The 285,657-nt window shown below is 41.2% G+C and overlaps 21 protein-coding genes across 36 annotated transcripts in view; 13 read left to right on the forward strand and 8 right to left on the reverse strand.

Annotated features, from left to right (window-relative positions):
• Positions 1-2,393, forward strand: part of cxcl12b (chemokine (C-X-C motif) ligand 12b (stromal cell-derived factor 1)) — a 10,512-nt gene extending 8,119 nt beyond the window's left edge. Inside the window, exon 4 of the mRNA XM_026360766.1 lies at positions 1,064-2,393. Within this exon, the coding sequence (XP_026216551.1) occupies positions 1,064-1,106 (43 nt within the window). The 3' untranslated portion in view covers positions 1,107-2,393. The remainder of the gene's footprint in view (positions 1-1,063) is intronic.
• A 32,621-nt stretch (positions 2,394-35,014) lies between these two features.
• On the forward strand, positions 35,015-36,554 carry LOC113162229. Its single transcript, XM_026360262.1, has 4 exons — positions 35,015-35,212; positions 35,420-35,722; positions 35,837-35,919; positions 35,999-36,554. Exons 1-4 carry the CDS (start codon positions 35,089-35,091, stop codon positions 36,107-36,109), a joined length of 621 nt encoding a protein of 206 aa, XP_026216047.1. The 5' UTR covers positions 35,015-35,088; the 3' UTR covers positions 36,110-36,554.
• A 130-nt stretch (positions 36,555-36,684) lies between these two features.
• On the reverse strand, positions 36,685-38,600 carry tmem186 (transmembrane protein 186). The gene is made up of 2 exons (XM_026360261.1): positions 38,464-38,600; positions 36,685-38,045 (listed from the first exon to the last, which is right to left on the reverse strand). The coding sequence occupies exons 1-2, from the start codon at positions 38,464-38,466 to the stop codon at positions 37,383-37,385; spliced, it is 666 nt and encodes a 221-aa protein (XP_026216046.1). The 5' UTR covers positions 38,467-38,600; the 3' UTR covers positions 36,685-37,382.
• Positions 38,601-40,899: 2,299 nt separating this feature from the next.
• On the forward strand, positions 40,900-49,190 carry gde1 (glycerophosphodiester phosphodiesterase 1). Its single transcript, XM_026360259.1, has 6 exons — positions 40,900-41,169; positions 41,615-41,790; positions 44,490-44,595; positions 45,919-46,011; positions 46,509-46,720; positions 47,051-49,190. The coding sequence occupies exons 1-6, from the start codon at positions 40,900-40,902 to the stop codon at positions 47,196-47,198; spliced, it is 1,005 nt and encodes a 334-aa protein (XP_026216044.1). The 3' UTR covers positions 47,199-49,190.
• Positions 49,191-49,904: 714 nt separating this feature from the next.
• Positions 49,905-54,065, forward strand: mcrip2 (MAPK regulated corepressor interacting protein 2). Its single transcript, XM_026359712.1, has 5 exons — positions 49,905-50,412; positions 50,495-50,564; positions 51,134-51,267; positions 52,394-52,501; positions 53,425-54,065. Exons 1-5 carry the CDS (start codon positions 50,358-50,360, stop codon positions 53,493-53,495), a joined length of 438 nt encoding a protein of 145 aa, XP_026215497.1. The 5' UTR covers positions 49,905-50,357; the 3' UTR covers positions 53,496-54,065.
• Positions 54,015-66,016, reverse strand: slx4 (SLX4 structure-specific endonuclease subunit homolog (S. cerevisiae)). 2 transcript variants are annotated; one of them, XM_026359711.1, is made up of 14 exons: positions 65,990-66,016; positions 65,162-65,649; positions 64,055-64,262; positions 63,170-63,394; positions 62,390-62,634; positions 61,762-62,057; positions 60,780-61,038; positions 60,429-60,577; positions 60,122-60,268; positions 59,084-59,253; positions 56,579-58,848; positions 55,928-56,027; positions 55,387-55,710; positions 54,015-54,706 (listed from the first exon to the last, which is right to left on the reverse strand). In XM_026359711.1, the coding sequence occupies exons 2-14, from the start codon at positions 65,592-65,594 to the stop codon at positions 54,319-54,321; spliced, it is 5,214 nt and encodes a 1,737-aa protein (XP_026215496.1). In that variant the 5' UTR covers positions 65,595-65,649; positions 65,990-66,016; the 3' UTR covers positions 54,015-54,318. The 2 variants fall into 2 exon arrangements, with proteins under 2 accessions (XP_026215496.1, XP_026215495.1); XM_026359710.1 differs by having other exon boundaries at positions 65,780-66,013.
• A 1,385-nt stretch (positions 66,017-67,401) lies between these two features.
• Positions 67,402-104,885, reverse strand: crebbpa (CREB binding protein a). 2 transcript variants are annotated; one of them, XM_026358805.1, is made up of 31 exons: positions 103,965-104,885; positions 94,668-95,386; positions 90,734-90,913; positions 88,906-89,149; positions 87,014-87,127; positions 85,493-85,768; positions 85,023-85,122; positions 84,756-84,893; positions 84,538-84,655; positions 84,286-84,457; positions 83,189-83,251; positions 82,444-82,565; positions 81,375-81,587; positions 80,735-81,034; positions 80,222-80,401; positions 79,592-79,763; positions 79,165-79,283; positions 78,797-79,036; positions 78,543-78,631; positions 76,281-76,361; positions 75,879-75,935; positions 75,263-75,340; positions 75,102-75,169; positions 74,518-74,668; positions 73,019-73,165; positions 72,792-72,905; positions 72,472-72,637; positions 72,195-72,362; positions 71,740-71,901; positions 71,357-71,638; positions 67,402-71,055 (listed from the first exon to the last, which is right to left on the reverse strand). In XM_026358805.1, exons 1-31 carry the CDS (start codon positions 104,050-104,052, stop codon positions 68,752-68,754), a joined length of 7,425 nt encoding a protein of 2,474 aa, XP_026214590.1. In that variant the 5' UTR covers positions 104,053-104,885; the 3' UTR covers positions 67,402-68,751. The 2 variants fall into 2 exon arrangements, with proteins under 2 accessions (XP_026214590.1, XP_026214589.1); XM_026358804.1 differs by having other exon boundaries at positions 88,906-89,152.
• A 797-nt stretch (positions 104,886-105,682) lies between these two features.
• On the reverse strand, positions 105,683-139,989 carry adcy9 (adenylate cyclase 9). The gene is given in 13 exon segments (XM_026358862.1): positions 105,683-110,519; positions 110,672-110,948; positions 111,526-111,555; positions 111,914-112,056; positions 114,397-114,556; positions 115,464-115,681; positions 116,605-116,707; positions 117,062-117,336; positions 117,506-117,613; positions 118,026-118,243; positions 135,787-137,404; positions 137,406-138,550; positions 138,824-139,989. Coding segments are annotated over 12 exon segments (4,434 nt in total). The 5' UTR covers positions 137,673-138,550; positions 138,824-139,989; the 3' UTR covers positions 105,683-109,502.
• Positions 139,990-143,142: 3,153 nt separating this feature from the next.
• LOC113162667 (sarcalumenin-like) lies at positions 143,143-154,995 on the reverse strand. 5 transcript variants are annotated; one of them, XM_026360934.1, is made up of 10 exons: positions 154,911-154,995; positions 149,630-150,255; positions 149,498-149,557; positions 149,101-149,353; positions 148,124-148,222; positions 147,287-147,382; positions 146,346-146,462; positions 145,699-145,932; positions 145,187-145,536; positions 143,143-145,076 (listed from the first exon to the last, which is right to left on the reverse strand). In XM_026360934.1, exons 1-10 carry the CDS (start codon positions 154,993-154,995, stop codon positions 144,576-144,578), a joined length of 2,421 nt encoding a protein of 806 aa, XP_026216719.1. In that variant the 3' UTR covers positions 143,143-144,575. The 5 variants fall into 5 exon arrangements, with proteins under 5 accessions (XP_026216719.1, XP_026216717.1, XP_026216718.1 ...); XM_026360932.1 differs by having other exon boundaries at positions 149,101-149,557; XM_026360933.1 differs by having other exon boundaries at positions 149,498-150,255.
• Positions 154,996-158,131: 3,136 nt separating this feature from the next.
• Positions 158,132-164,811, reverse strand: LOC113162314 (transcription factor AP-4-like). The gene is made up of 7 exons (XM_026360378.1): positions 164,459-164,811; positions 161,071-161,236; positions 160,715-160,813; positions 159,504-159,674; positions 159,246-159,392; positions 158,933-159,100; positions 158,132-158,802 (listed from the first exon to the last, which is right to left on the reverse strand). The coding sequence occupies exons 1-7, from the start codon at positions 164,545-164,547 to the stop codon at positions 158,647-158,649; spliced, it is 996 nt and encodes a 331-aa protein (XP_026216163.1). The 5' UTR covers positions 164,548-164,811; the 3' UTR covers positions 158,132-158,646.
• Positions 164,812-165,785: 974 nt separating this feature from the next.
• On the reverse strand, positions 165,786-171,531 carry mvb12a (multivesicular body subunit 12A). Its single transcript, XM_026360703.1, has 10 exons — positions 171,412-171,531; positions 170,157-170,246; positions 168,655-168,738; positions 168,440-168,539; positions 168,174-168,303; positions 167,611-167,745; positions 167,313-167,419; positions 167,171-167,229; positions 166,949-167,014; positions 165,786-166,811 (listed from the first exon to the last, which is right to left on the reverse strand). The coding sequence occupies exons 1-10, from the start codon at positions 171,529-171,531 to the stop codon at positions 166,734-166,736; spliced, it is 969 nt and encodes a 322-aa protein (XP_026216488.1). The 3' UTR covers positions 165,786-166,733.
• Positions 171,532-173,105: 1,574 nt separating this feature from the next.
• LOC113162352 (pre-B-cell leukemia transcription factor 1-like) lies at positions 173,106-179,856 on the forward strand. 3 transcript variants are annotated; one of them, XM_026360435.1, is made up of 9 exons: positions 173,106-173,619; positions 174,638-174,711; positions 175,257-175,355; positions 177,539-177,783; positions 178,031-178,221; positions 178,347-178,482; positions 178,572-178,728; positions 179,183-179,248; positions 179,481-179,856. In XM_026360435.1, the coding sequence occupies exons 3-8, from the start codon at positions 175,328-175,330 to the stop codon at positions 179,224-179,226; spliced, it is 801 nt and encodes a 266-aa protein (XP_026216220.1). In that variant the 5' UTR covers positions 173,106-173,619; positions 174,638-174,711; positions 175,257-175,327; the 3' UTR covers positions 179,227-179,248; positions 179,481-179,856. The 3 variants fall into 3 exon arrangements, with proteins under 3 accessions (XP_026216220.1, XP_026216218.1, XP_026216219.1); XM_026360433.1 differs by having other exon boundaries at positions 173,106-173,690; positions 175,152-175,355; positions 179,481-179,855; XM_026360434.1 differs by having other exon boundaries at positions 175,152-175,355; positions 179,481-179,855.
• Positions 179,857-181,422: 1,566 nt separating this feature from the next.
• On the forward strand, positions 181,423-185,997 carry LOC113162351 (basement membrane-specific heparan sulfate proteoglycan core protein-like). Its single transcript, XM_026360432.1, has 8 exons — positions 181,423-181,575; positions 182,254-182,400; positions 182,483-182,617; positions 183,185-183,357; positions 183,437-183,623; positions 183,717-183,896; positions 184,136-184,402; positions 184,482-185,997. The coding sequence occupies exons 1-8, from the start codon at positions 181,527-181,529 to the stop codon at positions 184,484-184,486; spliced, it is 1,143 nt and encodes a 380-aa protein (XP_026216217.1). The 5' UTR covers positions 181,423-181,526; the 3' UTR covers positions 184,487-185,997.
• Positions 185,998-191,822: 5,825 nt separating this feature from the next.
• On the forward strand, positions 191,823-205,173 carry LOC113162064 (CD97 antigen). The gene is given in 19 exon segments (XM_026360041.1): positions 191,823-192,440; positions 195,928-196,002; positions 196,345-196,491; positions 196,594-196,725; positions 197,124-197,273; positions 197,927-197,949; positions 197,951-198,071; positions 198,489-198,532; positions 198,830-198,940; positions 199,028-199,178; positions 199,306-199,425; positions 199,505-199,704; positions 199,795-199,956; positions 200,888-201,082; positions 201,520-201,737; positions 201,971-202,129; positions 202,830-202,998; positions 203,176-203,277; positions 203,437-205,173. Coding segments are annotated over 19 exon segments (2,352 nt in total). The 5' UTR covers positions 191,823-192,409; the 3' UTR covers positions 203,479-205,173.
• Positions 205,174-205,669: 496 nt separating this feature from the next.
• LOC113161248 (long-chain fatty acid transport protein 1-like) lies at positions 205,670-210,632 on the forward strand. Its single transcript, XM_026358729.1, has 14 exons — positions 205,670-205,834; positions 205,909-206,086; positions 206,218-206,356; positions 206,476-206,731; positions 206,827-206,994; positions 207,586-207,655; positions 208,052-208,143; positions 208,237-208,346; positions 208,462-208,671; positions 208,791-208,914; positions 209,050-209,187; positions 209,767-209,931; positions 210,046-210,192; positions 210,284-210,632. Exons 2-14 carry the CDS (start codon positions 205,917-205,919, stop codon positions 210,439-210,441), a joined length of 1,947 nt encoding a protein of 648 aa, XP_026214514.1. The 5' UTR covers positions 205,670-205,834; positions 205,909-205,916; the 3' UTR covers positions 210,442-210,632.
• A 12,443-nt stretch (positions 210,633-223,075) lies between these two features.
• LOC113161408 (adhesion G protein-coupled receptor E1-like) lies at positions 223,076-229,083 on the forward strand. 4 transcript variants are annotated; one of them, XR_003298744.2, is made up of 7 exons: positions 223,076-223,121; positions 224,496-224,645; positions 224,740-224,872; positions 225,458-225,607; positions 226,911-227,054; positions 227,254-227,297; positions 228,436-229,053. XR_003298744.2 is itself a non-coding variant. In XM_026358979.1 (4 exons), exons 1-4 carry the CDS (start codon positions 223,460-223,462, stop codon positions 228,580-228,582), a joined length of 480 nt encoding a protein of 159 aa, XP_026214764.1. In that variant the 5' UTR covers positions 223,451-223,459; the 3' UTR covers positions 228,583-229,083. The 4 variants fall into 4 exon arrangements, 1 of the variants encoding a protein (XP_026214764.1); XR_003298743.2 differs by lacking the exons at positions 223,076-223,121; positions 224,496-224,645 and adding an exon at positions 223,451-223,604 and having other exon boundaries at positions 228,436-229,056; XM_026358979.1 differs by lacking the exons at positions 223,076-223,121; positions 224,496-224,645; positions 224,740-224,872; positions 225,458-225,607 and adding an exon at positions 223,451-223,604 and having other exon boundaries at positions 228,436-229,083.
• Positions 229,084-235,560: 6,477 nt separating this feature from the next.
• Positions 235,561-246,596, forward strand: colgalt1b (collagen beta(1-O)galactosyltransferase 1b). The gene is made up of 12 exons (XM_026360743.1): positions 235,561-235,857; positions 238,397-238,507; positions 238,609-238,726; positions 239,619-239,753; positions 240,966-241,170; positions 241,282-241,401; positions 241,843-241,919; positions 242,024-242,130; positions 242,633-242,765; positions 243,112-243,239; positions 244,900-245,106; positions 245,202-246,596. The coding sequence occupies exons 1-12, from the start codon at positions 235,640-235,642 to the stop codon at positions 245,470-245,472; spliced, it is 1,830 nt and encodes a 609-aa protein (XP_026216528.1). The 5' UTR covers positions 235,561-235,639; the 3' UTR covers positions 245,473-246,596.
• Positions 246,597-247,616: 1,020 nt separating this feature from the next.
• LOC113162247 (nucleoredoxin-like protein 1) lies at positions 247,617-251,119 on the forward strand. 2 transcript variants are annotated; one of them, XM_026360288.1, is made up of 4 exons: positions 247,617-247,766; positions 249,195-249,465; positions 249,581-249,670; positions 249,824-251,119. In XM_026360288.1, the coding sequence occupies exons 2-4, from the start codon at positions 249,230-249,232 to the stop codon at positions 250,197-250,199; spliced, it is 702 nt and encodes a 233-aa protein (XP_026216073.1). In that variant the 5' UTR covers positions 247,617-247,766; positions 249,195-249,229; the 3' UTR covers positions 250,200-251,119. The 2 variants fall into 2 exon arrangements, with proteins under 2 accessions (XP_026216073.1, XP_026216072.1); XM_026360287.1 differs by having other exon boundaries at positions 247,617-247,761.
• An 835-nt stretch (positions 251,120-251,954) lies between these two features.
• LOC113162398 (nucleoredoxin-like protein 1) lies at positions 251,955-252,965 on the forward strand. The gene is made up of 3 exons (XM_026360492.1): positions 251,955-252,190; positions 252,393-252,482; positions 252,602-252,965. Exons 1-3 carry the CDS (start codon positions 251,955-251,957, stop codon positions 252,963-252,965), a joined length of 690 nt encoding a protein of 229 aa, XP_026216277.1.
• Positions 252,966-254,535: 1,570 nt separating this feature from the next.
• Positions 254,536-279,124, forward strand: LOC113162078 (adhesion G protein-coupled receptor L1-like). Of its 4 annotated transcripts, none has more exons than XM_026360067.1 (26): positions 254,536-255,342; positions 262,679-262,798; positions 263,967-264,180; positions 264,692-264,801; positions 265,672-265,686; positions 266,916-267,123; positions 267,728-267,992; positions 268,079-268,418; positions 268,500-268,793; positions 269,507-269,610; positions 269,728-269,913; positions 270,023-270,061; positions 270,143-270,323; positions 270,431-270,553; positions 270,735-270,949; positions 271,095-271,268; positions 271,802-272,014; positions 272,405-272,625; positions 272,711-272,777; positions 272,897-272,985; positions 273,982-274,150; positions 274,241-274,390; positions 274,479-274,575; positions 274,667-274,777; positions 275,256-275,276; positions 275,617-279,124. In XM_026360067.1, the coding sequence occupies exons 2-26, from the start codon at positions 262,729-262,731 to the stop codon at positions 277,578-277,580; spliced, it is 5,640 nt and encodes a 1,879-aa protein (XP_026215852.1). In that variant the 5' UTR covers positions 254,536-255,342; positions 262,679-262,728; the 3' UTR covers positions 277,581-279,124. The 4 variants fall into 4 exon arrangements, with proteins under 4 accessions (XP_026215852.1, XP_026215851.1, XP_026215854.1 ...); XM_026360066.1 differs by lacking the exon at positions 254,536-255,342 and adding an exon at positions 259,188-259,322; XM_026360069.1 differs by lacking the exons at positions 254,536-255,342; positions 275,256-275,276 and adding an exon at positions 259,188-259,322.
• Positions 279,125-280,142: 1,018 nt separating this feature from the next.
• Positions 280,143-285,481, reverse strand: LOC113161331 (phospholipid phosphatase 3-like). Its single transcript, XM_026358850.1, has 6 exons — positions 285,056-285,481; positions 283,074-283,231; positions 282,658-282,944; positions 282,519-282,576; positions 281,156-281,332; positions 280,143-281,053 (listed from the first exon to the last, which is right to left on the reverse strand). Exons 1-6 carry the CDS (start codon positions 285,246-285,248, stop codon positions 280,955-280,957), a joined length of 972 nt encoding a protein of 323 aa, XP_026214635.1. The 5' UTR covers positions 285,249-285,481; the 3' UTR covers positions 280,143-280,954.
• Positions 285,482-285,657: the final 176 nt, after the last annotated feature.

Raw genomic sequence — 285,657 nt, forward strand, 5'->3', positions numbered from 1 at the left:
ATAAAACGTGCTCCGAGTATATCTGGTGATGATTGCTGCCAGGCTGTGTGTCTGCTTCTTAAAACACCATAAACACTTTAAGTGCACAATGTGAAAACAAACAATAAAGTAATTTGATTTATGAGATATTGTTTATTGTGCTAGGAAAAGACCTGCTGGGTTTCTGAGTTGTTGTTTTTTTTAAATGTAGTCTTATCACTGGAGTCATCGCAGTTCACTGACACTGGCATGTGGCACAGAAACAGTCTGCCAGACACACACAACACAAACCCTTCATAGCCAGACTCCCTTATGTGTCTCAGTGAATACAACACAAAATATGGATTTTCCAGGCTTGAGATCATTCAAATATGCACATTGTTACACGAACGTAGTATTTACGTGTTGGTTTACATAAAAGAATATTCCAACTATGTATTTTTTATGCAGTAAATCAATTGTTTGCAATCTAGCTTTTTCTACTTTATCAGCCTTTTTTAAATTACAACTACGCTTATCATACATCACATTTAAAATCTATGATGTTCACTTATTAAAAACGTTTGCCAACATGTGAGGCCCCTAACATGACTGCTCTGTTAAATGCAGTATAACAGTCATGTTCACCAGTCCCCAGCTGCACATTCATATCGTCAGTTCCCAATTATTTTTTTTTTAAAGGAATCATCACGGCTGCCTGGACAATATTTCAAGCAGCATTCAGAGGGAAAATTTCTCTCAGTGAACCACTGTAAACTTAACAAGGGGCCTCAATTAGTCATAGCTTTTAGTAAAAGGGTCACAAGCCAAGTCCGTTATAAGCATATGTTTTTTAACTGTACTTTTTTTTTTTTTTCCTGAAAGGTAATTATAAAGCGGAGTTCTGGGATGAATGTAGTGGAGTAGAACTTTATAGTAGCTTGAAATCTAAATTCTCAAGCTAAGTGCACCTATTTCATTTAAACAAAAAAACTGTAGATGTACTTCTACATTCCACCTCTAAAAGTTGACCAGACTAGCCTCATCAACATCATTCATTTATAATTATTTCTCAACAAACTCATCTATGTGACTCTCTCTCCAGGGTGAAGAAATCCAGACGACGCACTAACAACAAGAAAGACTAAACACAAACGGGTGGCACGTACGTCATCGGGCCTGTTATCCCTGGGTCGAACCTGTATACCTCCCTGTCACTGCTATGGATGTATGTAAACACGCTGTATGTACCTGTCCATGTCTCTGGACCACCTGCAGAACCAGCACTTCACTTTCAGGCCTGCGCTGTCCCCAGCACCACCTCAGGTTTCCCCCCTGGACACTCATATAGTCACCTCCAGCCTTCCACGTTAACGCCAAGTGCAGTTACGCTTTGAAGTGACGACGCCTGTTGTCAGATATATGTGTGCACGTGTGAACACTGGGTGATTGATAACCACGAGGCAGAAGGAGAGTGTGTGTGTGTGTGTGTGTGTGTGTGTGCTCAGTATTTGAATGTGCTACAGATAAACTTACTCGCCCGCTGTTTTTAAATATAGTATTTTGTTACTTCACACAACTATAAAGGAACAAATTGAGCTTCCTGTCACACATGCAAGCTTTTGCTGGTACCTTCACTTCCTGTAGGGTCTTAAAAGCCCAGTTATGGTTTGAATTCACCCAAGTGATAATTATGACATTCTGCATTCAGCATTATACTCACTCCACTTTAACATTTTTTAAAGAATTAATTCTACTTTTTATAGCTGAGCTTTTATTCACTAAAACAGTTCCTTGGATGGGGCTTATAAAAAGGCTTATTCCAAGAACTGTGGGTCCTGGGACACAGGAGGTGCCCAGTGGGTTTAGTGGTGACCAATCAGGGCAGACATCGCGACCACAAGCCTCGCACTGTCATTTGAGGGAATACTCACGCAAACTGCATAGGAACGTGCACTGATCTTATGGTGCTATATATTTTCTGTAATGGGTCGGAGCCATTAAGTGTTTCACTGTTTATTTTACGTGAGATTTAAGTTGCAATCTTGTGACCTGTTTTCACCAGTCACAACATAGTTAAAGCGTTGTTGTTGGAGTCAGAAGAGAAAAATAAAGTGGAAAGCCGACGACTGTACTGTACTGCTAAAGGTGGCTAGGAAATAGAAAGACACACTTATCAAATTAGCTTTTTTATTGATTATAACATAAAAAGAGACCAAATATTTATACAGACAAACATTTTTTTACTTCTTCTCTGTAAGACTCAGTAAATGTCAAAGTAAAGCAAAGTAAAAGCAGTATTTTCATACCAACATTCAAACAGCTGAATGATAAATGTTACAAAGTGAATGTTCACAGTGGCAAAATAACATTTTTGATTAATTCATTCTGTTGTGTATGTATGTGTGTATATATAAATATATATATATATATATATATATATATATATATATATATATATATACACATACTGTATATATACACATACATACATATGAGCCACTTTATTATCAGATTTGTCTTTTATGTGTTATTGTTTTATTTTTATATTGTGTATAATCTTACTAAACGATTTTTAATGCAATGTACAGTAAGAAGCTACTAAATGAAGGCAATACCATAAAGTGTGAGAAACAGTATTAAATTTTACTTTACTTAAACTAAAAAATCACATTTATGTAACAATTTGTTAGGTATGTTGTCCACAATATGTTAAAGTATGTTAATATCTATTAACATTACTTTTTACAGTGTGGAAAAAACTAAAATATTCTTAAAAGATAAATACTGTCGTTCTGGTTTGTTGTTTTCTCCACATTTTCCTTCTCAGCCAATCTGAGATGTAACATGGGAGAATGTAATAAAACCTGTTGAGTTCAAAGTAGAGTGCTCGAAAACAACAGTCATTGTGTTGGATGGGTCAGGAAACTGTTCTGCTCAGCCCACCAGTTGAACACTTGAGTGTTTTACTCAGTTTTACTCAGGCTGATGTATGATGTGTCAATTGAGCCACTGAGCCAAAACCGAACAAAACATTTGAGTTGGAAATCCAAGCGACTAACATGTGCTTCCAATCAGGACACCCGTAGCACCCCACAGGTTTTCATTTCAGTTTCACTCAACTGCTGCCATGCTGCAAAATTACAGCCCATTTTTATTTCAGTTTTTTCCACTAATAGAAGTCTTGGGAGTTGTGGTCACTCTTACGGTGTTTGTTTTGTTTTACATGGTCGGTTTGCTAACTGTCTGCTTACATGTGATAATCTTATCAATCCAATAGGTGTAATTCATTTCCCATGAAAGTAACAGAATTTAATGGACATTAATTTTGTATTATTATACCACAGTAATTTGTTTAAACACTGTTAAATACGATAAAATGCTCCAGTTTCCAAATGAACTGTGCAATGATAAATGTATAATTTTATTCATTGTGTAAATTCAAAACAAACCTCCATCTATTCCCAAATTAGTTCATTAACTACAGAGTTATATTTAGATGACAGTGTTGTTACTACTGTAAATTAAATGTGATATTTAACTCAATAACAGGATATTATACCACAGTAAAAATGTAATGAAATAATAGGAAAATGTTTGCCATAGCATTTGTTCCTTTAATGATTTATGTGAATAAGACTGATTTGATATAAGAAGTCTTTTTTTTTTTGACTGTACCATGGCCTCATTTAACCACTGCAGTGCTAATAACACCACTCTACTAATGTTTAGTTTGATTAAATAGTGTCAGCTAATTGCACACAAACCAATTATTGCTGTGCGTATTTGTCACCAGAGAAACGCGTATTTAGGAGTGTATATCAATTTTACATGTCAAAACACATTCAGCTATTAGTGTGTTACTAAACCAGTCAAAGTGGGTGCATGTGTTCTGCTTTGGACCCCGAGACAATGTGAAATAACTTTTTTTATTTCTTTTGAGGCAGCTTCTCACACATATTCTTTATATACATGAGATGTACTAGAGTATTACTGTACCCTACAGTATCTATTGTCACTGTTTGTAAACCAAGAGGCAGTATTTTAGCTACTCAAGTCCTTTTTCAATAAAGTCATATGAAATGCAGTAAGCTGTCAATGTCTTTATGTCATAAACCATATTTGTTGTGTACTGGTCTTTAGATTGTTAGAGGATGATTTACTGTTGTGGCAGCTGCTACTTGGGAGTGTTGGCAAGAACAATGAGACTCACACACTGAGTTGAGAGCCTGTCTCCTAAATGCTTTTTGAAAGAAAAGCCACCTGAATCACTTTTATTCATCAAAATCATGAGTAGACATTTTTAATAAACCTGTCAGACAAGTCTTTTTAAATTGATCATATGTGGCCAGTGATAGCATATTTAGTAACATATTTTGTTCTTCAGTGTCAAACTACAGTATTAAAATAAATAAGCATTACACATAGTAATTAGTGTATAAATGTAATTTCTTGACGGTCAAACAAAGAGCTAAAACATGATGTAAGACAGAGAGTTGAGTCTTAGTAGGTTCAGCTCTAAGACAACAGTAAAATCCTAAATCTCACTTGATCTAGTTTTGAAATGGAAAATATGCTGCAGACATGTCTGACGAGGTTGAACGACTTATCTCTTTCCAGAACTGTCATGAGGATTTACCCACTGTTTTGATTGTAATAAAATGTGTCTGTACCACACCTCAAACAGGTGGGAGAAGTTGTACTACAGACCCTGCAACCACTCTTTCCACAGACAGAAATCAAACACCGGAGACTGAACTTCCTGCTGCAGTTTCACCAAAATAAAGCCGTTCAAACTGAAAAGCCTTCTTGCCATTGGCTTGAAATAACCACCTAGAGGGTTAATGGATAATTCAACAGCACTAGTTGACATTTTATACCTGAAAAACCATTCAGCAAATCTTTTTTCTCCATGCGTCTTTATGTGGGTAAAGAGGAAACGCAGACGTAATGCCCATTAACTGTCTGACATTTTAACACCTGAGATTTCAGAACGCTTCACTTGTGTTGGCTCTTTACTCGCCCACAGCACCAGGAAGCTCATGTAACTTTATAAAACTGTCAGCTCTAATAAAGTGTAGCCATGTAGAGCGGATTTATTTCATGGTACAGCTCTCTCTTCTGACCTCTGTGTAGATACATATGAGGAACATGAGACATGCTTTGGATATGGACCAAGGGGTTTAGAGGGTCAGAGTTGCATGTTTGGGCCTTTTGAGCACATTCAGAAATGATTATAGGATTTCTGTACCGTGCTTATTCAGCTGAGACTTGGCCATGATGGAGGTGGCTGACATATGTACAGAATGTTTATTAATGTGTATTTTACTGACACGTTGCGGATCCAGTTCAGATGAGGAATCTGGCGAGTTTTTACAAGAAGAAATGTAACCAAACACAACAAGGCCTCTTAGTAGAACACAATGAAACATCCCAGGCCAGTTGTGACTAATAAACATGTCCAGTGAGTTAATTAGAGTCTGAAACACGCATGCAATGTGCGGCAAAGAACAATAAAAGCACAGACTGATAAAGAGACATATCAACACAAATACAGCAAGAACATTGGACCACACATACTGTACAAGGCGTCAGCAATGCCTATATGATAGGGTAAACAACATATGGCATAGTTATTGTACTGACTGCACAATACAGAATATAACTGTAATTTATTCAACTGAGTAGGCTGATTCTGTCTCTAATATAAAACGTTGTAAAATGTTTAATACCAGTACACCAAAAAGAAATATGTAATTCTTCCACTTTTTTATCAAACCACAACTGATTTTCTCTATTGATCTAAAGTTATTTGGTAGATATACAATGATTTAAAGTTTTTGCAGTTTAAACCTTCATCACTTGTTTACTTCAAATGGAGCAACAGTGCGCTACAGGTCTTAAGGGCATACACCCTTGATCCTGTTGATAATACTGCAGCTTCACTCCTAACAATACTCGATAGTTGCCCCTCTGAAAAAGAAAGTAGTGAATCAGAGAAAGCTACCTCCATGGTACAGTTCACAAACCTGTAGCTTAAAGCAGACATCACTTAAGCTCGAAAGGAGGTGACGTTCAACTAATTTAGATGATTCTTATCCTATCCTGGAAAGACAGTTTAATAATATATAAAAAAGCCCTCTGTAAAGCTAGAACCTCATATTATTTCTCAAAAATAGAGGCAAAAAGGAACCACCCCAGGCTGCTTTTCAGCACTGTAGCCAGGCTGACAAAGAGTCATAGCTCTGTTGAGGCTAGTATCCCCTTAACTCTCAGTAGTAATAACTTCATGGATTTCTTTACTAATAAAATCGTAACTATACGAGAAAAAATTATCAGATCCTCTCTGCAACTGGCATGGATGGATTTGCATGTACAACAGCTCTAATGTAGATTTATTTGTAATTTTTAATTATACTTAGACTGTGAGAGTACATTATAGTAAAGAAACAGCACTGGTAACTGTCACTAACAAGCTTCTCTTAGTATCAGACAGTGGACTGTGGAACATTTTATAACACAGACTGGAACATGTCATTTGGGTTAAAGGAACAGCACTTGGCTGGTTTATATCTTATTTATCAGATAGATTCCAGTTAGTGCATGTTAATGATAAGTCTTCCATGTACACAAAAGTTAGTTACGGAGTTCCACAGGGTTCTGTGCTTGGGTCGAATTTCTCATAATCAAACTTTAAGCATGCTTAAAAGACATAAAGGCCTGGATGTCCTCTGAGGAATATTGTTAAATTAGGAGCATCTTGTTTCAAAGTGATGCTGAAAAACTAGTCCATGCATTTGTTTCCAGACTGAAACATTGTAATTTCCTATTAGGACATCTCAATAACTGCAGGAGACTGGGGTTCAAATCCCAGCCGTGGCCTATCACCAGTAGGGGTCCTTAGGCAAGATCTCCTCACGCCTACCCTTGTACCCTACTTGTAAGTCGCTTTGGATAAAAGCGTCTCCTAAATTTAAACTGCTAAAAAAGAATAGAGTTTAAAACACTTCTCCTCAGATATAACGCACACTTAATAATCAAAGTCCATCATATGCTGACTCAGGTGACTCTACACCATCTCTCAGCTCTGCTGCTATAGATTAGTTTGCTGGGGGACGTCTCTTGGTATATAAATAAAATTTAACTGAAATGAATTGAACTACAGTAAGACAACACACATGAAACAATTACGTAAAAAATATGTTAAAGGGAAAATCAAAACTACATCAGTGCAAAATGAAACCCTTAAATAAGCACATTAGTACATATACAGTAAATATAACAATAACTAATCACTCCAACTTAAAATTTCCTGATTGGTCAATAAATATTCTAATTTTCCATCTTGACGTCCATCTGTTTTGTTTTGTTTTTGTTAAATTGATATTGATAGGCCATTCCACATTGCAGTGCACTTATAGAGAAATCCATAGCTTCTAATACATTTTTTATTGATTGAATATTTGATTTTCTGATTTGGCGACAGTGGTGTATTCTACTATTTCACTTTGACAAAACATCATATGAAACAAAACACCTAAAATGTAAAGTTTTCTTTTGATCGCTTTTAATCTCGACTCAAACAGTAACCAGATGAAAACAACGCCGCTTCACTCAGCGCACAGCAGCCTTCAGATCAAATCACCTGAGACAAAGAGCACAACCAGGTTGGACAACAAATTGCCTGGTTGATTTGGTCCTGGAGGTTGTATGTAATGCAGTGTGATTTGAGGCTCTTGACTGTACATCTTTGAACAACTTAATACGCAGCCAGTGGAATGGAAGTTAATAGGAAACATACTGGCTGTCTGTGTGGGTCTGTGTGTGTGTGTGTGTGTGTGTGTGTGTGTGTGTGTGTGTGCGTGTGTGTGTGAGAGAGAGAGAGAGAGAGAGGAGTAAGAAATATGCTGTATGAACAGAAAATAAGTGCAGGGAGATGCTAACATGATGTTTCCTGCTCAGGATATAAGAACTTAAAACCTATGGATGTTGACCTATCACATGCGTACAAAACAGACTCAACAACAACAACAAAAACATTGGGTTGTAATTTTCCTAATCATCAAATGTCATGGGAAGGTTCTCAAATAGATAAGATAAAATAAAATAAGAATGAATATACATGCAACAATCGGGGCTGATCGGACATTTTATGCCCATCTAAAACAGCTTTTTAACAATATTTTATTATTCTAATTTTACATACAGTTCATTATTAGGACCTTTCAAAAGCCTTTAGCTTTTTCCATGGAAACGACCACAGCAGAAAAGCTTGATTAAGGTACTCAACTGATGAGCTGATTTTCAAGAAACATCACAAATGACCAAGCCAAAATTATTAGTCCCCTGATAATTATTAATCACAGTGTAACTTTTCTGAGTCACCCTGACAACAAACTCTTATGATAGTTCCTAACTAAGTTGGCACATGTCTATTGAAGGATCTCTGTCTATTCTTCAATGACAAATTGTTTCAGCTCATACAAATTGTGTGGTTTTTGAGCATGCACATTAAGCTCGAGCTCCCACCACAGATTCTCAATAGGATTGAGATCTGGGCTCTGAGAGAGTCACTCCAGAACCTTGATTTTGGTGTCCTTCAAAATCTTTGAACCAACTTGGATGTATGCTTTGGGCCATTGTCTTGCTGGAAGACCTAGCAGTGACCTAAAACTAGACTGGCAGCAGATTTCTTTACATTATCCATGAAAACGTCAACATAATCTTCTTTCTTCATGATCTCATACATCTGAACAAAGTTCCCTTTGCAACATAGCAACAAAACAGCCCCATAGCTTTATGCTCCCATCACCCTGTTTAACTGTGGGAAAGGTTGAAGGCCTCTCCATGATGAAGAGTCCTCACAACTGTCTCCTTTGCAACATTAAGTTCAGTTCAACAACAATTATCTTGGCAGAGATCTGGGGATTTTTCATTGACATCTCCGAGAATATTCCTCTCAAAAGTCTTTGATATCTTGCACTTTTGATAACAGCCAGGTTTGCAGCCAGAATCTGTCTCCTTGTGCTTTGCAATGGTGCAACATACAGCTGTAGACACTGCGAGATGGTCGGATATGTCAGTATATCTTTCCACTAAAGATGAGCATCCAATATCCAGTGCCAGACTGACTTTCTCAATTTTTGGCAGGATGCAATTACTTCTTACCAGGAATTGAAGAGTAGTCCCACTCTAAGCGTTAGTTTTTGGATTGCTGTGTCCTTTTGTTTCTTTCTTCTTCAAATTTCACCACATAATTTAAATACTTCTTGTTTTTTTCTTTTCTTTTGGAAGCAATTAAAATACAAATGGTTTTGGTTGGGGTCATTTAAATTAGAAGGTTGAGCATTTTGTTGGATTTCATAAAATTAGACCTAATTTAGACCTTTACTGTAAGTACTTCAGCTCCCCAGTGAATCAAATAAATGTAGAAAAGTGTAGTTATTCAGAAAAGTGCTACCCTGCAGTAAATGGACGACCACCTCTACTTCCTGAGCCACGGCTGCCACCGCTACGGTTGACCACTCTGTGATCCCTGTAGCAACATGTGTTTGATGAGTCCCTCATCTCTCTGACTGTGTGATGACCCCTTTACCGGCATGCAAACTCCAGTCACCCCCTACAGATGACTAACTCCAGGCCTAAACACACAGACTATCAACAATCAGCATCAACAAACACAGGCTTTTAAAAGACAGACAAGGTTTGAGCTTTTGACGATGATCACTCTTTTCAAGTGAAAGAGTCGGTGGCAGTGCCATTATAGGGAGGAGGGATTTAAGAATGAAAGAGTTCACAGTTGTTGCCATCACAGAAACCACATATCCCACAAGACACTTCTTCTCTATCAAATCAGCAGGCATTATCGTAAACAGCTCCAGAGGGTTTTGGAATGTGCTCCGATCCATCATGGCCGATCCGCTCAGTGTTTCCCTATTTTTCTGCAGAGGAAGGGTCATGGGTATTATTATTGGAAACAGGTTGATCACTGTTTCCATGCAAACACATCCCTGATGTTTGAACAACCGACAAGGCAGAGAAAACAAAAAAAGAGATGAATATCATCATTTATCAGCAATGACCCCCAATTGTTCCATGCAGGAGAAAAGGATGTAATACATCTTTGTTTATTAGCATTTTCTGAAGAAAAGAGAGAATAAAAAAAGATGTCATCATTCAAGGCTCATTTTGGAGACTGTCACATACAAAAGCCTCACAGTGATCCCCATGTAATGAGCCATTCCACTGTGATGCAGGACTGTTTCTTTGTTGCCTGGTTATCAGACTCCTCTGCTGGCATTCAGCAGACAAGCAACATTAACTTAGTGTAGAGTTGACTTCCCAGCTATTTCCTTTTGTGAGGCAGGCCCTGCCCTGCAGGCAGTTACTCTGGGTGGTAAACTGTTTCACAATTAAACCAATATTTAAGGTGCAACAAGCATGATTTTACAGGTCCACTCGAGAAAATTACCATAGCATGCGCGTGTTTTATAGATTTGCTGATGAACATATAAGAACTAGTCACACTGTGTTACAGACATGTAAAACTCGCTTTCTTGCCCATTCTGAAAGCAGAAATCTCGACCGCCTTCCCAGCCAGCAGTTTCACATTTTCTTCACAAACAACAATGAGGCACTTGTTATTTTTTATGTAACAGATAAGTAACAAGTACGACACACAAAACACTTTCAGTAGTGGAGTGTGAGAATACACAGGATGTGTATTAACCTTAGACACTATTTCTACTATTTCATGCTACTTTATATTACTGCGATATTACAGTTCAGAAGGAAATCTTTCCTTTGTTTACTTTACTTTTCCCCTATTGCATTTATTTTACAGCTGTTACATTGAATGTTATTTATTAAGGCTCAAAGGGGCAGTACCTACTTGTGAATGACTTATCAAAAAGTGTAAACAGTATGATCTGAACTGTTTTAATTTGTTTTAAGGGATTAAAGTCTGTGTAAGTGACTAAAGATTGAATGTTATATTTAACCATTTTAGACAGAAGTCTTTTTTACGGTCTAATCGCCACACAAAAAGTCCAGGCCTTTGAAGCAATGTTTCTCTGACATCTGTTGAATCCCGGAGAGCAGAGTTCAGGCAAATCTGTCACCATTTCTCTAAAGCACATCATAAAATGTTACTTAGATGTGAACAAAACTGTAATTCACAGGCGCTGCTTTCTCTCCGTTTTGTCACTGTTTACCATTATTTCTACTGTATTATCTCGTTCACCATCTGCTGTGTCGTTTGTTGAGCTTTTTGACGCTTTCTGATGGAAGGAAGTGGTGGAGAGGTGCTTTAGGAAGCTCTCCATCACAGAGCTGCTGTGGATACTTAATAGGATTTTATTTTGAAAAAAGAAAATGTTTCTGTTATTACTGTTCAACATATCAAAGTACTCAATCTTGGTTTTAGCAAGATGAAGGAATAAATGCTTTTTTTCATTCAGTAGTGTTTCAAAAAATGAGGTCATCAACTTCAACAATACTTTACACGATATTCAAAATAAATCTTTGTAAGTAAAACTGCTGTGAAACCGCTTTCATCTAGCAGGTGGATCCTTTTCCTTTTTGAATAAAGTTAGATGCAAGATTAAATTCATTCAGCCAACTGCCCTCCAAACAATCCTCATGTAATTATTTCAAACATTTTTTCAAAGGAAACAGTTTTAGCGGTTTGGTTTCATATCTGATCTGTCTAAAAGCCAAAGTAAATGAATGGTAGTGTTACCAAACGTGTCAGTTCTCGTAAAACCAACAGTGTGAGCAAGGTAACGACAAGCTCCGTCCCTCCTGCAAAGTTTCCAAAGCTTTTGCCCAGAGTAGAGCACAAACAAGCTCCCAAAAAGTTTCTTTCCAGTGTGGTTATTGGAGTAAGACTTCAGATTATATTGGAATGGACTTTGCTGGCTGACCCTCAGGAGGTTAAGGTTTTCTCATACCCAGTATGGAGACCGGATCGTGAACTTGCACTACTAGGGAAAAGGGCAAAGACAAATCTTCATATGTGTTTCATAAGTTTCTGTCTCATATGGCCTAATTTTGCAGGTGTGATGTTAAATACAGTCCATGGACCCATGGGCAGGACACAAACGCCAAATGAAGTGACCAAATGTAAACACGTACTGTATAACTGAACTCCCTTTGGAGATATGTAAATGTAACTGAATTCTTTTTTTTTTTTTTCATCACGTCAAATCAAAGCTTGATACATGTAATTTCACATAGTTCACAGTGTCATAAGCTTTGTTTTACATCAAGACTTCCTGATTCTGGATGTGGCAGACACTGTACAGAAATTCTCATGGCTCAAACAGCAGAAGCGGTCACTTCCACTGTGTCTGCCAAGATTTCTGATCGCTTATGTGAACTTGAACCGTAATTATGCAAATGTTAATGCAGAACTGTTGAATGGATTCCTTCAGTATTGCTGCTCTGCTCTGACCATAGCAGGGCAGCAGCATCAGTTTTAGAGATGAAGGCTTGTTAATTATAAGGTCAACAGTTCAATTCCCCAGACTGACTGAGAAATGTGGGTGGGAAACACACAGACGCTTCTCCATTCCCTCATCAACACACTCTCACCGCCCACTTATTACAACACAGCTGGTCAGTAGCCAGAATGTGTGCTGTGCAGGGCAGCTTCCAGGTGTGCATGGGCTGACATGGATGACATAAGGTGACAACAAGAACATTTTCCTAGATGAGTAAGTTTAAGAAGGCCTTATGGGTTTTGTCAAGTTGAAAAAAAAAACATTCTTTATAATAAATCATATCCGTATATCAACCTCCAGTATACCTTTGTTGACTAAGTTTGTTTCTGGGTAAAACTCTTTGTTAATTTAGCTTCTATTTCAGCATCTGTCCAACTTAGTTTACTGGCTTAGCTTACAATGGTCCAGAACAAACAGTATTTTAATGAACAGGTGCTGTCAAAGGCTAATGTGACACAGATACGTTGAACAGAGAAGACCAGGCATTTCTGCCTGCCTGGCAGGTTTTGGACCATTCTTACTTATTGTTCTAATAATACCTGAAGGACCTGAGAGAGCAGAGCAGATTAATGCACAAGGATGTAGGGCTGTGCCCAAATATTTGTATAAATATTAGTTGGGTTGTTATTCAGTTTTCAACTATAATATTCAGAAATTAGTTTTTCTCTTGCTTTTATTTTTTTACTACGCTTGGTCTCAGATTGGGCACCTGACAACCGTCTCACACCTCTAGTTCACCGTGGCAATGTGACCATTCGAAATACATATGTAGTGATAAGACATGAACACGCTGCACTGCAATACAATGACCCTATCATACCCCCCCAACCCTACCGTGGACCAAGGCTTCTGACATTTGCTGAGTATTAAAACCGAAGCTCCAGAGCCCAGAAAGTAATATATGGGACAGCCCAAGGGACTGCATTGATAGACAATTGGACAAAAGGCTGTTCAGCCACAACCATAACGGGATAAAACTCGATCAAAGTATTTACTGGCAACATTGTTGTCTTTTGGTTTTACAGAAACAATGCAGGCAGCTCCTTACATGGCATCTAAAAAAGTATTGCTATAAATAAGAGTGGACCTTTTCCCTCTGCATCAGTCATGAGTTTCCTCATATGACTGATGGCATGACAGCTTTATATTATAGGCACTAAATGAAATACATCGACCACTGTTTGACAGACATGATTCACAACATGGAAATCCCTCTTCTCATGAGAAGTACTGGTTGACCACAAGAACCCAATGAAAAATGCACACACTCATGTACAGCATATGTGCACACACATTCAAACACACACACACACACACACACACAGAGGCCTCATCTTACAGTTTAATTTTAGAATTTATCAATTTGCAGTCAGAAGGCAAATAACTCAAAGTGCTCACCATGGGTGGGAAAGTACAATAAAATGCTGCAGTGAACACGAACTGAGCCATGACTCCCTCCAGTGGAGAGTCAGGTCACATGATATGACAGGCAGAGAAGGATGTCACAAAGGTCAGAGGTTGTGGAACTACCTTGGGTGGCATAGTTTGGCTTTCCCCTGTAAAATCCTCCCTCAGGGAGCCATGAGGAGACTTACAATAGATGTGTACACAGACAAACACATGCTGATGTCTCAGTGCCCCACAGCAACTTCAAATCTACACACTATTTCCCTGCTACCATCAGGGAAAGAGCTGGTGAGAGAATGAGCTGATGATAGATTTAGTGATGGGAGACTTTCACCACATGTCTTTGCCAATGTGAAAGGAGTTTTAAAAACTCCTTCTACAAATACACTCCTTCTTCTGATTTATGCTGTAGGAAAACTATGCTGATGAATTCGTCATAAGCACTGGTAAGGATGAGGTAGTTGGAGGTTCAGTGACAGTGAAGCCTCATTGCACACTTTGTGTTTCTGTTAATCAACAAATTAACCAATTTGTGACACATCGTTCTCTTTACTGTTTTCAGATTAGCATCATCAGATCCCCTGAGAATCATAGTCTGTAACACTGACCTAGATAACCGTCTTAAATGATCTAGACTGAGCTCTGAAGCTGCAATAACTAATAATCCACACTTTTTCCCAAGAAATAAAGTGAAAAATGGTACAAGGTCTGTTGTGTCTCCGCCGTTCTACGGCCTTCTGTTGTTATTTTGGTGAGACTCCATGTGTTGTTGGTGTTGCTACACCCCGCACATCAGCCTCATCCACGTTTGAGTAAAACTCAGAAACAATAGGCCCAAGAGTAAGTTCTCATCTAAAATGCACTGAGATGCACTAAAATGTGTAGTGTGTACCATTTCATCCAACCCAACAGCACTCAGCATCCCCTTTATTCCACACATCATATTCAGTATGGCCATTAGAGGACTTTGAAAACACACAGTTTTTGGACACATGCTTGGAAAAACAGTCTTTGTATAGATTTTTGTGAAGGACATCATACTCTGTCAGAATAAATCGTGTTTTTATTTTATCACTCGCTGAGATGCAACGTCTCTATAATGCTACCACCTAACTAGCTAAGACTAATTGTAATGCATGGGCTGCTGCACTGAAACTGTCATTTGATCCAAACCAAAGTGTCAAAACATTTTCTCTAAAAACACCCATTTCCTGAGCCGGTTAATTCAGCTTCCAATAAGAGGACATGTGCATAGAATGGCCTTTTTCATACCATTTTTGCTTATAGACAATTGACCAAAAATTTGTCAACATCAAAGCATTGTGTATGTTTCAGTTCTTTTATAAAGTACAATAACAGAAGCTTATTAAAAAATGTACCCACAGCCCTGTGTGATTCTAAGATGCACAGAAGGTAAAAAAAAAAAGTTGTAAATGTTTCTAATCAGAAATTAATGGGGCAGTAAACATGTTTAATATTAACAATAACTGACCAGGGTTGCTCTAACATGCATCTTTGCACATGGACCATAAACTGTGTATGCAATTGAATAGGATGTTTTTTAATGATTTGCATGTACTCAATGTTTTGCATTTTTAAAGTGCTTTTAACAATGAATGTTTACAACAAAGTACTTTTCAGAGAACACAGGACATAAACAGAACAACTATCGGACGATCTCTCAGATATTGAATAGACATGAGGGAGGGAGTCTGCAGGCGGGGTCAGGTTGGTCTAAAGGGGATTTTAGAAGGCCACAGGAGGCCACTAAACCAAAATAAAGAGTCCTGGTGCTTCCCCCAACCCTTCAGTCTTCGTCCCCAGTCTTCTCTAGATGGCCTGATAGTGGCTTGTAAACAGCTGGTAGATCCATAACTCCAAGCACAGGCCGTCACTGGGGCTAGACAGAAACAGCATTATACGTAGCCTGCTGCCGCCGCCACACATAGAGCACTTTGATAAACTCAAGGCAGGACCAGATTGGGTTGGGAACAATGATTGCAGATGTAAATCTGAATGACAAATGAGAATTCAGGGTAAAAGCAGCAGTAGTGACCACAGTGGTGCATTTTTTGCTGGAGAAATATGAGACAGTTGCTGCATCAGAATCATGTTTAGCTGTGTAAAGTGAGCAAAGACAGAGATCTGGACGTTTGTGAGTCCAATAAGTGATCTGTCCTTTTTCTAAAATGAGTCTTTCTGTAGAGTATTGTCCTCAGATGATCATATAATAAATCTTTCACCTCCATGGATATATTCTAGCTATATTATAGTGCACATACCTTTCTGAAGATTCAGTTATTTTGTGCTGCCACGGCTGTCATATGTGTCAGTTATCAGGTTGCCAATGAAACCTGGGAAGCATCACTTGCAAATCCAGAGGTAGTTGATATTGTCCAAAGTCAGAGCTGGTGCACTGAGAGAAAGGGGCTTCACAGGAGACTGAACAAATTCATTCAGTTCAATTCAGTTTATTTATATAGAACCAAATCACAACAAAAATCATCTCAACTACACTGAATTATGTAGAAAACCAAACAATCTGACCTCTCTTTAACCGAAGAAACCTCCAGCCTCCAACAGCCTTCAACATCAACAAGTTATATTTAACTGGTCATTAAATTAGTTTTAGTTACTCAACTTGGTCAATTTAATGCTGTTGCATGAAGTGTTGTACAAAAAAATAGTTTCCCTAAAATAAGTGCTGTCGCATTATCTAAGATGCAGAAAACATTTTCTTGTGTTCGTTTAGTGATTTATTTACATGTAGACATATATAGGTTAAACTCAGGTTGAGGGTGAACACAGAGAAATCAAACGACTCCAGTTCCTCAAATGAACATGGCAACAGGTTTCTAAAACAACACCTCACTCCGAACTGTGAAGTTCAAATGTCCAAGTCGAAATATATATTTTTGTACAATGTTCTAGCAATGAGGCTATTTATGTCAAAATACTGACCACACAAACTCCTTTTCAACAGGATGATGTTTGTGTCGTAGCGTGTGGTCACACTGAAAAGCCCCTTAAAGCTATAAAACATTGAGTCGTACCTTCCCAGGCCAATTACACAGTGATTCATGTCCTCTGGTGCCCTATTTCCAAAATGAAAAGTCTTCCAGCAGTGAGTGGGCAGAGTTGACAGGGGTGGGTGTGTGTATACATGTATACATGCATGTGTGTGTGTGTGTGTGTTAAGCATATCACTGTCAGCATGACAAGGCATTTGACCATATGCCTGGGTGTCTGCCCAGGTCACGCTCTCCCCATTGACAGCTCTATCAACAAAGCATGACCATTCATGCCACATTTTATCTGTTGACTGAAGACGGAGAAACTTCCTCTGAGGAGAAAACTCAGAGTGTTAAAAAGCCATTAGTCTTGATTAGCTATCTTTGTAATTATTCATTTTAAAATGAACAGAACCAAATGTGGCCATCTGTTCTGTCATCTGTTTACAAGGCCTGTAAAACAGAGACAACTCCGCACAGACTCTTTATATTCAGTAGTTTCTGGAGTGTGGATGCAGGTGCTATGGGAAAAACGACTCGGGCGCAGGAAAAGACAGATGCTGAGCTGACAGGTTAGCAACGCTGCAGTATAGACAGAAAAGGGAAACTTGTGTAGAAAATCTAATTGGTGAGAAAAAGCACAGAACATGGGCGAGTTGGAGGTGGACACATCTTTGTTAGCACATGTAATTGTATAGCTAGATGAAACCTAGAGGTGTGAGAAATAAAAATATACAAGAGGAACAACAGAGGGAAAATAGAGATGGTAGGTCATGACCATAATGGACATAATTAAGAACCAGCTGTGGGGTTTGGTTTCACCACTGATGCCATTATGGGAAACAAGTTGATAAAAAAAATAACTTTAAAGTTACCATGTGTGGGACAGTTTTTGCCAACAAGTTAAAGAAGCACTTTAGAGAATATACAAATCAAAGACATAGACTGACAAACAGAGTAAGCAGGGATTTAATCAAATGGGGTATAAAGGCACGGTAAAGCAAAAAGAAGCAAAACGAGTTGGTACTGTTTTTACCCACAGGAGTCGTATCATGTCTCTGTGCCAAAGTAAGTATGCACTCCTGACATGGACCTTTGAGGGAAATAGTTCAGGAAGCCAATTCAAACCTATTAACATGTTAAAAGGACAAGATAAATTATTTTATTATCACTCCATACTACAAGGTAAACATTTAAATATAGTCCTTTGGTCTCTTGTTGTTATTTCATGTTTATGCAGTATTAAATCTAAGTAGGAGTTATGGGATAATTGCTGAAAAAACATGATGTGATAAGTGTTCTCATAAACACGCCTAATAGTGAGCTCAGGGCTGCCTCAAGCCAGACAGCCCCCGCCAGCTCCCCCAATAATTCCAATAATTATTTATTTGCGTGATTGTATTTTTTAGGCTTTGCCAAACTTGGTCAAACTGGTTTGAATCAAGACTTCTCCTTGTTTTAATCATGTTTCGAATTCCCTCAGCTTCACCAGCGTACCTCTGTGTGGTGGAGGGATGTAAGGATAGACTGCAATTTTCCATTCTTGGGCATCACCATTGGCCCCTGGAAACCCAACTAAGACCAGTCAAGACAGAATGTGTACATCCCGTTACCCATAAATACCCAGTCTTCCCAATTCAATGAGTCTGAGAAAGAAAAGACTTTAGAGATAACTCTGACCATCTGAACTCTGGACTCACATAGAAATTACCACATTTTTGAAATATTTCAGATTTTACAACATGATCAATATGATCAGAAATACAGTGTGGCTATTGTAAGATACTAAATTGTACAAATTCCTATCATCAACAAACAATAGCACTAGTACTAGGAGTTTCAGTGATCATGATGATAAGAAGTCCTGACAAAGAACTGCTTAGTTTTTAGGCAAGTCTCCAGAAGATGATTTCCCCAAGATTTCACAGATGGACTCCATCTGGAGACAAAACATAGCATCAAATCATAATATCAACAGGGATGAAAAGATCCAGCCTCAGTCAGGCATGTTTGCATGAGGAGCTAAAATTTGGTGCAGTATATCAATGCAGGAAGGCTAAAGAAGAGATGAGATGAGATGAGATGAGATGAGATGAGATGAGATGAGATGAGATGAGATGAGATGAGATGAGATGAGATGAGATGAGATGAGATGAGATGAGATGAGAAAACATCAGGAATTAATGTACAGTACAACTAGAGCTTTTTCCTCATTTTGTTATGTTACAGCCGAATTTCAAAATAGATTAAATTCAATATTTTCCTTAAAAAAATGTTTTTAAATGTTTTCCATTTTATAAAAAATAAAAAATGTAAAAATTACAGTACATAAGTATTCACAGCATTTGCCATGACACTCAACATTGAGTTCCGGTGAATCCTGTTTCCACTGATCAGTCTACTTGTGGAAAATTCAGTTCACTGGACATGATTTAAAAATAATTTGGAGGAATTTAATTTAAATAAACATTACAAAATGTAGAAAAAGTTAAGCACTGCAAATACTTTCTGGATGCACTGTATAAGCATAATTTAACAGTTGTAATTCTTCATGGTGAAGCTAGTTATGCTTTTATTTTTAATTTGACATAACAAGTAGGAAGTCCAGTTGCCATGACTCAACTTCCAGATAGGAGAACAAATGGTAAATGAGAAAGTGTCAATTGACTAACAACATAATGAAATCTGAAATGTATTAATATATGGTGAACTTTAGCATGCACAGTCTGGGCATGTACTGTAGTATAGTTTACACAGGCTCAACCTCAAATATCACAAGCGCCACCTTAAATTTCTTTCCATGATCTGAAAACAGTCAGTTTTACAACATAACAGCATGCTTTGTTACCCTGTGTCCCCCCAGACTGCTGCACCCTGTTGTTAGTGCTAAACTTTATTCAAAGATTAAAATCACAGCAGATACATAATCTGATCCCTGTCAGCCTGTTCTTTATAATGAAGAAGAGATTCCAAGGCTAAAGCGGGTCAAGCTGTTACAAATGAAATTACAGCAAAATTCAGTTTTAAGGACAAGTGGGGTCATTCTGCAGACAGTATGTAACCTGTGCACTGCAGAGAAGTATAATTGACTTCAAGTATAATAAGTGTCCATGTCAGTGATTCATCGTGTCTTCCTGTCAGATGCGTTTGTGATTTGTGACTTATGTAACTTATGCAAGTTCACCTGAGGCTCCTGAGTGTAGGCCTCAGGAGTACCTTTAGTTCACAATCACCATCAAGAGAGACAGCAAGGCCACGCAACAACTAGACAACACGTCCTGACATCTCAACCATAGAGATCCTTTGTATCTAATCTTGCACATGACCCATAGGATGTTTCCTGAAAGAACTGCCTCTACAGGAGCAGGAGATATGCCACAGATACACAGTCACACAGTCTTCATCTTGTTTTATTCTTTTTTTATTAACCACTGCATCCAGTATTGCTTTAAAAAGTAGGTTTGAGTAGACCCTAAACCATGTATTACTCATTAATAAAATTACAGAATCTTACAATGACAGCATTCACATGTAATTTGAAGTTATTGGTCCATTATTCACCTTTCTTCTAATTTTACCAGCAGATCAGCTTTTTCACCCTGGATTGATATTATAACACTGGGAATAAAGATTATCAGACTGTGTGTATATTTGATGAGGAATCACACTTACAGTGATGTCCACTGAAGACGAGAGGCCCCGCTCAGATTGGTGGTCGAGTATGCTTTAAGATCAGCAGGAGATAGCTAATGTCATAGTAAAAACAAACCTCCTTATCATGACTGGAATCTATCACTAACACTTTACCTCTGTTTAGACAATCTCGCACCCCATGAACATTGAAATAACAGGCTCTTACATGAGGCTCACAGAGTGTTTCCTTTACTCATCAGGCCCAGATGACATAAGTCGTTAGTTAAGAACTTGATTTCAGCTGGAAAATGTTGATTTCACAGTAGAAATCTGCCTGAGCTACCTGCGGTTGATGACAATGCAATGCAGATGCTTTTTAAACCCATGTCTAATAGTCATTTATTAAAAATAGAAATATGCGCATGCCCTACGGTGTTCATTTTGATTTTATGAATCACATTTAGGATCAATTCCCCAAAGCTACCTGACTTTCAAGCCTCAACTGTTTATTTAGACTAGTTGAATACACACTTAAAAAACATGCTATTAGGTGAAGTGAAACAAGCCTAATGGGAAGGTGAAGGTGTAAAAGAAAATATGAAGCATGCGTAGGTAGAAGAAAAAAAAAAGGGGGAGCCCCTCAGATGTCAATCTTTACAACATATAAAGTCAGCAGGGACTTGTGAAGGTCTACGTGGCTCCGTGTCAAGGCATCTGCTGCCAGCTGAGCAAACAACACCACAGGAGGAAAGCAGAGGGTCATGGGACAGAAAATGGAGGAGATGTGGAGAGAGATACAGGATATTTATATTCCGTGTTTGCATTAGGAGAGATAAAGATGGATGGAAGACTGGGTGGGTGTAATTCGTGCAATGCACAGATCATGTGAAGTACATGAAAGTAGATACATGTACATTACAGCCATGTGTAAGTGTAAGTGTATCTCACTCGAAAACGTCTGGCACTAAATTGAGAAACCGGTTTTTACAAACTGGTTTTTGTACAAAGGGGACATTGTTAAGTTAAAATAAGAAAGGATTTTTCCCAGACTCATAAAGTTGTAAGCACACAATTGGTAATATTGTTGTGGGCGGTAAAATCTCTACACACGTTTGTCCATATAGTGTTGTGTAAGTACTGTATAGTTAAGACTGAAATTACCAAAGCGATTTACAGTCTGACATCGTTTTTATTACCTCTGCATCATACAGCACCAGCTGGATATAACACAGAATCACACAGGACATTAAAACACAGCACAAGCACCAATGTTTGGTATCACACAGGATTCATAGAATCCTATATACCCTTTCTCATCAACTATTAGATCAAAACACCAAACTCCTGTGACACTTTCTGCACTGTGGCCACCCAGAAACTAGAAAACCATTGTTGTATTAGGCAGCTGTGAGTCTGAACATGAAGCAGGGTGACGTTACAATGAACAAATGTGGTCCGTGTACTTTACTTGGATAAACAAATGTGTCCAAAAAGATTTATACATACATAGTACTGTAAGAAAGTTTCAACATTGCTGCTGTCATATTGATACGGTACAGACACAAATTTAGCAATAATGATAGGCTCTTTACACTTAATTATCAGAGTTATCATGAAAACAATAACTCATGACCCATCACACTACTACACTCAATTGATTTGGGGAGGATTGGGAAAGCATCAGATGCATATGCCAGAACAAATATAATCAAAGTTTGACATGTAAATTGCCCCAATTCACACTCTCTATAAGGTGACTGTATAAACATGTCATTCTGAATCCTATAGAGCTGCCAAGACACCAATGCTGGATTTTACCCACACACTCTTCATCCAATATATCTAGAAATGACTGAATGAAGATGACAAGATATTTCACAAGTAGCAGCAGCTACAGTATCTACAGTAAACAGAGTAGGGTACATTTGACTGAGTACATTACACTGGGTGGAAAATAGCAAAAGTGTGTTGTGCAAAGTTGTGACAAAGTAAATTTACCCAAATCAAAGGAGTGCATTTGTGTTGAGCACTTCAGTAGGCTACTCTCAGTCGCTTTTAGTCTCAGTGTGCCAGACAGGGAGTCTGTTTACCTGCACAGTGTTTACAAGAAAACTTGGAATCCCCCTGCTGCACAACAAAAGGTGTACGTGTGCATGCGCAAGTGAGCTGTAGTTGTGTCTTTGTACCTATACATGCACTCTCAGACAGTGCTCTGTTCTGCATCTCTAATTTGCTTACTGTAGCTGTGACCAGCTCTGTTCGGAGCCTCACCTCCCGCTCTCTCCGAGCTCCCCTCCCTCGCCCCGGGTAGCAAGGTCGAAGGAGAGCATGATCGAGTGAGGGAGCAGCCCTGACCTCCGGTGCTGAATGCGGAAACAATGGCGACGCGACTCAGGGTGACAGCGGGAGACAGGAACAGGCACAAACACAGGAACCGTCCATTCTGCCACTGAGACAGACCCACAGAGGCCTGAGAATCTGGAGGAGGAACTGTCTCTCTCTCTCCCTTTTCCAATATGCCCTAATATGTATAAAAGTGATAGGCTCACTGATTGTATGCTGTTATTAGCCAGTGGTCCCAAAGGGAGACACTGTGAGCGCCACAGAGTCGTACAGAATGAGAAAGGGATATTTATGAATACAATGACGGTTTCTTTCAGCCGATATACCTTGCACAAGCATTCAGAAGCTTCATTGCAAAATATAATCAACACAATTTTGCAATTAAGAGTCATAGACAGGTCCGAGCTCACTAAATGGTATTATTCCTATGCTTTCAATTACATTTCTTACCCATTTATCACCCTTACCTCCTTAGCTTTAGCGTGTTGCATTAGTGCAATTATTAAATAATTAGCTCAAAACAAAAAGTACAGCTGAAACTGATGTAAGGAGACCACCCCATAGGTTGGACCCCCTACCATTGTTGGTTTCAATCATAATCTTAACCTTTCTTTTTTTTTTTTTTTTTGTGAGGCTCACCCTTCTAACCAATCAGGGAATTTCAATAAGTACGTCTTGATTAGTCTGTTCTTATTTATTGTAATTTCATAATAATACTTTCCTGGAGCACTGGACAGAACATGTAGCAGAGCATAGAAGAGTAAGGAGAGGGAAGGCTGGGTGGAGCAGAGTGGACTGATTACATGTCTGATGCATGATCTTAAGCTGTGTATTGTATCTTTAACTTTTATTATGGTAACCGTGATGATGAAGGCCCTCTAATCTATACAAGTCACTTATTTTAATTAAAACCATTCCTTAAACCTTACAACACTTCGCCTAAGCCTAGACAAACCCTTACCATAACATTGCAAGATTATTTATTTTTAACAGCAGACCTCCTACAGTTTCAGGTGTGTTATAGCAGGAAAAGCTCCTCTAGGTCAGATATGCAAAGGTAGAATGAGCTTTTTGGTTGTTTAGGTTGGATGACTTGATAAATAGTCATATTTGTCAAATATGTAAATTGCTTGTGCTTAGTTATGAAGATATTTAATCACAAACCAAATTTTGATCTGCTATTGGCACTGGATGACAAATTTGCAGATTATAATTTATTCTTAGGGAAACAGGAAGATGCCAATCCATCCAATACTTTTATTCTGTACCAAAGACAGAGATGGCAACAGCAATAAAAATGTATTTATTTTAAATACTCAACTCCTTACTGCAACTTCAGATGTTTCCTTATTTCTAGTCTTTTCTGGTTAAGAAAGTGCTGCCTGTAGCTGCATATTTAGCATCACACATCTTGTCTAGTTTAAGTTCTGGCAGAAAAGTAAAAGAGTATTTCCCAAAATGATGAAATATTCCTTTAAGGTCTTTATGAAAAGTTTTATAACAACAGGCTGGTCTGCCAGAGGGACAAATAACAAATAACAAGGGGCAGAAAGTGTGCCCTACACACATACCGTTTAAATGCTTGTGTGTGTGTGTGTGTGTGTGTGTGTGTGTGTGTGTGTGTGTGTGTGTGTGTGTGTGTGTGTGTGTGTGTGTGTATGTGTGCATATCAGTGTAGATGGAAATACCAGGCCACAGCCTGTCAGTTCATAGCAGAAATAATGAATGATAGGCTCCAGCTGATAGTTAAAGCAGGGTGTAGTCTATGCTATACAAATGGGGCTTGAGTTTGGACTGAAATACAAAGATTGTATCTGGGTTCTTGAGAATATACCAGACTGTAGAAATCAACTCCCTGGATAAAGCAAAAGCTTCGACCCTGAAGAGTGAACAAAAGCAACACATTAAATCCATTCTTAAATTTACACACAGTGATTTTATTGTCCAGATTAAAACATGTCAAAGATACACTATGTCCAAAGCTGTAACCACATTTACTAACCAATTACACACTTAATCTAAATGAAAGTGAACTATTGATGGGAACATAATGAATGTCATTAATGAGCTGAACATTTTGATACAGGCCTTTAAAGATACACCGTAGACTAAACACCTATAAATGAGCTATTACCAGTCTCAGCTCAATTCATCTCACGTGCAGCTTTATGAAGAGGTTTTAAAGATGTACATTAATCAGTGCTGTGTGGTCTCTGTGTTAGCTTGACTTTTTCTTCCATAAGGTTACAGTTAGTTAGGGGAGATAATGCCGAAAAATGGAAATGTACAGAGTTCATTTGTCAGCAGCTTTAAGCATCTCACAGTAATATAAACGTGTATGTGGTTGAGCTGCTGTCCTAAAGAAATAAAGAAGTATTGATTTACACTTTGCATTTGTTTTTTCCATGTGGTCGTTTCAGCAATCAGCTGCACTGTCTTATTAACAGTTGGTTCTGGAAAGGTTGACATGCCGTTGAGGAATTACTTTCTGACATTTGCTGAGGATGTCAGATGACTAGCAGTAAGCGCTGGGTGAAAAAAATGCCTGAGTTGAAATTTGACCTGAATTCAAGGTTAAATCGAAGTCAGCTAAACCAAATGAGGACTTCATGATTGCAGTCAATTCCCTTGCTGAATAAAAAGTAATGGAAAATCCAACTCTGCAATAAGAAGCAGCAGACTTTTAACCACTGAGTCTGTCAGTAGATTTGTTCTCGAATGCTGTCAAAATGTTGTCTAATATGCAATTTTGTCCAGTCTCAACATAGACTAACATTAGATCTGCAGTGTTGGATCATTTTCTGTCGGTGTGAGTGACTTCGTTCACATTACACGTATATTCATGTCATCTATTGTTATTATTGTTTTAAAAAGCAGTAATAGATGAGCGCAGCATTAAATTACATTTACCCTGGCGTTAAGCTGATGTGTAGACACTTTCTCTGTGACATATATTACTTACAAAACATGTAACCACTGAAAGTGAATTGTGCACAGGGAATAGTAGAGCAAGGTTGTGCAAAAGAGGTTTTCATGCAAAGGAACAATAGAAACCAAACTGATTGCTTCATTTTGCCTGTGTGAGTACTCCACAACGGTCTGAACTATTACTGCCGTCCTTAATGCAGAATGTACAAAGTTGATCAGTAAGTGATAACTGTCGTATGTTTCAGGCCTGTTTCTAAAAAAATCTGATATTGCCTATATTCTCTGTATTTTTACTGTACTTTGTTTCCTATTGCACAAATAGAATTACTCACTGTGTTCTCGGTCAATACATACACATACACAGTATGAGTATAATAAATTATACACAGTGGAGATGTTGATCACACTACGATTAAGCTATAAACCTGCCAACTGTTGATATACACCACAACACTGGCTTCCTCTTGTGCTCATTGTGCTGTATTCGTGGTACGTACTTGCAGCCTCAAGGGGCAGCGTTACAATTAATGAGCAGATTGCACTACTCAGCACTCGAAGGGCACCTACCACCCCACCTCACCCCACCCTCACACCTTCCTGCTACCTCCCTCTCCCATCTATTAATGTGGCATTGTTCAGTATTGATGAGATTGACCTTGAGGAAATCCTCCATAGCTCCAAAGTGGAGACTGTCAGTCTGACAAGTGTAGCCAGGGTAAACATGATTAATCAGCCAATCAGTCGCCCCCCATCCTATTCTGACACCTGTTTAAAAAGACAGGCCTGGCTGTTCTCATGTAACAACACTGAGGAACATAAAACTGATTGAGAATAGCACTAGAAACACTGGAGAGATAATGCTGGGAGCAAAAAAAAGTCTTCCTCCCTCCATCCTGTATTAGTCTCTGAAGGCCCAGGCTGAGCTGTGCTTCTCTTTTCAGCAGGAACCTCCCACTGGGTGAGGCATTGCTGTAAAAGAACTCAAATATGCAGCATGGCCCACAAGGCCTTTCTCTATAGGTCGGGTGTGAGAACCGTTCCTGTGTGCTGGCTTCAGCGTGTTGTAGGGAGGGTAATTGGATGACAAAGAATCAATCCAGCATGTCAAATGGGTGCAAATGTTTTGCATATTAACCCATGAACTGTACTGGGATCCCTGTAAGGGTGTTAATGCAATGTGTTTGATATAAGTCCCTTCATTGTATGGGTTTAGGTTGCTTTATTGGCCTTATAAGGACAAATAGAGCATATATCCACTTTAGTGTCATTTGGGAATACTACATCCAAACAGGGCGCTGCCCTTTGCTATGTACACATTTTCCTTAAAAGAATTATTTAAATGTCCTCCTCAGTGCTGTCTAAATGCCCAGATACAAAAATAGAGAATTTTTCTGTTGTGGATTCCCTGGTGAAAGAATGCTGTGCTGTTATAAAAGCCGGGAAAAAAAAGAAAAGAAGGTTTGGGTCTGATTCAAAGAAGTGCATATTTGGGCTCCGTGAATCTAACTAGGAGACATTTAACCCCAGAACACAATGGATGTTGTGATGCGGATTATCCATTGTCTATTGTAAGAGTCCCCCAGCCTCACCCTGTGTTATCGAACAACACATCCCTGTTACTGTTACTGGAAAAAACATAGGGTGAACCAGTGAATCCCTAACTCGTTTTGTTTTCAAACACATCCCGCTGGTGCGGGCTTTGCCTGTCGTTGGCCTACATTGGCAGCTGATGGGATTCGACACTTCATGAAAACTGGTGAAACAGAAGATGGTGTGACACGTGTCTAATAACATGACTAGTGTGTCTGCACTACTGCTTCTCTTTCCATACCACTAAAAGGAAGTAAAACATTTCTGACTTTTCATTAGTTCTGTAGTCGGTTATGGTTCCTCGAGGAGAGAGGGCAAACATAGGTAGCAACAAAGTAGATTTATAAAGGATATTAAATGTATTTAGCAGATTAAAAAATACTGTACTATATGTTTTTTAAAAGCTGTAAAGATGCAGATGCACTACATCATCTAACCAAGGCCTTTGCTTTGGTTTTACATTATTTTATAGATCACTAGATGGCACAGAAACAAACTGGTCTAGTCGTGCAGTTTCAACTGCAGAATTTGTGTGGTGGAAAGTAAAACATACAGAACTCAAAACATCCTATGAAAAAGCTGAATTTGGAAGCTGTGTATTTTGTGTTAGCTTGGATCAGTTGGATTTCCTCTTTTATGGATTCCAACCAAATATAAGTTTTGAATTATGAAATAGAGTCTAATATATATATATATGGTTTGTAATCAGACAACTCCATGTGTTTTACATTTTCTTGCAGACATAGTGGATTACAGATAGAAAGGGGATCAGTCAAACTCGGGGGTTGAAAAGGCAAATTGTAAATGTTGCAGAGCTCAGCAGAGCAAGATCTTCCTCGTGACAATAACATCCTGAGTTACAAAAGTCACTGATAGCGGAAACATGTTTCAAAGAAGAATAACCTCCAAAAAATCTTCTCATTAAAAATTCTGTTTATCTTTAATAAAATATGTGAAAAATACACAAAACTCCATGTGAGGCTCACAGGTTGGTGAAAAACCACCTTTTCAAATACAAACTGTCACATCTCATTGCTACATGATCATGAGTCAACCTGCAGAGCTTTGTCTGTAGTTCAGTGACGTCTAATTGAAAAATACAGTCAAAGTATGACTATTCGTTTCCCTTGTCTCATTACCTCGTCTCATAGGCTCTCTCCATCCTGCCCTCTCATGCACCTGCACATTGTAATGAGGTGATCACAGTACTCAAATACCAGACTGTGATCACATCGCATGCCGGCCCCATGTGCACACTTTCCTCTCTTTGTTAGCCCACGGCATTGCACACACGGAGGCCTGGGCTGTTTCCTGCAGGCAAATGCAGCGAGGTATGTTTCTAATTATAAATCTGATGCTGGGTTAAGCCTACTCTGCAGGCCACCGCAGCCACTAGGATTTATGGTACCAGGGTCCAAGGTCCCACGTCTGAAAACCCACCAGACACACAAAGCTGTTCACTTTGGTGGCTATAAATCTGACATGTATGGCTAGTGGCTGCTAGTCTGTGGCAAACTGATAGTGTTGTATCCTACAGGAGGTGCAAGAACTAATTTGTTCCTTGCACATGTTACTTTAGAAAAATAATGGCATACATAGTCCTGCATAGTGTGAGAGAGTCCAGCTTAATAATGTGTGGGCTCAAGCATATCCGCTGTTAATAAACACATTCTATATTTGTCACTGTACTTATTGTCATCCCTCCACAAAACCACAAAATTTGGCAAATACACATAAAAGATAGATGATGGAATGAAAGTATAAAGCTAGCCGGTGACTATTTGCATAAATTGGGGTAGATTTAGTGGGAAATCATCTAACCTGCTTATTTCCAATAACATTTAGCAAACATTTTAGCATTTTCAAGTCTTACCAGCACATTGTATGTGGTTAGTTCAATGTGTAAACAAACAGAAACGTAACATTGTCAAACACTGAAAAATGTTGCTGAACAAAATAAAATCACATATCCCCAGATACAGTGTTCATCTAAAATTTGAACCGAGCCCAAACAAATTCGGCTCTTAATAATTTAGCCTAAGCCCTTTGATGATTAAAAACAAGAGGAAATCCTCCAGAGACAGGAAAGTTTCCCTTTTGTGCAATAAAGATCCAAAATATTGTGCCAAAATGAAATTGGAATGTGGTAAACAACGTAAGGGAACAAACACCACACCATAGACGTGTTGTTACCAGGATCTGGCATTGCAGGACACTTGATCACAGCAGTGTCATGTAAACCCTAGGGACCAATGACCTTAGTTTAGCACTTACAGGGAGTGATACAGACATGATGGCATCCAGGCTGTACTGTGATAAATGCCTCTTTGGGAATACACATGCGGTCAGGCATACTTAAGAGCATAACACGCAGTTCTAAAAAGCTGCATGTGCCTTCCTATATATTGTTAATGACTAATAAGTCAGAGGAAAGCAGCCAAAATATTCATAAACACAGGAAATTGCATTGAATATGAAGGCAAAATCAGTCAGGCAGCAATGGAGTCGAGGTCAATGCAATATTGTTGATCATAGGAAGCTTGTCTCAGTTATTAACAATGACAAAAACAAACAGAGGTGGGTCTGTAGTTGGACGTTTGGAGCAGGACAGCAACAAGTAGAAGTGGGGTTTTCCTACAGTGGAGCAGGGCTCTCCCGGGGCTTTCAAGACATGAAAGAAGCCCACTGAGCTGCCAGAATCCCTTTCAATGCACGGAGATTTGGCTGAGGAAAGAACTCCAAACCAGTACCTCCAGTTCTTTGTTCGTGTTCTCAAGTGTTCTTCTGGGAGCCCATAGGTGAACCGAGGGTTCTTTATCCAGGGTGTGACTGCAAACACACAGTAACACTCCCTATCTGGAGCATGTTTCAGACTGAGGTGTAGAGTAGATCAACAGGACATGCCAATGTAAGCCATAGAAAATGTGACAGTGATTTATAAACCATACAGTTTGCATGCATTTTACTGGTGCAATGAAAAACAAGTTATGGGTATAACTTTAAAAAAAAAATGGATGATTACCATTTACAGGCTTAGTTGCTACAGAGGTTGGGATTGTGGCATATTGTTACAATTGAATATTCATATATCAGAAAAGTAAAACAAGATTGCGATTACTGGACAGAAAAATATTAAAATAGAATTATTAAAATTAGTAAACAGCCCACTGCATCTGTGCTGCTGAACTGGTTTACTGACACTCGCTGGATCCAACTGAATGACAATGAGCACTATTTGACTATTTGGATGGTGCCAGAGGGCACCAAGAAGGTCACAGGCTCCCCAAGAATTCTGACTGGCCTCTGGTGCTGGTCAGGTGCTTGGTTTATAAAAAAAGAACTCCCACAGCATAATGTAGGTTTTTATGTCAACCAGCAACAGTGACTGCAACGCCTCAGTAACTCAGTAACTGCTGTGTTTTCAGGTTTTATCAAGCATTGTGGTGAGTTTTCACTGACTCCTGTGACAACTCTGAAAAAGTCGTAATGCTACACAGTTCAAAACCAGCACAGAGGCACTATTGTCATTTTTAAAGGTCATTTACACATTTGTTATGAAAGAGAATCATTTCAATTAAGCAATTATTATGTTGTAATATAACAATATATAATACAAAAATCTGGATGCTGTTTTAGTTTCTGAGATGTATTTTATGTGGTTAAGGAGGTAGAGCAGGTTGTGTATTACCAGTAGGTTGGTGGTTCGATCCTCAGCTCCTCCAATCCATGTATCAGCGTGTCACTGGATAAAACAGACCTCCAAGTTGCTCCTGTTGGATACAGGTGGAAATAAGTTGCTTTTAATAAAAACCTCTGTCAAATATCTTAATTTATGTTCAAATACTACTGATGTAATAGGAATGGCTATCAGCAGATTAGGCAGTAGTAACGTTAGTTGAAAAAAAATTTGATTGACAATAAAAGCATCCAATGCACTTTATTTGTTACTCTGCCACAAACCAACCCGGCAGTAACCATGATGCAGTGGTTCGAAATAGTAATGGCAAAATGGTGGAGTGATGGCGACGTCTGCTGGCCAAATACTTGATACTGCATCTATTTGGGTTAAGTTAACAATGATGAAAGAGTTTGTGAGAATATAAAGAATAAAACCTTAAAGAATAAATTTGAAATATTAAACACATATTCCTTTCTTGGATAGTTTTATGATAGTTTGGGTTTAATAGTAAAGTGAATTAGACACTGTTTCAGCATTGGTGCAGCCTAATGTTGTGCTCATCAACAAATTGTGGTTTATGGAAATCGCTTGATCAATCGTCTTATGTTAAAAAACATAAACGTGAGCATGTAATTATACATGCACACTTCAACAAACAAGGAAATTTTACACTATAATTTGTTATTATAATTGCAGAGTAATTGGAAAATGATTTGTTTTACCCCAACACAGTGGTTTTGGTGATTAAACCTGGAGGGCCTCCAACAGAAGCAGCACAACCTCATACCCACTTCAGTATCATTAGTGGCTCTCTGACAGTCTGGTTTGTCAGCAAAAAGTAGCAGTAATCAGTCATTATCACTGCACAGTTACAGACTGACTTTGCAAGATTAAACTGACGTTTGAATCACATGCAAACACATTTGATGTTTGATTTGATTATTTGTCAAGTAAAGTGCATTTAAGTATTATCAGGAGAGTCATTTTTCACCCGCTCAACACTCGTCAGCAGGTTCAAAGATGGTGTAAAAGTGGAGGCTGATATTACAGAGAAACCACAGGAACTTGACTGACGAGATAAAGAATGGAAAGTACAGCTAGGTATAAGGGCATATTCGATGTGTTGAACGAACACACACTGAAGAGCTAGGTTGGGACAACAAACTCACTCAATATGAACTATGTACCGACACCACTGATGTTGCTCTGGATCTCTGGTAGGATCATGTTTTTATTTCCAGATGTGTAAATAACTATAAGCTGCAGATATTTCATCTTAATGTCTCCAGTTTGTTTAAGACTTTGAAAGCAGTGAAAATTGGGATTTTGCAAATGTCAATCAGGGATGTGCATATGTTTGTGTCTGTATTATCAACTTTGATCAAAGGTTTGCCACGATAAACAAGTTTGTTTTCAAAGTCAAGAATGAATTAGTCCACTCCGTAGTCCACTCATCACTATTTTTTTTTCTTTCATCCAACCTTATTTATCTTTTGTGTCTAAATTACTAAGAGTCATGTTGATAGATGATATGCTTTTAGTTGACAGCGCAATGCAAATATCACAATATTATAACTATACAGAACATATACAGTTCTGTGTAAGGCCAACAAAAAGTTGGTGGAGGTCCCCTAAATACGATGGGCCTTGCTCCCTGATGGCTTTGGATATCCACACAGTTATGCCAGCTACTATAGCTTGACCTGAGCAAATGCAGTTCATATTAGGCCAAGATAGGTGTCCTCTCTTTGCTTGGGTAAGGATAAGAATGCATGTCTTTAACATTTCACAAAAAAGTGGTAGTTTATAATGGTTAGTGGGCCGTGGCATCATTCAGATGAAGCTACAACCAAAGGCATTGAAGCAAACCACCCCAGCAGGTGTAATGCTGCTTTTATAGACACTTGCACTGTGATGGTGTGCACCACTCTGTTTCAATGCAAAATTATTTATACAGCATCTGTGTTGTGCTAAAATGTTAATGGTCCAAGATCCATTCGAACATCCAGCCGTATTTAGTGTCTGTTCTCTCTAGATCTTTGAACTAATTATAGTTCTGCTTTTTATTCTTTCCCATTTCCTCCTCAGGACTCCAGACTGGAGCCAAAGAGTCTTCACTAGGTAAATGAAGATCACAGAAAACAACAGGAAACAGCAGGTTCACTAATTGAAACTGTATATTTCATGTTGCTTACCCTCTTGTTCAGATCCTAGTAATATCAGGTTGATAGGAGGAGCCACCCACTGCGCAGGTGAACTGCAAATGAACCTCAAAAGCAAGTGGAAACCAGTGGATGACCCACGGTTTGACTGGAACCTGAGAACAGCTGACGTTATATGTAGATGGTTGAACTGTGGATCTGCAGTTTCAGCAAAAATCAAATACACGGCACAATCACGTAAAGTGTGGAAAGTAAATGCTTCCTATGTTCAGTCTGAGTCAGTGCTGAGAAAGTATGCATCAATGATGTCCCAGCCTTCCTCTTCCAGCTTGGAGATCACCTGCACAGGTGAGTTATACATCATTTCACCGTCACCGGAAAAAGGATATATTAAACAACTTCATGTATATTATGACAATACTTATTTTAATTTTTTTATGTTACCAATAATAAGGAATTTACAGATCTTAGTTATATATATAGTTAGTTAGTTATATAGTCATTCAGTAGTCTCTATCCTTGTTTCCATGACTATGAGTGATAAAGCGTCTTTGTGTTGTAACTGATCAACATGGAGCCAGTTTGTACTGTATAAGAAATATGCTTGTTTGTAGGTTTTTAAACCATCAGAGTAAATAAGACCAACAATTAGAAATAGTTATCTGGACAGAAGGTCTGAATCGTTCATTCTGCTCATATAAAAATGAACAGGGTAGTTTGACACATACAGCTGCTAAAATCACAACACAATAAAGCATTAGTACAAATGCTTGTAACAGAGGAGCAGACGTCTCTGTAATATTGGTTTCTCTCTTTCCACCTTGTTCCCACTACAGAGGCTGTCAGGCTGGAGAATGGGACCAGTCTGTGTTCAGGCACAGTGGAGGTCAAAGCTGACCAGTCCTGGTCCTTAGTCTGTAAAAGTGACTTTGACATGCAGGATGCAAAGGTGGTGTGTAGAGAGCTTGACTGCGGGGCTCCTTTAAATTTGCAAGGGGCACTCAATGGAAACGTTGAGGCTCTTAAGGGATCCAAAGAGTACCAGTGCAGAGGCAACGAGTCCACTCTCCTGGACTGTGGAAGTTATGATGCAGCTGGAAGTGCTTGCTCACCTGTACAACTCACCTGCTCAGGTAACCAAGAAGTCTCCTATTAGCATAATCGATCCATTAGCCGTGGTTAGAAATACACACAGAAGTCCCGCATTTAAAATGTTACCTAACCACAAAAATATGAACTAAGAAACACAAATATACACTGAAATATACTGAAATATATTCACAATGATGTATACGGTATTATTGTAATATAATTACTGATGCATTGATGTGTTTATCACTTTCATGTTGCAGCTGCTAACAGTGGAGCCTGTTTGAATTATCTTACAATGTTTTGATGAGGATTTGAATATAAGTATTATATAGACATTGGCTAGCAGTCACTTCCAAATCATTTGCAACCAGGTAATAAAAGTAACAATTTAATGTATGATTATGTTTGTACAAATATTTCTGAACCTCTATTAGTAGGCTCTATTAATTTTTAACAAAAAAATAATACAAGTCTGAATGGGCGGTAAATGTCTATACCAAATGTAAGAAAATACAACTGTTGGCTTAGGTTACAGTTTAAAATTAAAAATGTAATATTTATATTATGTTAGCTTTATTTATTTATTTATTTACATTTTTTGTCTTCGTTCAGAACCTGATATTTTCAGGTTGGTGGAAAGAGGAAGTTATTGCGCTGGTATACTGGAAATGAAACTCCATGGCGACTGGAAACCCGTGAATGGCTTGAATGAGGACCTGGAGACAGCAACTTTAGTGTGCAGACAACTGAAATGTGGCTCTGCTGTTTTACAAAAAGAAATAATGTCTTCTGAGGCAAAAAATGTGTGGGGGATGGCTTCCAAAATTCAATCTGGATCTGCACTGAGGGAGCATGTATCATTGAGAGCCTGGCACTCCTCATCCAGACTGGAGATAGCCTGCCAAGGTCAGTTGTGATGGTATTTTTCATCACAGTAATTGCTAGAGGATCACTGACCATTACAATAAAGTTCTCCACATAATTAATAGTTTAATTGCCTCAGGCTAGACAAGTAACTAGAAAAAGTGAGCAAGTGATGTTATTTTACTGTCTGTACTGACTTATCAGTTAGCATTGCCCCCAGACATCAGGTAACCTGCTCTGTCTTCACAGGTCTGCTGTTACAGCCAGTAATTTCCATCTCCCCCTCCACTGATTGGGTCTTCAAGTCCTCTAAGTTCACCATCAGCTGCTTCATGCAACCAGTGTCAGAGTACCCAGGCTTTTTTGAGCTAATCTTCACCACTTCTAAGACAACACGCAGCTACACCCAGAAAGCTGTCAATCACTCTGTCCACTTCCCGTTTCCTGCCGCAGACCATAGCCATGAAGGGAACTACAGCTGTGTGTATCATGTGTACCTTATGTCTCGTGAATTCTCCACAGTGAGCCAGTCAATCACTCTCAGGATATCAGGTAACGTGTGACAAGTAAAATCTGATAGTGAAATGTGGCTCTAGATATGTTGTAATCAGCTGTTGCCATCAAAGTGTAACGTTATTTATTATGTGATTTTCTGATCTGTTTCAGATTCCCCAACTGTTTTTATCATCAGACTTGTTGGTCTAGTGCTGACTTTAGCATTATTTCTCGCCATTTATTTACACAAAAAGGTACAGTTTATGCACTTAGGCTACACAAACTGTATGATTTCTGCATCCTTAAAAGACATGTGGTACCATGTCTCTCCAGGTCATCAGGAGGCAGGAAATCATCGCACTGGAAGACATTGGTGCATCCAACGCTGAAAGAAGGCCAAATGATGAGGCAGGGTTTGAGGAAAGCAATCTCCGAGGATCTTAAATTCTATCCAGTGGATCTGTTGATGTTTAATTTGAAGTTAAAGTGGGAAATGCACACACTATTTATACACATCACTGAGCACTAGTCGCATGTGTACATGTATTTAAATGAAGTTTTAAAGGTACTTTTTTTACTTTTACTTTAGAGGGAAATGCTTTTTCCTCAGCTACACCATTTGTCCGTTTTAGATGTATTTTTGATATAAAGTAGGTTGATAGTTTCATAAGATTTGCAGCAATGTGCGTCAATCTTTCCCTTTGAAGCTACATGTGATCTAATGTTGAATATCGTATTCTCACTGCACTAACAGATTTTTTCACTTTTTATTTTAGGAAAAGGTATAAACATGTCTTCAAAAGATTGAAGATTTTGCAGATTAAAACTGCCCAAGAGTGTATAAAGTAGCTGAACTTTACTTAACCTCAACCACCTGAAACAGCTACTATCCTGCGCAATACAACACCATTAAAAGAAGCCATTGTTTCCCATAAAGGTTCTTTCATGCATTTAAGTACATGGTTTGCTAATAATACTTTGACACATTTTGCTTTGAATGTATAACCTTTAATTGTATTATGTATTTTTACATTGTATTGTTACTTTTACTCAAGTACATGATCTGAGCAATTCTTCCAGCACTGCTGAAGAGCAAGTCAGCAGTTTTCTTAGTAACAGACCTTTCTATAAGTCCAAGACTGTACTGCTTCAACATCATGTTGAGATAGATCAGATTACTTGCATTTGATCAGAACTGTCAAAGTTGCTGGAAGTTAAGAGAACATAATCGTGTACAGTAAACACAGTAAAATGATATTTGATGTGTTGTGAGGGTCTGACCATAAATCTGATTCATTCTAAATTAAAGTATATATAAAGTATACATTACATTTTTATATATTTTGTGTGATGTATGGACACAATTCCTATTTTGCTTCTGTGTATGCGTTTTATTAAAAGCCATTTCATTCTAATTAAAGAAGGTTTGGTGTTCTTTGGATTTTCAATCATTTTAATATTGACAAGTGCAGACCTGCAGAGGCCTACAATTACGAATCCTTACATTTTAATGACAAACTTGAATACACCACCCATTAGCTAGCCATTCACAACAATACCAGAATAAAACTTACTGCTGTATCTTTATCAGGTCTCTGTGTCCTGTGACAGCACAATGAATGGAAAAAAAGGTGGCTCTCATAAAAAGGCTGGAACATAATGATTAGCTTTTGATTATCACCATCCAAATCCAATGACTTCATGAATCATCTGGTCATTACAAATTTCCAAACACCTTCTCAAAACCCTGTCTGTCCACTACACGTCCAAAATGAGTGGAGAAATACAATGTCTGTGGACTGCTGTAGCGCTTTAACTTCAATATTGTTTCATTTGCAGAGTCTCCTGTATCCCCAGTGGTCATAACATCTGACACAGGCAGGTAGATATCATGTCTCCTGCCCCAAAAGGTAAGGTGGGACACTTTGAGAGTGGTCTGTGATGGGTCCAGGTACATCATCCCCACAACCCGTCTGAAGAAGTGACTAGCAGTGTAAAGCATGACACCAGCAAACAGAGCTATCCCTGTTGAGTAGCTGACAAGAAAGAAGGAGACGTCTCCACGGAGGTAGAGGAAATATACAGGGGGCAAGATGACCATGGTGATTGCAGTTTGGAGTAGTTTGAGCCTGGACACAGCTCGAAGGAACTTAATGTGCGGGAGGGTGTAAATCATAGTGTACTTCTGTGAGGACGAGTCAGAGTACCTGACCAGTCCTGTGATCTTAGGTATAACCAGTCCATGGAATCTCTGTTGAACGGGTGTGTGACCTTGAGGACAAGGCTGAACACAAGAAGATATCTGACCTGTGAGCAGACATGATCCTCTGGTACAAGACAGGAGGGGGGAGGTGAGCCTGTTGGACAGCACTGACCTTATCTGTGGACATCCAAGAAATAAATCTGACACTGAAGTATTGACACAGTATTTAAGTATTAAGATTGTTTCTGATTGACATTTTGTTGATCAATGAACTGATGATTCTGGATCTAAACTGCACAAAGTAATGCAAAATATAACCACATAACTCCTGCTGAAAAGAATCTGAAAGGTTCCTACAAACATTCAATATTAGGCTGATATAGAGGTATTCCTCACATTTCAGCCTGTTTGATGTATTTGAAATAGTAACAACAATTATCACGACTGCATTTACACATTTCTTTCAATTCAGAAAACAAAATTAATCTCAGGGCACTTCAGAGATGACTTTAACATGACATTATGTGGTTTGTTTTATTTTAGAAGTTAATAAAAATCCCACTTACAAAGATGAAGAAAGAAAGATGATACTCACCATAACTGTTGAAAGGCTGAAACGAAGAAGTAAAAGATAAGTCGAAGAAAACACGAGTTATTAATAATAACTAGCTAACGGTTAGTTAGCACACAGCACAGTCTTTGACCCGGATGTAGTTGTCGTCTTCTTCTTCTGTTGTTTATTGGCATACAAACCTGTGTTTTACCGCCACCTGCTGGGTTGAAGCGTACATCGGAATGGTTATTAAAATACAGTCATATTACTAATATAAAAATAAATCAACTTTTTTCATAAAATCTAATCTTTTCCAAAAAATAAAAAATAAAAATACGCTACATCTCTTAAACTCCTTCTAAAAAAATTCTAAATCAAATGTTCTTTTGCCAATTTTAAGAGAATTAAGTTCAGAAAAGTAGAGTTATCCATCTTTCTTCTCTGTATTTGAGACATTGTAAAAATACAGGCCCTGTGGTTTCTCACCTCAGATGATGTTCACACTTACTAGGAGCATGTTTCTTCATTATTGTCACTGTTTTATTCAGACCAGTGGAACATAACATCATCCTACAAATCATATCCTCCTCCTTCCTTATTTATTTTTTATTTATCCTACTTTGCACTGGAAGGTAAAATTGTATTGGAAGTTACTTTCTTTATCCTCTTTTTGCCATTTCCTTTTTGTTTTTGATTTGATAGTGGGCTACTTTTAACCTACGTTTGGCTCTAACTTATGTGATTCTCTATTTGCACCCTTTGCATTTCTAAGTTACCTTAGATTATTTCAATATATATCAAAATAATTGTTATGTTAGGCTAAAAATCCGGTGAAGAAAATGGCTTTATAGATTTTTTTTTTATAATATATAATTGTTCAAATGTATACTTTTCAGCAGTAAAATAAAAAAAACCTCTATCAGTACGTTTTAAGTAAATTTTAAGAGACATTTGCTCTTTCAAAATAGGTAAGGTAATAGGTAAGTAGATTGTGTTGTACATTTTTTACATTTGTGTCGATTGTGTGAGTTGTGAAACTTGTGCTGTTAATTGCATATCTTGTTGTGTATGTGCTACTATAACTTTTGTCCTCCCACCTGTGCACTGTCTGTTGTTCTCTTCCAACTCCCTCAATCCATACAGTATAACCACTAGACACCCTGCCTATCCTTATTGTTCAAGAAGAACACAAGTGTGGCCACAGGATCCCAACTGTACCCATCCAGACAGTAAATTAAAAAGTTTTTAATGTCTTTTTAATAGATTTACTGAATTTAAATGTTTTTACTTGTGCCATTTATTAAATCAGTTCATTAATTGCATTCTGTAAGACACTTTATTTCAAATGACATCATATTATTTAGGGCTGCTCAAACATTACATTTAGCTCATGTTTCTGTTACAGACGAGGGACAAACAATTGGCATTTTTATGAGTTTAATGGTTATTTAAAAACATTACGCTACACAGTAGGAAACAGCAGAGAGTAACGACACCTGTGAGACCTTCAGAGAGACATACATATATACAAGTATACACCAAGATGCCCACTGACCCTCTTCTGTCCATTGGAGTCGATACGTCAACACGGCCGCCATATTGGATCAGGGAATCTTATGTGTGTGTGGAGGACGAGGGTTTCCACTCGTAATATCTCATTTTACAGCCGATTTCTTCAGAACTTGGATTCTGTGTTGTATGTAAATAACATCTGTCCATGTCTTTATATAACACTTGGGAAGCTATTAACAAAAACTTATCATATCGTTAACGTTTCAATACAGATATAACTTGAATCTATTTTACAGTATGTCATGTTAGTATCATGAAACAGTTTAAAGAGACACTAGACTATACTGGTCCAAATTAACACTGCAAATCATAATGACAACGCTGATGGATAAACATAAATTGTACATTTGTTTTTACATAAATATTATTTTGTAACTTAGTAGCATTATTCCTTATCACTTAATTCAACATGTTTTTAACAATAAAATATTATAAGACAACTTCTCCCCTTTTGAAATCATATTTTTCATTGCATGGCTTTGATATTTCTTTCATTAGACAAAAGTCAATAGTTTTCTATTACTTCAACTGGTCAGTGCAGAACACAGTCCCGATCCAATATGGCGGCGCGACAAACGCATTTCAGAAGCCCTGATGCGGCATCTTCGTGTTTATATCTATGTCATTACTGCCGCACGGTGTAACTGAGCACGACACGACTTCCTGTGTCTGCTCGTTTTAAATGTCACACTGTTCCTGGTGCCGAACAGCTGTATTTCTTGTTTTCAGTAAGTAATGTCATAACTTTGTTAGGTTAGGCGTAGTATGAGATTTCCTCCGGTGCAGCCTCCTAGTAAAGTTAGCAAGGCGGCTAACGCTAGCTAAACTAACAGGCGGTGGTGCGTTTGCGTCCAGCTGCTACCTTCAGTTTTTGGACACACTGACATTGGGACAGAGAGGACAGCGATGTTGCAGCTGGAGGATGAAGTCACTCTGTACTCGGTCGTCTTCGTGGTGCTCTTGCTCGGTACCAGGAGCCCGGTGTGGACCACGGTCCTCACCGCCTCCCTCTACCTCTTTCTGGCTATGTTCCGGTTCCCCCAGGTACCGACCAGCCGGGTCCGGCAGGTGCTGCACCCAACCAAGGGCACGGTGGGCTCCGGCAAGGTGTCGGTGGTCGCTCACAGGGGCGGTGGACATGACGCCCCGGAGAACACGATCGCAGCCATCCGTGAGGTGAGAGGAACCTATGGGACTGTCTGATCCACTGCATCGTGTTTTCTAGACAAGAAGAAGATTTAGTATGCAGCAGTTTCATGGTCATCACCTGGTTACTTAAATGCATGTAAACGCACTGATTTCATTGTACTGTATTATACAGAACAAGGTAGTGGACTGTGACCTGTGAGTGGACATCAAAAACTGTCAGACCTGTATCCACTAGTAGCACAGTTTAGGCCAACGTTGTACACTTTTGTAAATCAATGTTAGTACAAAGGTGATCGCAGTTTTTTCTTTTCATGTGAACTCAGTTTTCACATTAAAATCAGCCTGAACCCTAAGATACCATCAACGTTTTGGCCATAGAGCCATTTTACATTTGTGCATTTGTTACATGATCAGTAACGAATCCTCCTAGAACACTTTTACTAGACTCTTTTACTTGTCTCTTTTATTCTAGGCCAGTAAGAATGGGGCGACAGGTGTGGAGTTGGACCTGGAGTTCTCAGCAGACGGCGTCCCAATACTGATGCACGATGAGACTGTAGACCGGACCACTAACGGGTCAGGACTGCTTAGCCAGATGAGACTCTCTGACCTGAGTGAACTGGACGCAGCTGCTAAACATCGACTCCGGTAAGAAGAAAGCACGTTCAGTAGCTATAAGACATATACAATCACACAGGCTTTGGCCAATATCTTTGATTGCAGTGGACGCTTTAGATGACTGAGATGAAGATTCTCAGTCATCCAGGTGAAGCTGCTTGGATCAGTAGTAAATTACACTGCCTGTCCAAAACAAAGTCACCACCATTTAACTAAGCAAATAGGTAAGAGCCTCCCGCTGGATAATTACTGCATGGACGATTATTTTTCAGCTGGCAACAAGTTATTTAACACAAACTGATGAGTGAGCAGCTTCTCATTTCTTAAACGTATTGAAACGATGCCATGGTGGATGCTTGCTGTAATCAAAGCTGAAGGCTGTCCAACAAAATTTTTTTTGGACGTGCAGTGACTTCCAACCTGACAAGAACAAAGTCCAGTTGACTCAAGTTCCAGATTAGATTTAAGATTATGCATTTTTTTCAGGCAAATACAGAACCAGTTTGTATAAACTTTATGTTACAGATTGTTTTGTACAGGACGATCTTCTGTGTCTCTACCACTTTGTTGTAATTGTCAGTGAGATAATCATCTGAAGTAGCAGCGGTTAATCAGTGCTCTGAAACTTTACATCAAAACCTTAACAAAACCATTGTAGTGATGGTGGGAGAAATGCAAGCTGATTGGCAAAAAAACATAAAAGGAAAAAAGAAGTGTTTTTTCAATGGCTCTAAGCTTTGGTGGTGTGGCAGCAGGTAAGACAAGTCGAACATGTTTTTTGGGAAAGCTGGAGGATAAGAGTGTTGGCTTCATACCATTTTAGGGCCTTGTGTCTAATCTTTGGTTACAGTTATTACAAACGCCACAAATGCTGGGCTGTTTTTCCATCTCACGTGTATTTTCTGATGTAGAAATGCCTGTAACAGTAAACATTGACAAGTGAAAAACATTTTGCTATAATAAATTCAGAAAGGAGAGTGAGACAAGTTGCTAATAATACACAGAGATGCTGTTGGTAATAGACATAAGACAAATAATCCAGAGGGACTCTAAAAAAAACAGACTTCAGAGCAAACATAACAAAAAAGAAAGATACAAAATAAAAACGTACATTATTCTCAACATGAACAGAGTAATGTAGACAGTCCTGCGAGAAATATGAAAGCATACACTAATTACAGCAACATTAAATCATGTTGAAAGACCTTCAGTATCACTGTTATGCTCCCCAGCAGTGGTCAACCAACAAAGACAAATGTGAGCACAACACATAGGAAACTAAAGGCTTCTGTTGAAGAGAGTGGGAGTCCACCATCGGAAGAACATTGAATAGCATGGATGTGCATGGTTTCAGTGTTGTGAGTTGCAGATTCACAGCGAGGAAGCAGCTACTGTTAAAAAAAAAAAAGCCATGCAACTGGATGATGGAACTCAGGGATGTAGAGGACCAAGAACTGAACCCAGCAGCACACCAGGGGAGAGGCAGTCAGAGTAAGACACTTAACCCTCCCAAGATATGTTGAAGGTATGTCCAGACAAGTAGGACTTAAGCCAGGCCAGAGTTGTATCAGTGATGCCCAAGTCAGAGAGTGCAGACAGGAGGATCTGGTGGTTCACAGTGTCAAAGGCTGCAGATAGATCAAGGAAGATTAAGACGGAAGACTGAGCTGCAGCTTTTGCAGCCCGCAGGGATTCCACGACGTTCTGTGGAGTGACCACTCTTTAGGCCAGACAGATTGACATCAAGGAGGTTGTTCCTAGAAAGGAAGTCATTCAGTTCATTGAAGACTGCTTGTTCAATAGAAGAAGAGAGACAGGCCTGTAAATCTCCAGAAGAGAGTGGTCAAGAGTCAGTTTCATGAGGAGTCTGTTCAAAAGAGAGAACTGGGAGCTGATGGCTGCCTACTTGAATGCCCTCATCTAGGTCTAAAATCCCTCTGGTCTATTGCGCTCTGCCAGTGAATGATGTCCCGTGGTCCCCGCACATGCCTCACCTGAAAAGATCCCAGACTAAACCATTCCGCTCAGCGGTTTCACAATGGTGGAACAAACAACCCAGGCTTGCTCCCAATTTGATCAAATCTGCTGAAAACTGCTATTGCACAACTTTCTTTGCACTTAAATCTAAAAAAACAAACAAACAAAAAAAACTTACACCTCATGAAACAAACAGTTCGAAGTTTTTCTCGTTGGGTTAGATATTTAGCTTGCCTTGTACCTCATTTGTAAGCTGCTGTGGATAAATGATTAAATGTAAATGTAAATGTAAGCATTGTGTTTGGTGACAACCAAAAACTGCATTCTGAAATAAGACGCTGAAGCGTGGTGATGGCAGCATCATGATTTGGGCCTGCTTGGCTGCCTCTGGACTAGGACAGCTTGCCATCATTAATGGCGCTATGTTGGCCTACATCCGGAGTGGGGAAATTATTTTAACACACCATTTACTGAAGTTCACAAATAGATATTTAAGACATTTTTGTTTTTTAATTAATATTTGTAACTCATTTGTTTTCATTTATGAATTTCTAGAACGTGTAAAAAAGTTTAAGTCATATTTATTTAGGAATAAAGAAAATGGTAAATGACTTACAAATGTCTAAGCTACTGTAAAAGTAAAGTTTCCGAGTCATCTAAACAGTGGAGAACAAATTCATTCAGTCATAATGTTAAAATAGGCCAATGCTCTGCATAATTACACATCACATCAATGTCTCCTCTTCTACCAGGGAGAAGTTTGCTGGGCAGAAGATCCCAACCCTGGAGGAGGCAGTGGAGGAATGCATCAAACTGCAGCTTACCATCTACTTTGATGTCAAAGGTCATCCAGATGAGGTGCAGCCAACAGAACTAACAAACAGAACGACTTGATTATGTTCAATCTGTCTGTTATACTTTGTTGATTTAATTGATCTGTAAGTAGTCAACATTACATAATGATGAGAACATGGTGTTGTGGTGTTGTGGTCCACAGAACAGCCCAGTACAAAATAATCAAAATATACTGTATAAATGTTCCAGTCCGGAAGCAACGGGTCAGTAACTCAGGGGTTACTGTAGTTGTAGTGAGGGTCAAAAGTAATTCCATTACTTTGTACTTCAGTTCTGTGTTAATGTTTAAAGGGGTGGGTGAAAAATTAGATTGAAATAAGAATGGTTCATATCGAATCAATTCACAAATGTAACAAATACACTTTTGGAAGAATACTGACACAAAAAACACAGAATTAAAAAAAAAGGTCTGTGCAACACAGACAACATACGACACACACACACACACACACACACACAGTACATGGGTTTTGAAGTTCATCGTAAGGTACAAACATCTGAGCACATTTTACTGACTTTACAATAGGTTTGCCAGACGTAGGTAAAGATTTTAGTCAAGGAAAAGCAACTTAATCTGTTAAATAATTCTTACTCAAACACCTTCTTCTGCTTTTTTATTTCCTAGAACGACCCTCATCAGAACCAGTCCTATCATTCACCACGTGTTGGGGTTCTATTAGTGAATAACAGTTCCTAACTGTGGCTTTAGTTCTGGGAAAAAGGTTTTATGTGGCCTGTGTGCAACATAAAGATAACAGTACAAGATGAATAAATAGACAATCATTAGCTGCGTGGCTCATCGTTGCCACTGAAATGTACCATAACATGTCCAGAATACTTATTCCAGTTTGTGCTGAATTATGGAACAAACCAAACCCCCTAAACACACAGACACATGTTCAGTGAGGACATTGCCACGGGTAAGGCGTAGTTTGTTTACAGGGTAACATATTGCGTCATTACTACATATTTGTACTCAGACAACTTGTGAAAATGTGAGTTTCTTGTTTCCGACAGTTCAAACTAGTTGAGCCAGTGACAGAGTTCATGCCATTTAATCTTGCATATTAAAAAACAAACAAACTGAATTTCAGTTTGCATCTTTGTACTTTCACACTTCCTAACTCAGCACATTTTTCGATGAGTAAGGAATGCAAACCTGCATTCGTGTTCGTTGTTTCGGCCAGTGACTTTCTTGAGTTCAGGACCCACAGCAGTGTTTTCTAGACACAGCTGCTAGTTAGCATCACGTGGTTGGACACAAAAACACACACTGTACACAGTTGACTGACCTACAATAACAGCGTGTTTCTCCTCTCCTCTCAGGCAGCCGCAGCCCTTAAAGAACTGTATAAGAAACATCCAGTCCTCTACAACAGCAGCATCGTCTGTTCCTTCGAGCCCAAAGTCATCTACAGGGTAGGAGGGATCTTTGGCCTTTGTTGGAAGTCAGTGTTTGTGCACGGTGTACTGCTCTTGAACAAAGTTAGATTTGCTGTGTTGGCTGTGTACGTTAGGTTAACCAGCCAACCTTTCCCTTTTAGAAAACATCATTGCTCCGTGTTTGTATACAAGCTGGGAAAACCAGACTAGTACAGATTACATAACAGAAAACAAATGACAGGTTTTCACTAGTTATTCTGTTTATGGGTCATTTTGAGCTTGAACACTGTACTGAACAGGCTGGTACTGCGAATTGCTACAACGTCTACACAGCCTAACACAGTGGTAACTGATTTTAATAAACAGTTATATATATATATATATATATACTGTATATACTGTATGTGTATATATATATATATATATATATATATATATATATATATATATATATATATATACTGTATATATATGTATATACTGTATATATGTTGTGAAGAATAATTCTTGGCGTATGTTCCCCTGCGGCCCAGATGAGGCAGAGTGATCCAGAAGTGGTCACAGCATTAACCCACAGGCCGTGGAGCCTGAGTCGGTTTGGAGATGGCTCCCCGCGTTTCTCGTCACTATGGAAACACCACTGGATGACACTAATGGACGTAGTGTTGGACTTGGCCCACCATCACGTGCTGTGGAAGCTGTGTGGAATCTCAGCCTTCCTGATCCAGAAGAACTTTGTTTCACTGTGAGTTTCTGCTGAGGTCACACACACACACACACACACACACACACACACACACACACACACACACACACACACACATATTCTCATCCTCACTAGAATTTAGTTTCCAGATACTAAGGACTTTCTTAGCCTTGTGAGACTGTCATTCTTTGGTTCTCACTGTGTTTGCTTAACAAACCGATATCCAGTAAACGGCGCAGAACATGCTTAAACGTTCTGAATGTTTCATAGAAGAAACACAGTATGGACAGCCTGTAACGGTAGAATCTAGTCACTTTAAAATGTCTACATCATGTTCACGGCAGAGAATAATTTCCTGTGTGTCTACAGGGACTATGTGCAGTACTGGGCCCAGAGAGGGGTGGAGGTTGTAGCCTGGACAGTCAACACAAAAGTGGAGAAAGAGTATTACCACGATGTGCTCCAAGTCAACTACATCACTGACAGCCTGGTGGAAGACTGTGAACCTCATTACTGAGAGACACTTGAACCCAGCACAAGATTTGCTCAAACACACAGTTATTATAGAGATACATGCACACATGGAACCAACGTTTTCACTGCTCACCAACCATATGTGGCATCAGGTAAGAGAACACTCGCCACTCTTTCCATGCCATCTCCATGCGCACCGCTGTGATTGTGTTTAATTTTTCTTTGAGGCGATGAGACTGGGTGTCACAGCTAACATCAGATAACATCACACCAAGTAACAGGTTTAATTTTGACTGAATCATTTTAATTTGATCATGACTTCAGTCACACGTGGTGATGTTCCTGACGTGTTTATAGACATTTGAATACAAACATTTTGGTAATACTTATACTTATTATAATACTGTTATAGAAGCTAAACAAATGTACTGTATTCACAAACTCAGGAGTGAAATGATTTTTTTTTCTTTTTATTTTACTATATATAATGCCTATAATGTCATGCACTGTCTGTGCTTACTGATTTAGAAGAAATACAAATAAACATTTTATACCTTTGAAAAAAGCGGGAATGAAACTGAAATGTAGAATAGAATAAGATACATATAAATAGGTTTTAGTGTCACTCATCAGTGTAGCGCCAGAAGCTTCTAATGTGTTAATTTATGATGGCCGCACAGTGTTACAGGTGTATACATACACATATTAGACATAATATGCTACAGTTTAGTACCATATTATTATTTCTAAATAATAATGTGATACTTTTTAGGAAACATTGTTTAATTCTCTGTAGTGGAGCCCACTAGTAAACTGTGTAGAGCAGATGACATTGACTAATATTTCAGTTTTACCTCTGTCAGTGCGTCTCTCATAAGGAGACATCATTCTGCATCTCATTTCATAGATTTTATAGGTATAAGTAACACAGTACTGCATATAGAAACACAGTAGGCCCGAGCAAAGGAACAGTAAGGGACCAGGTAAGAATAAGTGGTTAAGGATGGAATACATAGACATTTTTAAGGCTTTAAAATGATCTCAGACGCCAACTGCTGACAGTGAATATAACTCAATTAGTAACACTAACAGCATCTCTGTTGTCATCAGAGTAGAAGTAAGCTGTGCCCAAGAACCAGCATGTGCAATATCAGGTCTCTAGAACTGGATCATCGAAAAGATACTGTTTGAAGTTCACTATGTAAAAGGGTGTGGCAAACATGGATACCTGTAATCATATATGATTCATGTTTACATTTAATTTATTCTGAGCAGCAGGTGAAATACTTTTTGTCCTGTCATTACCAGTCAAAACATTGAAGGATAGAATCATGAAGATTTGAGTTCATATGATTGAGTACTGTAATGAATGATTGAACTGAATAAAATGCTGGACATTGGAAGTGAATTGGTTGTCGTTAAATGATTTCTCACAGATGGGGACAGCGGACAGCAGTTCCAGCTGATGTCCTGCATCTACACCCTTCAAGAGACTGATATTATTCAATAGATCAACACCAACACCCTAAACGTGCACACAACCTTCATTCATCCACCATAGTTGTTATTGTCGACTGATGGAAAAACATCTTTCCCGTTGAACATCTGTACACATAGTTCTAAACAAATACCATGTTCTGAAAGTGTGAAGGGACAGAGTGAAAGCTGATAACTGTTCCTTCTTCAGCATAAAATGGCCATTTGACCTTAGTCTGGCCTCTCTACTGTTAAAGCTAAGCCTGTGTAGTGTGGACTGTTGATGATTAGCCTCTTGGCCTGGAGACTCAGGTGACTGACCCAGATAGTACAGATGAAGTGGGGGGTGAGTGGGAGGTGTAGTGTTGGATATCACACTGGATAAGCCTGTCTGAGCTGCTTCTTGTCCCGAATGCTGATTGTCAGCTCACGCTGTGCAGGTGAAAATCACCTGTAGTGTCACTGTTATGTATTTAAAGTTAAACAGGAATGCTACAAAAGGTTTCAGCAGTGCCATTAGCCCTCATATAGCATAAAGATAAAGTGGCTGACAATTAAAGAGAGCAGCTCACAAGTTTGTTTTGTCTGGCACTATTATTGTTGTCAGTCCTTGAATTAAATTTAATTGAATTTCTGTCATTTCATAAAAAGTAGGCTGAAAACAATCTGTAGACTCTGCAGAAAAATCTCAGCTTTAATTCACTTTTTTCATCATGTTTGGTTTAATAGGTGAAAGGTGAGGCTGTCGCTCCGCCCACAAAACTACGTGTGAGGGGCGTGCGGTGACGTCACGGGGGGAGGGTGTCTGACCACAGGTAAACAGAAACACCGTGAGCGGAAATGTCAGTACTGTAACTCCAAAATAAAAGCCTCCAAATTAATCTAAACTCTAAACTCCTATTAGACATCACCGGTAAAGAATACATTTACCATTAGAAAACAATGTATAGATGTACATGAAAGTTATGGTTTGCAATTACAAGTGGTTGAATAATAAATTCACCATCTCCATAAAGAGGTACATAATAGTATGTGGTATATAACTATCCAGATAACACTGGTTTTATTTGCACGTTTTTTGCTAAACTAAAATGTGCACCAGCCTATTTTTTATGCACTTTTCTTTCTTTCATCTTTAAGAAAATCGGAAACAATATGGGTTAATACTGAAACGTGGACGTCATTTAAGAAGACTTACTAAATAAGCAGCACAGCCTGATGGAGGGCATTTATTTTGAAAATGGTGTCCGGAAGTCGGGTTCCTCATTCTGCCAGGCTCGACTCAGCGTGGTCTGTTTCCGTGCTGATGAAAATATCCCAGTGTGCCGCGTCCTTGTGTCCGTCACTCAGCGGTGGTGTCGCAGTCAATCTCAGCGGAGCAGAGAGGACGCAGTGACCGGCTCCGAGTGTCCCTGTCCACGCCGAGTTCCACAGCAGCGTCCCCCCCCACGGGGCAGTGAGCGGTCCCCCGGCATGTGGAGCCGCTTTCTCCTTGGTTGACCTACACTCTGGAGGAGCAGCGGCCACAGCGAGGCTGTCGGGAGAGTCAGGCCGAGCCGGGAGCATCTGACCCGGGGAGCAACATAAGATACGGCACGATCTGTCCCCGGTCGTGGCTGCGTCAGGAGCAGCGGGCAGAGAGGACGGGGAGTTGCAGAGTTAGCAGTTATAAAAAGACGTCTTTAAAACACTGCTGCAGGTTCCGCGCGAGGCTGCCGGCGTTCACATGATGTACACAATCACAAGGGGTCCCAGCAAACTTGTTACACAACGAAGGACAGGTGAGTGGACACGGTGCAGGCGCAGCTGATGGCCGAGGAGAAACTGTGCAGGAGCGTCTCATGTGTGCATTTCATTTTCAAGGTCCTACACAGCAGTTCGAGAATAAATCCAGCGACCTGAAGCTCAAGCCGACATCTTGGCTCGCGTCAAAGTAAGTTTCTGCTCATACCACAGTGCATCCATTATCGGACAAAACTTTCCCTGAAGCCCCTCGTCCAAATTAAAAGTGCTAGAATGAAACTACACTTCAAAAAGCATCTACATCAAAGTATGCAGAGTGAGATCCGTGTTTAAAGGATAAAAGGTATTAATTATGCAATACACTACAAGATGTGCAACTGCAAATTATTGTCTTGCTATTATTATTATTATTATTATTATAAATATATTTTCTATTTCCTGCAGCTCTGCAAAGTGACAGAGGAAGTGGGCATTAAGTAATTGTTTGTTTTTTGTCAAAATACTGTATCCAAGGTTAAGACCTTCATGTTTCCAACCTACAAACTTCCCACTTTCTCTAAAAGCCGAGGACGTAACATAAGGCTCGTGAATCACCACCAGCAGTTAATCCACAAAGTAACTTTCCATGCTTGTCAGTCAATATTACAGTTACCTGAAGTTAAACTGACAAGCAGCATTAACGTCCTCCATCACTGTGAGCTTTAACGCCTCCCAATCCCCAGGCTGACATCTGTAATTAACCCTGTCTGCCCTCTGCAGCTCTCCACCCCCGAAGATCGTCTTCAACCGCCCTAACGGGAAACGCTACCACGGTGCAGCCCCGCAGAAAGCCGACAGCCCAGCAGAGGGTTTCACTCCTGCACATGAGGAAAACGTCAGATTTGTGTATGAAGGTGAGGGTCAGGGTGCGAAGGCAGGCCTCCTGTGCAGGTTCTGCGGTGACGAGAGGTCGGAGGCTTTTCTCTCAAGGTTATGAGGCTGGAGGATTGAAACTGGAGCAATGCGGCGTGCAGATGATCTCCTGCTTTTTCTGTCTTTGTCCTTTTCCTTTATGACACATTTGCTACTGGCTGAGCAGCTATATTGTTTGAATTAGAGTGGATGCCTGACCCACAGCTACAGAGAGGTCCACAGAGCGCACACACACACACACACACACACACACACACACACACACATACAGTTAACATTAGTACAGCCACAAAAGCTGTGAGAATGCTTCACAAGTTATTGTTGGCCCCAGTCAAAAAAAAAAACCCATAGCCGCGCACCATTCGCCTTGGCTGGTAATTTACCCAGCATGCCTTAGCATTGGCCACTACATGCCCAGGAGAAAGTGAGTGAGTGAATGAATGAATCAGCATGAATCAGCCATCTGTGTTTCTCTTGGCCTTTGGCCAGTTGTGTGACATCTTTTCGCACCATAAAGTTCATCCAGGGCCAGCGCTTTATCTGTGTCAGCTGTTCAGACCTGAAGAAACAACTTTCAGACAACAGCCTGATCCGTTCGAACACAAAAAACCTGATGGGTCTCGTTTCAGTTGAACATGTTGACTGTTACAAACATGATACAACATGTTCAATTAAAGGTGTTTACCCACCCCGGGACACACACAACTGATCTATTCATATTTGACATCCTTCCATGTGCACTAACCCTAAATAAATAATCTTTGGCTGAATATTTGCGTTCAAGGCGAGCAGCAGACCCTACAGCCAAAACCTTGAGGTTTATCTGGGGGTGAAACTGGAAAACCTTCACCCGCAGCTGATAAGCACACACCACAGACCGGTCCTGCCCTCTAATGAGGGCGTCCTGCTGCTGTAGTCTTTTTTTTTTTTTGCACATTACCTCGAAAGTAGACAGTGCATGTGCTGCTGTGATGAGTTCAGAAATGTCAGAAGGACAAATAAGAAGTGATTCCTATGTTACTCGTCTATTTTTGCAGCCTGAATCCTGTTGACTAAATATAGATGTACGGTTTATTCAGTATATACTGTGTTTTTGTTTGCATGAAGCATGGCAGGAAGTGGAGCAGAAGCTGGGGGACGGAGACACTGGGGAGTCCACCAACAGCCAGGGGCCCGTTCAGTACAGTGATAAGACCCCCAGCGCTGCGATGAAGAGTAAGTCCATGCAGTTCCTGTCTCTGCCTTTAGATCCATTCAACAACGTGAATGTGCCCTCCTGACAGATTCCTGCTCAGTAACTCCCTGAACTTTGAACCTGTAATCTCACCATGATTTAATCATTCATGATTATAGAAAGCTAAATGGCTCCAACATTTACTACCAGCGGCTTTATCTGTAGCCAGAGGGCTACGGGTGTGATTAGATTTTTAACCCTGTGAGAACCTGGCTAAACCAGCCCCGGCTGGTTGCAGCATCTGGTTCCTGCTGTCAGTAAAACATCTTTAATGGGACAGTTGTAATCTCAAACAAGCTTGATTTTTTTAAGCAGTACCTTCTTTTTAGCAGGTAGGGTCACTCAGATAGGGTCTTGTCAACTCTGCTCCCACTTTAATATCTACTATTGGTTGTATTGTCATAACAAGTTGTCATTCTGATTTATAACTAAGCACTTTAGCTGTACTTTGGCTTTTCTGCTAAATAACAATTACCATGCTAACATGCTAATCTAACTTTGTAAACATGGCATGCTGCAGTACAGCCTTACAGATCCACTACCACACCTGTAAACTACTATAATCTATAACAATATATGATGAATTATTGAACAGTTTCACCTTTGGACATTTATGAAACATTTACATTACTTTTCAATTTCGACCATATTTTACTTTGGATTCTTTTCACAAGATGATACAACATCAAATGAAGCAAGAGCAACATTTATAATAAACTGTAAATAACATAGAAATTCACATATGTACAGAGGTGATCATTTCATCTGTCATGGTATCTTTATAAAATGGATTTGACTTTAGTTATACATGAAAATTAATTATTAAAAGAATGAGTCAATCATAGAACAGGAGTTATTCTTTAAATCTTTGTCCCATCTGTGTCTCTTTTTTTTCCTTGTGCAGACTTTGTGCCCATTGACCTGGAGGAGTGGTGGGCTCAGCGCTTCCTTGCCAACATCGCTAACTTGTCGTGACTGAGTGAGGCTTGAGTCAGGACAGGAAGTGCCATGTTGATGCTCCATTAGTGAAGGCATCACAAAAGTGGAGAGGAGCAGAGTCTGCGATGCAAAGAGGTCGTGCGTAATTGGAAATGATGCCCTGTGCTTCATGCTGATGTAGAGAAAGTCGGGGGCACAACAGAAAATTGCCCCCTGATGCAGCAACAGTGACCAGACTGTGATCTCTGACAGGGTGGACTTGATGTGGACCTGTCTCTCTCACTACTAGAATGACATGTTGGATAGAAGTTTTGAGATTTTTCTAGTTAAAGAACCTGCCTCCTTTCTCAAGTGTGCTTAGCTGTATGTCCATCTTGGCTGATCATTGGATAGAAAACAAAAACAAACAAACAAAAAAAGTAAAATGTTGTTTTTCAAAAACATCCCGTGTGGAATCATTTCTTTGAATTTAATCCATCTGACTCCAGACATGTTGTTGATGCAGGTGAAAGACTGTTTTTATACCATCACAGACAGATGGAGACAGAAGCAGTGTAAAATCTTGTGAATATCTTTAATTTTTGAATAAAATTAACTGAGGCACACTAACATTTACCATTTTTTTATTTTCACAGTGCGAGTTCATAATAAATGTAATACTTGAAACGGTATTTACTTCAAAACCTACCCAGGGAAAGCATTTCGGTATGTTCGTTTTGAATAGTGGTGGTGAATCTTTAAAACCTGATAACTTGTCCAGGAAGTCTTTAAACTTCTCATAACTTCTTTTCCCTGTGGCCTCAAAGCTATTTTCAGACAAATGTTCCAAACACTTCAGTAAAACCTGTGACTTCTTGTTTTAAATCATAGTTGCAGCAACATTTTTTTTCCTGCTCGCTCCACTTCCACCTGCTGTCTTTGCTCCTTTGCCTGTCCTCTTGCCCCGCCTGCGGCTCGGTGCAGACTGGCCTGGCTTGGCAGTGGTGAAGGTGACGCACTGAGAGTCCAGATAGTCCACCAGCTTGGCAGCACCCAGGCGGATCCCAGCCGCCTTTAGTCGCTCTTGGAGTTGGGACAGAACCAGAGGTTGGTACTGGAGGATCTGATTGTACAGGCCGGAGTCAGACAGGATGAAGGAGCGCACCGCTCTGAGTCGATCCTGGAGGCGATTTGCTGCCTGAGAGGCAGAGATTCCACCGTCACTGTCTGAGTCACCATCGGAGGAGAGGCACAGCTCTGGATTGGACCTGATGAAGAAGAGATAGATACACTGCAATAGTTTGATATACTGTATCTAAGAAAGCTACACAAAGAGGCCGTTTTAAGGTCACTGTTCTGTCGTCCAGAACATTGATTATCGCCTTCACAGCAATCCCCAAATCATGACGCTCCCTCCACTGTACATCACTGTTGGAACAATGTTTTCATGTTGTTTCACTGTTCTATTTTAATTGGTAAAGTTAAAGTTGTGTTTTCATCCCAAACAACAATTCTACCTTTAGACATTTTTCCAGTAGTTGAGTGTGTGCAAGCGCATTGAAATGTTTTGTTTAGAGAGCATTGGTTTCCTCCGGGGTGTCTGACATGGATAACACGCCCGGTTAACGTTTTACTTATGGCTCATGAACAGAAATCTTAACCAGCCCAAATGAATCCTTCAAGTCTTTAGCTGCTGCTAGATATTTAGTAAAGTGTGGAATAATAAATGTCATAACTCTTAAGATGACACCAGCAAACTTGTAATCAAAATAATTTTGATCGGCATTAAACACCGTTAAATCCTTTTTGGAGTAAGGCTATAACATAACAAAATGTGGAAGAAGTTCAGCACAGTGAAAACCTTTCGGATCTGCTGTATAGCAACAAACCAAATGTGCAGTTATGTAACATCTGAGACACAGCACACACACATATACACACACAGTACCTTTCAGATTCTTCGCTAGCAGCAGTTGAAGAGGTGTTGGAGCCCTGTGAGGCAGACAGTGGCTCTTCCTCCTCATCTCTGTTGTGTTTCAAAGGGGAGGCGACAGCGGGCACCCTGGGTTCTTTAAACTCCACTCTCCGGGTGCAAGACTTCGGCTTCTTGCCGGCAGCTGCAGTACTGGTGACATGGGTCATCGTTTGGGCTTTCCGACCCGCAGGGGGAGCCTCATCCTCTGAGTCTGAGCTGACCAGCTGGTGGGTGTACTGGTGTATCTCCTTAAGCTTGAGGATCATCTGGCGCTTCGGTAAAGGCCGAACACCAAACCTGCACAGAGGAGAAAGTGTGACTGACAGATGAACAAACAGATGGACTGCATGAAAACAGCCTGAGATAGAGGACTGAGACAGACAGACAAACTAAGCCGACAGCGACACCAGGGGCGGTAATCGGATAGACTACTCAGCTAATCACAAAACAAAACGTGTGGCTGTCCTTCTTACCCTGCATTTAACAGGATAGAGATGAGAGTGAACCAACTGACCTGTTGAGTTTGTTCTTGAGCTCCGGTGTGTCCAAGTCAGAGTAGTGGGGCATCGGAGTGATGGGCTCCAAAGAGGGACGTTTTTTATTCAGTGATGATGCTGATAAGACACAAGTAAAGCAACATTTTTAAAGTGGACAGACAGATGTTTGCACTAGAACTTAATAGGTAAAAGATAATTGGAAGAAAAAACTTAAATGTTTAAAATAAATTTGAACCAGTACCAAGTATATTAACCCTTTCTTACACATTTAAATATTTACATTTACACAAAGATGGTGACAAGGCATAATGGTGTTAATGGTGTATTTTTTAAATCTTCTTTAAACAGATCTAGTGTTTTAAATTGGATTTTAGTTGCTCTACATGTTTTCCTTCGGCTGGTCTTACCTACTAATTAACTACATTTCCCAGAATGCCTTTAAAGTTTAACTAGTCAAGAAGCATACAGTAGTACAGATCAACAAATAAACTGTAACTAAATCATATCAACATCAACCATTTCTTATGTTGGGACAAATATTTGTTAAATCAAGAAGGAAAAAAACTATTGATTAAACAAATATTAGAATTTTAGTGGCAGGTTGTAGAAACACAACCTCAGCTTAGTGCACAATCATAAACAATGCAGTTAAAGTTGAGACAACTTACCTGGGGTTTTTAGCTGGGCTTGGGGGTTCACCCTCTGAGAGAGAGGAAGAGCGTCCTCCTCTTCTTCCTCCTCCCAGCTGTCCCATATCTTTGAGTCCAGGAGGCTGTTGTTGACCTGTTGTGTAGTTCTGGGGGCAGGGCCGGGTGGTGATGGGGTTATGGAAGGGGTTGTGTGAGCCTGCACACTGGTGGGTGGGTGGTTGGATGGAGAGGAGTCAACCATGCTGCCACTACTCTTTGATGACTGCATACAGCAGCTAGATCGTGGAGGTTGACAACTGGTAGAGGGTGGTGACCTTACTGTTCCACCTTGACCCAGGCTTCGCTCCTGCTGGCTGGATCCTCTACTGTCCTCCAGCCTCAGACTGAAGCAGCCTGGTTTTTCTTCTATGCACACGTCAAGTCCCCACGAGTCATTAAAAGCTATGGGAGGCTCGTCCATGAAGCTCTGCTGGAAACTGTACTTTGTGCCATCTGTCGCTCCACTTTCTCCTATTGCTTCTTCCTGTTCTCCTTCATTGCCCTGGTCTTTATTTTCTCCAGTCTCATTTCTAATTGTAATTGCTTCAACTTCAACCCTCCTCTTGAGCTCAGTCCCTGTGTTGTTGTGACTGCTGGACTCAACGAGATGTAGACTTTCACTAAAGGACTTACTTTGTCTCTGTGAACTTTGAAGACCTCTGTGAGAGAAGGAGGAGGAGGGTGGATCCAAAGGGTCAGACAGGGGGGAGAGATGAAAACTCTCTAATTCTGTCTTCTCTGTGCTTTCTGACGTTACCCTCTCCCTTACTCCATCTGTCTGTTTATCAGGGTCTTTGTGAAGCAGAGAGGCCGCAAGGTGACTAAAGGGCTGGTGGAGCTCTGCATGCAGGGGAGTACTGCTGTAAGGTTGAGGCTGGCGGTGCAGGGGAGTATCTTGCTTTGAGGACACTTGGAGGGAATGCAAATGATTCAAGTTCGAGAGGTGTGAAACCTTAAATTGCGATGAGGGAACTGCAAATACTTCTCTATCCTTACTCGCATCATAACTACTGGTCCTTTCAGGAGAAAAGGCTAAATCTAAGTTGATGCTGGAGGAAACTATCTTGTCCAGCTTCATCCTGGAGACACTGCCCTCTGTTGACCCAGAAGCTTGGGTAGCAGCTCTGTTTGGACTGTTGGAGCTTTGAAGTTTGTTGGCTGATGATGTAGGGGAAGAGAAAACAGGTAAAGGTGATGAAGCTTCATCTTTAGGGAACAGCCGTGTCCTGCACATACTGCTTTTGGTCTGACTGGAGCTCGTCCTGGTGCTTCTTCCATGCTGGACTGGTGTGGATGGGATCAGCCAGGAAACTTCTGGAGAACAGTCTACTGGATCCCCAGGACTAAGTTCCAAACTAGTGGGCTCCCTGTTATCTAAGGTAGGTTCTTTATGCTTTGAAACCTGCTGGGATTTGATCTGGGTGTAGTCCTGCGGGCTCTGCACAGTGCAGGGAAAATGTGGCGAAGGACTGCGGGAACAAAGAGCTACCTCCATCTCCTCACTTGAGTCAGATAAAACTATGACTTCAGGTTCCTTCTTCTTTGTGTTCTGAGGTGAAGGAGGAGAAAGAGGATCAGGAATACGAGGACCTTGGCTTTCTCGCTTTAGGGGCAGACATTCATCCAGTTCAATATCATCTGTTCTCTTTTCTCCACCACTGCCACAGTCATCCACTTGACCAGGTGAAACACCTGGAACAGGCAGGTTCGATGTACTGGGTGGATGGCTTACGGAAAGGTCATCCACTGCACTACTAGATGAGGACTGAAGCAGTGTTCTGCCGGACAGTTCAGATGAAATTTTACGAAAGGGCCGATGTTGCTGGGATTGAGGTGGATGCTTGTTTGACAGGCTGGAGGTAGATGGTGAAGAGGAGTGATCTCCTTCCTCATCTACCTCCCCCCTCTCCTCCTCTTGCTCACTGTCACTCTCCTCCACTCGGTTTCTCTGTGTTGTAGCAAACTCATAGATCTCATCCAGCTCTTCCTCGTTCACTTTTTCTTCAATTACTTCTCTGTCACTTGTTGCAAGATCATCACACCGGTGATCTTCTCCTAACTCTCTCTCTACATCCTTTCCTCCATCAGTATCCGTCTCCTCTTCTCCTTCATCCTCTTCGTTCCACATGGAGCGGAGTAGCTCTATGAAGGCCTGGTCTGTTTGGTTGTTGACATCTTCCTCCTGGCTGGTGTAGTCTGCCTCATCTTGGTGGATTTCGCAAAGCTGCTGTAGCTCCTTCAAATCAAACCTTAAACAAAAATAAAACGACACCACAGTGTTTTCTTCTGATTTTCATTTATAAAAGAGGAACACTTTAAAAACATTGGATCAACTAAATGTGTTTGACCTGAGAGAGGCAGCAATTCACAAATAACGGAAAATAAAATTAACTAAACCAGAAGTGGGACACAACTTTATATAATGACATGCTAATCAAAATGCATAGTTTGGTTTAAAATACTGAAAATGGACTTTGAACTCACCTGGATGCCAGCTCCAGTACATGAGACTGCAGCGAGGCTGGGATGGAGCAGTGGCCTGTGTAGAGGTACTGCAGCAGAGCAAACACTGCCTGTCCTGGGACATCATTCATTAACACTCTCTGAGCTGCACGCATGCCGTCCTCCTGCACTCCAAAACCACTTTCATACAACTGAGAGAGATGCAGAGAGGAAAAATTAAAGGCAGAAAGGCAAAGAGACCAAATGTTCATGACGCCACTCCTTTTATTAGTACTTATTAGTTTTTGATCAAAGGTGATTGAATGTAGAGCTTATAAAATCCATTTTCAGATGAATTACTAATCTGCTTGAATCTGTTCGGGTCACAGGTTAATGAAATCAATTATCTAGTGACAGAGCTCTGTTGTGACTCCTTCAACAGGATAATGAACTTAAACATACTGTACGTGTAATAATTAAACAGTGGGCTGTCTTGAAGTGGCCTTAATCCTGATCTTCAATCAACTGAATATCTGTGAAAAGAGCTGCAACCTAAAATTGGGAGGAAGCACCCATAAAGCCTAGAAAACTGGAGCTTGTTTAAGAATAGTGGGTCAAACCACAACCTGAAAAGTGTAAGAGTAAATGACATAACGACAAACAACGTAATATTAGGTTAAAAGACGCAAGACTTTGCCATTTCTGTTGTATTTTTATAAAAAATTATGTTACATTAAAAATCAAAAGAAACATCTTTTCTCCTGCATGTGGATAAGAGAACAGTGGATGTTCATGCTATTTCACAGAAAATACCATCACTTTCAACTTTTTGCATCTGCATCTTCTGTTAATCTGGTTAAAGAAATTACATACAAATACATTAGTCTTTCCATTTATCTTACAAATAAAAAGTGGGCAAATTCCAACCCTCACACTACCATTAAAATCCTTTTTTATCTTAATTATTCTCCTTTCAATGAAGCACTATAATCAGAACATTATACTAAATATTTCTCCAGCTGAACAACATATAATGGCAAAATAATTATGCAGTTTGCGAAACACAGGGATCATATTTACCATTTCTGCCAACAGGGGACAGCGAGCATATATCATAAAGGAATGGGCGAAGTAGACGTCTCCACTGTCCACCTGGAGCTGCACATCACTGAGCTGGGGGTTGTTCACCATACTGCTTAGGTCTGTTGTCAGTCTAGACAGTGCCGCCTATAGAGGACAGACCAGAGCAGAAACATGTTGTTTCTTGTCACATGTAAAATTAAAAATAAACACAAACTCAACGACTACTTTTCTATCTGTATACTAAGCTAAAGTGAGTAAACTTCTCTTGTAGAGATGAAACACCTATGATTTCAACTAGTCTTACTGATTGGTGGGCGCATCGCTCTTTTTCTGCTCCTGACCGATCCGTTTTCCTCTTTACTTGGCTGCGTGTGGTTTCCGGTAGAAAGCCGCTCAAACACAGGACCTCCTGCTCCTCTGCTTCCCCCAGGACGAAGCCACTCAGATGGAGGTCTGTGAGAGCAAAAACAATCAGAACCAGAACTTACGAATAGTTAAGTTCTCTGCGCTGTGTGCATCAATTAGTTCCTTCTACAAGTGCGTAGCAGTAAGATGTGTTATGACATTAACACACGTTCTGTTTCTCTGGCTCTCCACCTCAGCACATTAGTTTGGGAAAGAAATGTATATAATCTGCCTACTGCATGTGTGTTACCTTTTTTAGGTTCAGAAGCAGTGTAGTCACACTGTGTGAGGGTCATGCCATCTTCAGCCAGCTCCATCAGGTCTCGCAGGGTTTGGCTGCCCACTAGGACATGCCTTGTTCCCGGCGTGGAGGTAGCTGAGGAACAGGACGCAGTCTGAGAAGAAGAAGGTAGGATAGAGGCTCTGGTTTCTGTGGCAGGAGTTCCTTCATTCACAGGCTGGACAGAGGACTCGGGTTTGTCGATGGTATTGGATGAGGCTGCGTCAATCTAAACGTGGTGGAGACCAGCATCAGTTCAACTCAGCTGTTATTTGAGCTCCTTTCACTGATATCACATTCCACTGATATTTCTTTTAATTAAACAACACAAGGTATCTCAATTGTGAGATTTGCTTGTTTCTTTACAATATCATCAATTCAATCTTCAAAGTCAACACATCGTCAGTGATTGTTTTCATTCCTTTAACACAAAGCTCAGTGATCTGTTTTTCCCCCATGTGCACTAAAGGCTGGACAGAAGCTATAATGTAACTAGAACTGAGTTGACTGGCACAGCTATACATACACAATTTGTATGTGTATCTATCTGTGAATAAATACACAGGAACCTCTTTCTAGAAGTTCTGATAAATTTTTGTAACATTTCTGTAAAGTAACACAACTGATGTAGTAAAGAAATGCCACTCCATATTGTATTTATGAATAATTAGTTTATGCAGAAAAAAATCTTAACAGTATTAAAGGTAGATCAAAGACTATAGCGGTTAATGGTATGTTTTACATGTAGTTTCCTGCAAATAAACCTGGGTGTGCCACAAAAGTATGTTCTAGTAATTCTTTTTAAAAACATCTTAGCTTTCCAGTCTCCAGTCAATGTACCACATATAATAGGTTTCTTTTAACGTTGAAATATTTACTGGTTGTATTTGATAATAAAGTCATTCTGATTTCTATTAAAACAAGATGGATATAAAAGAACAGTGTGTCTCACCTTGGCTGATTCCCAAGGCGTGATGAACTCTCCAAGTTCTGGAGTATAAAAATCAGACAGACATGTGGAGCCTCTGTCCAGCAGTGCACTTTTCTGCCACAAGGGGGCAGCACCAGTCCAGCCAGGCAGACGGCTGGGGCAACGGGTTGGGGTGGGAGGGGAGTGGGGCCAGCTACGTAGGAGGAGAGCAGAAACACGTTCCTGCAGCCTTGACAAGGCCGCCTGAGCATCCTGGACGAGGAGGAGTGGAGGGGGACGGGGGATGGTGCCCTTTTTCTTCTTCCCACGGCCTTTACCTGCACCATGAGGTGGAGAGAAGGTTCAGGTGGTGCTGCATTTGAATAGCCATAGATCACTACATACAGTTTAGGCAGAGCATCAGTTTTCATCTTTCAGCTCTATATGCCATTAGTGAAATTCTGCAGTGGCCATTTCACTGAGCACAAATCCAACCTGGTGAAGGCAAAATAAGTGCTAAAACTGGCAATGTATGAAATCATGATGCTATGTATAAAAACGGCTGCAGTCCCTTGTAGTGCAAGGGCACTGGATGCTGTGTTTACAGAGCTTGTAAACGCAGCATCCAAGGTTCATGATAATACTGTATACTGCAGTGGTGTTACTGTACCCTGGTCTGGCCTCCGCTTGAGCACTGAAGTCATCGAAGTATGACAGACAGCTGTTTCTGCTTGTAGTTGTAACTCTGCCTCTTTGTCTCTCTTATGCTCCTCATCCTGTTCCAGCAGGGAGGAGGACAGAGCCAGGGCAACCAAAGTGTCTTCATCCAGGGGCTCAGTCTTCTTCTTGGGTTTTTTCCTTGCTGGGAGACCAGGCTTGGAGGGGCCTTTTCTTTTGATTCCTCCAGTCGGCACACTGAAGAAAAAAAGAGCACAAAGACTAGAATGAGTTTTGAGTTTGAGGTATGAGTACTCATATACTGATTTTACAGGCATGCTATTCCTTCTATGGAAAAGGATGGGTAAGAACATTCTTTCTTCAACCTTGTTTACACTTGATTTTAAAATGGATTTGCAAATGAATTACAAGTGGACAGTACTCACTACAAGTGTAAACATCCACAAAGACAGACTGTGATCCAATCACTCAAACCACTGAAGTGGGCTTCTGGACACCTTGGTGATGTATGTATATAGACGTGTAAACTATGAGGTATCCTGGCTGTCCACTTGTGACACAATCATCCAAGACACATTTTAGAACAGAGTGTAAACTGTGTTTGTTAATCAGTCAGACTGAAAAAGCCTTGGCTTTATAGGCAAGCTGTCAGAGTAACTATTGTGATGGGATTGAGAACTATTTGAATGGTGAAAGTCAGCATCATCATCAGTTGTCTGACTGACGGCAAGTTCAGAGCTACTTTCTGACAGAAACGCGGAGGTGAGCTCACAGTGTGTTAGCAGTGGAGACATTCTGTGTCTCCTCAGCCTGTCTCTGCAGAGCCTGCAGCAGCACAGCTGGAGAGATGCCCATGTCTGAGGAGCAGCGCTTCAGGTGGGCTGAGCGACTCTTCTGGGACTTGAACTTCTTGCCACAGATGGGACACTCTGGGACACCAGGAGGAGGAGGAGGAGGTGGAGGGGCTGGTGCGCTCTCTTCACTCTCATCTAAACACCTAAAAAGAGAGACCATTCTGTTAGTTTTTATGCACTTTAAACCAGGTTACAGTCAACTTTCTCAAGTAAGCTGATTTCTTAACTGTAAACCTAGTTTCTGTAATTGGTGTAGGGGATTAGAGAAACCTGGTTTCCCCTTGTACATTTTTCCCAGAGAACACTGATTTCTGCACCATGTGTACATGTTTCCAGGTCTCAGTTTTTACAAGAGAATATGTGCATGACAAATGCTGCTGACACTCACCACTCTACTCTAGCAGAGTGAAGCAGCAGGATGAAAAGAGAGATCATTACAAGGAAAGATGCTGCATTGTTTTTAAAATGATCTGACTAACTGAAACCAACACAAAGAGCCCCTTAGAAGTCTAAACAAGGCACTTTTTTCAATGTATTTCTTAAATTCAGACACTTTGTGCTGTGAAAAACTGAGCTGTGACTATCTGTTACTCAGCTCTAACATCATACATGTCAGTTTGGACTTCCAGTTTCTTAAGCACATGTTAACTTGTTCCCTGATTACCTGAGAATCCTGGTTTCCCTGGGAAACGTAGTCACTTATTTATGTATACGCTGTCATTCAGACGTGACATTTCATTTTTCTGCTGCCAAGAATGAGAGAATTAGGCAAGCACCTACAATGCAAGTATAAATGTCCAGACCTGTTGAGATGCTGTGTGCGCCCTGCAGGAGTCATGTGTGACAGGTCTTTGTGGCAGATCTGACAGAAGAAAAGGCCTCCATCGTCCAAATCCACAGTCTGGGCTCCTGCTGCCTCTCTGTCCAGCTCCTGCTGCAGCCGCAGAGCCAGAGCCTCATCGCTGTCCTGGACTTCGCAGTGGAGACCTGAGCTTAAAGACTCTGGAGCCTCTGCACCCAAACCAGATATAATTATTAGTATGAGGTTTGATAATATAGCAATATAATACCTTCAAATGTGTTTTTTCTTAAACTTGCATTAACTGATGTTTTGGCCATGTCAGGGCAGAACAACAATCCCATCTATATAATATTTTTAGAACTTCATTTAGCAAACTTGTTAAAAAACTGTTAATTCTCTATGGCTTATGACCAGTTCTACTGTACACCATGGATTAACACAACTTAGAAAAGACACAGCCTGTCTTCTATTTATCATGTTGAACTTTCATCCATCAGGCCCATTTCACACATCCACCAGGTTGGCCACAACTAACGACCCACTTTACGGGTCAGGAGGGGTTGTCTGAGGTGTGACGATTATACTATCTACTATATCCAACTATCCTCAGACTAAAGAAGCTACTTGAATGAGTAGAAGAGAAACAATTATAACATAAGAAAGTCCAGTTGCCATGACTCAACTTCTAGATAACTTCACCTGGATGTCTGAGAATCTTCAAAAACACATTTTAGAAAATATGTCCAAATGTTCAACAACTCACTATATTATAACATTTACATATACATAACAATTACAATTCACACCTAACAACATTGCATGTTACAAGTACTCTGGTTTCTTGTCCTAAATGAAGTATTAAGGTGAATACATTCTAGCCAGAGCTCAAATAAGAATAAAATCCAAAAACAAACTGAAGGTTGTCAAGAAAAAAAAGCATGGTCACTTTTCAAACATCCATACTTTTAAACAATTAGTGAAAGAGCATGGAAAAAACACAGACTGCTGCTTTCTATATGAACGATGTAGAACACTGGAAAATAATTTTAATAAAATATACTGTATGATACTAATAACAATGATGGAAATCAGCATCATGTCATCTCACCTTGTAATTGTGGAAGAGTTCCACAGTGATTTGCTGGCTGCCTCTTCTCTGTGGGCACCATCCTCTGTGGACTGACTCTCTTGAACTGCTGCATTTTGTGGAGTACTTTATCTTTTGCTGTTAAAACTCTCTCAGGTCTCGGTCCTGCTGCTGTTGAAGGGACAATCGATGGCCCTGCATCTCCTGAACCCTGTCTAGTCCCTTCACTGACCACAAGCTGTCCTGCTCCAGCGCCAAGAGGCTGGGTCCCAGTGACATTTGACCCAAAGTCACCATCTTTTTTATTATTTTTTCTCTTCTTGTCTCCTTCACTTGCCTGACTGGAGGGCTGGTGCTCTGCTTTTCTTAGTTGTCTGGGCTCACCTGGTTTCTTGCGCACACGTTTTAGCAGCTTTGAGCAGAGATCTACAAAATCCTGGTCCGAGTCATCCATGTTTGTTTACCTTTCCTCACATAAAAAGACCATGCCAGCATGTCCACAGCTGTAACTATCCTCATGCAAAAAAGCTAATGTTAGTCTCCGTGACGGAGGAACAGTTTATTTTCATTAAATACGACATGTCAACAACATATAAGACTATAAAAGTGGCGTTTGTTTGTAATAAAAGTAGCACTTACAGAACAGTTAGCGCGTCAGGTAGCTAGCATGCTAACAACCAGGTTAGATGAATTAGCGCTTCACATTTGCTAGCTGCTAGCTTCATTGCTATACGTCGTATTAAAGCGTTCCATATGGTTTAGACTGTACGTATCGTGGTGTATTAATTACATGGATAATAATACAAACAAGAACCAAACGAGGTTTGTTTTCATTTCAAAATTACTCACAGTTAACCGCTTCATATTGAGCTTCCGGTCATGTGACGCCGAAAGCCTGATTGGTTGCTCTCTACAGATCACGTGACTGCTGAGCCGCGACATGAACCTGCAGAATAATTAGTAATCATTTTGAATTTGTTTTTATATCCATACTGTGTCTACACTGTGAATTATTCCTATATGCTCCATACATGTCCTAATGCACAGCTGTACATTTGTCCCCATTGATATTATGGTTACTCTAGAGTCTGATGTAACTGAGCTGAGGGGCCTGGGACCACTTGACTCTAGAGAAGCCAGGCCAGGGGCTGAAGTGGCTACTGACATCATGTTGGGAAGTTGGTCTGTGGCTCCTGCCCCTGTGTAAGTGGAGAGACTTTCACAAGTCCAAAGGCCCATTATCTGCACTTCTCAGCATGCAATGGGTCAAACTATCACACAGCATCTGACTGCTTCACATTGACTGTCCTGCATCTTTAATTCTTTATCACGTGTTTCTAAAAGACTAGTGGAGCAAACCTGTCTAGGAGGACTGTTTGATGTGAAGTTGACTGAGAGCCAACTGTCCTGTTTCACACAGAAGGATTCCTCTTTTCAACTGGACACAATCTGCTCCTCCCTTGTTGATAGCTGCAAATAGATGATGGCACTGCTACAGGGTTTTCAGTATCTTGCCAAGGACATGTGGCCAAGGGGAATCCTGGGGTTCGTGGATGACTGTCTACCACCACCACATGTCTGGAAACAGGAGATCAGATTTGACCAACAAGATAAATTCATCAGTCTGGCAACCCTGACCCTCTTCACAAATAAAATGTCACCTTGAGTCAGTTGTTTTTAACTATATCAACACTGTACCTTCGTTGTTCTTGTTTTTGCTATTGCTGCAAGTCTTTTTTTTCCTTTGTATATTCACTTTTTTTTTACAGGAGTACTTGTTAGCTGATCTTGTGCGTTTGTAGGATGAAGAAAAAAATACAAACTGCTAAAAATTATCCAATGAAATGAACAAAGTTGGAAAACTAACTGTCTGCTAGTTGCGATAAGTATTTGTCAGTTAATAAAATTATTTTTATTTTTTTAAGTTAATTACATTTAACTTAAACCTAGCCCTTCTGGGCCTATATTTTATAGTAAAGGTCAGCTACTAAAACTGACATTTAGTCTGATATATTTGTGTAGCCATTAATGATGTAGGGCTATATCATTCAATAATGGCACCTTCACAGTCGCATATTCTAATTTCATGATCTTCAGATCCATTTTCTCTAGAAATAAATGTTATTTAAGGGCAGTAACGTGAACAAAGGCATTAAACCAGAAGCTGCTGAAAGATCCTTTACGAACTCTGTTAGTAGTTTTCCACCCACCGTTGTTGATGCCTTGATGGCAAAGAGAAAAAAATAAATAAACACAACCACCAGTGTGAGATGCCTCATTATTTAGTCAACAGAGTACAGAAGTTCTTCTGTTGCACACAGTTTATTTAACAATATGGTATATAAGTAAGAAATGAGTCTTTTACCAGTTTATACACGATTCCATTCTCTCTTCCTTATATTTATAGTATTTTGTTTAATAACTTGATTTACAATAGGAGAAAAAGTAAATCCCCCCCAATTCAAGTTTTGGTGAGAGGAATGAAGGTTGATATAACAATTAGTTTTCCTCAAATGTGCCCTTCATCCCTAGATAGCACACGACTTAGTGTAAAATGTAGAGGATGGGGCGTCATCCGAGATGTGGCCTACAAACAACCGGTGATCATTCCACCTCAGCTTAGGGGGCTGGTCTCTTTCTCACACTCTCTTTACACTTTACAACATTTGTATGACCAAAAAAAACAAACAAACAAACAAAACATGACAAATTCTTTTTTGTCAAAGCAACAATTTTCTACACCTGCAAAAGACAGATCTTCCAAATTCCAGGTCAGTGAGATGTAGGTTGCAGTCCTTGTTGTCTGTGTTGCTGAAACCAGTCAGAGCTGTGTTTCTCTTAGTGACCGTGAGGGTTTGTGTCAGTGTCTTCATGTGCGTCTGCATACGTGCCCGTGTATACACAACCTGCCGCAGTCCGTTTCCTATTTTAATACAACTGAGTGCTCTTCATACACACAAAGAGGAAGGGAGCGGTCTATGTCCCTGAACACATCGTCTTGGAGTAATGGTACAACACTAGATTACAACAGCCAGGAATGAACAGCTTGAGAAGAGAACAAAAACCTGGCCCAATTTCCAGACAAATTATTTTACACTTTGAACACAAAAAGGCTTTAAGATATTTTTTTCCAAAGGTACAAAATAAAAAGATATGAATAATATAATGCAATTGTACATTTTCTTAAAAAAAAGAAACGAGAAAGGCATGGAACCATACCAAAAACAAACCAAAATAAACTGAGTATTGAACACATTTGGTCTGAACCAAAAAATATATTCTTTGTGATTTAAATTTCATTTAAGAAGCATCTTTCAAATCCCCTCAACATATTAAGGATGAAGTACCCATTCACTTGGGTTTGGGAAACAATTACATTCCCTAGATTTATTGACATTTTTGTTTTTTATTTTGTTTTCCTCAACCAATTTCCTTTTTTACAACATTTGAAACTTTTTACATGTCAGTACAAAAAAACCGTTCAACCTTAGAAAGAACAAACAAAGCCCTCTAACGGGATAAAGAGTCTGAGGGGAAACTAGGGGATGGGAAAAACAGGAGGATGGGTCCCCTAGGGGCAAGAATGTTTTCTTCAGGTCCCAGCAAAAATGCTACAATCCCTCCACAAACTTCTCCAGAGTGTCCCCTGTAGCGTCGCCCACCAGCCCCAAGTTACTGTTCAACCCCCCTCTGTTGGGCGTGTTAAGCTGCGGTAGCATAGCGCTTTGTTCTGGTGTCCCCAAGTGTCCCTGCTCCATGGACTGCAGCGGACCACCAAGTCCCGGATGGGGCGAGCCAGAGTGTGATGGAGGCGGGTGCTGAGGTGAGGGTTGGGGTTGATTCTGGACCTGCGGCGAGGGACTGGAATGTGGCGGCTGCTGGGGTTGTTGTTGCGAGGGTGTACATGGCGACTGGACTGGCGCAGGAGAACGGACCTGGTTGCTGAGAGTGTTGGCTAATGTGGGCTGACCAGGGAGATGGTTTCCACCCTGGGCCTGGCCAGCCAGCAAGTGGGTCTGTGGGCTCATGGGGCTAGGCTGGGCAGGGGAGCCCATCTGCTGCTTGAGGACAGCTTGTTGCTGCTGGGGATGCTGCTGCTGCTGCTGCTGTTGATGGAGCATTCGCTGATGTAGTAAACTCTGGGTGGAGTCCATGCCCATACCTGGCTGGGTCATCTGAGCCATGGGAGGGAGTTGACCCATAGCTCCCCCAGCTGCTCCTGCCCCAGCCTGCATGGCTATCTGCTGCTGTTGCTGCTGCATGCGAATCTGAGAGTACGTAGCTGAACCCTGTGCCTGAGCAGTGAACTGGACAGGGTGGCCCTGAGCCATCACCCCCTGCTGTTGCTGTTGCTGTTGTTGTTGCTGCTGCTGCTGCTGTTGTCTTAAAAGCTGCCGACGGTAAAGCTCCTGGAGCTGGGGGTTGTTTGTGTTGTGTGTTGGGTTCATCAGCTGCCCTTGAGGACCTAATGCAGCCATGCCCTGTGCAGGAGGCTGCTGGGGCTGCTGAGGGGGCATTCCTGGCCTCTGCACCGCTCCTCCTGGCATGGCCATGGCTGGCATCGCGGGCATGCCAGGCTGTTGTTGTTGACCTGCTGGCTGTTGTTGCTGCTGTTGTGGCTGGTTGGCATGATACTTTGCTGTTCGCTGTTTGATGAAAGCAGCCATGAGCTGAGGGTTTGATTTGAGGATGTTGAGAACTTGCTGCTGCTGCTGGGGCGAGCTGGGAGATTTGAGGGTACGGAGAAGGTCCTGTAGGGCATTGGGAGCTATAGCACCAGGTCTCTGGGGCGTTTGTGGCCGGGCGCCAGGTTGCTGTGGTATCAGCATCCTCTGACCCTGCTGAGGTTGCTGCCCTGCAGGCATCATTGCCCGCTGCATGGTCAAGGCCTGCTGTGGGGTCTGGCCTGGAACAAGGCCTGACTGTTGAGTCTGAGCTGCCTGCATTGGCCCTGCAGCTCCAGGCCACTGGCCAGTGGCCATGCCAGGAGGTATGACCTGTGGTCCCCGAGGCCCTGGCACCATCTGCATGGGTGGCTGCATTGGTCCAGTCATGCGCTGCTGTGGCTGCTGCGGGTTCATAGGCAAGCCATTCATATTGACCCGGTAGTTCTGCTGGTTCTGCTGGGCCTGTGCCATCATCTCGATGTGCCGTGCCATCTTGACTGCAGCAAGTGGTGGCTGCTGTTGTAGTTGCTGAGGTGGCTGGGGTGGCTGGGGGAGAGGGGACTGCTGCTGATGTAGAGGGGAGGCCTGGGGCCCAGGTTTGCCCTGGGACACCTGTGCTTGAGGTTGACCGTTGCGAGGTGCGTTGGGGAACGAAGGTGACATGACACCTGCTGAGTTGGGGGTCTGTGGTTGGTTGGAGAGTGGCTGCTGGGGTGTCTGGGGAGTGTTGGGCTGGGTATGGGAAGTGGGAGTGCTTGGGGCAGCTGAGGCCGGTGGGGATGGTAGTGGCATGGTTCTGCCCTGCATGGTGGCCATTCTTCTCCTCATAAGTTGGGCCTGCTGGAGTCTGTGTTGCAGCTGCTGCTGGCGAAGTTTGTGCTTGATGTTCAGGCAGAATGGGACAGGACATTTGTTCTCCTGACAGTGCTTTGCGTGGTAGCAGCATAAAGCAATAAGCTGCTTGCATACAGGGCACCCACCATTGGTTTTGCGCTTGCAGCCCTTGGTGTGCTGAACCACGCGCTTCATCTTTTGACAGGAAGGCAGAGAGCAGTTGGCATTGCGACACTGACAAGCATGGACCAGGGACTGGATGCAGCGTTGGATACTTAAGCGCCGGCTCTCCTGCGGGCTCTTGGAGGCTTCTCCACTCTGGCTGTTGTTGTCGTCGTCCAGGCCGAGGCCCCACTTCACCATCTGGTGCTCATGACCCTTTGTGTTATAGCAACTGATGCAAAGATCAAAGTCCTGTAAAAAAGATGAGAGAGGTCACAGAAATTAACATTAGTTTAACCACAAAATTATGATATAAAATATAAGATTATATAGATATAGTTTTTAAAATAATCTCTAATTTATCTCATCTAGATTATTTCACAATAATCTATGTCAGTCATAATCTGTACATTTAAAACACCACATTTCCACTTACAATTGTTGTTAGTTAATTAATTAATATTAATCAGTTTTATATACTGATTAATACTTTAACTAATTACTTTTATATACAAAGTTCCAGTGTAAAACCAAAACAATATCAACAACTCACTTCACACACAGTACAGTGCCAGCGTGTCTCCACATGGTGCTTGCACTCATTGCAAGTGTAGACAAAGCGGTCCTGTCCCTGGTTGTGCAGCTCAACCAGCATGCACATGGTGCTCCACTTGCATCTCCTGAGGGAGCTGAATTCCCAGTGCTTGTCCCTGGCCAGAGTCAGGAAGGCATCTCGGCCATCCATTAGGTCACAGGAGAGCAAGGGGTCTGGGTCAACGATGGGCGGCAAAGTATTGACCATGGGTCCAGAGTGGAGGTGAATTACAAAGAACACCTTAAGTGGATAAGAGTAAGAGAGACAGAATTCAAAGTCAGAGAAGCAAAAAACACAGAAAAACACTTTTTAGCATCACTTGGAAATCATAAATGTCTGACCTCTTTGTGCTTCTCCATGGTGGCGTAGAGCTTCTGGGACAAATCATTGGCTACATTCGGCATCCCAGGCTTCTTCTTATTGGCTCGGCTCACACTGCTCTTGTTTTTATTGGTCTTCTTATTGTTCTTCTTCTTGGCAGTTTTGCTGTCGCCTGGCGTCCCCTGGAGGAGATGCACAATGATTTTATTTTTTTTTCTTTAGAAATCCTTGAAAATCATCACATTGCCACTATGTTTATTAGCGTTTAATTAGTGAAACCTCATTACAGGAAAGATTTTGATTTTGATTTGTCTGTGTTTTCAGTTACTAAGAGCAATCATTACAACTCAAAAGTTGGGAGATGGGTTAATGACAATATTACAACAGAAATTGCATATGAAATTATACTCAATCTATGAAAGTTCTGAAGTGCAAAATGGCTGTTCAGGATCAAAACACAATTCACTGCTCTGACCTCAGGAGTTTCAGAGGCCGCTGTGTTCTCTTCCTTCTTCCTCTCCTCCTCCTCCTGCTCTAGCTCCTTGATACTCTCCTCCAGCACGTTGGGCCAGAAGTCACCTTCAAAGTACGGTAGCTCATTGGCACTGGTCAGACGGTCCTCTGTTGCCTGTTTGAAGATATCCTGAGAGAAAGACGAAAAGTATATTACTTGTTCTCACTAGTCCTAGTCATGTATGTTGATGATCGGTCACCACATATTTAGAAGCAGAAAGACAAGTTCTCATCCTCACTTTGTAGTCATGTAAGATCCTCTCAGCAAAGGCTTTGTCCAGCATCTTCCTGTACCACTCCTGTAGCCTCTTAGGCTTTGGGATCTTCTGATCAGGTGGATGGCAGTGAAAGATGTAGTCATCTCCTTCACTCGGGGGACATGCCCAGATGTGGCCCTGTGCGTACCTGAGGACATGCACAGACCAAAAAAATCAGATAGGACAGTGTAAAACTTAGCACATATGTTGTTCAACTATTGGATCCCCTTACAAAGTTCTTTCCTAATGCTGTTCTCCATGTTGTTTAAAGAGGTGAAACAAAATAAAAGGATGAAACTTACCCAAGTTTCTTGACATATTCTAGATAGCCAATGAGGATCTCGTGGTACACTGCTGTTCGCAGAATCCGAGGTCTGAAGAAGTGAATACTGTCAAGGTATGATATGTAGACCCGTCTTCAGAGGAAGAGAGGGAAAACATTAAATTTCACACATTAAACAGTAAAAGTAAAATCTGCATTCTTTTACTTTATTGTAAAAGAATTAATTTAATAAACTGATGCACAGACCTAGTGTTAGGGAATGGGCATTCAGAGCCGTACTCCTGCACGTGCATGCCAAAGAAGCAAACGTCCACACCATCAATCTCCTCAAAGGCAAAAAGTGCTTTGGTTCTGTAGGGAAAGGCCTCAGGCATTTCCCCAGTGTCCACAAACCTGAAGCAAAATGAAGGGAAAAAAAATAAAATTAAAAACTGTCATCTATTGTTAGATTAGGATGGCAGATGGTAGTATTTAGGTTACAGTTGGCTGAAATGTCTTATAATGCGTGATATAATGTTAGGAGGTACACAAAGGTGTTGACTGTGCAAAGTCCAGAATTTATATGATTGTTCCTCACTTTATCAGCACATAAAAGTATTACATATACATATTAAAACTATATTCAAGATAGTATTCCATAGTTCCATGTGTATAATACAGTACATAAAATACGTCTTCACAGGCTTCCAGGAAACAGGGGCCATAAGCTGCCCAAGTTTCTTTGTGAGTCACTTTTCAAAGAACACTCAAGTGTACAACAGGACAATTCAAGTCCTTCAGTTAATAAAAAGCAAACAGCCTTAAAATCAGTCAACCTAAAAATAACAGGTGCTTGGTTGAGGAACGTCTCCCTGCAAGAATGGGACAAGCATCACAGACCTCCCCTACAAGGTACCCAGGTAGCGTGTGTGCTGTGTCTTGTCAAACATGCAGAGATCTCTACATGTAGCGATGCGATCTAGTGTTTAAATCAAGTCTGTCTGAAATTAAAATAAAACTGAAACCAACACAAAGTTACCTGTAGATGTCTAAAAAAGTCACTTTTCACTGTGCATTTCTTAAATTCAGACAGTTTGTGCTGTAAATGTGAGCGCTGTGGCTGTCTGTTGATGTCTCTCTCTCTCACGGTGCAAATGTATAAAAAAAAAAACAACAACAACAACAACAACAACAAAACAAAAAACAAAAGTGGAGAGAGAAAGAAAGGAAAAGCGGTCGGGAAACATCTTTTATGTCTCCATGCAGCTAAAATCTGTGAACCATACTTTCAAAATCAGCCCAGGACAAAGGGGAAATCAGATTACTCTTTATCTGCATGTATACTCGGAATTCTAGTAACTAGCTCTCTTGATTGCATGTAAACACATTCCCTGATTACCAGATAAACCTGGTTTGTCTCAGTAACGTGGTTTCTTAAGTCCATGTAAATGCACTGACTGAGAGTGGATATGAAAGCTTTATATTGCAAAGACAAATATAAGCTCAGAACAAATACAACCTCCGTCAGCCTGTCTATAAAAAAGGGTGGATGAGACACATTGTATTTGGTTGTCTACAACATGATGATCTCTACCTTGTTGTCTAGTTGATAAATAATTATCAAGTAAAGAAAATGATTTAACACGCCAAAGCAGATGATATACATTATATTTACGTATCTGACGATGCACAACTATGTATCACAACTTCTTTTTAAATATCACCTCTCAGATTTCATATCGTCCTGTTGACCGGGATGCTCTCACCTGGCTTTCATGCCTGGTTTAACCTCCACTGTTTTGTCAGAGCTCGCCACCACTCGCACAAACACCTCTCCTGCCTCTGGGTGGTTCTGTCTCTTCAAGTATTTATTCACACGGTCCTCTATGTACGTTCCCAGTCGCGTCGACTGAAGCCCTACAGTGCACAAACACAAAGTAGACATGTTTCAAAATTGCCAATTCTGTTACCTTAACAGAATGAAAGAAATATTCAGTTGCACTAACATTCAAGTAAATTCATCAAGGAAATACCAGTAACTTTGTGAAAATGCCTGTGATTGTATATGTGAGTATAAGAGCGAGATTCTGTTAATGCCATATGCCATAAAGGTCAGATATGTTCTCTGGGGCTGTAAACACCAGGGAAGAATACCAGTGAAACCACAATGCTAACAACACAAGAACAAGGCTGTCACAGCAGAAAAGCAACTGAGAAACAGATGCAGGCCATATGGAGATGGAGGTGGTTCATATTATAGTATATTTTATATATAGTTTAAACACTACACACTATAGGTAAAGCAGATTCAAGCAATTTTCACTTGATGAATACAAAGAAGAGGACTAACTTTTTGCTGAGAACTTGTTTTCCTTCCGTGTTTTTCCACTCTTCTTCAAACAGTTGTCACATATGAATCTAGAGAAAGGTGGACAGCTAAGTTAAACCTGTTGCTTTAATTCATACACAAAATATGTGTCTGTGAAGGAGAAGTTGAGTTTGACATCTTACCCAGATGGCCAAATGACCTCGTAGTGCAAGACACAAATCTGGTGCATCTTTCGCCCACAATCTTTACATTCAACAAACCTGTAGAAAAGCAGACACATGTGAGACTTGAGATACTTAAACAGAGAATATTTATATGAATGCTGATATCTTAAGTGCTCGGGCAGCAAGTAAGAGAAATATCTCCATTCAACTTAATGTTCCTCCTGTCGTTACACACTTGCAAGCAGGCCAATACAAGTGTGCCTTTGTTGGAGGTTTAGGTTAAGCTAACTCACAATGGCAGTGTGAAAGACAATGAATCTAATTATTTAGGAAATGATCTCTGAAAACTCATTGGAAACACACAAATTATGAGTACCACTCAGCAGGTGGTGCTGCTGAGATGCTTCGAGGCTTTACTGAGACAAAAGCAATTGATCAAAGAGCTCCAGAGAGAAAATATGCAGACCATGCCCCAAACAAATGAAAAATAAAACCAGATGCGGCTGACACAAACTATGGATAAAATTATTGTTCAACACAAATTAAAGTAACTTCTGGAATAGAACCACAGGAAAAAAAGTACTTTCTGTCAGTATTAGACACTGAAAAGGTTTTGGGGTTTGTGTCCACTTACGGTTCAGGGTCAAGTACATCATTCTTCTTCCGTTCGAACTGGTCCTTTGATATCATCCTGATGTGTTACAAAAAGGAGTGGAAAAAGAAGAAGGAGTGTAAACAACAACAAAGTATTTTTTATTGCTTTGTTCTGTTACAACTTATAAACAGTTCTACAATAAATGTCTTACAAAGTCAACATATGTGGACTCTCTATTAAAGCATAAATAATAAGAATCTAAACCACTAATGTGCTGTTTTTTTGTCACAGATAATATTAACAGATAATTAAAAGCAAGTAATTAAACCAGATAATGAATATTAGGACACATTTTTAAACACTGACTGCTGTTTTACAGCTGACTTGGTACAGTTTAGTAAGTTCACCTGAACATTTTATTTTAGTGGTGGGTTTACTTACGTCTGCGGCTGTGCAGGATCATCTCCTAATGTCACACTCTCCCCCTGGATCTCATTGAAGCACTTCTCACAGAAATGATATCTGCAAAAAAAAAAAAAAATAAAAAAATTCATCATTATACTTGCAGCTTGTTGTGTTCTTGTGCAAATACACGCATACTGCAATGTCGTGCATTCAGCCTCTTGTTTATGCGTGTCCAATACAAGCGTGAACATAATAAGACTTTTATGTTTCATAACACAAGAGTAGGGAATCCCTGAGCTCCCATTGAGAGTGTAAATGGACTGCACTGCAGGAGTCTCACGCTGTCTGTCAGGCTCTGCTGTATTACTACTGCTGCTGTGCTGCTCTGCTCTCAAAGTGCTCAGTTGGTGTGTAAAAAAAAAAAAAAAAAAAAAGGCTGCAGTAACACAGTTTATACAGCAGGCTGTGCAAGGGAACATACTCTAAACAGAGATCTGCTGGTTTTCAAACAGAGGAAAAGGCAATTACGGGCAATACTGTTTGTGGTCTTCACCAAAGCGTTATATGTTCATCTGTCGCACAGAAGAGGGGGCAGCAACAATGAATCCACTCAGTCCCTCAACGGATGCTGATAGAAAAACAACCATCACATTGCTTTGCTTCGTTCAGTGTCTGATGCTCTCTTAGGTTTAGGGTCTTCAACGTGTTTCCCTATGTGAGCAATGCAGGAACCTGGCTATTACTAAACGTTGCTGCGACCAAGACAATTTCGTAGTTTCTTTCCCTGCCAGACCGGGATGTAGAGACATTAAAGCTGTAGCTGTCAGGGTGACTGTACTGCCTGAATCGCAGTGGTCCCTCTAGAGTTATAGAGGAACCGATCACAGAGCTCCAAGAGGTGGGCAGTACAGTTCAGACGGCTGTATTTACTGCTTATAAAAACACTTATTAAGAAACTGCATATGCAAAAGTTTGACATGTATAAGATGATTTTGTGGAACTCCAGACAGTGCAACATTGTTTTATACCAACCACATAGTTCACAGTCACCCTTAACTGCATAGATGTATGCAATACACAGGCATTCAGCTACACCCACCCACAGACACAAATACAGTGGACCTTTTGGAATATTATGATTTTCTGCAATAATTTAAATGTAATCTGATCTTTATCTAAGTGACGAGCATTAACAAATATGGTGTGCCTAAAATAATAAAACAAATTCAGATCTTTATTAAGAACAACCATAAAATCCTTATTTTTGGACATCTCATATGTGTGGCTCTCATCAAGTTGTTCTATAGCACCTCTATTGGGTTGAGGTCTTGTTTTTAATGAAACCATTCTGTTGTGCGTTTTGGGTCATTGTCCTGTTGCATCACCCAACTTTTACAGAGTTTCAGCTGACATACAGACATTCTTACATTATCCTAAAGAACTTTTGTTACACTTGGGAATTTATCTTCCCCTCGATCACTGCAAGCTGGCCAGGCCCTGACGCAGCAAAGCAGGCCCAAATCACATTACATTATGATTGAGATGATAATTTCATGATGACATGCAGTGACATTTTTAAACCAGATGTAGTGCTGTGTGTTCTTTCCAAATTATTCAATCTTAGTTTCATCAGTCCACAAAACATTTAGCCAATACTGCTGTGGAGTGTCAATGTGCTCTTTGATAAACTTCAGGTGTGCAGCAATGTTCATTTTAGTAAGTTGCAGTTTCCTTCATGGTGTCTTGCCATAGACACCCTGCTTGTTCAATGATTTACGTCATATAGATACATATACACAGATGTTAGCCAGTTCCAATGGCTAACATCAACACCTGTCTTCATTTGTAGATTGTTTGCCAAACTGTAGACATAATTTTATAACCCTTTTCAGCTTCATGTAAATCATCAATTCTTGATGGCAGATCCTCTGAGAGCTTATTTTAGCGAGGCACGGCTCACATAAGCGTATTTTTCTTGTACAAAGCAAATTCAAAAAGTTTGACTGCTTTTTGTCAGTCAAAGTAGCTCTAGCCCACACCTACAAACAAATTTTCTTAAGAAGACTCCAGTTTGATTCTTTTGGACCTGTTCACATACTTTTTCCACTCGCACTATGAGGTTTTTATGGTTGTTCTCAATAAAGACATGAAAGATCAGGATTTCTTTTGTGTTATCATCTCAGGCACATTATATCTGTTAATACTCTTGACTTAGATGAAGATCAGATCACATTTTATGATAAATTAATGCAGAAAACCACCAAATTATTTTTTTTTAGCCACTTTACACACACTTACCTGTTCTGGTAACTGTAGTAGGTGCCTCCAGTAGGTATGGTGCAGAGCTGCTTGCCATAACAACAGAGGGTTTGAGGGGAGAACTCGTACTGTGGACACAAGTGAGCCGACAAAGATGGTCAAAACCTCTCAAGCTAAGAAAAAATAATTGCTGTTAAAACTTAAGCTCTTTTTTCTTTAACTTTAACCTGTTAAGTCTTTCCTTCCTAATTTACCATATGTTTCACTTCCTTGTAGACCTCCTGTCATCTCACCTTTCTCCCGCAGCAGTAGCCCAAGCCCTGCATGACAGGGTCAATTTCTGACTCGAAGACTTCGGCCAACTTGGAGCAGTACTTGTAGACACGAGATGTCTTGCGGTTGTAGAGCCAGGCATTGTTAAACATCAGCCAGACATCGTCAACATATTGCCAGGGCTCTTGGTATTGACCTGTGTCGAGCTTACGCTTTATTGTAGACAGATCTATAGGGTTCTTAACAATGTCAAAGTAGTCCTAGAGAGAGAATAACCGATAAAGAAAAGGTCTGAGTGTAAAAGGCCAATACAGTACTACTGAATCATATGCAAATACACAAGTGGAACATAGAGTAAATGTCCTTGAAGTGCATGTGTGCCACATACCGGGATACCCAGAAGCATGGGGTCTACTGGCTGTCTGAAGGGCAGTGACTCAGGATCCTGTCTGTAGAGAGACTCCAAAGTTGGCATAAGAGCCTGGCGCAACTCCTCAGGCTTAAAGACTGAAAAAAGAACAATATGGAAAACAAAATGCAGTTTTTATTTAAATGGTTCTTGCTCCTTGGAAGCAAATCTTCTATATTATTTTAATGACAGGCACACAGTCTGTTAATAATCTGTGTAGAAAGCCCAGACATTATTTGGACAATGTCAGTGTCAGACTAATAATACTAAAAAGTTTAACCGAAACTTAAAGTGATAATTGTTTCACTCCTGGCACAGTGTGGGTGTACAAACTGCTACTGAATCAACTGTTTCAGTCCAAAATCACTTTACACCAGTTTTATTCATTCCCTGTCTTCTCACTCACTTTTCCTCCGTGACTGAGACGGGGATGAGGAGGTTGTGTTGTTGGCTCCACCCTCCTCCTCTTCTTTGGGTTCTGTTTTAATTTCCGGCTTCTTCTCCTCTACCTCCATAGGCTCTGGCTTTTCCTCTGGCTCCTCCTTCTTCACCAATGTTGAGCCAGAGTCATCCTCAGTCTATAGACACATGGGCAAATGGTTCATTATACTAGAGTCAAACCCACTCCAAGTTGCTGATGGCATTCAGCACCCATACATTCATTAATTTAATGATCAGATTATCCTTTTCAGTTTCATTCAACATGCTTATCCCACTGCTGTAATGTTCACATGTGATACTGTTGTTTTCCCCAATCAACAAACATCCTGATTTATTCAACTGTTTGGTGTTGATGGCAGCCAAGAAGATCGTGGCTACATTTACTATATTTAAAATCAACGACACGAAAACTTGTGTTCTTTTTTTAAATGGCTTTAGAGCAAATATCTCCAAATAAATACAATCAATTGCAATTAACTATGTTGATGGGTCATACAAGATTAAGATATGAAAATTATTAGCTAGTCTCCAAGACAGTATGACAGTACTGATGTTCTTTAGGGAAGTTAAATCTGAATGTGCAGCTCCAACCAACCTCCATCTTGGGCTCAGTTTTGCCGCCAGCAGCTTCAAACTCCTGTTGGTCATGGTGCGACTCTGCTTTGACCTCCTGAGCAGGTAGATCTGCTCCAACATGCTGCGAGTGTAGGTCAGCACTGGTGGCTGAGGCTGGTGTGGGCACCCGGTTATCCAGACTAGCTCCTGGTTGGGAAAGCTGAAACACAGAAGATGAACGAAAGATGGAGGCAAAGAGGAAAAGACAAATATTAAGTAAGTTCAACAATTTCGTTTTATTGTTTTGCATGCAGGTCTGAAGCTATGACACAGATGAACACCTCCCATATTAATTTCACTGCTCCCTAAAGCAGAAATGTGTAAACGTTTCCACTGTGATGGATGCTACAAGCAGTGATAAAGATGCAGTTAAAAGACAGAAAGGTGAATGTAGGTACATGGCAGGTTGGTACATGGCAGTGAGAGGGATGGGATATTGCAGGCGAGGGGTGGTGGGTCAGAGTGGAGGGCATGCGGAGGGTCTCAGGCTCACCGGTGTGGTAGGGAGCTGAGGCAGGGGCTGCGTCTGTGCTGCTGCAGTGAGCTCCACCTGGGGTTGGGGCTGGGTGGGGCAGGGCGGGGTGGCACCCTGGACTGGGGCAGGGCCAGGGAGGGTGGGGGTGGAACTGCGGCTGGAGGGCTGGGGGTGCGGCAGGTTAGTGGCCCCCCCAGCCGTGGAGCCGGAGGAGGCAGCAGGCGGAGGCGTGGAGTGCAAGGGGGTTTGGGAGGAGGCTAGCTGGGGGCCCAGTGAGGGGCCAAGTGCATTCATGGGAAGGTTAGCACTCTGCTGCTGCTGGAGAGAAGGACACACACACACGAACACACGCACACAAGTAGACATGTAAACACAGAAGAAGCAGACACACATACAGTAATAAGGTCAAACAGACAAACACCACACACAATTTGGGGTTTAGAGAGCACTCTGTGATTCATATGAGAACAATGTAAGAGCAATTAGGGAACAGTATGATTGGTTAAAGTAGCCTGTGTTTATTCTTCCAGTAGCTAGCTGGAATTAGCACAACTTTGCAGCATCTCTAAAACTGACAGTCTTACCAAATACAAAACCAATTAGTTATCCATGGGAGTTTACTACAGCACCACATTCTTTGTCACTCTTTATATCTCACCTGAGTGACGGCAGCCTGTGCCTGTGGCTGGCCCATGCCAGGCCCCACGGGGACATTCAAGGCAGCCGGTGTAGTGACTGAAGCTGATCCTGGAGGGAACTGAGTCTGAGCCAAAAACTGTCCTTGGTTGGCTGTCTGGCCCACCATGTTGCCACCACCATGTCCGGCCATCATGCCTTGGGCCTGCGGCATCCTGGAAGGAGACATGCCCATCTACAAAGCGGGAAAAAAATGATGTAACTCCAAGCAGGGTGACAGAATTCATTCCACAGATCAAAAACCAATCACATTCCAGCTGCATAATAAGGCAGTTAGCATGTACCAGAAATATTTTCCATCTAAAATGTGGCTGTCTCTGACCATCACAGAGCATAGATGTATTTTTAACAGGACAATGTCTTGGATTGTCTTACAATTATTTTGGTCACAACTCTCAAATAACTAACTGGAATGGGTCTCACCAAAACTTTACCTGTCCTATCTCCCTCACTCTAAATATTATTGAATGTAATTCTCATTTAATAAGCTCACTCTCCTACAGTCTGTCAAACAGGATTACTCAGATTGACGTGATTGAATTTACTGTTAAAGCAAAAAAATGAGCTGCCACAATCCCCATGAAACTGCCTGCCTGACTGACAAATGGAATTATTTGGATAAAACTGGGTTAAAATTTAAATGTGTCTGTCACAGGGTTATTTTACTGAGGAATGAAATTCACAAATATGACCATGATACACTTTTTGTATTCAGCGCACTGCTGTTCTTTAACAAGACATGTAATAACAGAACAATATTTTGTAATGAAAGGTCAGTGTCTCTGTCTCACACCTGGCTTTCAAAGCTGCTTCTGCAAACAGCAGTTCTTTTGCTTTTTTGTTATTTGTCCACCTGGTGCAGTGACTCATGTTTCACTTTGGACCTGACCAGTTTAGTGCATTTTTAATAACCCTGAGGAAACTTGTGCAGACTACTACAGTGTGAAAGTACCAGCTACTGAGTGTTTGCTTATTACTTCTGTAGGTCACTCTGTGTGTATGTGTGCTCTTCTGCGTTCTGTCCTACTCACCGCTGGGACGGAGCTCATGTTCATTTGCTGTGGATGGTTCATGGGTGAAGCAGCTCGGGCTCCCATAGGGGCCTGGGACATCTGAGTATTGGGTAGAGCCATGTGGTTGAACTGGTTGATTCCTGGAAAGAAAAGTGGACCAATATTTTAAGTAAAAATAGGAAAGATCTAATGGACATTGGAAGTTCACAGATATGTGAAAGTACTTCCACAACAGAAATGCAGCATGTGGCATTTCATTACACATTCCTCTCTTCTCTTCTCTTCTCTTCTCTACTTGTTTGTGTTTTATTCAAAGCCAAATATACATACACTGCCCATCCAAAAAACAGTCACCACCTGGATTTAACTAAACAAATAGAAGAGCCTTACATTGGATAATTACTTCATGGATGATTATTTTTCAGCTGGAAACAAATTCGTTTAACTCTAACTGATGCAGTGAGTAGTTTCTCATTTTTTAAACAACTATTTTGAAAGACGCATCCTGTGGTCGAGGAAAATATGTTTCAGAAGGGTCAAATTATTGGAATGAATCAAGCAAAGGAAATATCTAAGGAGATTGTAAAACTGGGTAGGACGGGAAAGAAGGTCATGTGGTCTGATGAGGAGGTCCAACGAAATATTAGAATACGTGCCTTTTTTTGGATTGGCAGTGTATAATATGCTTTACTATATACATTTTCATAGTGAAAATACTTACCAGACTGTATGCAATCTGATTCTGAAATCATCTAAGGCATACCTTGTGAAACCTGCATGCGATTCATGATCTGATTTGGCATATTGGGCAGAGGAACAGGTCCATCTATAAATAAAGAAAACAATCTATTAAAAAACAAATACATAAATAGCACAACAACTTATTTCGAAAGCTTCCCCTGATGCAGCACTTTTCTATTTCAGCTATACTTAGTATAGTTGTTTGCCTATCATTGCTGAAAGAATTGTAATGGTAAATTTTAATGAAAGATTCCTAAAACATGATCACCGTTTCCGTATGGTTAGGGACAATTGAACTCTTTACTGATATGCAGCTCTCCTTACAGTCTTCACTATTAGTTCTGAAAATTTCCCTACTATATACAGTAGTTACTTTTGTGGTCTACGTCCTTTAATCTCAGTTCACACATTGCAAATGTCAGTGACACTGTGTCATAATTGAAATAATTTCACAAACCAATCTAATGTTATTATCAGGAGCTTTTACCATTTAATTTTTAGAGACTGTTTTATGTGACATATTACAGCACTTCTTGAGTACTGCAACTCCACTAACTTGGTAGTCAGTTATTCTTCCCTGTCTCACCTGCAAAATACAGCAGGTGAGACCTCCCTCTGGTACCAAAATGTGACAGCACATCTCTCCAGCACTCACCTCCATCTGCTGGTATTGGTCAAATACAGAATTGATTTTAAGTATTTGTTTTAAAGCTCTGCATGGTGTGGCACCACACTACATCACCAACCTATGACCCTTCAAATCTCCTTATTTGTCACTTTTCTGTTTCTTGTTCCCAGACAGAATAAAAAGGCATCTATTTTTTCCATGGATGACCTGAGACTGTGGAACAGCTTTCCCTTTTACTGTCAGATCTAAGATGTTCTTTATTGAGGATTTTATTTTACAATCCTGTTTCTGTCTGTTACATCTATTGTATTTCACTTTTGTCTGTTAAATATATTTTATTTTTGAATTCTCTGTAAACCACTGGGGTCAATTCCTCCACTCTATTTCAGAGCTGTTCTTTGCTCAAGCTTAGCTGGGGCACGTTTTAATAAAAAAAAAAGAAAAGAAATGCAATCGGAAATTCTGTTGTTCTTGTAAACATTCCCACTTACTCTGTGGCCTTGGGCCCAAAGCACTGGGTTGGGAAAGACCAGGCTGCTGGGTGCCCTGGGTGGCCATTGGTCCTTGGTTGATGATCTGCTTCTGTAGCCTTGAGCGCCTTTTCTCCTCCAGTTCCTTTTGGATCTTGTATATTTTCTCAGCCAGGAAATGATAGTATTCATCCTTAGAGAGAAAGATCTGAAGTCATTTTACAGCTCTGCAACAGGGCTATGTGTGGATGAGGCCCGTTTCTAAAAACCTACCCTGCTGTTGGCCGACTCGTACATGTCCCCTTCCACCTTCCTGGCGTAGGCCACCAGGTTCTCCATTCGTCTGTCCTTCAAAGCTGCCGGGTCTGGGGTCGGGAATATGGCTTGTACTCTGCCACAGAAAACAAAATTTACAGCAATGAAAATCTCTGCCTTTTTCTACTAGGGCTCTTTCAGTCAATAGATAAATCCAGTAGGGGGGGAGCACTTACAGTTTATGTACGAGGTGATTACGCAGGTCCTGAGTGACATGCTCATGCCAGGCTTTCCTGGTGCCTGTGGCAGAGACAGGTGCTGCTGTGGGTAGGTTGCCTATTGACCCCACAGCTGACCCATCTGACAGCAGCTGACTGGAGTTGAAAAACAATTAGATGTTATATATAGTTTTCATCTATGTTCTCAATGTAGTAAATGTATCAAATCAAAAAATACAAAATATATCATTAAAGGCAAACCAGCATTTCTTGGCAGTGACTGACTTGTTAGTGTTAAGTGTATTGGGAAGGGAGTCTGTGTGTAGGTTTGACTGTTCTGAAGAGGTCACACCCATCGTTGCACCTCCAAGAGCCATCTGGTTACCTGCAAACACAGACCACTGTAAGCAAACAGCACCGTCTTGATTCAGAATCAGGTTTCAGGCACTACCGCTTTAAATGGTCCTTATCCATGACTACACATAAAGTGTACTCTGGAGAGCTTGACTCCAGGTATTTCAGGTAAAAGCTTCATGCATTCAAGCTTCATCACTACTTCCAAAATTATTATTTTTATTATTATTATTATTTTTTTACAATTCTGACCCATTTGATTCCGTGTAGTTAGGTGTGCTGTGCATTAGAAGGCAATTGATACACGCAAAAACCTAATTTAAAAAGTGGGTACGTTGTGGAAAGTTGGTAACAGTGCTAAAAGTTTGATCTAGTAATAAAATCATACAGTCTGGCTTTACCAAGTGCATTGATGGGTCTCATCTGCTGCGAAAGCTGCTGTTGTTGCTGGGCCTGTGCGTTCTGAGCCCCTGCCGTCTGTCCTGGGCCGGTGGCCTGCTGGGCTTGGGCCTGCCCAGCAGCCTGACTGCTGTAGGGCAGCCCAAGTGCCGCATAGGCTCTCTGCATGGAGCTGGGATCTATGGGGGCTGAGGTATTGATGGTGGGAGCACTTGGCTGACCTACACCAACTGAGGACATGGGGTTCTGGAGGCCCGCATTGGGAGAGTTCAGCATAGCTGGATAGAGAGACGGAGAGGGGAGTCAGTCCAAAACAGTCACATAAATACATATACAGCTGCACTAGCATGGGTACATAGAGAATTCAAATGTTGATAATGTGTGCCAAGCTTAATACATCTAAAATCATCAATTTCTGTGAAAACTTAGCAAGCACACAGAATACTTAAAGGTAACATAAAATACACTTAAACTGAATACTCTGACCTATGCCAAGACAGAGACATAACATGGGAGCATGATACAGTGAGAGTTTTAATGTACAGCTAAATGCTTTCCAAAGTCGTGAACAGAATAAATGCATAAATCCCTTCAGGGGACAGAGTATTAGCATATTTTTTTTGCTGGGTTCAGCATTTGGTTAGGTGTAAAAAAAAAAAAAAAAACTAAACACTGTTTAGGCAAAGAGCAAAATCAGAAGAGGCAGAACAAAGAAATACTGCACTCTGTTTGCATTGGCAGGAGAGACGCAAGCGCTGGCATCATGTTTTTCAACATGCAAGCCAAACAGGGACAGACCAACACTGTAAAGCTCGAAGTGATGAAAAATGCTGAGCAGAGTGATGAGGTAAGAAAACACAAAACAGAAGGAACAAAAATGTGAGAGAAATTTTAACTAACTAATATAAATAAATCCAGTAGCTAATCTAAATAGTAGTAGTAGTAAAAGATTTTTACTTTTAGTAGTATCCATAAGTAGACCATATTAAAACAGACTGACAACAGGACAAAATGAAAAGCAAAAGGAAAAGAAAAACAGTTTCAGTATGAGGCAGATAGAGTGTCAAACTCAGCTTGGTACTGGTGAGAGTAGCAGTAAACAGCCAACAGCTCAGCGGGACTCCTCTAGCACACATTCTCTGTTTCCCCTCTCTCCCACTATCAAGCTCCTATCCCTTCTGTGTGTCAGATTACAAGCCCAGCGGGACCACACTCTTACTCACTGAGTGTTTTTAGTTATTGCGAAGGAGCACAGACCAGTTTAAACATTACAATATACACACATTTTACACAGATGCTGGGTGGTTTTTGGTAAGGACCAAGCAAGTCCAATTCATTCAAAAGCTGTCACATTGGACTTTGAGAGCTCAGCACATCAACATATCCTATTAACGACTGAGATCAAGAGGTTACAACAGCTTCTTCACTCCAGTCACTGGAGGCAGTTTAGCCTTGTGTTCAGGGTTTGTGGTTACATTAAGTGACAATGGTTAAACAACAGTGCGCCTGCTACTCATACTCACGCTGCTGGGTGCGCTTGTCACTGGCGTTCTTCAGTGGCAGGCAAACAGGACAATCGTGTCGTGTGCAATTTTTCCAGTGGGAGATGATCTGTCTGGACGATGCACAGTGAGGCACTGCAGAGACGAACAGAGAGTGGGGAAAGTCAGCAACAAGGTTTAAAAGTTTTGAAACCTTCATAAATTTGGCCACTTGGAATCACTTTATCTGTCTTTGACTGAGCACAGATGGTAAATCTTTACTTGGTAGTAGAAACTTTATGTTGAACAATTTAGACATGAATTCTTTTGTTTAAGGAGGACCCATAAAAAGTACAAACAGCACACATTGACAGGCGTTGGCAATTGTTACTAGGTTTCATTTTTTGATTAATTTTGCTGCCCAGCTTAGCACAGCATTTTTATAAAAATCATGTTAGTCATGAGTTCCCTAGGAACCTTAACCTTCCCAAAATCTGGGTATTGCAAATCAATACCATATTGAAATGAAATACAGAGCCTAGTGGTCCTTTGAAAAAAGACAACAAAGACAAAAAACAACAAACAAACAAACAAAAAAAAAACACTTCTCGCAGAGAAAGTCAGGCAGACAGTGAATGATACAATCATATTCTGAGAAAAGAAATCTGTCTGCCCCAAACTCAAAGATCTCACGGTCAGTTCATTGCATTTATTTCCACTCAGAAGAAACCCAGTGGGAAGAAAACCTCAATCATCTTTTCTGGTGCGTGACTGAAAAAACTAAGGCAATTCATTTCATCTGTGGCCAGGCTAATGTGCAAGCAGCTAATCTGACAAGAAATCACAGGCATGCTAAAATTAGCCTTTGCTATCTGCCAGGCCACTCCAAGTGTTACTCCATATATAATTACTAGATGGTATCAAGCTTCAAGGGTTATGCACAAATAAACACAATTAATTTTATTATCTTTGTAAGAACGCCAATACTACTGGCAAAGACTCCAACATAGCAGAGCTATCACGTTGGTGGCTTATTGTGATTAAGTATGCAGCAACAAACAAAGGAAAGGTTTCCAAGGTCCGAAGCCGAACCAAGCACTAGACACATGGCATATTCCAAAATTGTTCAGGGGAAACTGAAAGTCAACAAATATCTGATAAATCCAAAATACTACGGATGATGGGTTTTGGGGAACAAAATCTCGTGCAGGGAGCAGGGATACATCGGCTTCAGACTTAGCACACCTCAGCTTTTGAAAATGTTTGGCATGAAATTTAACTGAAGTATTCAGGTGCAAGAGCACAGCAATGTCACAGAGCCAAATTTAAATTAGAGCAGCTCGAGGGGAATTCTTCATCGCAGCAATGCTGGGGTTGAAACAGGAAGGAGCAGGGGGAATCGAGAGCAGCCAGAAAGATACAGGAAATCCAGAGGAAGATTCATGCGGTGTGAGGAGCGGTAGACCAAGCCACAAGGGCTAGCAGAAAAGCAGGTAGGAGTTGAGTGTGTTATAAATAAATGGAAATTCTTCAGTGCAGAGTCTGGGTCAGGCAGACACTTCGAAGGGAAACAGGTTCCCTACCAGTTTTTTACCCACCTCTGTATTTTCGTTCCTACTAACTTAAATTTACACATTCAGTTATCAACATTTAATCTTTACTGCCTACATGCAAAACCCACTGCAAACCAGACTGTCCCTTTATGTAAATACCTATCAAGGTTGATGCTACTTTCCCCAAACATTGTTGGTGTTTATAAATGTGGCATGTGTGGAATACATTTAGACAGTGAGTCGAAAAAAGTTACATAAAATTAGCCATGTCATAGCAAAGCTGTTTGGCTTTCAGCAAAAAACAAACATAAAAACATCTATTCGACATGTGCAAAATACCAGTTTGAATGTATTATAGTAGTTTCAAATGCTCCAACTCACCCTGGCAGGATTTGCCAGCCTGGCAGTGGGTCATGTGGTTGAGAACGTTTTTCATGGTGCGGCAATGAGGCAAGGCGCAGGCCCTCACTTCACCGTTGGCCTGCTCCCGCCGCTGGCACTTGTGCGCATGAAGCAGCAGGACCAGCTGCTGCTGGATCAGTTTGCGCTTCTCTGGGTCAGCTGTGGGGCCTGCTGAAGGCACTGCCACACCTCCACTGCTAGCCAGGGGGATCATTGCTGCCTGCTGCTGAGGCAAAAAAAAAAAAAAAAAGACACATGTCAACGTTGTAATGGGTTAAAATAATGTTGTCAATCTCTTTTCACTTGTAGTACTGTCAATACCACAACTGCAGAGAGACTAGTTCCTAACAGTTATTTAAGGTTAGATAATTTTCTATATTTTGTTTTTTAAAATCCATAAAACAATTGTGCATTTCTACACATCAAATATATGTCAGTAATAATATCACTTCTTCTAAAAATGAATATCACAGATTAATGTGACTAATGGACAAAACATAAAAATTGAAGCTAGAAGTGACATTATTTTATGAGAAATGGCGAAAAAAAATGTTTGTTATTAGAAAATATTAAATAATTGTACGTAATTAAATAAATAATCCACAATTCTCTAGCCAATTAATTTTTTCCCAATATGTCCTTACAAACATGCTACACATGGTAACCCCTCAAATAGGGTTGGGCCTAAACATCCAGATAATTTCAATCATTTCAATGTAACTGCACTTTTAAAATGTGAAAATACATAGGCTATATCTCAGCCTGCCATTGGGGATCAGTGACTTTTTGTGCCAAAAAGTAACTGTCCGCCAGAAACAAATAGCCACCTCCAGGACCGTTCACAGCATGTTTAAAAAACCCCCGGGTTCATCTGCGATGGTATTTTTTGTAAAATTTCAGAGGAACCCGACATCATGTAAAATACTTTAAAGCAGTCATTGATCGTAACTGTGTCGTTTGTTCTCAACAGTATAAACTTTACAAACACAAAGATACAATATTCTGTAGTCTTTGAACAGCCCGAGTCCTGGATTCATGACATACAGTTTAAATACATCACAGTTATGACAGAGGATTGCTTTAAAGCATTTTACAATCAGTTTCTGGCAAACAGTCACTTTTTGGCACAACGTGTCACTAACTCCAAATGAAAAAATGAACACGGAAAATAAGTGCTTGTTATCCATTTTTTCATTTTTGTTTTGAAAACAAATATTGAAAAAACACGTGTTTTTTCCATTTTAATTTAAAAACAAATGAACAAATGATACTCAGCTTTTCTTCGCAAACGACAGGAAGAGTAGAGGGTAAGCTTAAGCTTACAATCTGATTATGATTTGCTTGGTTTATTTTATTAGAAAGAATTTGTTTATTAAAATGTGTGTTGCTGTTATAACTATGCCAAATGCTTTGTTTTATTATTTATCACAGCTTGTTTTATTCCAAACCCCATCCTCAGACTAAAGCTCTGCATATTTGCAGAATAACAGAACCAAAGCTAAGGAGCCCAAACAGTGGTGGTTGAGACAGCCTAAGACTCAAGTACTATTATAGATTTTAGATTTTTAGTCATGAATCAGGGCACATCAATGAAAGCAAAAATCTTTTACGTTCTGGAACCACAAAATGAAAATTGCAAAAAAGGCAACACAGGATTAAAGGGTTGGATACAGATATGAAAATGATCAAGACATTTGTGTAATTAGTTATCCATCAGGTAAATATGAACAGTTACTATCTATCAAAATGCTGTGTTACCTGTATGTTAATGTGTTAAATTAATTGATTATGTGTAACAAACACTAACCATGTTTGGCACACTAGTGACAGCGGCTCCTTTGAGCTCATTCGGGAAGGGTGGCAGGCTGCTGGCGAGAGCAGTCTTATTCTGCAGCTGCTGCTGAGGGTTTAGCTGCTGGCCTGGCCCTGCAGCACCCTGACCGTACGGCTGAGCTCCAAACGGACCCCCATTGCTGCCCAGTCCCATCTGGAAAAAACACAAAAATAACAGAAGAGTTACTACAATGATGAAAAAGCTTTTATAATCACTGTCCCACCAGTCTTTAAGCCCTTTCAGACTTGGAATATGTAACTTGATATGATATGATATGTTGAAGTGACGGTTTTCAGTCATTCAGACAAAGTGAAAGTCACTTTTACATTTACGTTTCTCACAGGTCTATTCAGACATAAACATATCCACGACGGAGAGAGGTACAATAGTAGCCAAGTGTGCAAGATGTGACAGTATATGTGTCTCGAGTACATTTTCAGACAGAAAGTCGTGCACACTCAACTGCCATCACATCTGTTTGAAAATGATGTGGTGCCATTAGCCAAACTGTTTCCATAAACAAAGACTCAGCACTGTTACTCAACAGCAAACAGGCACAGTTTACAAAGTTTAAGTCCAGATATGACATATTACTATTTACTTTTTGATTCAGCCACATTTGTCAAAAACAGCAGCACTGTGCCAACAAAGGTTCCGCATCAATTTCACTGCCAATTTGTTATTACAAGATTCCCTCTGCCAATGCAGGCACCACCATAGCTGTGCCAGGATGACTGAGCCTGGATCGGTCTAAACTAGCTCAGTGATGCTCTGGCACAAAGACAGCTCAGCATGAAAACAGCTATTGGCAGGACTTGAATACAGAAACATTTCCAACCTTTTCTCCTCCTCCTGACATCTACAGTGGTGGTGAAGTTGAAACAGTTAAAAATATTACCTACACTGCAATTAAAAGTTCTATTTTGGTGCAGTTCTTCACTTAGCCGCTTTGACAGGTAACTAGCTGTAACTTTTCACATTCTCAGCATCCTGTTGGGTTTTAAAAAAAAAAACAAAAATTAACTTGAGGGACTCAGGAGTCTCCCTACAGTCAGACAACATAGTACAAAACAACATGGCTAAGCAATTCGATTCAGTCAAACCAGTTTATCCATAGGACAAAAATGACCAAAGTAAAGAGTTTACCTACACTGCCTACCATTGACATCATGACTGTGTACATTAAGATGAATACAGCCAACAAGAACGAAACCCGTTAGCAGAATCCTTTACACGCTGATCAACATGATGCTGCTCTCTCATTCATGGAGCTGCTGGGAGACTAGACCAGACTCTGCCATGCCAGGCCAGGCTGTATCCCCTCAAGTTGTTGTCACTGCTCCAACAGACCAGATAAAAAAGACCCAGCTGAGACAACCAGACACTGGCAGCTTTTCAACACAGCTGAGCTGGCGGCCACACACAACCATGCACACACATATGCAACTCCCCCTCCACTTCTCTATTCCCATTCAGTCCCCCTGCTCACTGACACACTCCACAAATCGGCAGGCAGGATGGTTGCCAACTATCATCTCGCTGCTCTGCTGCCAGGCCAGACTATTCAGCTGAGCTGTCCTCCCTCCTTCTTCCTCATTGCACCAAGCCTCTAACTAATTAAGTGGTTTACAATACCTGTCTTTCCCAATGAGACTGTGAGGGCAAGCAGACACTGAATAAGCCAAAGAAAGCAAGGGGAGTGTTCATGCATATACAATAACAAAGGAGCGTGGGGAGGGGAAGGAGTGACAGAAGCCTCTCACTAACACACATGCTCAGAAAGAGATTTACAACCTGCAATTAACGCACAATAAAGAAAGCCACATACAAAGACTGGGTTTGGTGGTTTTTTTCTCTAGAGCTGTTGGTGACATGATAATCACAGGAGACCAGATAAGCTAACAACACACACAGACACACACACACACACACACCTCCTAAGGCCTCCCTCTGCAAATTCTGACAGCCAGTTCACAGATACTTCCACATCAGCTTTTAATCTTTCTTGTGGTTAAAGCATGCAGATGTACTATATTTGATAATAAATCTCAACACACATTTACTATCTGTCTCAGTCTCTTTCTAGTCACTCGCAGCATCCGTCTGTGTGTTGTGGTTACATAGTGTTTTGGTGTCATGGCTCTGACTTACAGCCAGTGAAATAGATGGCTTCCTACTTATTTCCTGTGTGACCACATTGGTGGCAAATCTATATATAAGAGTCAATGACATTATGAATTCTCACACACACACACACACACGCACACACACACGCACACACACACACACACACACACACACACACACACACACACACACACACACACACACACACACACACACACACACACACACACACACACACACACACACACAAATCCTAAACACTGAGCAGTTGACAGCAGTGTCAACATTGGCTCCCTGCCAATAGTGAGAGCAGGGCTGTCAGGTATAATTTGAGCCAAAGTGAAATCTGTTTTTTCTTCTAGGAATGTGTACGTATATAATATGTTTTAATAACTTTTTTTCCATGCAAAAAAGTACTAATTCAGATTCAGTTTTTCCAAATAATGTTTATTTGGAAAATTGTCCTGATGTTTTCAGAGATTTCAGAACTGCCAAGGGGCCGGCCAGCTGGACGATGAGCCAGGCAATGTGTCGGTATCCCACAGAGAGAAGTAGCTCTCAGTCTTATCTCACCGAACTAGGGATGTGCAGGAATAACTGATTATTCAGTTATTCAATATTCAGGTTAATAAAAATAGTAACTAGTTAAACCATCATTGGCAGAAATAACCTTAAGGAAAAACTTCCTGTAGCTCTGGATTAGATCTACTGTTGGGTGGAGCTCTAACTAGACCACTCCAAAAGACTTTAAAGATTTTGTGTCTCTGAGGCAACTCTGTAGTTCATGTCTTTTATAATGTTTAGGGTTATTGAAATGCTGCATCACCCAACTTCTTCTGAGGTTAAGCACCCTGACATTTTCCTGTAGGACACCTTGAATCTCAGCTGGGGCCCACTTCTACGTAGAGTAACCACAATACCATATTATCTCCATTTATAGACAACATATCCAACTGTGGACAGATGAATATTTAAGCTGTTTGAGATTACTATGTAATCCATTCCAGCTACATGCAAAGTAACAACTCTTGATAAGAGGTGTTATGAGATCTCTGTTTTGTGAGGTATGTTTCACATCAGTTGATGATGCTTGTAAAAGGCACACTGAAACAGTTTGAGTATTAAGCCTCTGTTAATGTACCACTGCCTCTGTTGTGCATCTATACAAGATTAATTAAACTCACCATCAATTAAATAACTTTTTTTGTTTATGTTATGTACAGGCTTTTATGCCTACCTAGTAAGTCCCTATTTGCTGTTCTTTCTATTGAGAAAATATGAAATATTGCTGCAAAAAAAAAACAAAAAAAAAATTGGATCTGGTGCAGCTTTTTAAGCAACTCAATTTGTCATCTGGCCAAGTGCTGCAAGTATAATAATCAAAGACTTATTAAGTATTCAACTAGGGTTAAAATTTGTCAAATGAGAATGAGAAGAACATAATTTTGCCTAATTTGTATCACAGAGCATCACAGGCAGAACAGCAGGCAGGCAACATGTGTTGGCACATGCCAAACACTGAAATTCATCATTATGATCAAGCTGAGAAAGTTTGTCTGTCAGGAGTCTGCACAATTCCAAATGGACCAAATTAATTTGTGCCAGTGTTAAAATGGTTTCTACCCACATCATTCTATCAATGACAATTAATAATTCAATTCCAATGATTAATCACAGCCAGAGAGATAATCCACATGACTTACACACGCAATGCAGCCCTAACCCATGTTTGCAAAAAGATTCTCTAAAATTTGGTCATGGAAATGGGATTGTGACTCACCTTGTTCATGCTGCCTGTTTGCTGGGCTGCACTTAGGGAGGAGTGAGCTCCCATCTGTTGCCCTCCCTGGGTGAGTGTCTCCGCCAACGCACTCCCTGCTCCTCCTGGTCCTGGTGAAGCTCCCTGCATTGCCGATCCCTGGTACTGCATGCCTGCCACTCCTGCTCCCCGTCCTCTCCCAGCTCCAGGTCCCATACCACCATTCATCACCTGCCCAGGTTGAGGCTGCCCTCCAAGCGCCTGGAGTGCAGCATGGCCTTGACTATTGTTCATCATGGCTTGGTTGAAGCCCATTGTCGCGGTATTATTGTTGTTGTTCTGTCCTGCTACTCCTGTTGGTGTTCCTGCTTTTTGGGCTTGGGGGGATGGGTGGTTGTTGGGGGAGCCCTGGCCAAGGGGGCTCTTCCCCAGGGGTGTTCCTAGCTGAGACCCCATGCTGCCTGGCTGAGGGCTTGCTGAGTTCAGCCCGGCGCCTGTGAGACCGGAGGTGCTGCCAGCTCGAAGGAGCTCTGAGAGTTGCTTGTGCTTGGCGGCTGCATCAGGGACAACAGGGGTGCCACCACCACCAAGGCCCGCTGGGGTGCCAACTGGCCCACCAGCTCCAGGTGCTGCCCCACCATTTGAAGGCATCCCACTCATTATACCCAGATCCCCTCCATTAGGGATTAACTCATCTGGAAGATCATTCTCCAAATCATCCCAGGACAGTGACCCCAGATCTATAACAGAGGAGGAGAGAAAAACAAGTGTAATCAGATTTTAGACAAGTCACACAATTGGATAACCTTAAAAAGTTGCATAAATGCATTTCAGCAATGACCCTCCATCTCATAAATATTTCCAAACATTCACAATTATGGGATACTAATGAGTCTACATGCTGATTGGTGATACATGAGTGATAAGAGCGATGTGGTTGGCTTACACACAGTGGGACATTGTGAATCCAATAGCATTTTCTGCAAGGTGGTGGAAAATATTTGTGAGACACCATCCACAGGTGCAGGCATAATGCAGAGAGCCTAGGGGTCTATGACATTGTTATGAGCACCAAGAAAATTGTGTATCCTAATTATTATAACCTGTTATGGGAAAAAAAGACTTGCTGTTCAAGTAAGCCTTAAGACACACTAACTTCACTGGCCAATATTTCTAGTGGTCACAGATCAGGATCTACCGCTCAGAATTGTTACAAGATAGAATATTTACAGCTTTAATAAATTTACAGACTTAACCATATTATTAACCCAGTGTGCAGTCAATGGATATCTGATAAGCATTAGTCAACATGCATCCTTGTTTCTAGCAGTACCATGGATCACAAAGGCAGTAATTCACCGCAACTGTATAGATGAAGGCACCAAGAGCTAAGGAATGACACTTTATCAAAGACACATCCTAATCAAAATAAAGTTAAGCAGTTTATCATTGAACAGGGCCTTGGTTTTAATGCTACAGAATGGGAGAGGACTGGACAGAGGGGACAGTGAGGCAGTCATCCTTCCATCTGCTGCTGCTGTATGCCTTCATTGAGATTCAGTCGGGATCCTGCTTTTAATGAGGGCACTTGGCCTACGCACTTCCCTGAGTAAACACAGCCTTCCAGATCTGCTATGCCAGCCCGCTGTCGGTTCCTGGCATCAGGCAAGCAGGTGCTCCATGTGGAGGAAGCTTGTTTAAGGCTGAAGGGACTATCCGTCTTTTAGTCACAAGCTCCTCTCCGCCTCTTCTCTCCAACAAGCAGCCACATGGATGCTCTCAGAGTAGCAGCGTTCACTCTAAGCACATGTGCTTAGACTGTATTAATTTCTCAATGGGGACACACGCACACTGTGTGACCTTGCCCCCAGGCTTGTTGGCTTGAGACCAAAAATGCAAATCAATGTTTTGGTTAGGTAGTGCCACATGCAGTCAAGGAAGCCCCAGCCATGGGAGGATAGTAGACAGAAATAGAGTATCTCTCTTCTAACAGCCTTCCTTTTCCACCTAAGCCCACTTTCATTTGTTTATTGTTACTCTTTCCTATTTGTGTTCTCTTATCCAATTATTCTCATTCCTTAACTGCCACAATGTTTTCTGCTTTTTTCTTGTTAAATCTCCCGTGGCCACATTCTGGGAGTTGGTGGCTAAAAATATCTGCAAAAGCAGGCCCAGCTGTGGTCCAGACAGGGACTGTCTGTCATCTTGCCCAAAGGCCAAATGTCTGGCCTTAGAGGAACAGGTGCTGGATTGCTGCAGGCAAACTTTCACTTTCTGATCAGTATCACAGCACAGAGCAAGAAAGACACGAACAGGGGCCGGGAAAATCTGTCCTCTACTTTATGTAAATCTTTTGGAATTTCATGGTTTTCTGTCATAAAATGTGATCTGATCTTCATCCAAGTCAAGAGCATTAACAAATACTGTATAATGTGCCTAAAATGATAACACAAAAGAAATTCTGATCTGAACTATAAAAATCTCATAGTGCTAGTGGAAAAAGTATGTGTCCACACCTACAATTAGTTTGTAGGTGTGGACTAGAGCTACTTTGACTGACAAAAAAGCAGTCAAACTTTGAGTTTGCTCTACACAAGAAGAATACACTTATGTGAGCCATACCTCGTCAAAAGAAGCTTTCAGAGGATCTACAATCAAGAATTGATTTACATAAGGCTGGAAAGGTTTACAAAGTGATGTCAAAGACTTTAGAAATTCATCAGTTTACAGTTAGCCAAACAATCTACAAATGGAGGCACTTCGTGACTGTGGCTACTCTACCAAGAAGTGGGCGGTCAGTCAAAATGACCCCAAGAGCTCAACAAACACTCATCAGTGAGGTAAAGAAACAACCCAGAGAGACAGCCAAAGATTTGAAGGCATCATTGGAACTGGCTAACATCTGTGTTCATGGGTCTACAGTAGGTAAAACATTAAACTAGTAGGATGTGTAAGACACCACAAAGGAAGCTGCTACTTACTAAAAAGAACTTTGCTGCACACCTGAAGTTTGTCAAAGAGCACATTGACACTCCACAGCAGTATTGGCAAAATGTTTTATGGAGTGATGAAACTAAAAATTAACTATTTGGAAAGAACACACAGCACTACTATAGAACTGGTGTAAAAAAAGGTCACAGCACAACATGAAAACATTATCCCAATTGTAAAGTATGGTGGAGGAAACATCATGATTTGGGCCTGCTTTGCTGCATCAGGTTTGCAGCGATTGGGAGAAAGCTGAATTTCCAAGTGGAAACAGGGAGTGGGGTGGCCTTGTGCAATTTGTCATGAGCCTTTCTAATCTCTGGTCTATCACCTCAACACAAAGAATTTAGCAGCTAAAAAAAGCTAAATGATAAGTCTTAAAGTCTGTTAATTTTTTTATTTAGTCACTCATCTGCAAAAATTAAGAGATGAAAAGAGAGTGGAGAGGAAAACTAGACACCTACTTCAGATTACTGTGATGCCAGTCCTGGTTTAGGTTATAGGTCTGGCAGTGGTCCGACAAAACCAGACAGGTTTGGAAAAACTAATTGCCAACTAGCCAGAAGCGCATGTAATCCATAAAATGACTAGGGAGTACATTTCTTTTACCAAGAGGGTCATCCAACCCATAAGAATTGCCAGCACTCTTCAGTGCAAGCAATTCAACACTTGAATATGCAAGTGACAGAGCATGTGAATGTGAAAATTATTTGGCACACCAGTGCAAGTGATGTACTCCAAGTGATGCAGTTAAAATCAAGTCCTCTATTTCTAACATATGGCAGCATTTTATTAGTACATAAAAAAGGCCAATAAGGGAGATTAGCAGATGAGTAGAAGTGGTTTTGGTGTGTGAGGGGGCAAGGCCACAAAGGAGAAAGTGAAGCTTAATACAAATGCTCATTACTGAACATGAAATAAAACATTAACAAGTAAACAAAAAAAAAGCAGTACAAGTAATTTATATTTAGAACTGTATCCCTCCACTACTACGTATATATCTTGAATATAGTGAGCTTTTAAGACTAGTAGCTAACTGCTAGAATATGCAAAAATGGAAACCAGGAATGTACTAGTTAATCTACCTACCTTAGCCATAATATTTTGTCAGTAATGAAAACCACTACTATGAGCACCAATAAAAAACTTGACAGATGAAGTGTATTGAAAGCAGCAGCAGCACTGATCATCTCTAACACTTTTAATTGCACTGCTGTTTGCATATTTTCCTAATACACTGGCACTTAAAATAATTTGCAATATCTGTTTACATAAACACGTATGTCTGCTATATCTTGTGCTATTTACCATGCTAAAGATTTAATGTAGAACATAGCCTAATTATTCATGTATCTGTTTGATTGTAAAGGAGCCTGGTTCTGCAGGAGGTTTCTTACTCTAAAGGAAGTTTTTTCTCTCCACTTTTGCCTAAAGGTTGCTCAAATAGAATTGTTGGGTTTTTATATCATTTTGTACATAATTATACTCTGTAAGGTCTTAAACCTTACACTGTAAAGTGCCTTGTGATGACTTCTGTTCTGTTGTGAATTGGCGCTATACAAATAAAATTGAATTGAAATATCTGAAATATGAGTGTTTTTGACTCTGCTTTAAACGATTTCTGTAAGGGGAAGCTGCATTCTGCATCATCTACATCTGCATGCTGAGATGTAAAAGTGCTCCTACAAATAAACACAGGTGTAAAATCCTACTGTGATTTGGTCTCCCCTCTTTTCTGACGGAAAGTGTTGTACCGAGTGAAATCACATACTCTCCAGACAAGGATAAAAGCACCTCGTGTTGTTGACGTGATACAAAGCCATTTGTACATTTTGTTGCCTCAGTACTGTGGTTCAGCAAAGCTGAAATTTTGCCACATCAATAAATCCACTTGCTCCAGCTCTATAAAGTTTAATGGAACCCCATTTTTCAATAGAAAATCTACACAGTGTAGAAAAGAGGACTGTCTCAGAGTGGATCTGTTGCACTAGGAAGCCTCTTCTCTCTAACAAACCATCATTACATGAAACTGGGTTAATTTGCCCCACTGTGTGCTAAGGAAGGTAGACATTTACCAACTGTATAGATGATTACTAATGTCATTGGGTCGTGACAACTGGTCAGACCTAGGTGCTTCCAGTCTAGCTCAGTCTGTGCTGCTAGTTGGCAGACAAAATTGATTAGTGTGTGCTATGTAAATGTTCCATTTAGTCAAATAGTTTGAAAAAAATTCCCACTGTAATCACAAATTATACTATGATCTAAATAATCCTACCATCCTACGTATTTACTGTGTCTGCACTGTAGCAGACACAGTAAATACGTAGCTTTATTCAATTTCACAGGTGTGAGTGATAGAGAGGTTTAAACTGGTCTAAATGTGTATATTTAAATAACCAAAGTATGTTTTGAATATAATTTATTTCACGATACATTTAAGAAAATAATTATTTTTAGTTTGAAAGAAAAAAAAATCCTTCAGAAATAATGAGAGAAAAAAAAATAGTAGATAAAATCTTAACCACCCCCATCCCTATTTCTGAGGCCTGCTATGCCCTTTGCAACTTCTGCCACATATTCTTTTGATTTTCAACCCTGCTCTATGGACTATGTATTCCCACGTCAACATCTTGAAAATGTTATTTCTCACACTGCTCAAAGTGATTAAGTGACATTTGCTACAACAAGAAAAGGCCTGTAAATGAAAGGATTTGTCTGCTCAAATTCAGGTACAAGAGATTTAATGTGGATGAAAAACAATTGTTATACCAGCATTTAAACAGACAAGATGCAGAAGATTCTAGGTGGCAGAACAAAACAAAAGTTTTAAAAATAATTGTCACTTTCTCTACTTCACCGATACAGAACGGTGGAATTAGCAAAAATTGCAACAGCAGCATTATTAAATATATTAAATATTATATAAAATTGGATAATTAAAAGAGTGACAAGCAGTATTAATATATTACCAATTGGTCGATGCTGCACACTAAACAGCTGAAAGAGTAGATATTATCATACACATTTTAAATGGGTGGTGACACTCCACCACCCTTCCATTTCACCCTGTCTGTTCCGCTGCCCCCCTTTTCTCTGGGTTTTTCTGGTTGCCCGCAGGCAGAAGTATAAATGGCTCCATTAGCAGCTGCGTCATGAGCTTACTGTCTGCCTGCTAGGCATTTAATGTGCCATTTGTGAAGTAAGCGAACATTTGGGTGTTTGTTGGTGGGGGTGTTGACTGACAAGACCGCTACTGACATATGGTATTGACCTAAGATCTCAGCAAGGTATTTCATTATTTACATTGAATTGTATTTACATACATTTCAGTATTCAGAGGTTAATATCACACTTCAATCGCATGGCCACACGTGGTTTTAATCAACATAAATACCAAACACTGGGTATGCTTACACTCAAAACTACCAACATGCACAGTAACTGAAGAGTAAAATTGGTCTTAACAACAAGAAACGCTGACCCAACATGGCATAAATCAAGACAATATCAAAGCATCTTAATAAATCCTATGTTTAAACCTATATGCACACCCCTTGCTCCTCTGTCCACAAAGCCAAGGGACCTTGTAAGCTGACAGATGGCCTGGACCGTCAGACAGGGGGCACGTGTTTGCTCTGTCGCGACAATAAAAAACAAACCTCTGCAAACGCACATAAAAGCATCACAAATACACTTATATTTCAAGCATATTAGCGCTCCTACAGTATGCAAAATCTAAACATTCCCCACCAACATATTCTACATCACATGGCAAAACTAAACATGCAACAAAAAAAAAAGGTCTCTACTGCAAATGGCAAAGGCCAAATGTCAGGGCAGAGGGGTGCAGCTAACAAAGCTCCACCCTTCATAGAGTGAAAGCCAACTCTTTATCTGCAATAATTTATGACTGACAATGTGCTGCCCAGTTCTGTCCCACAGGATCCATTAAGTCTCAATTGTAACTGCCAAAAACTATAAGGAGGCGGAGCAATGATTGATCACTGCAGACATGTGGTGCCTCCGCCATGGGTGATGGCTGTAATAGATTGTGTTTCAAGGCTGTCCAACTTATTATTTTTCTTGCAGACTATACAAAGTTAAACTGAATAAAGAACACATGCCATTTGATAGATTTGATACACTCAACAAAATATCTTGTTTCGCTACAAATAAAAAATTCTTACATATCTAAATTGTGCATGTCTGCAGCGGTTCTATTGCATTACAGAATCACTTACATATGACTCCAAAACATACCATAATGTATAATTTTTTTCTTGATAATCCATATTTTAAAAAAGAGGGTGCTATTATATTTGCAGAATATTCCTCAAAAAAGACTTACTAAATACCTGCACATTTCCTAAAGTGCATAAAACTAATTTTAACAAATAAGAGACAAGTTTCAAACCAAGTTCTGTAAAAAACTGTCATGACAGTACTGGCTTTAAAAGCTTTTAGTCAATAAGTCTAAAAAGTGGTGTGGATTTCAGTCCACTAAGAATTTTCAGTTTATTTATCAAGTCATTATTTTGCATGGGTTTTGAGCTTTTATGCTATGAACTTTGCCTACAGACCAGCTCACATTCCATCGAACAGGAGGGAAAACCCAAAACAGTGCTTAACAGAGTCCAGAGTTAAACATCTGAGATGTGTGGATTCAATTACTTTTAATATCAAAAACATAGACGTAGAGTTAACAGATGCTTGTATTATAGGTTGAATTTAGTAGGCTTAAGCATGTCTACCCTTGTAAATCAGTCCTAGTAGTGTCTAGGAATCCTAGTTTAGCCTAGGGGAGTTGTCTACTGGCTACTGTTTTACATGTTTTGCTGCTGCTGAGGAAATAAATTCCTTACAACCTCTTTAACTCAGAAATGGATCAGTCATCTGTCAATGGGCCAGGAAATACAGCCAAACAGAATGTGATATTAGGTAATGACGAGCCTAACGACTGATTACCAAAAAAAATTAAAAAAAAACTTGTATGTTTTGTCTCAGTCAAGACACTTCCAGGAGTGCGATAGGATATTTTCTTAGTATGTGACTGACTTTGAAATGACTAACGATATCATTTAAGTATTGTATTTATATTCAATTACTTGTTTATATATATTTCGAACACATACCTTGGTAGAATTCAAATGTATTTAGGCAGAAATCCTGTTCCATATAATAGCAAAGAACGTGCCTTTCCAGAGAGAAAAGTCACATAAGAAACCTTGCACAAATCAAAACATAATCAGTAAGAAATGTAAGCAAATAAGTTTTTTACAGTACGATGAAAGGTGTTCCAGTACAAGCCAAACTGGTCTTGAGATTCATATGCCTGTTTCAGGACAGGGCTGGCAAAGAAACAAAGACTGTCTCTGCTAATTCACATTTTTATATTTGCTCGCTGGATCGAGGGCCAGGATAAAACACTGTTAAACGTAACACTTTTACTCTCACAAGCAACTACGGCCTAATTAACACATTACACAGCTCTGACCAATGAACGCAATGAATAATATATAGGCTCCCTTCAAATGAATAAAACCACTTTATTAGGGGCAGAATAGGAATTTTATTAATTTATCATATAAATGTCTGATGTACTGTATGTTACGTTAAGTGCCAAGTGACTTGAACTGAATGATTTTTTTGACGTAAACATATTTCAAAGCCGACTACGATTTGAAATATGAATGTATCAGATGATCACAGTGTAAGACATCCATGTTTCCATCATGCCATCATTACCTGCTGTTGCACATCCCAGACTACCATGACGGACACATGTCATGCTAGATCAGATGAAAGGTTATCTGTAACATTACAACTTCTTACACTAGGTTAGCTAGTGTAAGCCTTCAGCATCAATCACGTTAGAAATGCTCTTTGCCAACACATATACATGCTCATTTGTCTAAGAGCATGCTTAGTTAAAACTTAATCTAATCAAACAGTGCTGCAAGAAATCCAACTTTCATTACAGCAATATTGTTTAATGTTCAGAGAGGTGCTGCTTGAGCTGTGTGGTAGCTACAGTGCTACTGAACTGAGTTTACATGCATTAAGGTAGATTTGATTGTAACACTGTAATTGTAACTCCTTTAACACAAGGGACTGCAGCTAGTGTGCATGGCAGGATCCTGCATCAACATGCTCACCACAGAATCCAACATGCAAAATGCACTGTATATGCTACAATGAAACGGCTCAGCACACCTAGATGACCAGGTAACTTTACAATGTGTCTGGTCAGTGGGATCAGAGAACGACATGTCAAGTGGAAATCTAAAATAAAGTGGTGTTTACGTGTGCAGACAGAGTTGAGGCCTTTACCTTGTCCATCAGACGCCGACAGGGCAGGTGAATTCAGCTTCGGCCGCTTAGAGCTGGGAGGCCCAACGTCCAGAAGGTTTTCAGCCATGGTTGTTGTCTCGTCCGGGAGGTTGCTTAAGTTGGTCAATCTGATTACTTAATGACTGGAAAGTGGTTCTATCAACCCGAACCTTCCCGGTTAGCACATTAGCAAGCTGGCAGCCTGCTAACGTTAGCTAACTGGCTAATAGCTAGCTAATTGCCTGCTACCAGCTAAGTTAACTGTTAGCGTTAGCTACTCCTCGCTGTGAGAGTCAGTGTCTTTTAAAAGAGATGCAATAGCGCCCCGCTTCGCCACCGCCATTCACCCCATGATAATCCAACACCCAACACCCACATTATTATCGTTAAATATCCCAAAATAAAATATTCCCCATGTAAAAACCGGACTTCAAAATGACATTCCTGTAAAATCAGGTGGATTTCTGCATTCCGGGCGAAAAGTCGTAATTTCTAGATGGTCAAAGTACCCATTTTGCGTGACGTCAAATTTCTTCATGCAAAAATCGCGCGAAGCTCCACAAAAACGCACAATTGCATAAAAATGCGGTATTTTTGCAAATCGCTTCGAAAGTCACGGTCTGGTCTCCGCTTGCCCACGGTAAACAATCCTGCTCCCGAACGGCGACAGGGGCTGAATCGCCGCACTCTGAAGGGGAAATCAGATATACGGAGCTTTTCTGCCCGACGACCACCGATCCAATTCCCGTTTTTTCGCACGAAATGTCTCCGAGGCGGTGTTAAGATTTCGTTTTCGGGGGAAGGGCGCTGTCATAGCGCGGTAAGGAGGCTCGATTTCTATGTAAAAACCAGTGTTGGACCGAAATCCTAATTCCGAGCCACGACAAGATGGCGGCTGTTGATTCCTTCGATACAAAAAAGTTTTTTTTTTCTTTTCCAGATCGGCTGTGGAGGGGGAGGGGCCGCGCTATCACGCCCTACGTCAAAACACCGCTCCCGTCCGCCACCGGGGGCGCTGCAGCACCGCCACACAGGAGGCGATTTATTCCTAAATTATTTTTACAAGTTCATTATTCAGTGTACATTACAGTAAAATGATATGTGATTGTAATTAAAATAGCTAACACAAATTATTAAATAAAAAAAAAAAGTTCAATCATACATGAACGAATAGAAAACTGCTTGTAGCACATGAATACATGTTGCACTGTATTTTATATTTTTGAAATCATTTAGACTCTATTACATTTTAAATTAAATGCCGTTATGACACACATTACAACACAATGCCATAATATCATAGCATTAGGGTACCGGTCTTTAATGTAAAACTAACAACAAAATATTCTTGAATAACAATCTGATCTGTGTTATTTTTAAATGTGTCCTTTTATGCTACTTTCCTGCTAAAAGTGAATAACTACAGATACTTTAGTTGGCATTGGCATTAGCTGGCAAAGCAAACAGACCCCCAACCTGCTGACAGTCACACGGCGTTATTGTTAAGTCTACCCAAAATGTGGTCAGCTCACAATTTGCATATAGTCTGTTTTCAAATGCACAATTTCTTTTTTTCTTACATAAACTGTATTCACTTTATATTTCACAGTGAACTCAACTATTTTCTGTTTTGACATTTATTTCTGTCGTACTGGAAAAAAAAAAAAAGAGTAATAACATCATAACACTCACACTTACTCAAATAGACACACATTGAATCAATTTGATAATATGTGTCTCTTTTCATTGTTTTCTGGCAAAATCCGACACATGCACATGTATAAAAAAATCATATGTGACATAAAATAACTGCATATGTACAAACATTGAGTGCTTTGTGCAAATGTGTACAGATTATGATCATGTGTTGATAAATGATACATGGGTAATGTGCACAAAACTTACATAATACATCTCATTCATGAACATAAACAAATGCATAAGGATTTCAAAACCAAACAACTCTGTCTAATTTCTGTCCCAGTGTAATTTAAAACACATATGGGTTGAATTTACTAGAAAATTTATAATGACAAGATGTAGAGCTGTCACCATTTAAATGAGTGATTAGGCAATGCTATTTTGCTGTGATGATTTTAACAAGTGCTTATAAAACAATGTTTCTTTGTGCCATTCCCTTTTTTTTCCAGTCACAGAGCAGAATCGCATTGCTCTGTGCACTCGGTTTCTAGGGGCACTTCTTTCCCTCTGTTAAAATAAAACACATATTGTCATACACACATCATCTATCAAATACACTGTCAGCGAAGGACAAAATCTAAATAACTTTAATTGAGCAAAGCTTAGTGATTTGAGGAATCCTGCATGTTGGCAATACACGCTTAATGTTGAACCAAAATGTAAAGACATTGATAAATAAAAGCATTATGGTGCAGAATGAAACAAAAACATTTTAGTATTTCTAGTGATAAACTAAACAACATTTGAATATATTCCCATGCAAACAAGATCACACACACACACACATTTCTACCCCAACTGTATCACAGATCACAGAGCCAGCAGGGTTCACTTGAATATTTTATTCATACGCGTGTACAGATGTGCGCTGTTGGAGAGGTGGCATACCCATCTACCTGTGGACACCCACCTCAAATCGTCTGTGGGTGATGTTTGTGCTTGCAGGGGCTACAGCAACGTGGCCTGAAAATCACAGAGGATCTGATTATCTAACAACATAAGGCAGGAGTGTAATCTGGAAAATGTGAGGAAGGAAAATCTTAACTTTCCTTCACTACTGACACCTGATATTCTCATATTTCCACACCTCTGAATGCTACGGTTTATTAGGTTTGGCAACCATGTGCCTGTTAGAAACTATTTTAACAGCAATCTTAATATTAGCCATTTTTGTGTCTCACTATGGAGCAACCGCTTCTTTGGATTCTCAGTTTTTTATTTATTAAACTAATGCTACTACTAGTCTTATCATTATTTGATACAAATAGTCACTGCTCATACAAACGGATAAAACCTACTTCTAATTTAAAAGGCACTGCTTGTGTATGTGTGGAGTATGCAATGTTGGAGATAAATAAAGATGCTACATAGAGATGTAATCTTTCTATCAGACACAGCTTCTCAAGGCAAAATCTGTTGCCAAATGTTAAGGTTTCTGAAGGATGTGGCAATAACTGAATGCACATATCAAACGTCACCGTTTACTTTTCTCAATTTCAAATAATGCAGCTTTGTGCATGCAATTCTTCTACATGAGGCAGCAACAGCGCAATAACAGTTAAACGGTGGCCAATGTAGTTGACTGATTTCCTTTTTAATCACAGTGCAGTGATCTTCTCTGTTCTATTTACTTTAGGAGTATATCTTAAATAAGTTTCTCACACACATACACACACTCACGTAAAAGGGGAAAACAAGTGCTTTCAAAGACAAAGCATGAAGCCAGTGAAGAGCAAAGAGAACTACAGAGGTGCCAACTCTTGGATGGGAGCTTCAACATGTTATTCTATGCGACTGGTTAACGAAAGAATAAAAGAACTGGAAAAGAGAACAAAAGTTTAGATGGAATTTGAAAAACACTGCAGCAAAACCTGCACAACAAGCATAATTTCCTCAAACTTACAATCATAATCTATCCTCATTATGACAACAGCATCGTTAAAAAAAACTCTGTAAAGCAAAATACTCATAAAATACAGTCATACTTTTAGGCACCACAAAACAATCAGCTAGTTTAGGTTGCACTGCACCTATAGGTCACTCAATTAAAGTGGCACAATTTAAGTATATGGATACAGTAGAGGCTCCCCTCAGTGAAGAGGCTGTGACAGGGTCAAATTTGATACTCTCAACCCATCAACAGCAAATCACACAGCTAAAGGCAGACAATACTTAATTACTGAATAAAATCTATAGCGATGGACTCATTGTTTTTTATTCTGGCAATGAAGGCAACAAACATCGCCGAATTTGAGTTTGAGGTTTTTCACACAGTGCTTTAGTAACTGTAGCTGATCTGTGCTTTGACATTAACACCCATGTGGACTTATCTTCTCCTAAGAACTACACAGTGATTGTCCCTCACAGTCCCACTTAAAGGGATACTCCACTCGAAATTTTTTGAGTATGAAAACTCACCCCTCTGTGCTCTCAAGGTTAAGTGTGGCGATTTTCTGTTTTTGTCGTATTGTGCGTATAATCCCATGAAAAGACCGAAACTGACAATGAAATGATCCTACAAACAACTACTGTATGCATTGTTGTTCAAATCCTGACAAAAACACATCAATAAGCTACAAGGTTACATCGGATGCCATGTTCCTTCATTACAATAAACTCTATTTTATTTTGAGTTAGCCCCATGACGCTGACATGTCTTCGGTTCACTCATAGCAGGAAAACTCTTTTGTTGTTAGCCTTATCCCCTAAAGGTGGTGTAAAAAAAAAAAAACGTTATACGTGGCATTTTTTGTGTAGCACAAATGATGTAATTCGGACCCAATGAATAGCAAGACCGGCTCATGCAAGACGACTGAGCGTGAGGCCACCTTTTGGGTCTACAGCAGATGGGTGTTTCATACTCAAAATACTGTGTAGAGTATCAGTATGTTTAAAGTGCCTTTCTGCTTTTGTCATGATCAAATCTTTTGAAAACCACCTACCATTTGTTCCAAACTTATATCCCCCTTTCTGATCTGATTTTGTGCTTTTGCTTGTACTTGTTGTGAAAGACAAGACCTCTGTTTACACTCTAAAAAGCTTTCTAACGGTAATAATTACCAAATACAAGTGGTTGAGAAAACACTGTGCAAAACCTGTGCTTTAATGGCCATTGAGCTGCTACATGAAACAAAATCTCTGCAGCCTGCTTTGTAGCATGTCCCCTGGTACTGAGACTTTAGCACAAACGAATACTGTATTAAGCTCTCATGTCAAAGCAGAATACATAAATTAACACTGCTTCATGTGATTCCCTCATTCTTTCCGTATTTCCCTGCTCAACCCATCATGCTACACTGGCACTTATATATATATTCTAAGATTATTTTCCCTTAAGAAAGGTCAAAACTTTGATCAAGTTGAAACAAATGATATGGCACAACAATAATGATTTTTTTAAGAAATAATTGCATTGAAAATAGAAGCATGAAGTAAGAAACCACAGCATGTTCTGTAGTCTAAGATTGTTAAAACTTTGTTCAGTATTCATATTTCTTTGTTCACTGTTCTAGTCCTGAAGGCACTTAATAACAAAAATGAATAAGAAAAAACATCAATAACAATACCAACAATTCTTCCGTTCCCTCTTAACTCCTTTCAGCTTTGTCTCTGTTAAAAGCTGCTGTGCTCAACACAGGTCTTACCCAACCTACAACCCAGGCATCATTCCCGTGAAAGATATCTTCGTTGCCATTGTTTGTGTTGGAGTGAAACTCCCTTTTCTTCATCCATCCCTAAGATGCTTGCCTATAGGAAGGGACAACCAGCCCATACTTGCAATCGGTCCTGGAGTGGCAGCAGCAGGGGAAAGAAGATAAGGGAAGGAGATGGGAGGGATCAGAGACGAGCATAAAACTCCTCGTTGAGTTTTGTTAGCTCACTGGCCTCCTCCTCTTCATCCTCCTCTTCTTCAAGTGCGAGTGGAGCAGGCTGCACCTGGGAGGGCACCTGTGCAGCACTAGGTTGTCGGCCAAGTCCAGGGCAAGGGCCAGTGTTAATGTCTGAGCCAGGGGGCCCCCCAAGAAGGAGTGAAGCGTCCCTATATGCTTCCTCCCTCACCTCTGTAGACTTAGCTGGGACAGGCTCAGGTCCTGCACCTGTAGGCTGTACACTGCTTTGGAGTTGAGGAGGGAGTGTGGAAAGAGAGGAGGAGGAAGGAAGAGCTGCTGCCTGTGCAACAGACTGTGAAATTTTATTGGTCATTGATGCCACGACCTGCTCTGTGTGATCTTGACATATACTTTCCCCACTTTTGGGGTAGAGAAAGGTCCTCATTTGACCTTTGCCCTTTACATTCACGGTACCTCTATAGTCAAACTCTAAACCCATGGCACTCAGTACAGCGTGGCTCTCCTCGCTCACCTGCACCCGACACTCCACACCAGTGGAGTCCATGCGACTAGCAATGTTTACGGTGTCTCCCCAGATGTCATAGAGCAGCTTAGTGGTGCCGATCACACCTGCAGTCAGCGGCCCATGGTTAAATCCAATACGAAGCTTGAAACCAAAACCTAGCATGTTCTTATTGAAGTCATCCAGGACTCCCATCATCTCCAGGGCAAAGTTGAAAAGTGCGCGCAAGTGAGCATGTGGAGAATCATCATCATTCTCAGCCAGTTGCTGAACATTTAGTCCTGACGCTGCCATGTAGGTGGCGCCGATTGTCTTGATTTTTTCCACACTTTTGAATTCAGGTTTGCGAAGGAGATCATCAAAGTCTCCAATTAGCTCATTAAGAACACGGTAGCACTCTTTTCCACCCTCATAGCTTTCTTCATAGAACTCACTGAAGTTTACAATACTGGCGAAAATCACACCTACACTGTCATGGTTCTTTGAGTAGCTCCTGGTGACCTGAGAAAACAATAGCAAAAAGGTGATCTCAAAAAGAAACACATTAAAACATTTTAAACACTTAAAAAACATTTTTCTGTTTTCTCATCAAAACTTGACTTCTGTTTTAATAACTTTATCAGGGGTCTGATATTTTTAAAAATAACAAAAACCTTGAGCTGGTCAGCAACATGGATTGGGATGATGTTGTCCAGTAACCACTCGGCCTGGTCTCGCATCGTCTGGATCTTAGAACGATGTTTGTCAGCCTCCACGTTGCCATGGTAATGGAGACGGTAGCTGACCTCAAACTCACGGTTGAGGAACCAGACCAGGAGAAGAAGCAAGAAGAAGACCAGGACAGCCTCCCGGACCAAACGGTCAAGAGGTTGCAAGGGAAGATCAGGGCCTAATTCTGAAACACCATCACCGGTTGTAGAGATGTTCAGTCTAAGAGAGAGAATTAGCAGAATAAGCTATGATCCGGGGAAATAAACAAGATTAAATAAGGAAAATATCAACATGAATAGAAGGATAGATACTGTATTTTCTTGGTGCAATCTGTTGTGGCATAGTGAGCATGCACATATTTCTAGACTTACACTTTGACACCATCCATTATCCTACACCACACAAGAATTTTTATGACACATGCAATTTCTTATAATTGTAACATAGCTACATTTTATAAATGTGTTGTGTCAACGTATCAAAGAAAGCCAACATTTCAGAACCCCTCTTCTCCTCAGTAGCATGGTTAGTTAACTTGTAGCTCTGACAAAATTCAAGCCAGCATGGTCTGTATGAGTCATTTCCACCGCTGGTGACATTTATCAGCCGATACTACTGGTGCACACAGAGGAAGAGCGAGAGGAGCATAGGGGAACAAAGGGCAGAAAAGCGTGAGAATGAGTAAAAGCCACAGAGAACAGTAGATATGAAAAATCTAAAAAGGAGACGTTGCTCCTGTTGACCCTTCAAATGTCATTCATCCATCAAATCCCTCTGTTTCCAGGGAAACACTCACCCATTAAGTGGAGAGCTGTTATTACCAGAGCTGAAAGAGACAAAAGTGATGTCAGTCAAAAGTGAGGCCCAGTAAAATACTCACACACATACTCTATAAAACATATCCATATCGGATGAAGTGTAGGAATAGTAGTTGCATGTTTTGAGTGTTTTGTATAACTGCATGAACCTCGCATTCCAGTTCAGTTGTGTTATCATATTTTAATTAGTTTGAAGTTAGTAGAGCTCAGACTATCTTCAAGCTGAATGAAATGTGAGATAAGTGCATACTGTAGGTGTGTGAGTGTGTAAATAAACACCCGCACACTTGTTGACTTATATGTGTGTACAGTGTATTTGCATTTGGGATTTGTGTGCATATGCAGATAACAAGTGCTCCCTGGTACCTGTGTAAGGGGCTGTACAGCAACAGCAGCAGAGCAATCCCTGTAGCGGTGGCCAGGACTGAGCGCATCCAGAAACTCAGTTGACAGAAGTTACAATATTGGATGATAGCAAGGATGGTGGCACAGCACAGTAACATGGTCACCTGCGGACAAAACCAATAAATCACATGTTGCTTTACATGTCCAACCATGACAATCTGTTTATTATGATTCATACACATTCACTGTTCATGTAAACTTCCATAGTTTCTTTGCTTGTGTAAAGCTGCTTTGTGACAATGTCAATTGTAAAAAGTGCTATACAAATAAAATTGAATTAAATTGAATTGAATGATATCTGCTGCCAAAACCACTTAATAAACAACAAGTGTATTTGTGAGCATGTTGTCTGACTAAAGTAATATTGATACACTATTAGTTGTAAAGAAGCATGTTCTGACTAAAACAATTAATGGTTATGTAGCATTAATTAATCAAATTACTTCTTCTATGCCAATGTAAACCAAGACTTCTCTCATGTATTTTTCTCTGTTTGGCAGCCAGCAGGCAATCTGTAGACCAATGCCCATACGTATGTTTATTCTTTTGTACAATACCTTTTGTACCTAAATTTAAAAAAAAGTCCATCTGCAATTTGATCTGAGTTATATTGTCTATTCGAATAACACCCCCTACATACACATTTTACTTGGTGGCTAAAATTACCACTGATTATATTACAATCAGTAATGCCTGTTATTTTTAAATGTTCATGGTCAAGTTTAGGTTTCACTTCATTTAAAGCATTTATAGTATAGTAGTAAGTGATACATGACTGAATAATTCCACATTTAAACAATAGTTAGTTAAAACTGCATTATGCAAATTAATTTAGCACTACCATGAAACTCCAAAACAACCAACTGTCTCTCTGCTTAGCCACGCTTCACACTCTGCCTAGCACTTCAGGTATTAGTCGTCGTCAAATGACAATAAATGAGAATGTTCTTGACGTTACTACTCAAGCTAAAATAACTGAAATTTTCAGAGAAAAGTTCTGAAACATATTTCTAGTAAAAAATATTTTAAAACTGCAATCTATTATACCTTTATTATTTTATTACAATGGTGCCGATTACTAAATATTCCATATTAACCATCAGAGACAATAGTACTTTAAATGAAGATATATGGTTAATCAGGTTTTGGAATATCACATTTGCACTGCCATTTTTATACATGTCATTAAGCTGGCATCAAAATCTAAATGTCAAATGTAATACAAACCAACTGCCAAACCCAGGGTTAAGTGTACTGCAAAAACTTATAATCATACAGTAATGGCAGAAATGGGGATTTAAAGTTAATCTATGATTAGCCATATGCCTGGATCTCTTCATGTAAACAAATAAAGACAGCAGTGGCTTTTTAGGGACATTCACAGGTGGTTCATAATTACACTGACAGATAACATCTTTTCCCCCTCATCCCTAAACATCCTCTATCTGTCTCAGTCATGCCTCCCTCGATCATTGTTACTGGGTCTCAATAGTTTCAAAGGCAATAAAGTCCAGAAACTACATGTCTAATTAACAACTCTCCTAGAGACTACTGCTTTGATCTGCGAGCCCCAAAGAGATTGAGAGAGTACAGGATAGAGACAGAGCAGGGTGGAAGAAAAACAGATAGAGCAATTGGGTGTTGAAAATCCTTGAATAACAAGATGTGAAAACACCACACATCTTTCAAGCAGCCATTGGCGCAAAGCTAGAAGGAAGGAGTCAAACTTATACAGAGCTGGATATGGCCTTGACTCAAAACAGCAAAAACACTGCAAAGTATGGCTGCCATCAATCTTCTCACATACAGGCCTCAGAGAAGAAGAAATGTCAATATTTCTGGTGCCAAGGTCCACAGGCAAAGCTCCCTGAAAACTCCGAACTGTTTTCCTTCTACAGTTCATATCAGTGCTAATGCCAGCTAAAGGTTCTGTCGGTCCGAGGAGCTCTGGCTTCAGGCTGCCTTGGGTAGCAGACTCCTTTCTACTTACTTTGGCTTTGAGATATCAGTGAGGACAAACTATTATACCGTACCACACTTAGCAATAGCCCCTAAACCTTCAGCAGAGGTAGCATAGTTGCACTTAGAGTACAAACAGTAGTTAAATGAGTTACAGTACTAGTACTAATGCTGACAATTGAAGCAGCAGTAGTAGCTTTCACAGTATAGTGCAGCAGCACTAGCAAGTGTAGTCGGGAAAGTTGCAATAAAATCCCAAATATTTCCCAGTGTCTAAAGATGTTTCCTAGACAAATAATGGGTAATTGTTCTAAATAAATACTTAATTAATTATTCTACTAATTGTTTCGGGAATTCGTAAGACACAAAACCAAACAACCAAACAGCAAACACTGTGATCTTAAAATAGTTTGTCTAGAGCTGGATTCTGTGATTTGAACACTGCACACATTATACACAGGTTTTTATCCTGACCATGTATTTACCGGGATGGGCAGGTGGATGCTGCAAGTTAGGTGGGACAAGACCGAGATGGCAGGGAGAGAGACCAACACGGCCCCAATCACGTGACGGGGGACCCAGTCAGAGACCACAAGAAGCAAAGAGCGGGTACACTTCATCACCTCCTCCAAATAGAACGCCATACTGCAGGAGAAGACAGGAGAACAGAGGGTCAGTTTTCCACAACTCAAAAGCAATATTATATTCTATTAATTTTTTTAATTTGTCTTTGTTTTGAATGTGGCTCAGAATAACAATGAAGAGAATCTAAATGATACAGACTACAGGACTAGGAGAAATACATTACTCTCCCCCTGTTATTTTCCTACTAAGAAAAAAGTGCATGCTCTCATCAGACCTTAATTAGGGCACAACTAATGCTGTCCAATTCTCAGCTAGAAGGTGAAGATTTATTGCTGGTTTACACATGGCAATGAGTGTAAATTAAATAATTTTAAAATACTGTATGAGAGGCATACAAACCCATGAAAAATGTACCAAGTACCAAAACACTTCTTAAGTAACCCCAAATAGAAAGGTTTTGTGTTAGGTTTGGAATTATACCTGGTACCAGTTTGTCATTGCATCAATTTATAAAAAACATCGACAGGAACCCATTGAATTTGAGCAGGCAAGTTAATCCACTGTGGTGTGGGAGCCAACCAACACATGAAATTATTTGTTTTGGTTTCATTTGGGAGTTGTAGTGCTACACAATGTTCTATCAGTGGTTTGCAAGCCTCTGCCACTAAGACCCAACAGATACAGACTTTTATTCCAACCAAAGACTAAAGCAGCAGATTATAAAACAAATACTTCCTTATTTTTAGGCCCCAATGGCACAACAACCTAACAACAAGAGATTTTTTTCATGCCCTCAAAGAAAAAAATAAACCTGTATAAAACACCAAAGTCCAAAGTAATCTCTTCTAGAAAAATAATCATCATTTGAAACAATGCCTATTTTAATATTTTAATTGGCCTTGCAAACATATATTGGTCCAACTGGTTTTGTTAGAAAACATGTGCGTCTATCTGTGTGTCATCTCACCGTATGGACAGCACCAGAGTGGCCAGCTCCAGCAGACCAGCCAAGGAAGCCACGACCAAGGCAGCAGGGGCTGGAAGGCCGATGGTGACCGGACTCACCACAGGTGGCAGAAAGCAGGCCACAGTCAGGGCCAGGAAGACAAAACAGTTGACGAAAACATCCTGGAAGGAACTGAAGGTGGAGCTTGCAAATGTCTGCACCTGAACCTGGTTTTTCACCTGAAGAGGACAGGAGATATGAAACTGAGACAAAGTGACAGCTTAAAAATCATTGTTGCACATTAAGCTGCATACATACACATATTTTTCACAATATTTCCATATCTACTTCGACAGGTGATTACAGTGCTTAGATAGATGTGTGTACATGCCAGGGGTGGCTAGCATGAAATTTAAAGTGTATGTTAGTACACATGAATGTGCAGTTTATGAACAGCTTTGTACATGTAATTGTCACTAAAGTCACAATTTTACCAATGAAATTCATTAATTGACAGAATAAAATTACAATTACAGATAGAAAAGACTGCCAATAAAAGTTTGATTTTTTTGTGCAGTGTTTGTTTTATTCGTATTTCGTTCTTTTGTTTTTGCATTTGCTTCCTTTAAATGTTCATTTATGTCAGATTTTTTTATCCATATCTTGTCTTGTCTTGTCTTGTCTTTCTGTGTCCTATGTAAAGCACTTTATGTGCTATACAGATAAATCTGATCTCTAAAGACACCTAGGATGAAAGGCAGCTGTTAATCATGGTCCCACATTGAAACAAATGTGAATTGAAACCATCTTGTCTGCTTAATTCTTTAAAATTATAACCACTAGTGAGATTTGACATGACGTAACCAGAGAGTTTAATGTTGAGGGGTGTATGTCTCTGTAGTGGCAGTGTTGTAACAGCAGGGGGCTGCAAGACTTTGAGGTCAATGCAGGCCAACTGGAACAGGTCCTGGGTGTGCATTTGGCACTAATGTGGTATATAATGTAAAGGGGGCAGGCTCAAGGAACAAGTTACAAAAACCTCTACCCCTTTCGCTCACAGACATATATATACACACAAAGACACAGTGAGTCCTCTATTTTGTTACTTGGGTTGTAATTACACTGACAGGAATAGTACAGGAGTGTGTGTTTGTGAGAGCACCTCTTGCTGGTAGCTGCTGCGGTAAGCCTTTTCCAGAGATCTCTTGAGGAAATTGAGGCTGATCTTGTTGATGGGTGGCTTGAAAAAATAGTCCTTCATCAGACTATGAAGCATAGTGAATGAAAACACAACATAAGGTAACATATACATTTGCTTTGGAAATTGCACGACACAATTAAATTAAAATATAAAATTATTTGGGCAGATCTAAACACAGCAATCATACCAGGGGCTTGCTTTGCTTGAATTTCGTGCTGTGTGAACTGAGTTTACAAAATCTGAATCAACCAGAAAGGTTAATAACATTCATTTAATTGCTTTAGAAGTGCTTTAGAAATGGTATCTAGTTCATGACCAAATTGTTCCCTTCACCACTACTCACTGTTATCATTTATTATCAGTCACCATGGAGTGGCATTATCAGTTTATAAGTTCTATCTTTAACCTCTTTACTCACCTATCCTCTCTGATGACATCCACAAAGTGGGCATCGCTCTTTTGTCTGAAGTTCTTGGCACGCAGCTGGATCAGGGCAGAGTGGTCCATTCCCTTGCCCGCTGCTCCCGTGCCACCAGCCATACCGAGACTAGTGCCAGTCCCTGTGCTAGTGCTAGTTTTCTTCTCTTTATCCTGAAGGATGTCACACAGGGAGTTCTGGCTGGCTCGTATTGGGTCATCCAGTGGAGGACTTAGGAGACCGTTGGCCGCCCTGGGGCTGTGACCAGGGATGAACTGAATGAGGAGAAGGTGAAAGAGAAGATGAAAGGTACAATAATCAGAATATATAGGTGATAAGGCCAAGATCAAGAGCACAAGGAGTGAGGGCACAGGGCACAACTGTTTATAAGCTTAAGTGACAAATGCTTAAAAGGGTTCCCGACAAGTGTACTGTGTGTTGTACCTTGGCACTGCTAGTCTTGTGCTCTTCCTGGCAGCCATTCAGCACAGCCACATCATCACCCTGTTCTGCCCCTGATGACAAGCCCACACTGTGAGACACACAAGCAGCCTAGCAAGGGAAAAGGAGAGCAAGAGGAAATGGATAACAAATAAAAACAAATTATACAGAGCACTTTGAAATATATCGTCATAATTTTATACACAACTGATAGTTTAGTCAATGTGTACACTACTGTCTGACGTCATCGCTTTCTTCATAATTAACTTACTCAGAAGTTAATATAAGCAGATATAAAAAGGTCACGCACCACCTGATATTTGAAAAAAATCCTACTTGACTGTAACAGCAACAACTCTCTTTATGCTTCAGGGAGTGGAGTGCAACATTTTCCACCAAAAAGTATTTAGGTTTTCAAGAACACTCATTACAACAAGAGTGAACGCTAGCTAATTGTTAGCTACACAGAAAGCATGAGCTACTAGGACAAACATCAGTTGTTTATTGTTTTTCTTTTGTTTACCTTTACTCGTATCCCAATTCTGTCCGGTAGTTGTCGGGGCAACAAGGACTCAGCAGCCTGTGCTCCTCCAGGGATGAGGTCTGGTGTGTGGGTCTGAGGACAGGAGAACAGGCCTGTATAGACCCTAACAAAATCCGTACTTGGTAGTCCTGTCTGAGAACAGCCACACTGCTCATCATGCTCCAACTTCCTCCCTGAGATAAGGTAGGTCTTCAGCCCTAAATAAAAACAAAAACAAAACAATGACATCCCTTCTGAGCATCACAGTCATGACTTATTTATAATTCCTTGGTTTGACATGAACAAGAAAGACCTCCAGCATGCAAAAGATACATCAGTGTTGTCATCCAAAGAAATCTAAATAGAGGCATTAATATTATTCTTGATGGTTCCAATGACAATGTAATTGTTTCAACAACATGGCTGGACAACACAAAGTAATAAGGAGTTTGTTTATGTCAAACACTCACTGGGTAACAAATCTTCTAACATGTGGATTGCTGCATGTTTTATCTATGTAATATAGTGCTCATTCTACAGGACAAATGCCGATAGGGATTCTATTTGTTAAGTGACACCAATCTGGATCATTTACTGTTTAAGTTACTTATCTAGCACGCTGAACTCAAACCAGCTTGTCTTTGTTTTATATCATTATGATCAGACCAAATCTGACTTTGAATCTCACAATTAAATTTTAGGCAAACATAACATCTGAGTGAATCTTTATGAAAAGGATTTTCACTTGGGAAGACAGTGTCCAGATGCACACACACTACCATCAACCAATTAACAGCTGCTCTCTGCTTCACGTGTTAGTGAAATACTGGCTGTTTCACCAACTATGTTTGCACATCAGCTCAGAGCTCTGGCCTTGTTCATACTGGTGTGGGGCCAACAAGAAAATACACAAACAGTGGATTAGAGTGGTGGCCCATAGCCAGCCACTATCAGCCTATCCAAACACACATTAACCTGGCTAGCTGGCCTCTTTGTTCAAAGAGCTAAATATGTTATCACCCTATTAGCATGGTGATGACTGAAGGAGCATCTGTAAGTCATAAAGGGACACCCGACAGTCTTTATTGTCTTAAATTAATTACTAATGTAAAGTTGAATGCTTGTGTACATTATTTCCTTTGATCCCCACTTCATGGACATAGGTAAACATTTATTTGTAAAAAAGGATTAGAACCAGGATTATCAAGGGAAATTAGAGTCAGGTGTTTCAATCAATGGGATAACAATGAGAGAGTCTGGAAGGGGCTCTCTTATTTATTCTTCACTATAAAAGTATGATCTTAACAACACAGGTTTGTAGAAGTGTGTCATGACTCAAGCAGATAAGATTTCTGAAGTCTTCAAGAGAAGAGCTGTTGATGCTCCCCAGGCTGGAAAGACTTACAAAAGAATTTCTGAGGAGTTTGTACTTTATCAGGACACTGCTGTTCTGTCTGTACCTTGGCAGATGGAGAAATCAGGAGCAGGACAGGCAAGTTCAAATATCTACCTAAAATACTGTTTTGTATCGGTTAGTGTTACATGGCTCATGAATTATGTCATAATGCTGACATTTGGGGGCCGTGTTAACATTGAAGCACATGTAATTTACAAAGCTAAGGCTACAAAACTAATACAGCATCATAAAATTATATGATGAAGTGGCATTATATGGCCACTTTGTTGGAAGCTCAACAGAAAGTAGATTATGAAGTAACAATGAAAAACACAAGTGTTTCTAACAAAGAATGGTTAAAGCAAAAGAAACTTCATGTTTTGGAAAGACAAAATGTGTTTTGCAAATTAAACTTTTGAATTGTCTCTAATTATCTGTTTCTTTTACAGAAGAAATGTTTGACTGAAGCTCTAACTCTGTGAAATGCAGCTTTTATTCCTAATCCATAATGATATAAAAATAGGTGAGAGACATACGAAAATGATTATCTGAAATTATCTTTTTAAAAAGCGCCTCCGTCTGATACAAAAACATTTAACTTTTGAACTCCTTGAACACTTGGACACATGCTGTCAGGTCAATCAGTATGATGTTTTCATATTAAACAGAAAAAAAAGTGTGACATGTCAGCCTGTGTAAGCGTGACTGATGAGCTACCAACCCATGAAAGCATGTGCGTCAATCTGTTGCTGAGTAGGTGTGTTCCTCAGTTGGTTTGTGTACTACAGTATATTCTCAATATTTTCAGTGAATCAAACACACACACTCAGTCTGTTCATTCCCCCTCATGTCTGTCTGTCTACAGATTTAATCATCTTTTCATCACTTTTAAGTGAGTTTGTGTGTTAAAAAATAAATAAAAATGAAGTAACTACTTCAATGAAACCCTGGATACAGGACCCTCTGTAGAGCAGCAGCTGTTTATTACTCAAACTACTACCACCCTTAGGTTTCAATTTTAGTGACCTGATATTCAGCTTTTTCAGCCTGCTTTGTGACAATCTAAGAGAGCCTTGTGATTTCAACATGAATTAAGTCAAATAACTACTTGTCTTAAAAACCTAAAATTTCTATTCACTACTGGCAGCACTAAATAAATTTGCTATAAGCTACATGCATAAAACAATATGCCAACTGCTAGGTTGACACTTCTGCCTTTTCTCATACTTCATTGTCCGCATAAACAAAATTAATTATGAATGTGTAACTAACAATGAACCCATTTTCTGTTTAGAGGCAGTCGCCCTGTAGAATTGGCAAAATCCTAAACTTTTAAGACAAAAACAGCCCTAACTTTGCAAAGCAGGTGGCAAAGACCATTTATAAAACGTTTATACACACACAAACACACACACACAGTCATGTAAAGGTTTACTACCAATCTCTGCCATCCATCCATCCATCCATGAGCATTTCTATTAATCTCCATTTACTCTCACACAGTCACACAAACAGAACAAGCCTCTGTCAGCCTAAAGCCTAACAATAGTTACTATATAGTATTTACTAGCATTAGCTAGCATTCTGCTATGTAGTGGAAAGAAGCATAATGGCACTGTCTCAGTTTTCTATATAATTTGGTCATGAAATGAGCTCTATTCTTTATCAAAGCCACATATATAAATAAACAAAATATTCTAAGCTGCAGCGAAGGCCTGAAAATGCATCTCTAGAGAGGAAACACCCTGGATTTGGGCTCCAGACGTCATTGACTACAAAGATTTTCATTCAAGTATTAAAAATTATGGTTATATTCCCAATTATGTCACTTGGTCCGAATACGTTTAAGCTCTGAAAAATTAAATATGATGCACATGATTAAGATCTTCAGCTGAAAACCACCACCACAATTCTTAACAATCGTTAATAATTGCTTTAACAGACAATCTCTGAACCAGATGTAAATTGGATGGATTAAACCCAGATGGAAGACAGAAAAATGTGAATAAAAAAAATGCAGGGAATGTGGGATCACTGAATAGCTTGACAAGTATGAAAAGTTAATGCTACGTCCTTTGAAGTCACCAGACTTTAACACCTGCAGTAAATTTTTGCAGAAACCGACTGTTGAGAAATGTAAAATTATTTCACTCGATAAAAACATATTAAGTGTTTTTTTACTTAAATGTGAGCAAAAGTTGAAAAGCATTCTACCTAGAGATGTAGACTGTAACTTCAGTCACTTTCTCTAGCATATGTGTTGCACAAAGAGGAGATGGCGAAAGCAGAGTAGCAAACAGTGTAGAGACGGTAAGGAGGAGAAAGAGAGTCCGAGAGCACTTTGAAGGTCACTGAGTTTAGCATGCCTCGCATAACCCACATTCCTCGTCAACTTCCATTTCAGCTTTCTTACTTTATCAAAAACCTGCCCTAAACTCTAAAACAGACCTTGGATTGTGAGGACTTTTGAAGGTTTGACATAACAGACACTAAAAAGTTGTTGTTTTCCAAAAAGTCAAGTTCATTGTTGGTTACACCTTTCATACCTTTGCACTTGAGAGCAGAAAGGTATGATTAATTAATTGCCTTGTAGACACCATAAAGTACCACCTGTATATTCTGTGTGCTTTTCCAAAGTACTGTGGCATGATAAAGCTAATCCTCTACTATTGAGTTTTTGCAGTCAAAGTCACTGTTCACATTATAGAGCTTTCTTGTGTGGGTGTGTTTCTGTCTATTTGTGTATTGATCTTCTCCTGGCTCTGTAAAGGCAGCACTCTGGGGAAACAAACTGACACCAGCACTCTAAAATCTCTATGCAGCTTAGTGGTTCTTATTGATTAAGCAGCTGGCTGGAGCAGAAAGGGTTTAGCTGAGGACAGTACTACTACTGATACCACTCCTACAGAGTCATGCAAACAAAGACACATATTGTACGTACAATAGCTATAGTAGTCATGAACACACTGGCTAACTTGAGGACCGAACCCCCCATGTCTAATAACATAAGTAAAACGTGAGATTTACTAATTGGTGCAGTTTCTAACTTTTTCCTCTCTAGGTGCTATCTTTATTATTCTTAAACTTCCCGCTCACCTTGTGTTTAAACTAGTTTCTTAAAGTAAATCAGTTTATAACATAAATTTCCCACCTCTTATAAGGGCCAAACCCAAACCAAATTCAAACTTGTGTGGAACCAAGTATGGGAGCTGGGATACAAGCCCAGCTTGGCTGGTGCATGTTGACCAACTAAGACAAAATGAGTCTGAGATTAATATGTTGCCAACACCACTGTCTTCTTCAACCCAATCCTTTATTCTAATGATGATGCAACAGGTACACTGAGCAGTACAGTGAGTCTCACCTAAGAAACCTTAGGCAAGCCCTCCTTATCCTGCCTTTACCTTGTACCTCACTTTGGATAAAAGCATCTCCCAAATTAGTAAATGTAAATGTAAATATGTGTGTAGTTTGTGTGAACAGATCTGCACTTGTTATGTTTAAGCATTTCTTTATTCCAGTTCATATGCAACCTATTTACAACCCACATACAGCAACGCACATAGCGGTTTACACACTAGACACCCTTTCCAGGAAATATGCAGCATCTGGCTATCTGAGACATACTGGCTGGATGATATATTCTCATGCACAAACACACACATGCACAACACTGGCAGTTTTTGTGTATGACTCATCCAAGGTAATGCACTGCAGAGTAATGATATATTGAAATGTCCAACTGCCTCAAAATGCATGTGCAAGCACACCCACAGAAGCTTTCTTAGGAGTCAAGCGTATGAATGAATGAAGAGAAGAATGAATGCAGAGGAAGTGTAGCTGAGCTGTCACATTCCACATGTACTGCAGAAGACCATGTGCAGCAGGGAGACATCAGATAATTACTCTCTTACTGACACACATACATATACAGTAAAAACACATTGTATTAAAGCTGAAATGACAGGTTTTGAATAATTACTATAAACATTTAAATCATTGATTTTTAGAAAATATCAAACATTTGCTGCATCCATTTTGTGAGATATGATAAAATGCTGCTTATGGCATTTGTTATTTGGGGGTTTTGGACAAAACCTTATTGTAATGGTTATTTTTTCACTGTATGCTGACATCACACTGAATAACATATCTCTGTTAATAACAGATTAACCGATATAGAAATGTATAGCAATCATTAGCTGCAGCTTTGCACTGCACATCCAGTCTGACCAACACACTCATACACAAATTCAGATGAACCACTGCACACCTTTGCATACCTACTATACATACACACACTGACACACTAGCACAACATGTATAAACCATTTCCTTTCAAACACTTGCACAACTGTTCAGATATGATTTAACACACCTTCACAGCACACACACAGACTCAGGCCCTGTTTTTAGCAGTCATCCTTTGAGATTGTCTGGACAAACGTTTTCTAATGAAGCTGACATTTCAGACAGTCCCCATGGGGCCAGTCCAATCCAGAGTCTGCACTTCCTGACAAATAACCTTTGACCTTATGGCGGCTTCCAACCACATGATCAAAACCATCCCCAGTGACCCAAAGGTCGCTGGCTCCCCTCTGGTCCCACACACATAAGAGTGAATATGTGTGTGAATATGAAAGACAGGGAGACAAGGAGACGTTTACTCAAACCATAAAAAAATTAAGTTGCCTGAACTCCAAACTGAAACACAGAGACGACAAATTAGAACAAAGACTGAACACACACTTTTCAACTAGCCCTTTCTCTCCATCTTCACTTTCATCTTGCTTCTTGGAACAATCAGAAAATAAACAGCTCCAGCACTAAAATTAGACTTTAACTTGTTTTCATTTTTGCTGACTTGTCCTTTTAACTATCCAGCTTTACTCAACTGCCACTCGAACCTTCAAATTAAACTTTTTTTCTCTTTTGTCTTGCCAAGCCTTCCATCGCTCACCACCTATCGTTTTATCTAGCTATTCTGCCCAGCTTTCTCGTTCTCTCATTTTTTAGCCAGCTTCCTTTCACACGCTCTCTGTTTTTTCTCCACCCCCCCTCCCTTTCCTACCCTCCGGTTTTCTCCGTGGTCGGTGGCGGGTCTTGAGAACAGGCCTCGTGCAATAGCAGATGCCTCCATATTTGGACACGCTGATGGAACCGAGGGATGCAGCTCTCACACAATCCTCCTTCAAATACCCTCCCAATTCTCCCTCCCATCCATCCATCCCTCCTCCCTTCCATTTTCTCTTTTGTGCCATCATTTTAGTCCAGGGAGTTCCTCACTCTCTCCTCATGCCTCTTCCGTTTCTTTCTCTCCACCTCCTCCATCTTTTCTTAAAAAAAAAAAAATCACACTCCAGGGATTTAATAAAGCATCTATGGGCAGCTTGGTGGATCACTGGACATATGCTACGTAGCCATGACATTTTGGGTTTAGGCCAAACACAAGATTGTTGTCTCATCATCCCAGGGGTAGGGTATTGAGAACTGGTTCAGACTGGAACCAGCTCCAGAAGACTTAAGAGTCTGGAACACAATAACAAACAAATCAGTTTACTGATTCATAGCTGATTCATAGCTGTTTTTTTTTTTGTTTGTTTGTTTGTTTTTTTGCACTTACAAATTTAGGTTTCTCATTGTTTTGTGTTTAATAAAATGACGAAGTGGGATCAGCATCCAATAACAACAGACTGAGTAGAACGATTGGAATTGGACTTAATTAAATCAAAATGATACCCAAATTCCAGTCATCCGCTTTGCCTCTTCCAGTTGTTTTCTACAAACATTATATCTACTTAATAAATTCAGATGATTGACAAATATATCAGTTTTTAATCATTTGCCATCTCTTAGTGAGTGGCTCATCCCTCATTGTAGATCTAAATGTGTTTATGTGTTACATGTAGTGCAGTGAGCTGAGAGGAACAGTGACGCACTCCAACTGTCACTGCGTCACTCTGATAAACACACACACAGCTGTTAAAAGGCATTTTAGTGTCTCACTTCACCAAGGCTCTCAGGGAGGCTGTTGCTTAGTGGCGGTGGACAGTCCTTGAGCCAGAAATGACCAACCTTGGTCCTTCTGCAAAAGGGACAATGGTATGCTATATTGCTTTATGCATTTTTGTGCTGACACAAATGACAGATTAATAGTGTAGTGTATTAAAATAATCAAATTCAATTTTCAATTAAATGTTATTTGTATAGCGCCAAATCACAACAGAAGTAATCTAAAGGTACTTTAAGGTGTAAAGGCTCTGCCTCAGATTCTACATTTGGTACCACGAATAGCCTGCACGCTCAGAGTTCTGCTGGGACAATATGGAACTATGAGGTTTTTAAGACATGATGGAGCTTGATTATTAACACGAGGAGGTGTTTTAAACTCTATTCTGGATTTTACAGGGAGCCAATGGAGAAAAGCTAATGTAGGAGAAATATGATCTCTCTTACGTATTCCAATCAGAACTCTGGCTGCAGCATTTTGGATTAACTGGAGGCTTTTTAAGGAGTTATTAGGACATCCTATTCCTGACAGGTTATTCCTGCGCAGGTGGTCATATAACTGCTTTAAAACTATTTCAAGGATTTAAGAGATGAAGGGCACATTGGAAGTTGGTCTCTAATTGGCTAAAACCAGAGTCCAGAGTAGGCTTTTTGAGTACAGCTTTGACTACAGCAACCTTAAAAGCCAGTGGTACTTTTCCTGTTAGTAAAGATAGATTGACCATCCTCCGAGTTGGTACATAGCTCTGATATAAATAAAATAAAAGATGGAATCAGTTTCTTAACTTTGTTAACAGCGTTGTCAGGTGAAGTAAAGTTCAGTACAGTAAATTTAAATGTTATTAAAAAATCAGATAAAAGAGGGGTTTGGGGGAAAACTATTAAATGATCAGTTTCAACATGTAAAAACAAGATCAAGGGCGATTAAAACAGTGAGTGGGTTTACCAATGGAGTATAATAATGAATAGGGTTAGCCTAGTAAGCCAGGACTGTTTGACTTATCCAATTTGGAACAGAGAGGCTAAGAGTTAGGTTTTCGAATGAATTAAAACTATGTTTATGTCTGGGGTTGAGTTGACAATTCTACTCCTCCACCCCGACCCGTGCTTCTAGGAACATGATAATTAATATGACTTGGGGGAATGACTCTTTTAGAATGACATATTCTTCCTGCTGCAGCCAGGTTTCAGTACAATAAAATTAATTTATTGATGGTCGCTTCTCAAATCATTTACTAACAGGTATGGATTGGGGGAAAACTGATATTTAACAGTCCACATTTGATCGTTTTATTTTGTTCTTTTAGAGGAGTCGTCTTCATTTTTATTAAGTTCTTATGAATCACTCCTCTTGTGTTGGTTTTTGATATATATATTATTTAGGTGGTCGGGGACCAGACACTGTCTCTATGGGTAGCAGTAGAAGAAGAGATGTTAATTGTCCTTATAAGGCCTTATCTTCATATACAACGTTGTTAGGTGAGCACAAATGTATGTGAGTTACATGGTTACATGGCCTCATGAGTCACACATTTGCTGCATGTGATGATTCATTCTGCTGTATGCCAGGGATTCATTTCATGATGCCCCTCATCAACCACACACACACACACACACACACGCGCACACACACACGCGCGCACACACACACGCACACACGCGCGCGCACACACACACACACACACACACACACACACACACACACACACACACACACACACACACACACACACCTCACCCACTGCCCTAAGCTAGACTGTGGGAAATCCTTTGGAAAGGGTCATGACCCAAAAATATGCTGCTCCTTCTCTCTCCCTCCCACCACTCTTGTTCCCTCTAATGTTACACAACTCTCTCTTTTCACAGACCACCAGGGAACAGCACTTTGAATGCTGTTTATGGCAGGGCTTGACTGACAGTTTTTAAAAAGTGAACGCGTTTTAGACAGCTAGTGCAGATGTTTTGTGATACTCTTTTGAGTCCCCCACCAGGGACTGGCTTCATGTGAAATGACACACTTATCCTACTTTATCTACATAATAGAAGTCACTTAGCTAACATTTGTCCAGCTGCTGGAAACATCTCCTCACCTGGACAACGTGCCAATGCAAAAATACTGTTTTGTTCAAGAAATGAGCACTTACTGCACCTGCTTGACGCTCAGCTCCACGACTAGTGGTAACAAGCAGTTGCAGGGAAGTTTTGCACTCATGTACAAGATGGTACCTTTCTAAATTCAATGCTACAGCATTCCTGTGGCTAAATCTTCTTAAATCTAATATAGTTATTAGTTATTATTAGCACACCTGTTATGTAGACTGCTCATTGTTTATGCTATAATTAAGTATGATGCAGTGACAATGGAAAAAGGCATCAGGACACTGCACATTGGTAGCTCTAGCTTGTTTCTGTCATGTATTACACTAGAGTCAAAGAAATAACCCGCTGATAACCAGTCAATATATGGCGACATTTAAAAAGACAACACTAACTAAAAACACTAACTACAAATATTCAGTATTTCCAGAATCCACTTTTAACAATACAGATAAATATCCAGATCCACTTGACAAATCAGTGTTTTTAATATTGCTAACATAATACAATTTCTCAAACTGTCTGATTTATTTAAACAAAATCTCCAGCAGCACCATCAGCAGTCACAGTATAAGACATACTAAGTTGCAACTTTTTGAAGGAAAACATGAATGTGATTATATTAAAGCCACTTTAATTGAAGCCACCAATAAAACATGCTGTCATCCCAAATGTTTACTGCTGACCAGTAGGGCTCTTTATTTCTTAATATGTCCATATTTTTGTCACAGCTCTCACAGTGCTTATGTGTAGGTGTATGTATTCTGTGTGTATATCATCCATTGTTGTTTTCCTTGGCTGACCCGTTCTGTGTATGTTGCTCAGTAATAATTACTATGTGGCTATATAACTACTAAACAACTTAAATAAAAATGACTTAAATTGGAGTGACCGTGGCTCCGTAGCTTGGTAGGGCAGTTGTCTATAAACTCTAAGGTTGTTGATTTAACTCCTGGTTTTCTGGCCACGAGGAAAGTGTCACTATACTCTGAGCCTTTCTTTTCCACAGGAATTTCCCCAAGGGGAATAAAAAAAGTATCAAATAAGATGCCCAAAAAACTTGTCAAAATGAAAGCATATACTGTAATGTTAAAACAAACCTATCACATGAATGTTTGCAAGTCCACACTGTTTTCTTTGCTACTTTGATTATATCAAAAGTGGATCTTATCATTTGATCATGTTAAACAACGACAACATCTGACACCTCAGTAAAAAAATTTAAGCAAAGTAGTTCATGTGAAAGTGACTGTGAAAGCTGTCTCCCTTCCTTTGCCTGTACCTTGACATACCTGGTTTCTAATTGCCCAGATCCGATCCTTATTTTCCCCTCACACAGGCTACAAACAATCCTTCTCCCTCTCATTAGCACTTCAGCTATATAAACCATCGCAAAGGAATCTCATGGATTTTTTTTAACAGGCTTGAGGGCCTGTATATATAATTCAGAACAGCCGTTTAACATAGTATCACTGCAGCATGCTGTCGTTGGTGCACACACTCAGAACAGAACACATAGATCAATAAAGACAACCAGCTCTTTACAGAAACTCTTGATGCAAAACTTATCCCACCCCCACCCTCCACCTCGTCTCCACACAAACACATTGAATTCTTGACCTCTGATTTTGTCACAGTCATACATTCCTTATGCGCTGGTCAATTAGTTACAGTATTACAAGCGTGGCCTTTGTCCCTAGTAAGTGAATTACCAAGATCATTTTGCATTTGATGACCAGAAAAGTGCACTGCAACAATACGTTCAACATTCACATTTTCACAAAATGCAGCTTTTCAAAACATAAAACAGCCATTTATGGTGGTCCAGCAGTCTGAGTGGCTGCTTGCCACAAATGAAAACGTCCATCCCCCGAACCTTTTTTTTTTTTGCGTGTACACACTATGAATTCAAGGAAATATTTCCCCAAAAACTCAAACTGAGCTCAAGATGATCACTTTTACTTTTAACTAATTTTCAGTTTCAGATATCTACGTCTTCAGATTTCTTGATATCTACTTCAATTTGAAATACTTTCTGGGTATTTGTAACATAAATATTTCGCCATCGAGGCCAAAGCTACTTCAAGGTGGCACCTGGGAAGAAAATGCAAGTCACCCTGTGAGTAATAAAACAGAATTCTGGTAAATCATTACATGGCATCATGTGGTGACTATAAAGGCTGCGAGATCATACTATAGTGCTAATACAATCCTACACACGTGTAAAGACTTTAAGTAACGTGCCCTGACGCGGTTATGTAATGCTTCATTGAAAGACTGACAGCTCATATACAAACATGAGCATGTGCTAACTTAGGGCACACACAAACACAGGAAAGACTGGAAAGTCCTGTGAAAAAGACTAAATACAATAGAGGCAGGTGATTTATCCGTTTGGGATTCAGTTAATTACAGGAATTACTAAGACTTGTACCAAAAATAGCACAGAGTGTTACATGAACTGCAAATGGCCTGGAAAGACTAGTTAAAGATTAAGTGTTATGTGTATGTGTGCACTAAACATCTGCAATCAGGCTGGGACAGGGCTGGGCACGCTTATCAACACTGAACACACACACACACACACACACACACACACACACACACACACACACACACACACACACACACACACACACGAGTCAACACATTCTTGTGCAATAGAAATGTCAGACTTCTGATGAAATATGTGGGGTGGATGAATAAAAGTGGATTCTACAGCAACTAGATTTTTGTTACTGCAGGTGAAAGCGAATGAAGACGACCAGCTACAGAAAGCTCCAGGCCTCCTTTCTATTCTGTTGGTTCATCTTTTACTGGCTGTCAATGTTAAATCATGATTATGGTTCAGATCCACACTGTCCCTGTTCTCTCCGGTACAACAACACAGACACACACACTGCATTAGTGATAATGGAATTAGGATATGCCTATTATTATACTGCAGATGAACGTCAGCTCCATTACTCTGTGCATACTTTGTTTGCAAATATACACACACACACACAATCAAAAACTTAATTCTCCTATTTGAAAAAGACCCCTAATTTAGTAAACTTCAGGGCACTGTTGTGTTTAAAGGTGAACTGGACCTCTCTGTATTCAACTACATGAATCTTTCCCTCAATTGTGTTTGCTGCCACAAACAAGCATGCTCCCACCACTAAGCTTCACTGTAGCAATGGTATTAGCATTTGATGAGCAGTGTCTGGTTTCCACAAGATGTAATGCTTGAAGTTTTGTTCAGATAGTTTAATAAAATCTTTTTCCTCAGGCTCTCTGAGGTGGTTATTATTCTTGATAGGTTGAACAATCTCTGCAAAAGATTTCTCTGGTAGACTGACCAGAAGAAGAAGAATAACCTTTTTAAATGATATTGAATAAAATTTATTAACTAATGGCTGAGCACCACCTTTCCTTTAATGGTCACCATTTGTCTTTACTGCTATCATACACATCAAACATACATTCTTGTATGACAGTCATTGACATAATGCATTCCCTAGCCCCCTACTGTCGCGTAGGCCATGTTAATCTACCCTGTATCAATTATTACCTTATCATATGTACTGTCCTACCCTAACCATCACAACTAACTGCCTTATCCTAAACTTCACACTAAACAAAACCTAATTCTAACCCTAACAGCCAATGCACAGACAGGGAGAGAAAGACACGCCTAAAAGACCCTCAGTCAAGTGACTACAATTGACCTTTGAAACTTGTAGTAAAAGCGACACCATGTTGGGTATCGCAATGGTTTCCTTTAAATTTAAGTGGACCGTTGCTCTCACACAATTGCACATGCAACACAGACAGAACTAGGAGAGATGATCTTTTTATATACAAAAAGAAACAGAAGGTATGTTTAGGATGGTTTGTGTTTGACAGGGCATAGGGGATTCCAAAAACAAAAGAACAAAGAGCACAAAGACAGATTTCATACACGTTTTACTTTACAAAGATAGTATTATGGTCTAAATTTGTTTCTGCTAGTCTGTGAGTTCATCTCAGTGATAAATCTCTGTGTGTAAACATGCGTGTCTGTATGCCTATGAAACAAAGACTTTGATCGATCATTTTGTTTTATGCCCTGGGTGTCTTATCTTTATTGTAAAACACACACACACTTTGGCTGACAGGCCATCTAGTGCCGTTGCTCTCGTCAAAAGGTGAGGATATGAAAAGAAGAGAGAGAACAAACTTACTGCTGTTTCCCTTCTCTTTAACACTCTACTTTTCTTCTTTCAATGTTAACCGATGAGAAAGTCGGTGTAGACAGTAAACAAACTGATATGAAACTGCTTCTGTTTAAGAGCAGTTTTTAAATTGTGTCAAAGCTGCTTCTGAAAGCATTATATGTCAAATTTATTTTTTATTACCATTTTTTTTTATTTAATCAATTAACTATTTACAATAAAAAGAGCGACAACACAAGTAAATTGTCACCAATTATCTAAAATGCAAAGAAAGTATTTTCTGTTAATTGTATAGCTCTCAATGTCTTTTTCACAGCATACAATTTTACTTTACATATTAGGAAATAGATGGGCTACTCATAACATCAGTACTGATAATTGATTTGAATATTTACTTGTGCTCTAACTACGTTGACAAGTCATCTGTAAAGAGGGGCTACTGCTATGAATAATATAAAACAGAGTTATGGTGGTGAGAAACTAGACAGGAAACTCTCTGTAGACAGTCTGAAGAAACGTGTAAACATTACATGACATAAATGAGCTAGGAAAACCTCACCATGAGATATGTTACTGTGTAACTTGATCCATTAGTTTAAAAGTCCCAGAGTTTCTATTTCATTAATGTATCTCCATGAGGCACTTAGCTCATCAATGAACTACTCAGAGTTTATTGTGATGATCTAGATTCCACAGGAGGGAGAAAACAAGAGGAAAGCCAGTATGTTCACTGTCAACCTGAGGAGAAAGAACTGACAAACAACAATACTAGTGCACAGTGACCCATTATAACCAAAATAAACACATTTTCAAAACAAAATCATTTTGCTAGTCTCTCTAGGAGAGTTAAGATCGATCAGAAATGTTTATGTAATTGTTAAAATGTGAGCTATTTCACTATGAGAACGTTAAAATTGTGCATTGTGTATTTACTCCGAAACAGTGGATAAAGCCAAAATACAAAGTGGACTAGCTAAGTCCACAACCAACTCAGGCTGGCCTGGTTATGGTTAAGGATCTGCTGTTTGCCACAGCATATTTAGGTGACGTTTGATTTAGCACAGACTACCCAGTCTGAACACATGGACCTCTCACTACAACAGCAGATTTGTTTGTCCACATGGGTGTATATGGATGTCCCACAAAAAGAGAAAGAGAAATCCAGCCATGCACCTATGTGCACATAGTCTGCAGATATACAACATTCTGCTATGCACCACTGAAAAAGAAAAATGTAGACAGCTAATGCAAACATACAAACGCATCTATGTCTGATAACTCCCCGACCTCATTTCCCCAAGAGGAGGAGCCTAAATAGGTATTAATACAGCAGATCCAGACAACAGCCCTGCGTCACAAAAACCCAGGGCAGAAAACTGCAATCCTTACCACCTACCAGAAAATAGGAGTGTTTTTGTGTTAGAAGCAGGAAAAGACTTGGCAGGATGGGATTATAGAGGACAGAGAAGATACGGAAAAGGGGACCGGGAGCAACCAGTGCAACAAGCGAAAATCAGTCAGAAGACAAAGCAAGAAAATAGATGTAAATATCAGACTCTCACTGCAGGATGTGGAAAAAAACACCATAAAAGCAATATAATAAACCTCCTCACCAGCCAAAATAGAAGAAGGCCCCAGTGTACTTCAATGAAATGTTATTAAAGGGCAAACATATGCACTGACACACATCAGAAATAGTGAGGATGAACAAAGTGTAGGCGAGAGTAGAGTGAGTAGAGCAAATGCCCCTGACGAATCACACACAGTTCCCAACTTTAACTAGAACAAACCTTTTTCAGAGTTGTGAAGTACAAAAATTTTCCTTATCGTGGGGTTATTTTGCTTAGTATTTAAATCTCTCACTGTACCGGCACAGAAAATGCATTTGTCAACAGAGCTATGACTCATTGCATGTTTCAAAAAGTACAGCACACAAAGCACATGTGTGAAAATAACCAAAAGGTACATGCCAGGGTGAGAGGAATGAGGAAAAGCAGATGTGTAATGTGAAAGGGAAGGAGACTGAGAAAGAGGGGGGAGGCCAAGGACAGTTAGACGAGCTAAAGATACAGAGGGCAGTGGTTGGTTAAATATTTACACCAAATTATACAAATTTTCACTCACTACTAACAGTATCAGAGCAGGCAAACTCGCAATGATTTGAATTATGCCTTAGCTTTTCAAATGTCTGATGGGATAAATGAAAAATGCTGTAACTACAACATAAAGTGAGAAAAAACTCCAACTGGCAACACTTGACTAGAACAATTTACAAATTTCAAGTACGATATATTGTTTTCAGTGGGAAGGAGGAGTCTTAAATGGAAAAACATAAAAGCCTGTGGTAGTATGACAAATCTGTGATAAATGAATCGATTTAAGACGAGCAAACTAACACCACAAACGCCTACACAAACTCATTTGTTCACTGATGTCATCCTTTCTCACATCTCCTCCAGTGTCTCTGTGGTCTATACTAAAGTGTAGTTACACCACTCAGCGTGTCAAACACACTTTCTGTGTGCTACAGAAGTTAAAGTCATCTCTTTCTCTGAGCAGGAAACTGTAGATCTCTTTCAATGGGAAACTATACTCCCATTCTCCCCTTTTTTTGCTCCTTTAATAAAAGCTGTATGTCAATATCTCACTCTGTCACTGTTCACCAGTCTGGAAATAGAGAATGATGGCACCATTTAGAGCCAAGTGTGAATACCCTCTGACAATCAGACCTGACAATAGAACAGACAGTATATTCGCAATAGACCTAAGATTAGACAGCTCACAATGAATTCCCTACTGGAGAGATTATTTCCACTGATATTGCTTTCCACAAAGTACTGAGGAAGACCAAGTGTGTTTGTGTGTATTGTATGATTCTTGATCATGTAGTCATTATTTGCCATTTTTTAAATTTCATGCAGTACACGATAAGTCCTTTGTGGTGTCATTATCACTCTTCCTGTTATTATCTGCAATCTCTAGTTCAAACATTATGATTAACTACAAGAGATATAAGAGAAAACAGTCTATGAAGATGATATACCATGAAAAGGATTAAAGTGTTTTTGTATGGTCAAATGTGTTAAATCTAAGAGAAGAGACTCTGATCTGGTGCCAAATTGACCCTGTTTGACTTCATTTAGACCACTTACTCAAATGATCAAATATATCAGTCACTAGTATATATATATACACATATATATATATACATACACACACACACATGTGTGTGTGTGTGTGTATCACAGTCACACACCTTTTCGATCTTTGGATCCTCTACAGGTAGCAACAGTGTATGTGCCAAATGTATACCGTCATCCCTGTGCTGTAACTAAGCATTAATCATATTACTTTGCAAGATGTCAACATTTGTCTGCAGCAAGAGTTTCAATTAATATCCATGTGTTGTTTTTGGAGACTAACCCTAACCCTAACCCTTTGGTACTCCAAACTTTAATCTGTTAACTTCTGCTGCAAAATAAATGTAATATTATTCCATCAACAAACTCAGATATACAGAAGTATATATGTTTTATGCATATGTGTACTTGAGCATCAACACTGCATTAAATGTACTGAATCATTCACGTGTATTTACAGGTTTTTAAATTACTTAAATTTGATTTGTAGAAATATATTCTACTGGTTGTGACAGTGACATGCCTTTTACTGAATGTTAAATTATACTCAACTGATAAAAACCAAAGCATGTCTCAACTCTTCGTGCTCTAATCTCTGAATCTTGTAGCATGATCTCCTGCTTCTGTTGGCAGACCGTTTGAACAGGACTAACTGGTCAGATAACATACTTTAGCTCTGTCTAGGCATGCAGTGACCACCCTCATCCCCGATGACCATGTTATGAGACAATGTAGGCTTTCAACCTTTATAAGACTTTACTGAAATGTAACATCTTACCTGTATCATGTATTTTTAGCTTTTTTGCTAATTTATAATTGCAAATCTATCTTTTAAAATAACAACCAGTGAAACCTGTATTTCAGCACATTACAGTATCACACATCTACACACCGAGTTTGAGACAGAGGTCACCACTTACCCTTCAGTTTCTCCACCACACTCTGCCCAGCTCTCTCTGCCACCTGTCCATCCTCCCTCTGGTAACGGTCATCCAGGAACTGGGCAGTGGCTTCAGACAGGTGGACCTTGCCGGCTACACCAAGCTGCTCCATCAAGTTAGCAAGATTCACATCATTTGACCATACATCAAACTTGAAGCGCTTTGCTCCCAGGATCCCACATAGGACGGTGCCTGTATGGACACCGACACGCATGTTGACAGTCTCACATGTCTCTTGGCAGAACTGCTCAATGGCTTGGATCATTCCCAGGCCCATCTCTACACAACAGTAGGCATGATCCGGTCTGGGCTCAGGGCAGCCTGCCACACAATAGTAGCAATCACCCAGAGTACTGATCTTCTCACAACAGGTTAGTTCACAGAGTCGGTCAAAGCGTCCAAACAGGTCATTGAGAAGTCCCACCAAGGCTGGTGCTGATTTATTAGCAGACATTTTAGTGAAACCCACAATGTCTGCAAAGAGGATGCTGACTGGCTCCATGCGTTTCATGTTGAACGGCCTAAATATCAACTGTGCACGGGGGATTGAAGTCTTTTTGCGTTTGTGATTGTTATGAGCGTGATTCTTGGGGCTTGTGGAACTTTGGGCTTGTGACACTCCACTATTTCCTCCGCCTCCCACTGACACGGCTGAGGTAGAGCAAGCACCAGAGGAATAACGCTTGCCAGAGTTCTCACCACTGCCCTCATCGTCACCCTGCTTCATCAACTCGTCTGCAACTCGCTGTGGCATGACTGAGTGGATCATGCGTTCCTTCAAGGCCTTCTCCACCTCTAAGTCTTTGCCATGCATGATAGCTTGGCCCACTTTGAGAAACGTGCTGCGGGAACGCACTTCTGACATGATGAATAGGTGGATGCCGATGACATGGGCACACAAGTGTAAGAGAGCCTTAGCTGGGCCAAGCCAGCGGAGGGTGTCTCCTTCCCCATCAGAACCTGAAGCCACTAACCCGGTCATCGATGTAGTAGTGTCGTAACTCCTTTGAAGCAACGGTAGCCATCCTAATGCCTCAAACAATATTGAATACAAGAGTCCCAGTATCACTGAGGCATACAGACGAACATGGAGGACACTGTATAACAACAACAGAACCTCCATGCACAGGGAAAACGTGCCTACCGGGGAGATGCAAGGAGTTGGTGCTACTTCGTCTGAAGCATTCCCATAACCACCAGCCCACTCGAGCTCAGTGTAGCCGGCAGTCTCTATCTGTGGAGCCAAGGTAATGGCAAAGGTGACGGCTATCAGTAGCAAGGAGGTTTGGTTGTACAGCCGTGTGTAAGGCTGGGTGAAGGTGAATAAAAAGAGGATCACTAAAAAGATCAAAAAGGAGGCTGTGGGGACTAGGAAGCTCATGGGGTTGCAGCGGTCGCTACTGACCCCAAAGTACACCCCCCAGAGACAAGCTGCCACTGCAAGGTAGAAGAGGACAAAACGAAAGCGGCGCTGTGTCTGAGGAAAGCACCTCTCTTGGCATGCCTCTTCTAGGATGGGGGAGTCAAACTTGGGGTCCCACCACTGAGCAGCAGAGCGTTCGAACAGTGGTGGTGCCTTCTTATGCACCCTCACAGGGGGAGGTCACAGCTGGTCTGGAGTCTGATGAGCTGCAACTGGAAGAGATACTGTATTTGTGGATGTTAGGGTTCATTTTATTTCCAGCGTCACTGCCTCCAGCTCCTCCTCGCCCTGCTCCACTGTTGGCAGCCCTCAGTGACTCATGTTGATGCACGTGTGGCTCGCTGTTGGTAATCCGCACGGTCACGGCGCCGTCCCCACTAGAGTCGCAGCTGACTTCCGTGCCATGCATGAGAAGCTGCCGGTGATGTTGCAGAGTGGCCATATTGACTGGAGTGACGCGGGAACGAGGGGCGCGGGAGAGGTGTTAAATATGAATAATATCCTCTGATGGCGCTCAGGCAATTAGACGCCTTGCGTGGGCGCCGTGTGCGCACATGTGGCACGAAGTAGAGGAAGGAGGCGGCGGCGGCGGCAGTGATAGTGTGACAGACAGGCAGACGGAGGGGGAGAGAGAGAGACCAAAGGTGTTTGTTGGAATAATCACACTGCATGAATGGTGAGCACGGCACAGACGTCTTTGCTACGCACACAGGAGTCTGCACACTCACTCACACAAGACGCGCCGTTCCAGTTTCTTAAGCAGTTCATTATCCGACCCCTGGTTTGCGTCAGCACTCACATTACATGTATCCTTCTCCAAAGAGGCTCTGGGTTTGAGCCCGGCTTTCTCTCCAGCTGCGGTAAAAACACTGTCATCACTCTTTCTGCCTCCTGAATTGAACATCCTTCTCGGAAAGGTCTGGTTAGTGATGCAACGTTTTTTTTTTTTTGTTTGTTTTTTTTTATACCTTCATCAAGTCAGTCCTGGCGTTACATGACTGGAAATTACCTCCCCGGGTTGTGCGCAAAATTTCGCTGACATTACAAAGTCAGACAGCGTAGAGAAAAATACCCTGATCTGTATTCATTCCGAAATAACGTCGTTTGTGTGGAAAAACATCGTTTGTGTCCAGAGCTTCATTGTGTGAGCAGCTACAGAGAGAGAGCCTGTCAACAGTTGGCGTTGTGCACAGCAAGTGGCTCCAAAAGTTAGTGTCCCTCACATCTTCATAACAAAAAACAAACAAACAAACAAACAAACAAAATACACGTTCTTCTTTCTGTTCTTCAAAACAGCCCAGAAGTGATTGTCGTTTTGAACTGTCAATAGAAATGCGTGGACATTATGAATGTCATCCCAAAGCATTAAAACTACATTTTAACATATGTCCAAAATTGTCTAATTAATATTTGGTCACTTTAAAATGTCGTTTTACATGCCCTAATCAAATTTATATGTCCTGGACGATTTATGTAAAAAAAATAATAATAATAATAATAATAATAATAATAATAATACAAACGTACAACGTGGATAAACAATTAATCTTGTCAACCAAAAAAGTGGGTGATCTGTAATTAAGACTGCTTTACCTTCCACTACATCCCTTCTTATGTCTGGCTCAGTGTGCTAAGGATTTGCATGTCTCGTTCCCATACATTCTTCCATCTTTACTCCTGCGGGTCCTGCAAATGTTCCAGACGGAGTTATTTTGGAGCCCTGTCCGGTCCAAGTTTCAGATCATAGGAGGCCTGACAGGCAGGCCTATTCCCACGGATCCAGCCCCGTCCTTTCCTGAACTCCCACTCCGGATCTCCACCATTTATTCCCCCTCTGCCTTCCAAAGAGGTGGTCGGGGAGGGGTATGTGCTTTTCAAAGACGCGTAATCCGAAAAGAGATGCACAAAAAAATACCATCCGCAGGCCCAAATTAGCGCAGGTTTGCCTCTGCTGGGAGTGTCTGCAACTTGTTGCGCGCAGTTGGCAAAACATACAGCTATGAGGATCAGCCTCGGTCGGAACGGGCTGGTCTATAAATAGTGATGATCAAAACTATTTCAATAACAACAACAACGGCGTGTAAAAGCTCAATGGTCTACTTCAACTTATGCTGTGGAACAACAAGAACGCTTCATACAAAAGTCCCACTAGTTTAAAAAAAATCAAGTCGTAAAGCGCATGCAAAACGTCAGTGATAGGCCCCCCTCTCCTTTCCAACAGCTCCCAAACTTTTTTCCCAGGCCGTATTTCCTGCGTTTGGAGAGGAGACCCAGTTAGGAGTCTGTGGCTGCTCGGAGCTGTGGCTGTGTTTCCTCTCCTCGCATTCCCTCAGAGCACGTAAGTAGAGATCTCCAGGGCAATAAAGGAAACCCGCTGGATATCTCCTCAGTGGGATTATTAAAAAACCCACCCACCCGACAGCACTGTCTCCTTATCTCAACCAGTTCCTTGGGTCTGGATAGCACTAGTTTTCGCTGGCATGCATGTGTCCAACAAACACAACACTGTGCGCTCTGGCTGTGGTGCGTCCTCTTCCGTCCGCTGCTGGTTGCCACCCTTTTCCCCTGATATAGCTGGAGCGGGGAGCGGGGAGCTAAATAAAAACAGACCCGCAGCGGGAATGGAGCTTCTAGTTTTCCGTCTTATCCGGGCCGACGTAGTACCTCCACCCCTGAAGCCACCACCATCTTCACTGCGACTGGGTCGGAAATCCTCGCTCCTAGCTGTTGTGACTGTGCGGGTTGGAGGCAGCAGCCTGTCAAGCTGAGCGCGGCCCCGGCAGCACAGCTTCCGGTCTCCCCCCTTTCAACGACGCGGGTGGGACGGTGACATCTGTTCCCTCCGTGATCTAAAACCCTGCCTGGTCCTGGAGGTCAGGAGGGGGAAAAACTTATTAAAACAAAACCCACATAGTGCGATCAATGAGCTAATGATAAACAAGGAAAGTGACAACAGTAAATAGCTGAGAGATGAGCAGTACTGATATAGTCATGACAGCTGGTAGCAGTAGTATCTAAATATAAGTAAATATTTCTCAGACACAATCTTCATTATCAAACTAATTTTAGCATCAATTGAACCAAAGTTAGCATACAAGGCAAATTTGCATCTGTTCTCCTTTAAAATATACAGTTTAGCACGACCATTAGCATTATTTAGAAACTGCTATTTCAGTGCTAGTTATGGTTTTACAAACATAGCTCCATAACAAAAGACAGCCAGCCTAATATGTTTATTTGTACTGACCACTGTGTAAACACTTACTTTGAACTGCACACTGGGAATAATTTAGCTAATTTGGCTCCGTTAGCTAAAGGTAGATAAGTAGATAATATAACCTCCACCTTGAGTTATTAAGAAACAGCCTGATTTAGTGTGAACCTGAACTGAACAGTGTATTTAACCAGTTTGTACCACAGTAAAACACAAACACCTCCGTGCCTTTACTTTGAAGGCTGACCTCCCTGGCTGTCTGTGGCTAACTTGACTACAGGTGGACCTCCACAGTCTCCACTTTTTAAACTGTCAGCATTCATGCTCTCTGTCTGATTCTTCTTTCTGCTTCATCGCTCTCTTCACACATAACAAGGACCAATCATCCTGATAAACACTACTAATAACACGTTTTAAGTAAAAGGTATGACCTACAGTGTGAGCCTGTAACCTGGAGCTAAGGATTCTGGGTATTTACCAGACCAGACTTATAAGTGATAAGTTATGGACCAGGTGATTTATTAAATATTAAATATAACTTCATATAAAAAATATACAGTAGGTTGTGGCCTAAAGTGCTGGATTAACATTTACAATTAACATCCGTAGCATTCAAATTAACAGTAGAGCTGGCTGTTTCTTAAAATATAGGCTATATAGGCTAATGGCAATGAAGTACTCTTATATTAGTCCTATATGTCTTTTCCATGATAACACCTTCCAAAATAGGCAAACGGTAGTAGTACAGATCTATTTCCTTCCTGTGGCTGACTGATTTACACAAATGACTGTATGTTGTTATTTGCATTGCAAATCTGCAAAATATCAAGTATGCAGCTGATGTGAATGATTGTATTGTCTGGTGTTCATTTAAGGGTTAATTTGGATCTTTAACTAAACTGTTTTGGCGCTAAAGATATGAACACAGTCCAAATCCATTTCCATGACTTGTAGTCACTACCCTAAATTATTCAGTTTAGTCATCTGAATTTTTAAATTGAAACAAACTTGAATGCCAAAAAAAAAAAAAAGTGTTCTGATTGGATTTGCAATGGGCCATGTTTTGGTGGAAAAAAGTTTCTCAGATGGAAAAAAAAACTCTTTCCAAACAAGGAGCAAACTTCAGGAAACAATAGTGTTTTGTGATCAGTATATCAGTGACTAGTGCACCAGTGTTAAGTGTTGTGTCACACAGAAGGGAAATGGTACATGCACAATTTCTGAGATGACCACAATGCAAAAGAAAAAGTAAAAGAATTATGACAGGAATTTTGCCAGCTTGGCAAAAGTTCAATCTTCAAGGCCAAGGAAATATCAAGGAAGGAAATACTGAGAGCTAGGAAGGAGGGTGGTTTACTGTAGCTGTGACTTATCACACAATAAAACTTATCCCTTGCAAATGGCACAGAGGAAACACACACAGAGGAAAGTTATCAATGTGCTCCATTAATGATTCTGTAGACCACTTAGCTGGAGATAGTGAAGTGATGACAGCTTGAAAAGCAAGTTAATAGGAGGATTTAAAATATGGTAAAACAGGGTTATATGTTTGTGTTTGTCCTCTTCTCAAGAAGAGGCATTAATGTACTGTGTCTAATACATTAAACATCATCCTCTGTGCTCCAGTTATTACGCTTCTGTTTGTGTGTGCGTGTACTTGGCTGAGCTTGCAGCTTGAAAAGTCTGCATTGACACTGCTGCTAAAACCTTGGAGCACCACCTGCCAGCGAGCACACAAACACAAAACAACAGCTCACACACATATCTACATGTGCAGCGTTCATTTAGAGCTGCACAGGTGCATCAATGCGTTTTTTGGGTCATGGCTTGATATTGTATTTACCTCTGCACAGAAATCTCCTTGTTTATGTCAGATCTCTGTAAAATGAATGACACTTCCATTGGATTTAGCTGTCCTTTGTATTTCGTGGCAATTAGCAAATAATATTGTGCTAACATGTTAAACTAGCACTGTTAAACTTTATACCCTCCTACCACCAGGTATTATCACTGTTAGTAGTAGTAGCACAGGTCCATGGTGTGACTGTGTTGTTTTCTTGTGGCATGATTCAGCTAAAGACTTTTTTCCTGGGCTATTCACCGTGTAACATTTATACATTAGCATTTTAGAATAAACAAATAAATCGACTAGCTGAAGCCAAAATTGTGGACTGTTCGCAGTCATATCTATAGGTAACCAGTGATGTTGGGAAGCATTGAATGACACATAATTAAACTAGTAGGTTAAGAGCATTGTGCATAGTCATAGTAGTTAAATTACTCTTTTGTAATTTTTTGTAGTTAACTAGCCTAATAAAACTACAATGTGTATAAAGATGAAAGACGAGAGACATGTTTTTTTAACCAGTTTTGAAAGGTGCAAGTTTTATATTTAAGTTAAATATTTTTTTTAATTGTAGTCAGATAATACAAAATCCACAATGCAGTGCCTGTAAAAAAAAGCCCAGACTTTTTTATTGAGGTATTCAAGGAAAACGGGATTGTCAGCTAACCTGTGAAAAAGTTTGTAAAACTATATTTGAATGTGTCAGGAGTCAAGTGATTGTTCAGAGAAGTTGTTTTCCCAACAGTGGTATGGATAGAGATAAAAGGAAATGTTTTTTTTTTATTAATAGGAAGTTTCTTAACTGGTTTTTCGGTTGTAATTAAAGTCAAATATTTAAAAGGAAAAAAAAACATGCTTTGTGTTGTGCAGTCATCCTGGTTAACACATTGAATGGAGGCGCCTCCTGCTGGCTATTTGTAGTCACTGCGTAACTAAACCACATTTTCATTTTCCTGTGTATGGGCCACAGGGAGGTTTGCTCACCCAGCTGTTGCACACTGAGCCGTGTTTGTAATCCATCAAACCTGGAATATTTTGATTTAAAAGTACAATATCTCCACTCTCTACTCTGCATTTTGTGGGGGTGAGGGCTGTTGGTTCTACCCACGCTCGCCAAACCCTCTTCCACTGCATTTTTGTGTTCAACAACAGAATGATATGAATTATATATGGTTTCGGTGGAAGACGGTTCCTCTGAAACATCTTTGTAGCCTCACAAAAACAGCCTTGGAGGTTCTGGTGTGTGCGTTTGTTTTTTTGCTGTTTACTAAAAGAAATCACACAGAAGAATGACAATTACAAACAGACCTGAAATAATGAGGGAAGGATTACATTTTAGTGGAAATGCCCATGTGGTACACAGCCATGTTGAGGTAAAACTAGCAACAGTTCAGGCGGCTGAAAAGGCCACAAATACAAACCTACATAGACAGAAAGCTACTAGTACATGAGTGAATACTCGTCAATTCATTGTCAGTGCAGTAGAGAGAAACAAGAACAGTTTCTAAAATGAACATAGTACAGTACAAAGACAGTTTATGGCAGTGCAATACAGTAGTACCATGACTAGACATGGCTTGATCACTACTAAATAAAACACAATGAGAGAACACCTCTATTTTATTGTCTGACCAATAAAAATATGTTTCCCGATGTGATATTACCCTTCCTACAGTAGCATAACTGTAAAAACTGTGACAACAAACAGCAGGTTTGATAGAATGAGACAAACAACACAGAAGACACAAGAGCAGCAACATTTACCTCTAGAGAAGTGGAGTCAGTGCCTGGTTTTCTTTTACTGAAAAACAAAGTGATTAAATAATGTACAAACTTGAAAACAGTGAGAGACAAGAAAACAACAATTCTTAGATTTCATTGTTTTTGTTTTTGTTGTTGTTTTACTGACTACATAGATGTTACATAGGATAAGGTGCTGCACACCGACGCCATACAGTGATCTGAGCATTAATTTGGTATTGTGTCATCATCTACAACTCTGAACTGTCCTGATATAGTTAAAGCATCGTACAGTCTTGATACATCATACAAATAAAAACAATAACAAGTATTGGTAAATAGTATTTGACTAATCTCTGCTTGGTACTGTAGATTTTTGCACATTTGTCATTTGCTCTCTTTCTCTCTTGTGCCGTCTCTCTGTTCAGTCTCCGCGCATCCAGTGCAGAAAATCCCAGCAGTGGGGATCATTTCAGGAAACCCTCTGGCTGCTGCTGCTGCCATCTGCCTCCTCTGCTCCTCCTCCTGCATCATTCTCCTCCATCTCACTGCCTCCTCCAGCGATTCTTGGGTTTCTCTTCACACCCGGGACTTTCACAGGTACCAGGGAGAGGGGGCGGGGGCGTTGCTGGAGCCTTCGCTTGGGCGGCCGTGTCTACAGCCTTGCTGACACTGCTGAGCAAAGCCGGGAGCTCTTGTGAGATGGCCTTCTCTATCTTGTCCAGCAGACAGCCACCAGTCCAGCTGCAGTGGTAGGAAAGCTGCTTGAAGCCGGAAACGGGGTTCACACCAAAGAAGTCCTGGTAGGCCTCCTTGTTGGGCAGATCAAACTTGCTGATGTTGGTCTTGGCCAGAATGGACTTGAAGATGTAGTACTTGTCTGGGTCACTGACAATGTCTTGGAACACCTCGTGGGGGTCACTGAACCAGCCCAGCTTGTCGTAGTAAGTCTGGAGGTAGCGGTCCACCAGCAGGGCGTGAATGCGAACACGAATGCCATGCTGGCGGATGAACGCTATCTTGTTCTCCATCTGGTTCTCAATCACCTGAAGGGGAGCAAGACAGAGAAACAAGAGCGGACAGAGGAAGTGAGAGTGAATAAAAAGAAGGTGAAAATAGGAAGACAGTTTGAATTGAGGATATTTAGAAGTCGTGCCTGGTTGAAGTCATCCAGCAGAGAAATCTCCTCCTTCATGAAGAGCTCTCGGCTCGTGTCTGCGGCATAGTCCTGAGGCCAGAAGGAGCTGACGTAAACCCGAGGGGGCTCGGTGACGTTGATCAGCGGGGCCATGCTCCAGAACAGGGCCCCGTAGACCCTCATCAGGTCCTGGGTGGAGAGACTGTCGGCCTTGTTGAGGATGAGGCGAATCTGGGACTCACGGCCCTTCATCTGCCTGAAGAGCATCTCCAACTCCCCACCCACATCCAGCTTGGTGGGGTCGAACACCAGGAAGATCAGATCAGCTCGATCGATGAACCACTGGCACACCTCGTTGTAGGGGTAACCTGAGGGTGGAGGAGGGAGCAGATACAATACAAAATAAATAATTAGCAGATTCAAATTTAAACTTAACATACGGATGTGTTTTGGGAACCTGATCAATTATAGACACGGTGGCAGTAAATGTTCATCTTTGATGCAGACACGTTTTCATTACTATTGGTCACCTCTCTCCTGCTGCTTGCGGTTTTCGATGATGCCCGGTGTGTCGACGAAGGTGACTCTCTCCAGCAGCTTGTGGGGCATCTCGATGCCCACCAGCCGCTCCAGAAAACCTTGGCCAAACTTCTCCAGGGGCGAGAAGGACCGTGAGCTGTCTGCTGCCATGACGATGCCTTCTACAGTCCGAAACTTCTCACCGTGCATTATGACGGTGTACTCCGAGGTCGTGGGCTCTGCACCTGGTGGAGGGTGGAGAAAGGGAACGGGTTTACCTGAATCCTTTAGAGAGAAGGTTTTCACCAGACTCTGATTTAAAGACTACTACAAACTCTTTTCTACTGTTTTTTAGTCTCTCTGCACATAAGTTTCTCAGCCTTGTTGAACTATTTAGCTGTCTCTTTCCCGTCTCTTAGCACAGCTACAGCTACTCTTACCACAAACACTAGTCTGTGGACCACCGGCTCTACCAGCTGATCCACAGCTGCCCCTGACTAGCCACTACCTTCCAATTGTCTAGTATAGTTCAGTATGCAGTGAGAAAAGTAAAATAAAGAATAAGCTGTGGCTCATTCGTTATCGCCGTAGTAATTTCCTGTCATTATTGGATAGTAGCTGTGTCACAAACATCACGTGCACAAACATCAGTGTGAACCTGTGTAGAGTTCCTGGGAGGTGCCGTGAAGACCCAGTAGGTAGTTGATCATGGAGGACTTGCCGACACTCCAGGGCCCCAGAAACAAAACCATGGGCTTTGAGGTAATCTCAGCGTCTGAGTGTTGGTGCATGAGAGAGAGAAAATCGGCTTTAGTCACATTTCATCATTTTCTCAGGATGTTGTGTTGAGCTGCTGCGACTTCTATTCAACTGTTGAAGACAGCGCTGCTGATTCATTACGCTGTCACACTATCCACAGTTGTGTCTGTTGAGTTCCTGTCATCAGTGTGCAATGTGTTCTTAGCACTTGATATGATGCTCTTGGTCTAGAGCAGCATATCACAACAGCCACTTTTCAATATGCTGATTGTGAACATGTCTTTCCATTCTGCACCACAAGAGGTCTCAAAGTCTTCTTCCGGCTCCTCAGCACAAATTATCATCTCTGCCCTGAGGTGCTCTGGAACAAAGTTACAGGAAGTCTGGCCCATACAACTTTTTCTTTAATTTTCAGCAGACAGAGCCCTTATTGTACTCCTCTGCGTGCCTCGTTTGGATAACGTCAGGCCCTGACTGGATTTCTAATTAATTATTTACACTTTACTGTTTGGGTCCAGTTTTATTGCAATGTAGTGTGTGTACTCAGCAGTGTGATGAACTGATAAATGTGTTGCTCATCGATTTCCAGGCGACTGTGAGAAGCACAAATTACAGCAGAGGTAGTATCTTGTTATATTTCTTGTCATATGTCTTGTTATATCTTACACACTCTGAACAAAACGCTTTTCTACACTGCTATAATTACAATTACATTGAACTTCACTGCGTATGAACTGAGCCACAGTTAAAGTTACAGATATAGACACATTGTTGACACTAACAAACTACTGGTACCTCTTCTGCAGATGCTGTTACAGCTCCAACAGGAACCCGACTTACCTGTGACTTCATGCTGTCTGAGCTCGTTGTACTTGTAGGCCTGCTCCATTGGTTTGATGGCTGTGTGGTAGATGTTTAATAACTTCTTCATGGCGGCTAGAGAAAGAGAGAGAGAAAGAAGCGGAAGAATTGGGATGTAAAAACTGGGATGTAGTTGCAAGAAGACATTTTAGACAGGATTTATATTAATGCTCATGCTACCATCACTGATTACAACAATTGCTTTGGCAGCACATGATGAATTACCCTCCTAAAGTTTAATGAATCGAGCTGAGGTGATTAAGCAACTGGCTCTGCTGCAGCTCTTTGGCCTCCCTGAAATGAATCTGGTTCAACAGAACAGAGAGGCTTTCATGCTGAGGACAGAGTTACACGTTTGCACTGATTAATCACCTGCCTCGAGACATGTCTGCAAGCATACACATAATAGCGCCAGAGCCTAGACATCATGAAGCAATTTTCAGAATAGTTTCAGCAGAGAAGCCCCCAGAATTGTCTCAAACTTTTCATTCACATGCAAAACACATCTGTTTTTTCTTTTCTCTTGATGAAATAGCTGTAAACATTGTGCTGCATTTGCATTTCACAGCAATTGTCTGAAAGACATTTGAAATGCTGGCCAGCACAACAGTGATCGTGGAAGATCCAAGTTTTGATATGTAGGATGTGGCGTTCCCTGGTTGTGTGTGTGTGTGTACATGCACAAACCCTCCGAAATAAGATGAATGCCTGGGTGCGTATACTGTACATAATAGTTTATTAGGCCAATTTACAGCATTGAAAAAAAAGAGCCACTCCTTCCTGCACATTGTGTTTTGAGACGTCTTTGTTCTTTACCTGAGAACTCTGCAGAGACCTCAGCAGCAGCCAGTCGCAGTGTGTCCTCAATGTGGGCGCGGTCCCTCAGCGCTGGGCCCGCTGATTCACCTACGTGTCCTGATTGAAGAGTCAGTCATTTAACGTGGTTATAGGAAACGATTGATGTGACAAAGAAGGTTGTGCGCTGATGGCTTACGCTACAATTAACGACCATTTGTGAAATGTGCCCCAATCTCTTAGCCAGTTAAAAGTCGGGGTCAGTGAACGCAGGCCCCACTTTCTCATGTGAAATCCTTTATATTAGATTTAGAAATTGTAAGTAATGGCTTAATAAAATGCATGAGGGTTTTACAAATCAATAACAAGCTCTTAGTCTCATCACCAGGTTGGTACCAAGTTGTGAAAAATCATCTGACGGATGTAAATCTACCTCTAGTTTGACTTGTTTTTGTAAATATTGTCCTTTATGATCTGGAACTAATTTCCAGTGAAAGCAGCTGAATGGTTCATTTAGATGACTAATGTGACATTTTGGGAAATTCTCTTCGTATTTTTAAATTTTTATTTTTATTTGCTTGTGTTTTTTATTAGTCAGGAGTTAGATGAGAAGACTTTATTCCTGTCTGTACATTAAACTAGCCTATTGTATCATTAAATAACATGTTATACCCCAAAAGTTAAAGTGTACAAAATTCAAAGTGTGAAAGCAACATGTTGTGGTTTTACGGGAGGTTACACACCAGAATATATCTTCTTTGTGCTAAGTTAACTGGCTGCTGGTCATTTTTAGTTTACAGACACAACAGTGATATTAATCTTCTTATCTATCTATTGAGAAGGAAAACTGTTAACATTTGAAAGTAACATATTTTTAGAAAATCCTCCAAATTTCACCAGTTCTGTTTTCTGCTTGGATTCTTTGATAACAAATTCTCTCTCCTTAAATGTTATTTGTAGATTTAGTTTGTTATTAAGATGTTGCTATCTTTTTGTACCTTTGGCTTGAGAATGCGGCTGAGGCTCCTCTGCAGCCACCTCCTCCACAGTTGCCTCATCTTCAGGTGCCTCTTCCACCTCAGGAGCCTCCTCCACTTTGGTTTCTACTGGTCCATCCTCTACAGCAACATCCTGGGAAGGTTCTGATGTCACCTCCTCCACAACAGCCTCTAATACAGGAGTAACCTCTGGTTTTGGTTCTTCAAACACCTCCGGCTCTGAAATCACCTTGACTTCTGGCTCTACAGTCACCTCTGGTTCTGGCTCTACAGTAACTTCTGGTTGTGGTTCTGGTTCTCGCTCTACAGTCACCTCTGGTTCTGGCTCTACAGTCACCTCTGGTTCTGGCTCTACAGGAACTTCTGGTTGTGGTTCTGGTTCTGGCTCTACAGTCACCTCTGGTTCTGGCTCTACAGTAACTTCTGGTTGTGGTTCTGGTTCTGGCTCTACAGTCACCTCTGGTTCTGGCTCTACAGTCACCTCTGGTTCTGGCTCTACAGTCACCTCTGGTTCGGGCTCTAAAGGAACCTCTGGTTGTGGTTCTGGTTCTGGCTCTAAAGTCACCTCTGGTTCTGGTTCCGGTTCAGAGTCATCCACTGCGAGCTGCTCCTCTACAGCCTCATCCAGGACAGTTTCCACACCGACCTCCTCCTCAGTGACTTCCTTTGTCTGTGTCTCTTCTTGTTCCTCAACTATTTCTTCATCTTGTTCAGGAGCAGGTTCTTCTTCCTTTTCTGAAACCTTACCAGTCATTTCCTCCTCCTCATGGGACGATTCCTCATCCAGTTCTTCCAGATCTTCCTCAGTCTTTCCTTCTTCTTCCTCGGTGTCAGCTACCACCTCCTTCTCTTCAGAGGATGCAGCCTCTTCCGCAGATGACACCTGTTCTTCTTCCTCTTCCTCTACTGCCTCCTCCTCCTCTTCACGCTCACGCTCTGCGGTGGACGCTGGCTCCTCTTCTTCACCTACAGCTGATGGGGGTTTGCATGGCTGACACATTGCTCTCTCCGGGGCTGGGGTGTCATTGGAGGAGCTCTGGCTGGTGTTCTCCTCCGTTGTGTCACATCCACAGGAGAAGAGGTCCTCCTCTGGCTGCTGGAGCTGCAGATGTACAAGAGGCTCTTCATCATGGAGGGAGGACCCTGCCAGGAGATCTAAGATGGAGAAAGGATGTGAGTGACTTATATGCTTACTGGAAAAAACAAAAAGACATGGAAACTGTTCCTCTCATCTCAGTGTTATAGATTATACAGTATCTCTTCTCCAAGGCACTGTGCGTCCATTCGTCTGAAAGGCATGAGTCAAAACCAGTGCACTGACTGAATGTATTTCAGACCAATCAGACGGCTCGGTGTAAACTAGCTGCACATTTGCAGACCAGTCCCCTTTGTTTGTGACACCAGTGCTTCAGCAGCAGAGATCCAAAATCTTGAAGAGCCTTGAAGACCTCTGTTGAGCAGTGCCCGGCCACTGTACAAGCGGCACCTCCCACTCTTCAGCTTCTCAGGTTTCCGTTGCTTGAATGGTGACACTAAGACATGCACTATTTGTGGCAGACGTGCAGTGGACAGTTGTGTAGAGGATCTAAAAGAAGACAGCTGAGTGGACAGCATGAAATAGAAACATTTATTTTTTGTATAGGTTATTACTGTTGTTTAAATTTACCTTTGCCTGTTTTAGGTTGACACACACCAACCCAAACTTTTCCTCAGAATTATATATTCTTGCAAGAAAAGTCACTGTGACATAATTTCAAAGCATCAAATTCTATCAAATAAACTCCAGTATTAGTTACATGTATTTTTAATATTCATTGACAGTTACAAGACAAGATAATTATAAGATAACTCTGTGTTATGTTGTTTGCAGTAATAGTTATTTAGACTTATTTTCATTGAAATAACATTTCCTCAAGAGCAAACCAAAGATGGTTACACTTCACTCAGGTCTATAAAACACAGCGGGAGACATTAACAAGCTGTTCCTACACACAGCACAGATCTCATGCAGATGAACAGACATCAGAACTGCTCAGCATCATCCTGTGGATCACAGTCACCACATACGTACACGTTCATTAGATACTTTTCAGGACCAACGTGTACAAAGGGCACGAGGCCACGACCTCTTCTTAATTATAACTGCCTGTAAGACGGTACATGAATAGTGGTACACTGTGTGATATGAGGCAGTTCACTGTATGTCAACAGTTCATGTTGCAAGATGGGGTCAGTGTCAGGGAGGAAGATTCAGAGCAGCAGGCAGCTGTCACAGATTTTACACATTCATGACACTTGTGGACTAGAGCCCATCATGAGCAAACAATCTAGAAGTTAACACTGACATGCCATTCATTAGGAGTTATGTTTTTGGTCTCTTAGCAATTATTTACTTTACTTTTGTCTTTGGTCTCCTGAGAAAAATTACTCATTAGCTGCTGAATGTTTCATTATTACCTCGTCACTAACATTGTCTGTATGTTGCTGTCTGACCAGCTGTCGTACAGTGATACCAGTGACTGCTGGTATCACTGTAACTAAGTATATGATGACATTTAGGATGACTGGATACTCTAACACATTAAAATATGTTATCTAAAATCTCACTGTGCTACAGGTTTCATTGTCTACAACATCGTCCCGCTCTGTTCCAACAGCAACACCATCACCTGAAGGTGGTAGTGAGACTCACTTTCTGGAGTTTCTTCTATTTATCTATGATGAATTTCTGTTTTTGGATGAAATTCCTGTATGATGACAGACGGGTTCAAGACCTTTGAATCAGCGCCCACATCTCTGATTAGTTAAGCAAGATGAGTACAAATCCCATCTAATTATCAAGCTAATATCATCCAAAATGGAAACATCTGTCTCAGATTTTGTAAGATGCTAAAATCTGTTTTTGCCTTAATGTCAATGTGACGTGACAAGTAGTGTGGATGGAGGCTTATCAGGTCATCTTGGCATCCTAAATGATGCTAGTAGGACTTTATGTTCTTTCCCTGTGCCCTCCATGAATGTTTCTCTGCCCCATTTTAATCACACATAAACAATGTTCAACATTAGTTACCAGAACATTGAGCTTTTACCTCTAAAGCTGCCACGTTGTGTCTTTTGAGTGACAATTTTACAGTTGGTGAAGAGATGGTGCACAAACCTCCTTTAGACTATTAAGTCACAGTCACATATTTATCATGCTCGTCGTTGCCGTCTCTGGCAGAGGTGGAGGTATGGAGCCCTGCCTGTCCAGTACTCTGCCACTCGACGTGGCCCGTGGCTCGTGAAACGACTTAAGTGTGCTGCAGGTGTCAGTAATTGAGCGAAACAAACGAGGGGGAGATTAGTGAGGGGAAACCTGAGGCGGGTGGACGGATGCTGTGCTGAAGGTTTGGACGCTGTCCAAAGACACAGTGCTACAACATCATCTGCTTCGTAACACGAACAGCAGCAGCAGCCAAGACCATGACGTGAGTCAGTGAAGACGCTCTGCCAAAGTTAAGGGGCATCACATAAAGGTCATTTACTACTTAATTCAGATCATATGAAATAATGTCATTTAGACTGACTGCTGCAGATATATGTACACCTCTGACCAAGGGGGTGAAAAGAATGGAAAGTCTTTCAACAGTTAATGTACTGGATTTTTCATTGCATGCCTCGATACGTATAGTTACTAAAATGAAAGTGAGCAATCGTTTTCAGCAGCGACCAAAAGAAATTAAAGTTAACATAATTAGGATTATGAGAAAGCTGTGACAAGGGGAGAGAAAAGTTTAGGAGACGAAAGAGATGTGAAGGGAACGCTGTTGGTTGAATTTCATTTATGTGTGTGAGTAATTAATACAGTTTCATCTTATGCAGCCAGCGTTTGTTTTGTTGTGTTAACAGGAACAATCTGTGGTCTGAGAGTGAACCATATCTTAACGCTGAAGCAGCATTAATTGGTAATTAGACTGACAGTTGTTAGGTGTTAGTTGTGTTTCTAACTCCAATATGTAGTCTGTTTAAGGTCTGTTTTTGACTCCACGAGCTTGTGAAGGAAATAAAATGAATCTTCCACTGAATTTACTAGCCTGTCTCTAATGATATGCAGTTTCGTTTTTGTATTTTCTTTTCTATTATTTCTGGAATTAAGTTTGTTAAAGGTGGAGACTCTGATTCAAAACAGTAAACAAAATCCTTCTAAGATTAAAATGCTTTGTAGCGCTGCAGATTTGAGTCATAGTGTGGTTCTGTCACTACAATTTTATTATTACACAAATGAATTTAATCCATTTTCAATATAAACTTATTGCTCATTGCACATTTCAATTATTGTCTTTCTGTATAGTGTAAAGTTTTTCTTTCGTCCTCCCGCTAGGACCCTGCTGTTGCTGCAGTGAAGCCTGGGCAGAGCACCGTGTCACGGGGACAGAGCGAGACAGGTGCCTGGGTGCTCGGTGGCACATCTTTGAGACAGAAATAGTCCCACAATGAGTCAGAGGGTGAAAAGAAAGAGGGATAATTCCATTCCTATTTTCAGGAAGTGTGATGCTCTCCTCCTCCCTGTGATTATCATGCAACTGGCCTGCAACTGCTGCACTCTTGATCATATTGCCCCCAACACTGTGCAACTATGCATGACTCCGACTCGGTGGCTCTGGACTCTGCATCCCCGTTTAATCCTAATGTACTTTCTAATTTCTAACCCACACAAATCTCAATCTTTCCTAATATAACCTGTGTATGAGTTTTTTTGTCAACTCTAGACAGACCACTGTTGGCTACTATCCTCTGGTCCCACATGCCCTCTGCTAAGCTCTCATGCCTGTTTTAGCTGGGACACCCCCTGGACACGGACATGCTGACTGGAATAACAGATTAGCAGCTCTGCCAACTGGGCAGAGTGGGAGTTATGAGACTTTGTGAAGACATTAAATGCAGCATTTGTGTGTATGTACAGTATATGCACAAGATGTAGATGTGTGTGCATTCCTGAGAGGAACAGTGCATGGCACTGGTGACCACAGTATCTGGTGACGCCTCTAGATGCTTGACACCTCACTACGGCAATTTGTGGGGGCCAAAATGAACCAGTGCAAGGACAAACAAGGGTATTCTTTACTTCAAGTTTAACAACAACTGACAAGTGATTAGCTCTTTAAAACGAGCTGAACACAAACCATCACATTCTCATAATGCATCTTTAATGATTAGTTTCTTTTTGGCTCAGTTAAAAGTGAATGAATTCTGAAAAACATCAAGTGACCTGGATATACACCAAGATCTACACCTGACGACAGACTGGTCCATGTAAGCCAGTGCTGTGAAACATGGCCAAACTCAAGAGAAAAAGAATTGATCATTCAGCTTTTGTGTGGCTCTTTGTAGCTGGTCCAGATCTCTCTGTTTGTGCTGTCACTGTATGACTCTCCAGGGCAGATAGAATGAGCAGCAGACAGTTTCCATCAGCCCTGACATTTCCACTCGTACAACAGCAAAGCTCTGCACTGTACCTGCCCTGTGCTTAGCTGACACATGCTTTGATTTTAATGGAAATGGTCTGTGAACATTTTTAACACATTTTAACTTAGGTCTTGCTGTACTGGGCCCCTAAGTGCAGAAAAGAGGAAATTCAAGCTGCACACAACACAAACCTGAGACAACAGTGCACATTCCAAGTCAACCTATATGCAAAGCTCTGATTTGAGACATCTGAGCCCACTGGAGTGGATCAGAAAATTGATTTCACAAACAACACCTTCTTAATCCATCCAAGTCATCTAAACAGCTGAAATAATTTACCCAAACCCCAACATCCTCCACCATACCTGCAGCAGACAGGACCAGCAGGGACAGCAAGCAGCACACAGGAACCAGGGACTTCATTTTGGCTGCCAGGGGCCTTCCCCTCATCTCCCCCGTTTATATATACCACTCTGGCTGAAGGTCAAAGGGCATGCTAGTGGAGGTGGGGCACAGCAACTGCGCTCATGTCAGCCATTGTGTGTCCGAACAGCTGTCTCGACCAATCGAGAATATTTAGAGCTGAAAGAAGTAGAAAGACACTGACTGGCCATGTTGTAAGATTGATAACACATTGGAGGCTGTTTCTTGGTATTTATATGTAGAAGAATCAAACACTGAACACGGTACGTTTTGTAATAGTGAGAACTTTTCAATTAGCTAGATGTGACAGACTGACTGTTCAAATAACTAGTAACTAACTACCTCTAAGTGTCTTATGTTTTTATATAAGTGCATCATTTGTTAAAAGGATAAATCAGAATGAAAACCACAAAGCTGTCCATGAGAGAAATGTTAAATCTGATATAGAAGGGGTAAATCAATCAGAGGCAATAAGCATAGTCGATACAACAATGTAATGTCCCGAATAAGAAAGAGCTCACTGGTGTGAGCAGCATTTACAGAGTGGGTGACGACCCACGGGATGTAAAGCCCCACATCAGCTTTAACAATCCGCTAAAGATTCCTCTAAACTACAAGTTTATGAACTGGTAAAACCAAGATTTACAGCTACCAATGTGATGGGAGGGCTAAAATGTGGAGGAAGAAAGGATCTGTTTATGATCAAAGTCACACAAGTTCTTCTGTGAAGCTCGGGGACTTGACTTTACGTGGCTGCTTCTGGAACAGGCTCACTGATGTTTGTTTAGGAAATATTTCATTCAGCAGGATGAATTCAGAGGTGTAGAGAAAATATATCTTTTTTGCCAATTTACAGAAAAATGCATCAAAACTAACTGGGATGAGCTTCGACATACAGCAAGACAATGATCTAAAACGCTGTCAACTAAAAACAGGACTTCAACAGATTGAAATAAAAATTGAACACGCTGTCATCAATCACCCAACTTTAACCCAGCTGAAGAAGGAGATCTTATCTTAACCAACATAATATATTGATACAACATACACATTATTCTTAGTATGAAGATTAACATGAGGTCTGTGTGCTGCAGAAGAACTGCTCTATGTCACCACCTGCTGGACAGACAGTGACATAAGTGTATTTGATGGAAACCAGCAAACAAAGAGGTGTCATAAAAAAGTACAAATTTTATTTTTTTTTCATCTTTACAAAGGCCTGTTTACCCAAGTTTTTATTAACAAAATATAACACCTTCTCATCGACCTGGACTGATGGAAAACAAAAAAAGAAATCACACAAAATATTTTTTAAAAAATGCCTGTCACCGGAAAATGGAAAACAGGACGAGACAGAACACAACAGATGTTGAATTGTGTCACAGCAAAGAGCTTACAAAAATGGCAAAAAAAAAAAACAAAACAAAAAAACTTCCTCACCAAGTGCTTCATATCAAATATGTCAAATTCCACCAAAGGCAGCAGTGCTGCAACACAATGTACAGAAACGTCAAGGTGTTTTCCTGACCAATAACAAACCTCAGCCTAAACTCGGGTTTAACTGGGGCTTAACATTAGTCAGCAAGACACCAAACCCTTAACAAAGCTTCACAAACAAAATGAGAATCATCCCCCCATGTTTGACTTGAAAATACTAGTCTAACCCGATAATAAAACCGACGTCAGTGACTGAATAGTGTCGACACATCTCACAAAGACAGTTTCACACTGAACTCATCAGTCACGTATTTGTGGGGAAGATAAAAAAATAAAGAGTCAAAACAAAAGCCTGCTTTATACAAGAGAAAACCGCAATTAGTAACATGCATTCACTTGGCAACAGAACACATAAGAGATCAAAAGACAGATACAAATCCAAATAAAAGGAATGTTTACAGCATCAAGTCAGCGTATCAAATCGAGTATGACGGGAGAAGGACTCGAAGGAGGGGTTTCCAGTCAAAATCCAGAGAAGTATGAGCAACGTAACATGAGGTGGACAGATCTGGATCATTTTGTAGGGAGGTGGGCTTTTGGGAGGCAATATGTTCAGTGCTTTTAATTTGAAAATCAGTTCATTTGACACCGAGTCTTTTGAGCTGTGATGTTGACGTTTTCAATAATGAGATTGAGTTTAGGAAGACGCCTTCCTACGATGTCCTCAAAGTTACTTTTTTCATGTGAGAAACTCCTCATCACTACTCGGAGCAATTCTAAAATGTGGAAATGACAAAACTCATCATTGTGATCAAGTGTGAAGTTACACGAAGGGTTTTGGCCTCAGCTCACTGCTTATCAGCAGAGCACCAAGTTGACAAAGAGCACCTTGCTAAGAGAGACTACATTCTTTGATACCAGCATGTCAAGTTTCATACATACACTGTAGGTGTAATGTACACACCTATCACCGGTGCATAGATAACTTCACATCATGTATAAATGACACAAATGGACTAAAGATGGAATTGCATAAATACCAAAAACTCTAGTGCATAGTCTTTGAAATCAACAAACCAAGACCAGAAGATAGACTGAAGTCTTTGGAGGAAAACCAGAAGCCTTTGTGCTACGTTAGCATATGATTTTTAAATTTACCATATTTTCATGTGCAGCAGACATGGACGGAGCTTCATTCTGTCAAATGGCCTGAGGTGAATTGAAATTTAAAATGAATGCCAGTCATTAAGAAAATGCTGGTAAATGTTACCAGACAAAGAACCAACATGTGGTTCTTTTGTTTTGAAATCAGTTTTTTAAAAAGGTTGGATCCCAAATGAAAGAAAAGACTTTGGTCGCCTCAAAACTGAGATCAGATTCATATGAAATTCATCTCAAGGCCTCTGGTTTCCTGAGAAAACCTGACAAACCTCCAATTTTAAGTTGTTAATCTCAATATAATAAAATGTTCACCTTCAGCATTCAGTAACCCTGACACAAAGTAAAAGTTAACAAAAACATGAAAAACATTAAAACCAAAAAAACGATCAATGTAAATTGTTCAACAGCTTATTTTTAAGGGCTTAGACATAAGACACAATATTTTTTCAAGTAAATCAGAACAAGCAACCAATCAACCAAATAATTTCACGTGTCCTCAAATTTACTTTGTAATTAAGTTAGATTTTCCCCCAAACTTGTAAATGTAGACATGCCTTCGGTTGTAGTTTAAGTTGGGTTTCATGGCCACTGACACTAGAAACAAAACAAAAACAAAAACAAACAAAAAAAAAAGTCTGAGGAAGAATTTACTGCAACTCTGTTTCCTAAAAATCAAGAGCTGCTGGCTTATGTTGTTACATTCAACTCTCCATTACACTGAATCCATCAATTTGTAGCACAAATAATACTGTCAGCGTGCCAGTGACCACTGGGATATTGTGACTGCACACATGAACACATGAAGGATGGACCGATCGCTTGTTTCTTTCTTTCTTTTTTTTTCTTTTGGTACATGAGGAGACCCTTTCCACATGGCTTCCTCTGCACACTGACCATCCTATGTTTTCGATCTTTAGAGATTTTACAGTACACGACTGACACTGAGCTTAACCACTGGATTTAAGAGTTTGGATAATGCCAAAGAACGACTTATTTTAAAAGTAGTCAAGCTCCTGGAGGGAATCTTACAGTGAGTAGGTATTTTAAGTGTTTGTGTGTGTATGTGAGTTCATGGGTGGATCAGTTCATCGAGCAGTCCTCTCCCTCTGTGTCGGTGTCTGTGTCCGAGCAGACAGCGTCCATGGGGGCATGGGTGGGGCTGACGATGACCGCTCGTCTCTGCTCCTCCTCAGCGCTGGCTCTTCTCTCCTGAGTGCGCTCGATGTGCTGGATGGCCTGAGGGGAGAGGATGACAACAGTGAAGGCCGCAGTAACGACTCTGTCCACTCGGAAACATAAATACTTTGAAATAACAACTTCAGATTAGGATTACTTAGTGCTAAGAACTGGCTCAAGTAACACGCACCTGCACAATAGTGTCCAGGTTCTGTCTCGATGTGGACACAGTGCTGGTGTGGACCGATGGGCTCATGGTCACCACTGTGACATGATGGGGGTGATGGGTTAGTGTTGGGGCAGGGACGATGACGGTGGGGTGGTGGGTTGGAGCAGGTGGAGTTGTTGGAGTCAGCACCTGGAAGAAAGTAAAGTAAAAACAAACGTGCTTTTTTAACATAAGATTTCACATGACTGACATTTGATGTGCCTGAAGTTTCTTGAGGGTTGGGAGTGGAAGTGCTGCCATGTCTTTAGTGTGTGTGCATGTTTGTGGGTCTAACCTGTGGACTGTGCGTTTGTCTGTCAGCAGCGTGGATCTGCTGCAGCCTTAACAGCGTCTGACTCTGAATGAGTGCCTGCTCCTCCTCCACCTGCTGGGTTATCACTTTCAGACGCTCTGGGTGCAGCTGCGTGTCCAAAGAGCGCACCTGAACACAAACAGTGCACAGGTGGGTGTTTGTTACATAATGCCCCTCTTCCAAACCCAAAACAAGCCCAATGTATACAAAGGCGTATAAAAACTAACATCTGCTCCTCACCTGCTCCTCCAGCTGCATACGAGCTGATCGCTCCTTGTCCAGTTGCTGTCGAAGCTCTAACATTTCCCTCCTCAGCTCCTCCACCTTCTCCTCCTCCAGTGTGTCTGGAGACCCAATTCCTTCGTCCTTCTCCTCTGCTCGCCTCCTCTTCGGTGATGAACCACTGAACTCCTAAATTAACATAAAGTTAATATTCAATAAACAGTCTGAACAGACAGACAATGCCATTTTGTGAAGAACAGATGTGCTCTAAAACTTGACCGGGTTTGCGTTTAAAAACAGCACACGCTGACTGAGCTAACCTGAACAAATAGCTGGTGGAGGCAGAAAATTAAAACACCAGGTGAACCAGCATCACATCAAACAAAGATGACTGGTAACATGTTTTTTTACATGGCTTAGTATGACTGAAGCAGACGTGACGACAGCAAGCAAAGAATACAGTTAAGATGGCAAACAAGAGGCTCTGATGTTTTTTCATCGTCCTCACCTCAACATGCCAATACAAGAATATTTTCACAATGACAAGGTCATCTGGAATGAAGAACCTCAAACAGTCTGTAGTGAGCGTGACTGTTGTGGAAATAACAAGCCAACGCTGCTTTGATTACGGTGTGGAGGCTGGCAGCATTGTAGCAGCTGGAGCTTATGGCTGCCGCTCTACCATGTGGTTTTATGCCCACCATATGCACTGCAGCACAGCTGGCCTCCCACTCTGCCCTGATATCATGTGCCAAGTCCATTTTTGACAGAAACTGCTTCTGAAAAAAATTGTTTCATTTTGTTTCCCTCTGTAGCCGGTTAAGTAGGAGAAACGCTGGTTTTCCTCTTGCTAACATGCTCTTACTTCAACATTAAAAAAATCTTTCATCTAGCTTGGTAGGCTAGAGCAAGACAAGGTAAGAAGTAAAAACAGTAAACACAAAACCATCACAAAGGACGACCTTTAACTACATAAAAATACACAGAAAAGCTCAGAGCCACAGCAAGCTGCTGCTCCCCTTTCAAAACTGTCTCAGTGGGCTATGAAGCCATGCAGAGAGCAGAACAATACAGCGTCGGCAGCCAGTGCTGGTGAAAAATCGCTGTTACAGTCATTATGTACTGTGAAAAAGATGTGTATAGAATAGGACTACAACTACAAGCATCGTCATCTAGGAACGCAGTTTTATCCACAGGAGTTGAACATAACGACAATGACGTGGCGTTACCTGGATGAAGCGTTTGAGCTGGTTGTTCTGTGCCAGGAGCTGCGTCTTTTCCTGCTCCAGGGTGAAGATGTAGTCTGCTGTTTGCTGCAAGATGGCCGCCTGGAATGAAACCGACAGGGAAATTCAGAAAACACACACAGATACATTCTCACAAAATTGTTGCTGAAGCACAAAGGAAACACAAATGAATTTTTATTTACTGGACCCAATCATGTAGCTTCTGATCCAAAGAGGACGAAAAAACTAATGTTTCTAAAAAATATTTTTAGTGTAAGAGTTAAGCTGCAGCCACTCGAGCTGCAGCAAAATGGGCACAACATCGTGAGGGAAATCTAGTGTCTGCATGTTTGTTGCACCTTGCTGAGCTTCTCTCCATCTGTGTGGGGCAGGAGTGTTTTGAGGGACTGGAAGCCTGCGTTGATGCTCTGCATGCGCCGGCGTTCATTGCTGTTGGCGATCTCACGGCGGATTCGTCTCTCCTGGTCCTGGGCTGTCTCTGGGCTGAGGGGGATGTTGGCCAGACTGAGGGAGTACAGTGAAAGAAGAGAGAACATCATTTCTCTGTCCCATTAACTCACTGTACTGCAAGGTTTGCAATGACGCTGTATAATCTGCCTCCCGACACATTTCTTATGCTTGTTTCTTATTGTTTTTACATAACATTAAGTATTTTAACAAGCAAAAGGCTTCACAGAGAAAGCAGATACAAGAAAAGGAGACTTAAAAAACTGACTAACTAGAGCAGCAACTACTAATTATTTTCACTAGATTAAACTAATGCTAATTATTTTCTTTGTCTCATCAATGTCTATGGTAAAAGTTTATCGTCAAAAGTGTTATTGCTTGGCCAACAACCTAAAACCCCACAATATACAAATTACTATAGTATACCCGACCCGTCATATCTTTATTATCATTAAATTAAAACAACATCAGTTAACGGACCAAAGAGAAAAGTAGAACGTTTTTAATATTGGTAGTGGTTGTATGTTTAAACTTGAGATAAACTGATAACACAATTGCACTTGAGACACGGCAACAATAAAATCTCCAATCAGCTGCAATCTCTGACAAGTTAAACCTTTAAACTTTACCAGGTGTTAGTCCTGACCCATTTAAATTCCCCAGTTTAGCTGTCTGGAAGTCACAGAGTTTGTCCAAACTCGGAGCTCCCATACGTTCTCCGCCCTGCGGCTGGGTGTTTTGGGGGCAAAACCTCTCGTCATATAAGACAGGTGACATATTAAGGCAGCGTTTTAACACAGCCCATTGCATTAATTTGGGAAAAGTGTGTAGTTTAACATACTGACACGATAAACAAACTATTGGAGAAACACAGCATGTATTTAAAAAAAAAAAAAAAAAAGTGACACCATAACACAACACAGTGGGTTGTAATACTCAGGGATTTTATTTTGTAACACTATAAAATTGTGACAGCTGGAACTGTTTCATCTGGGAGACAGTAGGAGCAATGTGGTGTTCACAATACAAAGCAATCCACCAGGGATCCATCCTACCAGATGACATCATGTTGCTGAGAAAGTTGAACCGGATCCAACTTTTCCCTGCACAAGGCTGCATCATTTGCACTGGAACCCCGGTGGTGCCACGTGCTGGCGTGTTAAATGCACTCTGTTGAGTGGGGAGGGCTTTTTTTCATCATGCAGTGAAACTTAGTCTGAAAAGAGCCTGAGACCTAAGATCATGGCGTCAAGAAGTCAACAAACCCGAAGAACCAGAACTGTGATGTTAAGGAAAGGCACAAAGGTCAGGAAGAGGGTACAGCTCATAAAGTCTGATTTGATTTCAAACTATGTGTTTACAAGCCATCATCATAATGGATGTATGCGCCGACGGAGGAGCACGGCAACCTTTACAGCTCGATTTGCTCCACTAAGACAGAAATTACATTTAACTGTTCACCCTGATTTTTAACACACACACACACACACACACACACACACACACACACAGGCTTAACGGTTTAAGTGGACTTCAATGAACTTAATGAAAAATGGTTTAATTGTTGGCAAATATTAAACAATTATGTACAACTTACTAGTGAAACTAAAGTTGATCAATATTAAAGATTAACTTCATTCCATCATCAATCAATTCAACTTAGCCTTTACTCTTAAGAAGCACAGTCGCCACAATATTCTGCACTTACACACCACCCCATGCGATTTGTACTTAATGGGGGCGTCATTTAATTTGAAAACAGGATAAAGACCCTAAACACACCACATGGCTACACAAATGCTATGTAAGAATAATGATGGAGTGCTGCCTGGGATGACCTGGCCTCCACAGTGCTGAGATGGTTTAGGATGAGTGAAGCACAATGTGTATGTTTGCCATCATTATATATGGGAACTCCTTCAAGGCTGTTGGAAATATGGGTGACAGGCTCATGGTGGGGGGGTTGTTACCTGCTGAAATGATGTGCAGAGAAAACTACTTTCTAAAGCAAAATGTTTACTTATGTAATAATATATATAATAATGTATAACTTTAAATACATTTTGCGTTGCTTTCATTTTGTTTTGACCACAAAATTCCACATATTATTGTTATTATAAGTATTTATTGTTCCCTTAAAATACGGAAAATAACATGAACAAAATCACACTGAGTAACAAGGCTCAGTGTAGAAACATTTATACAGTGGGTCCACACGCATCATGTCTATAACTATAGTACTTCACTTACTATCTTAGCCTCACTATTCTTTAGAAATAACTACGATGTTGATAAAGATTTAACAGATAATCGGCCAGAAGCACCACACAAAAATCCAACACGGCCGCTTTTTGAAGTTTAAGTTGAAATCAGCTGTTGTCGGTGGTGCTGCCAGGAGCCGCGGACCTCCAACATGGCCGCCGGAGTGCGCGTCTGGACAGTAGCAGCAGTGAAATGTGACTCCGCTACAGCAGCAAGGCCATTAGCATCCAGGAGAACAATGCTGTCTCCGATAAGCACTGCTTTATCAACCTGCTGCTGACACACACACACATGTGCGTCCGCCGCTACGCCTAAAAGCCTTCGTGTTTCGTTTAAAACGATCTTATATACACGAGTAAAATAAGTGAACACATGCACAATACTGCACGGAAACGAGTGCGCAGATAGCTAGCATGCACAAGTTAGCCGAGCTAAGCTAATTTTAGCACATGACACCGCCGTGGCTGCTGCGCGGAGCTTTGCTTTACCAGGCACATTACACAACCGAAACCGAACTTTTCACATCCATATTCACTACAAACACCCGTTAGCTGTATGTACAAGGAAAACTGCGAAAACACCAAACACCGCAATGATATAGGTGGTTTCACACACGGAGTCTGGTTCATAGCAGCGAGACGGCGGGGAACACGTTCACTACCACGTGGTTGGTGTTCAACTAACCGTAAATGTATCGATTTCGTCTCTGTCGTACATATTTCTCATCTGGTCGGCTACACACATGCTTCGTATGTTACTACTGTTAACTCGGCCAACAAATACCCCATGGATGACATTAACGTGATGCCCGTTGCGCCAACAGCGACAGCTGGCACAGCGAACGGCTAATTCTACGTTACACAACCACGCTCCCGCTGCCTGTGTATGGTGGCCAAGCTAGCAGCTAGCGCGCTAACTGGAGCCAGACTGCAGCACACACACAGACACACGCTACAGACACATGGGAGACAATTCGAGCGAGCTGCGCGGTATCAACACAAATAGCTAGCTCCTCACCTGCAGAGACCTCCTATCACATCCTTCTCCGTCTTCTTGAACTGCTGTAAGGACGGTATCTTCTCTGTCGGCATCATGAAATATTCCATGCTTTCCAAAGCACCTTGTGTAGTCCGTGTTTTCGGTTTTTCTCCGTCCTCTGAGCTCCTGGAAGAACACTGTTGTGTTTGGTTTTTACCGCAGAGCTCTCGCTGTCGTGCTCCTCACCGGCTCACATCTAAAAAACACCGCTTCAAAATGTGTCAACGCGAAGAGCTGAATAGGAAAAATAAAAAGTTAAAGCTGTGTTGCTTCCCACAGCTGATGGGGTTCCCTCCAGTGTGTGTGCGTGCTTCTTGCCTCCGCCTACTACGGGTCTGTGTCTCTGTGTGTGTGTGTGTGTGTGTGTCCTACCTCCGCCTACTACGGGTCTGTGTCTCTGTGTGTGTGTGTGTGTGTGTCCTACCTCCGCCTACTACGTGTGTGTGTGTGTGTGTGTGTGCAGCTGATTTGTGTGAGGCGGGAAACAGCTGGTTGGAATCAGAGCCGTTTTCCGGAAAGCAGCACAAACAGAGCTGCTCCGGTGGTGCGAGTCCGGCCCTCACACAGACACACAGCAGAAACCAGAAGAGATCAGAAGGAACCGACAGTAGTGGATGAGAGGAAACGATTTACAGCAACGTGCATGGTTATTAAAGTCCAGCTGGAAAATGACTTAATGATTAATCCATTATCAAAGCGGCTGCCAGTTAATGGTAATTGTCAGATTACTAATTGATAAATCAATTAATCAGTAAAACTGAGGCCTCACAGAGCTCAAGTATATTAGTTTGTGGATATTGTATCCACCACAAGCATCATGTAATGAATGGAAAGTAACACCTGCATCACTGTACCTAACTGTGAGTGCTCATCTTAGAAAAGTTAAATAGTGGACATGTGAAAATGTATTCTGTGAAAAAGGTCAGTTGCAAAGTAATTACAGGTCACTAACTAATGCATACACAAAACACATTTATAGAAAATTCACTCTTACAGTGTTTCGTTTAGTTATTCCCATTTTGCACAAGTTATGTAAAAATGGGAACATAGATATTTTGCAAAGCAGCAGCAGAGAAATTGTTTTCAAGGAGACTCGGAAGATACACTGGATTTAAATGCTGAAGCCTTGAATCAGGTACATTTTGAAAGCAGCTAACGTATAACACAGGTTTGCACAAGTGTGTCATGGCTCAAATAAAAGTGATTTCTGAGGACCTTATAGATGAAGTGTTGCTGATGACTTTATATGTCCACTTGACTATTTTATTAAGACAAACTCACCAGAAAAAATTGACACTACAATATGTCAAGCACTTCCCTTTGCCTCTTTTTTTTTTTAATGCTAATCCACATAAATGAAATAGTGTTTCTTAGGCTTTTATGTTTTCCATGCAAGGTAACGAACCACAAAAAATGACATTGTACAACATAATAGATACATATTTGGCCCTTAATCCAGTAAAAACAAACACACATTAAAAACAGATTCACACATTTTTATACACAAGTATAACTAACATATAAAGCAAAAATATACAGCTTTAGTCTCTTGGCCTTTAGGATATAGCACTTCTTGGAACAATAGAAACCTAATAGTAGGGTATTCTTCATTGGAGCATAGAAAGCAATGCACTATCGCTTACACTTATACATGTTAGTGGAACTATTGATTTCAGCTAAATATCTGCAGCAAAACAGGTAACATACGCCAGTGCAGGTAACACACATTCTTCTAAGGCAAGTGCAGCTCCATTTCATCATACCATCATTCCAAACCTACAATGAAGCAAGCAAAAGCAAAGGCAGCAGATATTCTACTCATTAATTCAAGACACCCTTTAACCCTGGAACATCTTTAAAGCCTGCATTCCCACAACTGTACAAATTCCTTAATACAATGTAATTACAAGAATGAGTTCACTGAAGGAGGCCTTTGGAAACTTTGGAATGATTGAGGATTCAGAGTACAGACTCAACAGGAATGACAAATAAAAAAGAAATGGGAGGGAAAAGTGTAACACGTAACACCAGGACTGCTTCGAAATGTGATTGTCGTGCCTCATGTAGTGCTTCTGGATAACACTTAAATTGACCCTGTTATGATAAATTCCTTATGTGAAGCTGTTTAAAGCATCAGATTATACACCTAAATGTAGGTATGATCGTCCTTCATCTGTACCATGATTTTAGAAGTCATCCAAAAGACCCATAAATCTGATACCACTAGTTTGTGTAAGTGTGAAGATCACAGAGCTTATGAAACACTTCCAGTTGACAGTGAAGGTCTGTTCCTCTTGGCAGCAGATTCCTCCACAACAAAAGTATAGTTATACTGAAAAACAAACAAACAAACAAACAAAAAACAAAACAAAGTGAGTATATTTTTTGTTAGGAAAAAAACTAATATTTGTATTATATTCTTTACAAATGTGTGAAATGGCTGATATTAAGAGTCTGATGTGTGCCAACCTCATTTTCAATATCTTGGAGTGACTTTATAAGGATGTTGTTTAATTGAGAGTTCAGCTGAGGAGTCTATGAGAGAGAAAGGTAAAGACAATGAAATGCGAATGCATGTTTATATTACCTGAGGTGTAACAGAGAGAATAGGAGATAAAGTTAGGAAAGGCAACAGCTGCTTTTTGTTATGAAATACATCAACATTAGTATTGTTGAAAAGGCCAAACATACTGTGTTGTTGGCCTGGACGTCAAACTTTGGGTGCAGACTGAAGGGAACTCCATCTAGAGCTGCAGAGAGGAAAAGGTTGCAGGTGAGAAACAGTGACACACCTACGACAGTGTTCCTGTTTGCAGAGAGAGACTTGGTGTACCTGTAATTCCATGAATACTGGTGTCAGCAGGTTTATCCGAGTTGTCCTTGATATGGAGACTGTGGTGTCTCTGACTCGGTTTACCTGGTGGCACTGGAGGGGCGTTGCTGTAGAAAACAACCAGAAAGAATAAAACACCTTTAGGATATTCTGCAAGTGTGTTATCGACATACTATACTATTTTTTAAAATGAAATAATTAATATCAGCTACAACAACAAAATATGAATACTAATTTACTACTACTATCACAACTACAACTACTATAATAATGTATTTAATTTTACAATCATGTGTACCTTGGTCTGAGGGGGAGTGCAGCAGGTGGTTGGTCCATTGAGAGACCATGGAAATCCAGGCTGATACTGCGGGGTTTTGGCTTGGGGCTAGAAAAATGTCCCTTTCGACACCATAGCACGTAGCCGCTAATGTCGCTGTGGAAATGGCAAATGATCAGATCACTGTTAGATCACAGCAGATAATTTCATATTGGTTATATTCTGTTCTGTCTAGTCTGTCTATTTAACAACAGTAACTACTACCTTCAAAAGCCCCAATATGAAACCTGTTTGGTTTTGTTTCACCATTGTGTAGACCCAGACCTTTTGCTTTTTCTGTGCTACTAACTAAGGCAGGAGTGTCTAATGCTGGTTTCGAGGGCCAATATCCTGCTAGCTTTCCTACCATCTCTGCCCTGGTTGCAGAACAAGCAGGACAGTGGTCCTTGAGGACCTCTGTACTTACTACAATAAAATGTAGAGATAGTACCTAGAACTTTTTATTTTTTTGAATTTACTTAAGTATTGAGTTTGTGTTTGAGTTCTGCCATCTCTGAATATTTGTATATGTTAATGGTACCAACCCCACATATGTATAGTGCTGCAGCATCATTTTGCTTTTGGCCGTCAGTTTAATATTCAACACAGCTGTGTCCACACTGCCCACAGGAACAATGCGCACACAAATACGTTTCTTCTTCGAAACCGAGGCCTCTACATACACAAACACAAACACAAACACAAACAAGTCAAATATATTAGAAAAAACATACATACAAAATATATATAACACATCAATGAATCAAACAGAAGGAGTCAGGGTGCCCAGTATGGGTGCACATATACTCACTCTGATCAAGGTGCTCTGCTATGTAGCAGAAACCATGAGGAATGGAGTCCTTTTCTGAAATTATCTGAATGTCTGACACTACCATACCACTTGTCACGTCCTATTTACATTGAGAGAGACAAAGGTAAAGTCAGGAAGGAAATGAGAGTGCAGTTAGTAATGAGCTTGTAAAAAAAAAAAAAACACATCCCACTCTGACATTTTATTTCTTTTACCTTGCTATAACAGAGGTAATATCCAGACTTCATTGCAAAGCCGCGTGTAAAGTTTGCTGCTGCTCCATCTTCTGTGATGCTGATCTGCAGAAGGGCAGAGAGACTGAGAACAAGTAGATGTACCACCCTTGACCTCACAGCTTGTGTCTGATTAATTCAAAATAGAAAAGCTGAGGGATCAAGAGATCGGCTGATGTAGTGACACTACTATTCACCTTCAGGCAATAGTTCCATCTACTGCACTTAGTTTCATCCTGGTCATGAGAATGAAGCTGTGGTTGCCCCAGAGTATGCAACTATTTTCAAGGTTTTAAGTTAAGTAGCAAAAGTGGTTGTTAATCAGTTTCAGCTGCTTTGGTGTTGATGAAATTAACAGCAGGTGAACTCGAGCTGAATCTCACAACAACAAGATAACCCCGAAAACAGGAACCCCCATCTTTTGTTTGGTGGTGGGTGATGGTCTGGGGAGGCATATCCATGGAGGGACGCACAGACTTCTACAGGCCAAAACAACAGCACTTTAAGTGCCACTAGGGGATGCAACTATTAACGAGATAAAATCCTTGGACCCACTGTGCGACCCATCACAGGTGCAGTGGGTCTTGGGTTGCTCCTGATCCTGGCCTCACATGGTGAGAGTTCCTAGAGGATGATGGAACTGGTACCATTGACTGACCCCTACACTTGGCCTGACCTAAATCCAATAGAGCACTTCTGGGACATTATGTGTTGGTCCATCCAATGTTACCAGGCTGCACCTCAGACTGTCTGGGAGCTCAGTGATGCCTTCAACCAGATCGTGGAGGAGACACCTCAGGATATCATCCGTCATCTCATTAGAAGCATGTCCCGATGTTGTCAGGCATGCATTCAAGCATATGGGGGCCATAAAAAGTATTCAGTACCATTTTGAGTTGCTGGAATTAAATTTCAGTAAAATGGACAAAACTACTTTATCATTTTTTGCCTCTTAAATTTTCAGGGTCTCTTTAAATTCAGCCCTCTGTAGATTGATAATTTTAATTTCCATCATTAACAATTTGGCATTCTTTCATTCCTAACACATTGCATAGTCCATATGAGTGGGGGCGTTTTATTTTATTTTAGACTTTACTTTTTTCTTATGGCTCCAGAGTATAGGCCATCACAATACAAGGCACATTTTTGTCTTCATTTCTTCATTTTAAAATAGTCATTAGAGACTAATTTCTCTATATCACCTTGTTTAATTACAAACATCGGTTCTCCACTATTACCATTATGTCTCCCATCCTGCTGATGTGTCAGTGTTTGGCTGTTTGATGTAGCTGCTACTGCAGTGTGCACAACCATCACTATGTTCCCCACATTGTCTTTGGAAGGGAAGGGAATTACTACCTGGTTCCTATTTAATTGGAAGCCATGTAAATGATTGAATATTATATTATATTACTGCAGTGACACTGATGTTCTGTTGTAAATAAACAACTGGATGCATGTGACCTCTAAATGTTTGTTCTTACCATGGTAAACTCTCTGGGGCAGGTGCTGCTGTTGGACGTCCATGCCACTGCTGTAATTGGCCGGACTTCCCCATGCTCCATCAACGACATCTGAGAAAGAAAAAACAAGAAATAAAAGGATTACATGCAGAGAAATTCACAATCAAACATGAACGTATTAGTAAATAAAACTATCTTTTTGCCTGGGAGGTTTTGCAGGGACGTTAAGTCACACAAGTAGGCGACACGAACTCACATGTATTTAGTCAAGAGGATAAAAAGATATATACCTGAAATCCATCCATCTCAACCTCATCACTGATGAGGTTGAGTTTTTTTTCATCTTACATGTTTTGTATGTCTGGGTGTACTGGGACCTAATGACGTTATGCTAGGCATGTAGTGATGATGTGACAACAGTGGTGACTCACAGTTGCGAACAGGCCGCCATTCAGACTAAGAATTCATGTTAACCCTGAGCTTCACCATCAGGGACTGAAAGATCCTATTCTGTGTAAACAGCAGTCTGTGTTCAAGGTCAAAAAGACACTATATAGCGCAAGAATTGACCCTTAAGTTCTACACATATTTAAAAAAAATAATATACAAACCCAAAGCCTACTAATTCATTTTGAAATGATTTCTACAAGTCACATGTTTAGAAATATTACAGCAGTATATATGATGATAAAAACTGTATGTAAACTGTATACTAAAAGTGTGACAAGCACACATTAGAACAAAAATCTCTTGTTCTAAACAGTATGGAGAGTAGCATGTCTGAAGAAGGCCAAATGAACAGACACAGACACAGAAACGACCTACTTCAATCTGCAAATTAGGAAATGTGAAGTGAGGACAGATGTTTGACAGGTGTATTATTTACAGCTGGTTCTCCACCTACACACACGTACATAATACTGCTGTGTGAACTCTATTTGTGTATCAGGGTGGGAAACCAAAACTAGTCAAATGAACCAATTTCGACAGTTTGACTGCTCCATAAGCAGCAATGAAATCACCATTATAACACATTTACCATTCCTGACAGCTGTATGTGTATTTATTATGAATAAAACCAGAGTAAATTACCAACAAAGACTGGTTTGGAGTCATATTCCTTGTGCTTACATGACAAGCCGTTCTTGACGTCACCTTCTCGTTGCAGTAGCACCGACTGTTTCATTGACAAACTTCGCTTTCTTGCTTAAAATGTGCCTAATTTCCCTTTTGTGATGTTAAAATACCAATTAAAATAACAAAAAGCCACACTTACCTTGTGTTGGGATTCACTTATGCGTCTTCGAGTTGCTGTACTTCGGCAGACAAACAACTTTTTGGATACTAACCGGAATTTCTTAGTCTTCCTCGTCAAAGCAGGAAGTGAGGAATCCATTCCGACTACAACTCCCAAGAAACCACGGGGCCAGACGTCAGAAATAAACGTCAAGCGCTTCCTCTAATCTGAACGCAAGATGGCGGCAGAACAACTGTATGAGGAATTCTGGTGGTTTCACAGTTGTGCATAGAAATGCTGGGAGTGTTTTTGGTCTTTGCAATAGAGTTGATGCCACTTATTCCAGAACTGAAGTACTGTTTAAATATGAACATTAATAATATGACACAAAGTAGAATTATTAACATTAGCAGTGGGGTCAAATCCAGAGAGGGAATATTTAACTGAGGGCACATTATTCTGGCGCCACTGTCTTCTTTCTGTTTAAAATGTGAAAGTATTTGTCACATAATGACCATTAACTTAATAGTAATGTGTCTAACATAGAGAGAAATACCCACAAAAAGAAGTCACTCTTCATTCATCATAAATAGCAACAGCTGCATGTTGTCCACTGGTAATGTGAGTGAGAGAGTAAATTCTTCCTCTTATAACAGTGATAAAGTTTTGTGATGTCTACAGTCAACAATTAATTGTATAATCAATTAATTGTGTTTAAAACAACAGCTCATAGATTTGCATGATGATCTGCTGCTTGATGAAACACAATGCCCTGTAGAGGTACAGCTTCCTTAGACAACAACAACAACAACAACAACAACAACAACAGCATGGTCATTATGGTGAAACTGTAATATGAAGCTGCAGCATGCTGATGGAGAGCTGCATCAAGACAAAAAGAAGGCCGGGACTCAGCCTGCTGATTTCAAAGTAAAAGCAACAAAACCATTAAGTTTAACTTCTGTGATCTAAGTAACCTATGTTTTTGCAAAGTACCAAACATATTTGTTCGTTTAAAATGTAAATTATTGGGAATATTTTGCAGTTTCTCTGTATTTCAGCGACCATGTTATCAGGATGGTTTTGGTTTGTGCAGTAGGTTTACACCATTTTCACAGTAGAAGCAACAAGGTTAGTTAATTAAAGTAGATATTTTAAAGCACTGATTGATTAAATGGTGATATGTGTTCATATAGCACTGATAACAGATGGGTGATATGCCTCTCACCCCGTGTGTGATGGCCATGAACACATCCTTTCCTAAAGACCTTGCAATGGAAGTGATAGGAGCCAACAATCACACATGCAAACAAGTTCAGTGCAAAAATGTATTTAAAGGTAATATGAGGTTTAACCTAATCAAAGTTTACTTTCTCTTCAGTTTAAAATGACCTCATTATTTCCATTTTAAGTCAGGTCAGTAAGGTTGCAATGGTAAAAATCTGAATTTATGTACTAAAAAGACAGTTAAACTGATTTAGAGAAAACATTAATCACATGTTATGTGTGCAGATGGAGGTCTTACAGGAAGGAGTTGTAGGAGGAATGTCTTAAAGGTCAGAAGGGACAGGAGGACTGGTTACAGTCAGTAAACGTGTTTCAGTGTCCACAGGCCATGAGCACCTGAACATTGTTTACAGATGAACCCGTTCTTTAAGGTGGGCGTTTTAATTTGAAAACATTTAGCGGAAGTAGTTGCGCGCCTTGGCTCCGCGGTGTTTTCTCAGGGAGGAGATCAGCAGCCAGAGAGAAAGAAATCAGGGCTGAACAGCAGCTGATGGTACAAACATGACGCTCCTCGTCCTTTAGGAGACTCTGTCGACACTTTTAATGACCGGGCAGCTGTTCGGGGCTCATGAATAAAAGGAGAGCAGGCGCCGTTTGGAGACTTTTCCTCACTTTCCCCTGACAAACCTGTCTCACTTCTGTCTCTTCTCTTATGCTAAAACCTCCAAACAAGCAGCCAACTAGCAGTTTTGTGCCATTATTTACACACTTTTCAAGGTCCCAGTAATCTGAAAGTTGCAGAAGGAGCTCGCTTTGTCCTCCACCTCCTCCCATCTCTCCACGCTGCGACTCCAGCCACACTGGACGTATGGAGGACCAGAAGCGCATGATGCAGGCTCATATTGATCCCGACGACATAAGGAAACACCCTAACCTGGTCCACCAGCAGCAGGATATTGGTGCAATCCTCCAGCGGATCATGGCCATCACAGATGAGAGTCTGGATGAGGCCCAGGCCAGGTAACAACAGGGGTGCAAGACCAGGGCCTGGTAGAGGACAGAACATGTTTACTGAGCTGGGACTACACAGGGTAATATCTCCAGCACAGCATCCCTTCAGGCTTGCACAGTCTGTGCAACACTGTAATCACACAGCATGTACCCAGTTCTTTTTCCTGCAGCTGTGGATCACTAACCATCACCAACATGTAATGACCCAGAGAGGTGGGAGCTGGTGGAGTGAGTTACTACAGTTCCCCCCCATCCTCATGACACAAACACAGGACTGTTCACAAATGTTTTGCTTGGAAGTGATAGGGGATACTACAGTCTTAGTAGCCTGATGATAAGGTGATATTACTGTATGTTAGTTGTAAATTCACATTTAAGTGTGTGTTGGACATTACAACATTTACTTGTGTACAGTGGGAAGACAAAGTATGTGAACCTTTTTGGAATTGTTTTTTTGCATCATCTAAGTCAAGAGTATCAACAAATAATTTGCCAAACTCCAAAACGTTCGTTTTCTTGCCACTGTATGTATAACTAACATGGAGTGGTATCATCTTATCAGCCTGATTGACTGTCAGTCAAAATAATTTAAGATAAAATAATCAACAAAAAGCAGAGGTAGAGACATTTGTCCAGCTACATTCACATTGTCTAAATTCAAAATATTGTCTTTTTCACTTTCAGTTATTCAGACAGTATGTTTCTAGATTAATATGTTAATTATTTAATATGCATAATGCCAGAAAAGAGTGAAAATATATCCATCCCAGTTTCTCAGTGTTTTTCTCAGTTTATTGAATTTCATTTGAGAAATTTAACAATCTTTTAAATGTTTTGTTTGTTTCTTAAAAATTACCCCTTAAGTGTTAATTTAGTGTGCAGAACATAGACACATTTGACACATAATCAGCTATATTTCAGTGCACAATCTGTTGTTAATGGGTGTTGGTGCCTGTCGCTTACAAGCTGGAAACTTAAGACTGGTTTGAAATTCCCGATCCGTCTCTGTCTTTCTTTTCTGTAAAAGGAAACATGCTTTAAACTGCCACAGAATGAAGTCCGCTCTCTTCAGTGTCCTGTGTGAGATCAAAGAAAACACAGGTAAGTTGAATGAATATGTTGCATGCTTTTTTTATTTGATTAAATTTTATTTTAATAAAAAAAAAAGCTGCATGCTCATAAGGTTAAGCAGATTCACTTATTTGGTAGTGTGATGATTGTAGTTCAGGTTAACCCCACAGTTTGCATTCTGCACCTTTTCAACCTGACAGTATTATCATTGTACTAGATCAAATCAGGAATGTAAGGATAAAGGATTTAAAGGGAGAATACTGTTTATTTCATGATATTAAGGTCTAACTCATTGTTATTTATATATTTTAATACTGAGCCTTATGACACATCTGTGACAGAGGATGAGAGAGAGAGAGAGACTGGAGACAGAAACTGATTGTACATTAGCCCAGCTACCTCGATTCACCCAGTCTTACTTGTTATTAATGCATTGTCTCTCTTTCTCCCTCTCTTGCTCTCGTGCGCAGTGTGTCACACGCTCGCGCCTTCACTTTGTGATGGGATTTTTCTCAAACTCACCCTCTTCTGGCTGTCTTGGTGGTTTTTGATGATGCTCTCCTCCAAATGCTCAGATGGTGAACAGGCTAGAAGCACTACTGCTGCAGGAGCGTCATAACAACAGACGCTTTTGACTGAGAAATTCATGGGAGCAACAGGATCGTCTTATCTGGGTGATTAACATTAGGAACTTGTGCCATCAGTTAGGATGATGTAATGTTGTGAGTTACACGAACATAACAACAGTGATCTGGATTTCATGCAGTTAGTCTAATTTCACCAGTGCATTACTACACACTTTGCTTTTACTGTTTTTATGTGAACTGAAATCTTTGGTATGTAAAAAGAAAAAGATGTTGCACAGTTCCCACTGTCCACCATTCTCTTTCTATCTGCATATCTCTGACAGATTGCGCTGCCTCCCTCCCTCTGCTGTCATTGTCTCATTCTCTTCTCTTTCCTAAATTAGAACAATTGAAAATAACTTCTGACACCACAGCAACAATCAAACTCGCTGCTGTTTCCTCACATCCAGATCCTTCCTCTGGAGATACTGGCCTACCTTCTTGTGACCCTTTATCAATTTCTTTCTTCCCTCCTTTGACCCCTTTGTCATGCTATTTCCCATACAACACTCTATTTTTATCACCCAAAGTTTTGTGCACAGTGCACAAAATAAGACAGAGACAGCTGCACAGACAGAGGGGTGGTGCAGAGGTGAAAAGAAACAACAAGGAAAATAGAGACAGAGAGAGAGGAGCATGCTGAGGACAGATGGATAGATGAGGTGCAGGGAGAGGTAGAATTGGCTGTGTAACGTGGATTGGCAGACAGTCGATAATGTCCAGACCTCCAGAGTCCTGTCAGCCTCCTCGCTAAGCAGACGCTCAGCTGGGGACAGTGGATTTACTCAGCCACAGCTCATCTCTCTCTTTATTTACTGTGTGGGCAGTGTGTGAGGCTGACTCAGGGTCCAGACTTATTAGGGATTCATTAACATTAAAGTCACCTGGCCTTGTGCAAATATATTTTCCTTTCCTATTCAGGAGGTGTATGATAGTTGGATAAAATTGTAGGTGATCACGTGGAGTCTTTACGTGTTTGTGTACTGGAGAGGTTAGCCAGACGCAGACACTGTCATCGCTCTTGTTATGAGATCAGGAATATGAGACGATCCCTGGAATTGCCTAGTAATTGCCATCTAATTTGCGTAACTGAGCAAATTAACGACCTCTCCAATGAGCTTTCATTTTTCACTGAGTCTTTAGTTGCCCCTGAGAGATGATGTTAATTACCAGCTGTTTGTGTGTGTGTGTGTGTGTGTGTGTGTGTGTGTGTGTGTGTGTGTGTGTGTGTGAGAAAAGATTTTTGTGCACGACTGTCTGTTTCGTTTTTAGTTTGGGCATCATTCCCATAACAACAGTCCCTGTTTTAATTTATCCAAACCTCCCTCCTGTCAGTTTTTTAGCTCCTCTTGTCCAGTTTACTGCCTTCATTAATCACAGCTGCTTAAACAGAGCTTCTTATGCCGTCTAGTGTTAAATAACACTGGCTCGTCTGGGGCCGTTGAACTAGGTTTGCCTGAGGTTCAGTTTTACTGTCTGCTGTGTTGTTACCTTCAGTGTAAAGTACACTTTATTGATGTACTGTGTATTTAGAAAAAAAAATCTAAATTCTCTAAAAGACCCTGTGATGTGTGTGTGAGTGTTAGTGCTCTCTGCTGGCTGCAAAGGGAAAACTTAAAACACCTGAATCCTTAGTTTGTAAAAATCTGGTGTTACACAACATGTAGACTTGTTACAAGTGTTAGATGTAGCGAGCAGTGTAAAAAAGAAATCACAAAATTCCCACTAACTTAAAATCAAACCTCATATTTTGAGGTTTTGAGTTTCCACTTCATTCATCACACTCTGGATATATTTGTAGTTCGTCAAGTACAACATTCATACAGTGAGGTATTTGATTTGAAAACACTAACACATGAACTCGCAGTATTAGTTATTTAATTATCTATTTATCCATTTGCATTTGACATAGTGACACAGTACATATCAGCAGGGATTCTGAAAGCATCTTAAAAGTGTATACCGTATTGTATGTAGTGCTCTAGTTGTTGGAATTTATTCTATACATGTTTATTGTTAATGTTCTTACAGTTCAAATTCTGAACAGGTTGTGGTAAAGTAGTTTAAAAGAAGAAAATTAATTATTCATAATTATAGAAGTACGCTAGGAAGTAAGGGAGCACAGTGGTGTGTCAGGGTGGCTGTAAACGACTTGCTTAACTTGACCTTAACTTGACCTTAACTTGATTTGATTATATCACTTCTGCTGTGGTTCATATTCATCTCCACAGCCCTGAGTGTTAGAGGCATCCAAGAAGAGGTTCCTCCGGACCCCCAGTTGATGCGACTGGACAACATGCTGTTAGCAGAGGGAGTTGCTGGTCCAGAGAGAGGTGGGTTTTTTGCAGCAGCTGCAGCTGTTGCGGCTGCAGCTGAGGGATCGACCGATGACGGGAGCTTAGAACATGCCGACTACAGAGAAAAGCTTTCTCAGATACGACAGATCTACCACGCTGAGCTGGAGAAATATGAACAGGTGGGATATTTGAAAAAAGAACATCACATATTTTGCTGTTAAATGCTAATGTGATGGTTTAAATACTAAATAAATAAACCCTGTGTCTTTGTTGTTCAGAAGTGCAGAGAAATTAGGGAAGGACGTGATTAGTCTTAAATGGATATAATAAAAAATAAACAGCTAATGCTTCAGTTAGATTAAATTATTCCTTTGTCCCTCACTCTTTCCTTCATACCTGAACTTCTCACTGCTCCTTTCCATGCAGGCGTGCAATGAATTCACTGGCCATGTGATGAACCTGCTGAGGGAACAGTCCCGAACGCGACCCATCTCACCCAAAGAAATTGAGCGAATGGTGGAAATCATCCACCGCAAATTCAGCGCCATCCTGATGCAGTTAAAGCAGAGCACATGTGAAGCTGTCATGATCCTACGCTCCAGGTTCCTGGATGCCAGGTTTGTTTAGGCACATTTATTCCTCATCCTTCCTCCTCTTTACTTAAGTTTCTCAGGGACATTGTGACGAAAGGTATTCACAGTTTTTTTAGGCTTAATTGTAGCAATGGCTCCTTCTCTGTCAGGCGTACACGGAGAAACTTCAGCAAGCAGGCAACAGAGATTTTGAATGAATATTTTTACTCCCACCTTGCAAACCCCTACCCTAGTGAGGAGGCCAAGGAGGAGCTGGCCAAGAAGTGTTGCATCACAGTCGCTCAGGTCGCAACATCCAAAACACACTAGAATAGAAACCAATACAGCACACATTAGATTGGTCGAGTGTAATGAATTTCTGACTTGTTGTGCAGGTGGCTAACTGGTTTGGAAACAAGAGGATTCGGTATAAGAAGAACATTGCAAAGTTCCAGGGAGAAGCCAACCTGTATGCAATGAAGACAGCTGTGGATGCAGCTAGCGTGTCTTCACAGTCGAGCCAACTCAACTCCCCGGCTACACCAGACTCAGGTGAACACACACATTAAATAAAAAAAAAAGTCTAAATCTCCTCTGGCATTGTACTCATCCAAATCAAAGGACCTTTCTCCTGAAGAGCTGCAACAAATCACATGTTCCTAACTTCAACAGCCTCAATATCCCACTCTTCAGACTGCAGCAGACAGAACACAACAAGTCACACGAACCTGCTTTTCTATCGTTAGAGCTGTTGTTACATCCAGAAAGATATAGATAGATAGAAAACAGAGGAAACTTTCCGAGGTGACTCCTGTTCTGTCTGGCAGCAGACCTAGTGCTCGATGTTTTGGTGCCCTTGGCTATAGTAGATGTCCACTGGTGTCCCTGATGATGCCTTGTGTGCGATTGTGTCTTAGTTTTGTTAGACATTAAAATGTGTGAGCGTGTGTCATGATCCTACAGTCCTACGTGTGTGTGAAATCTGATGTTCCCTGTCCAACACTAGGAGGATACCCATCCCTGTGTTACACTCCTGACGGGAGGTTATGAGGAACCACCTCGCTGTCTCCATGTGAGTATCCACGCTGACACAATGTTGCTATAGTAACACACCCAGCAACCGAGTGGAAATGGAAACGACCTTTCCCTGTGTTCACATATGTTGCTGTGTGACGCATAGCTGTTTTACATTCACTGCACTGGATCACTAACTACAGATCAAGTATAAGGCAGTTAAAAGCGGACCAGTCCACGGGTACTTTCCCTGTTTCAGCTAACTTCTCCCTTCATGTTGTTCTCTGTAGGTTTGGCTGGCAGGACAGGATCCCTCCTTCCATCTCCCCTCTCCCACAGAGCTCTGACTCCGGCTGATGCCATACTTCCCCCCCCACTCCTCTTCCTGCCCCTTGGACTATTACAAACACGGACTGTGGGCTGAACTCCAGCCAAGCCCCAAACAGACTCTGCAATATTTCCCACAAATGTGCAGCTCTTCTCTTTAATTTTTCTCTGCGGTGCTGATCCTTTTCCACACCACTCCCATAGGTTTTTACCATTACTTCAGCCTTTATACTCATCATATTTTCCTTTTTTTAAAAAAAAAAAAAACTCAATTAATGATGAACTTATTTTTTCTTGAGCCAGATGTGAACAATCGTAGTAATTTGATCTACAATTGTGTTTGTATTTCTTCTTTAAAGATTTTTATTGCATACAGAAAGAAACATCTTCACTGTAGAAATAACCAAAAGTGAATAAACACATTCATTCATTTCTTACATTTTGTGCATTCTGTGTTGTTTTGTTTTTTGTACTGAGATTATATTTGTTTCTAACTAGATGATTATTAATACAATTTTACATCACTTATGTTGTGTAGATGCTTTTAAAGCAGTCAAACTAAAAGAAGGCGAGTTGTGTTTTTATGAATCTGTGCCATCTGGTGTTGAGCAGTGCGACTGCATCTAACTTGAGACATTTTGAAATGGTTTTCCTGCGAGACCAGGCTTGTGAAGCATCGACTCCACACTCTCTAGTTTTGTCTGCTTTCATTTTTTTCTGCTTTCTCATTTCTAGTTGATCAGTTGTGAATCTCATTGGTCTGTCGTCAGTGTTTCACATCAAAGTTTACAGGTGTTGAGCAGTATCACAGCATATGTGGAAACAAGTTTTAGAAAACCATTTGTGGCTTCAACTCTGAAAAAGCTGAGGAATTACCTCAAGTGTGTATGTCTGCTGAGTCAGTGTTAGCTGTAACCTAACCTCTGTAGCCTACAGCCCATCTCAAGGCTGCCTTAGCTGGTACTAGCATGTCCACTGTAAAAACAAGCAGTGTTATTGTTGTGTCATGCTGTAGTGCTCTTTTGTTACATAAGAAAAGTAAACTGTCACATTGCTGTAATACACAGTGATCATGACCCTACAGGATGTACATGATGTAATTATATTGGCCAATTCCTTAAAACCCTGAGACTTAGGAGGATGCTCTTTGAATAGTTCAAATTATGCTTCACTGAAGTCAATATTATTTCAAAGAAAACTTAATAATCTTTTTACTTTTGTTTATCTTACAAGGGAAAATGTCACTGCTTAGTTTTCTCGTGTGTGAGAATCCCAATCCAGACTTATCTAATCTAAGATTTGAAACAACATTGGTCACTCTCTCTTCTGTGATTTCTGTAATTGCTTTGGTGTTTTACTCAGGTTCTCTACATATTTATTTTATGTTTTCGTATTTAATTGTATTTAAGAATATTCTCCAACTTTACTTTAAGTAACTCACTGACACCCACATTCTGTGATTGAAGTCAAAACAGAAACTAATGACTATTGTACTTTGAGACGCCTTTGAATTCTTTGATCAGCCACTTATCACTGTAGGCTCACTGATCAATACAGACACATGGAGTGTTTGTCAGGAGAGTGATCATTGTCTTTGAAAGTAGAATAATACTGAAAGCTGAAGTGGTAAAACTGATGTTCCCGGGTAGTTCCTGAAGTTTGACAAACTTCAACATTGTTGCAAAGTCACAAGTTCAACATGTCTATTTTAGCCAGAATATGTCACACAACCTCTGTGCATGTAGATCAGTCAGTATCATTTAGTCAGTAACCATGAGGATAGTATCCAAATTTCTTTCAGGCACGCTGAACAATACATTATTAGTTACAAAATGGTAGAAATACAGTATCGCAGTGAAACGGTTTATACGTGACTGGCACTTGTACAGTGTTTGAATAGGGGAAGGGGTGAATGATAAGTGAGGGGTTAAAGGCCGAAAGTGATGTATCAGTGAGAAAATAAGACGGATAGAGTCAGAGAGTGATTGTCCTCCGGGGAGAAAGGGATCATGGATTTAGCACCCGCGGCTTTGTTCCTGTGTTCTTTATTATGTTCAGGTAATGAGTCTGAAACATCTGGATGTAATATTTCAGATGCGTCTTTCATCGTGGCAGCCTTCCTTTTAATTTGTCTTTGTCTTAGCTATCTGTCGAGAATTATGTTGTGGCATTTCTCATTTTGTGCTTTATACAAACTTGTTCTCAAACAGCAATGAGAAAAAAAAATGTAAAAAGTTCAACAACCGTGTTTTACAGAAGTGTCTCCGTACTTTGGATAATCCACAGGTCTCACTGTCAACTGTTTGTATTGCTACTAGTTTTTACTACTAAAGAAAGAGACTTTTTTGACTGTTATTGGTTTTAAAGCATTTTATTACTGGATACACACGACTTCTTACCATGCTAGTGATATGCATGGCTATAGCTTTTTATTTTTGTTCAATAATGCTGGGGTGAGGGTTTTATTTATAAAGGATGTGATTAATATCTTAATCTTAAATCAAAATCTTAATTTTATGAGGCTTTGATACGCTTTTTTGTGCAAACCTTTGCTTTGTCATTAAATAAAACTTTTGCTCAGCCTGTCTATTTGCTCAGGATGTTTGCTTTGGGCTTGTGTTTGTTTACTCTGTATTTTACTGAGACCTGACTAAAGGTTCACAGAGTTGCACTGCTCACGTGCGTGTTCTTGCCTGTGTGTGTTGATGGATTACCACTTCTCATCTCTCAATGCAGCGGCTGCTCAGGCTCCGGTCATCTCAGTGCAGCCTCGGATTGCTACTGTGCGCCAAGGCGAGTCGGTCAGCTTTAGGTGCCAGGTGGGAAGTGGTGCGCAGCCAGTCCAGTTGGAGTGGAGGAGAGCCAACAACCAAGCGTTACCAGGTCTGCTGCCATAACATGTAATCACAAACACTGTTCATACAATATCACCACCTGGGAGGTTTAATAGACTTTTTCCCCTTAGACAATGTTAAGATCGGTCCTGATGGCTCCGTGCTGACTGTTGCTAACGCTCGACCTGGCAACCAGGGCCAGTACCGCTGTCTGGCAGTCAACTCTGCAGGCCGCAGCACTGCTGCAGCTGTGCTGAATGTCAAACGTGAGCTTCTCTTCACAATTCACTTTAAAGTGATTTTATCTGAGCTTCTTTTTATTAAAAATAAAATTGGTGTTAGAGATTTCTTCATTTTGGCTCCTATAAACCCCACCCCCACCTGTGGGCCCCTGAAGCCATTAACAACATGCACCCAATGGCCAAAGCATGGTGTGTGCGTGCATCAGGTTATCATTTTAGAGCAGATGGTTCGTGTTTCAACCGGACATGTCTGTATTACCATGTGAACACAATGTGACAGCATGAAGGGGGTTCCTGCAGCGATGAATCCATATCAAATCATCACCTTATTATCACCCTTGCTCCCCTCGGTTTTATAGCAGTTGATGAGGAGTTTCATTCTCACTGCTCGCATATTAAGCAACTGTTTTCATAGAAAAGCTCTAAAAAATCTCCATATTAAATCTGTTAAACAACAAGAAGTAGATAGACCACGGTGGTAGAGAGAAACCTGTTGCCATTTCAACCTAAAATGCGTAACATGTCTGTGTTGTGTAAGGTTTTGCAGTTTTCTTTCATGTATCAGTCATGCTTGTGCGTCCTGTTCTTCAGATGCACCTAAAGTGCAGCTGACAGCAGAGGGCCCACTGCACGTCAGGATAGGTGACCCTGTGACAGTGGAGTGTCGCGCCACAGGCAGGCCACGGCCAACGCTGATGTGGAAACGGCAAGGCTCCACCCTGCAGCTGGTTACCACCGAGACAAGCGATGTCAACGTCATCCAGGTGAATTCTGAACATGTGCACAAATAACTCTCAGTCCTTCCTAATTTTTTTTAAAATAACAAACTCTTTCTGTCTTCAGTGGGCTGCAGTGCGTCCAGAGGACACAGGAGTTTACATTTGCCAGGCAGAGAACAGTGAAGGTGTGACTGAGGTTAAAATTGAAATCACCGTCGAGGTGGAGCCAGGAGCACCGGTGGCTTCAGTGAGCACTACAGAAATGACGGTGGTGGAGGGACATACAGTCACAATGGAGTGTCAGGCCAGTGGTGAGACGCTTGTGTTGTGTATACTCTACTCTTCTGTTGATACTCTCAGCTCTGCTCTCACTTCTAACGTTTCACTTTGTCTTTTCCTTCCAGGTTCCCCTGCACCTGTCATCACCTGGTCCAAGCTTCGAGCGCCATTGCCTTGGAAACACACGGTGGTCGGTGGTGTTCTGACACTGACCGATGTGGGCCGCCAAGACTCGGGACAATACATCTGCAATGCAACTAACATACATGGCTATAGCGAGGCGTACACGCAGATGGAGGTGGAGAGTGAGTACAAAACTCAGACGGTGAACACAGACATTCAGATTCATATGTCGATGTTTGAGTAAGAGAATAAGTTAGAGTGGCAAAAGAATTTGATACGTGACCCTTACATGGGGTGTATAGGTGTAGATATGGGGTTATTCACCATTGTCTGGCGCTATAAGTTAGTAAGGGCTAAATAAATAAATATTATAATATAAATGATGATAGAGGGTACGTTAATTGTCTTCTCCTTCATGCAGCTCCTCCATACGCCACCTGCCTGCCTGACCAGGTGAGACTTCACCCTGGCGACTCCCTGCGCATACAGTGTCTTGCCCATGGGTCTCATCCCATCCAATTCACGTGGAGCCGGGTGGGCAGGGCGAACCTGCCTGCAGGAACCGAGACCACAAGGGATGGAAGGCTGCTGATAGCTCACGTTAAACAGGGTGACAGCGGAACGTACAAGTGTGTGGCCACGAACCACATCGGCTCCAGTGAGGCACAGGCCAAAGTCATCGTAAGAGGTGAGCGGACGTTTAGGTAGGATCCATTTTAAATCCACAAAATGACAGACGCTCTGACCGTTCTCTGCTTGTTTTACAGCTTAAACCAAATCATCTATGCAGTGCTTACAACCTTCCTGGCATGAAGATGGTCAAAGGGTCAATACTGGGAAATGACAGAAAATTATATTTAATAGATTGAGAGCCATACTGTTAAGACCTTTGGCATTATTGTGCATATGAGGTTAATTTTTGTACTTTTATAGAAAATTGATACAGTTGCTATTGTTGCTTATTTCACACGCCTTTGAAGAGCTTTTCTCTGGTTTGCTGTGTGAATGAATATCCTTCAATATGTGAGTTTCTGATTTTACATTTAGCACATACAATATGAAGAAAAGGTTTTTGTTTAGGATATTGTTTGTTTGGGATTCAGACACATTCACCCTAGAAATTGTCGTTAATTTGCTTAATGTATAAAAAAGAATTCTGCCATTTCACAAACTCATTTCTTTAACCACATGGTGGCAATATGTTGCTTTCAGGATGAGGAATCTAATTCTCACACCCTTAACAACTGGAGGGACAGATGCAGTGCGCAATCTAAGTATTTGTTCCTGAAATGATTACATGTCACTCCCTGAGAATAAATCAAATAAAACTTGTGGCTGATCATTACAGCACTGTGTACACATGGACTGCCTCCTCCTCCCTGGAGAGGCAAAGTTCAGTTTGATCAGCCAAATGTGTTGAAATGTGACTCACTGATAGTCGGCCTGGTTACACAAAATTTCAAGCAGCTCTGCAAAATGTGGTGTAAGCTCAGCTTTTAGGGTTTATAGCTGCAGCAGAAGGTTGGAAAGAAAGCTCCTATTCCCAAAACTGCTGCTACAACACAGCCCCTATGTGCTATGTGTGACTGAATCGTCTATTGTAAAACTCCCTATCTCCTTCAGAAAAAACACTTTCCACTATTTCTCCCTCCATCTTCACAAACATCTTCAAAGCTGGAGTGGAAACATCTGCCCTCTGTCACCTCTGTCCACCCCCTCACTTCACAGACACTTGGAGGGAGGGAAGATGAAAAAGAGAAATTAAACGGACTCCGGGGGACATTAGAGGAGGGAAATGTACTTACATGTTTAATTAAAAGTGATGAAGAGCCACTGAGGTGGAAAACAAGGAAGGAATGCTTAAGAGACATAGAGGAAACTCCAAATCATTAAATCTGATCTCCCTCTTTCACTGCGCACGCTCTTGTATACATATTAACATGACATGGACATATTATAATCTCTAATGGAGCCTTAGATAAACAGAGAAGTTCACAGGAATCCAACTGGCGCCCCAGAAAAAGGATGTGCACTCAGTTTCAGAAGCATTGCGTTAGTTTACGTAACAGCAGCGGGGCTACATTTACTCTGGCCTGCACATTGCTTATGTTAGCATTAAGAGGCGAGGAAGGAAAGAAAAACAGTCACTCAACCTATACAAAGAGAGTTAAATGCTCCCAAATGAATCACTTTCTTTTACATCATATGATCCAGATGTGATTAAAAGCTGTCACTGTTTGTTGATCAGTATTTGTCTCTGTTGTAATAAAGTGCTGGGAAAAATCTGATCATTCAGGAAGGAACCAACGAGGTGAGAATTTCCCCAGGAAGTGATAGGTGGAAGGAGGGCGCCTATCAAGTCTGTTGCTATGGTTACCACGGTGAACCTAGATAAGCGCCGGCGGGACAGCGCTTTGTAGCAACAAGCGTTTCTTCAGGACGTAGGAAGGCAGCGCTGATGTGGCGATAGGGCAGTGGTTTCTGCTTTTCTGTAGGCTGCAGAGCTGAACATGAATGACGATGAATGAGCATAAATGTCACACGCTGCCTGAAATCTGGTCTCATGATGGCTCACTAAAATGTTGATATGTTCCTGTTTTAAAGTGCAGGAAGCCAACAGTTTGTTTGAAATGTTATACACAGACAGAGCATGAAATCCCTCTGTGAAAATACAGTTCAGCTGCTGGCAGGAAGAGATATGGGATTAACAGGTCACTGAGGAAGGAAACATAGGTTACATCATTTTCTGAATGCACAATATTATATCTAAACCTTAAACCTTTGCATATGACACAGCAATAAGGCAACCAGTGCGAATATTTCCCCTAAAAAACTGGATCGGGCCAAAGTATTGGAACTACTCAGGGATTCTCCACAGCAGTTTGGTGTCTTTCAGCTATTGTTTTGATTAAATGAACTTCAAGTTACCTATGTTTTGTCTAAAGGCCTTTAAATGTAAGAGATGTTAAGTAGACTGCTTTATTTTAGGGTTTCACAGCATTGTGAGTTTAATAAAAAAAGAAACACCTTTTGTTCTTATTTTACTTGTCTTATAAATGTTGACTTCACTAAAATGAAAAGTGTCGGTACTGGCTTGTGTGTGTCTGTGCTCTGCATATGTCTACACCTCTGCTGTTTCTGTTCTCAGTTTTATGTGCGCATTTTCACACCATTTTCATCTGCCTGCAACAAATACACATTGTGTAAAGTGTGTTTTCACAGTGGCTCACATGGCTGTTCAGTCGTGGTTTTAACAGGGGTTTGTGGAATCTATAACAAGGCTTGAGGCTATACCTTTTAGTTACTCTGTTAGTTAACATTGTCATCATCTACACTGGTCAAAAAGTTAAAGGAACCCTTTTAATTTCCGCTGTCACTCTGTTTAATGAACTGATGGTGTCAAATTAAAATTCTGGTCGGTTAAGCAGCTTTGGTGTTAATAAAAATTTTTTTTTAAGTTTTTGCCCTTATCTTTTTTGACTGTGTTTTCACTAGCTTTACACTTGGCTAGGGTCGGTGTCACTACTGGTACCATTGTCAGAAGGTTTGCTGTGTTTCTCGGCACAGTCTCAAGAGCACAGAGAAGATTCCAGGAGACAGACAGTTACTTTATGAGAGCTGGACTGGGCTGTACAAGGTCCTTAATGCATCAACAGGACTGGTATCTGCTCCTTTGTGCAAAGTGGAACAAGAAGCCCTACTAAATGACCTCCAGCAGGCCACTGGTGTGAATGTCTCTAACCAAACAATCAGAAACAGACTTCATGAAGGGTGGCCCGAGGGACAGACATCCTCTAGTGGCACATGGCATAGAACATGTGGACTGGCGGGCCTGCCACTGGTGCTTATCACAGATGAAAGCAGGTTGACTCTGACCACATGTGACAGATGTTTAAGGGTCTGGAGAAGCTGTGGAGAATGTTGCTGCTCAGCAGTTGTTGCTGGTCTGGGGAGGCATGTCCCTGAAGAGCTCCACAGGCTCCACATCAGGGTGTCTTTGAATTCAGCCTTGTGTAGAATGATCATTTTCGTGTCCTTCAGATGATGTGGCATCCCTTTGTTACTGACACATTACCCAGTCCATATCGGTATAAATATCCCCAGATATCGGATGTGTTTTCAAAGGGTTCCTCACGTGTTTTTTGAGCAGTGTGTAAACGCGCTCAGCCCTGTATGGCTGTTAGTCTCTTGTATTTCATGAATGCATTTTGGTTCTTTTAGAAGCCTCTATGAAAAGATCTTATACTGGTTGTTGGTGGTGACAGTACATACTTACATTCAGCGGTAGCTCACATTAAAATACAGTCAGGTCCATCCAGCTGTAAAGAAGCTGCGGTTGCTTGTTGCTTAGCAGCTTAAATACACAACAGTTTTACGGTGTTCTTACTCAAAACCACATTCATATCACACATAGTGCAAATGCACAATTTGTACCTATCTAGTCTTCCTGCATTGCACAAAGATGGTTTTTTATGTTTGCAACCATGGTGGATTGAAGGCAGATAATCTTACTGAATCTCAACCACGTGTGATTGTCTGCATGCATGCGTTCGTGTGTTTGTGTGTGTGTTAGTGTGTGTGTGTGTGTCCTTGTATCTTGTTGGCATGTCAGTGTGTTTGTGGCGTCACAGGAAAGCCACTTTGTGGTTTTAAAAAAAAGTTTGTGCAGCGCCTCCGGTTAAAATTAGACGGTATAAAAGCAGAAGAATGAAGGAGGCATGCACAGGTTGAAAGTCAGAGTTAGAAGAAGTGCACTATACTATAATACTATAACTATAGATGAGGCAGGATGAAATCTACTATTACTGGTTACATGTCTTATTAATGACACGGAAATGATGAATCAATTGTTGACAATACACAAACCCAAATAGAAGTCATGACTCTCAAAGAAGAGAGAGAGAAGCTAATGGATGCTGACAGAGTTTCATTTCTTAACTCATCGAGCTTGACTGGAAAATAAAATAAAACCATCCCGGAGCCGGTGAAAAATGTGTGTTGTTGCTATTGTGCCTGTCTCTGCACCCAACTGAGCTTCAGGATGTAGCCAACAAGTGGGACTTAGTGATTATGATCCATTTACTCTGTTTCCATATGGAAAGATACTGTTTGTGTGAGGGGGGCGTGACAGCAGCTCTGGGCACTGACATCAATGCTTGTTTCTTCCACAACATTCAAAATAAACTACAGAGACTTTCCACCAAGCCAGTGTGATGCAACAGTGGAGCAACTTTAACAGTACGCCATGACAATGACTTATTTCATCCTACACCAGACTTTGAAGAATGAATTGACTGTCACAGAAAAACACAATTTGTGGGCAGCAGGGGGATTGCAAGAAATATATTTTGCTGTGGGATCTTCTGTAGCTAACAGTGGATTAGTATTTGATTTATTGTTGACCACTTTCTGGATCTATTCAAACACTCCCATGGACCATTGTTGGATGGTGATCCTCACTTTGAAAACCATTTAAAGGAGCTTGTATCTTTCAAACAGTCAGACAGTGCTGAGAACACGAAACACTTCAAGACTGAAAAAAACTAATGCAGTTAGTAAGTAAATTAGCTTCTTTATGAAATCTGCAGAACTTTCCTTCATTCTCCCTCTGATTTTTGCCTTTTCTTTTAACTTTTATCGATGAGCTTGGTTGTAATTGAAAACCACATGCTTACATGCACAGCACACACACACACACACACACACACACACACACACACACACAGTGCGCACTTTTCACAAGTTGTGAAATGTGGTTGCTGACCAGTAGCCTATTACACAATCCACAAATGCTGAAGACAGCTATGACAAGCATGGCATGAAGGTGTTACACTGCAAACATACGCAGCTGGCTTTCTAGTGTATGAGTTTTTTTGTAGTTCCTGAAGCCTAATCATAAATGAAAGTGTGCATTTAGTCATGCACTAGCACACAACATGGGCAGGTGTTTGTAAGTCGCCAACTTGAAGTTGGCAGAAATAGAACTTTCAGTTGTCCCATGTTTCTCAAAGACAAATCTGCACAGCATGTGTTAAGTAAGCGCAACGATCAGCCATGTTGCATTTGCATGCATGCAGAATAGTGTCAGCACAAAAATGTGTTTAGGAGAAGGTTTCACTTCAGCTATTTTAATAAAACATAAATATGTAAGAATCTCGTGCCCACATGTATAGTAGGATCCAACAAGAGAGTAAGTAGAGGATGTGCTTTAGACACATTGTGGCTTCCTCGCAGCTGTTTAATAGTCACTTTAGTTACTTGTTTAAATGATAAATAATTTAAATGCTTGTTTCCCACTGACAGATCACATTTTCCCAAGCAGTTTCTCATTTTAGATGACTGATGGTCACAAAGGGCAGACGCCATTGAATGCATGTGGGATTCATCTTGATGCACACACACTCATGCACACACTGGCTGGACATTTCCATGGAAACACGCATCATTGTACAGATGCAGATGAAGTTGCATTTGCTTTTCACAACCTGAAAATGACATGCACACACACGCAGCACCTTATTAGGAAGATTTGATTCAGCTATTTGTTTATTTAACATGTTGAAGGGACACGAACTTGCATTCTCTCATCCTCTTCCTGCGTGCATGTGTGGGTGATTTGTCTGACTCCACTTGTCTGTTTATTTGTCTCCGCATGTCTGGCCCTCTGTCTGGAAGAATGTAATGAAAATGATGGTGCTTGAGAAAACCATGACAAGCGGACAATGAGAGACTGAAGGGAGGAAAAGACGGCTAGTTTCTTTCTCACTGCGTGTGACAGAATGGCTGTAGATTCATTATCAGCTTGTTATGACTGTGTCTTACAGCTGATGCGTGTTGTGAGGCGTTGCTTACCAATTCCACATCCACCACCACCACCACTGCATAGGACATGAACAGATAAACGGTAATTATCTCTAACCATGTCTCAAGTTTAAAAGTTTGTTTTTGCATACAGCACAAAAACCAGGACACTGTCTGTGAATCTAACTGGAACATGTATGTGTGTTATGTGTGTAAGTATGTAATGTCCTAATGCCACTTCCTCTGTATGATCTACAACATTTGCCCAGTCATAGCCAAGCATCCGTGACTAGGCATGGTCGGCCTGTAGATTTCGTCACATGCTAAAGTAAAGTGCTTTGCACTGTGAGCAATACTATTTTTCGATTTCAATACGGTGCACAACATATATGTATGTGACAAAGTGCAACTGAGCTGCTTTAAATGCAGTATCTAGTGCATATTAGATCAAAGGTTAGGCTACCATTAGCAACTCTGCTCCTCATATACCGCACATGAACAACTAGAACTAGAACTAGAAGACAGACAGAGAGCTGCGTAGTGCAGGGTGGATTCTCTCAGAAACAGTAAAAGTCAGCATTATAACCTTGCTTAAACTATCTACAGCTAAAACTAAGTTGCTTAACCTCTCAGGCCTGTTCCTATGAGTTCAGACATAATACTACAAGAAAATAGTAAATCTAATCATGGCAACTAAACTGCACGTGTGCTTGATAAATGCAGCAACAGTAACTGAGGGGACAGGGTTTGACTAACGAATGGTACCAGCAGTTAAGTTTGAGGTTTTTATTTTTTCATTGCTTGTGAAGCCATGTGTTTGCCACTGTACCAAATTAACCACTGAAACGGAAACATCATTACTTCCCTGAATGGCTTGTAGGCACTGAGTGACTATAATATGCTGCTGATGCAACATTAAGATACAGTTTAACATGTGTGGATACTTTTTAGTTCAGAGGTTACGTGTCTTTTACGCTGTTTTCTCTGAATCATCTCTTCTCTGAGTCTGTGATCCAGTGCATTTTGTAGCCGTCTGTGGGGGTGGGGTGTGTGTGTGTGTCTGTGTGTGTGTTGGGGTGGGGGGATTGTTGAGAAAATGCAGAAAGTTTGCCACTGGAATTAGGTGAAGGGCTGAACATTTGGAGTGAGAGGGGGAAAAGTAGGAGGAGATGAAGTAGGAGTAATGGGAGAATGGATATAAGATTGCTTACTGGCTAAACTCGAGTACAGCTGCAGCTGCTCAGACTGTGTTAGTCATTACTCTCTCTTCAGTCTCTGGTCCCTCCTCCTCTCTCCTGAGAGCATTGTGAATAGCTCCTGAAATAGAGCCCAGTGGAGCGTAGAGGGAAATGTGAAAGACGACGTATTCAGAGATGGGGGTGGGGGTTGTGCAATGTGATACAGCGTTAGTGTGAGAAATGTGGTTCTTTGGAAAGATACGGAGTGAGATAAAAGAGCAAGAAAGAGGTACGTGAGGGATACAAGGCCACAGAGATAAGTGAAAGCGAGGAAAAGAGAGAAAGAAAACAAGAGAGAGAAAGAGAAAGAGAGAGAGAGAGAGAGAGAGAGAGAGAGAGAGAGAGAGAGAGGGTGGGGAATCACAGGGAGAGAGAGGCATGCTCAGAGTCTGAATCAGAATCAGAGGAAAGATAACTGGTGAAGGTTCACTGTTCTTTATTGCTACTCATATGATCATCCTCTACTAAAAGGATTTTTCTTTTGAATGTTCACTTTTAATTTTCAAACCTTCTGGACTTTGTGGAACTGGACCTTAAAAAAGAAAAGCTATCTTGAGCTGTTGTGAACTCTCACTAGTGGACATCAACCAGATTCACAGTTAATTCATTGTTCTGAAAAAGTCCTCGTCTGTGTGGAGATACTTTTTGTTTTTGACATGGGGCTTCAGAAGGACCTAATTATTCTGGGTAAGTCTCTCAATGAAAGCCCGGTGTTTGTGTGTGTGTGTGTGTGTGTGTGTGTGTGTGTGTGTGAGGGACATTTTGATATGTTGTAACTCTTCAGTTGGTAGACTTTTACTTTTTGTTTGAGCTTTTTTAATTATGTGGCAGCTACTGAAAACCGTTGGTATGTAGTATCCTTTTAGTTGAATGGCATCACCTTTGGATTTTCTTACTTTTAAATAAAATCAGTACCAGTCACAGCATTTGAATGTGATAGTAAGAGGGAGTGACATGTGAGAATTTGAATATTTTGGCTTAAATTAAAGATGTTGTCAGACAATGAGCGTTGCTCAGCTCTCCAGCTGTGGTTTCCGTGAAGTGTGGACAGAGTGGCTGCTGTGCAGCAAGAGCATCTGTCACCACAATGATGCGACACTGACCAGAGCAGTTAGAGCAGCTCCTCAGGCTGTCAGAGTAAAGTCAACTCCAGAGTCTGGCAGTGTGCAGCCTGGCAAACAAAGTGTCACCACAACAAGACAAGACTGGTTTCTATGTCAGTGTGGCAATTTCAGAAGTTCACCATCATACCGGTTACACCAGTGAAATACTGGCTAGAGTGCAGTTAAGTATTTAGCTTTTTAGCTCAGGACAAAATTTATCAAAAGGTATTATAATGATCACATGGATTATAACTTGGTTTCCTAATCAAAACAACAACAACAACAACAGAATAAAAAAACAAACATACAACAAACAAACCAAAGTTTCTTTGTCATGCTGTTTTGCAGAACTACTCAAAATAACAATTCGGATCTGTTTTTGACTATGAATGACTGCTTACAGTAACAAAGGTCACCAGATTCTGCAGCTTGTGTCGTTTCTACATTTTCTCCTCTTCCGATTCATTGCTTTGGTTCTTCCATCCCCAGCAGCGTGTGACTGTTTTCAGTGGCAGAGCTCTGATAAGTTCACTGTGTGGTATCCAAATGGCAAAAAGTTACTGACTAGTCCTGTGAATACAATGAAATACATAAAATAATATAAAGGAACATTTAGTGGTGGTGGAGACCACAGCCAGAGCTCAAACAAGATGGAAGATGCTTGAAACTGGGCTTCAAATGAAATCAGCTGAATTTGTAAAAGGTGACCACACTCATTGTGTAAATCTGTAAGCTAATTGCTAACTAGCTCTATGTTACAACACAAAAACAAGAAAACTAACTAGTCATAACAGCTTTATCACTACTGTGTTCATTACTGGTTGACTTTGTATGGAAATCAATAAAAAAGGACATATTCTATTTTCAGTACTGTTTTCAAAGGTCACAGAAGCAACATATCTACAACTTTTGAATTAAGTGTTTACATCAGAATTATGAGAAATGATATGTGCACTTTTGCTTTATAACACAAACAGAAATAGAGACAAGCAAAATAGTAACATGTAAATGGAGGAAAAGAAAAAACAGCCTGCAGCTCAAAAAAGAACTATGATACAGAAGAGACGTACAGAGAGGACAGTTTATGTACCAGACAGCTATTCTGAATCAGCAGTCAGCTGTGAGCCGAGCATAAAATCGCTCTTTCTATATTTCGGGAGCTTTTTCCTGCCCACAGTAATTTGACACAAGGTTAGACTCAGTTACACTGATTCACACACTCGCTGTCCTAAAGTGATGTAGCTGTGGGAGCTCCAGGCTCATCCCACAACAACAGAGGCCTCATTGTTATCGAGGCAGAGAGACACAAGAGAGAAAGCTGGGAGTATTTTTCGAATTACGCCATGTGTAGGAGGCTGCTGTCGTCTTCCTTATCGGTGACAGTGAGTCAAAAAGATGTGACTGACATGTGCCTGTGTAGGTTATCTAATGCAGGGGGTGAAGTCACGAGTTTAGCAGGAGGAAGAAAACAAAACCACGCAGCCTAGAGAAAACTGCATACAAGCCTTCACCGGCACTACACAGTTTGATAGAAGCCTGTCTTCACTTTACAGTGACTTACATTTCCTGTGGATTCGGTTTTAACCTTAACCATAACCACTACTTAACCCTAATTTTAAACCGTGAAGTCATCTATAGTTTTCTCGAGGGTGTTGTCCCTGAAATGAATGTTGACAAAAATAAACAAGTCAGAGCTGTTATAGTGACCTAATCTTAAACACTATTATTATTGTTTCTACCTGAACCAGGCTTAAAGGAAGACATGACAACAACTGCAATTGGTAGAAACAAAGTTTATTTTAAGCAGCTCAGGCACTGAGGATATCCTGGCACTGGACTGTAGTGGCAGGTTGTTCTGGTGAGGAGTGTAACCAGGAGACAAAGGGTTAGTATAGAACGTGGCCCGGGATGAAATCTCACTGTGCAAGTTGTCAACTTACAGATGATATTGAACCCGATGAAGAGCAGGAAGTGACTGGTGCTTTGAGCTTGGGGATGATGGGACATTGAGTTAGTTGATCTGGGAGGTCCTGGGAGCACGGTGGCAGAGCAGGGAGGGGGTTGAGTGAAGAAGTCCAGGCGAGAGCCGGAGATAGAGATGGTGTCCAAGTGGTGAAGGGGAGTCTAGACAAAGGGGCTGAGAGATTTCCAACAACAATAATCCAAAACAGTAGTCAATCAAGAAAAGGAGGTCACGTCCGGAAAAGCAGTCAGAGTAAGCAAACAATCCAAGGTCCGGAATCCAGAGACAAAGTCAGAAGGTAGAAACAGGTCAGATCAGAGACGGGACTTAAGAATACCAGGTTACCAAGTTCAGTCGTCAACAAGTGGCAGGGTAACAGAAGCAGAGAACAGAAGCTTTTGTTGGAAAAGTGGACCAGAGGACGGCAGACCTGTTAAATCAGAAAGGGGGAACACAGATGAAGCTGATCTGGTCCTTATAGTGACAGAGCAGCATGTGGTCATGACAGGAAGTGAGACTGGAGACTGTGACACACTTCTTAAAAAGAGTTTATTGAAACTTCTTCAACAAGTTTTCATAATAAAGCAAATAAATAATTTTAAGTCGCTCCCGGGTGACTTTTGTCATTGAAACACTTTGAGCACAAGGAGCACCGGTGGAAACAGGAATGAGCTGTAAGAGGCATTTGAGATTTTCATTTAGACATTTTGGTTCTTTTACTTTGCTATGACGCTCAGTTACCATCATAATGTGTTGATACTTATCCAAATAGATAACAGAGGAAACTTCCAACCCCTTCAGATCCAGCTTTCTATGCTACAAAATGTTGATGATGATTTACAGACTATTATTGAGTGGCCAGAGATGCAACAGGAAAAAATGAAAAAGGGAGCACAGTCACTTATGAAGCAGTACTTGGATACAACTTAAGGATCATGTGGGCTCCTCAATGTCTCTTCTGATCAAAAAGTATCACTTAAACTATTTCATTAAGACGTGTCTGACTGAAAACAGCTTAAGCAAGAAATGTGACTATAACGGTTATTGTGTAAAGTAATGAAACATTTGAACTAATTGTCAAATTAATGGCCTCTTGTTTTGTCCACAGGTTTAATGTTTATGCTGGGAAAGTGTTTCTCGGACTGTGGCATTGGCTACAACACAAAAAACAACAAATGTGTTGGTAATAATTTGCTATTACTTCTGATTTGATCTATTTTAACCCTCTCTCACCACTTTTACTGATGCTTACCAGAAAACATTTTTGATGCCATTCCACTTAGTTCTATTTTAGGCATTTTATATCTCCTCATATCCAGAGTAGATTACAATAAAAACAACAACTGAGGAGCCTGAAATTCTTCACCAGCACCATGTTTTCAAGCAAACAGCTAAAAGAAAAACAAGAGCTCTGACAGCAGTGGCCTCTATGACAGAGTGCCTACAATTATAATGAGTAATGTATTGTTAACAAATATAATGTTTATCAATTCCTGTTTTTATGTGTTTGTATTTAAATCTACAGATATGGATGAATGTAAAGAACTACCAAAACCATGTGCAGATAATGCAGTGTGCCTCAACACCAACGGAAGTTACTACTGTCAGTGCCTGTCTGGTTACCATAACAGTAGAGGAGGTTTTAATTTCACAGTAGATGGACAGTGCCTAGGTGAGTGTGTGTGTGTGTGTCTTATGTGTGTGTGTGTGTGTGTGTGTGTGTGAGAGAGAGATCAGTGATATTTACCACCATCTCTACTTGTCCTTCTGTCAGATATAAATGAGTGTACGGACCACAACAATATCTGCGGCCATGTGGCAATCTGTATCAACCTTATTGGGTCCTACAGTTGTATCTGTAAATCTGGGTACAAAGAGACTGATGGAAATCCTGGAAACTGCATAGGTGAGTAATGTCTGATACCACAAAACAACATACTCCAGAACCATGACAAGTGAAAGCTGACTAACTGTTTATGTAAGAGGCACAGTACTGATACTATAGTAAAAATAAACACGATCTCACATCACCCATGAAAAAGCCACAACACGGTCACTGTCAGGATGTAAATTAAAGTATCAATCATCAGCTCATATCAGGTCAGCATCATACCTGCTGAGCCATTTGTCACCTGAACTCTATTTCAGTGAGTTGTTCCTCTCTTGGCTCCATGAAGTGCATTTAGGACATCACACTTTTTTCATGGCACCATGTCATAGGGTCTAGTTTGTTTGGATCTGTCCTACTTAGTAAATATAATATTTATGAATCTCTGTTTTATCTGTTTGTATTTATATTTATAGATATTGATGAGTGCCAAGAATCCAATATACCACGATGTGGGGAACATGCAACGTGCTTCAACACCAACGGAAGTTACTACTGTCAGTGTCTGTCTGGTTACCAAAACATTAACAGAGGTGTTAATTTCACAGTAGATGGACAGTGCCAAGGTGAGAATGTGCGTAAAATATAGTGTAACAGTAAAACAATAGTTAGTAATCTCTATATTACAGCAACATGCTGTCAGGTTTTCCAAGAATTGCAGGTAACTTCAAATTACCGGTTTTAAAGCAGGGATCTAGCAGCAAACTGCAAAAAGTATTGGTGCATTTTACAGCTAACATTAAGTTATTTACATGATTGCACATCATTTCTTACACAAACAAACAGGAGAAGCTACTTAACAATGTTACCAGAGGCCTAGAGCTAAGTCTTTCCACAGTAAATCCACTCTGCTTAGTACCTGGCATCGGAACAACTGTTCTCATGAAAAGGTCCTGCATGCTTTTGTCTAATCAAGATTAAACTACTGCGACTCTGTTCTCTGACCTAAACCATAAAGCATCTCGCGCTTCCTGTTGGTAAATGCAGCTCTTGAAACAAACTCGAAATAACAACACTGTTTGCCATAAATCTTCAGAACTGAAATGTCTTTAAGATCCAGTTCCTAAAACTGAAAGACTCACACAACTGTGCCTCCACTTACGTTGCAGAAATATTTGTAAGATCTGAATCTACCTGCTACATTTAGATCTGTTTCCAACTGGTCTCATTAAAATAGTTGCTCTTCAGTAATGCTAGTCTGCTCTCTGTCCTTACACAGACGTAGATGAATGCCTGGAAGCTGGAAAAGAAACAAGAGGAGCTCTGTGGAAAGAAAGGAACTTGTGTTAATGTTGATGGGAATTACTTGTGCGAGTGTCCAGAAGGATACACTAACTATGGCATAGAAAGGGCGCCATGTTCAGGTCAGTGTAAGCGATCGCGCTGTTTCTCATCATAGATATTTCACATTAAATCTGCATTTCACAGCTCTCATTTCTACCTTTGTTCAAAACCTTCTTGCATATGCTTCATAACATACAGTAGGTTTCATGGGGCACCTCGTATTTACACACACAGCAAGGTGCTTTTGCTTCACAGTGTCACATCCTTCTATGTTCTTAGCCCCCAGTTTCCTCTTCACATCACCTTCACTCTACTTTCCATACTGACTCATCTGATTGAAACCAGACGTGTTGATAAACTCAGTCTTCCGATCTTGTGGGACATACAGCACAACTTGTGTAATGTACTGAAGTGTCAAACTGTGGTACTAAATGTTCATATACATTCGGTGTGAGGTTAACGTCATGTTTCACTCTTTCTTCCTCTGTTTCTTTTAGAACTTCACTGTGACAGCTTCAGTAACGGTAGCGGAGCTGCACAGGTAAGCTGCCCTCTTAGATACTAAACTATCATAGCATAATAGACATACTACTGTAACCATGACAAAGAAGGGCACCAAGCCTTTATACAGGATTTGTTTTCATACTTTTTCCTGTTCCAGCAGCTCAGAGCGCAGAATTAGTTTTTGTCCAGTAATCCACAAAACAAAAACCTGCTAAAGAAACATTTCAGCTCATTTCCCGAGTTAACTAAACCACTCTGTGGCCCTGTATGACTGAGTGTCTGTGAACTATAGGACAACCTATGATTATTCTCTGTCTCTGTCTCTGTCTCTCAGTTGCCTGAAGGCCTGGCAGACATTTTGTCCATGATGAGAAACAGCTGTTTGGCTCTGTCTAACCAAAGCGCTGCTGGTGAAACCAAGATTGATGGAGAAGCGCTACTGGAGGTCAGATAACTGATATGAGACATACTCACATTTTCACACATAGGGACACATGCACTATTCTTAATTTCCTCTTTTCTGCCCCGATAGAAACTTCTCACAGCAACTGAGGACGTTTTATCCCCTGGGCTCCTGGAAGACAAGCATGTGAGTGGGTTGCTCAGTGCAGTGGAAAACTCCATTCTGCTCATTGGACCACAGCTCAAAGGCAACAACTCCAAGATGGAGACTACAAAGACAGGTAACAGTGTCCGTAAGCTGTGCAGCGACAGCTCACTACTGTTTCTCGTGGATGATGCTGATAAATGAATGAAAGTAGCTTAAATCGTACAGTGTTGGGATTTTAAATGACTTATTTGCTTGAGCAGAAGCGGAGATTGCTGTTCAAAGGGGAAAGACCCGACCCACTGGACCAGTCCATTTTAACAATGAGAACGCTGCCGTCGACACTGACTGGACAACAGCTAGTGGGACGGGAACATACTCTGGTAAACTCTTCTTCTGTTGCCTTCATGACGTATTTTTCATGTAAATCAAATGTCAACACATTTTTTTTGCCTTTTACAGGCTTTGCTCTGGCTGCATTGCTGACCTACAAGAACCTCGAGGAATCAGTTAATAGATCTTTTGAGGAAATCAAAGGACTCCAGAAAGATGGTGTGGATCCTTCCATCCAGATCTTCTCTAAAGTTGTGTCAGTGGTGGTCTCTAACCCGTCCACTCAACACCTGGACCGCGCTGTCAACATCACACTCAGGCATCTACAGGTAGTTCCACCAGTCTCATGATCTTTTCTTCCTACATTTATGCCTGTTCTTTTTTTTTTTTTTTTTTTGACGTTTCGTTTTGTGTCTTAGAGTGATTTCGCTGACGAAAAATTTGTCTGTGCATACTGGAATGAAAAAGGGGCCTGGTCGACAGACGGTTGTTATCTGAAGTACTCAAACGCCTCACACACTGTGTGTAGCTGTAACCATCTAAGCAGCTTTGCCGTGCTCATGGCCCTGTACCCCATGGAGGTAAGACAATAAAGTGCCGCTTACTCATTAAAATAAACACTAAACCTTTAGAAGGACACAGGTTCAGTGAGTTCAGTCTCGGATTGACACCCTGCCACGTGTGTTTTGAAGCATATTTCTACTGAAATCGTTTACTGCACTCTTTCTAGTTCAGCAACCAAATTTGTGGGAGTGACCTGTTTAAGGCAGATGCCACATAACCACAGTGTCCTGAGTCCGATTTCCAACTCAGGACTGCATATTGCTCCCCTCTGTCTCCTCTGCACTGCCCAAAGAACAGCAGGACAGGAATCACATTTAAGTAGGACTGTGGTATTTACCATGATAGCTCGTTTAAAGTTCAAGACTCCTTGAGTAGCAGGAGTTGATCTACAGGAGGGCAACTATGCTACGTGAAACCGAAGTAGCAGTCCAGTTGTTATTCTAAGCAATGAGGGGCTTTCTCAGCATCAAAACATAACTAGACACAGTTTCTAAGTGGCTAATTTGTGTTGCTTCAGAGGATAAGTATTCATCTTTAAAAGATCACAGCAAGTGTTTGCCCTGTTTCCTTTCCTGATAAATGATTTAGAGATAGCTGCTTATCCTCTGTGTTCAGTACTGAACTGCTTTTTTTCGCAGTACTTTTGCTGATTGGAATCATCACCATCACAGTGATCTGTAGTAAATAATGTTCTGCTGAAAACTTCAGCAATGCGAGTCCTTTCACTTTAACAGAAGTAAAACAGAGCAAATCTGCTCACTTCTTGTCGAGAAGCTAGAAGAGAGGGGGGCTGCTGCTTGCATAAAGCTCCCAAATACTATTATTATTTCCAGATTTCCAACAATCACAGTTTTTTATGTAGTTCCCATTCTACACACAATGATGTAAATGGCTACCTTACCTGTGTCCAGTTACTCACCTCTGGATCTGATGTGTCCTTTCTTCTAGCACACCTTTGGGCTCCTACTGGTGACCAAGCTAGGGCTGATCATCTCCCTGCTGTGTCTGATACTGTGCATCCTCACATTCAAGTTCTGCCGCTCCATACAAGGGACCCGCACCACCATCCACCTGCACCTCTGCATCTGCCTCTTCGTGGCCGACCTCATCTTCCTGGCTGGCATCTCCCAAACTAAACCTGTGGTATGTATGTATTTGCAAATAGAGAGCTCATTTACATGTACTGAGTATGTTCCACTTATCAAAGAGGAACACTTCATATTGAAATCAGATGGCTGCTGATAAACATTAAACCTCAAACCCGTCTTCCTGGCATGGTAGAGGGAAACACCACTGTGGTTTTCTTGAGGTAAAAAAAAAAAGAAAGTCAGCTCAGTAGAACAGAAAATCAGAAAACGGCGAAGTAAGGTAGAAAGTTTCAATGCAGGCTTTTTACTTCAGTGCTTTAAATTTGCGGCGTTGTATTTTTGCTTTTACCATAGTAAACAAAATTGAACGACTTCTTCCTCCAGCACAATTAATCAATAAATCAATAATCAATTAAGGTATTATGCTGAAGTAATGATCATTCATTTTTCTTTTTGTGTACACTATGATATCATCTGATTCTCATATTACAGGGCGGATGCAGGTTTGTTGCAGCGATGCTTCATTTATTCTTCCTGGGAGTGTTCACCTGGATGCTGCTGGAAGGAGTGCAGCTCTACCGTATGGTGGTGCTCGTGTTCAACGCCACCATTCGGCCGCTCTACCTTTTCATCGCTGGTTATGGGACGCCTCTTGTTATTGTCATTATATCTGCCATCATCAATCCAACAGGATACGGCACTGAGGAGCAGTAAGTGTCTCGCAATGATCTGATTGATTGTGTGGAAACTGAAACTGTATGGTGTGTGTGAAAGAGGAAATAAGACACGGAGAAGAAGGGGATGTTATGTGCATATGTGTGTGTGTGTGTGTGTGTCCTTGCTCATGTGATGTGTGCATTACATCAGTGGAATACACAGCCCTGCTATCTCTGTGGCATAAGGGACACTTTGTCATGTACCTCTGTTTCCTTCCATTAACTAGCTGCTGGTTGTCTACGAAAGATGGCTTCATCTGGAGTTTCATCGGCCCCGTCTGCCTAATCATCTTCGTCAATGTCTTCTTCTTCATCATCACCGTTTGGAAACTTGCCCAGAAGTTCACCAGCCTCAACCCTGACCTCTCTAAACTGCACAAAATCAAGTCAGTCTCTGAGTTTGCCTGCCTTTCTGTGTGTTACAGTGTGACTTTTTCCGTGCACTCTCCTGCCTCTGGGAGGACTAAAGTGACATGAGCCACATCTTTTTCACTGTGCGATCAGCACATACATTCGTCTAATGGCACAGCTTTGGGAACTGAGTACGCATGGAGAGATGGAAAGATTGTGAGAGTTGTGTAGGGGGAAAATGTGGGGAATGTTTCCATAGTACTGTCTCTTCCCTATAATCTTGTGTTACTGAAGGACTTTTCCCCACAGCTCTGTCTATCTAGAGCGTGCTCATTTTTTTAACTTCAGCAGACAACACTGTCTTTTTGTTCGAATGATGAATTGCTGCTTAGGTTAAGTCAGAAGCACTAGTTATTCATAGGAGTAAGATAGATAGATAGATAGATCACTGAATACTAAAAAGATTTACGCACTTTCATGACCGGAGATGTTTTTTAAAATAAGATTCCTCCGTCAAGCTGATCTTTTAAACGGTTGCCTTTAACTTTTATTCTTCCAAATGCTGTCAAGAGACACTTGTGATGTAGCTGCTTTGCAGAGCACTCAAGCCACTCAATTCTTTGGGGGTTTCCACACACTACAGTGCCAACTGAGTCATCCACGTAGTTTCCTATCATTCAATCTGTTGCCCTTTCTGTGATCCCCCACCCCCTATCCTGACTTTCCTCTCTGCAGAGCTTTCACGGTGACAGCTATAGCCCAGATGTGTATACTGGGACTGATGTGGGTGTTTGGATCATTCCTGTTTGAAAAGGACAACATAGTGGGGGCATATATCTTCACTATCCTTAACAGCCTGCAGGGAGCTCTTGTTTTCATCATGCACTGCCTGCTGTCCAAACAGGTAGGACACAACAACAGTCTGTGTCTGTGTTTTTATACAGATAACAGAGAGTCTGAAAAGCTGGAGAAGATAAAATGAAGTCATAGACAAAACAAACTTTGAGACCAAATTCATGAGATTACAGTGACGCGTTTTCAGCAGCTAATTCTGTTCCTGGTGTTCTGCTGCCCTCTGCAGGTGAGAGAGGAGTACGCCCGCTTCTTATCCTGCATCTGCAAACCAGAGAAGAGATACTCAGACCTCACCAGTACCAATCCCTCCAGTAGCAGTCAGTCACAAGTAAGCATGGACATTTTTACTCCATTACACTTTGTTGCTTGGGAGATATAATACATTTACATGCGAGGGAAGGGAATTCCTTCTCCTTCCACCACTGCAGGTGCAGCTTAAACTAACACTTACGTTGCCAACACTAACGTGTTATTTCTGTTCATTCAGGGATCTCGGAGTGGGCAGCACACCGGAGAATCTAAAATATGAGGAGCTCTGTCTTTCATGCATCACTGACTATCACACCTTTAGCCTATCTGGACTGCTGGGAGAAAGGAGGAAAACACATTTCTGATTCACTTTTTTATTTTTCTTGTAAAATATCCGAGGTGGCAGCTGTTCAGGCCTCTAAACAAACAAAACAACCCGAGGACATCACTCTTCCGAGGACATCACTCTTTCATCAGATACTATGAACTGGCTACAAAAGGTTAAGAATCACATGCCATCATTCAAGTAATGGGACCAATTTCATCACTGAAAACATATAAATCTATAAATCGAAACCCACTGAACAGAACAGACAGCGAGTAAACCACACCATTGCATGGTGATCACAGAGTCTGGCATTTACCTCATTGTTCTGCTCATTTTAGCCTCTGATCATTTTCTACTGTGTCTTTGTATCAAGGGCTATTGATAAAGTTATTTTTTTATTTTATTGTGATATAGTAAAAGCGTTATTATTGACGCAGCAATAATTATTCAGGAACTATATAAGATATTTTTTTAGCTTATTGGTTTATTCAGTAACATATCACAATTATTATATAAGCTGTATTCCCTAAAAAGTGATACTATTTATTTTCAAGTGCAGGCTATCTTTAGTCTACATTAGGTGGGCTACAAAAGAGGGCTGTGGTGCTTGTGGTGTTCAAAATCGTTTAATGTAAAAAAAAAAAAGCAGGAGGGTGGGTTTGCTTTGTTTTCATGGGATCCTCACAAAAACGAATCCATGCACTGTGTTTAAAGTCTGTTGCAATAAATAAGAAACAGCTGACTGTAGATAACCTATGAAGGAGGTGACTTGTGTTGCTGTAAAAACCATGTGAGCTTCCTGCAATCATTTCATGTTTGTTTCAAAATTAGTGATTTTACAATCACTTGTGGCTCTTTCTAAAATATATATCTCGGTTTACAGTTGAGCTTTTTCCCTGGTGTATGTGAGAGTCTTTTATTGTGAAAATTGTAAACCAAGAAAAAAAAAATGGTCCAAGACACTTCACAAAACAGACCCACCCTTCTGCTAAGACGGTTTCCTCATGGAATAAACTTCCTTTCTGTTATAATGTTCTGTATCATAGCTGTTAACTTGTGCTTCGCATCCTTAAGATGAGAACTTTAACTTAATGAGATAAAACGGGAGCTGTACGGCTGTAAAGTTTATTTTATTGCACTTTTCCTGTTTCAATGATAATCCAGCACATTTTCATTTACATGGTGCGTGGGATCATCAACAAGACTTGAGAACCAGCCTGGCTTAAAGAAGCAGAGCAGTAGTTGCTTAATTTTATATTTTACTATTTTCTATTTCATAGAAATGTATCAGATCAGGTGAAAGACGTTGATCCTCAAAGGAAAAAAAAAAGAGATTTGAGGGTTTCTAAATAACCTGTTAATGTGATTTTTTATGTTTATAGTTTAAAAGTTTTTTTCTATAAACGCGTGAAGATCCTGGTTCACAACAACTAAGTTTTGATTCTTAAGCGTGGCTGCACTTTTCTGTGACCTTGCTACCTGCAATAAGGGTTTTGTGAATGTAAGAATTATATGATCAAATTAGAATATAGTTGTAGTTTGAACTTATACGAACCTATTTTTCTACTTTATTTTGTTGTACGGTGTTTGGTACTGATTATTTAGAATTTGCACCACAAAGTTTATTAAAGCTTCTACTTCATCATCGCTCACGTGTGTGTGTGTGTGTTTTTTTTAGCATAGATACATTCTGCAGCTCAATGGTCACACATTAACTGGATGCACAATGATATCTGCGAATACATTTGTCAACTGTAAAATTGCTGAAGTGTTGGATGAAAACATTTTGCTTGCATGTTTACTCATCAGTCAAATGATGTAGAGCTTTTTGATGATAATCCTTCTTCTTTTTATTCCAGCCATTTTACTTTTAATACTTTTTCTATGGTATTTTTGAGGTTCACGGGGAATTCCAAAGTTTCTATTCTATTTCATCACAACCTTTAGGAGTGTCTGAATGTTTCACATGAAAAGAACAATTCAATAATTTAGTATTTCATAAATCTCTCCATGAAAGTTTTTCCTCTCAGTGTAGTGAATCACACTCTGGCTGAGACCAACAGCAGCAGCAGAGAAGTGACGCAGGGTAGTTTGGAAATGAGTTGTGACCTGCTCTGCTACGTGCCGACGCTCATCAGGCATTTTCCCTGTGACGACCTGTAAGCATCTGGCTGCTCGTCTGAGCTGCTGCTCACACTGTGGCTCGACTAAAGAAATAAGTTGATGTTTCTTTGGACCTGTGCAGGAGCATTTCCGATCTAATTGCTTCTTTACTTCTTCTTAGAGCAGGAGTTGAAGTCTTGGACAGGTAAGCTTCGTCTTACCAAATCATGTTGTCAGTAGTTTTTGCGCTTGATTGTCACTGTGTTTGTGTCACCATAGATTACATCATGCGTCGGATGAGTGGTGCCATAGTGTGCCTTAGTGTTTTGGGGGCTGTAAAGTTGCTGTCCCTCTCCTGGCTATGCAGCCTGACAGTGGGTCTGGGGCTCTGCGTGGCCTGTATGGGTTCCAGGAAGTTTATTCATATAGTTCTACGCACCATCAAAAGAGATCTGATGTAAGTAGTTTGTGAAGTTGTGTATGTTGTATTTCTCTGTGTTGTCAGATTTGACATTTATTCCTCTTATTCTTATTCTTTTTTTTTTTTAACATTTCTTCCCATTCCTTAATTACCCATCTATCTTAAAGGTGCCTGGCTGTGATTCTACGAGTGAGGTTTTCTATGTACCGCTTTTCAAAACACAGAAGAACCATTCCTGCCCTGTTCTCTCAGATGGTGACACTTCACCCAGACAAACCTGCCTTGATCTACGAGGCCACTGGAGAGGTGAGGACTCATCAGGGATCACTAATAAGTGCAGCTTTAAAAACATCAAGGCCATCACTGAGGTGGAAGTCAAACAGAATAAAAGGTCATTATTCTACTTCAATGCTCAATTTTTCCAGGTTTGGAGTTTCAGGGAGCTGCAGGAGCGATGTAATGCTGTAGCACACTGGGCGCTGGCCCAAGGGTGGGCTGAGGGAGATGTGGTGGCCTTGTATATGGAAAGTCACCCCACAGTGGTGGCTCTGTGGTTGGGTCTGGCTACAGTCGGTGTAGAAGCTGCATTCATCAACCACAACCTTCGGCACCACTCGTTGCTGCACTGTATCAGTGTGTCTGGTGCCAGGGCGATGGTGTTTGGGACAGAGCTGAGAGAAGGTAGCAAACATACTAAATGACCAAAGTTATATAACAATTTCTTTAGAGCACTGTGCTAATGCAAAAATGTGCTGGTGTTACTTTTCATCTCCCAGCGGTGTCAGAGGTGAGTGGCTCTCTGCAGCCCAGCATGGTTTTGTTCAGCTATGGTGAGCAGGAGGATGAAGTGAAGATCTGCAACCTCCGTGCCCAGAGCCTGGACGCTCTGCTGGACCGCTCCCCCAAACACCCGCCCAACTACACACTCAGGAAGGGATTCAATGGTATGGGTCCGCAGACTGTTTGTGCACAACATGCATGAGGTTGTGTTGCCATATTATGTCGTCGTGTGACGTGCTGCAAAGGTTTGATTGCAACACTTTTTATATCTTGCCTGCAAAAGCAAACAGTAAAACGACAATGAGTAGTCGCTTGTAAGGAGATTTAATCTGCTCAATAGTGCATTCATATACAGATCAAATGTTAAATAAATTGTTAACTCACTTCAAAGAAATTATGACTACCACAAAGATATTTTTGTTTTATTTGATATAATATTTACATCTCCCTCTAAATTTCACATTCAAGTTATTAGATGTTATTTTTATGCTCTGACTCCCTTCTTGCTTATCTGTATTGTTTTTACCTTTGGTTATCACATGACATTCTTAAGTTAATACTTCTCAAGTCTTCACTTGCTCAGACGTACGGAGAACATTGAAAGAGAGACAGAAACACGTCAAGGAATGATGAGGGGAGTCCGGGTGCTTACCACACACCTGAAACACTGGCAAACAAGCAAAAAAAAATAAAGCGTTGAACAGCCACTATAAATAATTTCCTCTTAACTGTTTTCTTCTGTTGTCTTCATGCAGACAGGCTGTTCTACATCTACACCTCTGGTACAACAGGAATGCCAAAAGCAGCTGTGGTGGTGCACAGTAGGTGGGTTTGTCTGTTGCCTCGTGTTCTGCTCTGTTCCACTCGTGGAAGGACGTTTACGAAATCAAATTTTAAAGAATTGAAAAGAAAACATTCAGAAGAAGCTTTTAAAACAACAACAGTAGCAGTAGTAGAATGACAAAAATGTCTGAGCTGTTTTATTAGCTCCGGTGTTTCGTCCAGACATGACTGACTGTGTTTTCAACACTGTGTCTCGTTTGTCACTGTCAAATAATTTCTGGGATCGCTCCAAAATGTCTAGTTAGCAACACAGACAGTCCAGAACTGTCAGAGTGCACAAACAAGTGTTTCATTTACAATTCGACTATAGGTGTTGACTAATGAGCTGCACTGTGGTGATGATTTATGTCAAGAGGTTTATTTAACCTTTGATTTCAGGTATTATCGCATTGTTGCCTGCACCTTCCATTCCTTTGGCTTACGCCGTGATGATATCATTTACGACTGCCTCCCCCTCTATCATTCTGCAGGTAGGATTGGTTTGATATTTGCCAGCTACTATTATTTAGATACTGTTGTATCCATACCAGCCTTTGCCTGCTTCAAGATATCAATGTTTACAGGTACCATCATGGGTGTAGGCCAGTGTTTGCTCTTTGGTTTGACTGTTGTAATCAAGAGGAAGTTCTCAGCCAGCCGCTTCTGGGATGACTGTGTTAAACACAACTGTACAGTAAGTATTATCTTCTCCCACAATGTGTCCAGCTTCAGGACACTTGTTGTGTTGGTGCCCTTCAGTTAATATATTTCTATTGTCTTACTGTTTGCCCTTTTACACGCACGTCAAGGTAATCCAGTACATAGGTGAGATCTGTCGTTACCTGTTGGCACAGCCGGTCCGTCAGTCCGAGGCGCATCACCGGGTCCGTGTTGCCCTGGGTAACGGCCTCCGTGCTTCTGTGTGGGAAGAATTTGTCCAGAGATTCAGAATGAGACAAGTGGGGGAATTTTATGGTGCCACAGAGTGCAACTGCAGCCTGATCAACATAGATGGAAAGGTGTGTGTGTGTGTGTGTGTTTTAAAGACCTTTCAGATAATTTTCCCAGCTGCATCTTTAATGTCAGCTGGATCTTCTCTCTAATGTCTCATGTGGATGTTGTGTCCCTACATATCCAGGTGGGGGCGTGTGGCTTCAGTAGCCGCATCATGTCCAGCTTTTACCCAGTCACACTGATGAGGGTGCAGGAGAACGGAGAGCTGCTCAGGGATTCACAGGGACTCTGTATACCCTGTCTGCCTGGTGAGGACACACACACACACACACACACACACACACACACACACACACACACACACACACACACACGCAAAACTACAACGTGATAAACATACTGCATGTGCATCACAAATGTTTTCTCTTCCCTCCCTTCTGCAGGTGAGCCAGGTATGATAGTTGGACGCATCAACCACAACGATCCGCTCAGGAGGTTTGATGGCTACGCTGATCTGGACTCCACCAAGAAGAAAATAGCTCACAATGTCTTCAGTATGGGAGACTCTGCTTATCTATCAGGCACGTCCATATAACCCACAAATACATGCTAACATGTGTTCTTACACGTTTCCTCCCACTGTCCAGACATACAGTGGGAGATGACTGGATGGGTGACTTTATATGCTGGAGGTGAATAAGAGTGATTAGCAGTCTGTGATGACAATCTGGAAAATGTTTTCCATGTTGTTTCCCTCCTTCCGTTCTGTTTATGATGGGACACACTTCACTGTGTGGACAGAACAATAAGCTTGATTAATGGAGACGAGGACACTTTTATCCCTCCAAGAGAGCTGCCACAGAGACAGAGGAGAACAAAAGACACAAATAGCCACAGACAGACTGAGGATATTACACAGCCTGGACATGTTTTGTCTGTCTTATATTGACTGAACTAGAAATAGACATAGCAGAGTGAATCACCATTTCATAAAAAAGTCTAAATTGTACGGATGAATCATCGTCAGTCCAGACTTTAATTTCTTTCTTTTCATCTATAATCCCCTCCAGGAATGATGATGATGATGATGACAATGATGATGATGGTGATGATTGTTTCTGACTATCTTTTTTCTCTGCTTGTCTGTCTCTGTCTCCCAGGTGACGTAATGGTGATGGATGAATATGGCTACATCTATTTCAGGGACCGCAGCGGGGACACGTTTCGTTGGCGAGGGGAAAACGTTTCCACTACAGAGGTGGAGGGAGTCCTCAGTGGGCTGCTGGGACACACCGACGTCGCTGTCTATGGAGTGTCTGTACCAGGTAGCAATGACACGAGTCAAGACGGCAAAACAATGGAAGATTTTATATGTGTGTGGTGTGTTAAGTTATATTTTTTCTGTTTATTTTCTCACTTGTGTGTCTGTATTTCTGCAGCTGTGGAGGGAAAGGCTGGCATGGCAGCAATAGCTTATGAAGGACACAAGTTTGACCTTGATGCGTTCCTGACTGCTGTACAAAAAGCCCTGCCCTCCTACGCATGCCCTGTCTTCCTTCGACTCATGCCATCTGTTGACACTACAGGTGACACCAACAGTGCACGAGGGCATGCAAACACACTCATATTACAGTATAAACAAAAGTGTGAACAAACTTTTTAAACTTGTGTCCACAGGTACCTTTAAAATTCAGAAGATGCGGCTGCAGAGGGAAGGATACAAGCCACAAGACTCGAGTGATAAGATTTATTTTCTGAACGGTCGCGCTGGATGCTACGAGGCTGTTACTGATGAACTGTTTAATGCCATCATGGAGGGAAAAGTACGCTTATGAGGCAAGAGAAGGCTGAGGAAAACACGTAGCCTGCTGAAGAGCACAGTATGTATATTATAAAGAGGAAAGAGTGAAAAAATAAATCAAGGATGTACAATGATTCAAAGACATCCCTGTAAACAGAATGTGGAAATGTTTTATGTTGCTGTTTTATCCATTAAATAAAATGTTCTTACTCTGACAGTATCTTACAGTGAGAGTGCGAGTTTTATTTCTTATCTGGGAAAAATGAATCTAGACATTCAATGTTGCTGTAATCAAACCTTTACTCAGAAAAACCTCTTGACTCTGGAGTTTCAGCCAAATAGAGGCTGATAGTCAATCAGCCCTTTATTTCTAGAATCCTTGAAAAAGCAGTTGCAAAGCAAACATATGCTCAGCAATAACCTGTATGAATTTTTGAAGTCAAGATTGACATCATTGACGTCACCAACAATCTTTTCCCAGCTTCAGATAATGGACTGGACTCTATACTCATCCTGCCAGATCTTAGTACTGCACTGTACTGCGCTGTGTAAAAACTACAATAAGCCAATATTTTCTTTACAATATAAGATAGAAAACTTTAAACTGAGAACATTTGCAAGGTTATTTTGACAAGGATAATCAGAACCTTTTTTTCACTGTCAATAAGCAGATAATAAGTTTTCAAATTATAAATGTGCCATTCATGGAGCTAAGCAGTGTTTTTTCTTCTGTCTGTATGTTAGAAAGTCACTGAAATTGGCATTGACACACACACATATATGAATGTATATGTATATATGTATATATGTATATATATATATATACACACATATACATACACTCACCGGCCACTTTATTAGGTACACCTGTCCAACTGCTCGTTAATGCAAATTTCCGTCAATCACATGGCAGAAACTCAATGTATTTAGGCATGTAGACATGGTCAAGATGATCTGCTGCAGTTCAAACTGAGCATAAGAAGTGACTTTGAACATTGCATAGTTGTTGGTGCCAGACGGGCTGAGCATACATATATATACATACATATATATACATATATATACATATATATATATATATATACACATATATATATATATATATATATATACATATATATATATACATATATATATACATATATAATACATATATATACATATATACATAATTAGATATATATATATATATACATATATATAATAACATATATATATATAGATATACATATAATATATACATATATATATATATATATAATAATACACATATATATATATAGATATAGATACATATATATATGTAATGTAATATATGTGTATATAATATATATATGTAAATAGGTATATATATGTATATATATATATATATATATATATATACATAATACATATGTATATATATATATATATATATATATATAGAATACATATACACACACCACACACACACATATATATATATATATATATATATTATATATATATATATATCTATATATATATCTATATATATATAGATACCACACACATAGATATCTATATAGACTACACCTCTACCATACATCATATAATCATCTATTTACCTCTATTATCATACATCTATAATATCATCTATCTTCCATACATCTATTATATACATCTATACATATACATATAATATACATACATATACATATATACTACACATATACCTATATACACAAAACTACATGCTTAACCTAAACATAACAAACCACTTATCACTAAACCAAGGACTGACGAACTGTGGTGATAAAAGCTAGAGGTCAGGGAAAAGGTGAATGGCGGAGAGGGAACAACCGAAGTTGACAGTAGACCCATTAGCCAAATGACAAGGCCACACAGACATGGACTTCCAATCCACGCCACACTCAATGCTTAACACCCAACACTGCTAAAAACACACACCTGTTGCCGCTTAAACCAGCCAGAACATGTTCCCGGAAGTAAGGTAAAACACAAACAGACAAAAACAAAAAGACAGAGACTTCCGGGGACACTGCCTCAGCTGGCCAGAGGAGGGAAATGTAACAAAAGACACCACAAAGGCACTAATCCTAGCAGCACAGGAGCAGGCTCTAATACAAGATCGATAGAGGCTGGGATCTACCATACCAGGCAGGACCCCAGGTGCAGGCTGTGCAAAGATGCCCCTGAGACCAAACATAGTGTACAGGAACATCTGTGCCGAGTACAGGCTGGAAGTCCCAAAGTCAAGGCTACTTGCTGAGGTGTCCTTGGACAAGACACCGAAACCCCGTAGTGTAGCGCTGACATACCGTCTAGCAGCTGTCCACCCACAATTTCCCCAAGGGGATCAATAAAGTATTCATTATTATTATTATTATTATAAAAAATGGGACACACCTCCAAAGTTGGTTGAGAATGACCGAGCTAAGAGCCTGTGGGACTTCCAGATACAGACTGACAAACAGGTAATGGCCAACCAACCCGGCATAGTAGTGGTGGACAAAAAAGAGAACAAGGCTGTAGTGATAGATGTAGCAATTCCAAGCGATAGCAACATCAGGAAGAAGGAGCACAGAAGATTGAGAAGTACCAAGGGCTGAACGAAGAGCTGGAAAAGATGTGGAAGGTGAAGGCACAAGTGGTACCCGTGGTGATAGGAACACTGGGGGCTGTAACTCCCAAGCTGGGAGAGTGGCTCCAGCAGATGCCAGAAACAACATCTGAGATCTCTGTCCAGAAGAGTGCAGTCGTAGGAACAGCTAAGATACTGTGCAGGATCCTCAAGCTCCCAGGCCTCTGGTAGAGGACCCGAGCTTGAAGGAATAAGACATAAATACACAAACATAAATACACAATAACATCAATACAGAAAAACTCAATATATATATATGCAGAATACGTAAATACATAAATGAAATTGGGTCAATATATTCACAGCAAGTATATGACAGTTTCACTTCCCCCACCCCTTACAGAGGGGGGAGGAATTGTACAGATTGATTGCCACAGGTAGAAAGGATCTCCTGTGGCGCTCTGTGGAACATTTAATGCTAATAAGTCTTTGGCTGAATGTGCTCCTCTGTCCAGCCAACACACTGTGCAGTGGGTGGGATTGAGAGGAGTTTGGACAGCATCCTCCTTTCAGCCACAACATGTAGAGGGTCCAGCTCCACCCCCAGAACAGAGCCAGCCCTCCTAATCAGTTTGTTTAGTCTGTTAGTGTCTGCCACCTTCATGTTGCTGGCCCAGCAGACCACTGCATAAAAGATGACACTGGCCACTACAGACTCATAAAACATCCTCAGCATGGTGCTGCAGACGTTGAAGGATCTGAGTCTCCTCAGGAAGTACATCCGGCTCTGAGCCTTTCTGTACAATGCTGATGAGTTTTTGGTCCAGTCCAGTTTGTTGTCCAGGTACACTCCCAGGTATTTGTACTCGGACACGACCTCCACCTCCTCCCCCTGTATAGAGAGAGGGATGACAGGACTCCCAGATTTCCTGAAGTCCATCACCAGCTCCTTTGTTTTGTTGATGTTGAGTTGCAGATGGTTGAGTCCACACCAGTCAACAAAACTGTCCACCACTCCACGGTACTCTGTGACATCTCCACCCTTAATACATCCTACAACTGCAGAGTCATCAGAGAACTTCTGAAGATGACAGGACTGGTGAAGACAGGACTGGTGAAGAGGAATGGAGACAGAACTGTCCCCTGTGGAGCACCTGTGCTAGAGATCACAGTGTCAGACACACAGTTGTGCAGGCGGATGTACTGTGGCCGGTTGGTGAGGTAGTCCATGATCCAGGAAATCAGGGGAGTGTTGACCTGCATGTTTTTTAATTTCTCTCCCAGCAGTGCAGGCCGGATGGTGTTGAATGCACTGGAGAAATCAAAAAACATGATCCTTACTAAGCCCCCAGGCTTGTCCAGGTGGGTATAGGTGCGATGGAGAAGGTGTATGATGGCGTCATCCACTCCAATATGGGGTTGGTAAGCAAACTGGAGGGGGTCAAGTAAGGGTTTAACCAGAGGTCGGAGGGACTCCAGGATCAGCCTCTCAAAAGCCTTCATAATGTGCGATGTCAGAGCCACTGGTCTGTAGTCATTGGGGACTCTGGGATGTGGCACCTTATTCACTGGAACAAGGCACGACTTTTTCCACCCCAGAGGAACTCTCTCCAGGTGCAGGCTGAGATTGAAGATGTGCTGGAGAACAACACATATCTGAGGAGCACAGGCTTTCAGCACCCTTGGGCTGACTCCATCAGGACCTGCCGCTTTTGTGGGGTGAAGCCTGTTCAGCTCTCTTCTCACCTGCTCAGCTGAGATTGTTAGGGTGGTGGCTGAGTCGTGTGGGGGAGGGACTGAGGAGCAGTTGGTGAACTGAAGTGGGCTCAGTGGATCAGCCTGGAATCGATTGAAGAAATTATTCAATTCATTGGCTCGGTCCACAGTCCCCACAGTCTCCTGGCTGCTGGACTTGTAGCCAGTGATGGTCCTCATACCCCTCCAAACCTCCCTGGTGTTGTTCTGTTGAAGGTTTTGTTCCAGGTTTTTCCTGTACGTCTCCTTCCCCTCCCTGATCTTGACAGACAGCAGTCTCTGGACCCTCCTTGCTGCCTCCCTGTCTCCTGATCTGAATGCCTTCTTTTTGTCATTCAGGATGGCTTTAATGTCCTGAGTGACCCAGGGCTTATTGTTTGGGAAGCAGCAAATGTTTTTTGTGGGTACGTGGGTGTCCACACAGAAATTGATGTAGTCAGAGATGCAGTCTGTCAGTCCATCAATGTCCTCACCGTGAGGTTCACAGAGAGTCTTCCAGTCTGTCTCTTCAAAGCATCCCTGCAGGGCAAGTTGTGCCCCCTCTGACCACCTCTTTACAGTTTTAATGGTGGCAGGCTGCCTCTGAACCAAAGATGTGTATTGTGGGAGGAGATGTACCAGGTTGTGATCCGACTTTCCCAGAGGGGGGAGGGCAGTGGAGCTGTAGGAATCTTTAACATTCGCATAGAACAGGTCCAATGTCCTCTCCCCCCTGGTGGGACAGCTCACAAACTGGGTAAAGGTAGGAAGTGTCTTATTAAGGGTAGCGTGATTAAAGTCTCCAGAGATCATAAAGAAGGCGTCGGGGTGTCTGGTCTGCAGGCTAAATCGGCTGTATATTTTCATAACTTTTATCACAGGGACACAAGCACTGACAAGAAATAAAGACAGTGAAGCAAACAGCACCCACAACTGTTTGTGATGGTGGTTTGTGGTTTGAAGCTATATATATAGTAACTTTATTAGTCAACATCACAAGTCAAGATCACACTGACTTCATGTTCACCCGTTTTTTGTGGCCCATTTTTGTATTATATGAGATAAAAATGGCTCTGACAGCATTCGCCACTGTCACTCAAAAGGAGGAAGAGGTAAGTGTGAGAGCGAGGCGGACTAAGACTCAAATAGGAAACATTTATAACTCTTCTCTCCTCTGTATGTTTTTGTGGACTTTGCAGAACTGGGACTACTTCTACTTAAAATACCCAAATCTTTCTTGTTAGTGGACATCATCTAATACTTACGACTTACGACTTCATACGACTAAAAGTCATCGTCTGTGTGGAGATACTGTTTGTATTAGACATGGAGCTACTTGTTCTCGGTAAGTCTAACTAAGGCTGAGAAATGAACACAAAAGACAGCGATATCTAGAAATGCAACACTTAAGTCAGTAGACTTTTACTTTTTTCAGCTTTTTTCCTTTAATATGTCTGAACCAAAAATAGTACATATTATCCTCGTTTAATATTTTATTTATATTTTCTCACTGCAGTGGTCATTTATGAACAAATTCTGATTAATCATAAATCAAGCTTAAAACAAAAATGCACCATGGGAAGTGTAATGTACTTAGGCAAAGAGTCTATTATGCTGTGTCAAATGCATTAATTTGTATTTGTATTCATGATTTTTATTTTTTTTATCCAAAAACACGTTAATGAACAAACATTGTTCATGCTGCTTCTCTTGCTCTGGTTAAAAAACATAGGCCCTCCCTGTGCATGCAGGTCCTATACCAACCTACTTACCTAGAACCCACAGTAGTGCCCAAAAGCTGCCCAATGAAACTCAAATGGTCAACTTGACCTGCTAAAAGACATAAACTAAAAGTAAGAAATAAAAAATAAAAAAATACAGACAGAGTGGCAGCTGTGCAGTTAAAGCCTCTGTCAACACACTGATGCAACACTGAGTTCTCATTTAAAATGAACATAGATTGAAGGTATTGAAAAAGTTGGCTGCAGAGTGTGATGCAATCTTAGCTTCACAAATGTGCAGAGAGAGAGTTAAAGAGTTAAAGAGAGTTAGAGAGAAGTGACTTTACACAGTGAGAATCACATTCAACAGTGCTCTGACTTTGTACTAGGCTGTGGCCTGGATCCAGTTTAAGAATACAAGACTAAGTCCAGTGTTGATAATTTAAATTATATTAGTGAAAGTCAAAGGACCATAATAGCACAAAGACTTATTCATAGTGGATTTACGTTACTGAATTAATTCAATTCAATTCAATTCAATTCAATTCAATTCAATTCAATTCAATTCAATTCAATTCAATTCAGTTTTATTTGTATAGCGCCAATTCACGTCATCTCAAGGCACTTTACAGTGTTTAAGGTTTAAGACCTTACAGAAAATATTTATACAAAAAATTATGGAGAAACCCCACTATCCCATTTGAGCAAGCTTTAGGCAACAGTGGAGAGGAAAAACTCCCTTTAGAGGAAGAAACCTCCAGCAGAACCAGGCTCACAGTGGGCGGCCATCTGCCTCGACCGGTTGGAGTGAGTGGAAAGAAAAGAGAGAAAAGAACAGCAGGCAATAAAGACAACAAGCAGCAAGAACATTGGACAGGTCAACTGGATTCTGGAGATGTACAGCTCCAGGCTGAGGATACCTGCAGAAAAGTACAGAGAGAGGGAGACAGAGAGGAGGAAACAAAACTACTGGAGAGAAAAGACACAAAGTTAATGGCATGCAATGGTGGACTTACCTTGATATAGGAGAGGAGAGGAGCTCAGTTTATCAATAGAGTTCCCCCAGCAGACTAACCTATATCAGCATAACTAAGAGATGGTTCAGAGTCACCTGATCCATCTCTAACTGTAAGCTTTATAAAAAAGGAAAGTTTTAAGTCTAGTCTTAAATGTAGAGACGGTGTCTGCCTCCCGAACCTGAACTGGGAGCTGGTTCCACAGGAGAGGGGCTTGATAGCCAAAGGCTCTGCCTCCCATTCTACATTTGGAAACTCCAGGAACCACAAGTAAACCTGAGAACGTAGAGTTCTGCTTGGAATATATGGAACAATATTCTTTAAGATAAGATGGAGCCTGATTATTAAGTGATTTACAAGTTAGGAGAAGAATTTTAAATTAAATTCTGGATTTCACAGGGTGACAATGGAGAGAAGCTAACATTGGAGAAATATGATCGCTCTTAATAAGTCCAGTCAGAACGGTGTTATTGGGACATCCTATTAATAATGAATTACAATAGTAAGTCTGGAATAACAAATGCATGGACTAGTTTTCAGCATCACTTTGGGACGGGATGCTCCTAATTTTAACAATGTTTCTCAAGTGGAAAAAGGCAGTTCTAGAGATTTCTTTGATGTATGAAGTGAAGGAGATATCCTGGTCAAAGATAACTCAGAGATTTCTTACAGTATTACTTGAGGCCAATACTAAGTCATCAAGGGTGAGAACGTGATTAGACATAGTGTCTCTGAGATTTTTAGGTCCAAATAAAATAACCTCTGTCTTGTCTGGATTTAGGAGAAGGAAATTGGAGGACATCCAGGCCTTTATGTCTTTTAAGCATGCTTGAAGTTTAACTAATTGATTAGTTTCTGCTGGTTTCATAGATAGGTATAGCTAGGTATCATCTGCATAACAATGGAAATTTATAGAGTGCTTCCCAATAATATTGCCTAAGGGGGACATATATAAAGTGAAAAGAATCGGTCCAAGCACAGAACCCTGTGGAACTCCGTAGCTGACTTTGCTGTGCATCGAAGACTCATCATTAAAATGTACAAACTGAAATCTATCTGATTGGTATGATTTAAACCACTCTAGTGCTGTTCCTTTGATCCCAATGACATGTTCCAGTCTGTTTAATAAAATGTTGTGATCTATAGTGTTGAATGCAGCACTAAGATCTAACAAGACGAGTATAGAGAGAAGTCCATTGTCTGATGCTAATAGAAGATCATTAGTAACCTTTACCAGTGCTGTTTCTGTACTATGATGTACTCTAAATCCTGACTGGAAATCTTCATACAAGTCATTACTGCGCAGGTGGTCTTGCTTAGAAACTAACTTTTCCAGGATTTTAGAGATAAAGGGCAGATTGGATATTGGTCTATAATTCACTAAACCCCTGAGTCCAGAGTAGGCTTTTTGAGTAGGGGCTTGACTACAGCAACCTTAAAAGCCTGTGGTACGTAGCCTATTTCTGATCTAATATGGACGTGCTGATCAAAGGTAAGACATCCTTGAGGAGTCTAGTCGGGATGGGATCTAAGAGACATGTTGATGGTTTAGAGGAATTAATTACTGAAATTAATTCAGAATGATCTACAGGGAAGAAATAGTCCAAGTACGAGTGTGGTCTTGCAGATGAATCTAGAGTTGTTGTACAGTCCATGCTGTATGCAGGGAGGATCTGATGAATTTTTTCTCTAATAGTTATGATTTTATTTGTAAAGAAATTCATGAAATCATTGCTGCTGAGAGTTGAAGGGATACTTGTCATGGTTCCAGCCAGTGCTTCCTGCCGTGCTTTTATTTTGGCAGCCTTCTGTTTCCTCTTCCCAGTCTGATTGCCTTCACTCACCTGATTGGTTACACCTGCTTTCCCCCAGAGTACAAATACCGGCCTGCCCACCCGTTTCCCCTGCCAGATAGTTTGTTCTCCATACCCGGACTCTATCCAGCGTTTCTGGTGGACTGATTTGTTTGGATTTCTCGGACTCTGCCTGATCTGGACCCCGTCTCTTGCCTGACCCCCTGGTACTGTGAGTTCTGTTCATTCCCTGTCATTTCCCCTGCTCACAGTACCAGACCCGTACCTGTGCCTGCTTGATTCCCTTTCCCGGGCCTGTACCCCTTCTACCCTGTCTACTCTGGATTACCCCCCACTGGACCAGCCTGACCTGACTCTGCCTCCCGTCTCCCCCTTTGGTTCAGTGAGTGTTTTCCCTGTTCCATGTTCTCCCTCGTTGTTCCCTTCCCCGCTCTGTTTCCGTTTGGATCTCCCTGTGCGTCGACCTGGATTGTCTTTCTGTTGAGAATTTTGCCTACCGGACTTACCTCTGAACTGCCACAAACCGTGTATGACCTGGATTGCCCTTGACCTGAGTTTAGCCTTTCGGATTGATTGTTTTGACTGCCTGTATTCGAAACCACAGACTGATTTCCCTCATTTGAACACTGGATTTCATCTCATTCTGTGACTGCTTTCTTATAGTGATTCTGCATTACTCTGGTTACACTCCTGGACTCTCTCCACCGGTTGTTACTCGCCACCATTAACCATTCTGTCCATGTGCTCTCTGTTGGTCGGCCATCTTGGTCGTGACGTGACTTCCGGTTTTCACCCAGTCCACCATACGCACCCTACCTCATCTCCTCCCACCTGGTGACTGTTCCATTGATTTACTGTGTTCTGTCACCTATAAATAAACATTGTTCGCTCAGTTCTGTCCTGTCTGCTCTCTGACCATGGAGTCCATCCGGCAACTCATGACAATACTAGGCTCGACAGAGCTATGACTCTTTGTCAGCCTGGCTACAGTGCTGAAAAGAAACCTAGGGTTGTTCTTATTTGCCTCTATCAATGAGGAGTAATATGAAGTTCTAGCTTTACGGAGGGCTTTTTTTTATATATTATTAAACTATCTTTTCAGGCTAGGCAATATTCATCTAAATTGGTGGAATGCCACCTCCTTTCAGCTTACGTGATTTCTGCTTTAAGCTACAGATTTGTGAATTGTACCGTGGAGCTAACTTCCTCTGATTCTAGCTTCTACTAGCTTCTTTTTCAGAGGAGCAATAGTATTGTTCGGTGTGAGGCTGCAGTATCATCAACGAGATAGTCCACTTGCACTGGAGTAACGTTGAAATAACTGCCTTGTTGATTCAGAGAGACATATTCATCCTGCTGCAGCCAGGTTTCAGTAAGACAAAATTATTTGATTGGTCAGTTTTAAAATCATTCACTAACAGGGATTTAGACGAGAGAGATCTGATATTTAACAGTCCACATTTGATTGTTTTATTTTTATTTTGTTCTGAGAGAGGAGTCGTCTTTATTTGTATTAAGTTCTTATGTTCTGATAAAAAACTAATATTTTATTTCTGGGTGTTTACTGTGTGTGTTTGCTGAAGTTTTAGTTTTTTAGAGTAAATGAGATCTCTGAATTAGAGGAAATGACGTGCGCACATTTGCTTCACATACTTCTTCGTGCTGTGTTCTTCCCTATCTGTGACTCCAGTTAGTCAAAAAGATGTGACTAACACATGCATAGGTTATCTAATGCAGGGGGTATAGGAGGGTATGGAGGAAGAAAGCAAAACCACACAGTTTCTGAAAACTGCGTACAAGCCTGTGAGAGTGAGTTGTCATACAGTTCCTTAGATGCCTGTCTTCACTTCACACGGACTCTAATTAGCATGACCTTGACCTAAAACTAAGTTGTCAGTCTAGCGTTGAATGATTTTACACAGGGAGGTTGAGGTCTGTAAACTGAGGTTCTTCTGTGAATCCAATACGATAGGTATCTCAATTCACTGTGAGCAATCTGAAACATTAAAGATACATCTGCAGCAAATACCAGTTTAATACAATTCTCACCCAAACACAATGCAGTGTGATTCAACATACAGTTGCAAGAAAAAGTATGTGATTACGTGGAGTTTTGCATGAATTCGTCATAAAATGTGCTCCGATCTTCATCTAACTCACAACAATAGAAAAACACAGTCTTCTGAAAATAATATTATACAAACATAAGTTTTCATGTTTTTATTGAACATAACATGTAAACATTCACAGTGCAGGGTGGAAAAAGACTTAATAACTGGTTGACCCGTCTTTGGCAGCAATAACCTCAACCAAACGTTTCCTGTAGTTGCACATCATACATGCACAACGATCTGGAGTAATTTGTGTAGCAATATTCTTGGGATGTCTGGTGTTAATGGCTCTCTTAAGGTCATGCCACAGCATTTCAATCGGGTTGAGGTCAGGACTCTGACTGGGCCGCTCCAGAAGGTGTATTTTGTTTGTTGAAGCCATTCTTTTGTTGAATTACTTGTATGCTTTGTGGAGATTCAGTTGGTGGACAGGTGGTCTTACGTTTCCCTGCAAAATGTCTTGATAAACTCTGGAATTAACTTTTCCATCAATGACAACAATCCGTCCAGGCCCTGTGGCAGCAAAGCAACCTCAAACCATGATGCTCCCTCTGCCATGTTTTACAGTGGGGATGAGGTTTTGATGTTGGTGTGCTGTGTCTTTTTTCTCCACACAAAGTGTTGTGTGTTTTTGCCAAACAATTCAATTTTGGTTTCATCTGTCCACAGAATATTTTGCCATTAGTACTCCATTCTTGTTTGATGTTTTCCTTATTGTAGACGTGTCAACAAAAATGTTAGCATGTGCCAGATATTTCTGTAAGTCTTTAGCTGACACACTCTTGCATTCACCTTTACAGTACGACCACGCCTAGGGAGAGTAGCAGCAGTGCTGCAACAGTAAACCCAAAACTGGTGTGTGTTTTTAAAGGGCAGGACAGCTTTCAGCAACACATCCAATATCATCACACTGATTGGACTCAAGGTTGGCTCACTCCTGGGTCCAATTAGCTCTTGGAGAAGTCATTAGGCCAGGGGTTCATATACTTTTTCCACCCTGCACTGTGAATGTTTACATGTTATGTTCAATAAAAACATGAAAACATATAATGTTTGTGTACTATTATTTTAAGCAGACTGTGTTTTTGTATTGGTGTGAGTTAGATGAAGATCGGAGCACATTTTATGACCAATTCATGCAAAACTCCACATAATCCCAAAGGGTTCACATACTTTTTCTTGCAACTTTAATATATGCTCAATCATGGTGCATCATGGCAACTAAAATAAGTCTAATTTAGAAGAAGTAAAAACATCAATATAAAAACTGCACTATACTATAAATACTAAACAAACACTATAAAACATGTAATAACCAAATAGATCACATTTTATCCATGCAAACACATAATAACCAATGAATTTAGATTTCTTGCAAAAATTGCATCAATTCACAGCTGCTATACAAATGCACTCATGCAACACGTATATTGCATTTCTTTATGTTTGCGTAGTGCTTGCTCAAGCTGATCTTGTTGGGCTACATGTGTTTCTTGTCTGTCTTGTGAAGCACTTTGTAACATATGTTTAGAAAAGCACACACACACACTCACACACACACTTCACACATTTCAATATGAATGTTTACTGTGTCTTACTTTTAATTATAACCATAAAATAAATACATTAATTATTATTATTTATAAAATTAACGTCCTCTTGTTTTGTCCACAGGTTTAATGTTTATGCTGGGAAAGTGTTTCTCGGAGAGCTGTGGCCTTGGCTACAACACAGAAAGGGATGGGAAATGTGTTGGTAATAATTTGCTATTACTTCTGATTTGATCTATTTTAACCCTCTCTCACCACTTTTACTGATGCTTACCAGAAACATTTTTGATGCCATTCCACTTAGTTCTATTTTAGGCATTTTATATCTCCTCATATCCAGAGTAGATTACAATGAAAACAACAACTGAGGAGCCTGAAATTCTTCACCAGCACCATGTTTTCAAGCAAACAGCTAAAAGAAAAACAAGAGCTCTGACAGCAGTGGCCTCTATGACACACTGCCTACAATTATAATGAGTAATGTATTGTTAACAAATATAATGTTTATCAATTTTTTATGCGTTTGTATTTAAATATACAGAAATGGATGAATGTAATGAACTACCAAAACCATGTGGAGATAATGCAAAGTGCTTCAACAACATTGGAAGTTACTACTGTCAGTGCCTGTCTGGTTACCAAAACATCAGAGGAAGTGTTAATTTCACACTAGATGGACAGTGCCAAGGTGAGTGTGTGTGTGTATAAATGTTGTGAGAGATCATCAGTGATATTTACCACCATCTCTACTTATTTTTCTGTCAGATATAAATGAATGTATGAACCACAACAATATCTGCGGTCATATGGCAAACTGTACCAAACCTTATTGGGTCCTACAGTTGTACCTGTAAATCTGGGTACAAAGAGACTGATGGAAATCCTGGAAACTGCAGAAAAGTAGAGAGGGAGTGGGAGACAGAGAGGAGGGAGCACAACTATGGAATAGAGAAGACAGAAGACACAAAGTTAATGACATGCAATGGTGGCATTTGAATGGATACAGGAGAAAGGAGAGAGGAGAGGAGCTCAGTTTATCAGTAGAGGTCCCCCAGCAGACTAACCGATAGCAGCATAACTAAGAGATAGTTCAGAGTCACCTGATCCATCTCTAACTGTAAGCTTTAAAAAAAGGAAAGTTTTAAGTCTGGTCTTAAATGTAGAGAGGGTGTCTGCCTCCTGAACCCGAACTGGGAGCTGGTTCCACAGGAGAGGAGCTTGATATCTAAAAGCTCTGCCTCCTATTCTACATTTAGAAACTCTAGGAACTACAAGTAAACCTGCAGTTTGAGAACAAATTATTCTGTTGGGAAAATATGGACCTAAGGGGCTTCAAGTGATCTTGGACTTGATTATTAAGTGCTTTATATGTGAGAAGAAGAATTTAAAATTCTATCTATTTGTCACCCGAACTCTATTTCAGTGAGTTGTTCCTCTCTTGGCTCCATGAAGTGCATTTAGGACATCACACTTTTTTCATGGCACCATGTCATAGGGTCTAGTTTGTTTGGATCTGTCCTACTTAGTAAATATAATATTTATGAATCTCTGTTTTATCTGTTTCTATTTATATTTATAGATATTGATGAGTGCCAAGAATCCAATATACCACGATGTGGGGAACATGCAACGTGCTTAAACACCAACGGAAGTTACTACTGTCAGTGTCTGTCTGGTTACCAAAACATTAGAGGAGGTGTTAATTTCACAGTAGATGGACAGTGCCTAGGTGTGTGTGTGTGTGTGTGTCTTATGTGTGTGTATAAATGTTGTGAGAGATCATCAGTGATATTTATCACCATCTCTACTTGTTTTTCTGTCAGATATAAATGAGTGTGTGAACCACAACAACAACTGCGGTCATATGGCGAACTGTCACAACCTTATGGGGTCCTACAGTTGTACCTGTAAATCTGGGTACAAAGAGACTGATAGAAATCCTGGAAAACTGCACAGGTGAGTAATGTCTGATACCACAAAACAACATACTCCAGATCGTCCATGCAAGAGACACAGTACTGGTACTAGAGTAAAAATAAATGGAAAAAGTACAGAGAGAGCGGGAGCACAATTATGGAATAGAGAAGACACAAAGTTAATGACTTGCAATGGTGGCATTTGAATGGATAAAGGAGAGGAGAGAGGAGAGGAGCTCAGTTTATTTATAGAGCTCCCCTAGTATACTAACCAAAAGCAACATAACTAAGAGATAGTCCAGAGTCAGAGTCACCTGATCCATCTCCAACTATAAGCTTTAAAAAAATAAAAAAAAAAAAGAAGTCTGGTCTTAAATGTGGAGAGGGTGTCTGACTCCCGAACCTGAATTGGGAGCTGGTTCCACAGCAGAGGAGCTTGATAGCTAAAGGCTCTGCCTCCTATTCTACATTTGGAAACTCTAGGAACCACAAGTAAACCTGCAGTAGGACATCACACTTTTTTCATGGCACCATGTCATAGGGTCTAGTTTGTTTGGATCTGTCCTACTCAGTAAATATAATATTTATGAATCTCTGTTTTATCTGTTTGTATTTATATTTATAGATATTGATGAGTGCCAAGAATCCAATATACCACAATGTGGGGAACATGCAACGTGCTTAAACACCAACGGAAGTTACTACTGTCAGTGTCTGTCTGGTTACCAAAACATCAGAGGAGGTGTTAATTTCACAGTAGATGGACAGTGCCAAGGTAAGAATGTGTGTAAAATATAGTGTAACAGTAAAACAATAGTTAGTAATCTCTATTTTACAGCAACATGCTGTCAGGTTTTCGATGAATTGCAGGTAAACACTGCAAGTTACCGGTTTTAAAGCAGGGATCTAGCAGCAAACTATAGTTTGTATTGTTGCATTTTACAGCCAACATTAAGTTATTTACATGAGTGCACATCATTTCTTAACATTTCCCACAAGCAAATACACAAAAAACAAAACAATGCAAGGGTCAGTGAGGGAATGGGATTGACAGGGACCAAACAGGTAGGAACAAACGGAGGTATTTATTAACAAAGGGCAGGGGACACAGGGAACTAACACAAACTAACAAAGTATAAAATAAAAGAGACCCGAAAACACGGTGGTAAAGTACAAACAAAACCCTAGACAAACATACAAAATGACAACTGAAAACGCTGTGGGAACACAGGCAAAGACATGAACTAGAAACTAACAAACATCACGAACAGAACACAAAAACAAACTCACGAATAAGAAATACAAACGAAAATCACTGCTTAAAGGCAGGAGAAAATGAGCAGAACAGACAAACCAAACAGTACAAAGTATCAACTAAAAAACGTTGCATAAACACAGACCAAACAGTTCAAAGTTACTAACAAAACAGAGGTTCCTGACGGACAAACTGACCAGAGTGGTGGATGATACCATGAGCACGAATGACAACAAAGAGCAACAAACCAGCAGGGAACACAGGTGAAATGAACCAGTCATTAGGAGTCCGGTGGGTTGAGAGGAGGTGGAGGAAGGGAGAACCAGGGAGACACTAGGTGGAGACAAAAACGCCTAAACAGACAGGGATGAGGCCTGAATCCTGACAAACAAACAAACAGGAGAAGCCTAGAAAAGAGGCCTAGAGCTAAGTCTTTCTACAGTAAATCCACTCTGCTTAGTACCTGGCATCGGAACAACTGTTCTCATGAAAAGGTCCTGCATGCTTTTGTCTAATCAAGATTAAACTACTGCGACTCTGTTCTCTGACCTAAACCATAAAGCATCTCGCGCTTCCTGTTGGTAAATGCAGCTCTTGAAACAAACTCGAAATAACAACACTGTTTGCCATAAATCTTCAGAACTGAAATGTCTTTAAGATCCAGTTCCTAAAACTGAAAGACTCACACAACTGTGCCTCCACTTACGTTGCAGAAATATTTGTAAGATCTTAATCTACCTGCTACATTTAGATCTGTTTCTAACTGGTCTCATTAAAATAGTTGCTCTTCAGTAATGCTAGTCTGCTCTCTGTCCTTACACAGACGTAGATGAATGCCTGGAAGCTGAAAAGAAACAAGAGGAGCTCTGTGGAAAGAAAGGAACTTGTGTTAATGTTGATGGGAATTACTTGTGCGAGTGTCCAGAAGGATACACTAATTATGGCATAGAAAGGGCGCCATGTTCAGGTCAGTGTAAGCGATCGCGCTGTTTCTGATCATAAATATTTCACATTAAATCTGCATTTCACAGCTCTCATTTCTACCTTTGTTCAAAACCATGTGAGAACACAACTTGTGTAATGTACTGAGAAGTCAAACTGTGGTACTAAATGTTCATATACATTCGGTGTGATGTTACCGTCATGATTCACTGTGTTTCTTTTAGAACTTGACTATGACAGCATCAGTCACGATAGCGGAGCTGCACAGGTAAGCTGCCCTCTTAGATACTAAACTATCAGCATAATAGACATACTACTGTAATCATGACAAAGAAGTGCCAGGTTTAAAGTCTCTCAGTTTCTATATTAATTTTATTTGTTTTTAAAGCACTTCATAGTCTTGCACTGGCCTATCTGCTGTGTTTCCAGTGTATGAACCCATACGCCCTCTCAGCTGCTCTGGCACAAGTCTATTAATTGTTTGAAAGTGCAGAATAAAAACACATGGAGAGGCAGCTTTTTTGTGACATATTAAAACATTGAATGGCTATAATTTATACTTTATATATATTTGTAATTTAACTTGCCTCGTCTTTACTAATTTCTGCTTATAATTTGTACTCTTATCTGGTCTTGATAGCAGTCCAGATGCTGGACTACTAAAATCTGACTCATTGAAAGCAGCTGTCCCCCAGTCTAGGTTTTCCTTCTCAGCTTCTCAGTTCAACTCCCTAAAGCTGTGTTAAAATGACAGATGTGTCCACGGCTGTTCATACCACTGAAGCAAGACAGAAACTTTATAATTAAAGCTTGAGTAACATCTTTCTTTAACTTAGTTAAAACTATAACCCACTCAACATTGTCGTCCCACCACTACTTATTAACTGTTTGTTCAGTAAATCAACTTGAAGTTAATATGCACCTTGTAAGATTCTGACCTGATCCAGGTCCAAGACAGACTCGACAAGCTATGATTGGTTAAAAGATGAGGGAGAACAGGAAACTGGCAGGATTGGTCTGGGCAGGAGTGCTTCTGGGTGTAGGGGAAGAGATGGAGGTTAGTGACAGGGAAAATATAAACAACAAAACTCAAAACAGAAAACTACTCACTGGTTTGTGGACTGAAAATTATAGGGAAGTAAGTGACTGACTAATATAACATAAAGTAATGTTCGATCCAGGTCAGAGTGTCAGAGTTTTCAGAGCAGAGTCCAAAAATCAGGTTCAGAAATGGTCCAACTTAGAGCCACAGGTTCAGAGACAGAAGTCTCTAAACCTGCAAACTTTCTGATTATTTCCAGGTTTTCATTTAACATAATTTAAATGTAGTGCCCATTGTACACATAACGGTGTAAATGCTTTGTCCTGTTATTCAACCCCAGGAATTGATGTGTCCTTTCTTCCAGCACACATTCAGGCTCATACTGGTGATCAAGATAGTGCTGATCATCTCCCTGCTGTGTCTCGTACTGTGCATCCTGATATTCAAGTTCTTCCGTTCTTCCATAGCAGGGACCCACACCACCATCCCCCTGCACCTTGAATCTGCCTGACAGTGTGTTAGCGTGCATTGACTCAGAACTCTTCAAGCTACAAAAACTTCACCGTCAGTCTCTGTGTTTGCCTTTGTGGTTTGCAGGGTGTCTTTTGTGTGTTCTTTTGTAATCTGTGAAGGGATATGAGCCTCATCTGTGTTTTAGTGTTTAGGTTTTCTCACATATAAACTCTAGGCGATGTTGGGAGAGTCAGGACCAGAGTTCTGCTTTCACACATTTGTTGTTAGCTAGTTTATAACCTGTTAATGTGATTTATTTTGTCCTCTTATAGGTAAATAGTTTTTTCCTTAAATGCATTAAGATCCTGGTTCACAACAACTAAACTCTTTTAATTCTTAAGTGTGGCTGCACTTTTCTGACCTTGCTGCCTTTCAACATGCATTGCAACATATTTTTTCCTTTTAAAGGCTACATGCAAACATAAGAATTATATAATTGTAGTTTGATTGTATATGAACCTATTTTCTGCTTTACGTATTGTTAATGATTTATTGGAATGTGTACCAAAGTTCATTAAAGCTTCTACTTCATCACTGAAACATGTGGTTTTTTAACATTAATTCCCAGAAGATATAGTACATATGGTAAATAGACACACTGTAGCTGGATATATTGATATTTGCCAATAAGTGTGTCAACTTACGACTTGGTATTTATTTAGAAGTAATTATTTGATACTTTCTGTCCCCCACCTAATGAAACATAAAACATGTTAGGCTTAGGTTTTCATTTCAAACAAATGGACGAGCAAATCTGCTCTGCTACAGCCAGACAGCAGACTATTGTTTCTGTGACACGGGAGAGACAACTACAGGATATATGTTAATGAAGGTTGGTCGTCCTCCTGCTGATTGTTTGTTATTTGCACACTCATCCAAGCAGATGACCTTGAGACACTGCACATCCTCACGACTCGTTTGTCTGAGATTCAAACTGCAGCATAAGAACAAGCAAAATAAATTGAAGTCTACGCATGACCTCAATCTCATGCACTCAAATAACTTTTTGTCACGTTTTGGATCAATGTGCTTTCTCACCAGGGGGAACACACATCCTGAGGGGTATTGCACAGAACCAAGATAAGGGAATAGGCGGGGATTTCCCAGTTATCCTGGCTGAATTTATCTTGGATTTGATTGTACAAAAGCAGGATAAATTAAACCCAGTCAAGTTACCATGGAAATCTATTCTGTGCAGCCAACCTGGGATTTTCCAGTTATCCAATCTGAATTCAGCCTCACTCACTCAGCATGAAACCAGGTTAAATTAAGTTGAATTAAGTTACTATTTGGATTATCCCTCATTAAAACATTGCAGATATGGTGTCATTGATAGAATTATCTTTTACTTTGGACCACTAGTGATGCTCTGAGCTCCTCCTAGTGGCCAACTGGAGAATTTCTAACTTCATCTAGTGTCACTGCAGGTTGTACTCAGTGATCCTGCACTTTCAGTCCAGCAGGGGAGAGTAACTAGCTACATATACTCAAGTACTGTACCTAAGTAGAGTTTTGAGAACATTTTTCCTTTGCCCTTATGTAAATATCGATGTGGATATTCACCACTGACTAAATCAATGTGAGCCTAAAATAGTTCACTGCCATGTGTTTCTATGCAGCATATTCAGTGTGTGAGTCATCCTCACAGTATCCAAGTATCCAAACTTCACACACAGATTTATTCAGATGATTCTTGGCGTTTTTGTGTGTGGGTCATGTTTCCTGTCTAAATACACATGTGACACGATGATAGAAACAGTAATTACCAGCTCTTAGCTTTCAGCTCCGAGTCTCTCCGAAACTCACACTAAATTCTGCTTGAATGAACTAATCTTGGATTAACACAAGACGGCATCTGTTAGGGCAGGAAGCTGAATGTGTACAGGATGCGAAAGAATGCCCCACTGCTTCCTCATTTAAATATCATCTAGCTCTGTTTGGAGGAAGCATGTAAATGAAAAAGTGTGACACAGTTGTGAGAGGGCCACTGTAGTCTCAATAAAACATAGGGTTCAAATGTTGGAAGAGGCAGTGCTGTTGAGAGCTCTTCTGTCATTTGAGGTCTTTATACTATTGTTTGGTTTGATTTTGAGGCAACAACTGACTACAGCATTCAAGCGCTCTTGTTGGCAATCGTCTGCCCTGCAGAAGTGTCCTTGAGGAGCAGAGTAAATTCCTGCCAGCTGCTCTGTAGCTGTACTTTCAGGTGCTTGATTTCTTTCTGCATTGAAGGTCTTTCACTCCAATCACTCCCTAAAAGTGGCTGCAGAGTTATATATAGTTTTTTTAGAAACTCTTCTTTAATGTCACCTTTTACTCATTTCATTATCATTTATGGGTTTATAATAACACATCTATCCAGGGCTCAAATATTCTTCTTACTATTCTCACTAATGTTTCTCTTTTCAAGGCTATGGAAACACTTTAGTGATGCTTCTTACGTGCAGACAGTTGCAGCCTCAGTGGAGAGGTAGAGCACTGTGCCCTGCATGGCTCACAGCTGCACATTGTTGACATAAAGGCTCCTGGCGTTCCAAACACAACGGGCCCTCGCTTCCTAGTGTTCCTCACACTGCTCTGAAGAGGCCACCGATCAGGGAGGAGACAGGCTTTGCAGATCGTGAAGGGGCTGCTGGTGGTCGGTGACTCAAGATATGTAGCCGGTTTGATTTATGTCACAATGCAGCGGTTAAATGGGTGAAGGAGGAACACCAAAGGGGATGAGCAGGAGCGCGTTCATGTGTTTTAGTATCAGTGTTGCAGTTGCCATATATCAGTTATGAAGTGAGGCTACATAGGGACTCTGTAAGTGAAATTACACACAGTAGATCCGTCAGCTGCATCTCAGACTCGAAGCTTAGTCAGCCTGATGTGGCTATACATCACTCTATAGTGTCAGTTTGACTTTCATGACCCTGTGGTTTGTGATATATTCTTACATCCCAAGGCCAAATTCATCGCTGTGCCCCTGCTTGTCGTTCTTAGTGCTTCACTCATTTGTCCACATAGAGGCGAGGTAGCTCTTACGCTGAATGGTGTTTTTTGCAAGCAGAATAAAATGTGTTAGTGTTGTTTGTAATGAATACTGCAGTGTCAGGTTTTAATAAAAACAAAAATTCAATTACTGCAACTGCTAAAGCCTCATATTTGCTTTGGTTAAATTTTAATATACATGTACCGTGAGCAGGGAGAACTGTTACAGAGAACAAAAACCAGTTTTGATATCCATACAGGCATGTGGGTGTTGTTTTAAGAACACTGTCAATATGTGAGCCTTAGTGTTACCCTACTCTCATTCCTGTCTACACATGATTTACAATACATATCTGAAGATCTGCCAAACACCTGGGCAGCGGCCTCTCACACACCGGCTGAGACAAGATGAAACGCATTACGCTACAGGAGGAGTCTCTGTGCGTGTAAAGTGAGCGTGCTTCTATGTATTCTCTCTAATGTTTTTAGAGCTTTCCCCTCGTCATTTGCTGTCCTCCTCCTCATCTCAAATAGTCCTGAGAGCCGAGTGTTACCTCTCTCTCCATACTTAATCAGTTTGAAGGACTATGAAAATTGTACCGGGGGAAGTTTAAGGCTTTGCTGTACTGCTCCTAAGAGTGGTTGATTTGCTGTAGCACACAATTTTCCTCTCTCAGCTGTACAGCTCTGTCATCAGTTCGCTCAATTACAACAGCTGATTCGGGGATTTGCCACTTAACGTTAGTGCTGTCACGCTCAGAAAATTGGTTTTGTGGCTTGACTCCAAGGTGATGAGAGGGTGATGTACTGGAAGGGGGCGGAGAGGGGGGGTCACTGCAGTATCTCTGTGTCCTTGTTTACCATTGCTTTATATGTGAAAGGGCAATGACAATTCACTACAGCTGCATTTGTGCAATATATATACAGTAATGGTGACCTCTGACTTCAGGCTAAACATGACAAACTTCACACACTCATTTAACAAAGGCCTTATCTTCCATCCCTTTGATCCAACTGTCTCATCACTGTCTGAACTTATCTTCTGTCAGCATTATGTTTTGCCATAGTGGTTGGACTAATGCAGGTGGAGGCAAAGAGGCTTTGCCTCAGACTGGCTAGGGTGAAGACACTGGTTTTATGCTCAGAGTAATGAAAAAGACAAATTAAAAATTGAAACAGACGAGAAGCAGATGAATCCAACCAGCTGAAAAGAGGATGAGACAGAGAGTTGTTGAGGTTTTAACTGGATAACACTGACTAGACTCACCACTTATAATAAAAATGTGCTCGCAGCCTGATCGCATGCAGACACGCATACAGTTTCAATAAGCCAAAGAATTGGCTGTATTTGTATGTGGAAACACATGAAAGGAAATGGAAACATGTTTACAATTTGGTGTTTGGATGATGATGGTGGTGGAGACACTGGTTTTTAAAATCTCATCTCATCTTATTCAGGTTTTTTCTTCTATTTGTCAACTGACTACAGTATATGAGGCATCAAAATAAAATGATATTTTTTTAACCATTATTAGCACAGTAACTTTTTTTTGTTGTTGTACATGATGAGATTGTGTTAGATGCTTATGCCTGTGTACACAGTATGTGTGATGGTGCGAGATACAATGGCAAGTATATGTAACTTTTTGAGTTTGCTCCGCAATGATGATCAATTGTTGATTTATGTAAAGCAGGGGTTACAAAGCAATGTCAAAGACTTTACAAATTCACAAGTCTACAGTTCAACAATCTACAAATGGAGACACTTCATGACTGTGGCTACTCAACTGTGTGGGTGGTCAGTCAAAATGACTTCAAGAGCACAACAAACACTCATCAATGTAGGGTGTCTATATCAGGACACCACAAAGGAAGCTGCTACTTACTAAAATAAAACTTTGCTGCACAGCTGAAGTTTGTCAAAGAGCACATTGACACTCCACAGCAGTATTGGCTAAATGTTTTGTGGACTGATGAAACTCAAATTGAACTATTTGGAAAGAGCACACTTCACTACACCTGGTGTAAAAAGGTCACTGCATATCATCATGAAAACATCAAGCCAATTGTAAAGTATGGTGGAGGACACATCATGATTTGGACGTGCATTGGTACAATATAAGGTAATAGATATGCTATTCAACTATCACCTCTATCTTGCAGACAGTATTCTTTTAGAATAACATAACACAATAAAGTAAGCTGACATGACGGGATTTCCCCACAGCATTCCCTGTCTTTATACAGTACAGCGCTCTTAGAGCACCACAGCGTGTTTTGGTACTTTATTACACCAGGAACAAGCACAACGAGCTAATCAGCAACACATCTGACAACAACTGACATTACAGTCTTGTTTTCCAGTTCTCTAAATGCTGTTAACAATCCTCCCCATCTTCTGTATGGGCTATGTCTATTTTATTCTATTACTGTAAAGGATGGTAAGAGGAAGGAGGCCTGGGTAAGAGTGAGTCAAACAGGCTGTTAATGTACATACACAATATATAACTTAGGCTAAAACATTCACACATGTTCTAGTGTATATGTAGTCGAGTGTATGTGAGTCTAGTCGCTGTCATTAGTCTGCATGGAACCAAAACATTAGGAAAAAGCTAAAAGTGTAGCCCCAAAGGGTTGTAATCTGCAGGACTCCCTTAGGAGCTTCTCCTGTGAACTGTTCTATTCCAGTTACTCCTAATCTAGGAAAAAACAATCAAAAGGGTAAGAATTTATTATGCATAGTACTGGATACTTTTACCTCTTCTCGTCTTTAAAGTCCCTTCAAAGTTAATCAGATGAAAAGAGAGAAAACCCTGTAAACAATCTGTATCCACCAGATGTACTGCAATCATCATCTGTGATTAGGAGTCACTGTTCTACACCTTAGTATCTGAAGATTACGGAGATCTTTGGAAACTGCATCTTCACATCTCTATATGTGTTTGTTAATTTATCTATTTTCATTCGTATGGTGATGTCCCTGGTTTTAGGATTTGTCACGTTATGAGGTCGCACAGTGAAATGACGAAAACGACCCTCTTCATGGAGCCACATGACCAGAATGGTGACTTTTCTTGTAGTTACTGTCCGAGTCAACACATCCTAACAGCTGCACATATACTGTGCATTTATTCCAGCTCCAGATCTGGTTGCTCTGGAAAAGTGAATAAACTGCTGTCTCCTGGTGGCAGCCAGCAGAACATGTGTCACACTTTTCAAAGTTTCTCCTCACAGTCTGAAACAGCCACACTGAGAACTGTGTGTCTAACCACAGTAACACTCGGGCCAATTAGGGAAAACTCTGCCAAGCTGCAAACCACAAGCTGTCTCTGTGCACTGTAGGAGGACACGTCCATCTTACCGAGCCACAGAGAGACATGAGCAGAAACCTCCACTCAGCACTCTGAAGTCAAGTCTCTGCATTTTTTGGTCTATTTGTGTTTTTCACTGCAAACATTCAAAAGCGGGATAAACAGCAGGTTTCTGACTTTCTTTACAATCCTTATGAGGTGCAACACTGGTTCTCTGGGCTACACATGGGAAATAAAAATGATGTCACTCAGCATCAGTAGTCTCTGAACTTGGATGATTTAATACAGAGGCATCCCAGACCTGCAGCATGGATGAATTACCAGAGCTTCGCTGGAAGTCTTAAGCCAGCTCGTCTCTCTTTAATGAAACGCACCCACAGTCTGCAGTATGTGGAAAACACATGGATCCGCCCATGTGGCTGCTTTCTACAGCTGGAGCTCTTCTTAAAGGGGAGGACAGCATTTCACTGAAGGCCTCCTCACTGGGCCGAGTTTGAAATGAAATTCATCCAAATACAAACCCAACAGGAACTCGACGTGATTAATGTTAACCATGATAACGAGGCACACAAAACCAGACCGGTGATAGTCTTTAAAGAACACCGAGTTCCCCTAAATCCTAAAACCAGCCCAGACCTGCCCTTTAATCCAGTCGGCTGCTCCGCCATGTAGTCACAGTCGGCACAACACAACAGCGCGACCCTCCACTCCTTCATCCTGTGCGTCCTTCTCTGTCCGCCGCGTCACCACACACCGTTCCTCTCCCCTGCCATGCTCCGGGTCACCTCGCTGCTGCCTGCCCTGCTGTGCGTTCTCCTGCCGGGCCCGAGTCGGGGATACTTCCCGGAGGAGCGCTGGAGCCCCGAGTCTTCGCTCCTCGCTCCCCGGGTCGTCATCGCGCTGGTGTGCCGCAACTCGGCGCACTCTCTGCCGCTGTTCCTCGGCACCATCGAGCGCCTCAACTACCCGAAGGACCGCATTGCTCTGTGGTGAGTGTCACCAGCTGATGAAAAAAACCCTTACTACCAGGCAGGGTGACAGATAAGACACTAGGAAAGGTATTGTGGGCATGTTGAACTGTTGATAAAGCGCATGAGGGAGCGATTTGAGGTCAGTGTGAGTTTATAATGGGAGAAACAGAGACACGTCAAACTCTCTGCAGAACTTCTCCAGGTGGGGCCATATAGTGCTTTATCAAGATGGAGGAAAACGCATGAGCGCTTTATTGCCTCTGATAACACACCAGGTCAGTGGTGAGGGGATGGATGGTGTTGCACCGTGGCGCTGTGCGCACCGGGGAGTTTTGTGGTCTTGGCCCCGTCAGCGGAACGCGGAGGGCGGGTTACGCCAGCAGTGTGGTGCCCATGAAAAGATTCATTCAGAGTCACAGATCGTCTCTCTCTCTCTCTCTCATCGCCCCCTCCTCCCTCCCCTCCCTCTGCACTTCTTTCCCCTCCTTCTTCCCCGTCCACATCCTCCCCTTGCATTGCTGGGTTAACAGGAAGCAAAACTAGTATTGCGTTAAAACTGTTTGGATATTGACACTTCAGCTGTCAGATTTACGCACACCAACATGTGGCCCCTAAACGCCTCCGTTTCCTTCCCTTTACTCAGGGCTGTCCGTCTTCAACCCGGCCTCCAGGCTTCCAGATCCTTCTTCTTCTTTAGCTGCTGCTCACTTCCTCTTCTCATCTTGATCCCAGGCCAGCATCTTCCTTTTCTCTGTTTTTGGAGATTGAGTTCATCTTTTCATCAGCAGTCTGACCTGACAGGTTACATTATACATGTTGGCAGCCCAGTGACCCAAAAAAGCCAAATAAGGGAATTAGCCTTAAGCAGAGTTGTGTTAAATGTGGCTGTGAAAATTTAGATTCAACATCAATTAAACTTCTCTCACTCCTGTGCATTTATTGTTGGACCAAAGAAGGTGCTGTGTGTGGGTGTTGAGTTCTTTTATTTCTTTTTTTTAGTTCATTCTCTGTGTATGAATTAGACTATGCCCGTGTGGTTTGAGCTCAGTTCACTGTGTGCTTGTTTTGATCTACAGCATATCTCTTCGATCGGCAGGAGAACTGATATGCACGATCAGCTCGATACAGACAGTTATCAGCGTGACAAGTTAAGATGAAGTACTTGGCAGCGTAGACACACAGAGCTGCAGACTGCCCAACGGTGCGTGTGCATGCTCTGCAGGGACATGCAGGGTGGATATTATGAATCCATACATCTTCAGTTTTCTCCCCTCAGCTCTGGCACAGCTCCACTGCTGGAGCTCCCAAATATATACTCTACTACTTATCCACGACTGCTGCTTATGCAAAACGCCACAGCAGCTCGGCGTTTGCTCTCCGACAGAGGGGGGAAGTTAGACAAATACACGAAGAGAGCAAGGAGAAGAGTAATCGTTGAGCTGGTCACACGTAGGCGCTGGGATGGCACCGCTGTGTTCAAACATCACAGGCAGATGAGAAGCCAACAGTGCAGCACGCCGACTGTCACTCGCTGCTTGACTGGGCTGGGAGTAAATCCGTTACTCTTGTGTTAACACATTCTTTCACCCTCCCACTCTGTGTGTGTGTGTGTGTGTGTGTGTGTGTGTGTGTCTCCCTCTCTTCCCTGCCATGCACTGAGATTTGTTATGACAATGCAGACAGCAGACAAATGCCTTCTCAGCCTCTATTGTCTGTCTCTGTCCACTCCTGATGTTAGTGATGTATGACTCTAATACTGACAAGATAAAGAAATATCATCCAGCTTTATTTTTAAAATAATCACAGGTTCTGAGAGATATTTGAAACATTGGTGAGTGCTAACTGTGTATTATTTAATGTATAACCTGGATTAAATATTTCCAGACTGACTGTGTCAGGCTCAAAGTACTGAATGCAGTATCTGTTAGATTCTGATGTACCAGCCTCATACCAGTGAGTTTTTCTTTTCTCCACAGTTTAAAATATGAACACCTCAAAGCACTAAGCTGACTGGGATGATTGTTCTATGTTTAAGATGACAAAAGTGTATCACCACACATCACTTATTGGAAGTTGGAGGAGGAGTTGGAGTTTGATATTCGTGTAGAGAAATTAGCTCAGTGCAGTTAAAGGAATGGAGCACGCCAGTAAACAAAGGGCCTCCTGCTGTGAGGCTGTTGTTTGAGTGGCAGAATAATAACTGCTATATTCATAAGTACAACATTATGCACAGGGGCTGCTGTGGTGTACAAAATGCAGTCAGCAGCTCGGTGTGACTGAATAAAGATGGGACTATTGAATTTCATAGCAACAGTGAGTGCGTTTTTATGAGCACCGCTCACTTATTAAAATGAAAATCAGGACCAATACAGTTCCTGTTGCGTCCGATCACTGTGTCCTCAACACATTGCAGCTGTAAAATGTAAACAATTCCCATGTCGTGATAAAACATACATACTTATGCAGCATTTTACCTCTGAGCCAACTTACAGCTGCATTAAGGGCATCGCTGGTTGGTGGTAACGTTTTCCTCTTGGTTCCTTTCATCCTCCCACAGGGTGGCGACAGATCACAACACAGACAACACCACAGCCATCCTGAGAGACTGGCTCATCAATGTGCAGAGCTACTATCACTATGTGGAGTGGAGACCTCAAGATGAACCCAGGTACTGTCTGTGTGTGTGTGTGTCAGTCTCTGTGTGTGTGTGTGTGTGCGTGTGTGTGTGATGAGCAGGTTACTTAATGGGTCTGTCTGTGCTTGTCTCAGTGCCTTTGAAGATGAGGCGGGGCCCAAGCACTGGAATAATCGTCGATATGAGCATGTAATGAAGCTCCGCCAGGCAGCGCTGGACACCGCACGCGAGATCTGGGCCGACTACCTCCTGGTGCGTTATCAGCCATTCAGCGGCTTCATAAGCCTCTTCTTACTATGCGCTCTCAGTCATATCTCTGACACGAGGTCAGATCTGTGGTGAGCTGACTGTAGTAAGCCGATTCACTGCACTTAGCTGTGTAAATATCCATCCATCGTAGATATCTGCTTATACCTGTTCAAGGTTAGGGGGTAAAAATGGAACGTGTAGATGAGAAAGCAATGCTCAGCCTTTTATGTGGCAAAAGAAACTGACTGCATTAAAGTGTAATGATCAGGTACAAATGAAATGGCCACGTTTTAGCCTGGCAGATATTTTCCATGACCCCTAAAAACCAACGGTTTATCATCTTTTAATTACATTTTTTCATTTATTTGTTTATGTTTTGGCATGGATGGTAGGATTAATTAGCATCAGTGCAGTCACACTGGAGAAGTATGGGCCAGTGTGGTAATATAAAGAGGGTTAAAGCCAATTCACCCTCACCTCAGTTTCAAATTGGCTGTGGATGCTGAATAGAAAAACATGAACATTAGGGCTAAACAAAATGTACATTGTCTGGGAGCAGTTTTCAGTTATTAGACTACAGCTGTTATTGTTGGCGAGACAGACCGAGACAACCATTATCGAGGATTAGATGTTTAGTTTTTGGCATCTATGGATCTGGAACAGCATTTATTTATTTATCTTTTTTGGAAACACGTCAGAATAAGGCACAGGCCTTGTGCAAATACAAGTGCAGTCGGTTGTTTTTGGAGCAGAAAGGAGCTGCCTGTGCTCGCAGCGCTCTGAGATTGCACCACGTTGCGGTGGCTGAATCAATCATTTAGCGGCAGCAGGTGACATTTTGTGTGTGCTCCTGTGTGATTGTTGTCAATATATTGCCCTTCTCTTCTGTCTACAGGTGGTTGACTGTGACAACCTGCTCACCAATCAGGACGTGCTGTGGAAACTGATGAAAGAGAACAAGACCATTGTAGCTCCAATGCTGGAGTCCAGAGCTGCATACTCCAACTTCTGGTGCGGCATGACTTCACAGGTGCTGCAGATAATTTCTTTTGAGCTGTTTACCACTTACACCTGTGCACCAGCTCCCGGTCCACTTATTAGCTCCCTCACATTCTTAGCACAGTTGCTTTGGCTCCTTCCATTAGAGCACAGATGCTTCTCTCAACCAAATCAGTTGTTTTGAGAACACGGTCTGCCTCTGTACCCACCTCAGCCTGACTGTCACACTTTCACACAATTAAACCTAAGTCACTTATACACATTTGTCTATTTCCCCTTAACCTATGTTTAAACATGGTATATAGCTACATGTCATGTTAATCATTTGTTACGAATATGATGAACATCATCGGCCTCTTATGATGTTCAACAGTAATGATAACCCACTCAGCAGTAAAAGCATGATAACACAATCAGCAGTACTCATACACATGCTGCATCAATAGTTCCAAATCAATTTTCGATCTAGCCTCCATCTCCTTTTACTGCTGCCCGCCTGGTGGAGTATTTGTGTGAGTATCTCAGGTTCTCCTGTTGTAAAATGGAGCAGCTGTGATCCATCTTCTTCCTTGGTTGTGTTTTCCTCTGGGCTGCCTCTGATTAGGCCTTTACCTAGGAGCTTCTATTTCTGGAGAGAGGTTCCTCACAGATCCACTCAGTTACATGATGAGATGATGCCTTACTTATCTTAGGGAACAGGAGAATCCTCCTGTTACACACTAGAAATGTATCTAGCAAAAGGAAGTATTTACACAGCAAAATAAAAAAAAGGGTAATCCACTTATCCAGTGACTTCCAAGGCCCCCAAAAAATCTGAAAGTAACAGTCAGGAAGGGCTGTACTGAGTGAAACTAGATGCAAGGCAGCCTCCTTCCTTCACACTACAGACTCAGAGCTTATTACTTCAGTATTCTCAATTACAACAGTAGGAGGTGCACTTCAGCTTTAATAATAATGATAAACATAATGAACGTAGACATTTTGTCCATCCAGAATATATATTCCTACCTAAAGACTATATTAAACTATGTACAAACTATGTACACAGCAAGTCTACAGTATATTATAGTAACACTTGGGTCTCACACGATCCACTTTATTAATTGTTATTAAGTCTGTGAAGTCAGTGACTGTGAGTTAAAAATCACATTTTCATGGCATCTCCTGCTTCTATTATGACATGAAATTCAAGGTGTTTGGACTTTTGTATGACCTGCGCTGTGTTCCTGTGCACTTCCTGCAGGGTTACTATAAGCGTACACCAGCCTACATGCCCATCCGTAAACAGGAGCGCCGTGGCTGTTTTGCTGTACCGATGGTCCACTCTACCTACCTGGTGGATCTCCGGAAAGATGCTTCCCGTCAGCTCGCTTTCTATCCACCTCACCCCGAATACAGCTGGGCCATGGATGATGTCATCGTCTTTGCCTACTCAGCTCGCATGGCAGGTGAGACAAATGCGAGAGAGACAGATGCACTACCTCGAGAGCGTGTTTAACATCTTTATTTACTCCATATGTATGCATAAGCATGATTTGCCTTTGTTTTCTCTTTGTCAGATGTGCAGATGTATGTGTGCAACAAAGAAAGCTACGGTTATTTCCCAGTGCCGATGCGTACCCACGCTACCTTGCAAGATGAGGCGGACAGCTTCTTGCATACTCAGCTTGAGGTCATGGGTTAGTGTTACGTCTTTATTCACTGGAATCAAATTGATTCATCTGCTGTTGCTCCAACTTTTCCTTGTGGTGTCATGTACCTGTCTGCACACTTAGCATTTAATGGGTTTTCTCAAATTAGGGTCTTGGAAAATATATAAATATATTATATATTTATATATGTTTCAAAAAATGTAGGTAGTATCTTTGCCTTTTTTAATGTCACTTAGCTAACAATATATTCCACTGCATATGCAATGTGCTACTGTACACCACTCATTTACTTTACAGGTGAGGAAACCTTAATAGAAAGGAAGAAGGAACCTACAACATACAATTTAAAATAAAAATGAGAAGACTTTATATACACAACGCACCTCTTGCTAAATTCTAGTGTAGAAACTCCTGTTCCAGCGCATTACATATTCTCTTTGTAACCTTTTCCTTTTCATCTTGTGAAAGTGAAAAATCCTCCATTGGAGCCATCCAGCTTCCTGCCTCTTCCTCCCAAGCAGCCTAACAAGATGGGCTTTGATGAGGTACACACACGCTCTCTCATGTGTGCGCACTCACACACACACACACAACTATCACACAACTAGCCTCAGTGTGTATGTGAGATTTAGCGTTTGTGTGTACCCAGGTGTTTATGATAAATCTGATGCGGAGATCTGACCGTCGTGAGCGAATGCTGAGAACTCTGTACGAGCAGGAGATCAGCTGTAAGGTTGTCGCTGCTGTGGATGGCAAGTACGTTTCTCATCCTCTTCCTCCCCCGCTGCGTGTGTCTTTCCGATGTGTGCCTCTGCAGCATGTGGTGTAGATTGATGTACGGAGACAGGGCTGAAACAAACAACCAGGCGAAAGGTAGCGGGATGTCATTTAAAGACACCCTGAGCACATAGCTGTACCTCATATGATGAAACCCCAGTCTTTAAATAGGCTTAGCTGTTATTAGATGGTATCATGCTTTCAATTTTTTATTAGGTCTTCTCAACACCGGCACGTTTGTGTGTGTGTGTGTGTCTGTGTCTGTGTCTGTGTGTGTCTGTGTCTGTGTCTGTGTGTGTGTGTGTGTGTGTGTGTGTCTGTGTCTGTGTGTGTCTGTGTGTGTGTGTGTGTGTGTGTGTGTGTGTGTGTGTGTGTGTGTGTGTGTCTGTGTTCAACCCTCTTCAACCCCTTTTCACACCAACATCATATTGTTTCCATTATTTATTCCATCTCTAATTGTTTGTAATCTTCTTTCTATCAGAGCTCTGAACAAGTCTGATATAGAGTCTATGGGAATTAAGATGCTGCCGGGCTACAAAGACCCTTATCATGGTCGACCTCTCACCAAGGGCGAACTGGGTTGTTTTCTCTCTCATTACAACATCTGGAAAGAGGTGAGATGTTTGGATAGGCCTGGAGCCTGTTGGTCTACCTGTACATGGCAGATAACTTTTAGTGCTGCAAAACACAGGAACTCCATCTGTGTTTTTCTCTTTATTTATTAATAAATGTCTTAATGAATGTTTTGTCATGTACATTTTTTTAGTACTTTAGTAACTTTTTTCTAAATGCAGGAAGTCTGTGCCTAATAAGCACCACAGGATCCCAAAAAAGAAACAGGAAATGTTGTTGATACCATTAAAGCATTTAGGAACCTTTTCCATCACACTAATGCTTCATGGGGCACATCAGTATCTCAGCAGAACTGTGATGCTCTACATCCCATCTGTGTGCGTTTAGATAGTAGACCGTGGTCTGCAGACCTCCCTGGTCATCGAGGACGACCTCCGCTTCGAGGTTTTCTTCAAACGTCGTCTCCAGGCGCTGCTGCAGGAGGTGACGACACACAAGCTGGACTGGGATTTGATGTGAGTGATGGTTCAGTGAACAGGAGGAGGACACGATGTAGTAAACAGAGCGCTTTATCATCCCCTTACAGTGAAATCCATCCATCTGTCACACATGATATCTCAGATTGTTCAGATGCTGAAAACACTTGTGGAAAATGATGCATCTTATCATCCCTCCACCAAGCACTGAGCTCCAGCATTTTCATATTCACAGTGAGTCACCCAAAGGGCTGCTGTCAGAGAGGAGCGAGATGGGAGGACATATTTCAGGAAGTAAAAAGTCCTTTTGATTTTCTGCAAAAAATGTTAGATGCCCCACAATGAATCATCAGCATTAGGAAAAAATATTATTTAATAAAACGTTGGAGGTACAAGCTTGTGTACTTCAACTCCCAGGGAGGATTTTAATGACAAACATGGAGTCACTGAGCTTAAGGTTCTGGCAAATACATCACAAAGTAATAGCAGTCAGAGGCTAAACATGATGCTTTGTGAAAGCCTTGTGGATTTTAAGTTTTTATTAATTAAGAAACAATGCCACACTGATTTGTTACCAGCTGTAGCAACAGTGTTTTTAGTTTTTTATAATTCTGATTTGCATCTTTTCCTTAGCAACAGTGACAGAAGCTCATAGATTATGTATTATTTAGAGCCATCTACTGTAAAATAAAATTAAAAAAAGTTGAAATAATAACTGTAATGACCTTTACATAAACCTATAGTACTGTCACATTATTCAGGGGACTCAGATATTTTTATACTAAATAATATTTATGATGTTGTTATATACTATAAGTTTGTTTTATTATATGTCATTAATACTCTATCATGCAGTTGTATGAAAATGACAGTTCACTACTTTGAGAAGGAGTTGTTGTTGTTTTTGTTAAAAAGCTTCTAACAACTAGACAACCAGAGAGCTGTCTACGCAAATTATTTTGAATCAGAGAAACTATGAGCAGCAGCCATTGACAAAAACGGTGTGAGAAAGTGTAAAGAAAGACCCTAAAACAAGAGTCGGCGACTTCACAAAGCCGGGGTGAAGGTGTCACAATCCACCGTTCAAACAAGACGAGGCCGTACCACAAGATGCAAAGCCTTTATCAATGGGACAAGGTTTAGGAAAGTAGAAAGTTTGAGTCACAGGTTGAAAGGATGCAGTTATTGCAAACAAGGGATTTGCAACCTGATATTAAGTGTTATTGATTTAAATTCACACCAGAACCCCTGCAACACTTAACAGGAAAGGTTGTTAGGATAATGGATGGATGGATGTTGAGAGTGGAAAATAAAAGCAGAAATTCAGAACTCTGTCTTATCCACATGTCTGCAGTGTACAGCAAACAAATGATCTGGAACTGCTCTTTTCAAATACTTTTGGAATGCAATTCATGTAGGCAATAATAATAGTGCACAGTGTTTTGTGGTACGGGTTCAATAAATGTCGCACAAAATGTAGTCAATAGTTAAAGCAATTAAATGAAGAACTTATTTATACTAGTCTCCCTCGATACTCACTGCTCTATAGTAACTTTCACATTTTATGAGCTAATCAATTGATGGCAACTTTTTTACTGCAGTGATTTTGGTCATAAATGCTGCTGGGACTGTGTCTCCGATGCCGTTCCTTTGATATTTATGATCTCTCATTTCTCTTTGCCCTTGAATGCTTGTCTAGTTACATTGGACGAAAGCGCATGCAGGTGGACCATCCAGAGAAGTCTTTACCAAACATACACAATGTGGTGGAGGCTGACTACTCCTACTGGACGCTAGGCTACATGTTGTCGTTACGAGGAGCTCAGAAGCTCCTCATGGCCGAGCCCCTGGTCAAGATGCTTCCTGTCGATGAGTTCCTCCCTATCATGTACAACAAACATCCAATGTGAGTAAAGTCCCTCTGCTCTCTTCTCTTCTCTTTGATTCTGATCTGTAGCGTTCTTCTTCATCTAATCACATCTTGCTCCTGTCACTCATCAGTTCAGACTACATGGACCACTTTGAACATCGGGACCTGCGTGCGTTTTCTGCGGAGCCTCTTCTGGTGTATCCAACCCATTACACGGGGGACGCCGGCTACATCAGTGACACAGAAACGTCAGTGGTCTGGGACAACGAGACAGTCAGAACCGACTGGGACCGAGCCAAGTCGAGGAAAACCCAGGAGCAGGAGAAGCTGAGCTTTGAGGCGGAGAACTCGGATGTTCTGCAGTCTGAACTGGAGAACTGGAGCGCACGGGATGAGCTGTGATGAAGAGGAGAGGAGGAGATGAGAAGTAAAAGAGAGTGGGGGAAATGGAGAGGAGGGAGGGAATATAACAAAGCAAGAGAAGAGGGATGAAAGGGAGAGTGTTTGACTATTTGATCTTTCTCTGAAGAGAGGAGGTTGGATGTAGAGTTAACTCTTGAAGAGTCAGTTTGCCGCTTTTGTTTTATTTATTGCATCCAACACACACCTCTTGACCACAGCCTGGTCCAGTAATAATGAATTTTTATTCAACTTTTGCCTAGAGTCATCCTCTACTGTAAACTACATACATGACCAGTTGATTGCTTTCACCTAAACAAACAAACAACATGTCTCTGAATGACTTGCCTTTCAGTTGTGTTATCTGATTTGAATTCAGAGCTTATAAGTATAAAAGGATGATACAGATATGATCACTTTTTTATACTGACTAATGACTAAATTAGTAACATGTTGCCTCTGCTGACGACTGCTCTGCTCTGTCTTAGTGGTTCCCAAAGCGGTTTTTGATCTGTAGAAACAAAGCAGCATTTAACTGCATCCCAGTCTCTGTAACAGTGTCTCTGCAGGCTGTGCTGATGTCTACCAAACCATGAATTTTCTTCTTTCCTTTTTAAGAATTAAACAAAACAAAACTAAGTTTAACTTTGTGTAGAAGAAATGTAGTTTTTATAGTCCTGTCCTCATCTTTTGTTAATCTCCTAGCTAACCCTGACATTTGTCTTATGACACCCAGTGGGAATGCCAGCCCCCAGGCTGGAAACCACTACCCTGTCATCTTCTCTTTTAGTGACCCTCCATGATGTTCAGTTTAGCCCCAAGTAACCAGTGTGTTACTCATTATACATTTTTGAGGTTATTACTTGACCCTATGTATTTTTTTTTTCATGAATGTATAAATGTTTCCTTGTATTTGATCTTTACATGTTGACAACAGCAGTTTTGGTTTAGTATCAGTATGTTTGCCCTCACTGCACATTGCAGTTTTAACCCAAACTTGCAGCTATTGTTACATTCTGTTTGTTGCGTTTAGAAAATCAAAGGAACACATATTAGATTTTTACTCAACAAAGTGTCTTCTTTTTTTTTAACTACCAAAGAACAATAAAGAACCTTTTATAATGAAAGGTGTATATATGTATTTTATTCCTTTTGCACAGTTACAGTACTCGTGTTTGGTTGCTAACATTTGCTAATTAGCAGTAAACATGTTGGATATTTAGTTTTGTCATGGTGAGACTTAAAAATCAATTACAATTCATCCTGAGGTGCATCTCTGTAGTACATTTATTGGAGTACCATCCACTATTAGCAGGAACATTTGGGTCCTGACAGCAGTGGTAGATCAACATATCCGCCCATGAAACCACACTGCTGGCACGACTACAAAGCTCTGGCATGTGCTGGGTGTGTGTGTGTGTGTGTGTGTGTGTGTGTGTGTCCATGTCCACGGTATGTTTATGGTTATTATGTTACATGAGGCCATGTGTGCATTTCTGTGTGCATCCACGTGCGTGGGCAGTCGTCTGTGTGACTCAGACTAATCCTATTAGAGCTCTCTCTCTTCACCTCTATATTTACCCCACCGGTCTCTCTGAGATTAACCAGGTACTTTCTGCGAGTGCCTCTGCAAATCAATAGCCACTTCTCTGCAGCAGGGTCTGCTGGAGTTTACTAGAACCAGGCTCGAGTCAAACTATTGACTTCTCAGTTCATTTGCTTGACACTCAAATCGCCTTGATAACAGGATGCAGAAGAATTATTATTATGTTTAGGGGGGAAAAAATAAACGTGACATATATTATTAGGAAGACTCCAACTAGCACCATTTGGTTGTGAAAGGGAAGTTGAAACGTGTTAGGAGGCCTCGCTTGATCTCTCCATGTTGTTTATCCTCCTCTTTGCAATCCAATTTGTCCTCTTTGTTCACCCTCCTTTCGTTCCTTCCTCCTCTTTAACAAGATTGCTAATGTTGATCTGAAGTGTGCACACAAAGACACACACACACACACACACACACTCACCCACACAGGAGCCACCTCTACCCCTGAATTACAGCACTGCCACACCTCCAGCTCTGTGTAATCTCCCTCAGTACACCACAGAGCGCAGGGTGAAGAAATTACAGAGAGAAAGCGGAAGAGCCAGTGAAAGGTGTCACTAAAATAACAAACTTCACAGGATTTAAAGGATAAAAGAAAAAAAAAAAGTCAAAGAAAGAATACAATGGCTTGAAAGGGAGGTGAAACTCTGGATATATTTCTTTTCTTGTGGGAGTCGAGGAGTTTCAAGGTGAGGTAAATTACTTTGCTATATTCAGCTGCCGTGCACAGCATGTATAAAGATTGATAGCCTATTAAATTAGCAACTAACAAACAAGGCAGTGTTGCTAGTATATTACGTGCGATCGACCAGCTTCAAAAAGTGAGGCGGATGATTGTGAAATAACTTTTCCAAATGTAGGATTTAAGCGCTGACCTCTCTGAGCCCTACAGTAAATCCTCTTTTTCTCAGGTAAGGTCCAATGCTGCTCAATTTCAAACATATTTCTTCTACATCAGCCGAGGAAGTTTCAATCCAGAGTTGTGGTCTCAAATAGATCTGGCACAGCACAGAGCAAAGAGCCAAATCTAATTTGTGAGGTTATCGCTGTCAATTTTCAGCCTGCAGCGACTGCTGCAACAGTGAAATACAGGCTGAGCGAGACAGATAAAGCACATTTCTAGACTGTTAGGCCCGAACCTTATTTCTACATCTGAAATTTATTTCTCTTGTGTTTTTTTCTGTTTTGAGTCATAAGGCTACTTTTGAAAAACATAATTTCATAAATGGTTGATTCAAACTGTCCGGTTGCTCCAGGCTGAGCTGCAGAGATGTAGTTAGTCTGTAGATTACACTAGTTTGCATGAAAATACACATGCAGAAATGTAGTGAGTCACTGATTAGCATCAGGTAAATGTAGAGATGGTTACAGTTGTTGTTATACTTTGGTTGAATGTTTTTCTTTCAGCACAACTCATCATCAGCCAAACGTGCTGTATTGCAGTGTTACAATATTACATCATACAACATTTGTTAATCACATGCAGAAGTGTAAATAAAAACAATACTGAAAAATGAAAGGAGAAGTTCTGAATAACTCTTGTATGAACGAGTTCCTCCATTGGACTGAAAATGATGTGTTATATAGACAGAAGTGCTTTGCTCATGATAAATATAGCAGAACTATAGGAAGGCAGTCGCCTTGACTTACTGGTACAAACAGCAGTGGCCGTCAGTCATGTCACACTGAAAACATGGCTCTTTAATTTATTTAAGCCTTAAATGCCCTGAAAACACATTTTCTTATTTATTTCCCCTTTTAAGTCATCAATGTTTAATTTCACAGAGAATAAGATTTGAAAAGTTGGGAAAATAATGTGTTTTCACATTATTGAGGGGAAAAAGAAATCCATTATCCTGCTGCTGCAGTGTTATTGCTATTTTTGTTTCTTAATATATATAAGCAGCTTTATGCAACAGCTCATTATCTTTGTGATTCATAAATCATTCTGGGAAATACAGGAAATAAGTGCTTACTGAAAAGTTCAGCTCCCATTACTGAAAAGACATGGAACAGTGTGAGAGCATCTCAGATTAGATGTAGGCACTAATAAAGGTGACACAAACATACTGCAGCACACATACAGAGTCTAAACACGTCTGGGCCTGTCCTTTCTCCACAGAGGGCCTTCGCCTCTTCCCGTTCCTGTCTTCCATCATGGTGGATCTGTTCCTAAACCGAATTCTGGTAGAGAATAATTGGGACCAGGATGAACTTAACACAGAGCGTGAGATCATCGGCATCCTTGAAAACCGCATCCTGATGCTCTTCTTTGCGTCTGCTGACTGTGTGAGGTGTCAGGAGTTTGTGCCTGTTCTGAACGACTTTTTTAAGCGACTCAAAGATCCGGCGTACATCGAATACCCCAAATTGCTCGCGCTCATCTACATCAGGTTTCTATCTCTCTGCCTCTTCCTCTCTTTGATCCAGAGATGGTTAAGATTGTATAAATTCGCATTTGTGCTGTTTTATCGTTAACAAGATCTCTATTCCATCTTCTCTCTGCAGCTTGGACCAGTCCGAGGAGCAGCAAGAGAGATTTCTCAAAGAGCTGCACAAAAAGGTTCTGTTTTTGGCTTTTGAGGACCCGTACAGGAAGTAGGTGGATGAAGGGAGAGACAAGTTTTTGTGCTGTGAATGTTTTTAAAGCCATGCCAACAAAGTTAGCTCTATGGTCAAGTCAAAACATGAGATTTCCTCCTTATCCCTGTGTGCTTTTTTAATATCTGTATGCGTTTCTCTGTCCTCCAGGGAATTGCAAACCATGTTTAAAGTGAAGGATGTTCCAACAGTACTGGTCCTTCGTCCCGACGGCTCTGTCCTCTCTCCAAATGCTGTGCAGGACATCTGTCGTTTTGGTTCTGAGTGTTTCCGGAACTGGCAGGAATCAGCAGATCTGGTTGAGAGGAGCTTCATGCTTAATGAGGAGTTTGACAAGCTAAACCTGCGTAGTGCCACCGACCCTGTGAGGAGAATCAAGTACAAGACAGAGGACGACAAGAGGAGGAAGAGATGGTGGAAGTTATGGGGGAAGGGCAAAGCTGCGAATGAAGAGGAGGAAGAGAAAGATGCAGCGTTGGATCAGAAGAGAGAGGAGGGGGATAAGGGGACATGGAGGAGAAGATGAAGAACAGACTGACATATAAAAGGCTAATCCTTTTGTGTTTTGGAAATACTAAATTCTTGATGGTTGATAAAACAGGAGAAGAAAGCTTCTTTGTTGTGTTGCATGACAGACATATGGTAGCATCCCTGCACAGATCACAAAGAAACATATTATTTAGCTGGTCAATCATAAGAGAGATGCTGCTGTTACAGTCTCTAGTTATACATATTGTATTCTCATTATTATTATTATGTCCAAAATATGATCCAGCCTGGTCTCATCTACTTCATTACTGATGACCAGTATTGCTACTGAGCGCCACAAATCAATATGTAGCAGTGGAGCAGAACAACTGTGCAGCTCTACAGGTTTTATCCTCTTTGAGCTTGTTGCCAGGTTGTTTTGAATAATGTGAAGTCCAGTTTCCAGTTCCAAACAAATGCTAAGATTATATATGTAACTGGACACCTGTTTGCTAGCACTTGGTCATAAGGTGCTGTGGCTGGATGTTTGTCAGAATATTATGTGTCTGTGTTTTATTCCCCCAGGTGGCCAAACATATTTAATTATTGCAGCTTTAAACTAAATCTTAGGCGCTGGCGCCTGCTGATGTTGTCAAAATCAAATTAAACATTTTGTCGAGCACAGTGTTGTTGTTTTTTTTTTAACAACATAACAGTATAATAAATAAAACAATAATATTATATTAATATGAATATTTTTTTTAGCATTGTGTGGCAAGTGTTTGTTAATTATGAAATGTCCTCTGAGGCTTTTATTTTGTTAATAAATAGTTCAATATAAGTTACATTACATATTCTCTATATTGTTAATTCTAACTGTGTGTCCCTGCTGTGGTTTCATGGTCATATTTTGCTGCTGCCTGTAAAATTGAACAAACTTTCCCTACTCAGATATTCCCTGTGTCTCAGCACCTCCACTACTCGGTGAATAATAAAGGTCTCACTGTGACGCCCTTGGTTGAAGTCTTTTTCTTTTTTAAGCGTGTCTCTTACTCTGTAATTTCTGTGGTTTCCGTTCACACATACTAGACATTCCCTTAGTCACTGCTATCATACGCACACAACGGCTGTGAACGCTTCGTGTCTCTTGTCCCTCTGTCACCTTGTCTTTCAGTCCCTCCCTCAAACAGACAGACGAGTGGAGGTGGAGAGCGGAGACACGGAGGAAGAGGGAGGGAGCAGTCACTGACATCAAGGTGAAGGAGACGCAGGCAATGAGGAAACGTGATTCAAAGTGACAGGTTGGGAGCTGATTCAAGTACGACCCAGGCAGGGTTGAAATAGAAAAAAATACATTTATATATATATTTTGAAGGCCGTTTTCGTTCTGGATTTGCTGCCTCAAGAGAAGATAATATTTGTTAGAGGTAAGCAACTGTGAGGATTATCCGATTTAACAGCAAGCGAGATTATTTATGATTAATAGATATGTGTGTGAGCATGACTGTGTGGGAACACGCACTCTGTTTTATAGGGCAGACTCATCAAATCTTACAGTGCGCAAGATCAACCTTTTGCAAATGTCAGGACATTTTAGTGTATTATCATTTACAGTATGTCATGGTTGTTAGCTTGTGCCTTCTTTGGGTTTGGCAATGATCTTCATGCATATAAAAACCTCTTTTTTGGTTCTATTTGCCAAGTTGTGTGTTGTTTAGAAGGATTTCCTGTTGAACAAATGTAATTTATTAGCTTTCTTTATCTCTCCCCGTAGCTTCCTGGGCCTCCATTGTCATCACCGTGACCCTTCATCATGGTGGACTTGTTCATTGATCGGGTTCTGTTGAAGAACAACAAAGACCAGGATGAGCTGGACACAGAACGTGAGGTTGTCATGCGCCTGCAGAACCGCATCCTGATGCTCTTCTTTGCATCCGCTGAATGTGAGAGCTGCCAGCAGTTCGCTCCCACGCTCAAGGACTTCTTTAAACGGCTGACGGACGAATTCCATGTGGATCGTTCTGCTCAGCTCGTTCTCCTGTACATTAGGTACAGTACAGCACACATACGCCTTTAATATTATACAGCACACAACACACACTCCTACAGTATCATGCATTCTAACAGTTGCAGTGGTTATTTCAGTCAACTGCATGCTAAACCTCATATATAGACATATGAATGTATTTTCTGGACTTCTCTCCATCCGTATCTCCTGGCAAAGTTAAGTTGATTTTCCTTCATCCATTAGTTTGGATCAGTCAGAGGAGCAGCAAGAAAGTTTCCTCAAAGAGCTCCCCAAGAAATGCCTGTTCCTGGCCTATGAGGACCCCTACAGGAGGTGTGTGAGACTGGCCGGTTAGCTGTGTGCACAACCTGCTGGTGGATGACTGCAATGTAAATATGCCCAGCCGTACAAATCCAGTAGCTCTATACCAGTATGTGTGTGTGTGTTCACAGAGAGCTGGAGGCCATGTTCGATGTGGAGGAGCTGCCCACAGTGGTGGTGCTGCGACCCGACTGCTCCATCCTCAACCCTAACGCAGTGGAGGAGATACTCCGCCTCGGCCCGGACTGCTACCGCAACTGGCAGGAAGCAGCAGAGCTCATCGACAGGAACTTCATGATCAGCGAGGACTTTCAGGATAAGTCCATGCGCAGTTTCAGTGACCCGGTGAGAAGACTCAAGTACAAGGTGGAGGATGAGAAGAAGAAAAAGGCGAAGAAAAGGGGCAGAGGGTGGGGTGGAGGTGGAGGTGGAGAAGATGCAGAGGTGGATGGAGGAGCGCATGGAAAAGAGGAAGGAGGAGGGTCACCATGGTGATAGAAGCAGAGGACGAGACTGTGAATTACTTGAAATGTTGCCGTGATTAGTACCTAAAGCTTTGTTGCCACGTCGCTGCTGGTGCAGCCAGTGTAGCACAACGTTGTTCATACAGCTGAGTGTCAGAAAACCCAGATGAAGGAATAAAAAAAGTCCAACTGATGGTGTTATTACTGGCTGTGCTTTTTCTATATCACTGTTAACAGATGTGGTCTCATTTCAAAGTGCGCATATGCCAGCAGCCAATAAAGAGGAATGTAAAACACTTTCTAAAGGAACAGTGAGTGCTGCTAACCAGCACTGACCTCAGCTTGGAATTGGCCGTCTTTTATGTCTTTGAATGCTGCCAAGCAAACAGTCAAGCCAACATTAGGTCTCAGCCAAGTCCTACCATTATGGCTTGTTTTATTTTTATTTCACCCATGAGATTATTCCAAACCATTTCTTCCACTTTCAGTGACACAGCTCTGTAATGAAGTTTTTTTTTTTTTTAAACGATAATTTGTCTGTGAAAACACGCCGTGCATCATCCGAAATCAATGAATTATACAGCTCCATTAAAACAGTTAGGTTAGTGACTGTTGTGCTTGGAGTGTTTATGAAGTCTGAACTTTACAGACTGCACAAGAAGCAATCAGAGCTTTTCAAAGGGATTCAAGAGAGATGATGAAGAAACGGGCTCTCCTACATAATCAGTGATTTCCTTTGACTCATCTTCTTTTGCACTGAACACTGTTTAGCCTCTACACTCATCCTTGTACATGTAAACTGCAATGATGATGTTTTTTTCTGGCAGGATCTTCATTTGCGTCAGCTCCTGACTAGAGGAAGATGGAAGGCTTTCTTCCTTCTTCTATCCTCTGAATGACCTGAGCCTTCACTGCAGTGTGGGCTGCCACTATGCTCTGAAAGTGCAAATACACAGAGCAATGAAGTGCTTCTCGGCATTGTGGGAACAAGGACAGTCATGTCAGGAGCTAATGGGGCTAAATGCATCTGCAGAGGGGAATGATGCAACCACGGTGTCATCAGGTGTCATCAAGGTGTGACTGGATGATGGGTAGGTTTGATGAGAAGCAGTGACATGATGATTTATGTCAGAGCCACACTGACAAACACCTCTCTTCAATAAACTCTTCCTGAGCTTGTTGGAAACATGGCAGATGCATGTGCTTGCTGGATGTGCGCCGCGCAGCAAGCTACACACCCAACACAATAGCTCCCCTTCTTCTAGTCGCAGGAGAAACGCTCATGTTAGACCTGAACCAGAGTTGGTCAGCGCGGCAGGAAGACAGGGCGGCCTAAATAAACACGGACCGCTGCTCAGTCCACATCCCTTCGCTTCTGCCTACACAGCAGCTTATTGTTGCTCACTCAGACAAACCTTGATAATATAGTCGAAGCCCCCTCCCGTCTCTGCACGCGTACACATAGACACACACACACACACACACACACACACACATAGACACACACACACACGCTTTGCGCGCTCTCGAGTGCAGAACGCGCAACAAGCGGACCAGCGGACGGAGAGAGAGCGCCACAAGAAGAAGAAGAGAGAAGGACGGATGCAAGGCGAGGCCAGGACCGAAAACCGTCTCTCTCCCGATTGTCCAGCTGTTGATTATTCTTCTTATTATCACTATTACTTTATATCTCAGTCTTATTTTATAACCCGCCTTGCTTTAAAAAAAAGAAAAAAGCCAGATTTTTTTTTTTTTTGCCACATTCGTCCTGATGTGCTGCTGCGTCTCATCACGATTCTTCAAGGATGTGCTGTTATCACATCGACGTTATTTTCCATTAGATGCAAGGATGTAATTGAACGATGTCGGAACCACATGATCAACAATGACATTTGCGCTTGATGAGCTGAACAAATCGACGAAGGCAGACAGAGCAGCGCGGGTTTGGGCTTTCATTTGCGCCTAATTATTGTTTTTTGCGTGCGATTGTGAATTGTCCTCCTCTCATCCATCGGAGCTATAAGGCCTGTAGCCCGCATCATCTCTGGGCATGAAACCCGTGGGAATTATGATACCAACGTGACGCACAGTCACAGAGCACAGCGGGGAAGACATCGAGCCTCGACAGGACGGAGGGAGGGTGTGAGGTCCAGCAGAGCCCTGCACAATACAGCGATCACAGGAGGACGCCCAGTTGTTGTTGGACATTTCGCGCCAATGACTGCCATATAGTTCAGCAGGTATCGCCCAACGCAATTTCCCTATTGAATATTTGATTGGTACATGCATCGGGAAGAGCGGAGCGGGAGAAAGGGAGGAGAGTACACTGGGTGAGGGCGCGGAGAGACGGGATGCGGGAGACGCAGTGAGCGAGGAGGAGGAGGAGGAGGGAAACCGGGGGATTGACGGTAAGATATGGATATAGGCTATGAGGATGCACCCCGCCCCTCTCTCTCTCTCTCTCTCTCTCTCTCTCTCTCTCTCTCTCTGTATCACTTTCTCAATCCCTCATCACGCGCACAGGCGCACATACATGATCAATGCGTGTGAAGACGGCAGAGGTGTCCTGCTCCCTGGCTGCTGCTGCTGCTGCTGCTGCTGCCAAGTGCCATTTGATCACTGAGGGACAGGGATCTGCTGTGCTGCTGTGCTGGGCCTCACGCTGCTGGCTGCCATTAAAGCTGGGTCAGTAGTGGAGCAGTGTGAGGCTCGAGTGCTGTGAAATATTCATGGCAGGGAGAAAGTGGCATAATCAAGGTGTCCCACACCGGCCCACCGCAGGGGTCCGTCTGTTGGTGCTGAATTATGTTCATTATCACACGCCTTCATTGCAGTGTCTGTGGTGTGCTGCAGTGTAAAGTGGCGTAAACACACACACACACACACACACACATATACACACACACACATAGGCTTTAAATGCAGGGTTTGGTTTGAATGTTTGCTGCTTTGGTTTGCTGATTCACCACAGATGGGAACATGAGGAGAAAAGAGACGAGGAGGAGAAGAAGAAGAAGAAGAAGAAGAAGAAGAAGAAGAGACTAAGTGAGAGTCCATTATCAATATTTCAGAGAGGGGAAGAGAGGACTGGGTCAGTGGAGGAGGCCAAGCAGGGAGGCAGGAGTGACTGTGAGGAAGAGAGACAGAGAGATGCAGAGGAGAAATGGGATGAGGGAGAGAGGAGGAAAGGAGGAGAAAGCTGTCAGGCGTGCTGCTCTCCTGTCAGGGTGAAAGTCTGATTTATTTGTAACCGAGCGTGTGACGCTATTGTTTGTGGAGTATTATGTAATGTATGTGTCATATTATCAAACACAGGGTTATGTACATGAGATGGAAATGAAGATTGATTCGAACTGATTCATATCGAAATATTTCTGAACGCATTTTAACACAGTGACTCACCTCCCTGCTGTGTGTGTATGTGTGACCACACTGTGCGCGTTAGAAGGAAAAGAGAAAACAAAGGTAACGAGGTTTGTAGGGATCATTTACATCAACCACTGAGGAGAAAAAGACAAAGTGATTTGCTTAAACCACTCAGACGCGCACATGCACGCACCCACACCCACACACACACACACACACAATTTGGATGGATTTTGTGTCATTTGACTTGTAAAACGCACTATATTCTTCTCTTTTCTGTTCGGACCACCTCGGACAGGTTCCTTTCGTGTCTCTTTGCATCAGTCACACGCACTGAGTCAGTCGGCTGGCTTGTGCTGCGAGCGTTTAAGCAAGGCTGCGCCGAGCTGGGAGCAGATAGAGCAGTGTAATCCCAATATCACGATATGAGGCTAGACATCAGCTGGGATTTTGTTCCGAGATGTGCTTAATAATTACCTTCAGTATCAATTCATCTGCCAGCTATTGTCATGATTAACCGAGTAATGAATGAAACTGTGATGTATATGCTCGTCACCATGGGAGCTTCAGATCACCTCATATATTACCATATACAGTATGTGTGTGTGTGCATATGATTAGATATAGTTGCTATATTTGATTATGCTTATTGACTGTAGGACTGATTTTTTTTTCAAGCTTGAGGCTGAGTCATGTAATTATAAAATGCCACCAATTCAACACATGATTGAAATATTATATTAGTTATTATAGTTTATATTTTTGGACCACAGTATGTGTGTAAGGTAGTTGAGTGTTGATAACACAGCTTTACACATTTTGTTCCATAATTAATTCAAAATTGAATTATGGTTGATTTAATTAGGATTGGTGAAAACACATTTATACACCAAAATATAAATGAATTAAAATTATAAAGCTGTAAATAAGTGATTGAGTTTCACCTCCTTTAAAGTTACTCACTAGTAAGCATTAGTTGGATAGTTGGCACAACTAGTTAAATGTAGATGACCTGAGTGCAGTAAATCTGTATAAGTACACCTTCATCTGAAAGGTCCAGTTACTGGTGACTCTGTATCCTGGCTAGAAACCACACCATGGAGACAAAAGAAGATTTACCTTAAGGCTAATCAAACACAGCTAGCATTAGGTTAATGAATACAGATGTGCCTAACATCATCATGTCAGCTAAGCGCACACAACATTTAAATATAACTGTGTTCCATATTCTCTTCTTTTGATATAGGCTAACCTCTTCCCCCGTGCACTGAGCAGATATGTACTGTATGCATGGGTATGGTATGGTATGTGACCAGTCATGTACAGTACAGAAAACCAAGCTGCTGCCAACCCATCTAATTCAGTGTCAAAGTAAGAAAGCATCACTGGAATTAGAAACTGTAATATTACTGAAATTCAAATGGTAGTTACTTAAAAAAAGTTGACAAAGATATCACTCCAGTGTGTTACTAGTGATGAGTTACTGGCAGCACTAGTAATAACTAAAACAGTCTCACTCACAGTGATTTCCTAACACACCAATATGCATTGGTACGATATGCATGAGAAAGCTTTCATCTTACAATATAGCAAACTTATTTCCTGAGGACACTTTTTGTGCACCGTATGGCCCAGATCTACTGTCCAGATTTAGCTTGTTCTGCCTTCTTGCAAACTAAAGTGGCTGGATGCGCTTGGCTCTGCTGTCACACCTCAGCTAATGACTGTCAAGAGTTTTTGTTGCCGTGACATTTGGTTACACCTCGGGATCGCAGTCCTGTTCTGTGTGAAGTTGAGTTTCTCCGGGTGACATGTTGAAACAGCTCATATCATAGTAGCGGGTCATGCTGACACACAATTCATATTTAGTAGAAAGGAGCAGGACACACAGTACAACACACAGCAGGCTGGTACCATCTCAGTGTTTGTTCAGAAGATGTGTTGCATTAGCTCAGGAATTCATCTAATGCACAACACATGGCTGAACTTAAAATGAATGTTTGCACCTTAATGAGCATTAATGTTGGTAAGATGAAGGTTTTCCATGTTATACTTAAAATGTAAGATGCCGTATTTATGGACCATTAATGAATTAGCCCCCTCAATCTAGCTGGTATCTGTCAGTAAACTCTCACGTCGACGATGAAAGGCCCACATGCCCATTGTTAAATAATAACTCTCCTTCACAACACAGCACCATACTGCTCACACACTGTAGGTGTGTCATGTATTAAACAACAGAAATTCCTGATGAATATTTAACCCGAGACAGTTCCTGTGCCTCCACATCTTAAAATTTACATTTTCCGGGAAGCATTTATTTGACCTTTAATGCAGCGAGTCCCTGCTGTTTTATTATGAAAATGAAGAACAGTGTGCTGTGAGGGTTAATCACAGTAGCACAGTGTGCTATTTTAAAAGGATGAATCATAGTTTTCTTTCAAATCTGTTTTCCGGTAATACAATACTGATCGCATGTGTATAGCACATAGTACATATGTTGCTCTTGTATCAGGTTGTAGGCTTTCGGGGGATATAGAAATGAGATTCAACAGTGCATTGTGCAGCTGTTCAATCCTTTTTGCAGATGTTCAGCATCATTAGACTTAGAGAAAAAATGTAAGCATAAATTAGTTTTATCTATATGGGTTTAAGGATGCATTGATTTAGTTCATTATATTATTAGTAAGTTTGGAATTAGTGTTGTATGCTGCAGGTACATGAAAATCTTTATATCAAACACTGAAAACAGAAGAAAACAGCTTTTGCCCAGTTCATGTTTTATTTGAGTTCAGTGTCTGACCTGTAAATAGCCTCCAAATCAAACATCTTCTTATCAGTCACAGTCACAGTAAGGAGGGATCATTTCACAGCCAGCGTGTAGAGGAGGCACAATCACAGTGACAAATAACTCTTTAAGCTCACTTGTTGGTGCATGAATGCTGTTCTAGGGTTCGTCATCTTAGGAGCTTTTCTCTGCTGCATGTGTAAGATCAGCCATCGCTCTTCATCTTCTGAACAGGTAAAAAACAAAACAGTGATGAATGAGCAAACACGCTCTCAACAAGCTGGATATTCTCAGACGCCGAGAAAGTGCTTACTGGGCTCTAAGAAACACTGTGTGTGCTGAGGACAGGGTTTACACTCTTGATAAATATGTGAGGAAACTTATCAATGTTTAATCAACCCTCCTGCAGTTTGTAGGAGAGACTCGAGTCTTTAGGTGAAAGTAGATTCTATACCTTCTTACACAAAATATTCTCACAAATGATCTGTCTGCCACATTGAATGTGGATACACACATGTAAAAAAAAGACGAGGAGGGTTTTTCTCCTCTTTCTCCTTCTATAGAAATAAACTATTACACATATTTGTACAGATACTTGTGTGTATTTATTTTGTATATAATACTCATTTGTGTATTGATGCTTATACACTTATAAATCCTAATGCTCTCAGGAGTATCCAGCGTGCAGTGCTGGTCCTAATGCTCTGAACTTGGCCCAGAACTTTGCCTGTGTTTTCCGCCTGCAACAAGCAAATGATTGACAGAGGCCGACACCTTCGTTCCCCAGAGCCACGCATTGACCAGACAAACATACAGGCTCTAAAACCCTGTAAGTGGCTTTGACTGCAGCATGTGGACTTTAGCCATGTGGGAAATGTAGCGGTCAATGGTCTGAAACGGGGCTCTCAGTCAAAGAGGGAACTGTAGTGTGTTTTAAAATCCTGCCTTAATCCTGAAATACTATCATTAGCGGCAAGACATTTCTTGTCACTAATGTTGTTATTAAAAAGTTATATCAGCCAATAAAGCTTTTGCTGTGCTGTCAGAAGTCTAATCTCTCTGTCTCATCTCTTGATTGCGCTCTCTCGTTCCATCACCCATCACACACACACACACACACACACACACACACACACACACACACACACACACACACACACACACACACACACACCCTCACTCATTTATTCTTTCATTAGGAACCTAAGACTACAAGGCTGTTTTGTCACTTTGTGCTTCTTAGTTGTCTACCCTCAAGCACTGGTAGCTCTCTGACCAAAAGGAAGAGAAGATGGCATCTCTCTGTTTTCCCCCTCTTTGTTGCGTTCACGACCACCTCTAACAGTGAAATGATTTCACATCAGTTCGAATGATGTGGTCACATGGTCTGTTTCCATTCTATTTTAGTGATCAATTCTGGTATGTCAATTATTGTCCTATTAAAAAGAATGATCTACAAAATGTCAGAAAATTGTGACAGTACCATTACACTTTATTAACAGGTGGACGCTTTGTCCAGTGAGTGGTTCAAAATAGAAATAGAACAAAGCCAGAGCCAAAAATATTTGCCAGTGTAGCATCACTAATTAATTGGCCCCATGAATCTCAAGTCATTGAGATCATCAACACTCACATCGTGTGAAGTCAACTTTAATTTAGCTGTTGTCAGGTTCTGGTTTGGGGCTCTATGTATAAAATGATGCACTAGACATCTAAAATATTCACATTTGATTGACTGGTGGAGCAATAAAAACAAAGATGCATCTGTTGGAAGGTTTTATATCACAGACATCAGCTTCAATAAATAGCTGGAACAAACATTCAGAGGCAAAGCTAATATAAAATAGTGAAACTATTGTTAGAGGGGTCAAACCTGATGAGTCGTTGATTTATTTTTTGAGTCACTATTAAGACTGTTCGAATTATTCATAGAATGATAACATACTGTAAATGCACATTCTCTGTTTATACTGTATGTGCGCCTGGTTGGGTGTATGCATATACATTAATGCCTTTGCATTGTGTGCAGTTTATTTCACTCCAGGCTCACTACTCTCGCTGTAGAGACTGCTATTCCTCCATGTAGGCCGGCCGGTGGCCTGGGGCTAGATTTCGGTTGCAGGCAGGCACCATGGTGCTGCGAACAGGAGGACTGGGTGTGTGGCTTTGTCAAGGCCCATCAATGTCCTTGCTCTACTTACTCTGCATCAACACTTTAGGGTGTGTGTGAGTGAGAGAGAGAGACAGAGAGAGAGAGAGAGAGAGACGGAGACAGAGAACAGTGGGGGTTGTAAGCAAAAGAACATGCTGCCATAAGGGTTTTGGGTGAGATGAGACATACTGTGCATGTGTATGTGTGTACGTGTTAAAAACACAGAAAGGTTCTACATTCAGTCGAGTCTTTTCTGTGTGTGTGTGTGTGTGTGTGTGTGTGTGTGTGTATCACGGTGGTCCTGGGGCCTTTACAGTCTTGTTGGTTCAGTGGATTTGAAGAAGCAAAAGGTCTTGCTTCCTTTTCTTTTATATACGTGTATGAGATTGAGTCAGTGTGTGTGTGTGTGTGTATGTGTGTGTGTGTGTGTGTGTGTGAGTGTGTGTGTGAGTGCTGAGCCCTGTACTGTACGAGCATAAGTGTTTGAATGCATGCTGGACATTAGTTGAGTGAGTGACCTAAATCTGTCTGCCGTCATTACCTAACAAGAAGACGGACAGAAAAAGCAAGTCACAAACACACACGTGCACGCGTACATCTGTACGTATGCGCACACACACACACTCTGGAGGCCATCATTGCTAGGTGCACACTGCCGCAGCAGATTGGAATACTAAGCACGAAAAAAAAACGTACTGCTGTGCATGTTTGCATCCTCCATCCTCCCTTCTGTTCGGGGCCAAGAGTTCATTCTATATTGAAGAGTCATATTACTGTTGTTGTCTTGTAGGCCGTCTGCCTGTGTCCCGTATGCTCCCTCGTAAAAACTCCACAGTACAGCATCGCCCTCTGATCACCTGCGCCTTCAGCTGGCTGTTACCTCATTACCCCTGTTGTGGAAGAGATCGGCTCCACAACATAATTTATTTAGGATTACTGAAAAGTGGCCTAAGCTGAGCCCAGCCCTCTGTCTGTCTGTGTGTGTGTGTGTGTGTGTGTGTGTGTGAGGATAGAAAGATTAAGACTCTTTTATGGGTCAGTGGCCACCGTTGCTTCTGGCTAATTACGGACCTAAAACACGTACTCACGCGTGCGTTTTCACTTTCACACGCGCAGACGCACACACCCAACATGCCTCCTCTCTCTGTTTCTCACTCAGACTGCACTGTGCTATCGCCATGGTAACAGCAGATCGAGGGACTTTTCGCTGCACCGATTGCTCAATTGTTATCTTTATTTCTCTCTCGTCGCTCAATCTGTCCCTCTCTTTTTCTGTCCTCCTCCCACCTTGCTGTTGTTTCACACATGCTCTCTTTCATTGTCAGTGTGTGGTAATGGCCACCACACACACACACACACACACACACACACACTGCACACAGAGGAGAGGGTGCAGGTCTTCAGTCTCAATCTCACACTTCCACTGCTTCCTTTCCAGGCTCTCCTAACGTGGCTGGTGGTGTGACGTGCTAACTCTTCCTACCCAGCATGGCTGTGCCACTGTGGTTCCTGGGGGTGTGTTTACTCATTCTGGCTCATGTCGCCCCCTCCAACCAAGGTAAGCGTCACAGCGCTGACGTATTGAGGTATCATGATGAGGTGTTGACCCTGACACAGCAATCAGCAGGATGAATCAGAAAAATTGAAAGGGAGGCAATCGATGATGCCAGTGATCCACGCTGTAGATTTGCTTGACTCATATATAATGTGTTGATTTGCAAATGAGCGAAGACGTGTTGGGAAGTGGAGCTCAGCTCGCTACCTGTAGAGAAAGCAATGTTTAGGAAATTCTGTGACCCAGATAAACAAGTGATTGGCAAAAAAATTGAGGTGTTGAGCTTGCCAGCGGGTGCATTTCAGAAGCTGCCAGTAGCTTCTTGTTAATAAACCATCAGTCATTCAGCACCACGGACAGTTACAGAACACCAGCAGCATACTGATCACGCCGACGTGTTCGGTTTAAACGTGGGTTTAATTCTATTAGAGCAAACACCTTTTCATGTGTACACGACTCTTTAGCAGATGTGAACAGCTGGATTAAGATAATGATAGTGTCCTTTTCTCCAATAACCCCATACTGTACATGGATTAATGTGTCATAGTGAAATCCAACCATCAAAGGGTAGAAAATAATATCTTACACCTGTCAGATTGTGTTTACCGAGCTTTATCCTCCTCACTGACTTAAAACACACGGTATTGTGATATACCCACTCATCGCATCAAGCGTAGGTGTCCCAGTGGAGGTACGGTGTGATTTATGTCAACTATCACAGTCTGTTTGCTGGGAATCCTTCCAGTGAAAGCTTTCCCACATGTGTAAAGATTAAATTAAAGCACACATTAGGTGCCCACAGTGCCAAAAATGCATTTAGTGCACGTTGGCTGTATAATGCTTACAACAAAAGCAGGAGATCTTTAGCAGAAAACAAGGTGTTTACATTTGTTAAATGTAGTGTGTGGATTACCAGTACCTCTTCATGATATCGCATGGAGCTCATGTCTGAGCTTTGTAGTTTTATAATATCACCTCTGGTTCTGGAGAAAGTCTGAGAAAATTACCTTCATTAACTTTAATGCTGAAGTGCTTTTAACATCACATTTAATTCATCTGCACACTCCAGTAATTCAGTGTTAACTGTATCTATCCTCTCTTATTTCTACTTCCACCTTTCACCATCTGCGTCTCTTCATCCCTGTGTCTACCTCCCACCACTCACATGCAGCTATGTCCCGGGCCGCCATGCCATTCGGCCTGCTGCGGCGAGAGCTGGCGTGTGAGGGTTACCCCATTGAACTGCGCTGCCCAGGAAGTGATGTGGTTATGGTGGAAACGGCCAACTATGGACGCACTGACGACAAGATCTGTGATGCAGACCCGTTCCAGATGGAGAACACGCAATGTTACCTGCCTGACGCATTAAAGATTATGGCCCAGAGGTGTGTATGTGCTGGGTTACACATCTTGCTGATGCTGTTTTTTTTTATGTAAGAGTTAGATTATACAGCAAAGACACACATTAGTCTGCTACTGAGTGTGTTTTGGAAACAACCAATCAATGAACTGTCTACGGTTTTGTACCCATACACAATGTGAGCTGTCATGAAACATACATGTGGGTTCATGTCAGAGGAAACATTATACAAAGCCAGGGCTTGTGTTGTGAGGCATGTGTACGTGCAAGTGCAGTCATCTCTCCAGCTGAGTCTGAGTGCCTGGCTGCGCCATTAGCTGTGTACTCAGCAGTGTTTTCCTAGAAGAACTGATCAATATTCACAGAGAGGGAGAGGAGACAAATGGAGTGTCCTTTGCTTCCCCTTTCTTGTCTGTTAATCACTCTCCCTTCTGTCTTTCTTTACGCATCCCATCATTCCTTTCACTGACCCATCCATCCATCCATCCATCCATCCATCCATCCATCCATCCATCCATCCATCTGCTGTTCTTCAGATGTAACAACAGGACTCAGTGTGTGGTGGTCGCAGGGGTCGACGTCTTCCCAGACCCCTGTCCTGGTACATACAAGTATCTGGAGATCCAGTATGAGTGTGTCCCTTACAGTGAGTATGCATATGTCTTAACACTTACGAGCACACACATACCGACACACACGTCCACGACTGCACACCAATATGTACGCATGTGCGCACAAAACACAGAAATTTAACTTGTTTTTGTCGAGCTACACTTTAGGTTTAAGGCGTTTTTCTGTTTTAAGAACCTTTGATGTCAACTTTTTTCCTGAGAGATTGATGAATAGAAAAGCTTTTTTTTTCTCAGGGAGTGTGTGCGTGTGTGACACACAAAAAGAAAGTTGGACGGAGAAAGTGCAGATAGAGAAATGTAGGAAATTTCCGCATTGTACAGTATGTCTACTGTGTGTGTGTGTGTGTGTGTGTGTGTGTGTGTGTGTGTGTGTGTGAGAGAGAGAGAGAGTGTGTGTGTGTGTGAGAGAGAGAGAGAGAGAGAGAGCATGTGAGAATGTGTGTGTGTGTGTGTGTGTGTGTGTGTGCACTTGCGCGTGCATGCGTGTGTGTTTTCTTTTTCAGATTCACACCACAGGAGTTGCTCTCTTTTCTCCACAGGAGCCTGATTGAGGGAAGGAGAGATCAGGGGAGGTGGAGGGAGGGAAGAGGGGAGGGCTGGGTGTTAGGGGAGAAGAGGAGGGATGGGGAATATCCTGGGTCTTTTTGTGCTTCTTCTTTCTTTTACGTGAACTATAATGTTTGTGGTGAGAATGAGTTCCAAGGTCTTTATCTGTGCATCTTCTTTCTTTCTTTCTTTCTTTCTTCCTTTCTTTCTTCCTTCCTTCCTTTCTTTCTGTCTTTCATTTCTTTCTTCCTTGCTTTCTTGCTTCTCTTTACTTCCCTTCTTTCACCCTCTGACTTCTATTTCTTTCTCTCCCTCTTTTTTTTCCTATGCTTGAGTAGAAGTGGACCAAAAAGGTAAAGACAATACATTGTAGCATCTTGATCTCTCCTTACCCCTGACCCCCCTTTTCTCTCACCTCCTCTATCTCTCTTCCTCCTACCCTAGGACGTTGTTTCGTAGTCATGCTGGATGTTTCCCCCTTTTTTTATTTTCCTTCTGAGTTCTCCTCCCTTCCCCCCATTTTATCCATCTCTCTTGTATGGAAACCTGTCCTGTTATCCAGTTTTATCCAGGTTCCGCACCTAGTCTCTCTCGTTCTTTTCACTCTTTCTTTCCCTCTCCAGCTTATTCCTCTCTTGCTCCTGGTCAGTCTCTCTGTCTCTTATTTCTCTCCCTCCTTCTCTCTGTACACACAAACATGACCATTATCTTCTTTTTACTGCTCTTATCACAGACAAACACTCTCCTTTCTTTCTTTCTTTCTTTCTTTCTTTCTTTCTTTCTTTCTTTCTTTCTTTCTTTCTTTCTTTCTTTCTTCCATCATTCCTTCTTATCCAGTTATCCTCCTCATGCTTATTTTCCCTTTTCTTCCCTTATAGGAAGAGCCCCTTATTTATCTTCATAGGAAAAATAAGACCAAATGTGTGTGATTGTATCTCCGTCTGGGTGTGTGCTTACCAAGCACTGCTTATGTGTGTGAGTGTGTGTGCATGCCTATTTGCATGCCAGTGTGAGACTGTACAGTATACATATGTGTCCATACAGTTATTGACATGTGGGTGGACCAATCGTTGTGCTCGACGTAAACTAACCTGCCCTCTCATTCACTTCAAGGCAAAATTTAGCCCCGCCTTCAGCGTCCCTGATTCTACCTCACACTCTTTTTCACTCTTTTTGCACTAACCCACAGACACACACACAGAACACATATATAGCACATGAATACACTCACACACCTTTCATTGCAGTGTCCCTGTTGCATTACTCACCACACACACGCTAATGGTGTGTGATTTTTACCTTGTATGTCTCTTTTGTTGCTTGCCTCTCGAGATCAGCGCGGGTGTTTTAAATCCCTCTCTCCTTTTCTCCTCATTCTTTTTTCTTAACCTCTCTGCATCAACTGCTTCTGATTCAACCCATTTTTCATGTATTGATCCATTTTCTCCACACACCTGCATTAACTACCTCCTTCACTACCTTTCCACCCCTTTCTCACTTCCCTCCCTGCTCTTCTGCTCCTGCCATCTTTCCCTTCTGTCTCTCATCCTGCTGTCTACCCCTCTTAACTCCCACAATCCAGTTTTCGTATGTCCGGGCTCACTGCTCAGCATCCAGCCAGCCTCCTCGCTCCTGGAGGCGGAGCATCAGTCTGGAGCGTGGTGTAAGGACCCGCTGCAGGCTGGTGACAGGCTCTACGTCATGCCGTGGACACCATATAGGACAGAGGTGCTGTATGAGTACGCCTCATGGGATGACTACCGACAGAACAGAGTCACCACCACCTACAAGTAAGTAACATGAACTGGCATTGATTGATTTGAGTATTTGGTTCTTTACAAAAACAAAAGAAAGAAAAACAAATCTATGAATTAAAGTGTAGTGAAATAACTTTTAATATGCAGCCCTTGGCCTGTACTATTCAGTCTAACCAGCTGAAAAAACACTGTACTATGAGGTATTAAAGTGCCAGATATGCAGGTTTCAAATACTTTGTATATCTTTATAACATTATATTTGATGCAATTTATGACTTTATGATTTATCCGGTGTTTGCCATTTCATTTGTTAACTTATTACACACGTTAGCTGTTGTGGTAGAGAGTCTCTGTTCATGTAACAATGTTAAATAATTAACACACAAAACTCAGCTAGTCTGCTTCATCAGGACTATGTGGATGTTGTTGATCAAATCATGACCAAACCATCTACTAACCAAAGAAATAAGAAACAACATGGCACAGCCAGTAGTTGATAGACACCACTGCTCATAATTTAACATTAACATTAACACATTAACTCTCTTCAACTCTCGTTTGGTAATTAATCATATGAATTAATGCTAACACCACTAAATAAAGTACAATAAATATTTCCTTTTGTTCTCTGTGCTAGGTTGCCAAGTCGTGTAGATGGTACAGGCTTTGTGGTGTATGACGGAGCTGTATTTTACAACAAGGAGCGAACGCGAAACCTGGTCAAGTACGACCTGCGGACACGCATAAAGAGCGGTGAAGCCGTGGTCGTCAATGCCAATTATCATGATACCTCACCTTACCGTTGGGGAGGGAAGTCAGACATCGATCTGGCAGTGGACGAGAATGGCCTTTGGGTGATCTACTCTACAGAAGCCAATAATGGACGCATCGTGGTCAGCCAGGTAGGAGGAATGAAAACACATCGATGATTGAAAAGAGGACAGGGGGAAAGGTTTCCTCACCTTCTCATTTCTTTCCTGTGCTCCAGGTGAACCCCTACACCCTGCGCTTTGAGGGAACATGGGCCACTGGCTTCGACAAACGCGGGGCGAGCAATGCCTTCATGGCCTGCGGCGTGCTCTATGCCGTTCGCTCTGTCTTCCAGGATGATGAAGGGCAGGCAGAGGGCCGGGTCGGCAGTGATATGGTGGTTTACGCTTACGACACCAGCCGCGGACAAGAGCTGCCTGTTCAGATACCTTTCCCTAACCCTTACCAGTACATCTCCTCCATAGACTACAACCCCAGGGACAACCAGCTGTATGTTTGGAACAACTACTATGTGCTGAGATACCCTCTACAGTTCACACCGCCGCCGCCCACCAAAGGTTTGTGGAGCGTGTAGTGTATTTGTGTATTTGAACATATGTGATAAATTCACAGAATAAACAGTAGTCTCTGTCCTTCAGGTCCACTCTCCTCTTTGATGACGACTGTCCGCTCCTACACTGCTACAGTCGCACTGACCCCCGTGCGGCCGTCAGCCTCTCACCCAATTGGCGTCATCAATCGAGGGCCCTTTGACCAACGGCCTATCACAGCAATGGTCCCTCTGACCCCACGCCCTCCTCTGCGTGTCCCCTTGGCTCCTGGGGGTCCCGGTCAGGTGGGCGGATGTGAGGGCCGGGTGGCACGAGGGGTGCAATGGCCCCCCACTCTGAAGGGAGAGACAGTGGAGAGGCCTTGCCCTAAAGGGTCACTCGGTAGGTGTGGTGCCTCTGTGTGTTTTAGTGTGTGTGTGTTTGTGTGAGGGAGTTTTGCATGTGTGTGCCTGTATCTAGTTTCCCTTTGAAATATAGTTGGGTGCCCTCTCTTTTAACTTTTCTTCAGATGAGAGAACAGAAGGTTATAGTGTACAGAGAAGCTGGGTTCATCAACTCTTCCTCTCGCTGCGCAGCTGTCGTCCTAAGCCTTGGACTCCGTCTGTGGGGAAGCCGTTAGGCAGATTGTGTAGACAAGCCTGTGGTGCATTTTGCTTTATCTTAATCATACTGAATGGTTTGGACATGGTTTTAGCACTGAGGTGGTAATTATACAGAAGAATTATCACATGTTAAATCAAGTTTACTGACTGAAACTGCAAACTGATATGGGTGTTGTTTTATTCTTACATCTAATCCGCGTTTGCATAACAGACAGTCTAGTCCTGTTTTTCATTACAGATCATTTTACTCATGCATGCAGCAAGGCATGTGCCTCAATCAACAGACACTTAGACCTGTCTGTTGCTCAAATTACTTTCAGCCTCTGTTCACTCAAATTAAATAGTACTTTGACTGTGTTTAGTTTTTATTTTCATAAACGTGATTTCTAGCAGCAACATGTGGGAAACAGTGACAAACCATATCAGGTCCTGCAAAACACGAGCCGTCCTTTCTCTTTCTGACTGCCTGTGTCGCCCCATCTGTCTCTGCAGGTATAGCCTCCTATCAATGCATGTCGTCTCCAGTGGGCTGGAGCTCCGAAGGGCCTGACCTTTCCAACTGCACCTCACCCTGGGTCAGCCAAATTGCACAGAAGGTTAGTCACACACAAATACACACACACGCTGTGCAAATGCCCCAAAGCAAGTCAGCAAGCAGGGCTCTCTTAAATGTTAAAATATTTGACATTATGAACACCCCCGCCTCACTCCAGATTAAGAGCGGAGAGAACGCAGCCAACATCGCTGGGGAGTTAGTCAACTTGACCCGGGGCCGGATCTATGCCGGTGATGTCAGCATGTCTGTCAGGCTCATTGAACAGCTATTGGACATCCTGGACTCCCAGCTTCAGGCCTTGAGACCAGCCAATAAAGAGTCTGCAGCACGCAATTACAACAAGGTTAATTGTTACTGTTGTCAGAGCTGATGTGTACTTGACCTTTCCTGGAAATGAAAATGGAAAATGTCATTTATGATGATGACTCTCTGGATGGTTTTCTTCTTTTCAGCTGCAGAAGAGGGAACGCACATGCAGAGCGTATGTTCAGGTAAGATAGATAGATAGATAGATAGATAGATAGATAGATAGATAGATAGATAACTCCTTCTTTTCTCTTCTTCTTTGTCAGGCGGTCGTTCAGACAGTTGATAACCTGTTGCGTCCTGAGGCTCTGGTGTCCTGGGATGATATGAGCAGCGTTGACCGGTCGCGCTCAGCGTCCCTGCTGTTAGATGCAGTAGAGAAAGGAGCATTTCTATTGGCGAACAACCTCTATGAAGGCCGTTTCAGTGACAGAGCACCAAACGTTGGTAAGTGGTTCATCAATATTTCTATTATATTGTCTCCATATAGTTGACTCTGTGTATTTTAGAAATGACTGGCTCATCCCAACTTTTGTCCATGTCTGTTTGCACAGATCTGGAGGTGTATGTACTAAATACTGAGGCAGACATCCAGGACCTGACGTTCCCTCACTCCTACGACAGTGACAGCATCTTACAGATATCAGCACTGGCTCTGCAACAGTACAGCAACAATGGTCTGTGGAAGAAAATGAAATAGATCAACTTTTTGTACATGTCAAATCTCCAACACAGTATATAGTTAATAAACCATAAACATAATCAAATATGAAAATACTGCCTAAATATTTAGTCACTTTCCTCTTGAATGTAGAAAGTGTTTCTCTTCACTATGTGTCTCTGTGGTTTCCTCTGCAGGCCAGGTGAAGCTAGTCCTCTCTCTCTATAAGAATTTGGGCTCCTTCTTGACCACCCAGAACTCAACTCTGAGGCTGGGGCTGGGTCTGGGCCAGGGCTCAGAGGTCAGCCAGAACCTGGTGGTCAACTCTCACGTCATCTCTGCCTCCGTGCACAGAGGATCCAACAGAGTGTACCTCTCAGAGCCAGTGATCTTCACTCTCAGACACCTGCAGGTCTGGAAATTTGTTTTACTTTTACTTACTTTTAATTTATACAAAGATGCTGATTCCTCGCATTCTGCTTAATCTGGTCACTGGATATGTGATAAAGGCTCTAATTTGTGTGTTTGTCTGTGTCTATTTTTCTTTTTTGCCACAGCTGAAGAACCACTTTGGCCCCAACTGCTCTTTCTGGAACGCATCAGGGGTTTCTGGGAGCGGCAGGTGGTCCACACAGGGCTGCCGCCTGCTGCACACCAACAACACACACACTACCTGCGCCTGCAACCACCTGTCCAGCTATGCTGTCCTCATGACCTCCCAGAAACACGTGGTGCGTGACGCAAACTACAAAAACATGGTCACCAGTGTTTCAGTGATCTTCACAGCAGACAGAAGCAGATTTAAGGCTTCAGTGTTTCACACTATGTTAGTGGTACAGTTTTCTGATCACATGGCCAAACTGTGTCCACTAAGGTCCATCGTCACTAAATCCTTTCTGACTCCACCCTTGTCCACCGATTTGCTGTGGCACAGTGGGACTTCACAGCCAAACTGCTGCTTTAAAATTAAGTGCAGGGGGGGTGATAATTGTGGGCTGAAGCTGTGAGGGAGAGTGATGAATGCTGCAGGATATTTTGTCCTGCCATGAAATAAAATTGTGTGAAAGTGTTTCTCTGTACGACGTTCCATTTGTGAGCTGTGATTTTATTCATTTGAGCAGAAGTTATGTAACATACATGGACACATACCAAAGGGAAAGGCTCACAGGCAAAATACATTCACGTAATTCTCAGCATGTTCCTTCATTCATACATTTAGTCCTTTGATGGGTAAAACGTCTTCTTGTCGTTTTGTCTCTATCAGCCTGGGGGAGGTGTAGAAGAGCTTCGGGTCTATGTGGTTTTCTGGGTTGGCATCTCTGTAGCTCTGGCGTGTTTGGCCACCTGCCTTACCACCCTGTGCTGCCAGGGGGCACCCTGGCACACGGACCACAGCACCATCCATCTCAACCTCTGGGCCAACCTGCTCATCACTGACCTGCTCTTTCTTGTCGGTGCCAACAAGACTAAGTACACTGTGAGTGCTCAGATACTGGTCTAACACAGTGAATCATGTACAATGTTGTATTTTACTGTTTAGGCAGATTTTATTCTTTGTTAATAACTTCCCACCATTTCAAAGTAATGTAAGGTTAAGTACCATCATCATAAATCAAATCTAAATCATCAATGCAGAATCAACTGGAGTATGATACAGAAATACAGGATAAAGCAATAATTGTTGCAATAAAAATAATTAAGTTAATGATAATGATTCAGGCAAATCAGTCTGCAATTATCCAAGTCCCTTGAGTCTGTGTGATCGCAGCAGAAACTAAGGACCTGCAGCAGTGTTTCTCCACACACCGCGGTGGAGCAGGCTTTTATTTGCTGATTTTATTTATTCTATCTTTATCCTCATTTCCAGGTTGTGTGCTCCATCATTGCTGGCCTGCTGCACTTCTCACTGCTCTCAGTGTTTTGCTGGTTGTGTTTGGAGGGGGTGGAGCTGTACCTGCTGCAAAGGGAGGTATTTGAGGGACGTAACTCCAGGAGGAAGTATTTCTACCTGTGTGGCTACTCTATTCCGGGGCTGGTGGTAGCCGTGTCTGCAGCCATTGATTTCCGTGGCTATGGTGCAAAATCTACGTAAGTGGACTAACGTGTGTGTCTGTTTTTGCATGGGGACAGCTTTACTATGACTGACTTGTTGTGTTTGTGTGTGTGTGTACAGATGCTGGCTACGCACAGACAATTACTTCATCTGGAGTTTCCTCGGACCTGTTGCTGTCATCATAACGGTGAGTCCACGCTCCCAGATGTCATATTTCAGTTCATATTCTCCTTTTTTAATTATCGTCATCATTTGAGCATTATCCATGAATCAACTGTGCTCGATATTTTTCACTTTTGCTCTCAGTTGAACCTGGTTGTTCTGGTGATGACCTTACATAAGATGCACAGCACTGCTGCTTTGAAGCCAGACTCCAGTCGCCATGACAACTTGAGGTTAGTAAAGTGGCTCATGCTGCGTCTGTTGTGGGTGATTATGTCGAGAGCTCATTGTGTTTCTGTAACTTGGGCTCCATTTGCACACCCAGTCATTTGAAAGAGATGGTGAACATTTTATACGTTTAAAAACCAGAAAGGGACTTAAAACAAACACGACCATATCCTACTATCCTGTTAAACACAATACCTGGTTTTAATAAGTATTAATATCACATATTTTTATAATAAACCATAGTTCATATACAGTGCACTGTAGTGTTTATAATTTAATTTAAGACATAAATTAAAAAGAAACAAACAAACGAAAAAAGAAAACTATGAAAGTTCATGTTTCTTGAACAAGAGTATTTTATTTTGTTGAAGAAGCTACTCTGTGTAGCTTAGTTTGGGCTTGGGAGCTGAAGTAAATGACATATAAAACTGTCTTTTTGGTAAAGCTACAGCATTTGATTAATTAAGCAGCATTTTAAAAAGTTTCTCGAGCAGTCACAGCTTTTTGAATAAAACACTGCAAAGTTCACAGCAGCACACAGACTGTGCTTCCTTTTGAGTAAGAAAAGGTCAAACCTTAGCACTGCCATATAAATGAAACGTTGAGGAAAAAATAACTGTGCACAACGGACAAAAGTAGAGCAATGGTGTGCACGAAACTAATGTCCATCAAGTTTAAAAAAAGAGTCTGCACACCCACACTCTGACAGAATCATATTTTATCCTCTTCAGCTTCTATTTTAAACACGGCTCGCTGTTAGGGGGCAGATTCAGATAGATTGAGTGTGCAAACTTTGAAATTACACACAACCTAGCTTTCTTTCTGTCCGTGGTTCAGCTGCCTCATGAATTAGAAGCTTCAGTCTTTATTTCATTTTAAGCACAAGGGAGCTGATGGATATAATTAAGAGAGCTCTCTCAGGTAAACGAACTCTCGTTGAACTCGTCAGAATGAAAATAAAATGTAATTTATCGTGTGTCCTTATTCTCTTGTGTCTTCAGAGCGTGGACAGTGGGCTCCCTGACGCTGCTGTTTCTGCAGTGCATCACCTGGTCCTCAGGCCTGATGTTCCTGTCTGCTCCAACGTTCCTCCTGGCTTGCCTTTTCTCCTCCCTCAACATTGTCCAGGGCCTCCTTATAACCATATTGCACTGCAGCCTTGCCAGGAAGGTCAGTAGGTGTCACCAGCTACTGTATTTGCTGTGTCTGCCAACATTCAGAACCAAACTAATATGGTGCATGTTTGCATATTGTGTGTAGGGTCAGAAGGACTATGGTCGATGCCTGCGTCTATCGCAGTGCTGTGCAACTTCCTCCTCCAGCTCTCCAGACTCTGTGAAGGGTTCTGCACTGCGGTCAAACAGTCGTTACACCAGCAGCCAGAGTCGGAGAGCGACGGCTAACAGACAGGTATGCTACATTGCACTATGCAGTGCCTCTCTCAATGTTCTGTTCTTCGTCTCTCTCTGAGAGATTGTGTGGAATATTTCCGTTTCAGAGCCGCATCAGGAGGATGTGGAATGACACCGTTCGCAGACAGACGGAGTCGTCTTTTATTGCAGCAGATGTGAACAACACTCCCACCCTAAACCGAGGTGAAGATCATTTTGATTTGTCTTGTAAATCTCAGTGTGCGGTTGAAGAATATGCAGTTTATTTTCTCCCTCTCTGCCTCTCCATCCTCAGCTGCTTTGGGGAACCATTTCCTTACTAATCCAGTGTTACAGACTCATGCTGGAGCTTCACCTTACGACACGATCCTGGCTCAGGGCTACAATCAACCCTTCACATCCACAGGTACATTTCATTACATCGTTTTGTGATTCTTCCTCTGTATGTGTGTCTATTCTTCTCTACACAAGCGACTGTCCTTCTTTATCTTGAACTCTTCGACTGACCATGTGCATTTACAGTTTCTTCCTCTTATTGGCACAGTGAAAAATGTCTGTTAGGCTACTCACTTTATGACTATTAAACAAAATACATCTTTCAAGAATCAGGTACAGAGGTTTTAAAGGTGTTGCACACATACATTACATACAGTATATGTCTATATGAAAAACTCATATAAGCTAATAATATTAGGTGGCAGATTAATGGATCTCCTAATCAGTAGTAGTATGAATAGCTGGAATTAGAAGTTGAAAGTTGTTTTGTTTTTATGCCAGTGTGTCGTTCTGATTTTGGTTTTTGAGTTTCAATTGTTGTTGTTTGTCTTTTAAATGTTTTTTGACACTTTCCTTTTCTGTCTCTCTGTCTCTACGTGGACCAGTAGGAACCTTCAGAAACAAGCAGAGTATGAGCTCTTCCTTATTGTGCTCACTTGAGTCATTGAGCGCCACTTCCTCCTCAGACACTATGGTTCAGTTGATAGATTATGTGTAAAATAATTACACTACTCAGTCTCATAGACCATAAAGGCACAATTTACATCTCATCCATGTGGCTACATGCCAAACATTTTGTCAGAGAACATTACAAATATCGAAATCTTCCTGGTAAAGCCACACCTTCAGTAGGTTCAGGAACACACTCATTCATTCATAGATTCATTCATCCATCTCTTCATGAAAATCTTTTGTGGTATTCCTCTTTCTCCCTTTCTGTAACTGGCATCCTCCTGCTTCTCTTAACAGAGGGTGGTGTGTCCCAGAGCCAGGAGTCTTGTGGGTTGGACAGTGTTTGTCTCAATGGAGGCTACACACCCAGCACCTTCACTCTGCATGGTCTGGGGACCACACCCGGATCCCGAGCTGGCGTGGTGGGCAGCACTGACCTTCTGAGGGAGGGAGGAGTAGGGATAGGAGGGGATGACATCTCTCCAGCCCTGCTCACCCCCCACAGTGCCACAGATCTGAGCAGCGGTGCTGGAATGCGACGTAACCTGTCTGACGCGGCAGCGCTGGAGAAAATGATCATCTCGGAGCTCGTGCAGAACAACCTGAGGCCCTCGGCCCCCATGCCCGTTCCTCCTGAGCGGTACGGAAGCCTAGCAAGGCCACATCACCATGACAGGGCCGCTCTTGCTCACACTGCCACCTTAACACGGCATGCACAACCAACCCAAGAGGGCTGGGCTGCCAAAGTTCAGCCAAACACACGTCATAACGCACAAGAGGGTTGGGTCCATACAAGGCACCACACACAGGACACTGAAACCTGTGGACAAGACCACGCCACAACACCACGTTTACAAGATGGCTGGTCGCACTCACGTGTTGTTGGAGATTCTGAATCTCGTGATCTGCACAAAGATGGGGACAGATCACAGCTGCAAGGTACTCTGGGCCGCCGCGGGCTGCAAGACAGGCAGCAACCACGCCCTCCTGATGTTCAGGCTCGGCCCTACTCCACCCTCAGTCGCACTCCGGGTACTCTGTCCCGCCACCGCAGCACAGTGGAGTCAAGTCAAGTGACAGACAGAGACAGAGAGAGAGACCGGGATCGTTACAGGGACAGACCCCTTCCACCTCCTCCTCCCCCTCCTCCCCAGGAGTCTGAGCCCCTGTACAAGGCTCTGGAGGAGCCGCTGCTGATGAAGCAGAGGGAGGCAGTTGTAGAAGCATGGAAAGGCAGCCAGGACAGAGAGAAGGATGAGACATTTCTCTTAAAAAGAGATGGAATAATGGAAGATTGGAGGGGAGGAGCAAGGGATGAGCCTTTTACCTCTCAGAAGCGAGATGGAGAGATGGATGAATGGAGAAGTGACGTGGAAAGAGGGAGGGAGGAACCTCATCCACTGGAGAAGAGAGATGGAAGGATAGATGTGTGGCGAGCAGGTATGGACACAGAGCAGGAAGAGACTTTTATAACTCAGAAGAAGGATTTCGGGATTGATGGATGGAGAGGTGGGATGGAGAGAGAGAAGGAAGAATCTCTGTTCTTAAAAGACAGAGAAGGATGGAGAGGAGGGATGGAACGAGATAATGAGAAACAGAAGGATAGATCACTTGATGTGTGGAGAGGAGGAATGGATATAGACAGGGAGGAATCGTTCCTGTTCGAGAGCAAAGATGGAGGTTTAGATGGGAGGAAAAGAGGTAAAGACAGAGGGTCTCTCCGTTATCATGGTGAGCGAGAGGATTCGGAGGGCTTTGCTCTGCCTCTGACCCCTGATCTTGACCTCGACCCCGACACCTCGCCAATTTATGCCCGAGATTCAAACCCCTCCCCGCTCTACCCTGGAGACAGACGCTCACCGCCACTCAGCATCTTTCCCCGAAGCTCTCCCCCTACAAATATCTTCGCTCCACGAGACTCCAACTCACCGCCCAACAATCTTTACACCCGCCACTCTCCGCAGGTGTACAGTCGAGGCAACTCCCCTCCTCGCTTCTACACCCGCACCTCCCCTCCATCCCTCTCATACCCTGACAGCAGCCCCGAAGGTCCGGAAGAGGTCAGCCCCACTGGCCAGCCCCAGCGGCCTGGCTTGGAACTGCCCTACAGCCTGGGGCGACCCCCGCTAGGCCCTCGGCCCAACCACCTGCAGACCTTCTACCAACCACCACCACTGGCATCCAACGGAGAGGCAGTGTACACAGCAGAGCCCACCTCTGAGGGAGACGACGGACAGATGCAGCGCGTGACGAGCCTGTGACTAGGGCGGTGGTGATCGGGGCATAGAAACCAGGGAGGAGGAGGAAGATGGCGATAAAAACAACAGATAAACATGGTCAAACTAATGGAAATGATGATGATGATGGTCATTGTGATGCTAAAGAGGATAATGATGAGGAAAGAAGAAGGTTAAGATGACGACAGTGATGGCTCCTCCCTGCTTCTATCTCCCGATCACCACGAGACTCCCCCCTTTCCATGTTTTATTACTTTTCTATGACTGTGATCCATTTATAAAACTTCCTCCCCCTCCTACATTCCCTCTTCCGTCTTTCCTGAAACCCTGCTGTGTCTTCCCGTCTCATCGGTGCTTATCCCTATTAGCCCATCGTCTAAATTTCTATTGGTTCGTCGGTTGGGTGTTGCCCCTCCCTGTAGCAAGCAAACAGTGTGTCAAAGAAGCACTCGTGTGTTGCCAAAAAATCCTTTCAAAGAACATGTGCATGACTTTATAGTGGCTTTACAAGGCTACATACTGTAGGAGGAAAGTGCTGAATTGTATGTGAGAGTATGTTCGAGTGAGTGTGTAGCTTTATGAGCATGCGAGTGTGTACGGTTGTGTGTGTGCGAGAGAGAGAGAGAGTGTGTGTGTGTGTGTGTGTGTATATACATCATTCTTGTATAATTAATGTATCACAGTGAAGCATTTTATCAATATCAACTGGGGGGCCTCTTACACACATCCCCTCCTACTGATTTTGAACTCTTGACCAATCCCATTTCACATGAAGACCAAAACCTCCGCCGACCCCTTCCCCTCCACCTGCCACTAACTGTTGGTGATGGGACTCGTTGCCATGGAGTTTGTGATAGCGACAGAACTCTTGACTCTTGACAGAGATCATATAAAACCTCAGAACTTTTCTGCAACCGCCTGAGACCCTTGTACATATCGACCTCAAGTGTTCTGATTGTCTTGTATTGCTATTGAAGTTCAAGTAAACATGTGAAATAAATGTTTCGGCCTTTCTGTTTGAGCGACTGTACAGAGAGATGGAAGCACTAGGAAAGGATGCGGATTCTGACGAAGGATATAATTGTGAGCAAAACTTAATCAATCAACAGCCGGAACAATTAAAAGACAGTGGAGGATTATAACTACGCACATTAACTGTTGTACTTGTACTTTGAGTATTATTCCAGTACCTGTCTTTCTTTATACTTCTCCATCATTTCTGACATTTCTGGGGCAAATATTGTACATTTGCCTTACAGCTACAGTTACAAACTGCTTTCCATCTAAAAGTATACATTCAAAATAAAAGATAAGTTTATAATGAATTCATATATAATGATTATATATGAAGTCATGTTACTGATTAAATGGCCAAACAGTATGTAAGGTGGTTACATTTATATCAGTACATCTTTAACCTCTGTTGATGGAAAAAAAGGGTCATTCATTTTCGCTGAAGAGGGTCTATAAAGAGTTTCAGCCTCGGTGATAATAGCTGACAATAAAATTGATCTCTAAGGAAAGGAGAAAAAGTCACACATTTATTGAATTATTAAAGTTATGGTTAATAAATCATTTGGAGCTGAACTGTAGTTGTGTGAACTTTTGTACATCACAAAAACTATACATAGAATTTTTTTATTCAGAGGTAATAAACATGACTAGTTGTGAGCATTTGTAGTGACCTACAGAGAACGATCACTGGACCGTGTAGTTTCTCTCAGCTTCATGGAGGAGTTTAGTGTCTTTCAGTTCATGTTTTGGTTTTGCTGATTTTTGTGTTTAATGTGTACTTTTTGTCTCACCATGTTAACTGACCTCATTGTCCACCACCACCTGGATTTCACCAAGCGAATAGGTAAGAGCCTTCCACTGGATAATTACTGCAGTGATGAATATGTTTCTGCTGCCAATACAAGCTGATTATCTGAATATACTGAATGACCAGGTTTTTCCATCAATGGATTTTTTTCTTCCCTGATGGCACGGGTGTATTCCAAGATGACAACGCCAGAATTTATGAGGATCTTGAGATATCATCTTCACACATGGATTTAAAAATCCAGACATTAACTCATTCGAGATTTCCATCATCAATACAAGATTTTGGTGAGAAATGAATGCAGTTCTGGATGGAAATAAATATGGTGGCGTCACATAAACTAATGGAAATCATGCCACATGCTGCAATCAGTGTATAAAGTTAGTTCAGCAGCTAAAGAGTTAGTAAAGCACCACAACATTTACGTAACTATAGAGTGAATACTATACATACTTTCCTGTAGTGTCCAAAAACTCAATTTCAAATAAAGCGTATGTTGCTTTCTCTTATTTGTGAATCAGTAACTGTTAAATCTACTTTATAAAGTTATCACGTCAGTGCTGTGTTGAAAGGCTCCTGTGCCACCCTCAAGAGACCTGCACAACCTGAACGTGCAGGTCTCTTCAGTATGAACAGTAGTTATCTTTTAAAAATATATGTACGAACAAAAGTTGTTCATTTCAAAATGCGTGTGCAGTGTTAGGATTTTAGAAAAAAATCACAAACTCATCTGAGACACAGGTTTAAAAAAAAAATCACTTTAATGATGTATGCCCACATAGACTGGCAGCTAGCCTCACAACATATACAGCATCATAAACAAAATGGCTAAGGACTAGTAGCATCTGTGCTTTTCATTCAGTCACGGATTATACAGTATGTGTAGACTCATGTCTCATAGTCATTCTCTCATCAGTAAGCTACATGACAGACTGCACACAGACGGAGGGACTCATCCTATCACACCTACTGGCACAACACATTTGGACAATGAGTTGCTATCTCACTATTTGTGCTTTCCTTTACATTACATTCACTGGTTTATTGTAACAATAGCTAGATACAGTATATTACAAGTATGTAAAAATATATTACATCCTATTTACCAAGGCAACGCAAGATTATAATTAATAATACTAACTTGTTATTTAAAAAAAGTGCTTTCAAAGTATCAAATGAGTTGTACAAAAGAAGTATACTGTATATAAAATGTATATATTTAGTATATAAGGTATATGCTGTACATGTGACGTATACAGTGACAGTGGTTGTTCAGTCTCATCTGACAGGTAAATATATCTATGTGTTCAGTTCAGGACAGTCACAAGGACAAAAAGTCAAGTATTCTTACACAACACTTGAGCTGAGCAGCACCCTCCCTCTTCCTTTCTCTTGGTTCATATGTTTTTCTTTCAGCCGCACACAACATCTCACAAGCTGTGCTCTCTCTTCCGTGCGCACTCTGCTTGAATACTGAGGTATGTGGTTGGACTTCACAGGAAAAGGTCTCACATTCTTGACATATCCAAACCAGATTACAGGCAGTGGGTGGGAGGTGATTTTGTGGAGGTGAGGTTTAGCAGACACTATGGTTTGGCGACAGTGGACTGTCCAGTGTCTCAGTGGGAGACAGGTCGGAAATGGCGCTTTTAAACATGGACGAGATGTGGAAGGCCTGAAAGCACAGACACAAAAACATGCCCACTTTAGGATGCACGACATGCAGACATGCACAGATGATCAAAAAACAACAACTCAAACGAAAATGCATACTGACCACCCAGTAAGCAGTGAGAGCTCCCTGTATGTAGCCTGTTAGCACATCTGATGGGTGGTGCCTGTAGTCTGAGATGCGGGTCAGGCCTGTGTAGATTGCCAGCAGGACCAGGAAGAACTGAAGTGCAGGCCTCAGCAGCCGAGCCCCACGCCACGTCAACCGCGCCTGTAGGTAAAACTGACAAAAACAGACATCACGTCATTCAGTGCATAGTACAATATATGATCACTTTCCCTGTGTTTATCCTGGATTGTGTTCCCCTCTGCACATGTCTGATCTGTATTTTAGGATGTTATAAGCTTGTTTTCTGATCTGCTCCTATTTTAACTTGGTGTTGATGCTTTTGCTGTAAATGCATCTCAACACTCTCTATTAGAGTCAGGTTATACTGGCTTTTACTTCTGAATTGACAATAGGCTAAATACACCAAAGTTGTGAATCTAGAGAGTCGTATTTGGCTTAACTCTGAGACTGAGATACTTTATGTTGGTTTGAACTTAAAATTGTTGGCGATGTTTTTGTTGCCTGCTGTTCTTTTCTCTCTCTCCTTATCCACTCACCCCAGCCGGTCGAGGCAGATGGCCGTCCACCCTGAGCTTGGTTCTGTTGAAGATTTCACAATCTAAAGTGAGTCTTTCCTCTCCACTGTCGCCTACTGCTGCTCAAGTAGGGTTGTTGTTTTTCTATGTAATTCTGTATACAGTTATATTTCATCAGCTCTTAAACCTTAAACACTGTAAAGTGCCTTGAGATGACTTATGTTGTGATTTGGCTCTTTACAAATAAAACTGAATTGAATTGAATTTTTCACCCATCTGTATGTCTCCTACCTCCTGTGAGATTCATAACATCCAGTATATAAGATATAGTGTGTCTAGTGATGATGCAGATGAAGATGAGCAATCTTGTTGTTGCTTCTTGGTTAATCAATAAGCCTTTCTTCTTCCCTCACTAATGGTAACACGAGGAAGGGTAACAGTTGGGGACAGCAATCACAAACAAGCAAGCCAAGATTGCACACATTCACATACGCAGATACACACAAACAACACACACACACACACACACTGACACAATAGAGCAGAGCAGTGAGGCGGTAAGGCGAGGTCACACTCCTCCCACAGCAGCACAAAGCTGTCTCTGTTTGTCCCACTTCTCCTTTCAGCCCTTTTCTTTCTCCTCCTCTTTCATTCTCTCATTTTTTGCTGCTAACTGGACTGATGAGGGGTCTGCGTTTCATTCATTCTACTTCGGTAATTGGATATTAGAGAGACAGTTTAGGTTTGCTAGGGTGTGTGACAGAGTGTATGGGAGAGAAAATGTGTGACAGAGAGCATTGGCTAGACACATAAGAGATACTCACTGCTAAATAGAGCATTGTATACATTGCAAAGGAAGCATGGCCAGAGAAGAAGGACTTCCTAAAATAAAAACAACAAGTATTTAGAATCACACAGAGCAACAATACAGCTCATAACTATGGTGCATAAACACACACACACCTGGCCTCCTCCTCTATGCGATGGTCAGGTTGACGACAGCTCACTGTTGCAACGTAGGTTCCCGGCGTGCAGTTGAGCGACGCATAGGTGACACCACACACAGACAGGAAGTGTGGTCGCAGCCGGCCCACACTCAGCTTTGCCATGTTGGTCAGTGACTGGCCGACACAGCAGCCGAACAGGAAGCAGCCAAGCTCCTTGTACAGACACGATATGTACAGGTTCCTGACGAAGGCCTTGGAGCTGACGCCTTGGAAACGCACCCGATAACACTCCCCTAGGGCGATCTGGAAGTAAATGCAATACAGCAGCTTTCATTTTACATTCTGTACACACGTAAAATGACTAACAGACTGACTGCTCATCAGTCATCCATGCCTGCTGTGTCATGAATGCTAAAGATGATGACTACTCACAGTGAGGCCAGTGATTATGATGCCTCCAGCGATGAGTAATTCGTCCGGTATGGCCTCTGTGTGCACATAGGGGTAAGTAATGCTGGGGTCCCCGCATACGAAGCCCCTTCTGTAAGGACGCACTGCCTTCAGCTCACATGCAAAGAATGGGATGGAAGCTGCAGGGGTGGAGGAGGAAGAGAGAGATGAAAGGAATCAGACCAGGAAAGATATGATTTGATACTGTAACAATGCCCAGTGGGAGTATAGATATTCTTCTTTGTGATAAGAAACTGGAGATGACATGTGGCAGGAGTAAAGAGGAGAAACATGGTTGAGAGGGAGCGACGGAGAAGAGCACGAATGCAGTCTGAGTTACATGTCAAGAAAAGCAGGAACGAAGACACATTTTAAATGATAAAACACAAATATCTATGAAGGAACGGAGAGATAGTCCTATGGACGCATTTCAGGTGATAGAGGTTCAGTACCACACATCAGTGCAGATCTTCAACACCTCTCAGTCACAGATGGAGGTCGATTCTTACAATAAATATACAAAAAAATAAAGGCAGTAATAACAGAAATTCAACACTGTGACAAAACTCATGGTTTAAATGACATGGTGGAGCAGAGGAGATGAAGCAAAAGGTCAGATGAGGAGTAGTTTTACGGGAAACTAAGTGTGGGAACTCTCTGGAGTTTTCTCTGGAGAAGCTAACTCTTCAGACAGCCATTAGGAATGTGAGGGTCACAACACTGCTCCACTGGGACCAAAGAAGTCCATACAAGCAGCAGCAGAAAGCCCCCATTTCCTGACTGAATGCAGGCTGGATCCATTGAGACCAGAAACAGAAGAGTAAAGCAGGCAGGCCGAGTCTCAACAGAGACCAAATTTGAACTGTGCATGTGTGTGTTTGGTGTGTTTGGTGTGTGTGTGTGTGTGTGTGTATGTGCATACACTTCTGTTGAGCAAGAGAGAAACAAGTGGTGTTTGTGAGTTCGGATCAACTCTTTCTCTTTCTTTCTCAGAAGAAAAAGAAGAAGAGCAGAACCAGACTCACGCTATCACTGTTCGTCCCTGAGTGTCCGATCTCTCGCTGTCTCTCAGCCCTGCATGCCTGCACACACACACACACACACACAGTAGAAACAGTGGGGCAGGAGAGAGAGCTCAACAACAACTGATAGAAAGAGAGACACACAGACTTCTTGCAAGGCTTCGTCCCTACTGTACATGTCCAATCTGGTGGAGTACTGCTATGCATCACTTTGTCCAGCTTTTTCCAATTAGCCAACGTTACATAATCACCCCCCTGTCACATATGGGAACCATGAGGAGGGTCTACACCTACTACAGTCACAGGCGCTCTCACACACCCTTGTAGTGCTCGTGGATCGTGCATTTATTTATTTATACCAAATACACCCCCCACCCCCACACACACCCCCCCCCCCCCATCCCAGACTCAACCCTGAGAACAGGAGGTTGTCATGGAAACTGTAAAATTCCCTGGGCAATGCACAAACCAGCTGGCACGGAGGTGCTCGGGAGCGCGCATGAGTGGAAAAACATGTAAATGGAGAGAGTGAGATGTCTCTGCAAACGGTTTCCCTTTTTATTCTTTCTGTTTCTTTACAAAGCAGGTGGTAGTTGGTGAATTGTGTTTCTTCAGGCCCGCATGCCTCTGTTGAACTGAGCCCCTCACGAGTGTTGGACATAATAGAAAGTAATGACATATACACTGAAGAGTAAATTACCTGCACTGTACGAATATAATAATAATAGTTGACATTAATTTGCCTCAAAAAGAAAAAAAAAAGCTTCATCATTTCTGCTGTTTGACTTCTTGATCATTCACTGAATAGTTGAAACACGTTGGTAACTGTGTGCGTCAGCTGTGGAATAGGTAAAGATACAGTACATGAGTAAAAGAGTCCTAATTCAGTGAGTTTACAGCAACAGAAAGTATCCCAAGTATCTTATTGGAGTTTATATTTACCCAGGAAGAGACAGAGAAGGTCCAAGCCGACCAAAAGTCTTCTTTTGGATAAAGCGGGTCCAGTTATTTCTATGAGTTTCTTCCCAGTGTCGTTCTCCATCCCCACCCCTGCTGCTGCCACACTGCTCTTGTTATCTAGTTTGAGCTGGAGATCCGCGCCGGAGACGCTCTGATGCCCGCATTTATCCAACATGACGATTGGCTCCGAGTGGAAAACTTGTTGGCATCCAAAGCTCGGGAGCGCCCCGCGCAGAGCTGCGGTGAGAGTGACAGTAAACTCTCACGCTTCCACGCTATTTAATACGCTCCCTGCAGCACGTGTTGCTTAGCTGTCACAACAAACGGTGCTTTTTACGCATGTTAAACTTCATCACACAGTCTGCAGGATCTGTCCTGACTAGCAGCAGGGAGCCCGTCACCATGAAGAAATGCACCACGGTGCTGGTGAAAACTCCGCACTGGTTGCGAAACAGACCCTCGGGGGTAAAATCTCCCTTTCTCTCCCTCTCTCTCTCTCACAGACACACACACACACACACACACACACACACACACACGTACTCTGTCTCTCCCACACCCTTTCCCTCTCTCCCTTTCCCTCT

The sequence above is a fragment of the Anabas testudineus genome, chromosome 1, assembly GCF_900324465.2.
Source record: "Anabas testudineus chromosome 1, fAnaTes1.2, whole genome shotgun sequence".
Taxonomy (NCBI): Eukaryota; Metazoa; Chordata; class Actinopteri; order Anabantiformes; family Anabantidae; genus Anabas; species Anabas testudineus.

Bases quoted from the DNA above. Each gene is read 5' to 3' on its own strand.
- LOC113161248 (XM_026358729.1), top strand. From the start codon at position 205,917: ATGCGTCGGATGAGTGGTGCCATAGTGTGCCTTAGTGTTTTGGGGGCT. The intron at 208,347-208,461 runs GTAAGTATTATC...ACGCACGTCAAG, and splicing joins GTGTTAAACACAACTGTACA to GTAATCCAGTACATAGGTGA. The intron at 209,932-210,045 runs GTAGCAATGACA...GTATTTCTGCAG, and splicing joins CTATGGAGTGTCTGTACCAG to CTGTGGAGGGAAAGGCTGGC.
- LOC113162314 (XM_026360378.1), bottom strand. From the start codon at position 164,547: ATGGAATATTTCATGATGCCGACAGAGAAGATACCGTCCTTACAGCAG. The intron at 159,675-160,714 runs GTAACGCCACGT...ATGTTAATTTAG, and splicing joins AGCTCAAACGCTTCATCCAG to GAGTTCAGTGGTTCATCACC. The intron at 159,101-159,245 runs GTTAGACCCACA...ACTTTCTTCCAG, and splicing joins GACAAACGCACAGTCCACAG to GTGCTGACTCCAACAACTCC.
- LOC113161331 (XM_026358850.1), bottom strand. From the start codon at position 285,248: ATGTTGGATAAATGCGGGCATCAGAGCGTCTCCGGCGCGGATCTCCAG. The intron at 282,577-282,657 runs GTGTGTGTGTGT...TTTTTATTTTAG, and splicing joins CGCATAGAGGAGGAGGCCAG to GAAGTCCTTCTTCTCTGGCC. The intron at 281,054-281,155 runs GTCAGTATGCAT...CTGTGCTTTCAG, and splicing joins CTCTCACTGCTTACTGGGTG to GCCTTCCACATCTCGTCCAT.
- LOC113162398 (XM_026360492.1), top strand. From the start codon at position 251,955: ATGGTGGACTTGTTCATTGATCGGGTTCTGTTGAAGAACAACAAAGAC. The intron at 252,191-252,392 runs GTACAGTACAGC...TTCATCCATTAG, and splicing joins CTCGTTCTCCTGTACATTAG to TTTGGATCAGTCAGAGGAGC. The intron at 252,483-252,601 runs GTGTGTGAGACT...GTGTGTTCACAG, and splicing joins TATGAGGACCCCTACAGGAG to AGAGCTGGAGGCCATGTTCG.
- LOC113162667 (XM_026360930.1), bottom strand. From the start codon at position 154,995: ATGAGGGGAAGGCCCCTGGCAGCCAAAATGAAGTCCCTGGTTCCTGTG. The intron at 146,463-147,286 runs GTAAGTCGGGTT...ACCAACACTCAG, and splicing joins CAGACAGCATGAAGTCACAG to ACGCTGAGATTACCTCAAAG. The intron at 145,933-146,345 runs GTTCACACTGAT...ACCCTCCACCAG, and splicing joins CTCCCAGGAACTCTACACAG to GTGCAGAGCCCACGACCTCG.
- colgalt1b (XM_026360743.1), top strand. From the start codon at position 235,640: ATGCTCCGGGTCACCTCGCTGCTGCCTGCCCTGCTGTGCGTTCTCCTG. The intron at 238,508-238,608 runs GTACTGTCTGTG...TGCTTGTCTCAG, and splicing joins AGACCTCAAGATGAACCCAG to TGCCTTTGAAGATGAGGCGG. The intron at 242,131-242,632 runs GTACGTTTCTCA...TCTTTCTATCAG, and splicing joins GTCGCTGCTGTGGATGGCAA to AGCTCTGAACAAGTCTGATA.
- LOC113162351 (XM_026360432.1), top strand. From the start codon at position 181,527: ATGGATTTAGCACCCGCGGCTTTGTTCCTGTGTTCTTTATTATGTTCA. The intron at 181,576-182,253 runs GTAATGAGTCTG...CTCTCAATGCAG, and splicing joins GTGTTCTTTATTATGTTCAG to CGGCTGCTCAGGCTCCGGTC. The intron at 183,897-184,135 runs GTGAGTACAAAA...TCCTTCATGCAG, and splicing joins CACGCAGATGGAGGTGGAGA to CTCCTCCATACGCCACCTGC.
- LOC113161408 (XM_026358979.1), top strand. From the start codon at position 223,460: ATGGATGAATGTAATGAACTACCAAAACCATGTGGAGATAATGCAAAG. The intron at 227,055-227,253 runs GTCAGTGTAAGC...TGTTTCTTTTAG, and splicing joins AGAAAGGGCGCCATGTTCAG to AACTTGACTATGACAGCATC. The intron at 227,298-228,435 runs GTAAGCTGCCCT...CCTTTCTTCCAG, and splicing joins ACGATAGCGGAGCTGCACAG to CACACATTCAGGCTCATACT.
- LOC113162078 (XM_026360067.1), top strand. From the start codon at position 262,729: ATGGCTGTGCCACTGTGGTTCCTGGGGGTGTGTTTACTCATTCTGGCT. The intron at 272,986-273,981 runs GTTAGTAAAGTG...TTGTGTCTTCAG, and splicing joins AGTCGCCATGACAACTTGAG to AGCGTGGACAGTGGGCTCCC. The intron at 275,277-275,616 runs GTATGAGCTCTT...TTCTCTTAACAG, and splicing joins AACCTTCAGAAACAAGCAGA to AGGGTGGTGTGTCCCAGAGC.
- gde1 (XM_026360259.1), top strand. From the start codon at position 40,900: ATGTTGCAGCTGGAGGATGAAGTCACTCTGTACTCGGTCGTCTTCGTG. The intron at 41,791-44,489 runs GTAAGAAGAAAG...CTCTTCTACCAG, and splicing joins GCTGCTAAACATCGACTCCG to GGAGAAGTTTGCTGGGCAGA. The intron at 46,012-46,508 runs GTAGGAGGGATC...CCTGCGGCCCAG, and splicing joins AGCCCAAAGTCATCTACAGG to ATGAGGCAGAGTGATCCAGA.
- LOC113162247 (XM_026360288.1), top strand. From the start codon at position 249,230: ATGGTGGATCTGTTCCTAAACCGAATTCTGGTAGAGAATAATTGGGAC. The intron at 249,466-249,580 runs GTTTCTATCTCT...TTCTCTCTGCAG, and splicing joins CTCGCGCTCATCTACATCAG to CTTGGACCAGTCCGAGGAGC. The intron at 249,671-249,823 runs GTAGGTGGATGA...TCTGTCCTCCAG, and splicing joins TTTGAGGACCCGTACAGGAA to GGAATTGCAAACCATGTTTA.
- LOC113162352 (XM_026360435.1), top strand. From the start codon at position 175,328: ATGGGAGCAACAGGATCGTCTTATCTGG. The intron at 178,483-178,571 runs GTCGCAACATCC...CTTGTTGTGCAG, and splicing joins GTTGCATCACAGTCGCTCAG to GTGGCTAACTGGTTTGGAAA. The intron at 178,729-179,182 runs GTGAACACACAC...GTCCAACACTAG, and splicing joins CCCGGCTACACCAGACTCAG to GAGGATACCCATCCCTGTGT.
- crebbpa (XM_026358804.1), bottom strand. From the start codon at position 104,052: ATGGCTGAAAACCTTCTGGACGTTGGGCCTCCCAGCTCTAAGCGGCCG. The intron at 85,123-85,492 runs GTAAAGCCAGAC...CTGTGTTTGCAG, and splicing joins GAGACCCATCAATGCACTTG to GTAACCAGATGGCTCTTGGA. The intron at 83,252-84,285 runs GTAAGTGGGAAT...CTTTATTTATAG, and splicing joins TTTGGGCCCAAGGCCACAGA to ATGGACCTGTTCCTCTGCCC.
- mvb12a (XM_026360703.1), bottom strand. From the start codon at position 171,531: ATGGATTCCTCACTTCCTGCTTTGACGAGGAAGACTAAGAAATTCCGG. The intron at 168,739-170,156 runs GTAAGAACAAAC...GCCCTTCTGCAG, and splicing joins GCCCCAGAGAGTTTACCATG to ATCAGCATCACAGAAGATGG. The intron at 167,015-167,170 runs GTATGTTTGGCC...TCTCTCTCATAG, and splicing joins ACGTCCAGGCCAACAACACA to ACTCCTCAGCTGAACTCTCA.
- LOC113162229 (XM_026360262.1), top strand. From the start codon at position 35,089: ATGTCTTCTGAGGCAAAAAATGTGTGGGGGATGGCTTCCAAAATTCAA. The intron at 35,213-35,419 runs GTCAGTTGTGAT...CTGTCTTCACAG, and splicing joins ACTGGAGATAGCCTGCCAAG to GTCTGCTGTTACAGCCAGTA. The intron at 35,723-35,836 runs GTAACGTGTGAC...GATCTGTTTCAG, and splicing joins AATCACTCTCAGGATATCAG to ATTCCCCAACTGTTTTTATC.
- slx4 (XM_026359711.1), bottom strand. From the start codon at position 65,594: ATGGATGACTCGGACCAGGATTTTGTAGATCTCTGCTCAAAGCTGCTA. The intron at 64,263-65,161 runs GTGAGATGACAT...GTTTGGGTGCAG, and splicing joins AACTCTTCCACAATTACAAG to AGGCTCCAGAGTCTTTAAGC. The intron at 61,039-61,761 runs GTGAGACACACT...CACCACGTTTAG, and splicing joins CGCCTTGGGAATCAGCCAAG to ATTGACGCAGCCTCATCCAA.
- mcrip2 (XM_026359712.1), top strand. From the start codon at position 50,358: ATGATGTACACAATCACAAGGGGTCCCAGCAAACTTGTTACACAACGA. The intron at 50,565-51,133 runs GTAAGTTTCTGC...TGCCCTCTGCAG, and splicing joins ACATCTTGGCTCGCGTCAAA to CTCTCCACCCCCGAAGATCG. The intron at 52,502-53,424 runs GTAAGTCCATGC...TTCCTTGTGCAG, and splicing joins CCCCAGCGCTGCGATGAAGA to ACTTTGTGCCCATTGACCTG.